Source organism: Mus musculus, chromosome 5 (genome assembly GCF_000001635.26).
Source record: "Mus musculus strain C57BL/6J chromosome 5, GRCm38.p6 C57BL/6J".
Taxonomy (NCBI): domain Eukaryota; kingdom Metazoa; phylum Chordata; class Mammalia; order Rodentia; family Muridae; genus Mus; species Mus musculus.
In genome coordinates this window covers 28822704-29111061 of record NC_000071.6, presented here as the reverse complement: position 1 = coordinate 29111061, position 288358 = coordinate 28822704, and the positions used below count along the sequence as shown (strand labels likewise).

Below are 288358 nucleotides of genomic sequence, written 5' to 3'. Positions count from 1 at the left end.
AGACCTTAATCTCAAGAACTCAATGTTCTTCTGCCTTGATAAACTACTAAAGGAACCATGAGTTTCCTTGTGTTTCAAATTCATTAATCGAAGTCTGAACTTCTCAGAATGTAACTACATTAGAACTTCAAGGTTAAGTTAAAAAAGTGAGTTCACTAGAGATATCCCTAATCCAATGTAATTGATATACTTAAGAGAAGAGGAGCTCAGGAAACACAGGGCACACAAAGGTGACCATGTAAGCACACAGGGGAAGGACATCATCTATGAGACCAAGGAGGAGCCCATCTGCTATACCTTGATTTTCTTCAACTAGGGTATGATGAATAAGTTTCTGTTATTTAAGCCACTCAAGGAGTGGAAATTTCTGATTTTTTTGGAGACTCGGTTGGGCCCTGTGATGTTTTTTAAGAAACTGTCCTATAAGAGAATGTTTTTGTTGAAGTTGACATGTGAGAGGATGTTTGGCTGAGAACAGACATGTGGTATTTTTCTGGAAGTTACCTGAAAACAAAACAACAACAACAAAAAAAAACAAACAGATATATGATATACTGCTAGAGTGGATGCTTGAGAGAAGACATGACATTTGGAAAGGGTATAAATATACCCCAACAGACAGTATGGTATTGGTTCACCTTGCCACTCTTTCCTGATTATTGTTTTTTTGTGACTTCATAGAGAGAAACATACCAATGATTTTCTGGTGGTGGTCTGGCACTTCTTGCCACTTCTGTGGACTCTGGCTGATTGGCAGAACCTTGAGGTTTCTTTAGCTTGAACTGCTGTTGCTGATCTGTGAATGGTGTTTGTGAGTGGTTCCAGCTACCACCACTGATTAATTAGAACCAAACAGCTGACACTGAGATTGGATTGACAATACAGATAGGATTTGCCCCAAAGAACTATTTCTAAACAGATCCATATCCTCCTTTGCCTATTAACCTTTCCTTTCCTCTGGTGGGTGGTGGGCTAGAAGGAACTTTAGAGCATTTAAGCATATTTATTAAAGTATGTTTTGAAAAATATAAGCCTACAATCCAGCCTGTGGTTCTTTGTTATGTCACCATCAGCAAAGGAACATACTACCAACATGGGCTACCTGAAAGGAGGATGGGAGGGCCATTCGGATCCTGGAAGCTCACTACACTTGGGAAAACCCAAACTTGCTGCTTTAACCATTATTCAATATCTACAGTATATTTGTTGCATGTAATGGGCAGTAGGGATATAAATCCCCATAAACTTGTATGAGGGAAATGCAACTTTAAATTTTGTGTTTCTTAAGTCCAATTTATCTCACATAACATATAACATGTATCTAGAACAATTTCAAGAAGAAATTGACCACATCATCCATCATTTTATTTAAATAACTGTTTAAAAATGGTTTATGGTTTACACATGTAGTTTTAAGTTTAATACACAGAACAAAGAGCAATGAGAAGCTTTTTAGATACCATGTCACAAATAAGTAAAGCATGTCTAATCCTAGTGTTTTCTACTTTCTAGTCCTGACAGGTAAATGTAGTTCAAGTAGGGAAATGTGTAAGCCTGATACCATAAGAACAACAGCACAGCCCTTCATCCACACATGAACAGCTGCAGACAAGTGTTATACCACACTTGCCTTCATAGTCTACTCATATTCACACCCTGCATCTATTGATCATTACTTGTTTTGAATATACAGTAGTGTCATATCGAAATGGACCTATAGAGATGACTGCAATACAAGGCAGAATGTTAACTTAATTTTTCTATTAGGTCTTTGAATTTTCTGTTCAATGTATTTTGTTCTTATTTACCCCCTCCCACAAATCATCTCAGATCTACCATCTCTTCTCTACTCACCCAACTCTGTACCCATTCCCCAAAAAAACCCAAACAGGCAAACAAAAACAACTCACCAAGTACAATTTGTGCTGTCTCTGTATTCTTGGCTGTATGGGTATCCACTGGAGCATATTCAATCTTGCAGGGCCATACTCTTAAAATGAATCTCCATTTCCCAGAATCCATCAATTGTTAATAGCTCCCTCACTAGAGGATGGGGCATCATGCCCACCTTGTCTGCCCATGCTAAGATTTTTCTGGCTTGAACTTGCACAGGTCTTGTATATGCTATCATAACCACTGTGACTTCAGAGATGCAACCACTTTTCTATGTTTGAAAACACTGTTTTCTCATAGTCATTTTTTACTTCTGGCGTTCACACTCTTTACACTCTTTCTATAATGATCCCTGAGCCTTGGGAGGAAGGAGAGTATTACGTGTATTAGGATGATATAGATGTCATATTTAGGGCTGAGAATTTATTAGTCTCTTATTCTCTACACCTTGACCAGCTGTGGGTCTCTGTGTAAATTGCCATCTACTCCAATAAGAAGTTTCTTTCATGGGGATTCACAGGTGTGCTATCTATGGGATATAATGAAAAGTCATTAGGAATTGCTTTAATACTTTGCCCAGCTAACAGAGTGATTTTAGTAGGTTTTTTCCTTAGAGTCTATGACCAATTTTCTAGCCACAGGTTAATTCTTCAATAGCAAATTCAGGCATAAGTTTCAACTTGTGGAGCAGGCCTTAAGTCCAGCCATAAATTGGTTGGTTACTTCTATAGTGTTTGTGCCACCCTATGCACCAGTGAGCATGTCTTGCTGGACCAGTGATTATTGTAGCATGGTGCCAAACTGGATAAAATTGATGCTACTACTCTCCTATAATAGCACACAAAGCACCTTCACACCATGAAAGCTATTCAGTAGAGATGAAATGTCCACATCGGTACCAGCTTAGTTTCTTCAAGTTTCATAGCTCAAGTATGTGGTATTTTTAGCCCTTGGGTCTTAACCCACAAGTTCTGGAGGGTAAACAAGAGCATCAACTATAGCATGCAATATATAAACACCCAAAGAATATCACTGTGGAGAATTACACTGGAATTTTGATGGTTATTGGATTGAATCTTAAGATGGATTTTGGAATGTTAACTTTTAACTATCCACAAAATTAATTTCCTTTGGCATGTGTGTACGGAATTTTCTTGTCAGATCTTTGTAGGGTCCAGTTAACAAAGTTGAATTGGTGCAAGCTAGGAGGAAGTAGAGTGCAAAATCAAAGGACTAGGCTCAATGTTTAAGTGCCCAATGACATACACAGTCAGGAGAGGAAGCCTGGTAGCAGTGTCCAGTGAGACTGTTTCATGGGGACCTGGTGTTTGCAAATGAAGTTGAAAATAAAAGTAAAGTTTAAATGAAGTTACATCACATAGAGTGTTAATGTTCTCTGTAAGTGCCATAGACCATCTAACAAAAAAACATGGTGCGAGGCAAGGGAAAACCCCCTTCAAGTTGCATATATGTAAGACAATAATTATAGAAGAAAGAGTTATGAATCTGAGAGGGGTTGGGGGCTAAGGGAGTATTTGGAGTGTGGTGAGGGAGGGAAGGAAGTAACAAATACTCTATGAATGTATGAATTTCTCAAAAATTAGTTAAACAAGAAGACAAGACACAGGCTCAGACAGAAGGCAAGGCTGATATCAGTCACTCTTTTGGATAGCACTGTTTGCCTTGGCACAACTTCTGAGGTCTTCCTCAAATGTCATTCTCAAGGGCATACCTTTGTCTGGTTTGAAGTTGGTACTTCCTCAAGGCTTTGGCTGACTCTGTTTCAAGACTAATGAGGCAAGGAGACACTGTCCAATAGGACTCAGAACTGTTTTAGCTCTTGTGATGAATTAAGAATATAAGAAACTGAGATGGACATGATAAAAGCAATCTACAGCAAACCAGTAGCCAACATCAAAGTAAATGGTGAGAAGCTGGAAGCAATCCCACTAAAATCAGGGACTAGACAAGGCTGTCCACTCTCTCCCTACCTATTCAACATTGTACTTGAAGTCCTAGCCAGAGCAATTTGACAACAAAAGGAGATCAAGGGGATACAAGTTGGGAAGGAAGAAGTCAAAATATCACTTTTTGCAGATGATATGATAGTATATATGAGTGACTCTAAAAATTCCACCAGAGAACTCCTAAGCCTGATAAACAGCTTCTTATCATACAGATCTTTCACTTCCTTAGTTAGAGTCATGCCAAGATATTTTATATTATTTGTGACTATTGAGAAGTGTGTTGTTTCCCTAATTTCTTTCTCAGCCTGTTTATCCTTTGTGTACAGAAAGGCCATTGACTTGTTTGAGTTAATTTTATATCTAGCTACTTCACCAAAGCTGTTTATCAGGTTTAGGAGTTCTCTGGTGGAATTTTTAGGGTCACTTATATATACTATCATATCATCTGCAAAAAGTGATATTTTGACTTCCTCTTTTCCAATTTGTATCCCCTTGATCTCCTTTTGTTGTCGAATTGCTCTGGCTAGGACTTCAAGTACTATGTTGAAGAGGTAGGGAGAGAGTGGGGGCAGCCTTGTCTAGTCCCTGATTTTAGTGGGATTGCTTCCAGCTTCTCACCATTTACTTTGATGTTGGCTACCGGTTTGCTATAGATTGCTTTTATCATGTTTAGGTATGGGCCTTGAATTCCTGATCTTTCCAAGACTTTTATCATGAATGGGTGTTGGATCTTGTCAAATGCTTTTCCGCATCTAACGAGATGATCATGTGGTTTTTGTCTTTGAGTTTGTTTATATAATGGATTACGTTGATGGATTTCCGTATATTAAACCATCCCTGCATCCCTCGAATAAAACCTACTTGGTCAGGATGGATGATTGCTTTAATGTGTCCTTGGATTCAGTTAGCAAGAACTTTATTGAGGAATTTTGCATTGATATTCATAAGGGAAATTGGTCTGAAGTTCTCTATCTTTGTTGGGTCTTTCTGTGGTTTAGGTATCAGAGTAATTGTGGCTTCATAGAATGAGTTGGGTAGAGTACCTTCTACTTCTATTTTGTGGAATAGTTTGTGCAGAACTGGAATTAGATCTTCTTTGAAGGTCTGATAGAATTCTGCACTAAACCCATCTTGTCCTGGGCTTTTTTTGGCTGGGAGACTATTAATGACTGCTTCTATTTCTTTAGGGGATATATATATAATATTAATATATATATATAATTTTCTGCACCTGAGATTCTCTCTTCCATCTTTTGTATTCTGTTGCTGATGCTTGCATCTATGGTTCCAGATTTCTTTCCGAGGGTTTCTATCTCCAGTGTTGCCTCACTTTGGGTTTTCTTCATTGTGTCTACTTCCCTTTTTAAGTCTAATATGGTTTTGTTCATTTCCATCACCTGTTTGGATGTGTTTTCTTGTTTTTCTTTAAGGACTTTTACCTGTTTGGTTGTGTTTTCCTGTTTTTCTTTAAGGACTTGTAATTCTTTAGCAGTGTTCTCCTGTATTTATTTACTGAGTTATTAAAGTCCTTCTTGATGTCCTCTACCACCATCATGAGATATGCTTTTAAATCCGGGTCTAGCTTTTCGGTTGTGTTGGGGTGCCCAGGACTAGGTGGGGTGGGAGTGCTACGTTCTGATGATGGTGAGTGGTCTTGATTTCTGTTAGTTGGATTCTTATGTTTGCCTTTCGACATCTGGTATTCTCTGGAGCTAGTTGTTATAGTTGTCTCTGGTTAGAGCTTGTTCCTTAGGTGATTATGTTAGCCTCTATCAGCAGACCTGGGAGACTAGCTCTCTCCTGAGTTTCAGTGGTCAGAGTACTCTCTGCAGGCAAGTTCTCCTCTTGCAGGGAAGGTGCCCAGATATCTGGTGTTTGAACCTGCCTCCTGGCAGAAGTTGTGTTCTGCTCACCAGAGGTCTTAAGATCCCGTGGAGGGTCCTGTGAGGACCTTGGGGATGTCCAGAAACTCCGGGCACAAGGAAGTCCGCTGCTGGAGTGAACCAGAAGGGACTTGTGCCCCCGATTAGGCCGGGTTATCTGCTTCCTTAATTAATGCAGTCTCAGGTCCCGCACAATTGGATTGGAGCAGATGCTGTGTTCCACTCACTAGAGGTCTTAGGATCCCGTGGGGAATCCTGTGTGGTTCCTTGTGGGTGTCCGGAGACTCCGTGAGCAAGGCACCCTGGTGCTGGAGTGGGCCGGAAGGGACTTGTGCCCCTGCTCAGGCTAGGTTATCTGCTTCCCTAGTTAATGCAGTCTCAGGTCCCGTGAGATTGGATTGGAGCAGATGCTGTGTTCCATTCATCAGAGGTCTTAGGATCCCATGGGGAATCCTGTGTGGTTCCTTGCGGGTGTCTAGAGACTCCGCGGGCAAGGCACCCTGGTGCTGGAGTGGACCGGAAGGAATTTGTCTAAGCTCTGCTTCTTAAATACCCAGGAAGTTTTTGTGTGATGGTTTGTATATTCTTGGACCAGGGAGTGGCACCATTTGGAGGTGTGGCCTTGTTGGAATAGGTGTGACTTGGTTGGAGTAGTTGTGTCACTGTGGGTGTGGGCTTAAGACCCTCACCCTAGTTGCCTGGAAATCAGTCTTCCACTAGCAGCCTTTGGATGAAGATGTAGAACTCTCAGCTCTGCCTGTGTGATGTCTGCCTGGATGCTGCCATGCTCCCACCTTGATGATAATGGACTGAACTTCTGAACCTGTAAGCCAGCCCCAAATTTGTTTTTAAATAAGACTTGCCTTGGTCATGGTGTCTGTGCACAGCAGTAAAACCCTAACTAAGTCATTGTGTATCCTTCATGGTGTGTGCAATGTGTGGATAATAAATCCAGCAGCTCCTCCCAAGGGAAATGACAGGGCATTCACACTTGGCCTCATGTATAGAAGGGACAGGTTCTTGTTGAAGCATGAGGAAGACCAGATGGAGTGGACAGAGAAGAGAACTGGAAACACAGAAACCAGAACTGAGCTGGCTCCAGTTTGGAGCTATTATGACAGGTTCCTGAGATCAAAGATGGCAGAATAAACAGATGAGAAACAGCAAGTGCTTGGTGGTTAAGAAAACCAGATGGATATGCTTGTCCAGTGAATAGGAGACTGAGAGCTAAAACCATAACAAGCTGGAATGATCAAGTCAGTTAGCATGTTTGCCAGGTAGCAGTGTGGGACTGTACACAAACACACACACACACACACACACAGGCCAACACACACACACACAGGCCAACACACAGCACACGCAGACAGACAGACACACACACGTGTGCACACACAGGCTTTGGTAATGATAGTTTGCATGAAATATAACTCTTCACTGAGCTTGGGTATATGTAAAGCTACATACCTCTCACGATAAGACTTAGAACCCTTCCATTGTCTCAAATTCCCCCTGTTCCTCTGCAGTCAGCTGTAGCAGTAGTTCATTTCTTTATTGCTGAGGGACATTTCATTGCACTATGGATGATATTTGTTTATTTATCAGCTGACAGACACTTGGGTTCTTTCCAGTTTGGAGCTATTATGAAAAATGCTATATGAGCACTCACATAACTATTTTCATGTGGACATATTTCCTCATTTTTCTTGGGTACATGCCTGGAAGTGGAATTGATGAGTCTGTTGGTAAGTGTGTGTATAACTTAATAAGAAATTGCCAAAATGGCTTCCATTTCCTACATACAACAGTGATGCATTCTTCACTTAGGTGAGCTTTAGGCCTATAAATTTTATCAATCCATAAAGAGCAATTTTGTGGCTCCATTGGATTTTATCTATTGGTTGCCCATGGCCCACTCCACTGGCTTCTGAACTAAATTATCTTTTTCCTTTTTACATTGTCTTTTCTTATATTCTAAAAGTAGAATTCTGTATTATCAACCACTGACTTTCTTCTTTTTTCTTTTTAAAGTTTTTTTTTTACTTTATTAAACAAAAGTTTTAATTTATTCTTCTCTCATGCATTGCATTCATAAGGTAGGTTTCCCTCCCCATGCCCCTCTCAGATCATCCCTCTCCATCCACTCCTTTTCCATTTCTCTTCAGAAAAGGGCAGGTCTCCCATGGGTATCAACCAAACATGCCATGTTAAGTTGCAGTAAGACTAGGCAGTAACCCTCGTATTAAAGTGGTAAGAGGCAAAGCACTCAGAGGAAATTGGTCCCCAAAGCAGTTGAGAGTCAGAGATAGCCTCTCCCACTATTAGGAGTCCCACAAGAAGACCAATGTGCACAGTAATAACATACATGCAGAGGTCAGACCCATGCAGGCACCTGATTGTTGGTTCAGTTTCTGTGAGCCTAGAGGTAGTTGGTTCTGTGGGCCTGTATTGTTGTCCTTGACCTCTCTGAATCCTACAATCCATCCTCTTTTGTAGAATTCCCATGTCATTAAAGAGGCTGGATGAAGTCCCTCTAATGATGATCATATAAGGCTCCTGTCTATGAGTATAGCAGAATATTTGGGATCATTTCATGGACTTTTTTTGTGCTGGTCATGTTTGGTTCTATCCTAGGTGCTAGAGTGTTCCTGGCCTTCTAGGTAGTGTCAGGTGTGGGTTTCCTCTCATGGCATGGATCTCAAACTGAACCAGCCATTGGTTGGCCACTCCCATAATTTCTGTGCCACTGTTAACCCAGAACATCTTGTAGGGAGGACAGATTGTAGGTTGAAGGTTTTGTGGTTTGGTTGGTGTCCCCATCCCTCCACTGGAAGTCCTGCCTGGTTATTAGAGATGACAGGTTCAGGCTCATACCCCCCTCCCCCCACAGCATTACAAGGAATCTAAGCTAGGGTCACTCCCACAGTTTCTATTGTACTACATTTCTAGCTTGTCTCTGAGATGTCCCCCAATTTCAGTTGTCTTTCACAGTATTCTCTCATTTCATACTACTCTCACCTGGCACCTCCTGTTCTTGTCCCCACCCAACCCAAGTCCACTGGCAACATCTATTCTATTTTGTCATCCCAGAGACATTCATGAGTCTCCCTTTGAGCCCTTTTTGTTATTTACCGTCTCTGGGTCTGTGAATCATAGCATGGTTGTCCTGTACTTTATGGCTACTATCCACTTATAAATGAGTACATACCATGTGTGTCTTTCTGAGTCTACGTTATCTCACTCAGGATGTTTGTTTGTTTGTTTGTTTTTAACATCCATTTGCCTGCAAATTTCATGATGCTAATTGTTTTTGATAGCTGAGTAATACTCCACTGTATAAATGTACCATATTTTATTTATAAATTCTTTGGTTAAGGGATATCTAAGTTGTTTCCAGTTTCTGGCTATTACAGCTGTAGGAATTCTTTGGTGGAATGTTTGGAGTCACTTATGTATACTCCATGTCTTCTACAAATAACGGTACTTTGACTTTTAGACTTCTTCCTTTCCAATTTATATCCCCCCCCCCAATTTCCATCAGTTGTTTTATTGTTCAGGCTAAAAATTCAAGTGCTATATTGAATAGATATGGAGAGAGTGGAGTACTGTGTCTTCTTCCTGATTTAGTGGAAATACTTTGACTTTCTCTCTATTTACTTTGATGTTGGCTATAGGCTTTATTTATATTGTCTTTTTTATATTTAGGTATGTCCTTGCATCCCTGATCTCTTCAAGACTTTTATCATGAAGAAGTGTTGAATTTTGTCAAAGACTTTTTCAGCATTTAATGAGATGATCATGTGTTTTCTCTCTTTCAGTTTGTGTATATATTGGATTACCTTGACAGATTTTCATAACGTGATAGATTACCTGCAGCTCTTGGATGAAGCCCACTTGATTATGGTAGACAATCTTTTTACTGTGTTTTTTTATATAGTTTGTGAGTATTTTATTGAGTAATTTTTGCATTAATGTTCATGAGGAAAATTGGTCTGTAATTCTCTTTCTTTGTTGAGTCTTTCTGTGGTTTGGCATTAGGCTGACTGTAGGCCTGTGAAATGAATCTGGCAATGTTTCTTCAGTTTTTGTTTCTATTTTGTGTAATAATTTGAAGGGTATTGGTATTAGGTCTTCTTTGATAGTCTAGTAGAATTCTACATTAAACCATCTGGCCCTGAGCTTTTTTTTGTTGTTGTTGTTGGAAGATTTTTGATGACTGCTTCTATTTTCTTAGGAACTATAGGACTATTTAGCTTGTTTATCTGATCTTTTTTTTTTTTTTTTTTTTTTTTGGTTTGGTTTTTTGAGACAGGGTTTCTCTGTATAGCCCTGGCTATCCTGGAACTCACTTTGTAGACCAGGCTGGCCTCGAACTCAGAAATCCGCCTGCCTCTGCCTCCCCAGTGCTGGGATTAAAGGCGTGCGCCACCACGCCCCGATTGTTTATCTGATCTTGATTTAACTTTGGTAAGTGATTTTTATCAAGAAAATTATACATTTCTTTTAGATTTTCAAATTTTGTGGAGTAGAGGTGTTGTGGTAAATCTCCTCCAATATGCTCCCAGCAATGAAAACACAACACAGTTAATATGATTACATGCTGTGTGCCTAGATTGGGCAGATCTACTGCTACAGATCTTCCACAGTTTATGAGACCTCTTAGAACCTGCAGTTTCTCCAGGCCATCTGTTTCTGCTCTGCTTTTCTTCGTCTTACTCCTCCTCTGCATCCTCTCCCTCTTCCATTTTCTCCTCCTTCTCTCTCCTTTACCTTCTGCTCCAACTTTCCTTTTATCTGCCCAATCATCATCATCATCATCTCTCTCTCTCTCTCTCTCTCTCTCTCTCTCTCTCTCTCTTTACAAATTAAGGTGGGAAGCAGGTTTACAGGAAATCACCTGAGTGCTGACTCATTCCTTGTTTGAAGCCACTCACAGGAGAAAGGAATTAACATCAAATAAAATTAGCCCCAGAGCTATTTACAACATAGAGGTTTTTGAAATATGACCTAACGAGTCCCTGGATTTCCTCAGTGTCTGTTGTGTCCCCCTTTCCATCTCTGATTTGGATAATTTGGATATTTCTTTATGTCTTTTAGTTAGCTTGGGTAAGTGTTTGTCTACCTTGCTGATTTTCTCAAAGGACCAACGCGTTTCATTGATTCATTTTATTATTCTCTTAATCTCTAGTTTATTGATTTCAACCCTCAGTTTGACTATTTTCAGCTGTCTACTTCTCTTGGGTGTGTTTGCTTCTTTTTGCTCTAGAGTTTTCAGATGTGCTTTAAGTTGCTAGTAGGAGCTCCTTCTATTTTCTTTATGAAGGCATTTAGTGCTATGAATTTTCCTCTTGGCACTGCTTTCATTGTATCCCAAAGGAATGTTTGTGTCTCAGGTATTTGCCTTCATTTTCATTAAGTTTTAGGAAGGTTTTCATTTCTTTCTTCATTTCTGCCTTGACCCAGTGGTCATTCTGTAGAAAGTTGTTCAGTTTCCCCGAGTTGGTAAGCTTTCTGTTTTTATTAAAATCTTCCTTTCATCCATGTTGTCTGACATGATGTAGATGGTCCTTTCAGTTTTCTTGAATCCATTGAGACTTGCTTTGTGACTGAATATGTGGACAGTTTGGAGAAAGTTGTGTGAAGTGCTGAAAAGAAGGTATATTCCTTTGTGTTTGGGCAGAATGTACTGTAGATTTCTGTTAGGTCCATTGGGGTCATAATGCCTGCTAGTTCCATTATATCTTTGTTTAGTTTTTGTCTGGATGACCTTTCCATTGATGATAGTGGAGTGTTGAAGTCTTCCACTATTAATGTATGGGGTTCAACATATGATTATTTAAACTTTAGTAATGTTTGACAATTGTGCGTGCTTTTGCTCGGGGCATAGATGTTTAGAAGTGAAACATCATCTTGGTGGATTTTTCCTTTGATGAGTATGAAGCATCCTTCTCCAGCTTTTGTTATTAATTTTGATTGGAAGTCTACCTTGTTAATATTAGAATGGTTACCCCGGATTAATTCTTTCATCCATTTGTTTGGAAAAATCTTTTCCAATCCTTTACTCTGAAGTATTATTTATCTTTAATGTTGAGATGTGTTTATTGTATGCAGCAGAATAATGGATCCTATTTTCACATCCATTCTGTTAGCCATTGTCTTTTTATTGGGGAGTTGAATTTGTTGATATTGAGAGATACTAATGACCAATGATTGTTAATTCCTCTGGGTTTTTATTTATTTATTTATTTATTTATTTTGGTGTGTGTCCACACACACACACACACACACACTCTCTCTCTCTCTCTCTCTCTCCCCCCTTTTTTGGTTTTGCTGGTGTGAGACTATTTCCTATGTTTTCATGTATGTAGTTAAGCTTTCTTGAGAAGGAGTTTTCATTCTAGTACTTTCTGTAAGGATGAATTTGTAAATAGATATTGTTTAAATTTGTTTTGTCACAGAATATTTCGTTCTATCCATCTATAGTGATTGAAGCTTTTGCTGGGTATAGTAGTCTATAGGGGGGCATCTGTGGTCTCTTAGAATCTGCAAGCCATCTGACCATGCCTTTCTGGCTTTTAGAGTCTCCATTGACAAGTCAGGTGTAATTCTCGTAGGTTTGCCTTTATGTTATTTAGCCCTTTCCATAGCAGCGCCCCCCCCCCCAGGGGTATTCTTTACTTTTAAATTCTCTTTATTTTGTTTTTTGTTTTGGGACAGTATCTTGTTTTATTTTTTCCCAATTTTTTATTAGGTATTTTCTTCATTTACATTCCAAATGATATCCTGAAAGTTTCCTATACACTCCCCCAATCCTCCTTCCCACTCCTCTACCCACCCACTCCCACTTCTTGGCCCTGGTGTTCCCCAGTACTGGAACATATAAAGTTTGCAAGACCAAGGGGCCTCTCTTCCCAATGATGGCCGATTAGGCCATCTTCTGCTACATATGCAGCTAGAGACATGAGCTCTGGGGGTACTGGTTAGTTCATATTGTTGTTCCACCTATGGGTTTGCAGACTCCTTCAGCTCCTTGGGTACTTTTGCTAGCTCCTCCATAGGGGGGCCTGTGTTCCATCTAATAGATGACTGTGAGCATCTGCTTCTGTATTCACCAGGCACTGGCATAGCCTCACTCAAGACAGCTATATCAGGGTCCTTTCAGCAAAATCTTGCTGGCATATGCAATACTGTCTGGGTTTGGTGGCTGATTATGGGATGGATCCCTGGTGCGGCAGTCTCTGGATGGTCCATCCTTTTGTCTCAGCTCCAAACTTTGTAACTCCTTCCAGGGGTATTTTGTTCTCAATTCTAAGAAGGGGCAAAGTGTTCACACTTTGGCCTTCTTCCTTCTTGAGTTTCATGTGTTTTGCAAATTGTATCTTGGGTATTCTAAGTTTCTGGGCTAATATCCACTTATCAGTGAGTGCATATCATGTGAGTTCTTTTGTGATTGGGTTACCTCACTCAGGATGATACCCTCCAGGTCCATCCATTTGCCTAAGAATTTCATAAATTAATTGTTTTTAATAGCTGAGTAGTACTCCATTTTGTAAATGTACCACATTTTCTGTATCCATTCCTCTGTTGAGGGGCATCTGGGTTCTTTTCAGCTTCTGGCTATTATAAATAAGGCTGCTATGAACATAGAAGAGCATGTGTTCTTATTAGCAGTTGGAACATCTTCTGGATATATGCCCAGAAGAGGTATTGCTGGATCCTCTGGTAGTACTATGTCCAATTTTCTGAGGAACCGCCGGACTTATTTCCAGAGTGGTTGTACAAGCTTGCAATCCCACCAACAATGCAGAAGTGTTCTTCTTTCTCCACATCCTTGCCAGCATCTGCTGTCACCTGAATTTTTGATCTTAGCCATTCTGACTGGTGTGAGGTGGAATCTCAGGGCTGTTTTGATTTACATTTCCCTGATGATTAAGGATGTTGAACATTTTTTCAGGTGTTTCTCAGTCATTCAATATTCCTTAGCTGAGAATTCTTTGTTTAGCTCTGTGCCCCATTCTTTAATGGGGTTATTTGATTTTCTGGAGTCCATCTTCTTGAGTTCTTTATATATATAGGATATTATTCCCCTATCTGATTTAGGACAGGTAAAGATCCTTTCCCAATCTGTTGGTGGTCTTTTTGTCTTATTGACAGCATCTTTTGCCTTACAGAAGCTTTGCAATTTTATGAGGTTCCATTTGTCAATTCTCAATCTTACAGCACAAGCCATTGCTGTTCTATTCAGGAATTTTTCCCCTGTGCCCATATCTTCTGACCTAAAGCTGTACTACATAGGAATTGTAATAAAAACTGCATGATACTAGTATAGTGACAGACAGGTAGACCAATGGAATAGAATTGAAGACCCAGAAATGAACCCACACACCTATGGTCACTTGATCTTTGACAAGGGAGCTAACACCATCCAGTGGAAAAATGACAGCATTTTCAACAAATGGTGCTGGCACACCTGGCGGTTATCATGTAGAAGAGTGTGAATTGATCCATTCTTATCTCCTTGTACTAAAGTCAAGTCTAAGTTGATAAAGGAACTCCACATAAAACCAGAAACACTGAAACTTATAGAGGAGAAAGTGGGGAAAAGCCTCCACAGCAGCTTTTTAATATTCTTGCTTTGTTCTGTATGTTAAGTGTTTTTATTATGATGTGGTGGGGAGATTTTCTTTTCTGGTCCAAACTATTTGTTATTCTATAGGTGTATTAGTCAGGGTTCTCTAGAGTCACAGAACTTATAGATAGACTTTATATAGTAAAGGAATTTATTGATGACTTACAGTCTGCAGCCCAATTCCCAACAATGGTTCAGTAGTAGCTGTGAATGGAAGTCCAAGGATCTAGCAGTTGCTCAGTCCCACAGGGTAAGCAGGCAAAAGAACGAGAGTGAGACTCCCTTTTTCCAATGTCCTTATATGGTCTCCAGCAGAAAGTGTAGCCCAGATTAAAGGTGTGTTCCACCACACCTTTAATCCCAGATGACCTTAAACTCGGAAATCTCCCTGTCTTAATCTTCTGGAATCCATAGCCACTATGTCTCAAGGTCTCCATACCAAGATCCAGGTCAGAAACTTCTATCTCCCAGCCTCCAGATTAGGGTCACTGGTGAGCCTTCCAATTCTGGATTGTAGTTCATTCCAAATATAGTCAAGTTGACAACCAGGAATGGCCAGTATAATAGGTCTCTTGGACCTTTATATTTATGTCTTTAAGATTAGGAAAATTTTGTCCTGTGATTTTGTTACAAATATTTTCTGAATTTTTGAGGTAGGATTCTCCTCTTTCTTCAATTCTGTTATTCTTTGGTTTGGTCTTTTCATAATGTCCCTGATTTCCTGGACGTTTTGTGTTAGGAATTTTTAGATTTAACATTATCTTTGACCAATATGTCAGTTTCTTCTATCATATCTTCTATTCCTGAGATTCACTCTTCCATCTCTTGTATTCTTTTGGTGATGCTTGCACTCATAGTTTCTGTTTACTTACCTAGATTTTCCATCTACAGAATTCCCTCAATTAGTATTTTCTTTATTGCTTCTATTTTCATTTTCAGGTCTTAATCAGTTTTATTCTTTTTTGTTGCCTGTTTGCTTTTTCTTGGGTTTATTTATTTATTTACTTAGGGATTTATTAATTTCCTTCCATTGTCTATTTATGTTTTCCTGGATCACTTTAAGAGATTTATTCATTTTTCTCTTTGAGAACCTCTACCATCTTCATAAATTTGGTTTTAAGGTTGCTTTTTTGTGCCTCAGCTGTGTTGGAATATTCAGAGGCTTTTGTAGTAGAATAGTGGGTCTCTGGTGATGCCATTTTGCCCTGCCGGTTGTTTATTGTGTTTTATGCTGTCATCTAGGCATCTGGGTTTGGAATAATTATAAGTCTAGGTGCAGATTTCTGAGTTTATCTTTGTTGGATGAATTTTTTCCCCTATAACTGGTCATCTGGTCTGAGTAGCCTCTGGTTCTGGTGACCCAAGAGTCCTCAGGTCCTGTAGGTGTCCCCACTGGGGTTTTGGGTGCCAGTATTGCCTCTGGGATTCTGAAGTTCTGTATACCTTTGTAGCTTTCAGAAGAGCAGGGGACTTCTGCAAGAACTGTGAGCTGGGATTTGGAGGTGGGCAGTGCTGGTTGGTATGCTAGGCAGGCTCTAATGGGTATGGGGCTGTGGGCAAGGTCTCCTGGGGTTCCAGGTACAGGTGTGGTCTTTGGTAGAGCAGTGGGCTCTGCCAGAGTTGTGGGCAATGTCCCACTTTTTAATGTAAGTTCTTAGTGCTGAGTTTTTCTCTGAATACCCCCTTAGCTGTGTCTTACATGTTTTGCTCTGTTGTGTTTCCATTTTCACTTGGTTTAGAGTATATTTTTCTTAGGACTCATCCTTTCACTCCTGCTCATTTATATTGCATGATGTTCAAATGTTTTTCCCCTTTTCAATTCAAAAAACAGATTCTACTGTGGTTAGAGAATATACTTTTAATCGTTTCAGTCTTCTGAATATAGTGAAACTTCATTTATGTACTACCATGAGGCTCATTCTACTGAACACTCTGAGTGTGTTTGAGAAGAATGTGGATTTTCTATTGTCTGTAGATCACAAGTTGTTTTTTTTTCCTTTTTCTTTCTTGTGGTTCTTGTGATAGAACCTGATCTTCTCCTATGCCAGGAAAGCCCTGAGCAGGGAGCTCCCCTTCCCACCAGCTCTGGTAGCCCTGTTTAAGTCTTCTGCATCCTCACTGGTTTTCTATTAACTCAGTTTATAAATTATGGAGTAAAGAACTGTGAAGTATCTACCTATAATTCTTTGTCTATTTCTTCTTGTATTTGGCTGTCTGATGTTATATAAATGTGTGTCTAATTTATTGTTTGTGTTAATAGTGCTATATCACTATATTTGTCTTGGGTGTTCTTGAACATTATGCAACATAGCTCTTTCTCTTGAATAATACTGCTCATTTCAACACTCTTTGCTTTTCATATAGCCCTTTTAAGTCTTCTATTGTATTTAGTCTGTATTTCCTTTCACCATGTTCTCTTTTTTTTTGTATCTTTGAATTTATGATACAGTGTACATACTTATGAAGACAACATAGAATAAGATCTTTATTTTACATCCAGTCTAGAAACCTCTGCCTTCTGAATGGAGTGGCTAGTAAGTCAGTATTTACTGTACTTACTGCTGTGGCTGAATCCACATCTGCTACTCTTCTCTGCAGTTCTCACCAGTTTTTGTGTTAAATATTTAAGAAGAACATTTTACCACTGATTTTTTATGCTATTTATTTGTATAATTTTTTGTCAGTTATTCTGTGGTTATTATAGGGCTCAAATAGGTTATTCCCAACATATCACAATATTTTGAAAATTAATGTCAAAATTCTGCTGGTAAAAATAAGCACTTTATATGAGTAGAGCTTCATTTTGTCTTCCTTCCTCTATGTTAGTGTTCACACATACTCATCAAGTATCTTTTGTCTGTGTTTAACCTCTACATGTATGTAACACTGGAGTTGAATGTATGTTCACTTCATGTAAATACAAGAATATATGTTATTCATGATCACATACTCTAAAGTCTAGCAATAGAGCACTATAATTTTTTAATATTTACTTTCAATGTTGTTTTAAAGGAGTTAAGAGAGAAAGCACATGGCCATATATATTGTATACCTACTTCCCATTTCTAGTTTATTTTTAATTTTTCTGTGGCTATAACTCATTCTCCTGAAGCCTGAGCCATCCCCTTACCATGATCCACAGTGAAGCTCTAGCTCCAGCTCCAGCTCCAGCTCCAGCTCCAGAAAGCTGTATCAGCCTTATCCAACTCTGTGACTGAATGGTATGTTATTAGCTGGAAATAGACATGCTAAGCTACTGTTTTTCACCAAATTTGAGAAGTTTTATACATCATTTCTTTAAATATTGTCCCTTTTTTTGTACTCTGCCTCCCTGTTGCACGGTTACCTGTGTTCAGTCTTTTTCAGTCCTCTGCGTGGACTAGTCCCCCTTGATGTGTCTTCAAGTCCCCTGATGAAGTTCTTCTGCCGCCTGCTGTCATCTGTGAGCTCACCTAGTTAGTGAACTGAGTGTTTATTTTACTCACTGTACTTTCAGCCCTAGCATTTCTGCTTGGTTTTATTGATAATTTTCCACTTTTGCCTGTTTCCTGTTTATTCTCTTAAGCATGGCACATTTTTTTTTTCCTGTAGTACTTTGAACCTGTGCCTATTTCAGTTTTTTAAATGTTGTCTGTAAAATTTTATTTCTTGTCCCTTGTGACTCATTTTATCTTGATTATTTTTTAATTTTCCCTAAGGGTAAGCTATACTTTATTTTATTTTATTTCTACATATGTTATAATTTGAATTTGAAAAATAGACAACCTAGACAATACAGTGAAAGAACTGGGGTCTGGTTTATTCTTCTGAGTGCAAAATGAACTTTCCTGAAATCAGTCTACACAGTATCTCTCTTTACTGCATGGTAACTAGTTATTTCTGTTTAGGGTTTTGCCTTTTGCTTTTGGTCGGGATTCCTGACCTCCCAGTATGTGTATGGTTTGAAAATGGACTAAACATCTGGGTGGATCTTATGCTGTGATCGGTAAGGCTCTGCCCTCTGTTACATGGAGTGTGTGAGCTGAACTCAAGGACACAGCAGCTTCAAAAGCTCTCATGCTTGATGCTTTCACAAGCCTTGGATTTCACACATGCCATTTACCACCAGCCACTGATATGATGTTTTTCTGGACATATCCTGAAGGTATGCCTACTTTTCTGGCTGAGGAGGCTGGTGTTATGGCAGTGTGCTGGCACTCCTGCCTCATGACAAAGCTTACTTTCCATCTTTGAAAGAGAAGAGGGAGAATATGGGCTCATTTTTACAAACCTATAGGTTTCTAGCCTAATTGCAAATACTGACCTAAATCTATACATCATTTTTGCCATTTTTAAGGAGATATGAAAATGAACTCTGGTGCAACTTGATTTAGAGTGAGGTTGCATCTTGTAAACTCCTGAGAAGTTAAACATATCATAGGTTAAAATGCATCTGGTTTTCCTAAGCTACTGAGGACCATAGCTTAACCCCACAATGCACTGGGAGCTGCATCTGATTGTCACTGTCCAGCATTTTCAGAGTATCTGTTATGGTTAGGATCTTATATTTCCACTCATAGCTTATGTGTTAATGGCTTGACCTCCAGCTAATGGTAGTTTAGGATATGGAGCCCAGTAGAAAACATTAGACCAGTGGCACTGTGCACTTGCTCTCTGTTTCTCGGCTACCTTGAGGTGAGCAGTCTCCTCCAATATGTGCTCTTACCATCATGTCCTAAGTTCTCACAGGTCCACAAGCAAAGAGGTATGGAAACCTCTGAAACAATGAGCCAAAGTTAACCCTTTCTCCTGATAAGTTGATCTCCTCAGGAGCTTTGTCACCATGACTACCATAAATTTGAATCATTGTACTTTGGAACACTGTATCGGGAAAGGAGATGCCTTAACAAATACCAGTGCCTTACTTAATCTTCTGCTTTGGTTGCCATTGTAATGAAAACAAAGTTGTATTATTAAAAAATCCCGTCAATTTAATATGAGGGAAGTTTTCCTCTATCTGTACAAATAACAACAAAAACCTGCCTTGTGGTGGTTTGAATGAGAATGTTGAATGCTGTTGAAGCCTCTGAGCTGGCCACCTACAGCTGCCTCCTGCCCTTTGCTCTGTCTTCTGTGCATTCACAGTTAATCTTATTACAGGGTTCTTTCAGTTGCACAACCATAAATCCCCTTGAACTAGCTTAATTTAAGGAGGAGGGACATTTTAAGGATCAATGCCAAAGACAGGAAATGAGAGAGATCTGAGACTCCTGTGAGCCGGAAGTGGGGTCAAGTGGTCAAAAGTCTGAGTGATGGCTGGCTGAGCTGTTACGTCTATATCACATCCTCTCTTTTGACAGACTGGTTTCTCTGCTTAAGGCTGAAGGTCTGTCTCTAGGATCTGGCTCTAGCACCATCACAGTGGCTGGTTTCTTTCTGGAGTCATTGGCTCAAGTTTCTAAGCACTAATGTGGCTCAAGACAAGTCCTGTGCAACAGGTAATCCTTTAGGTGTACTGGAAGGTGGGGATGACAGAATCTGTTGTTTCATGGTACCATATATGAAAGAGCCTCAGACCAAAGCAGTGGGCTGATGGTTATGGTCATCCCTAGTACACACCCAGGTCTTATATGGTGGTAGCATTCATTCCCATGTATATACTATGGTGTGCCCATGCTGTCTCCAATATCATTTCATTCCTGTGCATATGCTATGATGTACCCATGGTGTCTCTAATGTAATATGCTTCTTCCCCTCTGTACTCCATCCATGTAGCCTAGTCTCTTTTGACTATTTCAGGACACCAGCATTTATTACCAGCAGTTCAGCTGTCTGCATATATCAGCCCTTTGCCTCCTTCAGACCTTCCCTTAAAGATGATATTCCTTAAGACCCACCTCAAGGATCATATCCCATATACAATGTAGGGGAAGTAAAGGGCATATTCACACTTCAGGGCCAGTTTTTCCCCAAATGCATAGGTGCAATCTGACTTTCTGACTACAGGAACAGGGCCAGACAAAGCCCTAGTGAGGGACACTTGGTGTTGTCAAAAGTTTCAAGGCCAGTTAGGACTGAGGCTCATAAACTAGAGGGACAATGAAGAATCAATGACACAAGAACAGGTGAGAATATGATATTGGTGGAGAAACTAGGAAATCTAAATGGAGCCCAAAGTTTTCCTGAAAGAGTTGGTGCACTGGATCCTTTGTAGCACAAATGTGCCATCTTATAACATCTTATAAGTTGTTAAACACAGGGGATGCTGAGGGAAGTTTCTCCGTGACATCTGGTGGTTTTTCTATAAATGTCAAATATTTTATGCAATAAAGAAAAGGCAGGCTTCCATCCCCTTCACATTCCCTCAGCAACTCCTTGATTAGTTTTTCTCCATTGCATCCATCACAGTCTGGAACACTAGAATATTTAGACCATATAGCAGGGTCTTGTTTGGTTTGCTGGGTCCCTGGACCGGGATCTATAGCACTTGGTAAGCACAGGTGATTGGGAGTTAATCAAGAGTCCAGTCCGTAAGTGATGGAATAGTTAGTCTTAATTGCCAATCTGACTAGATTTACATTCACCATGGAAACACACCTCTGAGAATGTCTGTCAGGGTGCTTCCGAAGAAGTTTAACTTGTGAAGGAAAACCCTCCTTTAGTGTGGATAGCACCATCTGTGGTCCAGGTCTTAGACTGAATAAAGCTAGCTGAACACTGGCATTTATGTTCTGTGCGTCCTGATTGTGGATGCACCTCTGCTGTGATGACAAACAGAGACCCCCATCCTTCTTGTGGCTTTCTTCAGGTATTTTGCCACAGCAATAAGAAGGTGATATAGTTGGCATCAAGGCTTTTGCCTTGTACCACTTCTGTCTAGCAGTGTATTTTCCTGGCCTGTGCCAGGGAAGAAGCTGCCATTAGCCCTGTGAAGTCTGGGCTGACTGCTTGGCATGGCCAAGTGTAGCCACCTGCATCTCCCTCCTCACATGCGTATTCAGTTCCATCTCCTTTGACTTCCAGATGAAGCATGGCCTTCATATGACCCTACTCCCCAAACAAAGATAGTTTCTATTCTATGCACTCCCTGGTGTCCAGGCCTGTGCCTCTGTGAGCTCCTAAAAATATTATTCTCAGGTTGGTGCAATATTTCTTGTTTTCAGAAATGATATGATAAGAGGCACCCTGTGATTGCACACCAGCAATGGCTCATCCAGTATGAATGAGTGTCGCGTCCGCTCTCGACCAGCAAGAACAACACGACCACAAGTCCTTCTAACAGCAGTTTATTCAGCAAACTCCAGTCTTCATCTCTCTCTCTTCATCTTTTTCCTCATCTATCTCCCCCGAACCCCCAGCCTCTCACTCTCAGTCCCCATCCACTCACAGCAGGCCATGTCACCTCACCAGGCACACAGCTTCAGCCAATCAGGGCGGCAGGGGCATGTCTCCACCAAATATGGACTTGTTTAAACTGCCAGGATCATGGTGCACCTGTGCAGCTCTCACGATGGTCATGGCTTATTTTCAGGTGTATGAGGAAGTCAGGTGCAAGTCATAAGACTTAGCTGCAGTCCCTGGCGCCTTCTTGGGACTCCTGCCACACTCGCTCCTCACAGATGAGGTCAGAGGATGACTACAAATGGAAAGAGTAAGAATAGAGGAACCTGCTTGCAAAGTCACTTACCCCATTGTAAGCCCTTGTGTAGGCTTCAGAGACTGTGTGTGGAAGACTGAGGTCATCTTGTCAAGTGGCTTGGATGTTCTGGATGTTAAAAGTTAAAAACAAAAAGTTAACTACACAGTAAAAACAGGTGAAGACAGAAGAATCTAGAAGAACATTTTGAAGACAGGAGACACACTGTGAAAGAACTGGGATACTGTTACCCAAAGCAGAGTCATTAGGTAAAAGAAATGTCTTAGACAGGTGCTTCTTTCAAGAAGAATTCATGGATTGTTAGCCCTCCTTCCAAAGGCAGCAGAAAGGAAGTTGGCTGGAAGCAACAGAACTTGCAGTTCTGCACTGAGGTCTTGACTATGTGGTCAAGTCTTCCCAGAGCATCACATTCTTGCAGTAGGCCTACCATGACAGTATGTGGCTTGTTCCTTCATTATAAGAGTTATTCCAGGACTCAAGAGTCCTGCCAGGAGTTCTCATGATCAGCAGAGATGAGGACATTGTCTTGCTCAACCACATCAAATCTTGAATGGACCCCAGGGATCTAGGTTCTGGGCTCTGGCCTATGCTCTCTTGAGCCTAGGAGAAAGCACTGGAGAAAGAACCTGCCCCTTGTACTTCTCATAAGCTGGTGTTGAAAGGGCACAGAAACTGCAGAAGGGCAATTGAGGCTGAGAAGGTCAAGTGAATGCCATACCTTAGCTTCCCAGTTCTTGGCGCACCCCCCCACCCCTTGCCCAAAGGAATCTTTGAGCATAGCATTCTTTGGGCTGTTTGATCATGATAGTTTAGGAAGTCTGCAGGCTCACAGACCCTTCTGGCAAGATAGCAGTAGCCAGAAGACTCAGTTTTATGTAATATGTTATATTTGAGTATGAAGGCTGACATGTATGGAGATGCTGGTGGGGAATGGTGTGGAGAGAAAAGAAGGGCTAGAAAGAGCAGTGGTGAAAATTGTATAAATGGTTCCCCAAGAGACAGAAAGGAAGGACTTCTAGGGTATATGGGGGAGGAGCCTAAGAGCAGCTTGAGCCCTGTGGTTGAATGTTTGCCATTCTCTGCTTTCTCATGGAGTAAAGTCACTTTCGAGAACATCTGCTGCTTTACATCTTGGAGAAGATTCTTCCCAGAGTCCTAAACTCCTAGTTTGTTTCTGTTGGTCTCAGACATTATCAGCACTGTTAACTTCCCTGTGGCAGAAATCAACTCCAGCCTGATCCTGCTCACTGGTTTTCAAGTTGAAGGCCATACCTGGAAAATGAGGTGGTCTGATTAGATCTGACACAATGGCTCATGATCTCATCTCAAACCATCTTTACATGAAGATTACATTTGAGATCATTGGTGGAAGCCAGCTTTGTATCTTCTTGTTTGTTGCTTGTGATTCATTTAGAGTTTTTGAAGTCACAGCCTATAGATGAACCATCCAGGGGGTGTCCATGGATGTGGAGCGCAGATATCAAGCAGCTGGACTTTGTCACCGGAAGTGGTATGGATGTGGTTATTATCACAGGGAATGTCTTTGTGATGAATGTGGGAATTCTCAAGTAAAAAATTGTATAGAATTGTCCACTACCCTCCTCCCAATTGAAACCTGCTTCAGGGGTAATTTCCTTTCCATAGAACTTTTTTTCAAAAACATTCTTCCTGGTGCAAAGTTCACTGTCCACACTGCTGATGGACAAGTATGTGCTGGCAGAGCCATTTCTATTAAAGTAGTAGGAACACAGGTAGGGGAGAATCACTCAGAATTAATTCAGTCTGTGTGCTACAGAAGACTGATCTGCCATGACTGTGACCCTTTAGCCAACTGACGTTTTCTATCAGAATCTGAAAAGTGGCAGGATGGTTGTGTGTGTGGTGTGGAGTGTGGGCTGCCTCATTTGAGCCACCAAGCTCTTTAAGCTTGGAAACTGCACCATGGAACTCTCACTTGCCTGAAACAGATCACTTGGAGTATTCTTTTGAGTACTCTCTGCCTCTTCAAAAAACAAAAATAAAAAACAAAAAACCAACCCAGCAGAAGTTTAGATGGTTAGGACTTGGTGGAAAAGATGCGTGTCCATCGGGGTATGTGTCTGTGTGTATATTTGTGAATGAGTGCCTAGTCTATACTTTCTCTGTGTTGTATCTGTGTGTAACCATGTGTACCTTTGTGTATCTTTGTATGTACAGTATCTGGGTGTGTGTCTGAGTCACTGAGTCTATGTTTGTGACTTTGCTGGAGTGCATTTTCTATGTGTATCTCCAACTACGTGTTTGTATGTACTCTGTCTGGTTTGTGTGTCTGTGTATTTGTGTCTTGTCTGTCTACACTTCTATGTGTAGGTGTGTGTATATTTCATGTACAACTGTGTGTTCTTGTGTGCACCTCTATGTGTGCCTTCGGGGGTATATTTGTGTGCTTCTCTGTGTCTGATTTGTGTGTCTGTCTCTGTGTGCGTCTCAACACTTTTCTTCCTAGACATTTGGCAGTCACTCTCTGAGAAGACTCACTCTCTGGTAAGTGTGTCGCAGACAGATCCACCTGCTGCGGGGGTGTTTTTGTAAAGGGAGTTCAGCTTACCTCTTGGTTTTCCTTTGCTTAATTGCAGGTGATGATTCAAAAAAGGCTTCACCTGCTTTTGCCCGGCTTTCATCTTTGCAGACAAAGCAGGCTGGGTTGGGCCTTGATCAGGGCGTGCTCAGGACCGGTATTAAAGGGGCTGGATCAGCCTCAGGCTTTTAAGGGTTTTGGGTTAAACTGATGAGCATGTATAATAAATTGAAGCTTTGTTGTTTGGCAGATTTTTTGTATTTGTTATTCTTTTATCAGCTCAGAGACTCAGGGTTGGGGGAGGTCCTCTCTTCCCACATTCAGTTTTGCTGTGGATTTGTCATTGACTGGGAGAGGCTCTGATAGTACAAACACCTTTGTTATGCTACCGTTTCTTACAAAGGAGCCCTAAATCCTAGGATCCAAGTATTTTGATCTCCAGAGTTTAAAGTAACAGCAGAGTACACAGAGCAAGCTGGACTAAGGATGCATCTCCCAGTGGCCACTAGTACTCAGTCTTGCCATGGCATTTCCTATGGCTTGGGGGTGATACTGGTAACTGTTTTGTATGTATTGGATATGAGGTAGAGGGTATTTATTTATTTCTGCCTAGAATATTCTCTTGTGGGTTTGTCTCCTTGGAAATCTTTTCTACTCAGAGTAAACCAAAGAATCTATGAAGATTGTACACTGTTCCTGAACCATATGCCCCGGAAACAAACACCTTAGAAAAAGTAAAATAGATACTATCATTGAAATGTCACACAACTCAGTCATCAGTGGCTGGAAGGAACCACACCAGGCTTTGATGACACTCTACTTCTGCTCTGTGGCAATGGGGCACCTAGAATATGAAGTTATGTTTTGTGTGTTTGTGTGCTAGAGAGAGTGTGTGTGTGTGTGTGGGTACATGTGAGTATTGATTACTCATTTCAGGTGGAAGGAAGAGGTGTTTTATTAATTCTTTCTCTTTGTCCAATAGGTATTCTGTTAGGGTACAAAGGAAGTCACAGAGCATACAGGAAGGTCGTGTTGACTGTTCCCAGCCTTTACTCCTCTTTAGGGGGAGGTGATTGAACTATGCCTGTACATGCTAAACATGCTCTACTCTGTTTAATTCTTTGTAAACACATCGGTGCTCCCCTCTCCTTGCAGGGCTCCCTCCCACAGTTTCATTCACTGCTGTGCCCAGGCTAATCACATCTCTTGGAAATAATACGAGAAAGTTATGCTGTTTTACTCCATCAGATTTAATAAGTCTGGATGCTTTCCAAGGACTAGGCATTAATCACATTTAAACCCAGGCCTTGATAGTTCATCCACCCAGAGTATTCGTGTCAGAAACATAAAACAATCTGCTTTAATGCCCACCATCCTCTTCAAATTGAACACTTGTCTCATGTTAATAAAACATGCTTTGTACCCAGGCTGGGGGTGGGGATTTTTTTTACACTATCTAAAACATTTCATGAGGATTTTTTCCTTTCCTGTCCTACCCCAGTTTTAAAGCTTCATAGTAGTTTATAAAATATTATGCAATAGGATAAGCTTAGGATAGGAAGGAATTAGTGATACAGTGGAGATATTCTCTCAGAGATTGGCTTGTATTGAGAAGGTGGAGAGAGCATGGTCCTGACCCAATAGAGTTCTTTGTCTCAGTGTTTCCATTCCTGAGAACAGTGCAGTGGCCCACTTTCCAGTAGGCAGATGGTTTGTGATTGGTTGTATACCTTGCCATGATCAGCAGTTCCAGTCAGAGGGAGATAGACAACAACAGAAGCAGAAAAAACAGATCGGTGTGCCTTTTGGGATCTGAAATAGCTCCTTAAAGGAGACTGGGCTGCTTTTCCATCCCAGGAGTCAGTCTCTCTCTCTCTCTCTCTCTCTCTCTCTCTCTCTCTCTCTTTCTCTCTCTCTCCCCCCTTGTTTTTCTTGTTATTGTCATTTGTTTGGATGTCTTCTTGTAGTAGAGTTACTTTAATATTTAATGAAACTGATAAAAGCTTTCATTTGTTGGCATTTAGCTGGAGGCTTCTGTGTTATGAAGATAAGATTACTTACTCAGGTAGATAGGAGACAGCAAAAAACATGCCCATGTAGATGATGACCATGGGATTGGCACTGACTGCTAAATTGCTCCAGATTCATGGCATTGAATATGGTCACTGCAGGTGCCTGCCAGGGGCCAAGACAGAGCTGCTGTTACTCTGTGTATCAGGCTCTAACTTCTCTGGGCAACAGAGGAAAAATTCTGCCAGTCAGTCCTGACACAGAGGGTTTGAACTTCAGACTTTAGAATGTGGCTCATGTTAGGGAGTAAGCCATACAAAGTGCAGAGCAGAACTGTCCCATGATACATTGCAGATAGTGAATCCAAAGGAGTTCTAGGAGTCACAATGATGGGCTGAGGATCCCAGACATTGGAGAATGAACAAGGGAGAAAAAACTGGCCCTTATACATCTGACTCCAAAGTCTCTGCCTTTCCACTCTGGTTCTCTTGATCCTTTATAGCCTCATTCAATGTTGAATACAAGGACTAAAACACACACACACACACACACAGACACACACACACACACACACTAAAACAACACAATGCACAAACATGGAAAAATACAACAGGAAGAAGGCAGTTTCTGATCATAGCACAGCTAACTTAGGAAATTAAACTGCTGTCTGCTTTTGTTTCTCTCTTTTTTTTAAAGAGCCATACTGAAAAGGATCTATCTTTAGAAAACATTCCTCAGTCGCATATGGAATTTATTTGTTCCAATTTTGTGAATATCTAACATTAGTACCTATCTCGGTATATATGTTCAGAGTTAGAATGTGTTCACCAGTCCACTGGTCTTAGATGCAGTCTGCATGTGCTTGCGTTTGTACAAGTTCAGTGCTTACCTAGGACAGCCCTCCTAGTCAGCAAAGTGGTTGAGCCTTAGTAGCATGACTCACAGGCTGAGTTAATGTTGGAAGAGAGGACTGTGTTTCCTGGGTCATTCACTGTTTTGTAGGGGAAGTACAGTCTTTCCTGGAAAAGGTCTTAATTCACATGACATCAGACTATGAAGTAAGTGGCATTGTGTGATTCATTCCTCAAGCATTAACTCAAGAAGTGCTCCAGGAATTCCTGCTCTGAGCAACCAGTTTTGCAGATAAGAAGACTGAAGGGTGAGCACACAAGTTTGCATTCTCACAGAGTTTGCCTTCCAACATGAGGTGGGAAGATAGCAACTTCTAGTTTAGAGATAGTAGTTACCACTGACAGGTGCTGGAATGGAATGCCTACAGGAGTGGAGATACAGGCAGGGTGGGTAGAAGGCTGCTATCAGTCTGAAAAGACCTCCCTGATACAGAACATTCTAGCAGAGACTTGAACGCATTGAGCAAGGATACCTTGAGGTACCCGAGGAAAAGAACATTCCAAAAGAATCAGGAAATGGAGCAATAGTGTGTATCCAGAGAACATCTAAATGTTTTCCTTCAGCAAAGATACACACCTACACACACTCTGTGTTTGTGTGTGTGTGTGCTTTTTCTGTATTAACTGAACGTATGCACACCATTTGCATGCCCTATCCTTAGAGGCTAGAGAAGAGTAATGAAGAAGCTGTTGTGAGCCTTCATGTGGGTACTTAGAACTAAATCTGGATTGCCTGGAAGAGCAGCCAGTGATTTTAACCACTGTGCCATCTCTCCAGCCCTCCTAAATATTTTGATATGGTCAAAATTTTCATGAGTAAATAAATTTCTTTCCAAGCCAGATATGTAACAGTAGGGATCGGGATTTTCCCTTTGCTGTATCTATTTAATTTAGTCCATGTTGAACTTGTATCCGGTGCCTGACAGATACATATGAAATTCAATAGAATTGATGATTTAAAATATTAAATGAATACTAACTGTAATGTAATGGCTGTGCAGCTGGCATAGGTCATTTTCCAAGGGCAGGGAAGACTTTTTGACCGGTTCCATTTTTCTTTTCTGCTGCTTCTCCAATAATATTTTATATAGTCTCATCAGCTCAAATTAATAATCGAACAGTAGCCAGGAAATGGTCTAATACTAGATATTTAATGGAATTTTTCCTAACTATAGTATGTCTAAAAGATAAAAGTCCTTTTCTTTGAGATTCTAAAGCTAAATAGAATCAGGTGGGTAATTACAGCTTCGAACAGTGCATAGAGGCACACTCAGCATTCTTAGTTAATTTCAAATTCATTGTCATGTTTTACAATGGTCTCACAAAATATATATGTAGCAAAACATCACATTATATACCTTAAGTATAACAGTTTTTAATTTATAAATTATACTTAAAAGCTAAAAGGGGAAAAAGAAAGAGGAAGGTATATTTTGTTTTGGACTAGATGGCTCTGAGAAGGATAGATGATTGGGCTGAGTGCACCTGAGAAGTCTGAGGACAGAGACCTCTGCAAGTTAGGTAAAGCTGAGCCCTTTGGGAAGACTCAACCTTATTTGCACAGACATCAGAGCATGTATGTGACTCTGTCTGTAATAGATTACAGCATTTTACAGAGACTTAAGGTAGCCAGAATGAACTAAGTGCCAAGGTCCTGCGGTGTAAGACCTCCTGCTAGAGAGCACTTTATTGAGCTGTCATAGCACGTGTTATCTACAACCTCTGTTCATCCGCACTGGACTTTGGCTGATGGACAGGACAAAGACTTAAGGAACGTCATACCGTTAGCACACCTGCAAATTTGTCGATGACCGATGAATGCGGGTGCAGGGTATGTTTTCTGATGATTGAACTTGAGTTTCTCCAATGTAACCTTCAGACAATGGTTGGGATGCAGGTGGTTTACAGAGAACCCAGATTTAAAGAGAACCCAGATAAACTCTTGAGAGAGGATGCCCATAAATGGCCAATAAGGCCCAGTGAGACTGAAAGTTCTGACTCCTTGTTCACAGATGGCTGAAAGTTTCAAACAGTGCAGGAGAGCATAGAGGCCTGCAGGGGCTGCAGGGGCTTTGATGATAAGGCCACAGAGTAGCTGTATCAGGGGAGAGCATTTGCATGGACATTGCTGATGGACACTTAAGCTTCCCTCCTGGGAATGCTGTGTGGAACAACTCAGAATACACTTTTAGGGGCTTTTAAGTCCCTCCCTCCTGGACTGAGGCTATCTTGGGACTCTACCCATCTTTTCATGTCTGGCTGTCTCTCTATTCCTAAGTCGAGTATGTTCCAGGGTTACAGAATATTTCAGAAAGACAGACTGACTCAGGAAGGGTTCATGTTGTGGACTGTTTGTGGTGACCTCCAGGGTAGACTGAGACACCTGCCTTAGACAGTGTTCTGCTCAATGCTGTCAAGAAGCCCCACTTGTATAGATATGAAGAAATGAAGTTCAGGAGAAAAATAAGGAAACACAAGCAAGATCAAGATCTAATAAGGCATATATATATATATATATATATATATGTATATATATATATGTATATATATATATACATATATATATATATATGCATACACACACACACACACACACACACACACACACGCACACACCTATAGCACACCATCCCTGGCATGGCAGGGACATGGCCAGCACTGTCCCCACCACAACACATGTTGTCTTTCTCTTGAACCAGTTCTACTTTGTTCTCATAGCTTTTCTCAGTAGGTTTTCCACAATTCCAGTATTTCTAACATCCTAGAATCTCAATTTGCAACTTATAGTTCCCTTTCAAAGCTCCTGCACACCTCATTCAGAGGCTTCCAACAGGGAATCTGTCCCTGCTATTTATTGCCTGGCCAGCCAGGCTTTTCTCTGAAACCTTGGTGCAAGTCAACGTGATCTAGAGCCTCTTGCATTCTGCAAGCCCCAAAAGCTAGCACGTGAATGAGACCAAGGTATGCCAATGTGAAAAGCAGTTCTCTCCCAGCCCTGCCCCAGATCATGCTGCAGGAGGCCCTAAGCACCTGTGCAGGTGAGCGTTGTGCACTTCTCTAAGGGAACCTTTCAGCATTATACCCCAGCAAGATGATTTTGGGCACCCTCTTTTAAACAAGTTTGCAGGTTTACATGCTGGAGTCTTCAGTGTTTGAAGTTTCACCCACAAGGCATATTTCTTATTCTGCCAATGTGAAATGCATGGTTTATTTTATTTTCTTTTTCAATTTTTTATTAGATATTTTCTTCATTTACATTTCAAGAAGATCTCAGAAGATGGAAAGATCTCCCATGTTCATGGACTGGCAGGATTAATATAGTCAAAATGGCTATCTTGCAAAAAGCAATCTACAGATTCAATGCAATTCCCATCAAAATTCCAACTCAATTCTTCACTGAGTTAGAAAGGGCAATTGGCAAATTCATCTGGAATAACAAAAACCTAGGATAGCAAAAATTCTTCTCAACAATAAAAGAACCTCTGGTGGAATCACCATGCTTGATCTCAAGCTGTACTACAGAGCAATTGTGATAAAACTGCATGGTACTGGTACAATGACAGACAGGTAGATCAATGGAATAGAATTGAAGACCCAGAAATGAACCCACACACCTATGGTCACTTGATCTTTGACAAAGGAGCTAAAACCATCCAGTGGAAAAATGACAGCATTTTCAACAAATGGTACTGGCACAACTGGCAGTTATCATGTGGAAGAATGAGAATTGATCCATTCTTATATCCTTGTATAAAGCTCAAGTCTAAGTGGACCAAAGACCTCCACATATAACCAGAGACACTGAAATTTAGAGAGGAGAAAGTGGGGAAAAGCCTTAAAGATATGGGCACAAGGGAAGAATTCCTAAACAGAACAGCAATGGCTTGTGCTGTAAGATCAAGAATTGACAAATAGGACCTCATAAAATTGCAAAGCTTCTGTAAGGAAAAAGACACTGTCAACAAGACAAAAAGGCCACCAACAGATTGGGAAAGGATTTTTACCAATCCTAAATCTGACTGGGGACTAATATCCAATATATATAAAGAGCTCAAGAAGCTGGACTCCAGAAATTCAAATAACCCCATTAAAAATGGGGTACAGAGCTAAACAAAGAATTCTCAACTGAGGAATACCGAATGGCTGAGAAGCACCTGAAAAAATGTTCAACATCCTTAATCATCAGGGAAATGCAAATCAAAACAACCCTGAGATTCCACCTTACACCAGTCAGAATGGCTAAGATAAAAAATTCAGGTGACAGCAGATGCTGGTGAGAATGTGGAGAAAGAGGAACACTCCTCCATTGTTGTTGGGATTGCAAGCTTGTATAACCACTCTGGAACTCAGTCTGCCAGTTCCTCGGAAAATTGGACATATTTCTACCGGAAGATCCAGCAATTCATCTCCTGGGTATATACCCAGAAGATGTTCCAACTTGTAATAAGGACACAGGCTCCACTATGTTCATATCAGACTCATTTATAATAGCCAGAAGCTGGAAAGGACCCAGATGTCCCTCAACAGAGGAATGGATACAGAAAATGTGGTGCATTTACACAATGGAGTACTACTCAGCAATTAAAAACAATTAATTCATGAAATTCTTAGGCAAATGGATGTATCTGGAGGATATCATCCTGAGTGAGGTAACCCAATCACAAAAGCACACACATGATATGCACTCACTGATAAGTAGATATTAGCCCAGAAACTTAGAATATCTAAGATACAATTTGCAAAACACATGAAACTCAAGAAGGAACACCAAAGTGTGGATACTTTGCTCCTTCTTAGAATGAGGAACAAAATATCCATGGAAGGAGTTACAGAGACAAAGTTTGGAGCTGAGATGGAAGGAAGAACCATCCAGAGACTGCCCCACCCAGGGATCCATTCCATAATCAGCCACCAAATGCAGACACTATTGCATATACCAGAAAGATTTTGCTGACAGGACCCTGACATAGCTCTCTCTTGTGAGGCTATTCCAGTGCCTGGCAAATACAGAAGTGGATGCTCACAGTCAGCTATAGGATGGAACACAGGACCCCTAATGAAGGAGCTAGAGAAAGTACCCAAGGAGCTAAAGGGGCATGCAATCGTATAGGAGGAACAACAATATGAACTAACCAGTACCCCCAGAGCTGTGTGTCTAGTTGCATATGTAGCAGAGGTCCTACCATACCATGAAAATTGCTTCCTTCATCTCTCAACCGTTTGTTTAAAGAAGAAGAAAGGGGCAAGCATGAACCGCAGTGAGCTGCACCCCAGGGCCAGCCTGCCTGCCAGCACACCCGTGCCTGAGGAAGGAGAGTAGCATTTCAGGATCTTCTTCTGTGCTTCAGCTCCAGATACAAAGTTCTAATCAAGAAGCTATTCGCAACTGACACCTGCTCAGAAAGAAAAAATTCACTTTCTCCAGTGGAGTAGCCACACCTCAGGGTCGGCTCTATGTGTATACCATGTGTTCTTTTATGATTGGGTTACCTCACTCAGGATGATATCCTCCAGATGCATTTATTTGCCTAAGAATTTCATGAATTCATTGTTTTAAATTGTCCATTGTGTAAATATGCCACATTTTCTGTATCCATATATGATGGGCCTAGTCGGCCATCAATGGGAAGAGAAGCCCTTGGTATTGCTCCAGTACAGGGGAATGCCAGAGCCAGAAAGTGGGAGTGGCTGGGGAGGGGAGTAGGGCTGGGGAGGGTATAAGGGGCTTTGGGGATAGCATTTGAAATGTAAATGAAGAAAATATGTAATAAAAAATTACAAAACAAAAATTAAAATATCCACCAAGCCCCAAAAGACAAAAAAAAAATACTATAACAAAATAAAAAGCTTCCCCTCAACCCAGAAAACCAAACCAAAATCAAAACCAAAAAAACCAAAGCAAAAGCATGGGGGCTGCTTTGTTTTAACCGGCTTTTCCTGGGCGCAGAGCCGACCCTGAGGTGTGGCTACTCCGCTGGAGAAAATGGATTTCTTCTTTCTGAGCAGGTGTCAGTTGCGAATAGCTTGTTGATTAGAACTTTGTATCTGGAGCTGAAGCACAGAAGAAGATCCTGAAACGCCACTCTCCTTCCTCAGGCACGGGTGTGCTGGCAGGCAGGCTGGCCCTGGGGTGCAGCTCACTGCGGTTCATGCTTGCCCCTTTCCTCTTCTTTAAACAAAAGGTTGAGAGATGAAGGAAGCAATTTTCAGTTGTGTGTGGTGATGATTAGTGTGGATTGCCATCTTGGCATGTTCTGCAATCATTTCAGAGACAAGTGTCCAGGCACACGTGTGAGGGGTTGTTCTGAGTACATTCACCTCCTGGTGAAGTACCAGGTTAACTAAGTCAATTAACTAAGTTAATCCTTGACCAGGTTAACTAAGATGGGAGACTTGAGTCCTGGACTTCATACATATAGCTTCTCTCTCTCTCTCTCTCTCTCTCTCTCTCTCTCTCTCTCTCTCTCTCTCTCTCTCTCTCTCGCTGTCTCTCCTTATTGATAGCTGTGATGTGCCTTAAGCTCCTGCCCCATGACCTTTCAGCCACAATGGACTATATATCCTTAAACTGTGTGCCAAAATAAGACTCTTTTCTTTAAGTTGCTATTATTGGAGTATCTTATCACTGTAGTGATGGGAAGCCATTAAGAGCATGTGTGGCTTTGGCTTAAGACTTAGGCTGTGGCTCCAATCCTAGGGACTAACTCTTTTAAACACGAGTTACTTTCGTGTCACTTTGACCAACATAACTGATAGCCTAAGGGAAGAAAAGTTTGTTTTTTCTCATGGGTTTCAACTTTAGTCTATCATGGTAGCAATGTCCTGGTATTATAGAGCATGGGTATGAAATCATGTGGCAGAGGTCCTCACATTATGGGAGGCCTAGGAAGGAGAGAGCAGCCCAAGCTCTCGGCTGACCTATATGCCCTTCAAAGGGCGTATCCCTACTGATTTACTAGTCTCCAGAACAGCACCACTATCTGGAAACAGCTCCCAAAGCCTGAAGGTGTGTGAGATGCTTCAGATTCAAACCTTGTAACAGTGATATGCTGAAAGCTGCTATTTTGAAATACAGCCCCTAATTAGTATCTGCGTTGGTTCAATTCTCTCTCTCTCTCTCTCTCTCTCTCTCTCTCTCTCTCTCTCTCGTGTTTTAGGAAGCTTCTACGTAGTAGATTTTTATATGGAATTTTCAAGCATGTTGCTTCTATAATTATTTATTTTTATTATTCTCATCATGTATAGTTGTATGTGTTTTCATGTGGATATGTGCATATGAATTTAGATGCCCACAGAGACCAGAGGCATTAGACCCACCAGAGCTGAAGTTACAGAGGGCTGTGAGTTGTCTAATGAAGATGCTGGGACCCAAACTCAAGTCTTCTAGAAGAACAGCAAGTGCTCTTAATTGCTTTTTTTTTCCAGATGCTTTCAGTGGTTTTTTTCCCCAATTTTTTATTAGGTATTTTCTTCATTTACATTTCAAATGCTATCCTGAACGTCCCCCATACCCTCCCCTGCCTGCTCTCCTATCCACCCACTCCCACTTCTTGGCCCTGGCATTCCCCTGTACTGGGGCATATAAAGTTTGCAAGACCAAGAGGCCTCTCTTCCCAATGATGACCAACTAGGCCATCTTCTGCTACATGTGCAGTTAGAGACACGAGCACTGGGGGTACTGGTTGGTTCATAATGTTGTTGCTCCTATGGAGTTGCAGACCCCTTCAGCTCCTTGGGTACTTTCTCTAGCTCCTCCATTGGGGGCTGTGTGTTCCATACAATAGATGACTATGAGCATCCACTTCTGTATTTGCTAGGCACTGGCATAGCCTCACCAGAGACAGCTATATCAGGGTCCTTTCAGCAAAATCTTGCTGTCATATGCAATAGTGTCTGGGTTTGGTGGCTGATTATGGGATGGATCTCTGGGTAGGGCAGTCTCTGGATGGTCTATCCTTTCATCTTAGCTCCAAACTTTGTCTCTGTAACTCTTTCCATGGGTATTTTGTTCCTTATTCTAAGGAGGAATGAAGTATCCATGCTTTGGTCTTTCTTTTTCTTGATTTTCTTGTGTTTTGCAAATTGGATCTTGGATAGTCTAAGTTTTTGGGCTAATATCCACTTATCAGTGAGTGAATGTCAAGTGAGTTCTTTTGTGATTGGGTTACCTCAGTTAGGATGATATCCTCCAGATGCATCCATTTGCCCAAGAATTTCATGAATTCATTGTTTTTAATTGCTGAGTAGTACTCCATTGTTTAAATGTAGCACATTTTCTGTATCCATTCCTCTGTTGAGGGACATCTGGGTTCTTTCCAGCTTCTGGCTATGAACAAAATGGAGCATGTGTCCTTATTACAAATTGAAGCATCCTCTGGGTATATGCCCAGGAGAGATATTGCTGGATCCTCCAGTAGTACTACGTCCAATTTTCTGAGGAACCACCAGACTGATTTCCAGAGTGGTTGTACAAGCTTGCAATACCACCAACAATGGAGGAGTGTTCCTCTTTCTCCACATCCTTGCCAGCATCTGCTGTCACCTGAATTTTTGATCTTAGTCATTCTGACTGGTGTTAGGTAGAATCTCAGGGTTGTTTTGATTTGCATTTCCTTGATGATTAAGGATGTTGAACATGTTTTTAGGTGATTCTCAGCCATTCGCTGTTCCTCAGTTGGGAATTCTTTATTTAGCTCCGTACTCCATTTTTAATAGAGTGATTAGTTTTCTGGAGTCCAACTTCTTGAGTTATATATAATTGAGTTATATATATATATATTGGATGATAGCCACCTATCAAATTTAGTATTAGTAAAGATCTTTCCCCAATCTGTTGGTTGTCCTTTTGTCTTATTGACAATGTCCTTTGCCTTACAGAAACTTTGCAATTTTATGAGGGCCCATTTGTTGATTCTTGATCTTACAGCACAAGCCATTGCTGTTCTGTTCAGGAATCTTTCTCCTGTGCCCATATCTTCCAGGCTCTTTCCCATCTTTGTCCTCTATATGATTCAGTGTCTCTGGTATTATGTGGAGTTCTTTGATCCACTTAGATTTGAGATTTGTGCAAAGAGATAAGAATGGATCAATTCACATTCTTCTACATGCTAACCGCCAGTTGAGCCAGTACCATTTGTGGAAGATGCTGTCTTCTTTCCACTGGATGGTTTTAGATCCTTTGTCAAAGATCAAGTGGCCATAGGTGTGTGGGTTCATTTCTTCAATTCTGTTCCACTGGTCTACCTGTCTGTCGCTGTACCAGTACCATGCAGTTTTTATCACAATTGCTCTGTAGTACAGCTTGAAGTTGGGGATTGTGATTTCACCAGAGGTTCTTTTATTGTTGAGAATAGTTTTTGCTATCCTAGGATTTTTGTTATTCCAGATGAATTTGCAAATTGCCCTTTCTAATTTGTTGAAGAATTGATGGAATTTTGATGGGGATTGCATTTAATCTGTCAATTTCTTTTGGCAAGAAGGCATTTTTACTATATTGATCCTGCCAATCCATGAGCATGGGAGATCTTTCCATCTTCTGAGATCTTTTTTGATTTCTTTCTTCAGAGACCTGAAGTTCTTATCATAGAGATCTTTCACTTCCTTAGTTAGAGTCACACCAAGGTATTATTTGTGACTATTGTGAAGGGTGTTGTTTTCCTAATTTCTTTCTCAGCCTGCTTATCCTTGGTGTAGAGAAAGGCCATTGATTTGTTTGAGTTAATTTTATATGCAGCTACTATTCTGAAGCTGTTTATCAGGTTTAGGAATTCTTTGATGGAATTTTTAGAATCACATATATAGTATCATATCATCTGCAAATAGTGATATTTTGACTTCTTTCTTTCCAATTTGTATCCCCTTGACCTCCTTTTATTGTCTAATTGCTCTGGCTAGGACTTCAAGTACTATATTGAATAGGTATGGAGAAAGTGGGCAGCCTTGTCTAGTCCCTGATTTTAGTGGGATTGCTTCAAGTTTCTCTCCATTTACTTTGATGTTGGCTACTGGTTTGCTGTATATTGCTTTTATTATGTTTAGGTATGGGCCTTGAATTCCTGATCTTTTCATGACTTTTAACATGAATGGGTGTTGGATTTTGTCAAATGCTTTTTCAGCATCTAATGAGATGATCATGTGGTTTTTGTCCTTGAGTTTGTTTATATAGTGGATTATGTTGATGGATTTCCATATATTAAACCATCCCTGCATCCCTGGAATGAAGCCTACTCGATCATGATAGATGATTGTTTGGATGTGTTCTTAGATTTGGTTAGCGAGAATTTTATTGAGTATTTTTGTACAATATTCATAAGGGATATTGGTCTGAAGTTCTCTTTCTTTGTTGGGTCTTTTTGTGGTGTAGGTATCAGAGTAATTGTGGCTTCATAGAATGAATTGGGTAGAGTACCTTCTGTTTCTATTTTGTGGAGTAGTTTGAGGAGAACTGGAATTTGGTCCTCTTTGAAGGTCTGATAGAATTCTGCACTAAACCCATCTGGTCCTGGACTTTCTTTTGGTTTGGAGACTATTAATGACTGCTTCTATTTCTTTAGGGGGTATGGAGCTGTTTAGGTCATTAATCTGATCCTGATTTAACTAGAAATTTGTCCATTTCATCCAGGTTTTCCAGTTTTCTTGAGTATAGCCTTTTGTAGTAGAATCTGATGGTGGTTTGAATTTACTCAGGACCTGTTGTTATCTGTCCCTTTTCATTTCTGATTTTGTTATTTAGGATACTTTCCCTATGCCCTCTAGTGAGTCTGGCTAAGGGTTTTTCTATCTTGTTGATTTTCTCAAAGAACCAGCTCCTGGTTTGGTTGATTCTTTGAATAGTTCGTTTTGTTTTCACTTGGTTGATTTCAGCCCTGAGTTTAATTATTTCTACTCCTCTTGGGTGAATTTGCTTCCTTTTGTTCTAGAGCTTTTATGAGTGCTGTCAAGGTACTAGTGTATGCTCTCTCTAGTTGCTTTTGTAGGCACTCAGAGCTATGAAATTTCCTCTTAGGAATGCTTTCAGTGTGTTCCATTAGTTTGGGTATGTTGTGGCTTTATTTTCATTAAACTCTAAAAAGTCTTTAATTTCTTCCTTTATTTCTTCCTTGACCAAGGTATCATGAGTAGAGTGTTGTTCAGCTTCCACGTGAATGTTGGCTTTCTATTATTTATGTTTTTATTGAAGATCAGCCTTAGTTCGTGATGATCTGATAGGATGCACGGAATTATTTCAATATTTTTGTATCTGTTGAGGCCTGTTTTGTGACCAATTATATGGTCAATTTTTGTCAAGGTACCATGAGTTGATGATAAGAAGGTATGTCCTTTTGTTTTAGGATAAAATATTCTGTAGATATCTGTTAAATCCATTTGTTTCATAACTTCTATTAGTTTCCATGTGTCTCTGTTTAGTTTCTTTTCCCAGAATCTGTCCATTGATGAGAGTGAGGTATTGAAGTTTCCCACTATTATTGTGTGAGGTGCAATATGTGTTTTGAGCTTTACTAAAGTTTCTTTAATGAATGTGGTTGCCCTTGTATTTGGAGCATAGATATTCAGAATTGAGAGTTCATCTTGGAAGATTTTACCTTTAATGAGTATGATGTGCCCCTCCTTGTCTTTTTTTGATACCTTTGGGTTGGAAGTCAATTTTATTCGATATTAGAATGGCTACTCCAGCTTGTTTCTTGAGACCATTTGCTTGGAAAATTGTTTTCCAGCATTTTACTCTGATGTCGTGTCTGTCTCTGTCATTGAGGTGGGTGTCCTGTATTCAGCAAAATGTTGGGTCCTGTTTATATAGCCAGTCTGTTAGTCTATGTCTTTTTATTGGGGGAATTGAGTCCATTGATATTAAGACATATTAAGGAAAATTAATTGTTGCTTCCTGTTATTTTTGTTGTTAGACTTGGGATTCTGTTCTTGTGGCTGTCTTCTTTTAGGTTTGTTGAAGGATTACTTTATTGCTTTTTCTAGGGCGTCATTTCCATCCTTGTGTTGGAGTTTTCCCTTTATTATTCTTTGATGAGCTGTATTCATGGAAAGATATTGTGTGAATTTGGTTTTGTCATGGAATACTTTGGTTTCTCCATCTATGGTGATTGAGTGTTTTCTCTGGGTATAGTAGCCTAGGCTAGCATTTTTGTTTTCTTAGGGACTGTATCTGTCCAGGATCTTCTGGCTTTCATAGTCTCTGGGGAGAATTCACTTGTAATCTGATAGGTCTGCCTTTATATGTTATTTGACCTTTTTCCCTTACTGCTTTTAGTATTCTTTCTTTGTTTTGTGCATTTGATGTTTTTATTATCATGCGACAGCAGGAATTTCTTTTTTGATCCAATCTATTTGGAGTTCTGTAGGCTTCTTATATGTTCATGGGCATTTCTTTCTTTAGGTTGGGGAAGTTTTCTTTATTAATTTTGTTGAAGATATTTACTGGTCCTTTAATTGGAAATCTTCCTTCTCATCTATACCTAGTATCCTTAGGTTTGCTCTTCTCATTGTGTCCTGGATTTCCTGGGTGTTTTGTGTTAGGATCTTTTTTCATTTCACATTTTCTTGTGTCAATATTTTCTATGGTATATTTTGCACCTGGGAGTCTCTCTTCCATCTCTTGTTTTCTGTTTGTCATGCTTGCATCTATTGCTCCTGACTCCTTTCCTAGGTTTTCTATCTCCAGAGTGTTCTCTCTTTGTGATTTCTTTATTTTTTTCTACTTTCATTTTTAGATCCTGGATGGTTTTGTTCAATTCTTCTCCTGTTTGGATGAATTCTCCTGTATTTCTTTAAGGGAGTTAATTATGTCCTTCCTATAGTCCTACGTCATCATCATGAGAAGTTACTTTAGATCCATATCCTGCTTTTCTGATGTGATAGTGTATCCAGGAATTGCTATGGTGGGAGAGTTTGGTTCTGGTGATGCCAAGTAACCTTGGTTTCTGTTGCTTGTGTTTTTATTCTTGCCTCCTGTCCACACACCATTTCTTAAATTAATGTAACCTGTTTCCTGAGCGCTGAGAATGAAGACAATCACTCAAGTATAATAGCTTTGGCTGTCACAGGAAATTTGTATCCAAAAATCGTGCCTACCATTCATTCCTTGGTGCAGCAGAACTGTCAACTTTTAGCTTAGCTACTATGGAGGTAAAATCCTTTGGTGATGTGAGGGGCATTCAAGTACAGCCTTATTACAATGAACTCCAGTGTCCAAAAACTTTTCTTATTTTGTGTTTGTCCCACAGTAAGAGCCAAGATTTTAAGCTCTACAAAAGTCAAAACAAACAAACAAAAACGCTTTATGTTCATAAAAAAAACTAATTGTGATATATTATTTTAAAATATACAGTTAATATGTTTGGAGTTAATTAATATTTATATTGAGAAAATCGTATATATTTTCAGTATTGCGGTAGACAAACATCTATATAAGACTGTTCAATTGATTGTTGTTTTATATCAAACAACTTTTATCATACTCATTTTTATTGTTACAATATTTTATAAATTTAAAAGAATATGAAAAAATGAAAAGTATTGCAGTTTTTGGGGGGGGGCTCTCCGGGTGGAGTTGGGGTACAAAAGGCAAAGAAGAATGTGATGTAAGTCTGTTGATTCAAAATATGTTTTTAAGTATCAACAAATTCAGATAAATTGAAATTATGTATCATTTCTCATCATAATGCTATAAAACTTAAAGAAACAAAAGAAGAAAATACAGTTAACCAAATACAAGAAAACATTTTCTTCACCACTGCACTAAGTGTTAGGCTTTTTAATATATTGGTTCCATAAGCAACTTCCAGGTTTTTCACCCAATTTTTACTATAATGTAAATATCAATGTGTACACATACACATATGAACATATATTCACACACACATTTATAAAGTGCAAATACTGTTGTGTAAAATTTTTTGTTAATGTGTTATTAGAACTTTTCTATATTAACACATCTTTTTCTATAACATTAGATTTTGCTCCAGGGGGTGTTTTTGCTTTGGATGTTGTTGTTTGTGACAGGATCTCACTGTAAATCCTTGGTGGGTCTGCCTGCCTTAGTTTACCAGGTGCTGGGATAAAAGTGTGCACTCTTTTCTCTCTCCATTTTTTCCTTCTTTCTTTATTGGTTCTAGGTTCAGGCTCCAAAATAGAATCTTTTTTTTTTTTTTTTTTTTTTGATTATTGAAAATCCCTGAGTGTGCCTTAGCTCAATTAAAGCAGACTGTCTTGGGGACAGGCTTCTGGCCTCAGCATTTAAATAGCTCTGTGTGGTGATGCTAATCAGAAGCTGGGCCTGGGAATCCTGGTCTGTTTCTCTCCTTTATTAATCTGTGTTATAAAAAAATTGGCTGCATCCTGAGATTTGGTGAAAGAAATGGTAGCACTTAGTTGTCATTAGATTAAAAATGTTTAACTATAAAAGTGTCACCTACCAATCTGAATCATTAGTCTAGTACGTGAAGGGTTAAATATTTTTGTTATACCTTGAAAATGTGAATGTATGCTCCATATTTGTGAATCTTTTCTTGTTATCTCTTATGTGACTTTTCCTGAAGAAGCTGTTCACTCCAGATAGGGCACCTGAAACTGACCAAGGAAATGATTGAGTTTGCTGAGGATACTTACAAAGCATGGATGAGAGCTTACTTACAGGAGATAGGTGATTTAAAGCTGCTATATCATGGGAATAGTCTCCCCAGCATGGGTAATGACTCTCAAAACTTGTGTCCTTGAAGCCCTGTGCACAACTTGAATGCACCTCCACAGAAGGCTCTTCTTGCTGGCTGATGTGCACTGTTTTATAAGTTTGGGGAGACATTTTGTGAGTAATGTAACCTCTGAGTTTCTTGAGCCTTGTCTTTAGCCTCCTGAATAGTCTGTGCTTTCCCACTGGAGGGAGTTTTACTCGGATGAAATTGCTGCACACTCACGTAGCTCTTCTTTTTCTTAGCTGCAGAGCAATCTCCCAGTTGTCTCCTAACAACTAATTTACAGTTATGTTTAGCATCCCTTTGCCTATGCATAGATTCCTGTGGAATGTGGAGAGTGTTCTACTTTGTTGGCTAGGAATATCTTACTTCTCAGGCAAGATTTATTACAACCTAAAAACTTGTGCCATCTGGACCTAATATTACATGATGAACATGTCTTTGCTGTCAATCCAGTTGACTTTTTTTTTATTTTTTACGTTTCTATTCTTTTTTTTTTAATTACATATTTTCCTCAATTACATTTCCAATGCTATCCCCCCCACTTCCCTACACACTCATTCCCATTTTTTTTTTTTTTTTTTTTTTTGGCCTTGGCGTTCCCCTGTACTGGGGCATATATAGTTTGCGTGTCCAATGGGCCTCTCTTTCCAGTGATGGCCGACTAGGCCATCTTTTGATACATATGCAGTTAGAGTCAAGAGCTCCGGGGTACTGGTTAGTTCATAATGTTGTTCCACCTATAAGGTTGCAGATCCCTTTAGCTCCTTGGGTGCTTTCTCTAGCTCCTCCATTGGGAGCCCTGTGATCCATACAATAGCTGACTGTGAGCATCCACTTCTGTGTTTGCTAGGCCCTGGCATAGTCTCACAAGAGACAGCTACATCTGGGTCCTTTCGATAAAATCTTGCTAGTGTATGCAATGGTGTCAGCGTTTGGAAGCTGATTATGGGGTGGATCCCTGGATATGGCAGTCTCTTCATGGTCCCTCCTTTCGTCTCAGCTCCAAACTTTGTCTCTGTAACTCCTTCCATGGGTGTTTTGTTCCTAATTCTAAGGAGGGGCATAGTGTCCACACTTCAGTCTTCATTCTTCTTGAGCTTCATGTGTTTAGGAAATTGTATCTTATATCTTGGGTATCCTAGGTTTTGGGCTAATATCCACTTATCAGTGAGTACATATTGTGTGAGTTCCTTTGTGAATGTGTTACCTCACTCAGGATGATGCCCTCCAGGTCCATCCATTTGGCTAGGAATTTCATAAATTCATTCTTTTTAATAGCTGAGTAGTACTCCATTGTGTAGATGTACCACATTTTCTGTATCCATTCCTCTGTTGAGGGGCATCTGGGTTCTTTCCAGCTTCTGGCTATTATAAATAAGGCTGCTATGAACATAGTGGAGCATGTGTCCTTCTTACCAGTTGGGGCATCTTCTGGATATATGCCCAGGAGAGGTATTGCTGGATCCTCCAGTAGTACTATGTCCAATTTTCTGAGGAACCACCAGACTGATTTCCAGAGTGGTTGTACAAGCCTGCAATCCCACCAACAATGGAGGAGTGTTCCTCTTTCTCCACATCCTTGCCAGCATCTGCTGTCACCTGAATTTTTGATCTTAGCCATTCTGACTGGTGTGAGGTGGAATCTCAGGGTTGTTTTGATTTGCATTTCCCTGATGATTAAGGATGCTGAACATTTTTTCAGGTGCTTCTCTGCCATTCGGTATTCCTCAGGTGAGAATTCTTTGTTCAGTTCTGAGCCCCATTTTTTAATGGGGTTATTTGATTTTCTGAAGTTCACCTTCTTGAGTTCTTTATATATGTTGGAAATTAGTACCCTATCTGATTTAGGATAGGTAAAGATCCTTTCCCAATCTGTTGGTGGTCTTTTTGTCTTATTGACGGTGTCTTTTGCCTTGCAGAAACTTTGGAGTTTCATGAGGTCCCATTTGTCAATTCTCGATCTTACAGCACAAGCCATTGCTGTTCTATTCAGGAATTTCCCCCTGTGCCCATATCTTCAAGGCTTTTCCCCACTTTCTCCTCTATAAGTTTCAGTGTCTCTGGTTTTATGTGAAGTTCCTTGATCCACTTAGATTTGACCTTAGTACAAGGAGATAGGTATGGATCGATTCGCATTCTTCTACATGTTAACAACCAATTGTGCCAGCACCAATTGTTGAAAATGCTGTCTTTCTTCCTCCAGTGGACTTTTAAAATCAGTTGTTCAATATTGATGGCTGTCGTGGAAGTGGGCAGGCAGGTGAGTACTGTGTACCTGTTGGGAGCTGCAGCTCTGAGAAGGACCCTAGGTGGCCCCTTGAATGGGCTATGGATTCAGTAATTGAAGATCTTGTAAATGAGGGAGATTAAGGGACTTGTCCACGAATCAACCAGTTGTCTGTCTGAGAGTGGATATGATGTACCAAAGGACAGGGATTTGGAGTTAAACTAAAATGATGTTCTGGATGCCCTATTGATTGTAGATCTCTTGTCTGTCTTCTTGCTGCTGAGTGGTTGTGGTCTGGTTTTTACATAATGAAGCTTCTTTTTGAAATGCCTTACTTGGCACAGATAGAAATGGCAGAATGGGTAATGAGTTCATAACAGTGAATTTTGGGTTGTTCATGGATTGAAATGTGATTTTGAACTTGTGTGTCCCTTACCCAGCAGGCTATTTCTGAGTCATCACTACTGTCTGGTGCTCTAGTTCAACAGTTCTCAACCTGTAGATCCTGACCCCTTTGAGGTCACATATGACACTGTGATTACATTACACTAAGACTCATAACAGTAGCAAAATTACAGTTATGTAGAAAAGACATAATTTTATGGATGGGGTTACCACAACACGAGGAAATAGATTAGAGTCATGGCATTAGGAAGGTTGAGAATCACTTCTCTAGTTTAAAACTTCACTTTGGAGTATTTTGGTGAATTAGAAATTATAGATCTGAGAATGAGAACCAAACAAGATGGGGCAGTGACTTACAAGTCACTTAATAACCTAGGGATTTCTAGCACGAAAGAAATTCAGTTGTTATTCATGCAAGAAAAGCAATTCTTGCTCTCAGGAAGTGAAGGCAGGATGATCAGGAGTTTAAGGCCAATCCTCAGCCACATAGTGAGTTTGACTCCTGCCTGACTCATTTTTTTTAAATTGGGTATTTATTTCATTTACATTTCCAATGCTATCCCAAAAGTCCCCCACCCGCTCCCCCACCCACTCCCACTTCTTGGCCCTGGTGTTCCCCTGTACTGAGGCATATAAAGTTTGCATGACCAATGGGCCTCTCTTTCCACTGATGGCCGACTAGGCCATCTTCTGAGTCATATGCATCTAGAGACACGAGCTCCGGGGTGTGTGTGTGTTGGGGGGTACTGGTTAGTTCATATTGTTGTTCCACCTATAGGATTGCAGATCCCTTTAGCTCCTTGGTTACTTTCTCTAGCTCCTCCATTGGGGGCCCTGTGGTCCATCCAATAGCTGACTGTGAGCATCCACTTCTGTGTTTGCTAGGCTCCGGCATAGTCTCACAAGAGACAGATATAGCTGGGTCCTTTCAGCAAAATCTTGCTAGTGTATGCAATGGTGTCAGCGTTTGGAAGCTGATTATGAGATGGATCCCCGGATATGCCAGTCTCTAGATGGTCCATCCTTTCGTCTCAGCTCCAAACTTTGTCTCTGTAACTCCTTCCATGGGTGTTTTGTTCCCAATTCTAAGAAGGGGCAAAGAGTCCACACTTTAGTCTTCGTTCTTCTTGAGTTTTATGCGTTTAGCCTGACTCATTTTTAAGAGAGAGAGAGAGAAAAAAAAGCATGTGAAAAGCAACACTGGACTTTTCTGCTTGCCTCTTAAACTGGGATTCTTTGTATTCTAGAACTTGGAGAAATGATAGTAGGAAGCTGTCATCCAGTGCCTAATTGCAGGCTCCTGCTCAGTTCAGTGGCTCCATTCAGTCTTCTGATGGCATGGGTGAGATTCTTATTGAGTCTGGACCTCTCCTATGCAGGGTGCTTCTGTCAGCATGATGATTTAAATTATGCTGTGGTCATCTCTCACTCTCCCCTTTTCTATGCCTGGACTGCATCACCTGACTAGGGAAACTCAGTCAGTGCCTGAGATGCATACAGCAAACCTTTCACTATCTACCACCAGCTATCCTTTAGATGACGTTCATTCATCTGCCCTGAACTCTACCATTCAGGCCACGCTGATTTCCTCTCTTATGAGTCAGCTGCTTCTATCTCAAAGTTCTTTGTGAAATGAGGGGAGTTGTCACTTCTGCAGAGAGCCACTGTGCTCACAGGAGTGGCTGTGTATATTCAACAGCACCACACAACAGCTGCCTTCTTAGGGGGTGTCCTGTCACCCATGGCCCATGGCTACTGGCTTTGTAAACCTGAGTCCTTGAAAGAAGCCTGATTCTGCTCCTGCACTGAGTATAAAACATCTTAGGCCTCAGTTCACAGAGAGCTGCTTTCTAGTAAGGTCAAATGTCTATATGTTTAGTGTGTTTTCTGTGAGTTCAATGATGTCCTTTGTATCACTCATTGAAGTTTGCTTCCTCCCTCCTAATCCATTGGATTTGACATGGCCTGACTATGCTGTTTCAAATCTTGGGACAAAATGTGAGGTCACGGAGTAGTACCCTAGGATGCTCTGGGTCTAAGATGTAGCTACCAGGATTTTCTATGAAAGATGCCTACATGGTTTGCTAGTTTGGAGAAGGTTCTTTCTCATTCAAACTTGAATGGTACTTGGCTTTGTGGTATACCAAAATCAGTATACCAATTTTTTAAATATGTGGACTTGGTGAATGAAGTTCTTCAATTTTCAAATTTGAGAATGCCCTTGCACCTCTGAAAGACCACAAACCTGGCCCCAGGGAATTGTATTTTCTTACTAGCTGCTATGAAATTTGCTGCTATTTTATTTAAGACCAAGGGTGGACTTGTCTAAACTGGGCACCAAATCTGAAATGGCTTCCTGGCTAAGAGCAGGGCGTGTTTTCTCTCATTCTCTAGGATAGAAAGATGGTGAAAGATCAGAAGTGTGTGTTTCATCTAACTCTGTTTGTGGTTAAAAATTTTTTTCTTTCTGGAAAATTTTCTTATTATTGCTCTGGTTGCTTTAATAATAAAAAGGTTATTCTAGAATCCAAGGTACACACTCAACACAGCCAAACATCCAAATATATACTCACATACCATCATCTAGACACATACCCTCATCGAGACACACACTCAGCACATTGAAACCTAATACCCTATACTGTTCCTCCACACACACTTATACTTATTCATCATCACTAACACACACTCCCAAGCACCCCCCAAACATACATATATTGTCTTAGCTAGGATTTCATTGCTGTGAAGAGACACCATCACCAGTGTAACTCTGATAAAGGCAAGCATTAAGTCAAGACTGCCTTATAGTTTCAGAGGTTCAGTCCATTATCATCATGGTGACAAGCATGGCGTCATACAGGCAGTCTTGGTGCTGGAGGAGCTGAGTTCTACTTCTTGGTCAGAAGGCAGCAAAGAGGAGATTCTTTTGCAGGCAGGTAGGAGGACACTGGGTGGAGCTTGAGCATAGGACCTCAAAGTCCACACCCACTTCAATATTGTCACCCCTCCTAATAGTGCCACTTTCTGGGCCAACCATGTTCAAACCACCACACAAACACTCCCCCATACACACACATTCTTATCCAAACACATACTCACTTCTGAACACATAAATTCCCAAACATATACTTATGTATGACTCATGTCCAAACACACACCTCATATATTTATCTAAATACTTATGGTAACCCCCACTCCATATTCACAGATATTGAAACATACTGATCATTTGTTGAACTTATATGCATTAGGTTTTCCTCTTTTGTAACTATTGACTGAGCAGTAGAGGTGGTAGGTTTGAATTACATCAGCAATGCCTTTGATCATCTATGACCTGGTAGTCAAGCATACTGTTTACTCGGGCACCAGATTCTGTTCTGTTGGAGGGGTGCCTTGAAGGGGTGTGGTTGGTGCCAATTCAATATCTTTTGTTGCTCTGATATTGGGGAACTATTATCTTCAGATCATGGGAAAGCCCAAGCATTGAGACAAGACAATTTACAGTCTACACAGTGAGCTCCCAGGCCAGCAGAAAGCACCATGTATACTTAAGGATTGTCTGTATCATAGTGAGTCATCTGCATCAAGGAAAGAACTCTGGTCATTATCCATGGGGAAAGGAAGCTTTCCCATCCAGAGTTCAACATGTGGTGAGTCCTAGAAGTGTAAGGAGGCACATACATGTGTTTTCGCAAGCTCCCACTGCTTTGAAACAGCATGTGTGACTCTTCTGCCACTATGCCCAGGTTCCAACAGAAGAGGCTTCATACCTGTATATCTCACACTTTAAGACTGCTGGGAGGTGGGTTCCAGGACTCAGCAGAACTTAGGAAATTAGTCTGAACAGGTTAGAGGGTGCGCCAGAGAACCAGACAGCTTCTGGGACGGGCGGAAGCACAGAGCCGCTGAGGCAGCACCCTTGGCGGGCCACAGAAAGCCGGCCACCGTCCGGACCAGAGGACAGGTGTCCGCCTGGCTTGGGAGGCGGCCTCAGCCTCAGCAGCAGCGGTCGCCATCTGGGTTCCGGGACTCCGCGGGACCTAGGAAATTAGTCTGAACAGGTTAGAGGGTGCGCCAGAGAACCGGACAGCTTCTGGGACAGGCGGAAGCACAGAGCCGCTGAGGCAGTACCCTTTGCAGGCTGCAGACAGCCGGCCACCGTCCGGACCAGAGGACAGGTGTCCGCCTGGCTCGGGAGGCGGCCTCAGCCTCAGGAGCAGCGGTCGCCATCTTGGTTCCAGGACTCCCTGGAACTTAGGAATTTAGTCTGCACAGGTGAGAATCTGCACCACAGAAGCTGACAGCTTCTGGGAACTGCCAAAGCAACACACCTTCTGAGAGAAGCCCTGTTTTGGGCCTTCTTCTTCGACCAGGAGGAGGTCCAAAAACAAGATATCTGCGCACCTTCCCTGTAAGAGAGCTTGCCAGCAGAGAGTGCTCTGAGCACTGAAACTCAGAGGAGAGAATCTGTCTCCCAGGTCTGCTGAGAGACGGTAACAGAATCACCAGAAGAACAATCTCTAAACAGAGTCAACTATAACTACTAACTCCAGAGATTACCAGATGGCGAAAGGTAAACGTAGGAATCCTACTAACAGGAACCAAGACCACTCACCATCATCAGAACCCAGCACTCCCACTTCGCCCAGTCCAGGGCACCCCAACACACCCGAAAACCCAGACCTAGATTTAAAAGCATATCTCATGATGATGGTAGAGGACATCAAGAAGGACTTTAATAAATCACTTAAAGAAATACAGGAGAACACTGCTAAAGAGTTACAAGTCCTTAAAGAAAAACAGGAAAACACAATCAAACAGGTAGAAGTCCTTACAGAAAAAGAGGAAAAAACATACAAACAGGTGATGGAAATGAACAAAACCATACTAGACCTAAAAAGGGAAGTAGAAACAATAAAGAAAACTCAAAGTGAGGCAACACTGGAGATAGAAACCCTAGGAAAGAAATCTGGAACCATAGATTTGAGCATCAGCAACAGAATACAAGAGATGGAAGAGAGAATCTCAGGTGCAGAAGATTCCATAGAGAACATCGGCACAACAATCAAAGAAAATGGAAAATGCAAAAAGATCCTAACTCAAAATATCCAGGAAATCCAGGACACAATGAGAAGACCAAACCTACGGATAATAGGAGTGGATGAGAATGAAGATTTTCAACTCAAAGGACCAGCAAACATCTTCAACAAAATTATTGAAGAAAACTTCCCAAATATAAAGAAAGAGATACCTATGAACATACAAGAAGCCTACAGAACTCCAAATAGACTGGACCAGAAAAGAAATTCCTCCCGACACATAATAATCAGAACAACAAATGCACTAAATAAAGATAGAATACTAAAAGCAGTAAGGGAAAAAGATCAAGTAACATACAAAGGCAAGCCTATCAGAATTACACCAGATTTTTCACCAGAGACTATGAAAGCCAGAAGAGCCTGGACAGATGTTATACAGACACTAAGAGAACACAAATTCCAGCCCAGGCTACTATACCCAGCCAAACTCTCAATTACCATAGATGGAGAAACCAAAGTATTCCACGACAAAACCAAATTCACACATTATCTCTCCACGAATCCAGCCCTTCAAAGGTTAATAACAGAAAAAAACCAATACAAGAACGGGAACAATGCCCTAGAAAAAACAAGAAGGTAATCCCTCAACAAACCTAAAAGTAGACAGCCACAAGAACAGAATGCCAACTTTAACAACAAAAATAACAGGAAGCAACAATTACTTTTCCTTAATATCTCTTAGCATCAATGGTCTCAACTCCCCAATAAAAAGACATAGACTAACAAACTGGCTACACAAACAAGACCCAACATTTTGCTGTTTACAGGAGACACATCTCAGAGAAAAAGATAGACACTACCTCAGAATAAAAGGCTGGAAAACAATTTTCCAAGCAAATGGTATGAAGAAACAAGCTGGAGTAGCCATCCTAATATCTGATAAGATTGACTTCCAACCCAAAGTCATCAAAAAAGACAAGGAGGGGCACTTCGTTCTCATCAAAGGTAAAATCCTCCAAGAGGAACTCTCAATTCTGAATATCTATGCTCCAAATACAAGGGCAGCCACATTCATTAAAGAAACTTTAGTAAAGCTCAAAGCACACATTGCACCTCACACAATAATAGTGGGAGACTTCAACACACCACTTTCACCAATGGACAGATCATGGAAACAGAAACTAAACAGGGACACACTGAAACTAACAGAAGTGATGAAACAAATGGATCTGACAGATATCTACAGAACATTTTATCCTAAAACAAAAGGATATACCTTCTTCTCAGCACCTCATGGTACCTTCTCCAAAATTGACCACATAATAGGTCACAAAACAGGCCTCAACAGATTCAAAAATATTGAAATTGTCCCATGTATCCTATCAGATCACCATGCACTAAGGCTGATTGATCTTCAATAACAAAAAAAATAACAGAAAGCCAACACTCACGTGGAAACTGAACAACACTCTTCTCAATGATACCTTGGTCAAGGAAGGAATAAAGAAAGAAATTAAAGACTTTTTAGAGTTTAATGAAAATGAAGCCACAACGTACCCAAACCTTTGGGACACAATGAAAGCATTTCTAAGAGGGAAACTCATAGCTCTGAGTGCCTCCAAGAAGAAACGGGAGAGAGCACATACTAGCAGCTTGACAGCACATCTAAAAGCTCTAGAAAAAAAGGAAGCAAATTCACCCAAGAGGAGTAGACGGCAGGAAATAATCAAACTCAGGGGTGAAATCAACCAAGTGGAAACAAGAAGAACTATTCAAAGAATTAACCAAACGAGGAGTTGGTTCTTTGAGAAAATCAACAAGATAGATAAACCCTTAGCTAGACTCACTAGAGGGCACAGAGACAAAATCCTAATTAACAAAATCAGAACTGAAAAGGGAGACATAACAACAGATCCTGAAGAAATCCAAAACACCATCAGATCCTTCTACAAAAGGCTATACTCAACAAAACTGGAAAACCTGGACAAAATGGACAAATTTCTGGATAGATACCAGGTACCAAAGTTGAATCAGGATCAAGTTGACCTTCTAAACAGTCCCATATCCCCTAAAGAAATAGAAGCAGTTATAAATAGTCTCCCAGCCAAAAAAAGCCCAGGACCAGACGGGTTTAGTGCAGAGTTCTATCAGACCTTCAAAGAAGATCTAATTCCAGTTCTGCACAAACTTTTTCACAAGATAGAAGTAGAAAGTACTCTACCCAACTCATTTTATGAAGCCACTATTACTCTGATACCTAAACCACAGAAAGATCCAACAAAGATAGAGAACTTCAGACCAATTTCTCTTATGAATATCGATGCAAAAATCCTCAATAAAATTCTCGCTAACCGAATCCAAGAACACATTAAAGCAATCATCCATCCTGACCAAGTAGGTTTTATTCCAGGGATGCAGGGATGGTTTAATATACGAAAATCCATCAATGTAATCCATTATATAAACAAACTCAAAGACAAAAACCACATGATCGTCTCGTAAGATGCAGAAAAAGCATTTGACAAGATCCAACACCCATTCATGATAAAAGTTTTGGAAAGATCAGGAATTCAAGGCCCATACCTAAACATGATAAAAGCAATCTACAGCAAACCAGTAGCCAACATCAAAGTAAATGGAGAGAAGCTGGAAGCAATCCCACTAAAATCAGGGACTAGACAAGGCTGCCCACTTTCTCCCTACCTTTTCAACATAGTACTTGAAGTATTAGCCAGAGCAATTCGACAACAAAAGGAGATCAAGGGGATACAAATTGGAAAAGAGGAAGTCAAAATATCACTTTTTGCAGATGATATGATAGTATATATAAGTGACCCTAAAAATTCTACCAGAGAACTCCTAAACCTGATAAACAGTTTCGGTGAAGTAGCTGGATATAAAATAAACTCAAACAAGTCAATGGCCTTTCTCTATACAAAGAATAAACAGGCTGAGAAAGAAATTAGGGAAACAATACCCTTCTCAATTGTCACAAATAATATAAAATATCTTGGCGTGACTCTAACTAAGGAAGTGAAAGATCTGTATGATAAAAACTTCAAATCTCTGAAGAAAGAAATTAAAGAAGATCTCAGAAGATGGAAAGATCTCCCATGCTCATGGATTGGCAGGATCAACATTGTAAAAATGGCTATCTTGCCAAAAGCAATCTACAGATTCAATGCAATCCCCATCAAAATTCCAACTCAATTCTTCAACGAATTGGAAGGAGCAATTTGCAAATTCGTCTGGAATAACAAAAAACCTAGGATAGCAAAAAGTCTTCTCAAGGATAAAAGAACTTCTGGTGGAATCACCATGCCAGACCTAAAGCTTTACTACAGAGCAATTGTGATAAAAACAGCATGGTACTGGTATAGAGACAGACAAGTAGACCAATGGAATAGAATTGAAGACCCAGAAATGAACCCACACACCTATGGTCACTTGATCTTCGACAAGGGAGCTAAAACCATCCAGTGGAAGAAAGACAGCATTTTCAACAATTGGTGCTGGCACAACTGGTTGTTATCGTGTAGAAGAATGCGAATCGATCCATACTTATCTCCTTGTACTAAGGTCAAATCTAAGTGGATCAAGGAACTTCACATAAAACCAGAGACACTGAAACTTATAGAGGAGAAAGTGGGGAAAAGCCTTGAAAATATGGGCACCGGGGAAAAATTCCTGAACAGAACAGCAATGGCTTGTGCTGTAAGAGAATTGACAAATGGGACCTAATGAAACTCCAAAGTTTCTGCAAGGCAAAAGATACCGTCAATAAGACAAAGAGACCACCAACAGATTGGGAAAGGATCTTTACCTATCCTAAATCAGATAGGGGACTAATATCCAACATATATAAAGAACTCAAGAAGGTGGACTTCAGAAAATCAAATAACCCCATTAAAAATGGGGCTCAGAACTGAACAAAGAATTCTCACCTGAGGAATACTGAATGGCAGAGAAGCACCTGAAAAAATGTTCAACATCCTTAATCATCAGGGAAATGCAAATCAAAACAACCCTGAGATTCCACCTCACACCAGTCAGAATGGCTAAGATCAAAAATTCAGGTGACAGCAGATGCTGGCGAGGATGTGGAGAAAGAGGAACACTCCTCCATTTTTGGTGGGATTGCAGGCTTGTACAACCACTCTGGAAATCCGTCTGGCGGTTCCTCAGAAAATTGGACATAGTACTACCGGAGGATCCAGCAATACCTCTCCTGGGCATATATCCAGAAGATGCCCCAACTGGTAAGAAGGACACATGCTCCACTATGTTCATAGCAGCCTTATTTATAATAGCCAGAAGCTGGAAAGAACCCAGATGCCCCTCAACAGAGGAATGGATACAGAAAATGTGGTACATCTACACAATGGAGTACTACTCAGCTATTAAAAAGAATGAATTTATGAAATTCCTAGCCAAATGGATGGACCTGGAGGGCATCATCCTGAGTGAGGTAACGCATTCACAAAGGAACTCACACGATATGTACTCACTGATAAGTGGATATTAGCTCCAAACCTAGGATACCCAAGATATAAGATACAATTTCCTAAACACATGAAACTCAAGAAAACTGAAGACTGAAGTGTGGACACTATGCCCCTCCTTAGAAGTGGGAACAAAACACCCATGGAAGGAGTTACAGAGACGGAGTTTGGAGCTGAGATGAAAGGATGGACCATGTAGAGACTGCCATAGCCAGGGATCCACCCCATAATCAGCATCCAAACGCTGACACCATTGCATACACTAGCAAGATTTTATTGAAAGGACGCAGATGTAGCTGTCTCTTGTGAGACTATGCCGGGGCCCAGCAAACACAGAAGTGGATGCTCACAGTCAGCTAATGGATGGATCATAGGGCTCCCAATGGAGGAGCTAGAGAAAGTAGCCAAGGAGCTAAAGGGATCTGCAACCCTATAGGTGGAACAACATTATGAGCTAACCAGTACCCCGGATCTCTTGACTCTAGCTGCATATATATCAAAAGATGGCCTAGTCGGCCATCACTGGAAAGAGAGGCCCATTGGACTTGCAAACTTTATATGCCCCAGTACAGGGGAATACCAGGGCCAAAAAGGGGGAGTGGGTGGGCAGGGGAGTGGGGGTGGGTGGATATGGGGGACTTTTGGTATAGCATTGGAAATGTAAATGAGTTAAATACCTAATAAAAAATGGAAAAAAAAAAAAAAGAAGTGGGAACAAAACACCCTTGGAAGGAGTTACAGAGACAAAGTTTGGAGCTGAGATGAAAGGATGGACCATGTAGAGACTGCCTTATCCAGGGATCCACCCCATAATCAGCATCCAAACGCTGACACCATTGCATACACTAGCAAGATTTTGCTGAAAGGACCCAGATGTAGCTGTCTCTTGTGAGACTATGCGGGGGCCTAGCAAACACAGAAGTGGATGCTCACAGTCAGCTAATGGATGGATCACAGGGCTCCCAATGGAGGAGCTAGAGAAAGTACCCAAGGAGCTAAAGGGATCTGCAACCCTATAGGTGGATCAACATTATGAACTAACCAGTACCCCGGAGCTCTTGACTCTAGCTGCATATGTATCAAAAGATGGCCTAGTCGGCCATCACTGGAAAGAGAGGCCCATTGGACACACAAACTTTTTATGCCCCAGAACAGGGGAACGCCAGGGCCAAAAAGTGGGAGTGGGCGGGTAGGGGATTGGGGGTGGGTGGGTATGGGGGACTTTTGGTATAGCATTGGAAATGTAAATGAGCTAAATACCTAATAAAAAAATGGAAAGAAAAAAAAAAAGAATGCTGGGAGGTTTTTGGCAGGTGGGCAGAACTGTTTCCATTGTGCCTCCTTACTCTGTACTTGTTTATGGGACTGACATTTCCATCATATCCTTTGCAGGAGATGTCTTAGGGTTTTACTGCTGTGAACAGACACCATGACCAAGGCAAGTCATATATGTGTGTGTGTGTGTGTGTGTGTGTGTGTGTATGTATGTATATGTATATATATAAATGTAAATATATATACATTTAATTGAGGGCTGGCTCACAGGTTCAGAAGTTCAGTCCATCATCATCAAAGTGGGAGTATGGCAGCATCCAGGCAGGCATGGAGCAGGCAGAGCTGACAGTCTTTATCCTAAGGCTGCTAGTGGAAGACTGACTTCCCGGCAACTAAGGTAAGGGTCTGAAGCCCATACCCACAGTGACACACCTATTCCAACAAGGCCACACCTCCAAATGGTGCCATTCCCTGGTAATGCTGACACCATTGCATCAGCAAGATTTTTCTGAAAGGACCCTGATATAGCTGTCTCTTGTGAGACTATGCAGGGGCCTAGCAAACACAGAAGTGGGGACTGCCCATAACAAAGATGGTGGACAGTCATGGGACTGCTCTTAGTTAAGATGGCACTGAAATGGCAGCTCAGCCCAGAGGGAAGTCACATGCTTGTTATATCTTAGAATGGAAAGGCAGAAGTAGTTAAGTATCTTAGAATGGAACAGCAGAAGCGAGACAGAGATAAACATAAAGATGAATATAAGTGGTGCAGTGTGAGGGGTGTGGCAGTGGGAGGTAGTAGAGGGAGTGTGCTGAGAACACAGTGGCAGAGGTAGAGTCAAGAGGGAAGTCAGGAGTGGAGAGCAAACAGCAAGAGAATGAGGGGGCAGGGGAAAAGCCTACAGATCACTGGCAAGAGAGATGTAAAAGTTTTCCTTTTAAAGTGCCAGTAAGTAGCCATTTAGAGTTATTGCAATGGGGCCAAATTTAGTCTGTGAATTAGACTGGGAGGCATGGTGATGAAGATATTCCCTTCTGAGTGAGAATAGAAGCTAGCAACTTGACAGCTAGGACAGCCATGTCCTCATGAGATAAACTTGGGGGCTGAGCTCTGGGCCAATGCCCTGAGTGATGTGGGAGAACTGTTCACCCCGGTCTGGGGTTTCCCAGCAATGAGAAAAGGAACTGACTCAGAGAAGAAGAAAAGGTCTTACCCAACAGAGAATGTCCTAGAACGAGGAGTCAGCAAGGAGGCCAGTCATATAGACTATGAATTCCTCTGCTCTTAAGGACTCTAAGGTGGCTGTGAACCATCCCTTGGGAACAAGGGACATTTATGCTGACCACTGGGAAAACAGAGCTTACCAATTTGCCAGTCTTTAGATGGATAGGTCTAGTGAGCAATCTGATATGGGTAGAGTTCCATGGGGCAGTGGGAGATGTGAACCTGTGAGTTTCTACTCCAAGTCTCACAGAAAAATGTTGTATTATATCAAAAGAAGGAGAAAGCCAGGATATATTTTATGGAGAGAGGTATGATGAGGTGGGAGGGTTGCTTCAGTGGAACCATGCTGAGGCATTCCTTCTCCCTGAGGTACCAGCCATACAACAAATATAGTATGAAATGAGTTTATTTAGGATATGGGAAGGGGAGTTGGGAAGGGAGGAGAGAGAGAGAGGAAGAAAAAGGAGGAGGAGGAGGAGGAGAGGAGAGGAGAGGAGAGGAAAGGAGGCCAAATAACAACACATGGAAAGAGAGGGAGGAATTGGGGAGAAAGGTAGAAAGAGGTTGGGGAGAGAAGAGAGTAAGAGAGGAAGGAGGGGGCAAATAACCCCTTTTGTAGTAAGCCAGGCCTACCTGGATGTTCCCAGTCAAATGCTGGGTGGAGCTTAGAAGGAATGCTAACACTTGTGACATGGGAATGGCCTGAAGGGAGTGCTCTTAGTTTGACTACACTTCTTAATTCTACAACAATAGAGATAAGAAAAGGTCCAATTATGTTTATCCCTAATAAATTTCAAAGTAAATATAACTTATCTTTTATAATGAGGTGAAATTTACATGACTAATTAAGCACTCAGTGACTAATAGTGGTTGAACTTTTAACAGTGGACTGTCTCATGGCATGTGGTACATGTGCACTAACTACCAGCTCAGGTTCCTAAACCAATTTCATTGTCCCAAAGGAAACATCTTCCCATTAAACTACTGCTCCCCTTCACTCTCCTCCAGGTTCTGATAACCCTTAATGTTCTCTATGTTACTATGGACTTACCCATTCTGAACATTTCTTATGAATGGGATTATACAAAACGTGATATTTTATATATGGATTTGGTTTTTTATTCTGTAGGATGTTTTTGATATTCATTTACATGCATATAACACATATAAATAAACCAGTGGGCTTTCAGTCTGCCATCTGAACCTGCGAGCTGAGGTTGTTCCACAGCCTGCTGTGCACGGGTCCCACCAGGAGAGACCTGTTCTCCCAGGAGTATTTTACTCCTGGGCTCAGAGGTGACAGCAGTTTCTCTCCAACTGTGTGGAGTGGGGCTGGCAAGGAGCACACAGGGTGCAAGATCAGTGGAGCAGCTGGGACTGGATCCTTCTGGTCTGCCATCTGCAGCAGAGAACTTGGGCTGTTCCAGAGCCCTCTGTACACAAGTTCAGTCAGGAGAGAGCTGGTCTCCCAGGAGTGCTGACACAGGCTTACAGACCCATAGGAGGAACAAGCTCCAGCCAGAGACAGCAAGACCATCTAACACCAGAGATTACCAGATGGCAAAAGGCAAACATAAGAATCTTACCAACAGAAAGCAAGATTACTTGGCACCATCAGAACCCAGTATTCCCACCATAGCAAGTCATGGATTCCCCAACACACTGGAAAAGCAAGATGTGGATTTAAAATGATATCTAATGAGATTGATAGAGGATTTTAAGAAGGACATAAATAACTCTCTTAAAGAAATACAGGAGAACATAAGTAAACAGGTAGAAGCCCTTAGAGAGGAAACACAAAATCTCTTGAAGAATTGCAGGAAAACACATCCAAACAGGTGAAGGAATTGAACAAAACCATACAGGATGTAAAAATGGAAGTAGAAAAAATAAAGAAATCATAAAAGGAGACAACTCTGGAGGTAGAAAGCCTAGTGTCTTAGGGTTTCTATTCCTGCACAAAACATCATGACCGAGAAGCAAGTTGAGGAGAAAAGATTTATTTAGCTTACACCTCCAAACCTCAGTTCATCACTAAAGGAAGTCAGGACTGGAATTCAAGTAAATCAGGAAGCAGGAGGTGATGCAGAGGACATGGAGGGATGTTTCTTACTGGCTTGCTTCCCCTGCCTTACCAGCCTGCTCTCTTATAGAACCCAAGACAACCAGCTCAGGGATGGCACCACCCACAAGGGGCCCTGCCCCATTGATCACTAATTGAGAAAATGCCCCACAGCTGGATCTCATAGAGGCATTTCCTCAACTGAAGCTCCTTTCTCTGTGATACTTCCAGCCTATATCAAGTTGACACACAAATCCAGCCAGTACACCTAGGAAAAAGACCAGGAGCCATAGATGCAAGTATCACCAACAGAATACAAGAAAGGGAAGAGAGAATGGCAGGTGCAGAAGATACGATAGAAAACAATGACATAACAATCAAAGAAAATGCAAAATGCAAAAAGATTTTAACATAAAACATCTAGGAAATCCAGGATGCAATGAGAAGACCAAACCTAAGGATAATAGAAGAGAGTGAAGATTCCCAACTTAAGGGGCCAGTAAATATTTTTAACAAAATTATAGAAGAAAATTTCCCTAATCTAAAGAAAGAGATACCTATGAACATACAAGAAGCCTACAGAATTCAAAATAGATCGGATCAGAAAAGAAATTCCTCCTGTCACACAATAATCAAAACATAAAATATACAAAACAAAGAAAGAATATTAAAAGCAGTAAGGGAAAAAGGTCAAGTAACATATAAGCAGACCTATCAGGATTACACCAGACTTCTCACCAGAAACTATGAAAGCCAGAAGATCCTGGGGAAATGTCATACAGACCCTAAGAGAGCACAAATGCCAGCCCAGACTACTATACACAGCAAAACTCTCAATTACCATAGATGGAGAAACCAAGGTATTCCATGCCAAAAACAAATTTACACAATATCTCTCCACAAATCCAACACTTCAAAGGATAGGAATGGAAAACCAACACAAGGAGGGAAACTACACCCTAGAAAAAGCAAGAAAATAATCTTCTTTTAACAAACCAAAAAGAAGATATCCACAACAAAACAAAACAAAACATAATTCCACTTCAAACAAAAATAGCATGATGAAACAATGACTTTCCCTTAATATCTCTTAATATCAGAAGACTCAATTCCCCCAATAAAAAGACATAGATTAACAGACTGGCTATATAAACAGGACCCAACGTTTTGCTGCATACAGGAAACCAACCTCAGTGACAGAGACAGACACTACCTCAGAGTAAAAGTCTGGAAAACAATTTTCCAAGCAAATAGTCCCAAGAAACAAGCTGGAGTAGCCATTCTAATATTGAATAAAATCGACTTTCAACCTAAAGTTCTCAAAATAAGATAAGGAGGTACACTTTTTACTCATAAAGAAAAATCTACCAAGAAAAACTCTCTACTCTGATATGTATGCTCCTAATGCAAAGCTACCCACATTCATAAAAGAAACTTTACTAAAGCTTAAAGCACACATTACACCTCACACAATGATAGTGGGAAACTTCAACTCCACACTCTCAGCAATGGACAGATCATGGAAAGAGAATCTAAACAGAGACACAGTGAAACTGACAAGCTATAAAACAAATGGATTTAACAGGTATATGTAGAACATTTTATCCTAAAACAAAATAATATACCTTCTTCTCAGCACCTCATGGCACCTTCTCCAAAATTGACCATATAATTGCTCACAAAACAGGCCTCATCAGATACAAAAATATTGAAATAATCCCATGTATCCTATCAGATCACCATGGACTAAGTCTGGTCTTCAATAACAACATAAATAAGAAAGAGCTTACATACACGTGGAAGCTGAAAAACATTCTACTCAATGATAATTTGGTCAAGGAAGAAATGAAGAAAGAAATTAAAGACTTTTTAGAGTTTAATGAAAATGAAGCCACAACATACCCAAACTTATGGGACACAATGAAAGCAATGCTAATAGGAAAACTCATAGCTCTGAGTGCCTCCAAAAAGAAACTGGATACAGCATACATGAGCAGCTTGACAGCACACCAGAAAGCTCTAGAACAAAAGAAAGCAAAGTCATGTAAGAGAAGTAGACAGCAGGAAATAATCAAACTCAGGGCTGAAATCAACCAAGTGTAAACAAGAAGAACTATTCAAAGAATCAACCAAACCAGGAGCTGGTTCTTTGAGAAAGTCAGCAAAATAGATAAACCCTTAGCCAGACTAACTAGAAGGCACAGAGACAGTATCCCAATTAACAAAGTCAGAAATGAAAAGCTTTCTAGAGAGATACCAGGCACCAAAGTCAAATCAGGATAAGATTAATGATCTAAACAGTCCCATGTCCCCTAAAGAAATAGAAACAGTCAATAATAGTCTCCCAACAAAAAAATGCCCAGGACCAGATAGATGGTAATTCTATCAGATCTTCAAAGAATATGTAATACCAATACTCCTCAAATTATTTCCCAAAATAGAAACAGAAGGTACTCTACCCAATTTGTTTTATAAAGTCACACTTACTGTGATCCCTAACCACACAAAGATCCAACAAAGAAAGAGAACTTCAAACCCATTTTCCTTATGAATATGGCTGCAAAAATACTCAATAAAATTCTCACAAGTCTCCAAGAACACATCAAGAGATCATCCATCATGATCAATTCTGCTTCATCCCAGGGATGCAGGGATGGTTAATCATATGGAAATCAATCAATGTAATCCACAATATAAACAAAATCAAAGACAAAAACCACATGATTATCTTAATAGATGCTGACAAAGCATTTGACAAAATCCAACATCCGTTCATGATAAAAGTCTTGAAAAGATCAGGAACTCAAGGCCCATACCTAAACATAATAAAAGCAATCTACAGCAAACCAGTAGCCAACACCAAAGTAAATGGAGAGAAGCTGGAAGCAATCCCACGAAAATCAGGGACTAGACAAGGCTGCCCACTTTCTCCCTACCAATTCAATATAGTCCTAGCCAGTGCAATTAGACAACAAAAGGAGTTCAAAGGATAAAATTTGGAAAGAAAAAAGTCAATATATCACTATTTGCAGATATGATAATATGTATAAGTGACCCCCTAAAATTCCAGCAAAGAACTCCTAAACCTGACAAATAACTTCACCAAAGTAGATGGATATAAAATTAACTCAAACAAATCAGTGGCCTTTCTCTACACAAAGGATAAATAGGCTGAGAAAGAAATTAGGGAAACAACACCCTTCACAATAGTCACAAATAATATAAAATACCTTGGTGAGACTCTAACTAAGGAAGTGAAAGATCTGTATGATAAGAACTTCAGGTCTCTGAAGAAAGAAATCCAAAAAAATCTCAGAAGATGGAAAGATCTCCCATGCTCATGTATTTCCAGGATTAATATAGTAAAAATGGCTATCTTGCCGAAAGCAATCTACAGATTCAATGCAATCCCCATCAAAATCCCAACTCAATTCTTCACAGAGTTAGGAAGGGCAATTTGCAAATTCATCTGAAATAACAAAACACTTAGAATAGCAAAAATTGTTCTCAAAAATAAAACAACTTCTGGTGGAATTACCATCAATGACCTCAAAATGTACTACAGAGCAATTGTGATTAAAAAAAAAAAGCATGGTACTGGTACAATGACAGGTAGATCAATGGAATATAATTAAAGACTCAGAAATGAACCCACACACCTATGGTTACTTGATATTTAACATAGGAGCTAAAACCATCCAGTGGATTAAAGATAGCATTTTCAACAAATGGTGTTGGCTCAACCGGTGGTTATCATGTAGAAGAATGTAAATTGATCCGTTCTTATCTCCTTGTACAAAGCTGAAGTCTACGTGGATCAAAAATCTCCACATAAAACCAGAGACACTGAAATTTATAGAGGAGAAAGTGGTGAAGAGCCTTGAAGATATGGGCACAGGGTAAAAAATTCCTAAACAGAATAGCAATGGCTTGTGCTATAAGATCAAGAATTGACAAATGGGACCTCATAAAATTAGAAAGCTTCGGTAAGGCAAAGGACACGGTCAATAAGACAAAAAGGCAACCAACAGATTGAGAAAAGATATTTACCAATTCTAAATCTGATGGAGGGCTAATATCCAATATATACAAAGAACTCAAGAAGTTAGACTCCAGGAACCAAATAATCCTATTATAAAATGGAGCACTTCTCTGATGATTAAGGATGCTGAGCATTTTTTCAGGTGCTTCTCAGCCATTTGGTATTCCTCAGGTGAGAATTCTTTGTTTAGCTCTGAACCCCATTTTTAATGGGGTTATTTGATTTTCTGAAGTCCACCTTCTTGAGTTCTTTATATATATATATATTGGTTATTAGTCCCCTATCTGATTTAGGATAGGTAAAGATCCTTTCCCAATCTGTTGGTGGCCTTTTTGTCTTATTGACGGTGTCTTTTGCCTTACAGAAGCTTTGCAGTTTCATGAGGTCCCATTTGTCAATTCTCGACAGGGGAATGCCAGGGCCAAAAAATGGGAATGGGTGGGTAGGGAAGTGGGGGGGAGGGTATGGGGGACTTTTGGGATAGCATTCTAAATGTAATTGAGGAAAATACGTAATAATAAAAATATAAAAAAATATTTGAATAAAAAAATAAAATAAAGGACAACATTTAATTGAAAATAAATAAATAAATAAATAAATAAATAAATAAAATGGAGCACAGTGCTAAACAAAGAATTTGAAACTGAGGAATGGCTGAAAAGCACCTAAAAATTGTTCAACATCCTTAGTTATCTGGGAAATGCAAATCAAAACAATCCTGAGATTCTATTTCACACAGGTCAGAATGGTCAAGATCAAAAATTCAGGTGAAAGCAGATGCTGGCAAGGATGCAGAGAAAGAGGAACACTCCTCTGTTGCTGGTAGGATTGCAAGCTGGTACAGCCACTCTGGAAATCAGCTTGGTTGTTCCTCAGAAACTTTGACATTATACTACTGGATGATCCAGCACTACCACTTCTGGGTATATACCCAGAAGATGCTCCAACATGTAATAAGGATACCTGCTCCACTATGTTCATAGACACCTTATTTATAATATCCAGTAGCTGGAAATAACCTATCAACAGAGGAATGGATAGAGAAAATGTGATATATTTACACAATAGAGTACTATGCAGGTATTAAAAACAATGAATTCATGAAATTCTTAAGCTAATGGATGGATCTAGAGGATATCATCCTGAGTGAGGTAACCCAATCACAAAAGAACACACATGATATGCACTTATTTGGTAAGTTGATGTTAGCTCAGAAGGTCAGAATACCCAAGATACAATTCTCAAAACAAATGAAACTCAAGAAGTAGGAAGACCAAAATGTGGATACTTTGATCCTTCTTAGAAGGGGGAACAAAATACCCATGGAAGGAGTTACAGAGACAAGTTCTGGAGCAGAGACTGAAAGAATGACCATCCAGAAACTGCCCCACCAGGGATATCCATCTCAAATACAACCACCAAACCCAGACACTATTGCAGATGCCAACAAGAGCTTGCTGAAAGGATCCTGATATAGCTGTCTCCTGACATGCTCTGCTAATACCTGACAAATACAGAAGTGGATGCTCACAACCATCTATTGGATGGAGCACAGGGTCCCTAATGAAAGAACTACAGAAGGTACCCAAAGAACTGAAGGCGTTTGCAGCCCCATAGGAGGAAGAACAATATGAACTAAGCAGTAAGTAGAGCTCCCTGGGACTAAACCACCAACCAAAGAATACACATGGTGGGACTCATGGCTCTAGTTGCATATTTAGCAGATGATGGCCTAGTCTGTTATCAACGGGAGGAAAGGCCCTTGGTCCTGTGAAGGCCCTATGCCCCAGTTTAGGTGAATGCCAGGGCCAGGAAGCCAGATTGGGTGGGTTGGGGAGCAGTGGGAGTGGGGAGGTGATAATGGGTTTTCAAAGGGGAAATTAGGAAAAGGGTTAACATTTGAAATGTAAAGAAAGAAAGTATCTAATAAAAAATAACAAAAACAAACGACAACAACAACAACAACAAAATAAAAACACATCTCATAATGATGAGGGAGTATTGTAAAAAGGACATAAATATCTCCCTTAAAAAATACAGAACACAGGTTAACAGGTAGAAGCCATTAAAGAAGAAACACAAAAATTCCTTAAAGAATTACACAAAACATGACCAGTTGAAGGAATTGATCAAAATTATCCAGGATCTAAAAATGGAATTAAAAACAGTAAAGATATCTCAAAGGGATACAACTCTGGAGATAGAAAACCTAAGAAAGAGATCAGGAGTCATAGATGGAAGCATTGCCAACAGAATACAAGAGATAGAAGAGAGAATCTGAGATTCAGAAGATACCATAGAAAACATTGACACAATAATCAAAGAAAATGCAAAATACAAAAGTCCCTAACCCAAAACATCCAGGAAACCTAGGACACAATGAGAAGATCAAACCTAAGGATAATAAGTATGAAGATTCCTATCTTAAAGGGCCAAGTAAACATCTTCAACAAAATTATAGAAGAAAACTTCCCTAACCTAAAGAAAGAGATGCCCATAACATATAAGAAGCTTACTCCAAATAGATTGGACCAGAAAAGAAATTCCTCCTCTCACATAATGCACAAAACAAAGAAAGAATATTAAAAGCAGTAAGGGAAAAAGGTCAAGTAACATATAAAGGCAGAACTATCAGAATTACACCAGACGTCTCACCAGAGACTACAAAAGTTAGAAGATCCTGGGCAGATCTCATACAGACCCTAAGAGAACACAAATGCCAGCCCAGGCTACTATACCCAGCAAAACTCTCAATTACCATCGATAGAGAAACAAAGTTATTCCATAACAAAACATTATTTACACATTATCTCTCCACAAATCCAGCCCTTCAAAGGATAATAGATGGAAAACTCCAAAACAAGGAGGGGAACTATACCCTAGAAAAAGCAAGAAAGTAATCTTTCAACAAACTCAAAAAAGATACCCACACTAACATAAATCCACCTTGTAGTCTCCCCTCCCCCAGCCTAAAACCTGCTTGCTCAGGGGTGGAGCTTCCCGCTCAATCGTTCTGCCATGCCCACTGCTAGAACCTGCCGCTTTGCTGTTCGGAGCCGTGCACGTGGTCACCCTGCTATTGGACCCCAAGATTAATTGGCGGGAATCGGGCCCCCTTCGCCTGCTTTATAATTGCGTGCAGAACAGTAAAATTGAGCTTTGATCAGAATGCCTGTCTTAGCTGCATTTCTTTATCTCGCCACCTAGCCCCTCTTCTCTTCCAGGTTTCCAAAATGCCTTTCCAGGCTAGAACCCATGTTGTGATCTGCTGGCCGGACACAACATCTGGCGAACCAACATGGGACTGAGAAACGGCAAAGGATTTTTGGAAGAGACACTGCTGGTTCGGAGCTCCATGGAATAATTAAAGGATAAAGGAAATTCATACCGGAGAAGGTATGGGCTAAGCTGAAACAGGTTAAACCCGAGCGCTGGTTCACTTAGGTTCAGCAGTGAAGCTTAAGAGGAGCTGGGTAACAGGCGGTAGGCCGTGGCTCTCCGAAGCTACATTAGGCGTGAGAAAAGAAAGGGTTTATTAAAAGGAAATTAATAATCAGGCGGATTGCTGCAGTTAATAAAAACTGCATCATGAGGGAGGAAAATGTCCCAAAAAGCAGAGAGAAATTTCTCTCTGGGCCTTATAGCAGGAGTACTCTGTTCCCTTTTGTGTCTCGTCTAATGTCTGGTGCACCAATCTGTTCTCGTGTTCAATTCATGTATGTTCATGTCCAGTCTGCATGAATGAATATTCTATGTTTTATGTTGGATAATAAAGATGGTATAAAAAAACTTTATCTGCAAAGCCGAGAGCTGCCACGTGTTTCAGCCAGGAATCAGACACGTGGCAGGAGGGCCCCTGCTGGAAAAACTGTTCGTTTTAGGAAATAAGGGCGAGTGCACAGCCTCTTAGTTTTGGGGTAAAAAACCTGATAAATGGTTTGTGACTAATGTGTTTGACAATGGTAAAGTGCCTTTTATTCTATGATTGTAGCTACAAAAATTAATATTCTCTGATTGGTCTAAATGTAACTGCTTCATTTGGTTCTTTTTTATTGAAAATGTGCTCTGCATATTTTCACATTCAGCTCATAAGTTGTTGGTTAAGATTAATAATTGTTACATTGCTACAGATGGTTAGTGTTAAATTTGATAATTCAAGTTTAGAGTCCTTCCAACACGGGGCATAAAGCAGGCCAAGAGGCTGGGTCTCTAAAGATATTTCTAGTTTAGATAATAATTAATGTGGTTCCTATCCTAAATAGTAAAATTTAAGATAAGATTTAAAACAATGGAACAACATTATGAACTAACCAGTACCCCGGAGCTCTTGACTCTAGCTGCATATGTATCAAAAGATGGCCTAGTCGGCCATCACTGGAAAGAAAGGCCCATTGGACACGCAAACTTTATATGCCCCAGTACAGGGGAACGCCAGGGCCAAAAAGGGGGAGTGGGTGGGTAGGGGAGTGGGGGTGGGTGGGTATGGGGGACTTTTGGTATAGCATTGGAAATGTAAATGAGCTAAATACCTAATAAAAATGGAAAAAAAAGAAAAAAAAGATTTAAAACAATGCCTCTTTATTAAAGCAGTAAAGCTTGCTTTAATAGGTATTCATAGGTATTAATTGACATCCAAACTTCGTAATATGATAGTAATGCTTCTAATATTGATTTTAAAGATGATAAATTGTTTTAAACTTGGGTTTTGCTTTCCCAAGGTTGTAGGTATTATCCTAACCTTGCACTTAAAAAATTATGGTTAAAATTGCCAGTGTTCCATTGACTGCAGCTTGCAGTTTGATTGCAAATTTAAGATTTTCTACTCACCCATATATTGTTAATTAAGATTATTACAAGAGTAATCATCTTATGAGAGCGCTCATACAGCTCACTTCATACAAAACTGTGACAGAGTTATCTAGTTATGTTTGTCTTTGTGAATAGATTAGACAATCAGTTTGGCTATAGTTGCTGCCTGACAGAAAACTGCAATACGGGCAATTTTTCACAATACTAAAGTTGTGAAGAACGTTTTAACTGTAAGTCATCTTAAGATAGAGTATCAAAAATTAGAGGTGTAGACAGTTAAATTGTTCCTCTAAAATCGGTCCTTATTACAGGAGGGCCAAGATGCTCAGATTAAAAAGTGTTTTACGTTTGAGTCAATACAGGGCTCTGGGCAGCCCCAGAGCGGCTTGTGGCCTTCTTGTGTTTTGCAAACAGTGCCTGAGAAAGTTTTTCCCTGTATTCAAGAAAATTTCTTTTTAACAGTGTTGCAGATCTATTCAGATGTTTAATAATGCTTAAATTCAAAGAGTTTTGCTTCTAGTGAACTGTAATCACTAGAAAATTCTGCCTCTAGGTATGGGTAATGTAACTTTACATTATGTTAAAAAATTTTTATTGTTTCTGCTTCTATACAAGAAGCCAAGAGTTTTAATCTTTCAGTGTATATTGTTTCCTAAGTGAAAAGTATTAACTAATGCTTCTCAAAGGAAGTTTACCTTAAATCCTTGCTCTCACCCAAAGGATTCAGAGACAATATACTTTTATTGCTTAGGGTTTTAGTTTACAACAAAAGATTTTACAAAAAATAAAGAAAGCTTTTATAATTGTTATTAATTATATTCATTGGTAATTAAATATTAGTTGTGCCCAAGACAATTCTTTGGCCAGAAAAAAAACATTATTGTAAAGTCATTTTTCTCATCCTCCCAGCTGATCGTTGGCCCACGTGGGCCCAACTAGCTTCTGTGGGGCGCAGTCTTAAGACACACAGTTTCCCCTGTTTCAGCACAAATAATCTAGTTGTGTGCTGTAGATGTTTTAAAATGCTGAACAATCAAACCTTAATTTGTATATTAATAGTCAATGCCATATCTCTGAGCTCACAATTACTTAAATTGTTCATCCCTCACATACTATTAATTCTCAAATTTACAATTGCTTATGCATATTTCTAGTTAATAAATAAATAAATAAATAAATTATGCATATGTGACTCTTAATAACTTTGCAAGCTTTCTAGTTACAACCGCTCCTTAAGAAAATTGATTGATAGTACAATTAGTCACTGCCCCTTTACAGCCAAGTATTTAAAATATTTTGTCAACAAGTTATTAATTCAAAAGGTTAGGTATTGTGAAATTTTAAAACTTTAACTTCTTTTTTCTTCTTTTCTTTTTTTTTTTATTAGGTATTTTCCTCGTTTACATTTTCAATGCTATCCCAAAGGTCCCCCATACCCATCCCCCAAATCCCCTACCCACCCACTGCCCCTTTTTGGCCCTGGCGTTCCCCTGTACTGGGGCATATAAAGTTTGCAAGTCCAATGGGCCTCTCTTTGCAGTGATGACCGACTAGGCCATCTTTTGATACATATGCAGCTAAAGACAAGAGCTCCCGGGTACTGGTTAGTTCATATTGTTGTTCCACCTATAGGGTTGCAGTTCCCTTTAGCTCCTTGGGTAATTTCTCTAGCTCCTCCATTAGGGGCCGTGTGACCCATCCAATAGCTGACTGTGATCATCCACTTCTGTGTTTGCTAGGCCCCGGCATAGTCTCACAAGAGAGAGCTATATCTGGGTCCTTTCAGCAAAATCTTGCTAGTGTATGCAATGGTGTCAGCATTTGGAAGCTGATTATGGGATGGATCCCTGCATATGGCAATCACTAGATGGTCCATCCTTTCGTCACAGCTCCAAATTTTGTCTCTGTAACTCCTTCTATGGGTGTTTTGTTCCCATTTCTAAGAAAGGGTAAAGTGTCCACACTTTGGTCTTCGTTCTTCTTGAATTTCATGCGTTTGGCAAGTTGTATCTTATATCTTGGGTATCCTAAGTTTCTGGGCTAATATCCACTTATCAGTGAGTACATATTGTGCGAGTTCCTTTGTGATTGGGTAAAACTTCAACTTCTTAAAAGACAAAATAGAGAGAAATTGTATCCCTGTACATACTATTTAGTGCATTCCCATGCACATTATTTAAATCTTACCTTTATTTTCAAAATTTAATATTTAAATGTCAAAGAATTTAATAAATGCTTTATAGTATCTTAAAGGGATCTACTTATTGGCTTATAGATTGATCCTAAAACAGCTACCTTATTAGAAAAGGGAAAAACAGGTTTTCTCCACAGAACGCTGCAAAAACATATTAATTCGTGTGACGAGCTGGCAGGTAAGTTGACTCAGTGTCCTGATTGAAATGACTAAAAAACTAAATTAAATTCATGTTTTAGATCCATCCTTGCTTGTCATTTTGCCAGTTTAGACTAGCTTCTAGCCTTTAAACTTTATGGCAATAGTACATCAGAGACTGTATATTCTGACTTAGTAAAATTAGTCATTTAATAGAGTCATAATGATTTTTCTCTTTTCTTCAGTGTGACCAGTCATTCTAACTCAATCTTAGACTGGTCTAATATTCAGTCCAATGTTAGAGATTCCTATATTCTAAATTACCTAGCAAAGTTAATTCAGAGCACATCCCCCACTTCCCCTAGATCCCTAACCTCAAAAGGATTGCTGGCCTTACAGCTAGTGAAAAAAGCTATTAAAGAGCAATTTGTCACTTATATAGATTACACACATACACATGGAAGCTGAATAATGCCCTACTCAATGATAACTTGGTCTAGGAAGAAATAAAGTAAGAAATTAAAGACTTTTAAAGAGTTTCATGAAAATGAAGCTACAACACACCCAATCTTATGGGAAACAATGTAAGCAGTGCTAAGAGGAAAACTCATAGCTCTGAGTGTCTCCGAAAAGAAACTGGAGCGAGCATACACTAGCAGCTTGACAGCACACCTGAAAGCTCTAGAATAAAAGGAAGCAAATATACCCAAGAGGAGTAGACGGGAAGAAATAATCAAACTCAGAGATGAAATCAACCAATTAGAAACAAAAAGAACTATACAAAGAATCATTTTTTTTTTTTGAGAATCAACAAGAAAGATAAACCCTTAGCCAGACTAACCAGATAAAACAGAAATGGTATCCAAATTAACAAAATCAGAAATAAAAATAAGATATAACAATAGAAACTGAGGAAATTAAAAAGTTCATTGATCCTACTACAAAAGCCTATGCTCAACAAAACAGGAAAATATGAATTAAATGGACAAGTTTCTAGATAGGTACAAGATATCAAAGTTAAATCAGGATCAGATAAACCATCTAAACACTCCTATAATTCCTAAAGAAATAGAAGCAGTCATTAAAAGTTTCCCAACCCCCAAGGAGCTAAAGAGATCTGCAACCCTATAGATGAAACAACAATATGAACTAACCAGTACCCCCCCAGAGCTCGTGTCTCTAGCTGCATATGTATCAGAAGATGGCCTAGTCGGCCATCAGTGGAAAGAGAGGCCCATTGGTTGTGCAAACTTTATATGCCTCAGTACAGGGGAACGCCAGGGCCAAGAGGGAGTGGTGGTGGTGGTGGTGGTGGGGGACTTTTGGGATAGCATTGGAAATATAAATGAAAAAAATACCTAATTAAAAAAAAAAGTTTCCCAACCAAAACAAGCCCAGGACCAGATGGTTTTAGTGCAGAATTCTATCAGATCGTCAAAGAAGACATAATACCAATACTCTCCAAAGTATTCCATAAAATAGATACAGAAGGAGCACTACCCAATTTGTTCTGTGAAGCCACAGTTACGCTGATACCAAAACCACACAAAGACCCAACAAAGAAAGAGAACTTTAGACCAATATCTCTTGAGTATCGATGCAAAAATACTCAATAAAATTCTCACAAACTGAATCCAAGATTACCACAAAATAAATGATCTTTCACCAAGATCAAGTAGGCATCTTCCCAGGAATGCAGGGATTGTTCAATATAAGGAAATCTATCAGTGTAACCCACTAGATAAACAAACTCAAAGGAAAAAAAGACCATGCTCATTTCATTAGATGCTGAAAAAGCATTTGCCAAAATTCAGCATCCCTTCATGTTAAAAGTCTTGGGAAGATCAGGAATTCAAGGCCCATGTCTAAAACTGTTAAAAGAAATATACAGTAAACTAGTAGCCAACATCAAACCAAATGGAGAGAAACTGAAGCAATCCTACTAAAACAGGGACTAGACAAGGCTGCCCACTCTCTCCTTATCTATTCAATATAGTACTTGAAGACCTAGCCAGAGCAATTAGACAACAAAAGGAGGTCAAAGAATTACAAATTGGAAAGGAAGCAAGTCAAATATCATTATTTTTAGGTGACATGATAGTATAATTAAGTGACCCTAAAAAAATCCATCAGAGAACTCCTCCTGCTGATAAACAACTTCAACTGGATATAAAATTAGCTCAACCAAATTATAAACAGGTTGAGAAAGAAATTAGGGAAGCAATACCCTTCACAATAGTCACAAGTAATATAGACTATCTTGGTGTGACTCTAACCAAACAAGTGAATGATCTGTACAACAAGAACTTCAAGTTTCTGAAGAAAGAAATCGAAGAAAACCTCAAAAGATGGAAAGATCTCCCATGCTCATGGATTGGCAGGATTAATATAGGAAAAATGGCCATCTTGCCGAAAGCAGCCTACAGGTTCAATGCAATCCCCATCACAACTCCAACTCAATTCTTCATAGAGTTAGAAAGAGCAAGTCTCAAACTCATTTGGAATAACAAAAAATCCAGGATAGCAAAAACTATTCTCAACAATAAAAGAACTTCTGGGGGAATCAACATCCCTGACCTCAAGCTATACTACAGAGCAATGGTGATAAAAATTGTATGGTATTGGTACAGAGACATACAGGGAGAACAATGGAATAGAGTTGAAGACCCAGAAATGAACCCATACATCTATGCTTACTTAATCTTGACAAACGAGCTAAAAACCACCCAGTGGAAGAAAGACAGCATTTTTAACAAATGGTGCTGGCTTAACTGGTGGTTAGTATGTAGAAGAATGCAAATTGATCCATTCTTTTTTAATTTTGATTTTTTATTAGATATTTTCCTTATTTACATTTCAAATGCTATCCCAAAAGTTCCCTATACCCTCCCCCCACATGCAAACACCAAACCCAGACACTATTGCTGATGACAAGAAGTGCTTGCTGATAGGAGCCTGATACAGCTGTATCCTGAGAGACTCTGCCAGATCCTGACCAATACAGATGAGGATGCTCACAGCCAACCATCGGACTGAGCAAAGGGACCCCAATGGAGGAGTTAGGGGAAGAACTGAAGGAGCTGAAGGGGCCTTATCTGGCATCAATGGGAGGGGAGGCCCTTGGTCCTGTGAAGGCTTTATGCTCCAGTGTATAGGAATGCTAGCTCTGTGAGGCAGGAGTGGGTGGGTGGGCAGGGGAGCACTCTCATAGAAGCAGTTTAAGGGGGAATGGGATAGGGAGTTTGCAGAGGGGAAACCAGGAAAGGGGATTACATTTGAAATGTAAACAAATAAAATATCCAATTTAAAAAAAAAAGAAATTAGAGCGAAGACTGGCTAGGTAACTCTCTATACCACTCACAGCTCCATCCATGCAGCAACTGGCCTCCCTCCATGGTGTCAGTGTGGCCAGTTATGGTAGTTATTGTCTTAGATCAGGTACACCTGCAAGGGCAGACTTCCTTCCCATGCTGCGTGTAGACAGATACACACTGTAAGGATGCTCCTATCTTGGGGAAGCAAACGTATATTCTGGTCTTGAATGCTTTCAGTTTTATTTTCTTAACTACTTTGAAGGATTGACTTCCCTTCAAAAAAGGAAAGCTAATTTGAGGGGCGGGGATTAACTGTGAAGAATTAACTTTTAATTCTTCCAATCAACTTTAGATATATGACTCTATGGGAAACACTCTGTGGCTTTGGTAAAGTACTTGTATCTGGTGTTTTGGTGACAAGGAGTTAGCAGCACTTCCACTTGGGGAGCAAACAGGAAGGATCCGTGGGAGTTACTGTGCTTGGGAGCTCAGGGCTGACAGCAGCAGAACCTTACAGAGTCACACTCAGTTCACTTGCTGGTAAGAACCAACAGTTTCTTTCCATGGTTATCTTCTGGTTGGGTTTGTTGTTTGTGATTTAATGTGTTGAAAGGCATGTAGCGCATGCGAGTGCACGTGCGAGCGAGTGAGCGAGAGTGAGCGGGCGCGCGCGCGTGTGTGTGTGTGTGTGTGTGTGTGTGTGTGTTTTATGTTCTTCTTCTCAGGTAACAAAGACTTAGTTTTAGTTTTAGTACTTCAAGTTGCCTAAATCAGTTCTTTGTGGGCACCAGAGGGCGCCAACGTAGGTTCTTTTACTTGTGTTAGCACATTATTTTAAAAATGAATTTAGGGTTACGGCTGCTGGCGTTCTGGGAATTTGTTTTACTGTTCAGTTTGCGAACAAGATGTTCAGCGCCTGTGCTGATGCTCTGTTCTCATCTGTGGCTCTATGTTCAGGGAAAGTGGTAGGGAAGCAACTCTCCCCGAGGCTGTATGCTGCGAAGCTTGGATGCCTTTGATCCCCTTATAACTTAAAAAAAAAGTTCTTTCTTGTAACCTGTTGAAAAGTGATTTCCTAAGAGCTATTTGTATTAGAATGTTAGTGGCTATTTTACTGGAGGAATAAATAATGATGCTCATATAAATGATTGGGTTGCTGGCAGAGCCTTGGCTGTTGGTGACAAACCAGTGAAGAAAAACTTAAGGTTTATATCTACAGGCACGTAGGGAGGCATGTCTGTAATCCTGGCATTGGAGGTGGGCAGGACAATCACTGAGAGTTTGAGGCCAGCCTAGTCCACAGAGTGGACCTAAAAGAACATCTTAGAAGAATATAACCAGGGCCTGGTAGATGGCTTAGGAGCAAACTTATACTGAGCCGGATGACTGGAGTTTGGTCCTTGGTAGGGTGGAAGGAGAGAACCATCTCCTACAAATTATATTCTGTTTTCCAAACATGTGCTATGACATATATACTCAAGTACACATTCACATGTGCCTGTACATGCTCGCTCACACACACACACACACACACACACAAATAAATAAACAATCTAGAACCCCAAATCAAAACAGAACACCTCATTTGCATTTACTTAGGGCTACCAGTGTTCTTTGTGTCTGTGCAGATAGCCACTGGATGGGCTGAATATGATTTATCAAATTTGGCTTTCCTTGAGTACATAAGAGTATTACAATTAAGAATGTTCATCATGAGCTTACAATTAACAGTGACGTTCGTTGGAACGTTGATTTGAACTCTGTGGAGTGTGAAGCAAAGGGACAGGGTGTGATGTGCACATGCATGCAGTCCTTCTAGACTTGATGCACTCCAGTTTGAAAGCATTGTTTACTCTTTTAGCTAGCGCAGAATAATACACCCCACAGGTGCTTCGGGCAATCAGGCCAGCTTCTTTGTTGAAAGTACAGCTTGGGTTGTGCATTCTTCCAGCTGACCCTTTATTTTTACCAAAATACCTCTCCTGCTGAATTTCTATTTTGAGGCTAAGAGGAGTCTTTTCTTTCTTGGGCAAGACTGCACATCCCTCTGTTCATAAGACAAAGGGTGCTGTAGGGAGGTGAAAGGCAGCTGCTCGGACAGAGTGGCAAAGAGGAGCTCGGGCAGCTCTCTTAAAGCCTGCTGCAGGGCGTCTATGATGGGGTAGTCAATTGTCAATTGACTGAGGAAGGCAAACTCCTCTGTGAGAGGATGGATAGCTGAGAGGGGAGGTGGAGGAACAAGGTCAGATGGGCACTGGAAATAAAATTTGTAGGATGAGGTCTGTAGGGCTGTGGGCCAGTGTAGTCCTTGAGCTTAAAATCCTTGAGAATGATCAGATGGGTTGGGAGCACGTGCAGTATGTCTTTTTGCCCACCCTCTTCATTCCCTTTGTTAATTTTCCCCATTTCAGGTTTTTGCGGCATGACCGTGAGAAAGTGCTCCAGGCTTCTTGTACCCAAACTCCTTATCTGTGGTGATCCTCCTTCCAGGGTTGAACAATCTCTTAATTTGCAGACTACCACCCAAGTGAATAATCAAGAAAGATGAACACCGTGTACTAGTGACAGGTTTCCTGATGGGAGAATGATATAAACTCACTTGCATATTAATTATGTTCCTTGGAGGCCATGCCTTCACCCTGACCATGCTGTAAAGAATTAATAACTGTCCCTTGCAATCTCATTACAGTGGAATGGAGACCTACATCTTTCAGCCTGGAAGGGAAGTGTGCCCTTTATTGTATCATCTGACATTTATTCACTCCATCAATTATCCAGCAAGTGTTGTTTAAGTGTGTTCTAGGGTTGTCTTGGGCTGGGACTTCTACTCCATCATACAGACTTTGTCCTTGAGAGATCTGCTAAGCTATACCTCTTGCCAGTTCTGTGCTGCCTGCTGGTTCTATACCCTTGGATGCTTTATGACCTCTGCATAACCTATAAAGAATTGCATGTAGTCTTTGGCATGTGGGAGGAAACTCATTAATGAGGTTTATAGTCACAAAATTTAGTTTAGATGTTGAGAATGAGCTGAGGAGGAATAAGTTATGGAACCATTTCTTGTTTCATATATACGATCCTACACCACAGGACGAATGTGTGACTTTGGTCTAGGCAGGGGTTGTGAGTCTTGCCTAGAAACAGCAGAGAACAGCATGAAGCTAGGTAAGAGCCTACCTCTTTTACCAAGCTGAGACCAAGCTCAAGAAGGCAGCAAGAGCTGCTAAGATGGTCAGGAACAGTGAGTGCTCAGCAGGAACTCAAGAGACCTCCCAGAACAGTGCCCAGTGGCACAGGAAGCCAGATGAAAGTCTGGTGGAAAGGAGTTTCTGCGACCTGTGGGTGAGAGGACAATTTCCCTCATTTTCCAACCTCTCCCTCAGCCCCTCAGTCATCCACTATGGACTATGGCTGGCTTTCTGGTTGGGTCAAACTAGTGATAATGAGTTAGAGGTCCCTATAACCAAGTGCCCACTCAAAAATTTTGGGGACCTTCTTATCCCAACTCTTCGTGTGCAATGGCATTCATATGTGGCCACCATGTGCACACTTCTGATGGGAATGTGAGTTACTGACTAAGTGGACGCTCCCTAAGCTGCTGGTCCATGCACCCCACTGAAGGCTGCAGGCTTCATCCCTGGGCTTCCTGCTCAGGGAAGGCCTGGGGCCTGCAGTTCTGTTGCTGTATCTCACTACCCACATCCTGGAGAATGGGAGTCAGCAAGAATACCTGATCTTGGCAGGAAGTGCAGTCTGTTGTTGTGCAAGCCAGACAGGACCATAGAGTTGATGACTGTCGCTGACTGGACTGGGGAGCTTTTCTTTCCTGTCATCCACAACTCATGACTTCAGCTCTTCTCTACGTCAAGAATTCCAACCATTCAAGGCAGGAAAACCACTTCAACTCTTAAGTGACAAAAAGCAGTGCCAACTTGGAGGGGACCAGTGACCGACGGGTACTGTCCTTTTCTCCCCTCACACAAAGCATTCATCTAATTAGCTGTTTACTGTGGGGCAGGGCTGGCCACTTGCCTCTGTCTTATAGAGCAGGAATGTGGATTTGGCAGCTTATTTGTCATGACCAATCCATTGTGAGATAATTTGTAGAGTTTCTACATTTTGTTGTTTCAGATATAAGGCTCAGTCCATACACTGAGTCAAAGTCTAAATGGGTTCAGATAACAGCAGCAGTAGCTTTTTTCTCAAAGGCATTGGAAGAACAATAAAACATAGTCACTACTAAATTATGCTGTGGGCTGAAGAAGATTTTTGCCATTAATTGGATCTAGGCCCTCTGACCTTCCTACAGGAAGCAAACTAAAGGTATAATAATTTTTATAAAGATGAGCTTTCTGTACTTCCAGTAATTTTAAAAAGAGCACTGAAATAATTTCTGGACTCTGAAAGAAGTCTGACTTGACTGTTGTTGAGATAGATAGAGCTCTGATTTCCAAGATTTCCCCTTTCTTCTCTCCCCAACCCCCAGCCAAGTGAGGCTGACACAGGCAGTGACCTGAATGATAGCTCACATTCAGGAACAAAAGTCTAACTGGGCACATGTATACATCTTCTGATAAAGTCTTACAATCTCCTGAAAATGTAGTTACACAGAAGTAACATGCACACCTGTCAGCCACAGTGCACGTGGGCAGTGATGTTCCCTCCTTAGAGATTTACAAAACTCTGAGGCTACAGTGTGGGAAGGGCAGGAGCGTCCCAAAGATTTTCCAGGTCACCTGGCTTGATGAGAGAGGAGGTCACATAGCTTTGGGTTTTTCATTGAGTTCTGTGTAATTTTGCTTTTGAGTTCTGGCTGTTTTACATGCCCTTTGTTTCCTATGCTGTCTGAGTCACTGTTGGTCTAACTCACTCTGCTGAACCCAGTCAGTTGGCTCAAGATTCTTATCATTTTCTAACTGGTATTTATCATTGGCTGATAGGACTGAGTTAGGGCTCACAATGTCACTAACATTATAAAAAGACCAGATCATTTTAGCACAGTTAACAGTAGAGACCTGATCAGCGCCAGGTCTGTGTGTGGCCCACAGTGGACATCTGGTGGTAGCTCAACTGCTAATGGAGACCTGCATACAACTTTGAGGTGCATCATGTGCTGTTGGAATAGGTTTGACCATGAGTCAATTATCTTTCTGTAGTATAAACTACCAAATAATTCAACATTCAGATGTAAGCTTGTGGCTTGAAGAAAGTTGCACAGATCTCTCACTTAAGGGAACTTGTGGGAAAACATGAACCAATCATTTTGTTCAGCAATAATTGTAATATGCAAAAATCTGTCTCTGTGCACACACTTTTATACATTTGTTTCTATAAAATGATTAAAAAACATAGATGCGTCTTTTCATGTGCCTTCTTTGTGCAGCTGTGGAAAGATAATTAACTATATCCATGAAGCAGTTTAAAGTAAAGACATGAAATAAGCAATTATTCATTCGTCTGTCAGGGTTGTTTGTAAGTGAGGTCAAAAAGATGTTGACTACATGGCTGAATGCTTTGTTTGAAATAAGGATGTGTGATTTTTGAGTGAAGTTATTAATGATGTGACAAAAATCTTGAAAACCACTCATTCCAGTGGCAAACTCTAACAAAAGCCTGGTAATAATAAGTCAGTTGCAGGGACATGGACTTCGCATACACAGTATGGCTTCTCCACCATATTTTTTTGAGGCTGGGTTTCTCACTGAACCTAGAGCTTGGCATTTCAGCTAGGCTGGCTGGCCACTGAGCCCTCGAGATCTTCCTGTCTCCACTCCCTGGTACTGGAGTTAAAAGTGCATGTGGCTGGTTGTGGCTGGATTCTGCCTAGGTATCCGGGATCTAAACACAAGTTCTTATACTTGCACAGTAAGCAGTTTACTCACAGGGCCTTCTTCCTAACCCAACCTGTGGATTTGTTTTGTTTCAATACTACTGAATAAGACAATCCATGGTGTTGTTTGCTCCACCACTCCAACTACACAAGGCAAGGGGTTATTAGATAAGAGGTATGGTCCAGCAGGCATGGCTGTGCGAGCTGGGCTGTCTGCACAGATGAAGGCAGGCTGGGGATGGAGCAGATGCTTCATTTGCAGATTTTTCTGTGCATGAATCACTTGGGTAGACTGCATTTAGAGTCCATTTCTTCAGATAAAGGAAGGGCTATCCCACATGTTACTCCTGCACCCCAGTAGCAAAGCTGGGGTAACTGCTGTGCTGTACAAAGGAGAGAGACAGTATCAGGATAGGTCTGTCTGGTCTTGGGGCCCATGGCACCAACTGAGAAGGGATATTCCTCTGTTCTACTGTAATCAGAATTTTCAGAAACTGTAGCCTTTTTGAAAATAACTTGAGAGAAGTGATTTTTTTAAACAGAAAATTGGAATAAATTCTTCTCCTGTTTTTTTTTTTTTTAAATAGCTTAGGAAGAGGAACCACTTAGTACTTTAATGAAGCCTGATTGAGCTCAGAGCCTTAGGTAAGTGTTTCACTTTCTAGTTCTGAGTTTATTTGGCTTCCCAGGTGTTTGCCTGTGTTCCTCAGAGCACGTGAATTATTTTTCTTATTTCTATCCGCTTAGAAAACAAAATCCAACTTACTACCCCCCTGAGCTTCCACTGATGCCCAGAAATAATTCCCTTCTGGCCAAAAGGCTCCATCTGTCTTTTTTTTCTGTCTGTCTGTCTGTCTGTCTGTCTGTCTGTCTGTCTGTCTGCCTGCCTGCCTGTTTCTCTCTCTCTCTCTCTCTCTCTCTCTCTGTGTGTGTGTATGTGTCTTCCTGTGTGTGTGTGTGTGTATGTCTCTGTGTATTTGTGTGTGTAGTGTGTTCCTTGAAGCTACATACAGTTTTCCTCTTGTCATGTGATAGCTGTACCTGTGTCTCACATGTGTTTTATTGTCTCTAAGATTGGAGCTGCTTTTCCAAGGCCAGGAGGAAAGGGGCCAGCCCGATCCTTCACTATGCTCCGTTTCAGACTGTTAGCGTTATGAAAACATCAATCTTGGTTTGAAAGGAGATAATCAGAGCTTATTCTGATTAAAAGGAAGCAAAGTATTTTAAGTGGCTGGCGGGTGAGGGGAAGGCATGCAGCAGCGGCATCTGATAGGTGGGATCTTAGCTGGTGTTGACAGCTGAGGTTTAGAGAAAATGCTGGGAGCAAAGAATGTTATTCTTTTCCAAAACATCCAGCTATTTGTTTGAATATTATGGGCATTTCTCAAGAGGAGTTCTCAAACCTGTTTGGACCTTAAAACACTCAGTTCCTCAGTTCAGGTTTTTGAAGCCTGTGAAGTTTCGTAGCAGTGATCATGGTACTTATTATAATGTCCCTTGCGAGTAAGCTGCTGCTGCTGCTGCTCTTAGCAGCTTTCTCAGCTAGGCTTTAAGCTGTGGCTGCTAAAGCTCTTTATTATTCATCCATAGTTTTGCTTGTGAACTTTCGAACTAATGTTCATGACATAGTAATTTATAGAGAGCCTGATAAACCAGTCATTCCCAGCTTATTAGGATATCTCATTCTCTGTACACACCTGTCATGTAGATCGTTTTTAAAGATAGATAGAAAGGAACAACAAAAACTAGAGACCAACTTCCTCTTCTCGCAAATAAGCTTGACTCATTCATTCTTTCATTCACTCACAGAGTGGTTATGGGAGGAAAGGTCCACCTTCTATGCCAGATAAGGTTTTGGTATTTTCTGTTATAGCAAACATAGAAGGACCAGACCTAGCTTTTATAGAATTGGCTTTCTCTTAAGATGAGACTGCAGTAGATAAGCAAATAAGCATATCACTCATCTGGTCAGAGAGTGAGGTTAGTGTCATGACAAATGCCTTGCAGCAGGTATGTGGGTAAGGTGGAGCCCTAAGCACTCTTAACACATGAAGATGTCCATGGCAGCAAGGAATATGTGCCACCAAGGGAGGCTGATGGCAGGGGCCTGGGATCAGGGGGATGGATGCACTCATAGAGTGAGTGGGGTCTCCAGACATGCCTTCTGTAAGGAGATGGTAGCCTTTCTGTGCCACTCTGGGGAGGAGAATGGTCAGTTTTATGATTAAAAAATCATTGTCCTGGTTTCCTTTGTTTTGATTTTGGCAAAACAAACATAGCATAGTCTCTACCATGCTACTACCTCCAGTGTACAGTGCAGTGACATTAGGGTATTTGTTTGGTTGGGCAGTCAGTATATTGCCATCTCACATTCTCAAACTCAATCTCTGTCCCCATGTCACTGATGCTACTTTCTACTTTCTATGAACCACTCTAGGCACCTTACAGAGGTGGATTCATGCAGTATTTGTCCTTCGTGATTGGCTTATTTCTCTGGGCATAATATAGTCAAGATTCTTGTGTGTTGTAGCATGTGACCAAAGATCCCTAATTTTAGGGATGGAAACATATTGTAATAATAGATCCTTTTTTGGTTTACTCATTCATGTGGCTATGGCTTCCTGAATGGCTTCTACTTCTGGCATGTCATGAGTATTTCTACAACATTAGTTGGAGTCCCTGTTTTTCTCTTTGAGACTAGCATCAGAAGCAGAGAACAGAGGTCCTGTCCCTATGACAAGGGGGCAGTGCTCAACAGTGTTAATACATACATACACACACACACACACACACACACACACACACACACACAAACACACACACACACACACACACACACACACACACACACACACATATATATATATATATATATATATATATAAACACAACTTTTTTGAGGATATATATTTTGCTTCTAGATACTGGAGACAGAAGGAGAAGGGACAAAAAGGAGTTCAACATGTTCGGTGTAAGGCACTGGAAGCCATTTCCTTTGTAGAGATGGGTCTTTGTAGAGATTTGCAGGTGGGGACAGAAAGCCAAAGATCTAGGTTTGGACCTAGATGTCCAGGTTGGGGAGTCAGCAAGCAGGCACATGAAGGCTAGTCTCTAGAAGTTTCTGGATGTGAATACAGGCAAGCATGTGACAAATTAGCATCACTTGGATATAAGACGAGAAGGCAGCTATATACCTAGGGGCATCGGAGCAGGTTCTGGCCTTCAGATGCAGCTAAGTACTTGGGAAGTACCTGGTAAGATGTAGTGCAGAAAGGAGGACTTGTTGCTCAATAGCAACAGAGTGGCTCTTCCACTCCTCCACCACTGACGTTGATGCTTTACTGTTTTCATCTGTCTCTTGAGGCTGTGCTTTGCTTCCCTGTCCATTTCTTCCTGCCTCAGGAAAGCTGATCCTGAGGGCCAGTAGCTCTCACTCATGACATCTTTAGCAATTTCCGTTTTCCAGTCACAATGATGTTTAGCCAAAATCTCCAGGCCAATCAGGAGCCACGACACATGATGATGCACATACTTCAGCTTAAGACCAAAAAATAAAATCTCATCCTATGAAGACACATATTCTATTTAATTTATAGGAGGCTTCGGGCATCTCTCATATGAGGGTGACAGAACACCACAACTGGCATAGTGTCCTCAATATGAACCCTCTTATGGCTGGAGTAATCTTCCAGACCCAAGAAGTAGCCTCTGCCTCTTTTCAGTAGTCACATCAGCTTTTGCCTGTTTTATTTGTAAATATTTAATTGTAGTGTGTGTGTGTGTGTGTGTGTGTGTGTGTGTGTGTACCTGAGTAGTACCCAAGGATGCCAGAAGAGGACATCAGAGTTACAGTTTAGTCAATGTGGGTGCTGGAAAGGAACAGTGTTCTGGCTAGTTTTATGTCAACATAACACAACGTACAGGATTCTTTTAGAAGACAGAGCTTCAGTTAAGAACACATCCCCACCAGATTAGCCTGTGAACAAGCCTTTGATGCATTTTCTTGATTGATAATTGACATGGGAATGTCCAGCTTACGGTGTCTGGAGCCATCTCTGGGATGTTGGTCCTGAGTGCTACAAGAAAGAAGGTTGAGCAAACCATGAGAAGTAAGCCAGTAAGCAGAACTCTTCCATGGCCTCTGCATTAGTTTCTGGCTCCAGGTTCCTGTCTGGAGTTCCTGTCCTGAATATAAACAGAAATATAAAATAAACTCTTTTCTCTCCGAGTATTTGTTTTATCACAGATATTTATTACAAGAATTTTATTTTATCAGAGCAAGATAAACCCTAATTAAGACAAGCTGTAAGTGTTTTTAATGATGGAGCTGTCTCTCCAGCCCCTCTTTTTCCTTTTTCCTGTTTTAGATGACACCATAGCAACCAGTACGTCTGACCTGTTTTAGCTGGAACCCCTCTATCTAAGTCTTCACTCTTTCCAGGGCAGTCCAGGGTCAGCTCTTTGTGGGACCTCTTCTTAACCACTGCAACCTGTGTACACTTCCTTTCCAGGAAAGCTCACAGCATTTTGGGACACCATTAAGCCACATGGACATAGAATTTTGCAACTTTATAGTAATAATTTGCTTGCCAGCTCAGATGATAAGGACATCTGTGGCAAGGAGAAGTTCCTGATGTGTTTTTGGTCCTCCACTCCACTTTGTAGCCTAGTAGTAGGTAGATGAGAAGGAATATCTGTGGAGAGGTTACAGTTTGCATTTTGTACATCTTATATACTGCAGTGTCTCATGTGCATGGTTTGTATTAAGAGAAACAAAGAGCTTCTGGGGAATGCAACCAATCATTTTGGCTACTGTGGTCTATCTTGGTGCAAGTAGTGATCCCTGATGGGTGCTCAAGTGTAAAGACGCAAGCTCCTGCATGCTCCTATGTGAGTATGGACTCATGTGGCAATCTAGCTATGGACTGTTACCTGGGGCTCCAGAGCTGCTCATTAAGAACTATATACTAAATGGAGGAGAACTCTACCCCTACTCCCTGCCCACTTGTGAGTTTTCTCCAGTGTCAAATGTTAATAGACTAGGGGCATTGGTAAGTTGGAGGAACTTGGTTTTAGTTGGCTCAAGTAATACTGAGCAACATCTGAGAAATATGTGTGCATTCTGTTGGTCTGGAGCAAATGTGTAGGCTTCTGGATGTCTGGTAGAGAACTACAGGGTGCAAGTGCAGAGGCCGGGCCCTCTTTCATATTGCACTGAATGTGCCTGCTGTCCTGGGCCTTGCCATGGCCTTGTGGGGTGGTACCCTAGGCTTCTCCAGAAATCAAGGTCTTATTTCTTCAGCTCTACGCACCATGCAATGAGACTGGGAGGTGATATCCCAGATTTTAGGAATGAAGGATTTATTCTGTTATTAAGTGCATTAGCAGATGACTCTTGTTAGCCTTGTCCCTCTTCTTTGTAGAAATGATATCCACAAACTAATGGAGCAGGTCTACAGAGAACCGGCACTGTGCCCACTAGGGAGACTTCTCTAGAGATGGCCTGGCTCTGAGCTCCTGGTGACTTCTTGTCTCTCCCTGGGCTTTGATCCAAAGTTCTTTTGCACATGTCCAACAGGTAATCTTCATCTCAGAGTTTGCTTCCCGCATGGGTTTGTTCAGACAGTCCCAAAGGCATCTCCTGATCGACTGGCTACACCTTTGTGTTTGTCAGCATGTATCTGATAAGCTGACACTTTGTCCCACCAGCCTATTTTCCACCAGGAATAGTCACAGAGATAGCCAAATTGTACTAAATTATAATCCATTCTAGATGTAGCAGATGGCATAGACACTGCACTGTGTGTTCATAGGTGTTTGGACACACCCATGTGGCCCTGTCAGTGGTCAGTCTTCAGGAAGAGGCTGTGCTTGACTCTCTAGCACTCATGCTTTACAATACACAGTGTGAGCCACTTGAGCTCTCTCTGGGCCAACCAGCCATGGGACTGGCTCCACACTATGGTGTTTATTCTCCAAGTTTTAATTCATGCTTTTCTTATTTGATCTCAGAGCCCATCCACTAGAAAAAGTTACAGCCGAGTGGTAAGGGCAGAATGAATGGTAAACTCCGTGGAGGCAGAACAGGGGTTTAAAAGGATGCTTTTGTAAGCTTTAGTGTTTTCTAAAACCTTGCCTGGTTGATAACAGGTATCTTGCATACATCTTCAAAGAATTATAGGAAGCTGGTCCAGCCTGAGTCTCAAGCTTGAGCTGGGCAGGCCTTAAATGGTTGTTACCAAGGAAAGGTAGGTATTGGCAAGAATCTCTTTCAAGACTTTTGGTCTCCTGGGAATTCTATACCTGCACAGTAACCTAGCAGGGATCAGATTGCAAGGCACAAGTCATCATCTGAAGGTGAATAGAGTTCTTAAAGTTTTATTTAGTAACCTCCCTTTACAAAGCTATTTTTTTTTTCTCTAAGTGAGAAACAAAACCAGAATTCTACCTGGAGTTAACCCTAAGCAAACAGTGGTGTGCACAATGGATTATGGCAGCTGAAACCTGAGCAGGCCCCACCCTTAGGAAAGGGCCAAGCAGCCAAGTTTGCCTTTGATGCCCTTGTCTCTTGCTGGCTGGCTCCACCTGCACCAAGATCACTCTCCCTGAGGTTGTCTCCATGAACTTCAAAGCTAGGACTCCACCCACAGAGCAGCTCCACCTAGCCAGAGATGCAGGCAGAACCTTTCAAGGAGCCAAATTAACAGCTTCAAGAATCAGCATTAGCTCCTTCTTCTGCTGGCTGACTTTGAACTCTCTATCACAGTTTTCTTTCTGCCATTGGCTTTGAACTTCAATGCTTCAGTGTTTGAATTATCTTGTTATAACTGTATTGACACCTGCCAGATAGCTTCTGGAATACCGGTTACTTCCTTGCCCAAGAGAAGCACACGTCCATCCTTCCTATCTTTAAGTTATCTTTTAATACTAGGCTGCTGGGAGTTGTGGAGAGAGAGCTCAGAGATAAAGATCACTGGTTGTTCTTGCAGAGGTTTCAGGCTGAGATTCTAGCACAACTGTAACTCTTGTTCTAGGAGGTCTGATGCCTTCTTCTGGCCTTCAGGGGTGCTAGGCATCATAGTCTCATATTTACATTCTAGCAAAACACCCACATGTGTAAAGTAATTAGTAAATAAAATTTAACAGCATGGCTGATAAAGGCTGGAAATATTGTTCAGTGTTGTAGCACCTTCCTGATGTGCTTAATCCAGAGAAGGAAAGAGGAAAAGGCAGAAGGAGTGGGAGAAGAGAGGGAGAGGGAGGGGGAGGGGGAGGGGGAGAGGGAGAGGGAGGGGGAGGGGGAGAGGGAGAGAGGGAGAGGGAGAGGGGGAGAAGGGGAGAAAGAGGGGAGAGGGAGAAGGAGGGGAGAGAAAGAGGGGAGAGGGAGAATGGGGGGAAAGGGGAAGGAGAGGAGAGAGGAGAGGAGAGGGGGGAGGGGAGAGGGAGAGGGAGAGGGAGAAAATGAGATAGAGAGAACAAGAACCTGAACCTTTGGGCTGGAGATGTAGCACAAAAGCAAACCCATAAAAACAAAACAAGAGTTTAGGTTGCAGGAGCATATTGTCCTCTGAGAGGCTCCACCCCACAGCTGACTCAGACAGCTCTGCAGACACCCACAGTTAAACAGTGGATAGAGCTTGGGGACTCCTAATAGGAGGAAGGATTGAGGGCCCTGAAGGGGATGAGAACTCCACAGGAAGACCAACAGAGTAAACTAACCTGGACCCTTTGGACTATCAGAGTCTGAGCCACCAACCAAAGAACATACATGGACTGAACTTGGCCTTCATGTAGGTCCCAAACAACTGGAATGGGGGCTATCCCCAAGCATGTAGGTGGGATATGTTCTTCTAGCTGGGCTGTCTTGTCAGGACTCAGTGGGAGAGGAAGCACCTAGCCTCTTAGAGACTTGAAATGCCAGGGCAGGGGTGAAATCTGGGGTGGGCTGGACATGCTCAGAGGAGAAGGGGATGGGGGATGGGGAAAGGATGTGGGAGGGGGTGAAGGGAGGGGGTCAGTGTTTGGGATGTAAGATGAATAAGCAAAAAAATAAAAACAAAATTAAAAAAATTTTAAAGGAGTTTAGGTTGTAGGGACAGTAATAGGAAAAAATAGACTGAGGAAAGCCAGACTTGTCCTTAAGGCTTGCCTGGGATTGGAGCTTTTCCTCTTCACCAGGTCACTGAGGGAGAAATAGCCCCCACCTTTCTTGAACCCTGGAGGAGCCTTCTACCACACCAAGTTTTCTTTTTCATGGTAGCCTGATAGTCATATGCATGCCATCTCATTGCACTTTCAGTAAGTGAGTTCCCAGGGCTTGTTTTCATGGGGATTTAGGAAGAAAATCATTCTGGCAGTCTGATGTTCTTTCCACAAGTTACAAGTACTTGCTACTCTTTCAGTGTGACTTTCAAGGTCAGACCCAAGTACATAGGGGCTGTGCACACACAGCCCTGAGCATTTCACTTGCCAAGGGTGGAGAACACAGTTGCTGTTTTCCAGTGAAACAACAATGAACAGTTACCTAAGCTCTGTTCTTGTTGAGTGCAGAAATGTTTGAAAGGCAACATGGAACTCCCACATAGAGTTCTTGAGTTTGGCTGTCCTTGTCTCCTGGATGTGGACTACCAACCCTCCCCCCCCCTAAAAAGTGAGGCTCTGCAGGGGGTAAGCAGGGTTTTTTGGGTGAGTCTACAGCTACTGTAACTGACTTCCTGTACATAGAATGTGATAGAAAAGGGACCAAACTCTTTGGAAATATCTGGGTTTGTCCTGATTCAATAATGACATTGGGTGGGTTAATTGTTCTTACTGAAAAATTCTTAATCCATTCCAAATTTTCAAACATTATTCCATTCTCAAAGGCTCAGCTCAGATTTTCCTTAGTAAATGTTTTTTGGAGATTCTCCCTCTGGTCCCATGATGAAGTTGTGTTGCAGTGAGGGGTAGTAGTGACGTCAGTATGACTACAATGTAGAAGCACTCAAAGTCTTGTGTCACTTGCTTAATCCCTGTCAGGAAAGAGCTAGGTAAATGTGTGTCCTCTTTTGGACCTGGCTTCGAGTCATTGGATCTCATTGAATAGATGCTTTGCCTGTGGGGCGTGTGGGAACTGTGCTGGGATTCAAGAGAGGCACAGGAATGGATTCAATGACCAGAAAGAAAGCAGGATGACTCTGGAGGCCACAGTGCAAAGCCATTTCAATGCCGAGGGCTGGCAGATTTCAGCATTTGGAGATTTTTTTTTTTTTCTACAACAACTGTGAAGAGCAGTGTGTCAGGCTGGGAATGTGTGTGGTAGGGAGTTAAGTCACCCTAGTTGTAGGACAGGAACCTGAGATGGTGAGACAGACAGATCATTACATTAATAGCTTTCAGATTCTTCTGTTTCTTAATATTGTAATTTCAATCCTAATGACTTCAGCCACAATTTCTTCCCCAGTAATTAAAAAAAAATCTAGAAAGTTCTTGGCCCTCAGATTAAAATCTCTTCTGCACAGACTTTCCTCATGTCTGGGCTCTTCTCTGTTCTCATCTCTCAGGCCTACAGGTTATGTCTCTCCTTAGCCCTGGCTGATGATATGGTCCTGTGACATTTGTTATTGAACATGCAGCCCATTTGCTTTCATTCTCCATGTGGGGGCATCAATGTGGTCTTCTCTGAGATCTCACTTCTCTCCTGTTGATGCTACACTGTTCTGTGATTGACTGCTTTCCCAGGGAGACTGCCCTCCCCACTCACCCTAGAGAACTGGGCCTCCACTGCCCCTACTTTAAGTGTCTTTTCCTCCTCCCTAGTCTTCAGAGGTCAGGCTGAAGTCACTGTTTTCCACACATGTTTTGTTTATGTTTATGCTTCTCACACAGATCCAGGGTAGCTCCAATGGCCCCCACTCCACTTAAGCCCTCCTCTTGAAGTGGCATCTCTTTTAGGGCAGAGTCCATAGCTTTTCATTTGCATTGTTGGCTTAGAGGAAACCTGACTTGTACTGCACAGGGGCCCACTTAAAAGGAAGGCTGCACTTTCTCTGTAAAATAGATGATAATTGATAGCTTCACCTCCTCAGGGCAAAGGTGTGAGTGGAGAAGAAAGTGCTTCTATCTGAGATGGATTGGCCATTCCCCCACGAAATCTGCCTGCCATGTACTTGGCTCTGTTCTGCAGCTTGTCTGTGTTCTTCCTTCAGACTCAGCCATCTCTCCGTCTCATCCCGCCATGCACTTCAGACTCAGAGCAGCAGCTCCCACTTCCCTTACAGTTTATCTTGGCCTCTTGTTTAACTATCTGTGTCTTTTGTGGCTCTGCTCTCTAAGCCCTCACTGTCAGCTGTGTCATGGCTTTGAAGCATGGCAATCGACATCTGTTAAAAGCAGACTGGACAGCATTCAGCTATTAAAGAAACTACATTGTGGCTGATGGTCTTAACCCATGAGGGCCTTGAAGTCACGCCCTGGAAACAAACCAGGCGTGAATTCTGATGGCTTGGGTGGGAATAGAGAGTGGACTTAGATGAACTGAAGACTGGGTGAGAAAGGAATGCTCTTGATGTGATCTTGTCTAGCAGGCAGTGGCGTCTTTTGGTATCCGATGTGTTTCTATGCTCTTTCTCAGCTGGAATTTAGTGTCATAAATGCAGGAGCATATGCTTTCCCCAGGTAAGTCTATGGGCATCAGCTAGGGTTACTGGGGGAGTTCCCCTTCTTCCACCTGCTGAAGGAACACATTCCATGCACTGAACAGGCAGAAATACCTGCCACTGTCACCCACAGAGCCTGATTATCTCACTCCTTCACCAAACATTGTACAGGTCTTCCTAAGGGCCAGTGCACGGGTGACTAGTGGAACCTGGGAGACAAATCCCATATTTGCATTCTAAAATTCTCTCTGCTCACCTCAGTCCAAGTACTTTGGGCTCCCTTCTTCCAAGTGGGTGGTCTCCTCTAGGATTGGCTTCAAAGTCTTTCCACTGTGAGCCCCCATAGCATGATATTGCCATCATCCCACTCTTATGGCTGTGAGAACAGCATACATTTTTTTTTGATGCACATAAAGGTAACATAGAAGTACCACAAGAATCATGGCTGCACTCTGTGTACTATGAAGATGATGCCATGGTTTCTAAGACCTTATGCTACCTACTTACATACATTTTTCTTTCTTTTTCTTTAAAATGCATGTATGTATGTATGTATGTATGTATGTATGGATGGATTATTAGGATATTGGGCTGAATCTTTAAGGAAGCTTCCAACACCAAATGTGGTTCAATTACGCTGCACTTTAATGTGACCAAAAGTATAGGAGATGAAAGCATGCGCCTTTCTTCCTTCCTTCATGTTTATTTGATAATTGTGGGCCATTAAGAAGTTAGATTTGTTTTAAGCCTCTGAGCCCATAAGCATCTCATCAGCCTCTGCCTGCCACCCTGTTGGTAACAGGAGCAAGGTCACTGCTGTCAGGCAATGCAGTGCTAGCTGAATGGAACACAGACCTGCAATCTTGAGAGTTTTTACTTATTCTCATCTATGTCATTAGCTTGCTCGTTGCCTTTGGGGAAGTTTCTTAACCTTGATGAGCCTCAGTTTCCTCATCTGTAAAGAGGGACTAATAGCTATGATCCACCCATAGGATCTGTGGGACTCATAAGATAACACATCTAATGGTGTTTACGGTGAAGTCATGTCATATTTACACATGACTTATGTAAATTTGACCATATGGGTCTGGGAGAGAAACAGAGTTTATATAGGATCCAAACCCAGGCTTTTCTCAGTCCCTCCACTGGAGCCAAACATGTAACCTCAGGTATGGGTCTACCTGGCACCATGTAGATCAGCCTCTTGCTGGGCCAAGTGTACTGAGTGGGATTTTCTGCATTACAACTTCTTTATATGGCTGTGAACTGACTGAAGTGATCATGTGCAAGTTGCAGGCTGGTAGACTTTGTAAAGAGACTGTAAAAAGAAACCCATCCCTTCATTTGTGAGATTTATGCCAATTATCCTGAACTTTTATGCTTTCAAAGCCATAGCAACTTTGGATTACTGAGGAATCCTAATAGAAATGCCAAAATGAGCTTGCACTGTGGTCACCTTTCCAGTGGAGCTAAGTGGTCAGTCAGATCATTAAAGATTCAAGGACACTTCTATCAGTGTCCCCTCACCTGCTCATGGAGAGTCGTCACAGTAAGTGAGCTCTTCCATCCAGTTCCTGCCACCACAAAGGTGCTGGGACAACAACAAAAGAGGAGCTCAGAGCATGAAATGAAAGGCTATCTTGGAAGTACAATTCTCGTGTGTGTGTGTGTGTGTGTGTGTGTGTGTGTGTGTGTGTGTGTGTGTAAAACAGAAGTTAACTTTGTGTGGTATTATTCCTCAGGAGCAGTCTACCTTATTTTCTGAGACAGTGTGTAAATCTGAACCTGGGGCTCAGCAAGTAGGCAAGGCTGGATGACTAGTAAACTCCAGGATCCCCCATACCTACACCCACAGCGCTGCTACAGGTGGCATATCACCACATCCAGCTTTTTATGTGCATTTTGAGAGACAAACTTAGGTCTGTGTGCTTGCAGGACAAGCTATTTACTCATTGAGCTATCTTCCCAGTCCCCAAGTTTTTATGTAAGCTAAACAAAACAAAACGAACTAACAAACAAAAAAACCCAAAAAGCAAAATAAAACAAAAAATCCAAAACCACCACCACCAACAGCAAAATCAAGGAAACAACCCAGAGTTCTTCTTGGGTGTTGTGTGAAGTGATTATGTTTTTTGTTGGTTTAGATATGGGAGGAACCACAATGTTTGGGGAAGCCCAGGTCTGCAAAGCTCTTTATTAAGTGTTGATTTAATAATATATATATATAGAAGTTTAAGTGATCCTATCTTTAGAATCAGAACACAGGAGAGAGAAACTTACAGAAGAACGGTCATTAGAGCTCTCATCTTAAGATAGCATGGGATGCTCGAAAGTATAGGGCATTACAGTAGATGCTGCAGTCAGGGTCAGACAGAGAAGAGAACAGGTGCAGGGAGGACATCACCCAGCACAGACCGGTGTCACTTAGCTTCTTGTCTTGTGTATGAGGACAGAAGAGGACACGTTCTGCACACATGTGACAAGTTCAACCAAGGACAATGTGGAATTTTCACTCTGAGTGAATTAATGATATACTTCCTAAAATCACACGAAGTTGTAGAACTTAAAAAACATCCACAGTGGCCTGAGTTAGAGTTCATTCTCGCCTTTAAAAGATGGTACCATCTGTTGTTCGGTACACAAATAACATAGCCCAAGCCATAAGGACAGACACAATGTGCTGGGTGAGGGAAGAAGAAATCACTTGCACTCGTGTGGTTTAAAGGCTACAAGCATTTTAACACAGCCTTGTGTCTGTGGGAAACACAAAATATGGGAAAGAGAGACACATTCCAAATGGCATGAGGTGATTCATTGTTACTGAGTAAGTTAGAAATGAATGCTAGTAACTATAACTGCACAGATTCTTAGGTCCTTAGAATCCTGGAAACCAGTCCGTTTGGGCAGTGAATCAGGGCACTGTACCCCTCCTAGGGAGGATATTCAGTTGTTTGAAGACCTCCTAGCAAGGAGTCTCTAAACAAAGGTTTATGCTAGAAATGGCCAAATGCCTGCTGGCTTTCATTCAGCTCCTCTGAGAGTATGCACAGAAGATAAGAGCTATCTGCTTCGGGGTTTATACTGCCCCATTCAGAACCCTCCTACCCCACAGGAGAACCCCCTGTGGTCACTTAACTTTGGCATTTCTTTCCCAACTCTGACATGGGGCTGAGGTGCTCAGATATTGTGTAAATTCATGCACTAGAATAGGTTCATATTCACAAACCAAAATGATCAGGTGCCATGGTCATAAAGATAGATGACGTACAAAGCACCCAAGAACTTATTCAAACCACAACACAGCATAGATGTAGACCCCGAGGGAAGACTTCTTTCCTCTCAGGGAGTGGGATGAGATTGAACCAGTCTGCCTTCTCTTCCCAGTGTCGGCTCTGACCCGAAAAGAGCAGCCTACTCCTCTCTCATCATCAGAGTCTCCTGCCTACAGGAGGCTGCTTGGCTGTTCTATGTGCTTCTTGGCAACTGCAGGTCTCTGGTTCTCCTCCTTTAAATGACCATGGTGGTTCTTTTGTTGTGCTTTTTCCTGTTGTGGAAGATAAAAAAGAAGCCTGCTATGTCACACAAACTCAGGAACATTAGGGGTTTGATTCTATATCTCTGTTGAAGTTCTGATGGGTTTGCGCATGCAGTCAGATTTAGAGGTGTTTATTAGGTGCTTGGATTTGGGAGTTTCTTCCAAGATGTATCAGTGATTCATGCCAGAATCAGCTGCTTTAGGAAACCTAAGCCCAAGTCTACACACAGCATGACTCTGAGTCCCTGTCATTGATTTTAGGTGATTGGAAGTGTCTTTAGCGTGGTATAATCTGTGCTTTGTACCACTTACAATGTCTGCACATGGTGTCATCACTGTCTCCTTTGTTCCAAAGGTGTGATGTCTCAAATGAGTACAACAGGAAGAAAGGAAGATAAATGATCAGCTTACACAAGATTGGATGCTGTGCTCCCTATACCCATGTCGCAAAGTACCAATATAAGAATAGGGACAGGACACAGCATTGGGTGGCCAAAGTGGGCCTTCAGAGGATGGGACATGGAGATGAGAGCTGAATGCCCAGCAGGACCCATACCTATGAAACAGAAAATACCAAGGCAGAAAATACGAGGCAGAAGGGCCAAGTTCAAGCCTCTTTTCATGTGCATAACAGAAATGAAAGATACACTACTGTATACAAAAGCCATTTGAGAGAACTCAGCAACCCAACATTGTCAGAGTGAAATTGGGGTGATGACTCAGCGAGTAAAGCACTCACTCTGTGAGTGTAAGGCCCAGACTTAGTGCTCCCAGGACCCACACAAGTGTCAGGTGGGCATGGCAGCCTTCCTTGCAACCCCAGAGCTCAAGATATGAGGGCAGGAAATACCTGGGGAAAGCTGCTAGCCAGACTAGTCAAACTGGTGAACTGTGGGTCCAAATGAGAGACCTACTTTAATATACTAAGGTGGAGAGCAACTGAGGAAGACACCTGGCATAAACCTCTGGCCTCTACACATAGAAGATAATATTGGCTATATTTTTCATGCCAGTTATAGAAGCAAGCTATCTTGGAGCTGAAGGGATGGCTTAGCAGTTGAGAGCATTTGCTATTCTTTTAGAGCCTCTAGGTTTGATTCCTACCTTCTACATGACTGCTTGCAATCATCCATAACTCCAGTTTCAGGGATGCTGACACTTTTATTTACCTCTGGGGGCAGTGCATGCACATGGGCACATAAAGCCTGTACACATAATATCAATAGGTTTAAAATTTGTTCAAAAACAATCTTAAAAAGGTACCAATGAAAATGTTGTAGGATATCTTTGAGGTTGAAGACTTTTTGGGTATACCACAGCTGTAAGGTAGAGAATATTTGGAGGTGTTTCCTTCCAGCCCAGGATGTCTCTTCAGGGAAGGAACATCAGAAATCCTTCAAGTTGGCATAAAAGGCAGTAGTGTAGTTAGGGAGTTATCTGTAACTCCTAAGCTGGCATATGTTAAAAACACATATGCAAATTAACTAGGAAACATAAGAACTCAAATAGAAAAGCAGGCAAATGATATGTTAGGGATTTCTTAGGAGAAAAGTAAAAATGGTTAGAAGGTCTTATTGGTGGTGGCCTAGACTTAATGAGCAGGGTTTCCAAACCTTTTCACCCTAGGTTCCTTTTCATGGATGATGCACATGTCTCAGTTGCTGGGGTTTTCAGCTTCTTCCTTTACTGGACTCTACCCACAGAGAGAAGGAATAGTCTGGCCTAGGACATGCCTTCTTCTAGTTCATATGAGGCCACAAGGCCCAGCCTACCTGCTGTTTGGGACAACTTTGAAGCTGTAGTATTGCCATGTTGCTGGTTTGCTTCTTTTCCTGCACAATCATATCACTTCCATGTACATCTGAGGAGAACATCCCTGAATTGGTCTGAGCTCTGCAGAGATTATGGGAAATTGTCTCAAAGGGCTGTGGAGCTCAACAAGTCCCACCATCTGTTATGGACAAGCTGAAGTTGTAGAAAAACCAGTGATACAATACAATTCCTGTCTGAACCTGACAGACTGAGAACCAGGGAGCAAGCAGTGCAAATCACAGACCAAGGCTGAGAGGAGAAGACTCAGTGCATCTGAAAGCAGAAGGGAAAAATCCTCCCTCCCTCCCTCCCTCCCTCCCTCCCTCCCTCCCTCCCTCCCTCCCTCCCTCCCTCTCTCCCTCCCTTCCTTCTTCCCTCCCTCCCTCCCTCCCTCCCTCCCTCCCTCCCTTCCTTCTTCCCTCCCTCCCTCCCTCCCTCCCTCCCTCCCTCCCTCCCTCCCTCCCTCCCTTCCTTCTTCCCTCCCTCCCTCCCTTCCTTCTTCCCTCTCTCCCTCCCTCCCTCCCTCCCTCCCTCCCTCCCTCCCTCCCTCCCTCCCTTCTTCTCCCTCCTTACCCCATCTTTCCTTTCCTTCCTCCCCATTTCTCCTTCTTTCCTTTCTTCCTCTTTCTCTCCTTCTGCCTATCTTCCCTTCTTTCTTCTCTCACAATGCTGAGCCTGGGCTGTGAGGTCAGGGTGCTGTGTGGTCAGGCTTTGGTGAGGATGCTTGCCACCTGCTCTCTGTGTCCCCACGTGGAGGAAACAGAGCTAATGAGCTCCCTTGACCCCTTTCATAAGGTCAGTAATCCCATCCCTGAGTCTCTAGCCTTATAATCTGATATTATCCAAAACGTTATACATCTAATAATGTTCTCTTATGGTGGGATTTCCATATAGGGATTTGGAGGGGGAAAGGATTTGATCCATTGGAAAGTCCCATCCACAGGGCTAAAAAGTGAAGAGTTGATCATTGCATGTAAAGTTCTTTCCTTCCCTTTGAACCATGAAGCCCAGAGGTTATATCCTCACATGGTGTCCAGACAGGCAGTATTATGGGTGTTCAACAGGTGCATTCTAAGCAAGATATGGAGGGAGATACAGCTTGATCATGGGCTTGCTTCTTCCAATGGCGAACTAAGTTTAGTGTAGCAAATTACAAGTGAAAGCATCTGCTTCTGAGACAGGAGGGAATACGAGTTGTATGACAGAAGTATTCCATATTGCAAGGAATGTTACATTGTGCTTACAATGAACGGATGGGTGTCTAACTGTCTGTCTATCAAAATACTGCAGTTGGGTGAGCAGGCATGGAGCACAAAGGCATCAGTCATACCACTTACCAGCTAGGGTGGGCCAGGCATTCTGTTAGCAATCTGTACTTATACAGTAAAGGTAAATATTCATAGACATCATGTCCTTTGTGTTCACGTATTTCATGACATAGTAACCCCACTTCAGGGTGAGCCCCGGAGAATGTCTTGTATGGGCTAATGGTTTTATATTTGTTTTGTTAAATGTGGTCAGAGGACCCATCAAAGGGGAAATAAATGGCTAAGTCATACATGGCTAGTAGATCCTGTAGAATGTGTGGTAGAAGTAGATGGTGACACCGAGTGTCATCCAGCCCTGAAAGACAACAGCACCACAACAGTAAGAGATGAAATAAGAGCTAGTTTATTATCATCTGTATACATTAATGCCCCCTCTCCAGGCATTGCCTACTGAATGCCTTCCTTAACTCGTTCCTCCTAGCAGAATATAGGCACACAACTCTTACTAACATATTTTCCACCCAATTTTAAAAACTAATTTTATGTTTAGGATTCTAAATCTTAATACAACATCTAAAACAAAGCTACACCACAATCTAAGTACATTACTGTCATCATAGCCTATGCAGCTGTTTGCTGAAGAAGACTGTCTGTTAGGAGCTGTGCAGAACACAATTCCTCCTCCTGTGGTGGATTGCTTTCCGTGAAGATTCTGGTTTGGAGTTTTTGGCTAAATATTTCTTAGAAATAATGGGTTAGAGGCTCCTATTTAACATGTTCATAGTTTAAAAATGAGTAATGTGCTTAGTAGAGATGTAGCCATGAGAGAATGATATATACTATATATACCACATTAAAATGAGTGTCTGTGTAGGAGAGGGATCAGAGTAGAGTAGGATGAAGAATCTAGAGGAGAAAGGGCTTGTTTTCTCAGAGTGATGACAGCACTCATCTGTAGGTCTCTCACTAACTACCCTTTAGTTTATGAAAAAAGGAGCTATCCCTGCTGTCTCCTTTACTACTGCCTCTTCCACTACCACCACCATCATCTCCATCCTCAAAATGACCTGTACCTCTGACATAACTACTTACCATCACAACCTCTACCAGCAGTGGCGCTGTCTTACCCATCACCTCCACCATCACTGCCTTTGCTGTTCCCTCTACCACATCACACATATTCCATACCATAGCCACTACCAGTCCCACCACTGTGACCCTCTTTCCATCTACTACCGGTACCTCCATTATCATCACCATTACCATGGCTGCTCCCATTATCTCTTGATACTGCTCCTGCCACCCACATCTGCCACAGTCCACAACCATCACCACCACACCCATATCCATTGTCACTACTGCCATCTCACCATAACTACTATCTTTTCCACTATTACTACCTCTACCTCCATCACCATGGCCACCACTTCCAATATCAGCATCTCACCAACTTCACCATAGCTACCTCTGCCATCATTAGCACCACTGTCATTACTTTTACCTACACCATGACCTCTACCTCCACTGTCACAATCTCACCATTACCACCACCACACTCCCACAACATATCTTCCTGATTCAGTTATCATCACCACTTCTACCTCCACCCCCTCCTCTTCCCTATCAGCAATGTCATCATGACCACCATCATACCAATTCCATTTCACCGACATCACCACCATCAGTACTATCTACACTACCTCTACTACCATACTGCAAAACTGAACTACCAAGAGAATTGTCCAAAGGAAGTAGCAAACACATAAATTCATAAAACAGCCCATCTTGTCATTAGTGGTGGTAAGAACTGATGAGCCAGCATCATTCTCTGAGAGAAGTAAAATACAAGAGAGCAGCACACTGAGGAAGGGAGGCAAGCTGGGAAGCAAATCACTGAGGACCCATTCAACACTGGTGGACAGGGCTGGCCCCAAGGCTCTGCTTGGCTTCCCCCTACACTGCTGCACTAGGAAGAGGTGGGTCTGGTGAGGGCACATGGCATCTTTGTTGATCTCACATAGGCCAGCCCACTGTCTGCCCAAATCCTGCTCTACTGCTTTGAACACAATCCATTGTTTCATAGGCAAAGAACAGCTTCAGCTTTCCTGCCATCTCTGTCTAGAAAGAGTCTCTACTCCCTATGGGAAGCTCAGCTCAAGATCTTTTCTCTCCAGCTCAGCCACAGGAGGAGCCAAGTATTCACCCCCATAGCTTTTAAGAGAATTTACTGATGTTCATAAACTGAGAGCTTTGCTTATGTAATCCTTTCTAGCCTCACCACTCATACCTTTAAACATCCACTGATGTTCAGCGTGTCTTCACTTAGTCGGTGATTAGGAAGCCTGTACATACTTAATCTTCCTTCCTAAATCAACCCTGGAAACCAGCACCTTAATATTGTTGCTCCTGCTCATCTCGGAATCTCTTCCAAACCTACCTTCTCTGTATCGAGTGCTTGGCCCTCAAAGCTGGAGGCTCTGGGATAGGAGTCTAGATGCTGCACATCCTGCATCATGTATGTTCTTCAGTCCAAGGTCCCCACATCCATTTCCTACCCATTTCCACTTGCAAACAGAAGTTAGATTTCTGTGCTCTGTAAATTTCATTTTTTTTTTCCTTCCAGGATTGATGGCTGCTCTTCTTTCAACTTACTAGAGGCTAAATACTAGTGTGGAGGAAAGGTTTTGGTATAGGAAAGAAACTTGTGCAGAAGTCTTCCAAGGACTCAGTGTCTCTTGTTCTCAATCCCGACAGTAATTGTATTTGACATGATACAGGATACAAGATGCTTTCCTAAGAGTCTGCATGTAAGATCATGACAGCAGCACTGTATACTAGGGATGCCACCTCTAAGTGCCCCATTCTGTAGTTGCTATAATCTGAGGCCTGGAAAGAGGGATACCAATGGCCTAGGTCCAGAGCATTTGCTTCTGTTCTTGGTCCCATTTGCTCTCACTTAACCTCTCCCTTCACAGGGTGGCCATGTTTTTCCAACTGCATGAGTGTGTACTGTGAGCTTCTTTCTAGCTCACAAATCTGTTCTTACACTCTCTTCCTAAACTAATTCCTACAATACCCTAATAGGCACTCCCAGTTGGCCAACCTGTTCCCAGTTGGACAAAATGTTCTCATTTGTCCTCTCATCATGGCTTTCTGCTCACTACAATGTCTATGACTTATTTATATGCTGTAAATGCGAGCAGGAGTTTCAAGCAAGCGACATAACAGTCTGTCAAGCTCCACTCGGATTAGTTCTAATGTAGGGCTGGTGTTACTTTCTAGTCCCAAAATATCTGATTGAAAAAGTTTGCATTTCATGTGAGGGGCTGGGGGGGGGGTGTGGGCATGAGTGTAAAGGCCAGGCCAGCCTGGCCCTGTGCCAGGGTTGGATGGCAGGAGCCATCTTTGCAGTTCTCAGTGCACAGGCTGTGCCTGGATAGCCAAACTACAGGAAATAGAGAGCTGACATTGATAGCTTTCTGATAGCTCTCGTGTACAGACAAGAGCTCAGGGTGACCTCTGAGGAGGTTCCAAAGCAGCCTCCATCGCCACTCTCAGCCTCAATGTCTATTTTCTGCTGCAATGTGTGTCTGCAAGTTCCCAGGACTGTATGTTTTTATAGCTTTTGCTTTGGGTTTTCTTCCATGCTTGCTTACCACAGACTGCTGCTTCTGATAGCTGGGTCCTTACACTGGGGTGCTGCCTCCTACTCATACTTTCAAACGTGAAGGTTAGTCATTGCCTGGTGTCTGGGAGTGATGGGACTTGAGCATTTCTCTGGTCACCAGCTGAGCTGTGAGGTCTTGGAGAACAGGCCCCTGCTTCCCCTCTCCATTCTCAGTGCTGGCCACTCAGTTTGCAGGATGAAAGACTGAAAGATAGTAATTTTCTGGTTTAATTCTCTCTTATATCCCATACAAACTTATAGCATTCCAGTATCAAGGAAAATGGAATGGTCTAACCAGAGACTATTCCAAGAAGGGTTTGCTTGCTGTAAAAGGAATTTGATGTCCACTTACACTTTAGGCTCCCAAATGTGCTTGTTTTATAACAATTAAACTCATTGCTTCTTCTTTTGACAAACTTGAACAGGTTCGAACTTGTTGTTGATGCTGCCAAAGAGCTCATGGTTATGTGAGGCTCACTGAAAGACATGAAGGAGGTAGAAATAGAGGGATTCCCCTGCCTTAAAGTTTACTTCTCAGATCATGTGTGTTGGGATGAGTGGAGTTCCTACCTCAATGTACCTTCTGTGAGCTGGAACAGTACTAGGAGAAGGTTCTTTGTAGTTGAGATCACATAGGCTCTTAAGGCAGGATCCTGGATGAACAGTAATCCTGTAATATCAACAGATTAAAAGAATTCTGTGACGTGATGGGGTTGGGGGCAGGGGCATCTGTAGCCAGAGAACACCAAGTCTTGTTGGAAGTTACCAGAAAGGGGAGGCAAGTATGGAGTTGATTCTTCCTTGGGTCACCTTACCCTCTGCTCTCCATCATGAAGGTTAGGAAAGCATGCAATTTTATTGCTCCTAGTCTCTGAGTTTGGTGCCATTTGATCTAGTAGCCATAGGTAATGAATACAGAGTGGCTCTCTGATAGGCAGAGAGCAGGAGTCTGGGATCCTGACTCTCTTGAATGACTTACTCAAACATTCAGCTCCATGCTTAAGGTACCTCTGACATCCTATTGGGGAGAGATGTGTCACATGTCTTTGGGAGCATTGCCTGATTTGGTTGGTTTCTTGTCAGCAGCAGACAATTGGACTCAAGCCTGATGTCCAAGTGGTTAAGCCCCTGAGACCTTGATGAGAAATTTTCATTGTGTACGTGACTTCTCACCAGAGACTATGAAAGCCAGAAGATCCTGGACAGATGTTATACAGACACTAAGAGAACACAAATGCCAGCCTAGGCTACTATACCCACAAAAACTCTCAATTACCATACAGGGAGAAACCAAGATATTCCATGACAAAACCAAATTTACACAATATCTTTCCATGAATCCAGCCCTTCAAAGGATAATAAAGGGGATTAAAAAAGAAAAGAAAAGAAAACCAGAAAATGAAAAGGACAGAACCTTCCAGTGCACCATGTTGTTGTAACTGACTCCATGTTTTCTCTCTTGCTGGGTGATCAAAACTACCCTTTGCCAACTCAGTAGCACCAGGAAAAACAGACATGCAGAGCATCTCAGAAATGAGGTCATCTTTTCAAGTGTGTATGTTAATGATCTCTTTCATGTGAAGCAATTGTAAAAGCAAGTAATTATTGTCATTCCTAATATCCCAATGCCAAATTGTCAACCCCAGTTGCTGGGGAGTAAGTGGGTGTCAGGCTTGCTGATCCCATGCATGGCGGAACACTGTTGATAAGATATATTAGCACCATTATATAATTTCACCAGGTAGCCAGGGAACATGTCAGCAACTTCATTACACTTATGCGCTTGTTTGCCCAGTGTCGGGAAAAGAAGAGCAATTTGGAGAAATGCATGTGGCTTAGTAGTGGTGGAGCAGCTTTGCCTGCGAACACCTCAGGCGTTCTGGAACACTCTGGCACAGGAGGCTAGTATCAGAGGTTTCTCCCTGCAGCCAATGGGGCTGCATATCTGTCTCACAGCTCTAGAAATGCTAAGCAGGTAATTAACAAGTCATAAGGTACAGGTGTGCCAGGTGAAGTTTGGTAAATTGCTTTTGATCTAAATTGAGATGCTTTGGGGATTTAACTTCTTAGACAAAAAGGGCATAAATAAATGATCAGGATTTTAAGGTTGGAACTTGCAAGCAAACTCTAAAATGTCTTAATGCACTGAAGGAGGTGGAGCAGGGAAGCAGGTGGAGGCTGGTGTTGTGTTGGTTCTGCTAAATAGCTCCTTGCTGTACTATGGTGAATGCCACGTGGTGGTCTGGAAGTCAAATGTTTCCTAAGGGGCGGGCATGGAATGCTCTTGATGCCTCTAGTTCCATTTTTTATATCCTAAGAGGTAATAAGTAAGGAGAAGTAGTTAGTCATACTCACTGGAACTGAACTCTGCGTCATCCAGGGATGGCTTGTCAATCAACAGGGTGAAAGGCCCTAGGAGTTGCTATGAGACCCAGCATCCAGGATCCCTTTGTGGGACACATGAGCTCTAGCTGCTTATCTGAATCTAGTATCTAATCCTCTATAGAGAGCAAGCCATTTACTCCAGCCTCCCGACCCCCCCCCCCCCAAAAAGCAGATCTCCTCTGTCTTGAAAGTGGGTCTCTTCCATTGCCATCCAGTCCCTATGATGGTGTGTTGGTTGTGCTCTTTTAGTTTCCACCTTTGGCCCTTGCTTATGGTAAGACTTGAGCTCGGGCAAGTGACCACAAGGCTGAGGAGGGAATTGGTATTTGGGTCTCCAGCTCCTTCTCTGTTAGGTCGGTAGGTCATAGCTTCTGTTAAAACCATCAGGGGTACAACAGCTCACTCCTGTGCATCTGTAGCTGCCTGGCTGTGCTCTGCAGTGGTCCTGCTGCTTGGAGTGTGTTCTGGCCAATGTTGTCTGTGGGAAGCCCTGATCCTGTCTTCCCAGCATGGGTTGAGAAGTGCTCAGACTTCTGAAGGAACTCACCTCCTGGGTCTTGTGTGTGTAGAAGTTTATATGGTTTGAATCGTATCTTACTGATCCATCTACTTAGCAGATGGTGGAGCCACACTAGGACTAGAGGACAAGAGTCAGGAGCTTGTCCTTGTCGTGAGAGAAACAAGAGGCGAACCATCCTACATTACACCTCAGGTTTTGCAGCAATGCCCTGTGGAGGGTAAGCAGGGCACCTCCAGACCTCAGAGAGGCCTCACTGTGTAACTTTTTTAGGAGAAGGATGAAGTGATGTGAAGAGCATTGTGGGTAGTGTGTAAGTCTGGGTGTGAGCACACTGGATGGGAGGAAGGCAGGATGGCAGGGTCATCGTGCTGGGCAGCTATGGATGCAATCAGAGAGGTTAGGAAGGGACTGGGTATTGATTTAGGGGATTTTGGAGAGCTACTGTAAGTAGGCATGGTGATGGTCTTAGATGCTTTGATGTCATTGAAAATGGCTGGGGTGTCACAGCTCTTCCTGCTGTTCCATCCTAATGGGAGCTGTTAGAATGGCAGTGATGTTGGGGACAGTGAGGGGTACACACCAAGATGAGCCTGGGAATGGGTCTGTCAGAGCCTGTGGCAGGTGAACTGGATCTAGGCATGATACTGAGGTGTGTCCATGGAGTGGCACTGATATCTGGCCTATGTGACCACAGTGCATACAGTGTCTTTGAGGTGAGCTCTGCACTGCCAGTCCGTTCTCTAGACTCATTGGTAGAGCCAGAAGCTAGACCAGCTGTTGGAAGGAAGAGCTGGACATGCTTGTAAGTGGCAGCACTAATCTCTGCATGCAATGAATGGGAATGAATCCCTGGAATCTCACAGGGATTCAAAAGTAAAACAATTAGGTAGGAAGGAAATAGGCACCAGTTGTTAAAAATACCACCTACTTTCCTTCTAGTGAGCAGGCAGCTCCTTCCTCCTTCCTCCTTCCTCCTTCCTCCTTCCTCCTTCCTCCTTCCTCCTTCCTCCTTCCTCCTTCCTCCTTCCTCCTTCCTCCTTCCTCCTTTCCTCCTTTCCTCCTTTCCTCCTTCCTCCTTCTGTTCTTACCTTTTCTCTTCATACTTCTTCTTTTTTTCATCCCCCTTTTCTTACTCTGTCTTGTTTCTATTCCTACTTCATATCCTCTGTCCCTTTGTTCCTCTGTCCCCTCCCTCCCTCCCTCCCTTCTTCCCTCCCTCCCTCCCTTCTTCTCTCCCTCCCTCCCTCCTGCCCTCCCTACATTCCTTCCTTCCTTTTTCCCTTCCCTCCTATTTCCCTGTCCTCTTTCTCCCTCTTCCTTCCTTGAGTAGAGGCAAATGGGAGCACTTCACCAAGAGTCTGTGGGGAGGGTACCTAACTTCTTTAATAATTAACTGTCACCACTAAGATCACACAGTCAAGTGACCCTAGAGTTCTTAGACAGACATTTCGATCAGCAAAGTGTTGGTGTTGTATTTACTTGCTCTCAATCCCTCTCCATTCCACTCCCTTTTCTTTCTTAAGAAGAATATGCATAAGGGGAAGGGGTGGCTTCTCCCCAGCATGACTAGAAGGTATTTGGGGTTTCTGTGTTGTGCTATCTAAGTCTTCTCCTTGTCCACCTTACCTATTCTTCTACACGGAGAGTTGTGTACTGAGGACCTAGCATGGTCACCTCTCCTCTCAAAATAGCCTGTGACCTCATGAGTGAATGGCCAATCAGGAAAGGAGTGTGCTGTGACCTCATGAGTGAATGGCCAATCAGGAAAGGAGTGTGCCACATGCCTGTATGTTCACTGGGGTAGACCTAGAGGGGCTCTGGGCTAGCAATCTAGGTAGTGGGGTAGGCCACTGCTGACTGCAAAGGTCAGGAACAGGAGCCATCACCACCACCAGGGTCATCTCTTGGGGACAGAAATCCTCACACAGGGCTCCTGTTCCCACCAGGAAACTCAGTGTAAGTATTTACATGAGAATCTTTCCTTTTATATAGATACTACTGGCCACATGCCTACTATGTCCCAACAAAGCCATAAAAAGTCTCTCTGTGAGTAGCTTATGGGGCTGGAAAGATGGTTCAGCTTGTGTTTGCCAGGCAAGCATAAGGACCTGGGTTCAGTCTCCCAGATCTCATGTTAAACCATCAAAAGCCACAGCAGTAAACCAGGCACAGCAGCATAGGCGATGTACTTGTAACCAGTGCTGGGGAAATGGAGACAGAAGGATTCCTGTGGCCACCAGACAGACAGAAAGCTCAGGTTCAATGAAAGAGCCTGTCTCAAAAAGGAAAGTACAGAGCAATTGGAGGAAGAGAGCCCTCACTGACCTCTGACCTCCACAAGCACACACACACACACACACACACACACACACACAGACACACAGAGCACAGCATGGCAGAAGCTTCCCCAGATGTGCAGGAGCTGTGCACAGCCACCTACTGCTGAAACCCGGGAGCTCTTTTCCACACTTCCAGCTGTGCTTTCCTTAGGAAGTCCAGAAAGGCCTCCGGCTGCATATGGCACTAAAAATATTGTGGAACTCTTTTAAAGAATCTTTCACCCCCCCCCCAAAATGACCAGTATACCCTGTTGAACACTGTTCTTCTTATAAGTTATCAACAGACATTTACAAGCCATTAACAAGAAAGTTGCACCGTTTTGCACAATTTCCAAGCTCAGTACTGAATTTAGTAGGCACAGGACAGAACTGTGATCTTCTCAAGGTGTCTGAAGGCATCTCACTAGCTTGCCTTGCCATTCATTCAAGAGGTTGCAGGCCTTGCTACAGGCTCTGCCAAGGCACACTTCACATCTCTAAGAACGTTATTTCCTTACGTGTGTTTTTATCCTAGACCACTCTTCTGGCTCTCAGCTATGATTCCAGCTTGTAGATTAAGGTGCTTTGTTTTGGGAATTGTAGTACCTTATTTTTAAAGTTATTTCAGAAATTTCTACTAACTTCTAGAAGTCATTGTGCATATTTTAAAGTGTTCTATTTTAGGACTTTCAATGCAGCATCTGAATTTATATATCTCAGATGTGCTGCGTTTCCTGAGTTAACATCAATGAATCTCCCTAAGACAGAAGTGGAAATGTGCTGCCACCCATTACAGAGCACATTGATACAGTGGGACACAGCTCTTCCTTCCTTCCTTCCTTCCTTCCTTCCTTCCTTCCTTCCTTCCTTCCTTCCTTCCTTCCTTCCTTCCCTCCCTCCCTCCCTCCCTTTCTCCCTCCCCCCTCCTCTCTTTCTTTGTCACCTAGGAAACTCAGCTCCATAACACAGACATGGAACCTGCTGTTGATCACAGTCTACTTGACCTTAGAACAACAGGCTCATGTTCACTTCCTGATTCCTGAACAAAGCTTAAATCTAATAAGATGAAGGAAAATAACTGTAAGTAAAGTACTTCTCATTTAAGTAATGTTCTTGTTTGTGTTTTGTGATTTATAGAAGTGATGAATTCTTGCTGACTGGCATGCCACTGCTTAGAACTCCTCCCCACAGAGCACTCTGAGGACCTTATAAAACATCCTTGACACAGAAAAAATGAATTGTTATAAAATTTACTGGCCCACAAGCCTACCTCAGCCCCCAGGATGGGGCTTTCTCCCTAGTGGAGCCAGTGACACATTCATCTGCTGCTTGGCCATGGCCTAGAGCAGCTACTTTTCAAAGTTTGACTCTCATGTTAGTTTGGAGTGGACCTGAAAGGGAAAAATTTTTGGTTTTGTTTTCTAATGTTTTACTGTTTCAGTCTCTCAGAAAGAGATCATTCTGGGGCTGAAGAGATAGTTCATTTGGTAAAGTGCTTGCCAAGAAAGCAAGAATCTGTAGGTTCAATGTGGAGCAGGCTTGTGCGCACAGTGGGAACACAGAACACACTGATAATCCCAGCGCTGAGGAATCCCAGCGCTGAGGAGATAAGAGGCAAGAGGATTTTGGGGGTCTCTGGCCAGTAGCAAAGAGACTCTGTTCAAAAATACAAGATAGATAGCACCTCTAGACAGCTCCTGAGGTTAACCTCTGACCTCTATCTGTACACACACACACACACACACACTAGCAAATAAAAAGCAGTGTGGGACCCTGGGGAGCCTAACTCAGGCTGGTGCTCCAGGTGCACAATCCTCTGTTCCACACTGGTTTTTGAAGGATCCTCTAAAGGTTCTATGTTGAATTTAATTTCCATCATGAGGTATTAAGGGAATTTAATTTCACTGTCAGGTATAGTGCTGGGGCCCTTAGGAGCCATTAGGTAAGGTTATGGGGAGAGCTTCCTATTAAAATCCGGGTAGCTTTCTAAGAAGAGGAAGACATAGCCCATGACTCTTGCCATGTGACATTCACCATAGCTGGGTCTCTGCCAACAAGGTCACCGCTAGAAGTAGCCTCTCCATCTTGGGTCAGAACTTGAGTTGATAAACCCCTTTTCTTCATATAATAGCCCTTGTCAGGCATTTTGTTACAATCATGCAGACTGGCCTAGTGTAGGCATCTTACGCAGAGGCCCAAGGCTTACATCTGGCTCAATTTATAGCTCAGTCAAGCACCTTGAAACTAATTGTCTTCCTAAGCCTTTTTATAAGTGTTTATTTATTCATAACTTTAAAAATAGATTTCCATGATCTTGATTTTGTGGTAAGAAAGTCAAGTGTTACAGCAGGCTTGTGAAGAACAGTACCGAGGCCCAGGAGCCCCACTCAGACACAGAAGGAAGGAGCCCCACAAGTGCCTAGTTCAGGGTCAGAGCAATGGTGACCGGTATTGAACAACATCCAGTCTATCAACATATTATCTTTAATTTTTGGTATGTAACTTTCCGATTCTTATTTGTCCTTCTTCCATCCATTCCCCTTGAATTTCCACCATACAGTGAAATCAAAGGCACTTGGCCAGTGGAGGGCGCTCAGCAGGGACTTGTAAATATCTGATAGTTGAATTAAGATCAAAAATAAAATGTCACACTGCTGTCAGAGTCTCCCTGAGTTCTGCCTTCGGAGACATCTCATAATTAGGACAAAGGGATATTTGAGATTACGCCTTAAATAAACTGGGGCAGAACCACTTTAAGCCTCGCCAATTATTTTTAGCTCTGAGGCAGAAAACATGATTTTAGCTTTGGCACAATGTAGGGAAATAAGGCTGGGAGACCTTCAGCATTGGGGCCTCAAGGCCCATGTTGGAAGAGAAGCCTCTGGGATCACACTGCAACCCTAGGGGCCAGGCTAGAGCTGTGTACAACAGGGAACAGGGTGAGGTGCACTCTTACCTTGTGCTGTTTGTTTTTTCTTATATATTTCATGAGCTATTAGCCCCAGAGAAGGAAATGACAGCAGACCACAGAAATAATCTCACCTATTTGGCTGGTGAAATATAGAGTTTATTGGGGTTACATGCTGGGACGGTGTGACTAAAAGCCCATCTCAACTTGGGTGACCAGTCAGAAAAACAGCATTTGTAGCGTTTTCTCACAACTTGCAGGTCTGCTCTGGTCTCCTCCCCAGCAACTGCTACTTCTTGTTCCTGGGGGTAGGTGGGGGGAGGGGTGTCTTGTGAGTCTTGTAAGTTTCTGTATTTCCTGAGCCTTGTCAGTTGTCTGAGCTGCTCTGGTGCCTAGAAAAAGGAATGTGTCAGTTTTGAGAAAGTGGCTACACAGCTGGTCAGAGATGAGCTCGCAATGGGTTCCTTTTCAGCATGCTCATGCCTTTCCATGGCAAGGTGAATTAGAGGCCTGGGCTCCTGTAGGGAAAGAAGAGTGAGGGGTAAGGAACTCTCATAACCAGATGTGCTGGTGTTTACAGCAATCTTGATGGAAGAACTTTCTAGTCTTATCTCCACGATTTCTACCTGTGAGAACCAAGGTGCTGAAGGCTGAATGTGGGGATTGTGGCAACAGGGACATGACTTCATCCTCTTTCTGGGTCTTGCCAGCAAAACCTTCCCACAGAAAAACAAGACAAACTAGGCAGACAGCATCTTATGGGATGCCAACTTGGATTTCTCTTGAAGACAACAACTAGGTCTGAGCAATATGTGCATTGTGCCTAAACCATAAAGGCTGACCTAGGGAAACCCAACAAAATCTGATGAAGAAAGGGCAGAGCTAAAAGGATTAAGACTCAGAATTTTCCTTCATTTCAACAACATACTTTTGGTTCATAAGGCAGTAGTAGTCTTCATTACTTACTAGTTTTGTGTCCTGGAATAAACAGAACATCTGCCTTGATTTCTGGACTCCTTGTCTATGAGGAAGGGTACTGACATACATGTTGTAGGCTGCTCTGAGGACTTGATGATTGAGGGAAGGGGGTATCACCACCCAGTACAGAACGGTGGCTGTGTGATACACTCATGGAAGGATAATTCCCAGCTGTCCTTGACATAATGATTAATCAAAAGAACTGCAGCCTGTATACCATGGTGACACATCTCCAGAGAATAATAGGGTGACTGATACTGACTGTTGTGTGTGTCTCTGGCTCAGTGATGCTCTGTATCTGGCCAGGGCCTTCTCCCTAGGCTCTCCTCTAATGAAGGCATGAGAGGATGAGAGAAGCAGGTCAAAACTATTTCATAATAACCCCTCCAGCAGCAGGGCATGAGTGATCCATGACGGCCTCATTGTACAGCCTACAGTCTAAACTGCTGCTTTGGGGATCCAGTTTCCAGCATGTGAACTTTGGGGATACACAAAAATCACAGCAGTCTTGACCTAACCTCTTTTATTCATCTTTGAAAGAAGGTGACAAGGATGATTTTTTTTTGATTACATAGTTTTAATTAGATGCATTTATTTTATTATGTATACAACATATTGGCTTCCTGATCCTCCTTCCTCCACCTCCAGGTATGCACCACTAGGCTCATCTATAGTCATTCATCTTTAGTTGGTGTTTTCTCTGAAATGTTACTTTCTTCTTATCTTGAAGGTTAAGTTTGTATTGAGCTGTAAATGGTTGCTTAACCAGTTAATTATGTATGATTAAAACGAAAAGGCATTCAGACACAGTGGGTCTGGACTCTGTTGCTGTGATAAAACACCATAACAAAAAGCAAATTATGGAAGTGTTTATCTAGGCTATAGTTGAAAACAGGTAAGAGTTAATCATGGTGATCATATATTTAACTGCAAGAATGAAGAAGAAAGATAGGTTAAATAGATTAGATGATAGATAGATAGATAGATAGATAGATAGATAGATAGATAGATAACTAAATGTAGGATCAGGCTAAAGCTCTCACAACTTGTCCCCAGTAACATACATCCTCCAATAAAACCACGTTTTCTAAACCTCCCCAAACTCTTTCCCTTACCTTACTCCAGTTCCCTACATTTATGGTCTTTGCATGGATCACTGCCCTCTTACAGAAAGGCTTTGTTCAACCCTTTTCCATCTGATCCTTGAACTGTTAGTCAGACTATTAGACTTTTATGGCTCAGTTAAAATGCACCGACTTTATAGAAATCGCCAGCATCCCCACAATTAGACCTTTCCTTCCTCTTTAAGTGACAGGACACAACCTGTAGTATTTTCAAGGACACAGACCCTCTGTCTTTCTCCTTCTAGGATGGTAGGTGCTCTGAAGAAAGTGATTGTCTCTTTCAGGTTTAGAGTATTATCTTGGTCTATAAATGAATGTTGAAATTCAACACATGTGTTTATGTTTATTTTCCAATTTAATAATTGTGAGGAGGCACAAGTCCCTTCCGGTCAGCACCAGCACTGGGTCACATTGGGTGCGGAATCAGCGGACACCCCCATGGTCCCTCGAAGACTCTCCACACAATCTTAGGTTCACTGGTGAGCAGAACACAACATCAGTTCCAATCCAATTGCGCAGGACCTGAGACAGCATTAAGGAAGCAGAAAACTGGCCTGACCAGGGGCACAAGTCCCTTCTGGTCAGCGCCAACAACGACACACCTTGGGCTCAGAGTCAGCAGACACCCCCATGGTCCCTAGATGACTCTCCATGCGATCTTAGGATAACTGGTGAGCAGAACACAACATCAGTTCCAATCCAATTGTGACGGGCCTGTGACAGCAGGAACAAGGACACTGGAGCCCTTCCTGACCAGGGGCTCAGGTACCTTTTGGTCAGTTCTGGTTTACCTTGGTTTTGAACAGAGCAGACAGCTCCACGGTCCTCAAAGGAGACACCACTTCTAGGCACTGAAACATGCCCAGGATCTTAGGATAACAGGATCCCAGGATAACAGGAGCTGGATCACACAAATATTTCAGGGTCTCAGAGGAGCTTGACTGCCAAGAACTCTGACACACCCAGAATCTCAGGTTCACAGGAGTCCACAATCAAAGGATCACAGAGAAAGCTGGACTCTGAGGAGTCCTGAATCAACTAGGATTATAGGAAGGACAGGCTGCAATCAGATATATTGAGGGCAGCAAGCACTTGAGATAATCAGATGGCAGGAGGCAAGCGTAATAACAGAAGCAACAGAAACCAAGGTTACTTGGCATCATCAGAAGCAAACTATCCCACCATACCGAGTCCTGGATACACCATCACACCAGAAAAGCAAGACATGAATCTAAAGTCACTTCTTATGATGAAGATGGAGGACTTTAAGAAGGAAATAGAGGAAAACACAGGTAAACAGCTAGAAGTCTTTAAAGAAGAAACACAAAAATCCCTTAGAGAGTTACAGGAAAACACTACCAAACAGGTGATGGAATTGAACAAAACCATCCAGGATCTAAAAATGGAAGTAGAAACAATAAAGAAAACCCAAAGGGAGACAACTCTGGAGATAGAAACCCTAGGAAAGAAATCAGGAACCATTGATGCCAGCATCAGTGACAAAATACAAAAGAGGGAAGAGAGAATCTAAGGTGCAGAAGATTCCATAGGAAACATGGGCACAGCAATCAAAGAAAATGCAAAATGCAAAAAGATCCTCAAAACATCCAGGAAATCCAGGACACAATGAGAAGACTAAACCTACAGATAATAGGAGTGAATGAAAATGAAGATTTTCAACTTAAAGGGCCAGCAAATATCTTCAACAAAATTATAGAGGAAAACTTGCCTAACCTAAAGAAAGAGATGCCCAAGAACATACATGAAGCATACAGAACTCCAAATAGACTGGACCAGAAAAGAAATTCCTCCAGACACATAATAATCAGAACAACAAATGCACTAAATAAAGATAGAATATTAAAAACAGTAAGGGAAAAAGATCAAGTAACATATAAAAGCAGGCCTATTAGAATTATACCAGACTTCTTACCAGAGACTATGAAAGCCAGAAGATCCTGGACACTATACAGACACTAAGAGAACACAAATACCAGCCCAGGTTCCTCTACCCAGCAAAACTCTCAATAACCATAGATGGAGAAACCAAAGTATTCCACGACAAAACCAAATTCACACAATATCTTTCCATGAATCCAGCCCTTCAAAGGACAATAACAGAAAAACACGAATACAGGGACAGAAACTATGCCCTAGAAAAAGCAAGTAAGTAATCCTTCAACAAACCAATAGAAAGAAAGAAAGAAAGAAAGAAAGAAAGAAAGAAAGAAAGAAGGAAAGCCACAAGAAACAATTACTTTTCCTTAATATCTCTTAATATGAATGGACTCAATAAAAAGACAATAAAAAGACATAGACTAACAGACTGGCTACACAAACAGGACCCAACATATTGCTGCTTACAGGAAATCCATCTCAGGGAAAAAGACAGACACTACCTCAGAGTGAAAGGCTGGAAAACAATTTTCCAAGCAAACAGTCTGAAGAAACAAGCTGGAGTAGCCATTCTAATATTGAGTAAAATCAACTTCCAGCCCAAAGTTATCAAAAAACAAAAGAATGGGCACTTCATACTCATCAAAGGTAAACTCTTCCAAGATGAACTCTCAATTCTGAATATCTATGCTCCAAATGTAATGGGAGCCACATTCATTAAAGAAACTTTAGTAAAGCTCCAAGCACACATTGCACCTCACACAATAGTAGTGGGAGACTTCAACACCCCAGTCTCATCAATGGACAGATCGTGGAAACAGAAACTAAACAGAGACACAGTGAAAATAACAGAAGTTATGAAACAAGTGGATTTAACAGATATTTACAGAACACTTTATCTTAAAACAAAAAGATATATCTTCTTCTCAGCACCTCATGGTACCTTCTCCAAAACTGATCATATAATTGGTCACAAAACAGACCTCAACAGATACAAAAATATTGAAATTGTCCCATGCATCCTATCAGATAACCATGGACTAAGGCTGATCTTTAATGACAACATAAATAATAGAAAGCCAACATTCACATGGAAACTGAACAACACTCTACTCAATGATACCTTGGTCAAGGAAGATATAAAGAAAGAAATTAAAGACTTTAGAGTTTAATGAAAATGAAGCCACAACATACCCAAACTTAAAGGACACAAAGTAGGCAGTCTTAAGAGGAAAACTCATAGCCCTGAATGCCTCCAAAAAGAAACTGGAGAGAGCATACACTAGCAGCCTGACAGCACACCTAGAAGCTCTAGAACTAAAGGAAGCAAATACACCTAAGAGGAGTAGAAGGCAGAAAATAATCAAACTTAGGGCTGAAATCAACCAAGTGGAAACAAAAAGAACTATTCAAAGAATCAACCACACCAGGAGATGGTTCTTTGAGAAAATCAACAAGATAGATAAACCCTTATCCAGACTCACTAGAGCACACAGGGACAGCATCCTAATTAACAAAATCAGAAATGAAAAGGGAGACATAACAACAGATGGTGAGGAAATCCAAAACACCATCAGATCCTTCTACAAAAGGCTATACTCAACAAAACTGGAAAACGTGGATAAAATGGACAAGTTTCTAGACAGATACCAGGTACCAAAGTTAAATCAGGATCAGATTAACGATCTAAACAGTCCCATATACTGTAAAGAAATAGAAGCAGTCATCAATAGTCTCCCACCAAAAAAAGCCCAGTACCAGATGGGTTTAGTGCAGAGTTTTATCAGACCTTCAAAGAAGACCTAATTCCAGTTCTTCTCAAACTATTCCACAAAATAGAAACAGAAGGTACTCCACCCAACTCATTCTATGATGCCACAATTATTCTGATACCTAAACCACACAAAGACCCAACAAAGATATAGAACTTCAGACCAATTTCCCGTATGCATATCTATGCAAAAATACTCAATATAATTCTTGCTAACCAAATCCAAGAACAAGTCAAAACAATCATCCATCATGACCAAGTGGACTTCGTTCCAGGGATGCAAAGATGGTTTAATATACAGAAATTCATCAATGTAATCCACTATAAACAAACTCAAAAAGACAAAACCACGTGATCATCTCATTACATGCTGAGAAAGCATTTGACAAAATTCAACACCCCTTCATGATAAAAGTCTTGGAAAGATCAGGAATTCAAGGCCTATACCTAAACATAATAAAAGCAATCTACAGCAAACTAGTAGCCAACATCAAAGTAAATGGAGAGAAACTTGAAGCAATCCCATTAAAATCAGGGACTAGACAAGGCTTTCTCCCTACCAATTCAATACAATACTTTCTCCCTACGGATTCAATACAGTACTTGAAGTCCTAGCCAGAGCAATTAGACAACAAAAAAGCTCAAGGGGATACAAATTGGAAAGGAAGAAGTCAAAATTTCACTATTTGCAGATGATATGATAGTATATATGTGACCCTAAAAATTCCACCAGAGAATCCCTTATCCTGATAAACAGCTTCAGTGAAGTAGTTAGATATAAAACTAACTCAAATCAATGGCCTTTCTCTACACAAAGGATAAAGAGGCTGAGAAAGAAATTAGGGAAACAACACCCTTCACAATAGTCACAAATAATATAAAATACCTTGGTGTGACTTTAACTAAGGAAGTAAAAGATCTGTATGATAAGAACTTCAAGACTCTGAAGAAAGAAATCAAAGAAGATCTCAGAAGATGGAAAGATCTCCCATGCTCATGGATTGGCAGGATCAATATAGTAAAAATGGCTATCGTGCCAAAAGCAATCTACAGATTCAATGCAATCCCCATCAAAATTCCAACTCAATTCTTCAACAAATTAGAAAGGGAAATTTGCAAATTAATATGGAATAACAAAAAACCTAGGCTAGGATATACTCTTCTCAAGGATAAAAGAACCTCTGGTGGAATCACCATGCCTGACCTAAAGCTGTACTACAGAGCAATTGTGATCAAAACTGCATGGTACTGGTATAGTGACAGACAAGTAGACTAATGGAATAGAATAGAATACCCAGAAATGAATCCACACACCTATGGTCACTTGATTTTTGACAAGGGAGCTAAAACAATCCAGTATAAAAAAGACAGCATTTTCAACAAATGGTGCTGGCATAACTGGTGTATATCATGTAGAAGAATGCGAATTGATCCATTCTGATCTCCTTGTAGTAAGGTCAAATCTAAGTGGATCAAGGAACTCCACATAAAAACCAGAGATACTGCAACTTATAGAGGAGAAAGTGGGGAAAAGCCTCGAAGATATGGGCACAGGGGAAAAATTCCTGAATAGAAAAGCAATGGCTTGTGCTATAAGATTGAGAATTGACAAATGGGATCTCATAAAAATGCAAAGCTTCTGTAACTCAAAAGACACTGTCAATAAGACAAAAAGGCCACCAACAGATTGGGAAAGCATCTTTACCAATCCTAAATCAGAAAGGGGACTAATATCCAATATTTATAAAGAACTCAAGAAGGTGGACTTCAGAAAATCAAATAACCCCATTAAAAAATGGGGCACAGAGCTAAACAAAGAATTCTCAACTGAGAAATACCGAATGGCTGAGAAGCACCTGAAAAAATGTTCAGCATCCTTAATCATTAGGGAAATGCAAATCAAAACAACCCTGAGATTCCACCACACACCAATCAGAATGGCTAAGATCAAAAATTCAGGTGACAGCAGATGCTGGCAAGGATGTGGAGAAAGAGGAACACTCCTCCATTTTTGGTGGAATTGCAAGCTTATTCATCCACTTTGGAAATCAGTCTGGCAGTTACTCAGATAATTGGACATGGTACTATCGGAGGATCCAGCAATACTTTTCCTGGGCATGTATCCAGAAGATGTTCCAACCGGTAATAAGAATACATGCTCCACTATGTTCATAGCAGCCTTTCTCATAGTAGCCAGAAGCTGGAAAGAACCCAGATGTCCCTCAAAAGAGGAATGGATACAGAAAATGTGGTACATGTGCACAATGGAGTACTACTCAGCTATTAAAAACAATGAATTTATGAAATCCTAGGCAAATGGATGGATCTGGAGGGTATCATCCTGAGTGAGGTAACCCAATCTCAAAGGAACTCACATGATATATACTCACCGATAAGTGGATATTAGCCCAGAAACTTAGGATACCCAAGATATAAGATACAATTTGCTAAACGCATGAAACTCAAGAAGAACGAAGACCAAAGTGTGGACACTTTGCCCCTTCTTAGAATTGGGAACAAAAGACCCATGGAAAGTGTCACAGAGGCAAAGTTTGGAGCTGAGAGGAAAGGATGGACCATCCAGAGACTGCCCCACCTGGGAATCCATCCATAATCAGCCACCACACCCAGACACTATTGCATATGCCAGCAAGATTCTGCTGACAGGACCCTGATATAGCTGTCTCTTGTGAGGCTATGCCGGGGGCCTAGCAAACACAGAAGTGGATGCTCACAGTCAGCTATTGGATGGATCACAGGGCCCCCAATGGGGGAGCTAGAGAAAGTACCCAAGGATCTGAAGGGGTCTGCAACACCATAGGTGGAACAACAATATGAACTAACCAGTACCCCCAGAGCTTATGTCTCTAGCTGCATATGTGGCAGAAGATGGCCTAGTCGGCCATCATTGGGAAGAGAGGCCCCTTGGTCTTGCAAACTTTATATGCCCCAGTACAGGGGAACACCAGGGCCCAGAAGTTGGAGTGAGTGGGTAGGGGAGCAGGGCGGGCGGAGGGTATAGGGGACTTTCAGGATAGCATTTGAAATGTAAATGAAGAAAATACCTAATAAAAGTTGGAAAAAGAAAAAATAATTATTGTGAGGATACTTTTAATAGCACCTCGGCAGATCTACTTTCATAGCATATACAGAGTGTATGTAGGTTTGGTCTCATTCTCCATAGCTAAGTGTGGCAGACTATGTGGGGTTGATGGGGAGACCTTATGGGAGTCTAGCTCATTACAGCCCACTCATCCGCCTGGCACAACACAGGTGAACTTTCCAGAGTTACTCTATCAAAAGACAGGTGTCACTGCAGGACAAGCACTCCAAGCTTCTCTCCATATTCAGCTGTATGGTTTGAATGAGAATCACCTGCCACAGGCTTGGCCATTTGAACAGCTGATTTCTAGTTTGTTGCAGTTTTGGGGGAGGTTTAGAAAATGTGATTTTACTGGAGGATGTATGTTACTGGGGACAAGTTTTGAGAGTTTTATAGCCTGATACTCTTTTTAGTTATCTATCCATCTATCTATCTATCTATCTATCTATCTATCTATCTATCTATCTATCTATCTATCTATCTATCTAATCTAATTTTCTTTTTCATTCTTGCAGTTAAATATATGATCACCATGATTAACTCTTACCCGTTTTCAACTATAGCCTAGATAAACACTTCCATAATTTGCTTTTTGTTATGGTGTTTTATCACAGCAATAGAGAAGTAACTAATACAGCAACTCCATGGGTTACAGTTTAGTTGCCTAGTAGTCAGCTTAGACAGCTGAGCACTGTCTTGTAGAAAAGAATGTGTCTGAGGTGTGGTGTTCTGGGATCAGTCCATAGTCCAGGAATGTGAAGATTCTAGGTCCACATTCTCAGACAGGATCTTAGACCTTCAGGTTTCCTCAGACATATGGAGCAAGTGGAGCCTAGAAGGTTACACACACAGAGCTATCCCATATGGCTCGGGCCAGGCTCCAAGTTCTGCTAGTTTGACTCTGTGCTCAGCAATAGCTCAGAGCACCATTGAGGATTTAATTAATGTGTCATCTATTTTCATGTCCATATTTCTGACACAGTGGACCTCAGCCTAGAGCATCTGGGAACATATTGCTGCCCTACATGTTAGCTTCACATCGCTGCATGCATGAGGGAAGAGCTGAGTTCTTGGGTTGGAGGGTTGTGATTTATTTGAGAAGGGAAAGATGGTGTGAAGTTATCTAGATTGTGTTTGAGCTCCCGGGGAACAAGCTTGCACGTCTCCATTCATCTTGACTAAAGGGCAGGTATTTAGGGACAGACAGATTATTAAGGGTTTAGTCACAAGACATGATCTAAAGGAGAGGGGAAATTGTATCAGAAGCTTGCAAGACTGTGCTATATCTTCAGGGGCCTCATGTTTCTCAGGACTCTTATCATTATGCTTTTTCTCCCCAAGGTGATGAAGTCTTACCCTCCATATATGCCTGAACTTCTCATATACCCACCTTTTCTACATGCTTTTATCAGGTAACCTCAGCTCTCCATGGTTGTGCACTCTGTATGCTTAGACATTCTCTTGTGACCAACCAGAGTCACTCATCTATCCCCTGTGCTCCACCAAGGCTGCTTGGGCTGGAGAAATGGGTCATTAGCTAAGGGAACTTGTTGCTCTTGCAGAGTTCCTCGGTTTGGTTCCTAGCACCCACATGACAGCTCACAACCACCTGTAACTCCTGTTCAAGGAAAACTGATGCATGCTGGCCTCATCAGGCACCAGACATGCAAGTGGTATGCAGATATACGTGCAGAAAAAATACTTGGATACATGGTTTTTTTTTTTGTTTTTGTTTTTGTTTTTTTTTAAAGAAAGAGTTCAGATACCAGACTGGGAGTCAGATCAGTGTCTTGCTTAGCCCTTATCAGAGAGGCTTATTCTGGCAGTAGAGTGGTGTACTGGCTAGTTTTGTGTCAACTTGACACAGCTGGAGTTATCACAGAGAAAGGAGCTTCGGTTGGGGAGATGCCTCCATGAGATCCAACTGTAAGGCATTTTCTCAATTAGTGATCAAGGGGGAAAGGCCCCTTGTGGGTGGGACCATCTCTCGGCTGGCAGTCTTGGTTCTATAAGAGAGCAGGCTGAGCAAGCCAGGGGAAGCAAGCCAGTAAGTAACATCCCTCCATGGTCTCTGCATCAGCTCCTGCTCCCTGACCTGCTTGAGTTCCAGTCCTGACTTCCTTGGTGATGAACAGCAGTATGGAAGTGTAAGCTGAATAAACCCTTTCCTCCCCAACTTGCTTCTTGGTCATGATGTTTGTGCAGGAATAGAAACCCTGACTAAGACAATTGGAATTAACACAAGAACTCACAGCTACACAATCTTCAGAGAGTGAGAAACTTTGGAGCACTCAGTCTTAAATGAGGTATCTTCATTAGAGCATTTCCCTTAATGCTCAGGAATCTATGCAGAAAAGGAAATGGAAGGATTGGAGGAGCCAGAGTGATGAGTGACTCCAAGGAAACTGTTTTCCAGACACAGAAGGACTGATGCACATATGAGCCCACAGAGACAGTGGCAGCAAGCATAGGGCCTTGACAGGTTCAAGCCAGAAGGGGTCCCGGAACTGAGAAGGGGAAGTGGACACAGAGCCCCAACCCTTATCACAAAGCTACTTGAAGTTGATACCCACCAGTAAAGAGAAAAGCAGTTGTTTCAATGGCGTATCCAGGATGTGCTTTGTGCCTAGGAGTAGCTGCCCAACACAGAATAAACTTCATTTTTTTTTAAATGTAAGCTTTTCTGTTGTGATTTTTGTCTTATTTTTGTTTGTTTGTTTGTTTTGATTTTGGTGTTTGTCTTTTGGGAGAGAGAGAATATGAAGTTGTGTGAGGAGGAGATAGAAAGGGCCCAGGAGGAGCTGGGGGAGAGAAAAAACATGAGATATATATCTTGGTTTTTTTCGAGACAGGGTTTCTCTGTATAGCTCTGGCTGTCCTGGAACTCACTTTGTAGACCAGGCTGGCCTCGAACTCAGAAATCTGCCTGCTTCTGCCTCCCAAGTGCTGGGATTAAAGGCATGTGCCACCACTGCCCGGCTAGCATTTTCTTAATAACAAAAGGAAATAAAAAATAATTCAAACTCAAAAGTCACTGGAAACTCCATTTCCCCCCTGTTCATACCATGTTTCTTTTTCCATATATATATATTCATCCATTCACTCACTTTACATCCTGGCTGCAGCTCTTTCTCTTCCCAGTCTTTCCTCACACTGCCTCTTACCTCACCTCCTTCTCCTCTGATAAAGGTGGGAAGCCCCCCTCCCCCTGTGTATGAACCCACCCCGGCCCATCAAGTCATTGCAGGACTAGGCACATCCTCTCCCACTGAGGCCACACAAGGCAGCCCAGTTAGGGGAACAGGACCCACAGGCAGGCAACAGAGACAGGGACAGCCTATCCTGCTCCAGTTGTTGAGGGATCCCCATGAAGAACAAGCTGCACATCTGCTACATGTGCCACGTCATTTTTCTTAGTGCACAGTTACCAAACTTTCCAAACCTTGTATAAGTTAAAAGATTAATTAAAATAATATTTATTTTTACTTGTGACAATGCCACGAAAGACAACAGTTTTAAACCAAAGTAATAGGAAGGAATTATTTTATAATAAAAAAATTATCTTAAAGAAAACTTATTAGCTATGACCAGTCATGATTTTTCATTTTTTACCCTAAACACCTTTTTGTAGAGAGACAACTGTCTGTTCAGAGGTGGTTCACAGGCTGGAGAATCACTTTCTTCAAGAGCAGCATAAAATCTTGAGATGATGAAGGGTGGAGCTTTGAGCCATGGTTTAAAGGGACTGTAGGAAGTGGCATGTAAAGTGGGGTGCTAGTGAGGAGAGTATGGTAGCCAGGGTCCTCCAGAGATACAGCTAACTGGATGCATAGTAGACAGACAATGGGGAATGGCTGTATGTGGTTAAAGAGCTTGACTGGTCTTCGTTCTGTAGATGAGTTGGCAACTGGAGACCTAGGAGAGCCCATGGTGAGCTACCTCACTGAGTGGCCTCTTACAGCGAACTAAGAAGGCATTCAAATAATGTGTACAGAATGCATTTTTTATTACAATGAGCAGTTAGTTAATATATTTGACTCACATATGAGCTATGATTAATGCTTAGAAAGTCTTCTCTGTCACTGGGGTCTTGAAGGTCTGACTAAGGCAAACAAAGCATCAATCTATATGTACTTTCATCTATGTGTACTTCTATCTATGTATAAATCTATCTATGTGTACTTCTATCTATGTATATTTCTATCTATGTGTACTTCTATGTATAAATCTATCTATGTGTACTTCTATCCATGTGTAAATCTATCTATGTGTACTTCTATCTATGTGTACATCGATCTGTGTGTACACAGTATAATGGCATCTCTGGATGGAGACTGTTGTCACTGTGTTTTGGGCTTTTTCATTCTCTTCCATCATCCTGGTAATGCCATTTTTGCAATCAATAAATGCTATTACATATGGGGGTACACCATGGTGCTTGAAAGTACAGTCTAACTTAGGTTTTGTTTCTCTGTAGCTCTGTACTTCTTGGAAATTGTTAGTTGGTAGCAGTGACTGAAAGATAATGTTGGGACACAAGCACCCCTGAAAATACCTCAGGGTTCTATGGAGCCTTCTTTCTGTTCTTCCTTAACTCATACTCCAGCAATACATGCTTAGTCCATGCTGACGACTTACCCTCAATTCAGACCTGTGCCAGTCTTCTTAAGCAGCAGGCACATCTGAATCCATCGCCTGTGGTCAGTCCACATTTGGCCAAAGATAGGTATGAATATGACCCAACACAAAATTATAAACATCATGAAGGGCTTTGGTTTTTAGTCTATAGTTCTATTGTCAGTTCTGAAGCATGACCTCTGGTTGGTAACACCTCAGCTTAATGACCAAAGGTTGAACACACTTGCTAGCTGCAGTGCAAGGCATCTCACTCTTGCCATGCTAAGCTTGACCTCAGTATTCTGTACTCACTCCCCTGGCCTTCACCTTCTAGTTTACAGATTAGAGTTTGGGAAAGTTCAATGGCATGAAAGGGATCACTGTCTCCTTTCAATGACAGTGTTCCCAATAAAGGCTCCCCAGACTGAATCTTAGAAGGGGCTCTGTAAAAGTCTGCTGGGTAAATGTTATGTTGGTGATTTGCACTTTTAAGTAGCGTGGGAAGACTCATCGACTTTACTGACATTCTTCTCTTTAGATACTGAGAACATAGGCTATCAAACTTGTCCAGGGATGTGTTATGACCTCCCTAGTTTTTTGTTAGAAATTTCTGTTATTCCTATAGCTATGTATTGCCAGAGATGGCAGCAAGCAGACAGTCACAGTGATAAAATACCCCTGGTGGAACTATTGCTTCCTCAGAAGTCTGTCTATGCAAAGTACACCCTTGAAGTATAGACAGCCACTTGTATTAATGGGTCCCAAAAGCTGGTATGTTGAATAACCAGCATTCTGTTGCCAGAGATGACACCTCTGAGGCTCCTAGATCAAGGCAAGACCTAGTCTATACAAACTCCTGATCTGGCTCAGCTTAGCCTTTGTCTTTAACTAAACAATGATAACTGTTCTTAAACAGCCATCTCTCATAGCTGCAGCTTGGAAGCTCTGCTCTTGAGGTTGGGTAACTCAGTTTGGGATGAAGTTCAAAGTGTGAACTGCAAGCTGAGGACAGGGGCTCGGGTGGGGGTGGGGGTGTTCCTCAGCAAACGTAACCTCTGCCTCAGCATCTATGGCCCATGTCATAGTCTATCTCTTTCTTAATGTTAATTACTAAGAGGACTAGAGGTGACAGATCTCTCAGGGCTACCTCAAGTCTATCCCAACCCCATCTTAGCTACTTGGCCTTGTTGCCTGCCAGGAGGATGCTACATGTAGGGAAGAGGGTTGATTCTGCCTGAAGTCTGCAGGAAAGTAGCACAGAAGTACAGGCAGGAATATGTAATGGGGAAAAGAGTTGTACTTCTCCCCAATCTGAAAATGAGTGTCTTCAAATGCAAGATAAAAATGGGGATGAGGTGAAATCAAAGTCTTCTTTATGAGAAATGAAACAGGTTTTGGTTCTCAGATGGAAACTTAACTTAGATCTGGCTACAGATGACTCTCATTTTAGAGGCTTTTCTGTCTGTCCTCAAGGTCAAGTGCAGTGTCCTTGACAGTTATGAGTACAGCAGGATACCTTTTAATGGACTATGTCCTCATCCATCCACAAGAGAAGGGACCAGGTGCTAATCAACAGCAGGGAAGACACCAGAGGGACCTAAGATTTTGAAACAGTTCTTGCAGGTCTAGAGTAGGACCAGAGGGCCAGAGTTCCAGAGAACACCTATAGGACCTTGGGATTCTCTTCTTGAGCTGTTGAGAGACTCTCTGCTCAGCAGATGGAGCAGTTTCACCCCAGCCATGGTTTGGGGGCACAGGATACAGCTTGAGCCCCTGCATAGAGGCAGGAGTACAGATCTGAAACAACACTCATTTGGTTCTGATCCTCATGGTGCAGAGTTCAAGATCTGTTGGCCCCATGGTGGTTCCCACCTGGATTCCTAGGCACACTATAGACAGTCTTGGACCTAGCAGATGTTAGTCTCAGGGACCCTGTTGTTGTAGATCCTTGTGGAAGGATCTTATGGACCCATAGGAGTGGCACTGAGAGTGAAAATTATAAAGCCGTGCCCCCCCCCCCCCAGACTACCCCAGCCTGGAGATCCCCAGCAACAAGACTCCACTGGAAAGCTGACAGGGCTGAGCCCAGTGAGCTGAGAGATCTGGCAGGCTGCAGTCATGTGGCAGCGTATGACTGAAAGGTCATCCTGGAATTTGAAGAGCTCACAGCTTCTGCTGTTAGGCTTTAGATAGGGCCTATGATTCTTCATTCTTGCTTATTTTCTCCTTTGGGAGTGTAAATGTCCTTCCTGTACCCACCTCACCATTGGGTTTGGGGCAAGTCTGGCTTGTATACTGTAGGATCACAGCACGGAGAAGCGATTTCAGGGCATAGCACATCTTAAAGCCATCCGTTTTTGTTAAAGTGAGACTCTGGACCTGGGCTTTTGAACTGATGCTGAAGTAAGTTAAGACTTTATGACAGTTGGTGGAGTGACTACATGTAAGGAGGACTTCTGTTTTAGATCCTAGGAGTGTGATGCTCTGATTGAATGTGGTTTCCAAAGTTGTCATGGGAAACTGTATTAATTTTTCTGTTGCTACAACAAATATCTGCAAAAGCAATCTAAAGAAGAAAGAGTGTAAGCTGGAGACATGGCTAGAGGTTAAGAAAACATAGTGCTTTTCTAGACGACCCAGGTTCAGTTCTCAGTATTCGTGACAAAGCAGCTCACAACCACCAATAACTGTGGTGCACATACACATGCAGACAGACACCTATACATAATTCAAAATAATACCAATAAATATATATATTTTTTAAACAGGGAAGGGTGTTCTTAGTTTTCTCCTTTGGGGCTGTTAAAAAGAAACAGACAGACAAAACCACTTTGACCAAAAGCAATTTAAGAGAAAAAAGTTTATTTCACTTTATAACTTCCAGTCATAGTCCATTTTTGAGAGACCTTAGGCTAGGGTCAAACAGGAACTGGAGCAGAAACCACAGATAAATGCTATTTACATCATATTTACTGGCTCCTTTTTATGTAGCTTTTCTTTTTATGTGGTGCAGGTTCACCTGCCTAGAGAGTATTGATGACCACAATGGGCAGGGGCCGGTCATTCTGATATGGGCAGTACTTCAACTAAGGTTTTCTCTTCCCAGCTGATCTCAGCTGCGTTCTCTGCTAACAGTAAAACCTACCAATACAAAGAACTTATTTTGGCTCACAGTTTGAGGGCACACCTCATCATGGTAGGGATGGGTGGCAGCAGGAATCTGAAGCAGGCCAATACCATCCTGCTTTGAGAAGCAAGTGTTGATCCTTAGCTCATTTACTCTGTCTTCCCTTTTTGCTCAATCAGGAATGCTGACCCACAGGACAGTGTTAGCCACATTTGGAGTGGATCATTTCATCTCAGTAAAACCTCTTGAAAATGTTTTTAAGATAGCCCAGAGTTACGTTTCTGAGGGGATTCTAACCTGTCAAGTTGAAGATCAGTCATCACAGAAACTAAATGGTTTTTTTTATGATTTATTTATTTTATGAGGCATTTTTGCTTGCATGAATTCTGTGTGAAGATGCCATATACCCTGGAACTGGAGTTATAGACAGTTGTGGGCTGCCATGTGGGTGCTGGGAATTGAACTCAGGTCCTCTGAACGACCAGCCAGTGCTCATAACTGCTGATCTATCTCTTCAGCCCTGAAACTAAATCTTCAATGCAACCATGTTGAAAGGTGGTGCCTTCTTGAGGTAGTTAATGTGGCTAGTTATCTTAGAGTTGGTTTATTAGGTACAGGGGTACCACCATTGTCTCCTTCCCTTCTTTCCAATGTTCTCTGGCCCTTCCATCTTCTGCTGTTCCTTGGATGGTAGCACAAAGGTCCTCATCAGATACTTGTCCCTTGATCTTGGACTTGCCAGCCTCCAGGACTGTGAGAAGTAATTCTCCAGAGATCGCCCTGCCTGTGGCAGCCTTTGTGCAGCTCAGACTGGGGTAAGACTCCCCTGAGAAGCTGAACCATCAGGATATGAAATAAGGACCAAGTACTTATGTACTCTGGTGACCTGCCTGGAGCCAAGGAGTCAGTATGCTTTGGGCATGTGTGGTAGGAAGCACTTCTAACCATACCTACCTCCCAGGGAGATATGTCTCTCAAAAACAACTGAATCTGAGAAGTATTCAAGTAATAATGAAATGCTGAAAACGTTCAGTGCCTAATAACATTTATTGTCTCTGTTATGACATCACAAAGAAAGTAAAACGCATCTTAGAACTGCTCCTAAAGTGCATGAAAGGACAGAAGACATATCATTCTCCTGTTGTAGTACCCAAGGCCACTGAGAGAACTTTTAATTGAATTCATTCCCCATTACTGCCAGTTGGTCATGGGAGTTTCCTTTTAGGCTGGTGGTTTCAGTTCATGGCTATCTGGAGCCATCATTTGGTTAGGTGAGCAAAGCTTTGCATGGCAGTTAGGAAGAGGAAAGGTTGAGAGCAAGATGGGAAGTGTGGTGGTTTAAATATACTTGGCCAGGGAGTGGCACTCTCAGGAGGTGTGGCCTTGTTGGAGGAGGGTGTAGGCTTTAAGACCCTCATGTTAGATGCCCAGACATCAGTCTTCTGTTTACCTCTGGAACAAGATGTAGAACTCTCAGCAACTCCTGCATCATGCCTGCTTGGATGCTGCCATGCTTCTGCCTTGATGGTAATGGATTGAACCTCAGAACCTGTCAGCGAGCCTCAATTAAATGTCCTTATAAGAGTTACCTTGGTCATGGTGTCTTTTCACAGCAGTAAAATCCTAACTAAGACACAAGTTGGTACCAGGGACTGGGGTATTGCTGTGATGGGCTTGACCATGCTTTTGTTTGGAAGAATGTGGATTTTGGGACTTTGGATTTGGAAAGCAGTGGAATCCTTTAAGTAGAGTTTAATGGGCCATCTTAGTAGGAACATGTAGAATAGTGGTTCTGAGGGTGATTTGAACTGTGTAGGCATGCTAGCCCAAGAGGTTTCAATGGAGAAGAATATTAGTATGTGACCTAGAGACTGTTTTTGGTGATATTTTGGTGAAGAACGTGTTTGCTTTTTGCCATTGTCTGAAGAATCTGCCTGAGGCTAAGGTGAAGAGATTTAGATTAATTGCTTTCACAAAGGAAGTCTCAAAACAGCCTGGTATAAATTCTTTTGTGTGCTTACTAAAGTTCACTCTTATAAAGAGCATTTTAGAGAAAAGAAGCAAGCTGAGAAAGGAAATATATAAAATGTTCAAGTAATAATGAGGCACCAGGAAGTAGAATGGAACATAGATTCAAGGAGATAAACAGATTAAGGAAGTGGTGGCTTTGGGGCAAGATCCCACCCAGCTAAGCTTAGGTCCAAGCATATTTAATCCACCACACAGGAGAGGGAGGGAAGGAGGGAGGGAGGGAGGGAGAGAGAGAGAGAGAGAGAGAGAGAGAGAGAGAGAGAGAGAGGAGAGAGAGAGAGAGACTGGGACCCCAGTATCATCTTCAGAGGCATACCTCTTCCACTAGGCTCACCCTCCTAAAGCTTCTACCACCTGTCATCACAGGCTGGAGATCAGGCCTCCAACGTGGCCTCTGGGGATGCTGAAAATCCCAACTACACTATCTTCTGAGCACATGTCTCAGGATATGTAGGCTCAAGTCATCAATGAGAATGATAGGATGTTGCCTACATGTTCCAGCTATTTCATTTTCTGCTTTGAAAATTTTGGATTATAACCTTGTGTTTACAGAGCAAATGTTATGATCATGTTGAGATCCTTGCTGGCATATAAATTCACAAGAGCAGGTGGCTTGGGTCTTGCCCGACTCATCTCCGTACCCCAGAAGGAATACCTAAGGTGTGGCTAGAAACTGTTCCATATCTTTCTGATGACTAGCACAAGAATGAATCCCAGTGGGTGTCTGAGAGTAAGACTGATATGTGGGATATGTGATCACCTGATTGTCATAACTGTGGAGCCAGGATAATGAGGTTAAAACAAAACCAACCAATCAACCAACCAAAACAAAACAAAAGCAAGTGGGAGGGTGGCAAAGGGTCAGCCATTAGACCCCTCCAGGGTTCCCTAGGCTGTGCTCAGTTCTGCTACCAGACAATATTAGGAAAGTCACTCCCTAATTTGCTACATACAATCTTAATGTTTCTATATATCTAAGGAAGACTTCCTTATAAATATGGAAGCTTTAAATTCCTGCTTGTAAAAATTGTTTTTAAACCCTTCAAGTGAGTCTTTGGGTGACAGGTAATTGGCTGTTTGCCTACTGTTTTGTATTGATTTAACTCTATGCCAATGGACACAGGTGTGCTGGCTGTCTCTTCTCAACTTCCAAGCACCAGTGTTTGGCAAAGACAAGAAACTGTTGCATAATAAGTTTCCCCCAGCCCCCCCTTTCCAGGTTTAGCCTAAAGTCTTTTTAGCGGTTGAGTCTGAAACCTTTGTAGTGAGCCAGAGTGCCTTTCTGAGTTACATTTCAATTAGACTGCACTTACGTAAACACCAGCCCATAGGGAACCCCCAAGCCCCCAGCTCTCTCTCTCTCTCTGTATGTGTGTGTGTGTGTGTGTAATTGTATGCATATCTGTATGCACAGAAACAAACATGAACATACACAGAAGGCATGAATGGACTCAAAAGAAATGAATAATCTTTACAAAATCAACAATTCTTCAGGTAAAGATGGTTGTCTTTCAAATTGCTTTTCATACCCTTGAAAAGGTTATGAAACTGTCTCAGTTCCATGATAAAGCCAGTTTACAGAGCTGAGCTAATCCATGAATCTGGAAGGGTTTAATCCCCACCCACCCCTCTCTCGTGAATTATCTCCTCCGCTGTAGACTTCAAATAGCAATTCATGTGTCTGAGCCACAGACTCGAAGCAGAAACTTCCTGAGATGTTAACTGCTACTTGGTGGGAAGCGCTTTGAGACCTCCTGTGCTAGAACATTTGGCTAAACCCATGTAAATTGTAGTTCTTTCAAACATGTTACCATACCACCATACACCCTGACACCAAAAAAAAAAAAAAAAAAAAAAAAAGATTGTTTCTGCATCTAACTGATAGACTCCCAACTTCTCATTTCCTCTGGTTCCCCCGCCGTTGGCATCTCTCTGCACTGCAGCAATTGTAGAGACACTTGTAAAAGTATTCATCTTCTTCCAGCCTTTCTCTGCATGCTCTTCCTGCCATGAAAGAGCACGTTGTTCCAGTGAGCTCCAAGAAGACCCCTGTTCTATGACTTCCCTGCCACTCCACCCATGCTACCAGAAAGAATAATGGTTTGTGGGAAACAGTTCTGTGTTTGGAGAAAGTTCTCTTTCACTGTAACCAAAATGGACCTCCTTGGGCTAATTCTAACTCAGTTTCTGTAGGAGGACTCTGTCATTCGATTGACAGCCCTGCAGTCTGGCAATCAGCTGCCCCATTTATGCTCGGCTTTCATTTCTTTTGTATCTTCCCTAGTTTATCTTAGCATGAAGTTAAGACCTTCTTATGTTCCACCTGCCTACCTTTCCCCGCAATACAATGGCAGATGAAACTTTTTGTTACTTTGGTCAGAAATAGCTCTGTGGTCAGCATTACCCCTCTGTTGACAGCTCAGCCCTGTGTGGTCACTTTGATTCTGTGTGGCCATCTTGTGTCTGTTTGGCCATCATTGACCATATAAGCTCAGCACTGACTCTGTGTGTGTCCAGCATTGACCCTCGGTGGCTAGCTTCACATGTGTGACCAGAACTCTACCCACTCTGGTACCTGTCTCTGTTTCCTGTCCTCAGTGAAGTGAGCATTTTTGCTCCACCATACCCCTATTGCTGTGCTGGTCTATCTCCTCACCCACCAAGTAACTATGCTCTGAAACCTCGGAAAGCATAAGCTCACCCCAAATCCTTCTGCCTTTAAGTTGATTTGATCAGGCATTTTGTTGCAGCAATAAAAACCTATCACAGTTAACATACCTTATGATTTGTGCTAATAGACTGGTCAACTTACTGTAATCGTAATGGTCACTGATGGTATCATACATCAAAGGAGTAGTGGCTACAACCACTGCTGTCGTGTGGGAGATGTCAGCACTCCAACCCAAGCCTGGACTCATTTATGGACTTTCAGAAGAAATTAGAAACCTGTCAGTGTAATGTGCTCAGAAACTGGAAGTAGGGATGCAAGGGAGAGTTTCTACAAGAGACTCAGTTATTAGTGGAAAAGCCAAACCACAAAGGTAAAGTTTAGATACTTTCTAATTATAATTGAGCTGGAGAAATTAAAAGCCCTGTTCAAAGGGAAGAGGCACTATGTGTGCATTTCCAGCCTGAGAGCTAATTTTGGGAATAAACCCAGTGGAGATATGAAATTCAGAACACACCCCAGTCATTTCAGGGGCCAGTCAGGGTGCATGAGTTCAGGCAGGGCTGCAGTTCTGTCAGGCCTCAGTTCCCACATTGTGGATCTCAACCTGTGGGGCTAGCATCTGAGGGCATCTGTATTTTCTAATGACAAGTGTATAACTTTGCAGGGGGGCAGATTTAAAATGTCATTACTTTGCCTGGCTTGGGTATTTATATGGATTTAACAGAACACCCCCACCTTTTCAACCAGTTTTCAAGTTTATGTATTAAAAGAATTGGGGGGAGTGATTCACTGAGTGAATCCCTACTGAGTGACCATCCCTACAGAGATGAGACCCTTGGTAGGGATGAGCCTTCCTTAGCACAGTGGATGCCCCAGTGTGTTTTCCTGGGTTGTTTGGGTTTTATTGGGGGGGGGGTGGCATTGAGAATTACAAATGCACAGTTTGTTGAAATAGTATTACTTTCCTCTAAGACTGTATTATAGCTCTTAGAGGTGATATCTGAGGTTTGTAAAAGCTACTGCATTGGCAAATGCTCTTCTGGATGGATGCAAATGGATGGTGCAGGCCGAGTGACAACTGCACTCAGACAACCTCGGTCTGGTCTGGTCTGGCATGTTTGGGGGAATCTTTTGTCACTCCTTACAACATGGAATGGATTCTGGCAGGAGCCAGAGTCATACAGGTGGACTTGTGATCAGCCAAAGTCATACAGGTATCATGTGATCTTGCCTTTGGTCCTCAACATTCCATTCTTCCATGAGTCAATGTGCCAATGGAGTGTAGTGGAGTGAAGTAGACAGCACATTGTTTATAGTGTTCAAACTTGGCCTAGCTCTCCTTTTAGCTATGTATTTTCCTTATCTGCTCACTTGCACGTCCTCATCTGTAGGAAAGCTCTTCATTTGGAGTACTACTGGGATTCCTACTGCAGTGACACAGAACTGGGAGGCCAGGAATCAGTCCTGCTTCTATTCTGGTGCCAATCAGGCACCAGCACTGTGCAAGGGCTCAGCTGGAAGTCTATAGAAAACAGCCATTTGGGCAGATTCTAGTGGAGGAACCTAGCATGTCAGGATGCAGAGAGAGGCTGCATGTAAAGATGCAGAGATGGGCTTGTCATCAACTCCTGAAACTCTCTGGGCGGGGCAGTTGTGGATAGGAGACAGCCAGTATTGTGACATTTTCCATTCTGTTGTCTCTTGCTGAGTATTGTGTGAGGTAACTTGTGTGGGGTTAACTTGTGATGCTTTGTGCCACCATAGTATACTTTCCCATTAACTCTGGTTAATTATTCTATAGTAATTCTGTAGTAGGGTGTTTATACACTTAACAGCACAGAGTAATGCCAAGATATTTTCTTTTTTTTTCTTCCAATTTTTTATTAGGTATTTTCTTCATTTACATTTCAAGTGCTATCCCGAAAGTCCCCTATACCCCCCCCAACCCCGCCCTGCTCCTCTACCCACCCACTCCCACTTCTTGGCCCTGGTGTTCCCCTGTACTGGGGCATATAAAGTTTGCAAGACCAAGGGGCCTCTCTTCCCAATGATGGCCGACTAGGCCATCTTCTGCCACATATGCAGCTATATACATGAGCTCAGGGGGTACTGGTTAGTTCATATTGTTGTTCTACCTATGGGGTTGCAGACCCCTTCAGCTCCTTGGGTACTTTCTCTAGCTCCTCCATTGGGGTCCCTGTGTTCCATCCAATAGATGACTGTGAGCACCCACTTCTGTGTTTGCCAGGCACTGGCATAGCCTCACAAGAGACAGCTATATCAGGATCCCTTCAGCTAAATCTTGCTGGTGTATGCAATAGTATATGCGTTTGGTGGCTGATTATGGGATGGATACCTGGGGGGGGGCAGTATCTGGATGGTCCATCCTTTCCTCTCAGATCCAAATTTTGTCTCTGTAACTCCTTCCATGGGTGTTTTGTTCCCAATTCTAAGAAGGGGCAAAGTGCCCACACTTTGGTCTTCGTTCTTCTTGAGTTTCATGTGTTTTGCAAATTGTATCTTGGGTATTCTAAGTTTCTGGGCTAATATTCACTTATCAGTGAGTACATATCATGTGAGTTCTTTTGTGATTGGGTTACCTCACACAGGATGATGCCCTCCAGGTCCATCCATTTGCCTAGGAATTTCATAAATTCATTGTTTTAATAGCCGAGTGGTACTCCATTATGTAAATGTACCACATTTTCTGTATCCATTCCTCTCTTGAGGTACATCTGGGTTCTTTCCAGCTTCTGGCTACTATAAATAAGGCTGCTGTGAACATAGTGGAACATGTGTCCTTATTACCAGTTGGAACATCTTCTGAATATATGCCCAGGAGAGGTATTGCTGGATCCTCTGGTAGTAATATATATATATATATCCCCTGGTAGTTCTGAGGAACCGCCAGACTCATTTCCAGAGTGGTTGTACAAGCTTGCAATCCCACCAACAATGGAGGAGTGTTCCTCTTTCTCCACATCCTTGCCAGCATCTGCTGTCACCTGAATTTTTTTATCTTAGCCATTCTGACTGGTGTGAGGTGGAATCTCAGGGTGGTTTTGATTTGCATTTCCCTGATGATTAAGGATGTTGAACATTTTTTTCAGGTGCTTCTCAGCCATTCGATAATCCTCAGTTGAGAATTCTTTGTTTAGTTCCGTGCCCCATTTTTTAATGGGTTTATTTGATTTTCTGGAGTCCACCTTCTTGAGTTCTTTATAAATATTGGATATTAGTCCCCTATCTGATTTAAGATTGGTAAAGATCCTTTCCCAATCTGTTGGTGGCCTTTTTGTCTTATTGACAGTGTCTTTTGCCTTACAGAAGCTTTGCATTTTTATGAGGTCCCATTTGTTAATTCTCGATCTTATAGCACAAGTCATTGCTGTTCTATTCAGGGATTTTCCCCTTGTGCCCATATCTTCAAGGCTTTTCCCCACTTTCTCCTCTATAAGTTTCAGTGTCTCTGGTTGTATGTGGAGTTCCTTGATCCACTTAGACTTGACCTTAGTACAAGGAGATAAGAATGGATCAATTCACATTCTTCTACATGATAATCGCCAGTTGTACCAGCATCATTTGTTGAAAATGCTGTCTTTTTTCCACTGGATGGTTTTAGCTCCCTTGTCAAAGGTCAAGTGACCATAGGTGTGTGGGTTCATTTCTGGGTCTTCAATTCTATTCCATTGGTCTACCTGTCTGTCTCTATACCAGTACCATGAAGTTGTTGTTGTTGTTGTTGTTTTCACAATTGCTCTGTAGTACAGCTTTAGGTCAGGCATGGTGATAAGTTTTTTTCCAGAATTGAGTGTGGCTGCTTTCATAAATACCAGCAGTGATGGAAAATTCAATCTTCTTGCACTTAGTCTTGTCAATGAATGCAAGGGAGGGCTTGTTTTAATTTTCTTAATTTTAAATATAAATTTGTATTCTTATATTGTCTATATTTTCATTAAGTGACATTTATTTACCTTTCTCAGACATATAGCAATATCTAGCTTCCTTTTTGACCGTCAGAGTAAAATATTAATCATTTTGCTCATTTTACATCTATATAGTCCTATACAGGAAAAGAACCTTGAGGTTAGGCACAGCCTGGGTCTCCTCCCTACAGAGACAGTTGGCTTATGACACATGAAAAGGTTTCCTTTCCTTTTCTATGTCCAGGTTCCTGTAAAACTAAAGTTACAACTTGAAAACAGAAGAGCTTGAAACAAGCAGCTGCTATCCTTCCAGCAGGGGAGGGCCTGAGAGCCAGAGGTACTGCTTGAACACCCCTGGATCCTCAGCGGTAGTTCTCCACAAATTAGCTTTAAGAGGGAATGTGATATCAACATGAGCTTCATAATGCTGTGCATGACAGGTAGTGACTATATACAAGGAAGTAACAGTGGCACAGGAAGTGACTGTGTCTACAGGAGATGTGTGGCCATGGGAGATGACTGTGTTCATATCTTTCAGGAGGTATCAGTGCTATAGAAGGTGACTGTGCATATGAGAATTGACTGCATACACAATAAATATGTCCACATGATGTCCAATTTTACTTCTGTTGTTTTAATAAAATGCCCTAAACAAAACATCAACTTAGAGGAGAAAAAGAGTTATTTGGCTTACAATTCCAAGTTATAGTATATCATTCGGGGAAGTCAAGAGGAGCTCAAGCAACTAGTCACATTATATCCATAGTAAAGAACAAAGAGAAAATACACATAGTTTTGTTTGCTAGCTTCCTCTCAGCTGGCATTCTCTTCCCATAACGTCCAGGACTTCATGACCAAGGAATGGTATTACCCACAATGGGCTGGATCTTCCTTCACCAACTAACAGTTAAGACTATCCCTCACAGATACGCCCACAGGTCAACATGATCTAAATAATTCTTTTTTGTTGTTGTTGTTTTGTTTTGTTTTGTTTTTGTTTTTTGAGATTTTTTTAATTAGGTATTTTCCTCATTTACATTTCTAATGCTATCCCAAAAATCCCCCATACCCACCCCCCCACTCCCCAACCCACCCACTCCCCCTTTTTGACCCTGGCGTTCCCCTGTACTGGGGCATATAAAGTTTGCAAGTCCAATGGGCCTCTCTTTCCAGTGATGGCCGACTAGGCCATCTTTTGAAACATATGCAGCTAGAGACAAGAGCTCCGGGGTACTGGTTAGTTCATATTATTGTTCCACCTATAGGGTTGCAGCTCCCTTTAGTCCCTTGGGTGCTTTCTCTTTAGGTGACAGCAGAACCTAAATAATTCTTTATTAAGACTCTCTTGGCAGATAATTCTAGGTTGTCTCAAGTTGACACTTAAAACTAACCATTGCAAGTTGGTGACTGTGTCCACAGGAAGTGACCATATACACAGGAAGTTACTGTTTCATGGGAAGTGTTTCTCTCTGAGGAGCAGTGTGATTAGCTGGGGTGGGTTCTCTGATGATGCTTTTCATTTCTTTGCCCTTCCTTCGAAATGCATGGAGTCAGTCTGATCTAGTGTCCTCTCTGAATGTTGTGAGAATTTCTAATGGGAAAAACAAAGAGAAATATCTGATGCTAGTTCTGATTACTATCAGACACATGTGGTTTCTACCTTTGTTGGAAGCAGGACAGTCCATCAAAAGCAGATGTTTAGGTTTATGGCAATAACATCAGGTTAGCTGAGCAACCTTCACCAGGAACTATCACAACACTTAGAAAAATCACAGCAGCATGCTTTGAAGCCCGTGAGAGCCTTCCAAAAGTTAGAAACTAGTAGACATCCACCTAAACACAGGTACTAAACTTTGTGAAAATGTCTCAGAACATTTTACAGTCATGACTTAACACAGGAGAAACAAGCAGGTTTCCTGGGCTGAGATGGTAGATCATCTGAAAAAAGATCTAACCAGAAGAAGAGCCAAATTCTACATGCATAATCTCCTCAAATCAATGTCTAAACCCTGCAATATATCTTGGTTTTAAGAGCTGGAAGATGCCATGGAAGATCTCATCTAGAAGTTGCTGCCCACTCCAGAATATTTGGGTCAAGACCCAAGTCAACTGCCTGCTGAAAGAAGTCTTTCAGAGATGCAAGAGTCCAGGATGCCCCCCCCCAGCGGTTCATTCATAGTGATTTGTGCCTATTGACAGTAGTAATAAACAATTAGTTGCAAGAGAAATAGGAAAACATTCATCCTTTTCAGGAAAGAAGCAGCCGAGAGCAACAGCAGAGGCTGAGAGGAGCAGTCTTAGAGGAGCAGTGCACATATGTAAATTCAGCACACACGAAAGCAGTTGCAAATGGAAAACTGGACAGAACCATCCTCTAGAAGTGAGCTGTGGACCTGGGGAAAAGGGGGCACTGGGAGGATTAGAGGGAGAGGAAACTCTGATAGAAAGTTAATGTATGAGAGAAGAATAAAAAAATGAACTGTAGTTTATATGAAGTGATACAATATTGAAAAGACAGTGTAACATATTATAGGTATATATCTTAATCCTTAGAGAAGCCACCAGATTTTAAAATTATATATCTAAAAATGTAGTACAGGAGTAACAGGAATACACCCAAAGTCTTTGCTTATCACAAAGAGACAAGATGGGAGAGAGAGAGAAATAAGAAGCAAAAAGATGGTAGCACCTGAACTCTGCCTTATTAATGACTAGAGGAAACATAAAAGGATTAACACATCAATTAGAATTGGCTGCACATGTCTACACATAGCTGATCAAGCAGTTGGGCTAGGGTGTGGCTGGTGGGAGAGTATTTCCTGGCATGTGGGAAGCTCTGGATTTAATTGTGGCATCAAGCCCAAAGCAAAACAAGTAGCAAATGAGCAAAAAATCAGGACAACAGCAAAAAGACAAACAAAATATTAGACAAAGTGGACTTTGTGATGAAGCATTCTGGCAAAGGGAAAGATAGAACACCCCATTCAGTAGGACATAAGATGTGTCAGCTTAGTAACAATTACATAAGCCAACAATGAGGAAGAGATAGACAGATGTACAATACACTATACTCAAAAATCTTAGTCTCAATACTTGATATAAAACAGCAATACAAAAAAATCAGCAAGCACATATAATCTAAATTATAATTGATTTACATACATACTTACATATGTATGTATACATGAATGTAAAGTTAAAAACTAGTCTCAATTCCAGAATTTGAATGGCTTAGCTGGTAGTCACGGGAATGTGCATCCTTACAAGCCTCCACAAGTCTGAGACCATCAGTGTTCCTTCTGGGCAGAACCCCTGAGGGATTCAGGAAAAGCCCCAATCAGTTTTCATGTTTATGAACTTCTGTAAGTCACATATATCAAAGAAGAACTATTAATGAAAAAAAACCAAGTAAGTTAAACTGAGTGAACATGAAAATAGACATAAAATTTTATGATTGAAGTCATGTTTTGATGAAAGTATTTAGTTCTGAAATGCTAATTTTAGATGATTTAAAGCAAGGACCTGATCTTGCACTTTAAGAAATGTCAAGCAGATGAGCACAGTAGATGCACAGGAAGTTGTAGGAAGGCTGAGGAGATCACAGTAGAGATGCAGAAGATAGGAGACAACACAAGCAAGGGAGGACAAATAACACCCAGCATGGCCTTTTGAGAACAGTCACAGCCCATCTCATCATTTCCCCAAGAATAACTCAGAGGAAACACAGAAAACAAAACTAACAGTGCTGCTAAGAGGGGATTGTTTTAGATTGGACCAGCATCAAAATAAGAAGAAATATGAACATCCACACTGATTTATTGGTAATTTTCTGGTAAATGACAGGTGAACATAGAAACAAATCTTAAAAAAAAAAAAATTAGCTTGCTAAAGAGATGATTCAGGATAAAATGTAAGTGCCAAATTCCTAATGCAGCTTTCTATCAAAAGAACTCTCCTAAAGGTAATTTCCAAAGAAGAAATCGTAACAATTATATAATATTATTTTCTAAACCTTGGAAAGGAATATTTCCCAATGAATATTGTGAAGTCATGAATATCTGACAAGGGAACAAGAAAATGATGAGCATAGTTGTTGATATTTGTAATAAAATCTCAGCCCCTGAACTCAGTCATATAGAAAAAGATAATGCACGGTAGGCTTTATCCTATGAAGTTGGTTCCATGCCTGAAAATAAGCATGACCCACCAAAGGAACTGCTTAAAGTAAAGCTGCATGTTTATCTCAGTGAGAATGTGCTCGACAGACATTTAAATCCATGCAAGGTAGATGTGCTTGGAAATCAGGAACAGAGAAGAGGAGACATACAGAAGAGCTTGTACTTTCTTGTCATGATGCAGGCACCAGACAAACCTTCATGAGTGTCCGTTCTTCAGCCTGGGAATGAGGCAAAGTTTCTCTCTGTTTTCTACCCAACCTTGGGCTGGAGAATCCAAATAGAACATAAAGACAAGAGAAACACACACACACATACACACACACACACACACACACACACTAGAAGCCAAGAAGTAAAGTTGTCTTGTTCACACAGGAGACCCTGATTATTGACAAGAACAAGAAAACAAAGCAATGCAAAAGTCTTGTTAGAAAAAAATATGCAATTTAATAAGGTTTCAAAGTTTTAAAAACCCTGAATTTTAATTTATTAATCAACAGCAAAAATGAAAAATAAGATCAATTCATGTGCAATAGCCTCAAAGAACATGAACTACTTAGAAGTAGAAGTAATCAAATATGTGGAATACATCTACATTCAAAACTATAAGGCACTGCCAAGAGAGGGGTTAAGCCACACCATATTCGTGAATGGCTGGCAGCTGTCTCTGATGGGATCTCTGTATTCTGTAAGTCACAATCCTAATTCCATAAGACTTTAAATAGCTGCCTCTGATATTGGTGTTGTTAGGACTAAATAGACAGTAAGTGAGTTTATGTTTGCTGCCTTCATGTGTTAGGAAGTAAAGAGGTCAGCCTGTGGTTGAAGCAGCAAACCTACACTAACATGAGTCATTGACTATTAACCAAGGTACCTAAGACATTTAACAAGGAGAGTGAATGTAAATATGTGTTGCTGGAATAATGTGGTATTTATATATCACAGAACAAGCAGAAAACCCAAAAAACTCAATAAAACCATCGTAACCACTTATCTATTTGACTTAGATCATAGAAATCAAAGTAAAACTGAATTATGAAGATTTCACAAGAAAATACTGGGGACCATTCCATAACCTGGGAATAGGTAATGTCTGTTAGGGCACATAAAACAATAATCATGAAACAATTATACCTAATCAAACTACATAGAGGAACTTGTATCACATTCAAAATGGCACTGCAAAGAGATGTGGTGCCAGCTGGCATGTTACCAAGATGTTTGCCGCAAGGGGAAGGGAACCTAGATATCCCTTGCACTCTTCTGAGAAACTACAGAGATACCTTTTGACCTGTGGACAAGCAGAGGCCAGGGGCTAGGACAAAGAGAAGCTATTTCTACAGGGATTTATAATGAGGGCCCAGTGTCTTGGACTGCATTCAGGCTTCAGGGCATTGACCCTGAAAGGCACCAGGCACATCCCATTATTGTTGCTCTGGTACCATAAAACCACATGTCCCTCAGGAGCATGACACATTGACTGAAAAGTGACCAGCTTGGAGAGGCCTGTGTTTTGACCTATGGCCTTGAGTCACATTTCCAGCCTAGGAGCGCACACTTCCTCTGCTGGCACTTAACCATGTGTAAGGAGCCCTGATGGCCTCTCAGGCTTTGCTGTGGGCCAGTGCGTCTATCCCAACTTTTCTGGCAGAGAGGAGATGATTCTGAAGATAGCAGACTTTCTAATATGCATCCACTTCCTAGCAATTGACCCAGATTAATTGATTGAGAGAATGTTCAGAAATGATGGTAAGTCCTCATAACTGAGGCATGCTCAGCCTCAGATCTACCCACTCTCAGCTGGTGCTCCCAACATCTTCTCAGAAGTGATGAGGACCCTGTGAAGCAGTGTGTGGTTCAGTCTTCATTCATTCCCATCAGTGATGCTGATGGGAAATGTATCTCTCCTCAGTGTCGTTAGACCACTGATTTACTGAAATCTACATAGGTTCATCATCTTCAAAGGATGTCTTAAAAGAACTGTTGTTAAAGTAAAGATGATTTTTTTTAAGGAGAAGCCATTTTCTCTTTTTGTAATAGTATGTTGGAACTTTGAGTGATTTTGGCCATGTGGGCAGATTGGCCATAATGTACAACGAATGTCTGTGTTGCTGTGAGAGCTGAACTCATTTTAAATAAAGTATTTCTGTAATTCAAAAATTGAATAAAATTGAGCAAGGCTCTTTAAAAGGTAAATAGTGTCTGGGGAGATTGTTGGTAAACTGTTTGTCATGCAAGTCTAAGGCCCATGCTTGAGCCTAGGATGCTTACGTAAAACCTGTGCATGACAGCGTACATTTGTAGTTCCAGCCCTGGCAAGGCAGGAACACATGGGATTCACCAGTAGCCCACCTAGCCGACTTGGGAGCTCCAGACCACCGAGAAACCCTATTCTTTGTCATCCACACTAGGTGCATGGTGTCTGAGGTTATTATCTGGCATGTCCATGTGCCTCCCCACCAGAGAAACAGACAGAAAGAAAGCTAAAACAAGAAGAAAAACAATTAGAAAGCACAACAAACAATGCTAGCAGCAGCAAAGTGGATGCTCCCGAGGAATGGTACCCAAGGTTATCATTTAGCTTCCCCATGCATGCACACATTCACACACACCCCCGCAAATAATTTGAATAAAACTGAGCAAGATGTTTTAAAATTTGCTAGATACAACTAGAAGATCACCAATACAAGAACTGGAGATATAGCTCAGTTGATAAATTGCTGACCTAGCAATTTATTAAGTTTTGAGTTTGACAGGGTACCACCTAAGCTGAGTAACTGGTACACACCCATAATTCTAGCTCTTACAAAGTAGAGGCAAGAGTATCAGGGCTTCAAGGATATCTTTAGCTACCTAGAGAGTTTAAGGCCAACCTTTAAGGCTACATAAAACCTAGCCTATAAAAAACCCAAACCAAACCCAATATACTCCTCAATCACTCTTCCTTAAAGTCTTTGGTATTTGTCCTTTCCAACAGAGTGAAAAATAGGCTTATAACTGGTGTTGACCCAGCCCTGGGGTACTTGGTTTCTGTGTGACCTCAGTCTCAGAGCATTCAAATATATGGGCCTGTTCACTGTATGGATGCTGTTAAGTGTTCCTGTTCATGTTCTCCCTCCACCAGCTGGACAGTGGACTTTCAACCCTGCATCTTCAGGCTGAGAATGCCCTAGTACTCAGCCAGACAGCCTAGAATCTACCTAGTCACCTCTCACTAGCAAAAAAAAAAAAAAAAAAAAAAATCTTCAGAGAAAGGTAAAACATTTGGAATTTTTTGTGCTGAACAAAAACTATACCTTTAAAAACTTATTTGCAGCTGCGCCAATGATGATGGATTTATCATATAAACCGGAGATTAGTAAACAACTTGTACCCTGTAAAGAACCCAACAAGTCCTTGCTCATCAGAGCACTTAATTGCAGTGGTTATATCAAAGCCACGTAAAATTTAATCGCCAGCTACAAGCCGGCCTCTGTGTTTTACATAGGTGCCTCTGCCATTGTTTTTCCACCTGCTAAAATGAAAGATTCTTGGAATATCAGAGTATGTAAAACGTATTTATGATGCAAATATAAAGATGCCCTTTCATCTCCTCAAGCTTTGATGTTGTGATATGAAGCTTTTGGTGTCCCTCCTTCCAGATCCATCCTGAGATGCTGTCTGGTTCCCCAGCCTGTGTGCATAGTGTCAACAGTCAGGAGCCAGTGTTTGGTGCCTCTGTTTGCAAGGCTGTCTGTAGCATCTGCCCACTGCCGAATTAATAGAAAGAGAAAGACTGCCTATATGTCTTTCTCAAAGGTTGTGTAGGTCAGGGAAGCCTGCTAAGTGGGAAGTCAAACAAGGAGTTCACAGATGGTATCTAGCAGAGGGTAGGTCCTCAGTGTGCTGGGAAGATCGAGGAGAATGTACCTTAGATGCACATGTAAGCCTCCTGCTCCCAACTTGCTCAAAATTTGCACATCTCATCATAATACAATTCAGTTAAGAAGCTCAGTTACATTTTTATTTTGGTCAAGATCTCTCAAACTTTTAGAAATACAGCTGCCCAGTGTGTGTTTAGATCACTTAAAGAATAGTAATTGAGATGCCCTCCCGTGGGCTAGGTAAGTATATCTAGTAGGCTCCAGTACGCTGAGCTGGTGGAGTAGACTTAGAACAACTGTGGAGCTGCTGAATTGCAATTTGCTGTAATGCTGACTGTTCATTAAAAAGTATCCTCACTAGTAGAAGACTTCTTTCTGAGCATAAAAGCAAGAAAAAAATTAAATCTCCTAAAAGAATAAATGGAAACCACAACTGATTTTCTATTTATTACAAAAGTTTTGAATGAACAAATTTAGAGTTACATAAAAGTTACATCAAAGAGGTAAGGGAGACATCTTATGTCCTGGGTCCCTCAGAGACCAGTCTGCACAGGTGAGAGTGCAGACTCAGAAGCGACACAGCTTCTGGGACAGACCCCATTTTTGGCTCCAGACATCCAGGCACCTACCCCACCAGAGGAGAGGTGACCACCTGGGAGGGCTCTCTGACTGCCAGAGCAGGTGAGGGAGCCATCTTGTGCCCCAGGTCCCTCAGAGACCAGTCTAAGCAGGTGAGCGCAAAGACTGCAGAGACAACACATCTTCTGAGACAGGCCCTGTTTCCGGCCTTTATCTTCAGCCAGGAGGCAGGTCTGAATGCCAGACCTCTGTGCACCTTCTCTGCAAGAGGAGAGCTTGCTTGCAGAGAGTACTCTAACCACTGAGACTCAGAAGAGAGCTGGACTCCCAGGATTGCTGACAGAGGCTAACAGAATCACAAGAGGAACAAGCTCCAGCCAGAGACAACTATAACAACTAACTCCAGAGATTACCAGATGGTGAAAGGCAAACGTACGAATCTTACTAACAGAAACCAAGACCATCATCAGAACCCACCAGTCCCACCTCAGCCAGTCCTGGATACCCCAACACACCCAAAAAGCAAGATTCAGATTTAAAATCATACCTCAGGATGCTGGTAGAGAATTTTAAGAAGGGCATTAATAACTCACTTAAAGAAATACAGGGCAACACTGCTAAAGAGGTAGAAGTCCTTAAAGACTTACAGAAAAACATAACCAAACAGGTGAAGGAATTGAAGAAAACCATCCAAGACCTAAAAAGGGAAGTAGAAACAATAAAAAAAACCCAAAGGGAGACAACTCTGGAGATAAAAACCCTAGGAAAGAAATCAGGAACCATAGATGCGAGCATCAGGAACAGAATACAAGAGATGGAAGAGAGAATCTCAGGTGCAGAAGATTCCATAGAGAACATGGGCACAACAATAAAAGAAAATGCAAAATGCAAAAAGATCCTAACTCAAAGCATCCAGGAAATCCAGGACATGAGAAGACCAAACCTACTGATAATAGGAGTAGATGAGAATGAAGTTTTCAACTTAAAGGCTAGCAAATATCTTCAACAAAATTATAGAAGAAAACTTCCCTAACCTAAAGAAAGAGATGCCCATGAACATACAAGAAGCCTACAGAACTCCAAATAGACTGGACCAGAAAAGAAATTCCTCCAGACACATAATAATCAGAACAACAAATGCACTAAATAAAGACAGAATATTAAAAGCAGTAAGGGAAAAAGGTCAAGTAACATATAAAGGCAGGCCTATTAGAATTACACCAGACTTCTCACCAGAGACTATGAAAGCCAGAATATCTTGGACAGATGTTATCTAGACCCTAAGAGCACACAAACAAATGCCAGCCCAGGCTACTATACCCAGCAAAACTCTCAATTACCATAGATGGAGAAACCAAAGTATTCCATGATAAAACCAAATTCACACAATATCTTTCCATGAATGCAGCCCTTCAAAGGATAATAAAGGGAAAACACCAACACAAGGATGGAAACTACACCCTAGAAAAAGCAAGAAAGTAATCCTTCAAAAACCTAAAAGAAGACAGCCACAAGAACAGAATCCCAACTCTTACAACAAAAATAAAAGGAAGCAAGAATTACTTTTCTTTAATCACTCTTAACATCAATGGACTCAATTCCCCAATAAAAAGACATAGACTAACAGACTGGCTACACAAACAGGACCCAACATTTTGCTATAGGAAACCCACCTCAGGGAAAAAGACAGACACTACCATAGAGTGAAAGGCTGGAAAACAATTTTCCAAGCAAATGGTCCAAAGAAACAAGCTGGAGTAGCCATTAAAATATCAAATAAAAATGACTTCCAACACAGTTATCAAAAAAGACAAGGAAGGGCACTTCATACTCATCAAAGATAAAATCTACCAAGATGAATTCTCAATTCTGAATATCTATGCTCCAAATTTAAGGGCAGCCACATTCATTAAAGAAAGTCTAGTAAAGCTCAAAGCACACATTGCACCTTACACAATAATAGTGGGAGACATCAACACCCCACTCTCACCAATGGACAGATCCTGGAAACAGAAACTAAACAGAGTCACATGGACACTAACAGAAGTTATGAAACAAATGGATTTAATAGATATCTACAGAACATTTTATCCTAAAACAAAAGGATATACCTTCTTCTCAGCACCTCATGGTACCTCCTCCAAAACTGACCATATAATCGGTCACAAAACAAGCCTCAACAGATACAAAAATATTGAAATAGTCCAATGCATCCTATCAGATCACCATGGACTAAGGATGATCTTTAGTATAAATAATAGAAAGCCAATATTCACGTGGAAACTGAACAACACTCTACTCAATGATACCTTGGTCAAGGATGAAAGAAATAAATAAATTAAAGACTTTTTGGAGGTTAATGAAGGTACAATATACCCAAACTTATGGGACACAATGAAGGCAGTCCTAAAAGGAAAACTCATAGCCCTGAGTGTCTCCAAAAAGAAACTAGAGAGAGCATACACTAGCAGCCTGACAGCACACCTAGAAGCTTTAGAACTAAATGAAGCAAATTCAGCCAAGAGGAGTAGAAGGCAGGAAATAATCAAACTCAGGGGTGAAATCAACCAAGTGGAGAGAAAAATAAACCTATTCAAAGAATCAGCCAAAGAGCTAGTTCTTTGAGAAAAATCAACAACATAGATAAACCCTTAGCCAGACTAAATGAGGGCACAGGGACAGCATTCTAATGAACAAAATCAGAAATGAAAAAGGAGACATAACAACAGAATCTGAAGAAATCCAAAACATCATCAGATCCTACTACAAAAGGCTATACTCAACAAAACTGGAAAACCTGGATGAAATGGACAACTTCCTAGACAGATACCAGGCACCAAAGTTAAATCAGGATCAGATTAACGATCTAAACAGTCCTATTTCCCCTAAAGAAATAGAAGCAGTCATTAATAGTCTCCCAACCAAAAAAAGCCCAGTACCAGATGGGTTTAGTGCAGAGTTCTATCAGACCTTGAAAGAAGACCTAATTCCAGTTCTCTTCAAACTATTCCATAAAATAGAATCAGAAGATACTCTACCCATTTCATTCTGAGAAGCCACAATTACTCTGATACCTAAACCACACAAAGATCCGACAAAGAAAGAGAACTTCAGACCAATTTCCTTATAAATATCAATGCAAAAATACTCAATAAAATTCCTTGCAAATCGAATCCAAGCTCACATCAAAACTATCATCCATCATGACCAAGTAGGCTTCATCCCAGGGATGCAGGGATGGTTTAATATATGGAAATCCATCAACGTAATCCACTAAATAAACAAACTCACAAACCACATGATCATCTCATTAGATGCTAAGAAAGCATTTGACAACATCCAACACCCCTTCATGATAAAAGTCATGGAAAGATCAGGAATTCAAGGCCCATACGTAAATATAATAAAAGCAATATACAGCAAACCAATAGCCAACATCAAACTAAATGGAGAGAAACTCCAAGCAATCCCACTAAAATCAGGGACTAGACAAGGCTGCCCACTTTCTCCCTACCTATTCAATATAGTACTTGAAGTCCTAGCCAGAGCAATTTGACAACAAAAGGAGATCAAGGGGATACAAATTGGAAAAGAGGAAGTCAAAATATCACTTTTTGCAGATGATATGATAGTATATATAAGTTACCTAAAAATTCCACCAGAGAACTCCTAAGCCTGATAAACAGCTTCAGTGCAGTAGCTGGCTAGAAAATTAACTCAAACAAATCAATGGCCTTTCTCTACACAAAGGATAAACAGGATGAAAAAGAAATTAGGAGCCAGGTGTGGTGGCACACACCTTTAATCCCAGCACTCGGGAGGCAGAGACAGGCAGATTTCTGAGTTTGAAGCCAGCCTGGGCTACAAAGAGTTCCAGGACAGCCAGGGCTATACAGAGAAAACCTTTCTCGAAAAAAAAAACCAAAAACCAAAACCCCAAAAAAAAAAAAAAAAAAAAAAAATAGGGAAACAACACCCTTCACAATAGTCACAAATAATATAAAATACCTTGGTGCAACTCTAAGGAAGTGAAAGATCTGTATGATAACAACTTCAAGTCTCTGAAGAAAGAAATTGAAGAAGATCCCAGGATTAATATAGTCAAAATGGCTATTCTGTCAAAAACAATCTACAGATTTAATGCAATCCCCATCAAAATTCCAACTCAATTCTTCACTGAGTTAGAAAGGGCAATTTGCAAATTCAGCTGGAATAATAAAAAACCCAGGATAGCAAAAACTCTTCTCAACAATAAAAGAACCTCTGTTGGAATCACCATGCCAGACCTCAAGCTGTACTACAGAGCAATTGTGATAAAAACTGCATGGTACTGGTTCAGCGACAGACAGGTAGATCAATGGGATAGAATTGAAGACCCAGAAATTAATCCACACACCTATGGTCACTTGATCTTTGACAAGGGAGCTAAAGCCATTCAGTGAAAAAAAGACAGCATTTTCAACAAATGGTGCTGGCACAACTGGCGGTTATCATGTAGCAGAATGCAAATTGATCCATTCCTATCTCCTCGTACAAAGCTCAAGTCTAAGTGAATCAAGGAACTCCACATAAAACCGGAGACAGTGAAATTTATAGAGGAGAGAGTGTGGAAAAGCCTTGAAGATATGGACACAGGGGAAAAATTCCTAAACAGAACAGCAATGGCTTGTGCTGTAAGATTGACAAATGGGACCTCATAAAATTGCAAAGCTTCTGTAAGGCAGAAGACACTGTCAATAAGACAAAAAGGCCACCAACCGATTGGGAAAAGATTTTTACCATTCCTAAATCTGTTAGGGGACTAATATCCAATATATACAAAGAGCTCAAGAAGCTGGACTCCAGAAATTCAAATAACCCAATTAAAATGGGGTACAGAGCCAAACAAAGAATCCTTAACTGATGAATACCGAATGGCTGAGAAGCACCTGAAAAAATGTTCAATATCCTTAATCATCAGGGAAATGCAAATCAACAACCTTGAGATTCCACCTCACACCAGCCAGAATGGCTAAGATTAAAAATTTAGGTGACAGCCGATCCTGGCGAGGATGTGGAGAAAGAGGAACACTCCTGCATTGTTGGTGGGATTGCAAGCTTATACAACCACTCTGGGACTCAGTCTGGCAGTTCCTCAGAAAACTGGACATAATACTACCGCAGGATCCAGCAATACCTCTCCTGATCATATACCCAGAAGATGTTCCAACTGGTAATAAGGACACATGCTCCACTATGTTCATAGCAGCCTTATTTATAATAGGCAGAAGCTGGAAAGAACCCAGATATCCCTCAACAGAGGAATGGATACAGAAAATGTGGTACATTTACACAATGGAGTACTACTCTGCTATTAAAAACAATGAATTTATGAAATTCTTGGGCAAATGGATGTATCTGGAGGATATCATCCTTAGTGAGGTAACCCAATCACAAAAGAACTCATACGATATGCTCTCACTGATAAGTGGATATTAGCCCAGAAACTTAGAATACCCAAGATACAATTTGCAAAACACAAGATAATTAAGAAAAAGGAAGACTAATGTGTGGATACTTCATTCCTCCTTAGAATAGGGAACAAAACACCCATGGAAGGAATTGCACAGACAAAGTTTGAAGCTAAGTCAAAAGGATGGATCATCCAGAGACTACCCCACCAGGGGATCCATCCCATAATCAGCCACCAAACCAAGCCACTATTGCATATTCCAGCAAGATTTTGCTGAAAGGACCCTGATATAGCTGTCTCTGGTGAGGCTATGCCAGTGCCTGGCAAATACAGAAGTGGATGCTCATAGTCATCTAGTGGATGGAACACAGGGGCCCCAATGGAGGAGCTAGAGAAAGTACCCAAGGAGCTGAAGGGGTCTGCATCCCTATAGGTGGAACAACAATATGAACTAAGCAGTACCCCCAGAGCTCGTGTCTCTAGCTGCATATGTAGCAGAAGACGGCCTAGTCGGCCATCATTGGGAAGAGAGGCCTCAAGGTCTTGCAAACTTTATATGCCCCAGTACAGGGGAATGCCAGCGCCAAGAAGTGGGAGTAGGTAGGTAGGGGAGCAGGGCAGGGGGAGTGTATACTGAACTTTTGGGATAGCATTTGAAATGTAATTAAAGGAAATATCTAATTTTTAAAAAGCTGCATAAAAATACTAAAATTTACATGTGGTCAACTTGAGTCTGAAAGCTTGTGTGTGTGTGGCACCAGAGTGCTTAAAGGGGAGACTTTAAAGGGAAGGCTTAAAGAAGTGGACCTAAAGGGTAGGCCTTAAAAGGGAGGCCTTAAATGGGAGGGGGTCTACAAAGCATGCCTGAGCCCTGAGAGTGGGGAACTAAAATGCCTTACAAATTTAGTTGAGAAGCATCTTGTCATTCATTTAACCACCCCCTAATCATCCTGTTTAAATTATCCCATTTCACGAATGAAAATATAGAGTCCATGTAAGCAGTTACTGGTTCTGCCATGGCACGTGTATGATACTAGGTCTCAGATAGAGAGAGATCCTGAATTTTCTGGGAGTTAGGAGAGAGTCACTCTTAATTTCTCTGTCCCTCATAGTAGTCCCCAAATGAAGGGAGCCTTGCCTGTGTGTACAACACTCCCAGACTGGGTCTTCGAGGTTCCTTTTGAGAGATGAAATTATATCATTTGGGTGTAAGTTTATGCAAAGGACAGTCTTGTTCATACGTGATTTTCTCACTGACCAGAATCTTTAATTCATCAGAACACTGTCTCACCAGCTCCTGCAGAATGGCAGTCTACCCTACAGCTGTTTTTGTAGCTGGAACAGTAAAAAGCCACTCTCAGTGATGAGGGTCTAAATCTGCTGATTGTAGACATAAGGAATTCACAATATCCCATCAGTCACGAGGGGGACAGACAAGCTAATTGACCCACTTAACGAATAGAGCTCCCCAAAGAGGGCTGTCTTTCATGGCTCAAGTCCCATTAATCAACAAATACTCATTGGGCTCCTGCTGTGCCCTCATGTGGATGCTGGAGATGCCTGGGGAGAATGGCATAAATCAAGACCTGTGGCCCAGAGCATCCTTTGATTCTCTTAAGGACTGGATGGTGTGTGATGCTGCTGGGAAACATCACCATGTTTATGAACATGGCTGCACTCACAGAAGAAGGTGCTGATGGCAAAGATGGGGAAAGAATAGCACTGTGTGGAACAAGAGACTCACTCATTGTTTGAGCTGGAAGTGTAAGGCATAGCAGCTTGACAGCAGGGCACTCTCAGTGAATGGCACCTACAATGCTGCGTCTCAGGTGCACCGGCTCTATCCGCTGCTTCTTAGAGGAGGATAGCACCCACAGCTATCAGGATTTATACTTCTGCTCTGCTTTGGTGTGTAGGCTTCAAATGCCAACATTCAGGTCATAAGTACAACTTGAAAAGACAAGTTGTTCCATGTGAAGAGCCTCCAGCACCCAAGGAATTAATCCATCCTTTAGGCCTGGGCACATTGTGGGTGGATAAGCTTCCATCTTTTTTCATTTAGAAGCACCAGACTTCTAAAACCATAACTTGTCTTCAGTTTGTGTGTTCTCCATTATGGAGGCCTGTTCAGTTTGAGGAGTACACACATGCCAGGCTTATGTGTGCATGTGACATGATGGGCTCTACTCCTGTAGCACTCCTGGCTTCTGGGGTATTTGCTCTTCCGGCATCTCTCCATGACACCCTTAGGCTTCTAGATCTGAAGAACAGCAGTGATGGAGCTCATGATATGGGAATCATAGGCATCTTTCACTGTTTATTGATGTTTTGAAAAAATTCAGAAAAATATTTTGTGAAGAAATTCTGCTTGGATGTGAACACATGGGATGTGAGAAGCTGGGTATGACCTTTGTTGTATAAACTTCTAACTTCTATGAGGAGTGGAGGAGTTGAAGCAAGTGGTGAGGAAAGTGGGTGAGTTCGAGCAGGTAGGGAGGAAGGTAGAGGGCTTGGCACAGGTGGGGAGGGGGCACCTCTGTCCTTACCAGTGTTTGAGTTAATGGGTCCCATTTTCTCCAGCAGTGTGAATGGGAGCTGAGCAGAGCTCAGGACAATCTCAAAGGTCGGGATAAGGATAATAAGAGGCTGAGACTATTTTCAACAACACTTGATAGTCTGGAGAGGAACTTTTGCTGGAGGGAAACTTCTGCCAAAAAGTGATTAGTTCACTCCAAGAGTCTCTTGCTTTAAAATTCAGCACCAAAACGCAATCTGCCTCTCTTCTTTGGTTTCACCCCACTTACCTTTCCCACTCTGTCTCTCTGCATGTGCTTTTTGATTTGATTTACAAATTTGCTATTGGATTTTGGAGGCATTAAGGGCCTGAGGCTGGCGCCAGCACAGCTCTATGTTAAGCTGTGGTCTTGCTCTGACTTTCATTTGTCACCTTATATTCCTGTTGGGACACAGCACAGCAATCTTCCATAGCATTACTTGCAGGGGCTTAAATTGTAGCAGGCAAGATTGGAGTTAGACCTGGGAAATACAGGGAGGCTCGCTCTATCTATCTATCTATCTATCTATCTATCTATCTATCTATCTATCTATCATCTATCTATCTATAATATGTAGTATTATATATTATATATTATTATTATTATATATTATAATATAGTATATTATAGATTATAGCTATCCCATGACCCTAAGCATGTAAGGGATGACCTGGAGTGACATTTTTTAGCACTACCCATTAGCCTAGGAATTTTGCATGCAATCCTGTGTATAATCTTGTGCATAGAAGCCATCAAGTAGGACCAAGAATATCTATAAGGTATTGTTGTGTAAAAAGAGCCAATTCTGAAAATTAAATTATGAAACTGTCATTAAATAGGTTTCTAAATTTCCAAAATTTGTCTTGAATCCACACAGCATTTTATAGAAAATTTCGTTCAGTAAAAGGAAAAGATGATTAGTGTTTAGAAAGGTATGTTAAGAAATCCATTAGATTGGGGGTGGGGGTGGGGGTGGGGAGAACAGAACAGAACAAGTGGCCCCTGCATTTGGAGAGAAGGCTTAGTAATTAAGAGCATACACTACTCTTCTAGAGGACCAAGTACCCATGTTATGTTCCTAGAACCCACTTTGGACAGCTCACAGTAGCTGATTTCTCTTGATTCAAGGAATATGATACTCTCTTCTGGCTTCTGCAGGTACTTCATTCATGCATCTATCTACACACAGACACACACACACATGCATATACATAAAACTTTTTAAAGAGGGGCCAGACAGCAGGTGCTGTTTGTAAGGTGACAGCTTTTGGCATGGCCTGTGGAAGTACCATACCCATTTTTCAGTGGAGGAATTTGAAGTCTAACTCTCCTTAGAGTCATCTGGCAGCTTTGGGTGAGAGCAGGTGGACACTCCACTCCCTTCGGTGTGTCTTTGCCTGTCCTATGACTGAGAGGGTATGTGTAAGAAACTACATCTGACTCACCACTGTAATCATCTTAGCATCTGAAGGAAACATAGTGTCACCCACCAGAGCCTCCCAGTGCTTGTCTTCACCACACCTAGCTTCATGACTCTTGTCTCTGTGAGAATTCTGATTGGGGCTGAACAAGAATCCCCCCTCACTGCCTCATTCTCTCCTGAGTCCTACAACCTGCTTGACTTCTTTGCATCTTTAGTGCTGCTACCATGCTTTTGGGGGAAGCTCCAAACTAGAATTAATTTTCATATTTTAAGGTCAGTGACTGAAGAAATATAGCTTTCTGTGTCTAAGCTCTGCTGGTCCCTCGGTGTCCTTGTCCCAAGTCACACTCCTGGCAGCTATTTGTCCTGTCTTGAGACTCAGCCAGGACAGTGTTAGAGATACAGCCTATGTGGTAGTTTGAATAGAGAGTGATCACCATTCGAAATAAAATAGACATTGGAGGTGGAGGGAGGAAAATGGGTGGGACAGGGGCAGGAATCAGGTGTCAAAAGAGCAGGGCAGTGGGGTGTTCCAGAGAAGACTGTGAAAGAGAGTGGGCATGGGTGGAGGATCATCTCTGGGACAAGTCAGAGACCTGGAACAGGAAAGGCTCTTGGAAGGTTATAGTGGTGACCCAAGCTGAGACTCTTAGCAACTGGGAATATGGAGAGGGAAGTGACTTCTTCCAGTAGCCAGGCAGGACTTCTAGAGGAGAGAGGGGAACACCAACCTACTCACAAAACCTTAGACCCAAAATTTGTCCTGCCTACAAAATGTGTGGGATAAAGATGGAACAGAGACTGAGAAAATGGTCAACCAATGACTGCCCCAACTTGAGACCCATCCCATGGAGGAAAGCCAACCTTTTACACTGTTAATGATACTCCGTTAGACTTGCAGACAGGAGCCTAGCACAACTGTATTCTGAATGGTTTCATCAAACAGCAGATGGAAACAGATGCAGAGCTCCATGAGGGTGCGGGGGCTTTCTCTGACTTTGTTGCCTGCCTTCAGATCTCTTTCCCGTAGCTGGGCTGTCTTGTCATGCCTCAGTGGGAGAGGATGCACTTATTCCTGACTGCAACTTGAGGTGTCAGGGTGGGTTGGTACCCATGGGGAATTTTCCCTTCTCTGAGGAGAAGGGGAGAAGGTAATGGGGGAGGGAGTTGTGGGGGTGACACTGGGAGGAGAAGAGGGAGGGGGGTTTCAATCAAGATGTAAAATGAATAAATAAATTAATGAAAAAAATAATTAAAATTATCTAATAAAATTTAGATTTAAATAAAGGACTTTTTCTTTTTTTCACAAAAAAATGATGACCCCTCCAAAAGGCTCATTTTGTTTACTGTTTGTCATTAGGGAGTGGCACCATTTAAAAGGATTAAAAGGGTTAGGAGGTGTGGCCTTGTTGGAGGAAGTGTCACTGTGGGGTTTGAGGTTTCAATAGCCCATGTCAAATTCAGTGTCTTTCTACCTATGAATTATGATGTAGCTCTCAGCTACTGCTCCAGCTCCTGTCTGCATGCTGCTGTGCTCCTGACATGACAGTAAGGGCCTAAACCTCTAAAACTATAAGCAAGCCCCAATGAAATGCTTTCATTTATAAGAGCTGCCTTGGTCATGTGTCTTTTCACAGCAATAGAACAGTGACTAAAAGCCTGGCTTCTCATATGGCCCAAGCAGCTATCTTCACTCCAGTTTCCTCCCAGAATTCCTCCCTGTCTGTCTGACTTATTATCTATTCATTCCCCTCACCTGCCTTTCTTCAGACTTTTAGCACACTATGGATTCTGGAAAGTCCTACTCATATCCCTGGGGTGTTAGTTGTATATGTTTACTGTAAGAAAAAAATCTACTGCAACAATTATGGCCACTTTTATGATTAATGGTCGTATCTTTCTCTTTCCTTCCCTTTTGTTTCCTTCCCTCTCTTTTTCTGTTCCTTCTTCTCTGTCATCTCCTTTCTTTTTTCTCTCTTCTTTCCTTCTCCCTTTCTACCTTTCCCTTTATCCTCTCCTTCTATATCAGAATGCTGCTTCTGCCCCTAAATATGTTCTTGTCATTTCCCAAGGGCTTGAGTGCTTCTTTAGAGTGTGCTGTGACTCTTGTAAGGATGTGCCAAAAACTCAGTTGCTCTTTCTGTATATTGCTCAGTGCTAGGATCCTTGCTCTGTTGTATAACCTTTAAACTTTCTGGTACTCAGTAGAATAAAGTGGAGACCACAGTTCCAGGTCATTAATAGGACTGATGATGTTTTAGAAGCTCTCCCTATCATTTTGTTTCCAGACTGGCCTTTGGAAAGACAACTGATTCCCAACATGGTACACTGACTGTTTTTCCAAACACTAGCCAGATGGAAGGGTTACATGCAATGTCAGTTCCTTAGAGTATCGGTAGGTTTAGCATGTTTCTATAATATCTGCCTGGACATTGTGGTTGTTTCCTTATGACATCACCTCTATGTCAGTTGTTAGTTTTGCAGCACTTTTGACTTTACTAATTTTCTACTTTTTAACCTGCTGGTAATGGGTTGAATTTTGTTTTTAAACCACACAGGTCTTTTCATTGTGTTTGCAGAATTTTTTTTTTTTTTGAGGACTGCAGTTTGGGACAATCCTGGGATAAGGGGGGGGGGCGGGGTAGTGAGGCTCTGACCCTCATTGCCTTACCATCTCCATGGACTTATGCTTTCTCCTTGTAGTCGTGCTCTTCCCAGATTCACGGAATGGGGGAGGTTCATGGTGCTGTGTTGTATCATTTCATCTTTGTACACACAGTCACATCAGTTTATTGAATGATTGTTATGTAATGGCATTTTGATAGTCATGCCTTGCCTCCTGCTCCCTGTCTTTGATGGGTGTGTTTTTCTAGGCCTCCCCCTCCTGATGGTACCTTACTTCATTGATGGGATCTTTGGTGATCAGAAGTCAAGCACAATGAAGCTCATTCTGTCAAAACTGCATCACTCGTGTTGCTGCACAAAGAGGGGGTTCCTAGGGAGCCTTTTTTTCCTGTCTTAATCACATAAAGATATTTTCCTTCAAAACCTTCAATGGTCTCTCTTGGTTTTGAATATTTCCTGTTCAATAATTTTTTGTAAAATTAACTTATGGGCATGAAGTGACATATTAATCATATATTCTTTATAAATAACATGTTTTATCTAATTGTCCATAATCTCTATTAGTAATAATATCTCCTGGTCTTTGTGCTAAACAAGGGCATCATTTCTGGCCACAGGTTCTGTTATCTCAATTCATCTGTCATGCATGTTGGTTAATTTTGCCACTGCCGCAGTGAAATGCCTAACAAAAGCAACTTAAAAGAAGGTTTGGTTTGCCCTGCAGTCTACCATGGTGCAGAAGGTATGGCTGGAGTTTGCAGCAGCTGGTCATTTGTGTCCATAGTCAGAAAGAAGAACGAGGCTAGCCTTCTCTCTCCTTTTCCTTTTTTTTTTTTTTTTTTTTTTTTGCAGCCCAGGGTCTTAGACCACAAGATGCTATCACTTATATTCAGGTGGTCTTCCTCCTTAGTTAAACCTCTCTGCAAACCCTTGAAAATCATGCATAGGAGGTTTATACATGGTGATTATAAGTTCTATGAAGTTGACAATCAAGAATAATTGACCACTACATGTTCTAACCCATCCCACATTATATTTATGGTAACTTTAAAATATGTGAGTGTTCTAAGCACCATTCACGTGGAATTGTTCAAGAGTTCACAAGATTCTTTGCTCTTTGAATTTCTGTAACATTTTAGGATCAGTTTGCCAAATCCCCCCCACAACCCTGTTTTTATTGGAATTGAATTTAGAATGAAGATCAATTTGAAGTGAGTTAATATTTTCACCATATGTTCTCCAAAGCACCAATTCACTCAACTCTTTAAGTTCTTCTAGTAACATTTCCTGTGAGATCTACTGTGAGAATATCCTCAGTGTGTTCTCAAAAGAAGAGCCTTAGGCAGGGCCACAGGAGCAAACAGTTCATTTGGACAGTGATCCCAAGATTCAGAGTATAACAGTGGGATAGTTGCACAGGAACTGGAGAAGACTGGCTAGGGGACTTGCTAGAAGTCACATCCTCCAGTGGGGTTGAGGACTACCTGAGGAGCCCTAATGTTCCCAATCTTCTGAGAATTCCCTTGCACAGTCAGGCTGAACACCATGACTTGAGTGAGTGCTGCAGAAGAGAGACTGCTCAACCTGGAAGGCTGCTGAGCATGGAGCTGTCCACTCAAGATGTGCTGAAGTCAGCTTGGCAGGAGGAGGCACAGCTGCTGCTGCTGCCCTAAATCCACTGTGTTCATTACTGTCACTGGATGGGTATCCATTTGACTTTTTATATTGAACACACTCTACTAATCTGTTAAATTCAGCCAGACAGTCTAATAATTATCCATATATTCCTTTGGAATTTTTAACCTTCCTAGTTTAATCACCTTGAATAATGATGCTTTTATTGTGTTCCAAGCTTCGTACCTTACATTTCATTTTCTTACCATAACGAGGGGTCTAGATCTTTTAGGACAGTGCTGGAGGGAAATGGTAAGAACCAGTGATCTCTTCTATTTTATTAAGTTTTTACACTCCCCTACTGAAGCAGAACATAGGCTGTGGATTTCAATACCATACCCAGCTTTGGGCTAAGTCTTCTACTCCCAGTTTGCTAAGGAAATTTCTGATCACAAACAGACATTTAATTTTACTCTTGTAGTTCTTCTATAGTGCTTCTTTTTATCTACCCTTTCTTGTGAAGAGTGACACTGGAACTCACAGGTACACAGTTGTAAAAAAGGTTATTTGCAAGAAATCTCACTGATGTCCATCGGCATTTGAACAGACAAAGAAAATGTGGCATGCATACACAGTGGAGTGTTTACCTACTGTACTGGCTAGTTTTGTGTCAACTTGACACAGCTGGGGTTATCACAGAGAAAGGAGCTTCAGTTGAGGAAATGCCTCCATGAGATCCAACTCTAAGGCATTTTCTCAATTAGTGATCAAGGGGGAAAGGCCCCTTGTGGGTGGGACCATCTCTGGGCTGGTAGTCTTGGGTTCTATAAGAGAGCAGGCTGAGCAAGCCAGGGGAGGCAAGCCAGTAAAGAACATCCCTCCATGGCCTCTGCATCAGCTCCTGCTCCCTGACCTGCTTGAGTTCCAGTCCTGACTTCCTTTGGTGATGAACAGCAGCATGGAAGTATAAGCCGAATAAACCCTTTCCTCCCCAACTTGTTTATTGGTCATGATGTTTGTGCAGGAATAGAAACCCTGACTAAGACAAATTGGTACCAGCAGAGTGGGGTATTCCTGTGACAACCTGACCATGTTTTGGGGAGGTCTGTGGAAGGACTTTGGAACTTTGGTCTTGAAGATCCATTCGTTGTTAAGAGCTCTGTGGGATGTTGTGTAGGAGCTTGGAAGATAATGTTGAGAACAGTGCAGAAGATGGAGGCCTGGCTTGTGAAATTTCAGAGGGAAAATTAAAGACTTTTCAGGGACATTGCTGTTTTGATTGTGAAGATTCTGTAGTTCAGGTTAGCTGGGGCTGAAGAATCAGCTGTGATTAACAAGATACCAGAACTACTAAAGCAAAAACTTTGCATTACTGGGACTATTGATGCTGGTTAGCTGGAGCTAAGAAATTAGCGGTGATTAAGAAGAGACCAGCATCATTGAGGTGACATCTTCTGGGAAGTGTTTTCTGAGAGCACAGTGGCTGTGTTCCAGATATAGCCAAAGTTGTACCTTGTGCTGTGGCTGGACTTGGTAATGTGTAAGGGTCACCCAGGTGGTACTGGTTTTGAAGGCATGAAGGAGTTGAGCAGAGCAGTTGAGGCTTGGCACTGTGAGAGGCCATTGAAGGCCATTGGTGAAGGTGCAGCCTCAGTTGCAATTGATTGCCCAGGACTGAAGGGGTCATGCAGTGTTTTGGAGATGCCAGTACCATGAGATGACCACCAAGAGCAGCAGCAGCAGTGGAGTACAGGCATCTGGAGCCTAGAGGATGACACGTGTGCTACAAAGGGCATGGCTGGAAAAGTGATCCAAGCCCTTGGAGGAGCCCAGAAGATCGTAAGTTGGATCCCAGACATTGGACGGTTGGAGATTGACTTTTGCTTTTGATTGTGGCTGTGCCCTGATATTTTCCCTCTTGAAGGAAGAAACTGTTTTAGTGGAGCCCACAGTTAAGAGACTTTTAATTGTAAAAAGACTTTGGATTTTAAAAGAGATGGATATTTTAAAGAGATTGAAATTTTAAGAATATGTAAAGACTGTGGGACTTTTAAAGTTATTTAGATCTTGGGGATGAAAAAGAATGTAAGGGTTGAGGCTTACTAGTGATATGTTTGTGTGTCAAGTTGACAAGTGGTCAATTGTACTGGCTAGTTTTGTGTCAACTTGACACAGCTGGGGTTATCACAGAGAAAGGAGCTTCAGTTGAGGAAATGCCTCCATGAGATCCAACTCTAAGGCATTTTCTCAATTAGTGATCAAGGGGGAAAGGCCCCTTGTGGGTGGGACCATCTCTGGGCTGGTAGTCTTGGGTTCTATAAGAGAGCAGGCTGAGCAAGCCAGGGGAGGCAAGCCAGTAAAGAACATCCCTCCATGGCCTCTGCATCAGCTCCTGCTCCCTGACCTGCTTGAGTTCCAGTCCTGACTTCCTTTGGTGATGAACAGCAGTGTGGAAGTGTAAGCCAAATAAACCCTTTCCTCCCCAGCTTGCTTCTTGGTCATGATGTTTGTGCAGGAATAGAAACCCTGACTAAGACACCTACCATGCAGATGGGAGAAATGCATCATCTATTGGGACAGGGTTATAACTGTGGGTCTTCATATTATGAGAAACAAAACAGATTCAGAAAGATAAATACTGTATATATTTCCTCTTATATGTCATCCTAGATTTTACAGAGAGATATAAAGACATTTATATCTGAATTGAGAGCAGAATGAAGGCTAGGAGGGGAGATGAGAGCATATGGGTAGAACGGGGGGGGGGGGTGAGTATGGAAAATCTATAAGTATACTTAAAAGAAATGATCTTTTCCAAACCCATTGTATTCAAGGAAGTTTTTTGTTTTTAAAAAATTTTAATTTAATTTATTTATTTTCATTTCAGGTGTTATCCCTTTACCCAGTTTCCCTTGCTCCCAGAAACTCCCTATCCCATCCCCCCTGCTTCTATGAGAGTGTCCTTACACCCACCTACCCACTCCTGCTTCCCTGCCCCAGATTCCCCTACACTGGGGCATCTATCGAGCTTTTATAGGACCAAGGACCTCTCCTCCCATTGATGCCTGACAAGGCTGTCCTCTGCTACATATTCATCTGGAGCCATGTGTACTCCTTGGTTGGTGGCTTAGTCCCTGAGAGCTCCAGTGGGGTGTGGGTCTGGTTAGTTGATATTGTTGTTCTTCCTATGGGGTTGCAAACCATGTCAGCTCCTTCAGTCCTTTCTCTAACTCTTCCATTGGGGACCCTGCACTGAGTGCAATTGTTGACTGCAAGCATCCAATTCTATATTTGTAAGGGCCTGGCAGGGCCTCTCAGGAAACAGCTATATGAGGCTCCTTTCAGCAAGCATTTCTTAGCATCCACAATAGTGTTGGAGTTTGGTGGCTGAATATGGGATGAATCCCCAGGTGGGACAGTCTCTGAATAGCCTTTCCCTCAGTCTCTGCTCTGCATCTTATCTCTGTATTTGCTCCTGTGAGTATTTTGTTTTCCTTCTAAGAAGGACTGAAGTACCCACACTTTGGTCTTCCTTCTTCTTGAGCTTGATGTGTTTTGTGAATTGTATCTTGGACACTCAGCACTTTGGGGCTAATATCCACTTATCAGTGAGTGTATATCATGTGTGTTCTTTTGTTATTGGGTTGCCTCACTCAGGATGATATTTTCTAGTTTGATCCATTTGACCGAGTATTTAATGAATTCATCGTTTTTTAACTTCTGAGTAGTACTCCATTGTGTAAATGTACCACATTTTCTGTATCCATTCCTCTGTTGGAGGACATCTGGGTTATTTCCAGTTTCTAGCTATCATAAATAAGGCTGCTATGAACATAATGGAGCATGTGTCCTTGTTATATGTTGGAGAATCTTTTGGGTATATGCCCAGAAGTGGTATAGCTGGATCCTCAGTTAATACTATGTCCAGTTTGCTGAGGAACCACCAGACTGATTTCCAGAGTGGTTGTACCAGCTTGCAATCCCACCAACACTGGGGAAGTGTTCCTCTTTCTCCACATCCTCACCAGCATCTTCTGTCACCTGAGTTTTTGATCTTAGCCATTCTGACTTATGTGAGGTGGAATCTCAGGGCTGTTTTGATTAGCATTTCTCTGATGACTAAGGATGTTGAACATTTCTTTAGGTGCTTCTCAGCCCTCTGAGTTTCCTCAGTTGAGAATTCTCTGTTCAACTCTGTTCCCCATTTTTTAATAGTCTTATTTGGTTTTCTGGGGTCTACCTTCTTGATTTCTTTGTATATATTGGATATTAGTCTATTATTAGATGTAGGCTTGGTAAAGGTCTTTTCCCAATCTGTTGGTGGCCATTTTGTCCTATTGACATTGTCCTTTGTCTTACAAAAGCTTTGCAGTTTTATGAGATTCCATTTGTCAATTCTTGATCTTAGAGCATAAGTCATTGGTATTCTGTTCAGGAACTTTTCCGCTGTGCCCATGAGCTTGAGGCTTTTCTCCAATTTCTCTTCTATTAGATTAAGTGTATCTGGTTTTATGTAGAGGTCCTTGGTCCACTTGGACTTGAGCTTTATGCAGGGAGATAAGAATGGATCAATTTGCTTTCTTCTACATGCTAACAATCAGTTGAACCAGCACCATTTGTTAAAAATGCTGTCTTTTTTCCTCTGGCTGGTTTTTAGCTCCTTTGTAAAAGTTTTAGTGACCATAAGTGTGTGGGTTCATTTCTGGGTCTTCAACTCTATTCCATTGTTCTACCTGTCTATCTCTGTACCAATACCATGCAGATTTTTTTTCACTGTTGTTCTGTAGTACAGCTTGAGGTCAGGAATGCTGATTCCCCCAGAAGTTCATTTATTGTTGAGAATAGTTTTTGCTATCCTGGGTTTTTTGTTATTCCAAATGAATTTGAGACTTCTCTTTCTAACTCTATGGAGAATTGAGTTGTAATTTTGATGGGGATTGCATTGAATCTATAGATTGCTTTCAGCAAGATGGGCATTTTTACTATATTAATCCTGCCAATCTACAAGCACGGAAGATCTTTCTATCTTCTGAGGTCTTCTTCCATTTCTTTCTTCAGAGACTTGAAATTCTTGTCATACAGACCTTTTGCTTGTTTGGTTAGAGTCAGACCAAGATACTTTATATTGTTTGTGGCTATTGTGAAGGGTGTCACATCCCTAATTTCTTTCTCAGCCTGTTTATCATTTGTATAAAGGAAGCCTACTGATTTGTTTGAGTTAATTTTATATCTGGCCATTTTGAAGTTATTCATCAGCTGTAGGAGTTCTCTGTAGGAGTTTGGGGGGTCATTTAAGTATACTATCCTATCATCTACAAATAATGATATTTTGACTTCTTCCTTTCCAATATGTATCTTTTTGACCTCTGTTTGTTGTCTAATTGCTCTAGCTAGAACTTCAAGTACTACACTGAATAGATAGGGAGAGAGTGGGCAGCTTTGCCTAGTCCCTGATTTTAGTGGAATTGCTTCAAGTTTCTCTCCATTTACTTTGATGTTGGCTACTGGTTTGCTGTATATTGCTTTTACTATGTTAGGCTATGGACCTTGAATTCCTGATCTTTTCAAGATTTTTATCATGAAGGGGTGTTGAATTTTGTCAAATGCTTTTTCAGCATTTAATGAAATGATCATGTGGTTTTTTTTTTCTTTGAGTTTGTTTATGTAGTGGATCATGCTGGTGGATTTCCGTATAGAAATGTCAGCTGGAGTAATCTGTGGGGAGTGTTCACTACACTCATTGTTCTAAGAACACTAAGAACATTTGCTTTGGTAGTTTGTTTACTTGATTGACTGATTGCCACTGAGATGTGATGTAGTCTCTGAACGCCTTTCCAGAAAAACTACAGCAAGAGCAACAACAATGATAGGAACAGCAAAAAAACAACAAAAATCTCAGTGCATAAAATAGGACAGTGTGATTTTGAGCTAAACAAAGAAACAAAGTATTTTAGAATGTGTTATAGCAAGGACAGCACGTGCCTTCAAATTGTGAAACGGGCTGGTGCTGTAGTAATATATGTGGTTGTAGAGGTAACATGCTAAGCAAGGCCTAGTAACAGGTACACTAAATCTGAAACAGCACCAAGCCTAGATGGCATTTTGAGATGACTTCATTGAGTGCCATATGAGGTGACATTTGATAAGTGACTGATTGGTGCATGTATTGATTATATGCATGGGTAAAGAAAAAGATTATAGTTGTTTATTTCCACAGAACCTCTGGTTTTCTCCATGGGCCCTGTGATGATGGCTGAGGCAAGGTGAAGACCTCAAAACTTAACCTGTGGTGTCTTGTTCTTCCTGTACTAGCTGCACCTCTCTGCTCAGTGGAGCTGTTTCCTCCTCAGAGCCTTCACCCCCTCTGCTGCCTAGGGAGCAGGAAGTGGGAGCTCCTGCTCTGCCTTCCCACTTCTTCAGCTCTAATATCACTTCCCAGCCCATCCCCATTTCTCTGTCCATGCCCTCTTCTCGAAGCTCTGCTCATTTATTGCTCTTTGCACACTTGCTTGCTTGTTCTCTGTTGCTTTCTCGCTGCTAAGCTCGAAACATGATGCAGAAGGGTCCTGGTCATTCTCTTCACCTCATGCCTTGGTCACTCCTACAGACTGGGTGAAAGACTGGAAACGCTCTTCTCTGAGTTGTGCTCAGCAATAGGCAGCCGAGTGTGTAGCTTAAAATAGCTCAGTCTGTAAGAGAGATGGACACTGTCTGTGGTCTGTTGACCTCGTTTGCAGGATCACATGAATCACAGCCAGGACCGCCTTTCACCTTTGTTGCTAGAAGGTAGGAACCACTTTGCAGCCGCTATGCAAATGTATCAGCTTTGCAGGGTGAGCTCGGCCAGTGTGTTCCTGCTTCACACAGTCTTTTCCTAACTTTGTTCCTTTTGTTCTAATGGCAATGACATTTTTGTCTTTCATTTTGTTAAATTTACCTATTGTTTAAATTAACATATAAAATTATATGGGTTTATTTTGTAAAGTGTTTTGGCGTACATATATATTGCAAAATGACTAAACTGGTCAATTTTCAGATGCATTGTTTGTTAACTGTTCAGATCGTAAATGCATCTCAAAGGCTTGTGGGTTGGAGGCTCTTTTCTGGGTAAGATTTTGTGGATGCTCTCAGCATCTATGTGCTTCTTGTCCCACAGTGTAGACTTTTCAGCCTGTTCCTGAGGAAGGGGAGGTGACCAGGGGCCACCCAGAGAAGGTGCACTTAGTAAACAAACAAACAAACAAATCCAACAGCAACAACAAAATCAGACTGGTTTTCTTTTGCAGAGATGAAAATATGACAAATTTGGTGCAGTTTGTTAAAATGAGGTTTTTATTCAATGTTATCATGGTGTCACTGTGGGAAGGTTGCTCCCTGTTGGGCAGAGGATTGCTTTGGCTTGATAATTGACATCCACAGTGACAGGCCTTCCTTTGCAAGGAAACTGCTACCACACACATTTCCTCTCTCAGGAGGAAAAAGAGATGTGTTTGTTCCTTGCTTGGCACTTCATTCCACTCTGAAGGGCTTTGTGTTGCCAATGGCACGAATTCCATCATCGCCATAGTGGCTTTGAATTCCACGCATACTTTGGGATCTCCAGGTCTTCTAAGAATCCCACTCCCTCTCTTATCTCTGAAGTGCAACGCTATTCATTCTATCAGAAGGATTTGAGAACAGGCCTCACTAAGCCTCAGATTCATCTTTTAACATGGCCCAAATTAAGAGTGAATTACAATGACTGTGGGCACAGCTACCCAACTTCGAAGGGGCACTCATGGTAAGTTACAGAACCATCTTGATTTTACAAAAGCCCATTGCATTTGACACCTGATGGATATGTCTTAGTGCCACTATAGTCAACCCCTACTGAGAAAAGGATGTGTTCATTTAAACTTGCCTGGGGGAAGAGATAGCAGCTATTTTGAGTACTGGTCCTAACTTCCAGGGAGAAGAGACAGTTGTTGGCTTGAATGCTAGCTTTGACACTTAAGTGCATGCTCCACCCATGCTCCACCTGGACTCAGTCAAAGCCATAGGCATCTCCATGGCCTTCAGAACCACCTGGTAAGAGACGGGCTTCAGTGTGGGGAAGCACAATATGTATATTGACTCAGGCCTTTTCTAGCTGGGTACCTAAGTAGCCAGCAGCACTTTGAAGGTTCACTGGTTCCCCATTACTAGAGCAGTTTGGGGCACAGTAGATGGTGAGTTTGGGTCCGGGAGAGAAAGAGGTCACAGTCATGCCATGCAGCACTCTATGGGAACTTTATCTTCTACAGAAGATGGTGAGAATGACCTGTGTCTTATACTTTGAGAAAAAGTGATTCACAGCACACAGCCCAAGGAAGGCAAGGAGAGGTATTCATCAGGTTTATACATACAGAAGAAGTGCTGGGACTGGGAGACAGGTTAGAAAGCAACTCTTTCAACTCACCCAATACATGAGCCACATCATTTTCAGCACAGGCAACAGGCACCACCTTTTTCCAGCAAGGCACCTTTGACATGTGTTAAACATACTAGGAACAAAGATTGAGGGAACCCATACTGATGCCATGCCCTGGAGCCAGACTATTGACTTCCTAGAGCTGGAGGTTCCAAGGCAGAGGGAGACTTCTTCCTTAGGAGGGGCAAAACATTTCCTGCGGCCAGTGATGCAGAACAAGAGGACCATAGACAGCTGTGTCAGCATCTGGGTCTGACACAGCAGTATCGCTGCATCCCCAGGCACTTCCACACAAAACCATGGCCATAGCATCCAGCAGTGAAGCCACTGCAGCTGATCTAGCAAACGCTCAAAATGTTCGTCCATCATGCACACATACATATCCTAGCCCCGCAATATAGTAGCAGCTACTTAGGCACTCAGGTTCTAAAGCCAGGAAGACCTGAGTCAATATGTGTGTTATTGTACCTCCTCACCAGTTAACAGCTTCCTTATTTAAAAAAATGGAAACATAATCTCATCTTCAATACCTACACTTCCATAGTTAGTTCATACAAAACACTTAGTAGAATATCTGGAATTTTTACTGAGCAAAAATTGGTTGTTATCAAATGAACAATGCACTGTGTAAATAGCTGTATAAAGCAGAAACCCAGTCTTGGACAGGAGTAAATGATGTAACACAAATTCATGGTTGTGTATGTTATAAGTTCCAAGGCACAGTCACCTCTGGAAGCTGGTCTCATCTTATTCAATAGTCTGTGTCAGATATTTCTACACAACCTAAAGCTGACAAAATAAAGACATAGGACCAGAAGAGAGACGCACTCTCAGAGACTCTAGGCGGAGGGGATCATAACAGGGGGAGTGTGGCAGCTGAAGTTTCGTTCCATGAATGCCTTCTGTTCCCTCTTTTCTCAAGGAAGGTTTGAGGGGTACGAGAGGACAAAGCACTGATAAGTTAGGACTTTATGAAGAGATCCGTGTCTTCCTATTGGATCTGTCTGTGGTGCCAGGGCAGAGGGCTCCATATACATGAACCAATGTGGCATGAAGCCCATGGGTTCTGGATAACAGAGCTGACTCCAGTGCCACCCATTCTTAGGCTCTGGATAGTCAAGTGTTTCTGCAGCAGCTTTGCCCTCACTGGGCCTCCTGAGGGCTGGCAACAACTACATGAGTAAGAATGATCTCTAGAACATTTTGTTTGTTTGTTTGTTTGTTTGTTTGTTTAGAACAAAGGGATGTGTGTGTATGAAACTCAAACCAACTGGGCAAAAGCTTTAAAGCAACAATATGATATGCATCATCATGACACTCATTTATCAGAGCAGGTAGATTTAAAGATATCGTTTGTTATGCTGCAAGCACACCTTCAGTGGCCACACTACAGGTGAGACTATGGGACATTCTGTGGGCTCTCCCTTGGTTTCTTTCATCTGTCCTCACTGGAAGGAATCGTGGGTTAGAAATGACTGCTGGGAAACATATTACAAAGGATTCTGATTTCAGCAGCATGGGCTTTTCCTTCAAGAAAATGAGAATGGGTGGCACTGGAGTCAGCTCTGTTATCCAGAACCCATGGGCTTCATGCCACATTGTTCATGTATATGGAGCCCTCTGCCCTGGCACCACAGACAGATCCAGTAGGAAGACACGGATTTCTTTAGAAAGTCCTAACTTATCAGAACCATCATATTGGGTATGTCTCCAGTGGATACCTCTAGAAAGACAGCCTGCACATGGTGCTTCCTCAGGCACAGTCTTACAGATAATCCACCCCAAAGAGCAGGCAATCTATCTTCCCTCTTTTTCCTTTTGGAGTGTACAGCACAATGCCCTCTGGTGACTCCAGATCCTGCTGTCTGCTGTAGAAGATCACTTTGGCACGTGGTTGTCACGTTTTAATGCTTGGGTAAGACTCCTACTGAGCAGTTTTCATTTTATGAAAAATTTAAACTCCTGTTTTCCTGCAAGTCTAAGATGGTGAAATTTGGAGACCCAGGACTGAGAAGCAGAAGGAAATGGTGCCCTGGACCATGTGTGGTTACATTTGATAGAGAGCAAGTAACCAGGTCCTGTTGAGCTTTGTCAGGTCAGTGGCCATTCCAGCTCATCCAAGCACCTAAAACGGTTCAACCAGAAGTCTTCACGTGGAGGTCACCATCAGACATTATATGGTCTCACCATGCTCCTCCTGCAGCTACTGCTGTTAGTCTGGAAAGTCTGCACTTTTGGATACACCATTTTCAAACCATAGGCAAATTTCATGTTCTTCATTGCAAGACTTTCCTCCCAGAGTCCACATGGTCCTTGCATACAGGATGGAAACTCCAAGGGCTTTCCCCATAATTACAAAACAAAACAAAAATGGTGGAGAGTGGAAAACAAAGACTTGGAGTCCCGGTTCAGCATCTGTTCCACCCTGGGCGATCCTTCCCTTGGGACCTAAAGCTTCTCCTCCTTTGAAGAGAGATAGCATCACTTTAGCCAATTCAAGCATCTGTGAGTTAAAAGCTGCCTCTTGAACCTGTGGTCCTTTAAAATTTACGGAGGAACATGCTACATCAGGCTCAACGAGCATGGCCTCACATAAAGTCAATACTTGTCTCAGAGCAAACACAGTTCTCGAATACAAGGTCAGACTGAAAGAATTCCAACCCCTGTCCTTCCCCCAACCTCTTGCCTCTCTTCAAAGACCTAAGCAATGAGCCGGCTCGCTGTGCAGGTCAAATGAGTGTCATAGCAGACACTGGGGTTAATATTAAACTAAAAATTAGTAGATTAGATAACTGTTACATGCTTTTAGTGCCAATTAATTTAATGGCTGTTTTTCTTTTTTAAATTCTGCCTTTTACAAGTCAGGGTAATGTGGCACATAGTTTCCTGTGGAGATTGTCAGGTGAGTCCATTGTGATGACTGCCACCAATTGAGTGGCTGACATGCGTAATCCCCTCTGACTTGGCTCCGGTGATATCAGGCTGGAGACCTGGGAGTGGACTACTAAAGAACGCATTGAACATGCCCCTTGTTGCAAGATTTATGCTGGCTTACGCTGGGATCACAGTGTTGCGGTGGCATTTGTTTGAAAACGAGAGGATTACATGGTCTTTGTGAAATGGGGAATTTAGTTCTCGGGAGGGGCAGTGTGAAGGTGATTTATGTCTGTTTATGTTCCCCGGAATCCTTTGATATGCCAGCTTCTGTCACTGAAGTATTAGGACACTTGTAATTTCCTGAATCAACCAAGATAAAATAAACAAATAATTTATGTCGAAAACTCCACTATAGCTGTGTATCCTAAGTGGTGGGCTTCGTCCCCAGATAGAGGAGGGGACAGCTGGCTTTTCAATGTGATCTCATTGTGAAACCCTGTGCTTTAGGGGGTCTATTAGCTACCTACCACGGCAGCCGTTCTGTGAGGACAATGTTTTCTCTCTGAGCTTTTGGTTCAGAGAGAAACTATAAGGAATCACTGTACAGGAGGACCTGGCCTGGGAGGAAGCTGGTTGGCTGGCCCCTCCCTGTGATCTAATGGGGGGCACCACAATAACAAAGCCTGGGACTCTTTCCTCCCTTTGTAGCACTGCCATTTAGCAAGCTGCTTTAAAGGACACGTCTCAGAGAGATGAGAATTCAACTGTCTTGTCTTCAGCCAGAGAGAGACAGAAGGGTTGAGAATTCAGGAAAGATCCTGGCCTTTCTTCATAAAACACCCTCGAGTGAGCAGAGTTCCCCTGGGGAGGTAAGGATGCTGGGTGTCACTGTGGTGTCACAGCCTCACGAGACACTTATAAGTATCAGTCTGGGTCTGCAGGAATCATCCCTAGTGGAAACTCTCCAGCCCGGGTGAGGGGGTCCCTTGTTTAGAAAGCCCTTCTCTGCATCCCAGAGATAGTCATCTTAGAAAGGAACACTTCCTTTGGAAAAAAGGTTCATTATTGTGCCACCTGGGAATCAAAAATCCTGGAAAATGGATTCCACATTTTTCCCACTATTAATTATGCATCAGGAATGGATGGCCTGGTGGAGCCAGCAGCACAATGAAAGATCATGAAAGCGCAGATCCTGTTTCTCAATTCTGGAAGGAGGCATGGGAACACATGAGTCTCACTTCAGCTTGCTCATCTCTGAGAGGACGGGTGCTGGACAGGCAGAAAAAGAGCAGGGGCCATACTGAATGCCTCTCTAATTCACAGTCAGGTTGGGCTTGCACCTCTTTCATTCCTGAACACTGTTCCTCCAGCTGAGAAGAACCCGATCTCTCACCTGCACCCTACCTTGCTCATTTGTAGATCAGTTATTTGTCAAGTGTGTCCTGATAGGCAGGGTGGATGCGAGGAAGTGTGGTCAGGAGAGGCAAAGAGTCTCCCTCCTCTCTCCCCAACTTATGCACAAAAGGGCCTGCAGACACACACTTTTACACATTCACGTAAATGTGCAAGGATACAAAAATGCATACCAGACATATAAACAGACATGTATGCACAGACACATCCGTAGGCACATGCATTAGCAGTTGGGTGTGCAGCTTTGCAGAGTTCTGCCTTTTCCTAAAACCAGTCAGTCTTTGCACTCCAATATTATTTATTTTTATTTACATGAGTACCCTATAGCGGTCTTCACACACACACCATAAGAATGTGCATCGGATGCCATTACAGATGGTTATGAGCTAGGAATTGAACTCAGGACCCCTGGAAGAGCAGTGGTTGCTAGGAATTGAACTCAGGACCCCTGGAAGAGCAGTCAGTGCTCTTAACCGCTGAGCCATCTCTCCAGCTCCAGTCTTCCCACTTTAATCTTTTCCTGGCTGACCTATGGATGAAGTGGCAGAAATTCCGTTTGTCATCGTCTTTTTTTACTCTAGTGATGTTGAGAAAGAGGGAGGCTGCCATTTATTTATAAAAGGGTTTTTACTCCAAGCAGAGGTAATAAAAAGCTAAGGGAAGTTCCAAGGGCATGCCCCAGCTCTCGTGGTGTCTATAGACCTGTGGGTTCTGGGGCTGGACTCCTAGATACGTACAGTTTGAAGCTATGTTAACAAGCTTGCTTTGCCATTGGACCCTTGTCAGGATATACTTTCAGTGGCTTTGGAGTGAGATCATCACAGTATGTTTTAAACCCCTGAGCAGCTGCACTTGATCCCAACAAAGCTTCTGGGGCTACTGGCTGCTCCCTGAGCCTGAGTCCCAAGGAAGAGAAGCCCCCCTCCTCCTCTCTCCCAGGAGAGCACAGGTTCAGCTCTGCCTCCTCGTTCTGCTGAAAGGTGTTTATGAGTCAGACCTCTTCCCATTACCCTGTGTCTGTATTTTAAAACATATTTGGGATTTACTGAGCGATTCCTTTGTAGGATTGCCACACAGAGATGGCTTTTTCCTTCCTGTCCTCGTGAAAACCAGTCAAAAGCAGCAAGAAGAATGAGAATAAAAATGCAAATTCTGTCTTTATGACAAAATCGGAGACATCTGTAAGTCTGAAACACAATATAGGAGGGAAGGTTGCCAACAAGGGAGAGGGCCAAGAAAGCCCAGGAGGGCTGGGAGGACACCGCAGCTGCAGAGTTGGAGACTCAGTGACCCAGCCCCAGGGAAAAGCAGCCACTGGGTATGGAAAGAGGCAAGAAGATGATTGGGCTAGGAGCAGGTGTCCTGAGGCAGCTTGCCCCGGAGTCCCAGGAAACAGAGGATGCGGGGATGAGATGGGGAATTATATAGTAATTGATACTTCTAAATAAGAAAAACTGGTGTATTGCCAAGGCAGGGTACAGAAAAATTCTGCACAGATCAGCTGCCGTGATTGGCTGAAGCCAAATTAATGTAAATGAGCTTATCGACATGGGTAACCTGAGGGGTCTGGTCAGTTCCTCCCTGCTTACCTTATGGCCTGGGCTTAATGCCACATGTGTTCTATCAAATTGTATGTAGGAAGAATCTTCTTAGTCAATGATCAGTTTGGATTTAAAAGGTATTCTTTAAGATACCAAAAGAAAATTCATTGCATTCAAAGGATGAACAGATTTGAAAAATACTGCCAGGAGGGAAAAAAAGGTGATCACATATTTCACCATAAACATCTAGGAATCTTGAAGCAGCTTACTTTACAAAACAAGATAGAAGGTCTCATAAACAATTCACAGTCAGATGAAATCAACTGTAGGTTGCGGGGCCTTGGGAGCTGTCATGAACAGTTCATGCTGGGAGCTTCAGAAAAGAAAGACTCACAGAAGCACTAAAAAGTACCCATCTGTTATGAAGTAAATTAAAAGTACAATTCAGGAAAGTGCTCTAAAATTAAAGGAGCTGAATAATTCACAAGCAGAAACTATAGGGTTAAGTGTCTCTGGGTGGGCTGATCTTTCCTGAGGGGAGGCGTAGAGGGGTGGGTCTGGAAAAGAGGGGTTGTAGGGAGGAGAGACTGGGAGAGAAAGGGGAAACTATAGTCAGGATATAATATATGAGATGATGATAATAATAACAATAACAACAACAACAGCAGCAACAATAATAATAATAGAGACTGATGTGCAACCATATGGAAGGGGGTCTCTGAGTGTCATTGCACTTCAGTGCAGACGAGAAATGTCTCAAGATCCAGGGGTCAAGTTGACACCAACAAAGGTAGCACATCTAGTTGGTCACATCAATGAATGACATGATGTCCATATGCCACTCAAGAAACAAACAAAAAAAAAAACAACAAAAGTCATTTTAAGTCCATTTTACAACACAGGTGATAGTCGTTAACACTTTGCTCATTGAGGGTTGGTGTCTATGGGTCTCCTCTTGGAATCTGAATGGCCAAGCTGGTTCTACCTATGATCCTAACTCCTGATTGTCTTGTCCCTGAATTTATATGTTGAAGTCCTAAGCTCCAATGACTACATGATTTAGTCACATATTTTGCAGAGGTAAAGTTCAGAGGATGGGGTTACTGCCTGATAGTGCTTCAAATCTTCTCAGAGGAAGGGAGGAGCTTTCCTGTCCTGTATGTACAATAGGACACGTGAGAACACGGAAAGGTAGTGGACTCATACATGCTGATAAAAGACTTCAAGGTAAGTTCTATCTGCTGGCACCTTCATCCTAGACTTCCTGTTTGTTTCTTTTATTTTTTAAATGCCAGTTAGCACATGGGATTTTGTACCACAGTTTGAGTTAAGACATACTTTTGAGAAGTAACTTTCCCTGGTTTTAAGCAGAAAAACAGCATGAACAGTAAGTAGTGGGTGAGATTTACCATAGTTTGTGTAAAAGATGAATACATAGTTATCAGATTGCTCACACATAAGAAAGTAAACAGTGTCTTGAAGGATCAGTATTTACCTACCTAACATCTTTTATCTACCGTGATCTCTCTACCTATCTACCTTATCTATCACATATCTATCCATCCAGCCTGGTCTACAAAGTGAGTTCCTGGACAGCCAGGGCTATACAGAGAAACCCTGTCTCGAAAAAACCAACAAAACAAAACAAACAAACAAACAAACAAACAAACAAGCAAACCAAAAAAAAAAGGTGTGTGCCACTATACCATTAATCCCAGATGACCTTGAACTCAGAGGTCTCCCTGAATCTTCTAGAATTCATAGCCGCTATGCCTCAAGATCTCCATGCCAAGATCCAGGTCAAAAACTTGTATCTCCCAGCCTCCAGATTAGGATCACTGGTGAGCCTCCAATTCTGGGTTGTAGTTCATTCCAGATAGGGTCAAGTTGACAATCAGGAATAGTCACTACAGTGTGGGAATTTGAAACTTCAAAGTCAACCTCCAGCAATACACCTCCTCCAAAACGACCACACCTTCTAATCCTTCCCAAACATTCCTACCAACTGGGGACCAAATAATCAAGTATGTGAGTGTTGTAGAAAAATTTAATACCAATCTGGGGGTTTCTACCAAACCTTGATCATTCAGTCCCCTAATAAAACACACAGACAACCTTTATATTTACAATAAGCCTTAAACAGCACAAGCTCTGGGCAGGTATCTACCCTCTATGTTATTAGAATCTACTTTTCTATCAGTAACCCTGAATTATAACTTACTGTGTTTCATCTGGGCTGTTCTTAACTCCAATTGGCCAGCCCTCAGGACCATGTCCTTATGACTCACCTAACCCATGGTGGCTTCTCTTTCCTCCTTCCCCTTTTTCTCTCCCCTGGTTCTCCTCTGACCCCCAGCTCAGAAATTCTAAACTCCACCTATGTCTTTTCTCCCCAGCTATTGGCTGTGGCATCTTTATTTACCAATCAGAAATACCTCGGGGGCAAGGTCACATAGTGTCACTTGGGTCTCACTTGGGTCTACATGCAGACTCTCATTAGACTACAAGCAGCAACAGGCCTAGTAATACCATTCTCATTTAAACCACTCTGTTTATCTGTCTATCTATCATCAATATATTACCTATATATCCATTACCTATCTGCCTATCTACCTATATATCATGAGGTGATTATGGAAGAAAGAGTTTTTCTTGCTTATCTCTTTAGGACCTTTTGAGTTTGTACACATATCCACATATTATCTAAACAGCTTGGGAAATAATTGTAACAAATGATAAATCAGTTTACATCAAATTAAGAAAGCTTGAAAAGTGAAGAGATATCCTACAGAATGAGATGTTCTACTTGTCATCAGATAGGGGTGGATATCCACAATATGCAAAGAACTCAAAAAGGTTGAACTCCACATGAACAAGTGATGGCAAAGTCAGCAATGGTCCAACAATGGCCAAATGAGCTAAACAGACTGTTCTCGGAAGTACAAATAACCAGTGCAAGTATGAAAAGTTGTTAACATCTGAAGCTATCAGGGAAACACAAAGTTATGCTGGGATTTCATCTAACCCTAGGCAAAATGACTATCATCTATAAAATAAGAAAGAGTAAATGCTGGGAACCCAGGGGAAAAGGAGGTCTATACACTGCTAAGGAATGTACATTAATCTAACTTCTATGGAGGTCAGTATGCCCATCCTTTAAGAAATTGATATGTACCCTCTTTGTGACCTACCTATACCACTCCTTGGTCTATGCCCAAGAAAATCTAAGTCAGCACACTACAGAGATACTGCACATCTGTGTTTGTAGAAATTATATTATAATTCCCAGGTTATGGAATGAGCCTGGATGATTATCAATGGATAAATGGGCAAAATGGGGGAGGTTGTTCATCAATAAAGAAGAATGAAATTATGTCATTTGCAGGAACATTCACACAACTGGAGATCACCGGAAAAGAGTAGGAAAGATGGATATGGTGAAAGCACGTGCACGTAGACAGAAATATCAAAGTGAAACCCACAATTTTGTATAATTCATATACACTGAAGAAAATATGTAAACATTTTATGACATATATATGTGTGTTACAGGATTGGGGTGGGAGGGTGTGTGCCATAGCACACATAAGATGGTTGGAGGACCATCTGTGGGAGCCAGTTCTTTCCTTCCAAATGCTGGTTCTAGAGACTGCACTCAGGTCATCAGGTGTAGCAGCAAGTTCCTTTTTCTGTTAGTACATCTCTACAGAGCTTGCAATAAGAATATTTTCAATGAGTGTTGACAGTCTGGTAAGTCCTGAAGTTAGATGTAGTTAAGTTTGCTCACAGAATCCAGACATCAATGGCTTTGCATTAACTCTGTGACTCATGTTTACATGAGATTGCCACTTAAGATCCTTATGTGGCCCAGTTTCTGATTTAATCTATTCACTTCTCTTTTTTTTCCATATCAAAGCACAAATTGAGTTTTGACAGTTTGGGCATCACTGTTTCAGGGGCTACTTACTGGGGCTACAGTTGCAGGGCTGATGGACTAGTGTTCTTACGATGATGGTGGGTACTGGACGAAGCAGATAGTAGAGGTGTTGAGGTGTTCCTGGAACCTTACCACTTCTTCAGATGCCAGATGTTAGCATCTGTTTGTAACTTCTTTCATGTCCTCTCAACCACACTCCTGCTTCCTCTACATTACCATAAAAGCACCCTATACTTTGTCATAGGAAGTGAGGAAACTCAGCTCACAGCCCCGAGGCTATGCTATCCTTTCCTGTTTGCATAAGCAACTGGAAAACCATCATGATTGACCGAGGGGGTCCTCTAATATCCTCTTTGTGAACCTTTGTGACACCTCACCCTGCCCTTGAGGTAAACTTACCGTTGCTTCATGCAGATGAACCTCAGAAGCCCAGTCCAGATGCTCCTCTTCCTCTCAGCGACCTCTGCACTAGGCTACACTTCCAGCATGTCCCTGCCTTCTTTTAGGAGAGTCACATTTTATGCCTTCTTTCCAAGATCACAGACGCCTCATTTTCCCTTCTAAATCTCTTCAACAACTTCAGAAAAGTCTAATCTCTCCTTTTTCAGAATTCCTATTTATGACAATTGCTCTTCAGATTCTTCTGATTTGCACAACTTAATCCCCTGCTAAGTGATGAGCTCCTTAAGTCCCCCTTTCTAATGTATTCCACATGGTCTCTGTGATGAAGCCGGGTGCAGTGATGGCTCAGTGACTGTCTTAATAGCTGATTGCCAGGCACCCTTGGAGAACACTACACAGGGCTCACCACGTGCCAGGTGCCTGCTTCTCTGCAGCATTGTGGGAGTGTAATCTCTGTCTGACCATGTTCAATGCTTTCCCTTGTGTTTGATCACTGCTATTGTGTGTTCTTCCCATTGCTGTGGTTTCTCCATGATTGCTCTAGAGGTCTCTATGTTAAAGCATGGGACAGAAACAAGCAGTGTAGACCTGTAGTGTAGACATGTAGTTGCTCTAAAAGTGAAAGCAGATAGAAGAGGTTTTCAGCTCCTGGTAAGGCCTGGAAGGTGTTTTGCACTCTGAAGCTTCATAGCCCTTCTCCCCAAGAAACCTAGCTCTTGGCTGTGTCTGTACTCAAGACTAGGTTATTCCAAGAGTTGGACTAGGCTGCACCTACCAGATGGATGGCAGAGAGGAAAGAGACAAGTCTGGCCATGGGGAGGGTCCCTAGCACCTGTGCAGTCCCCCTGACATCCCCTCCCTTCTGTACAGCAGTCCTACTTGGTATTCACAATGACTGCTCATACTCAGGAGAAAGAGAGGAGACTTTTGAAAAACTAAGAGCTTTATTATATTTGCCTGATGTCAGCACAATTGGACCCCTAAATCTGTGTATAGTATGTCTCTGGACTTGGATAGAGTAATGACTGTCAATAGAGTAATGTCCTTCTCTCCTTGTATGTTTTGGGTCACACTTCACCCACCAAGTGGTCCCTGAATTCACAGAGTAGAGTCATGGAACTAGTGTGATTCAGTTAAATTCCCTAATGGTAGAGAAGAAGGTACTGAGGCCTTGCTAGTGAGGATACTTCTTTCACCGTTCCATGGACGTGCTCTATTTTTTTTTTTTTAATCTGCAGGCATCTCTAAGGATTCTGATTAGCTGAGTTGTGTCATTTCATGCTTTCTCTGTCACTATCACCCACAATATCCATTTTCTTGTCACCAACCAGCCTCTCCAAGTGTCTAATGACTACACACCCCTTCTGCTTCTGACCTCATGTTTCTGGAAGCATGGGCTAGCTGAGGCACAGATCCTGCATTTTCAGTCCAGCCTTCACTTTCCAGCTGCGTGGTAGCAAATGGTCCTTGATGTGGTTGAACTGCTGTGGGTATGTACGACTTCCCAGTACAACTGCCATCAGATGGTGAGCACTCTGATTTGCCCAGGTAAGCTATGCCTTTGAGTCACTGCTTACAAGGTGAATTGCATTCGTCTTCTTTTAATTGTTTTTGCGTTAATAGACCCATTCCTTACTTTAAAGTTACTACTAATGCCTAACCTGGGAAGCACCATATGGCCTTCTTCTCTTTTCTTCTCTTCTCTTTTCTACTCCCTCCCTCTCCCCTCCCCTCCCCACCTTACCCTTCCTACCCTCTCCCCTTCCCTTCCCTTCTCCTGTCTTCTCTTCTCCCATTGTCTCTTCTCACTCCTCTGTTACTCACTGCCTTATCTTCCAAGCTATGTGTGAGACTTCTATCCCAGCTAAGGGCACATTAAATGATAACATTTTATTGTTCCCCAAAGGCAACAGTGGCAATTAGAAGGCTTGGACTTTTGTTCAAACTGTTATTAACTGGCTGAAGGCCTTGGATAAATCATCTAAACTCTCTTGGTATTTTTCCCCATTAAATATTGAAGAAACGGGAGCAACTGATCCATGAGGGTCCTACAGGCTCTGAATATTGAGCAAATACTAAACACAGATGGAGGATCTCAGGAAGGGCCTCCCCTTCTTTTTCCTTTCATTCCTCTTTCCATCCCCATCCACTTGCTAGGCAAGTACTCTGCTACTGAGCCACATCCCCAGCCTGCAATGTCTTAATTTCTTTAATTTCCAACAGTTATGGTTAATGGTAAAAATGAATCAGATACCTGGAGAACAAGCAGTGGGATTGTTGAGAAATTTGGGAGAAATATCCCCAAATCCAACATTGACAAAATGAAGACTTCTGTTCAATGGAGGTTTTGTCTAGTGAGCATCCACCATGTGCCTAGAAGCCTCTGAAAGTCTGAGGAAGGGTGGAAAGTCAGTGTGAGCTCAAACAGAGGGGCACTGCTGCCCCCTAGAAGTATGCCCACCACTTACAGAACCATCCCCAAGTCTGCTCTGCAGCTGAGGTCCAAGGGTAGCTTTCTGCCTTTGCTGGGGGTAGACAGTCACATGGAGAGCATCCAAGGAGACTATCCTGCTTGGTTCTGATTACATATGGGAGCAGAGGGACCCATGTCCAGGGAAAGTTGCTTTCCACAGCTTGGAGGCTTTATTCATTAGCAATTCCACACACAATTAATTACTCAGAGTGACGGATCTGTGCATTGGAGAGAACATATACTTCTGATATGAACAAGGCTGAATGGCAAGTGCTAGGGTATATCATGCCTAAAGGAGAGGTCCTTCTGCTTTCCTCATCTCACTGGTACATTGGAGATGGAGTCCAGTTACAATAGTATATTCATGGCTTCTTCGAGTTCAGTTGTCCTGAGTTCTGTGTGAGAGAGCACAGAACAAAAATGTGAAAAAAAATGGCACACTCACCACTTACCAGCAATCTTAACTCTTTAGAAAAGTTCTGAAGGGGAGGCAGGCTTGGGAGGTGGGTAGCAATGGGGGTGGTGAAGGGTGGTCTATTTCACTGGTTGGTGTTGGAGTTGCATGTATGAAGGGGCCCTATGTTAACCGTATGTTAACCCTAGTGTCTGTGCAATGTACCTTGTATGTACATGGTAGATACAAGGTCTTCCTCATGGGAACTCATGGAATCCCTATTTGCATACAGTCCAAAGGGTTGTACATGCAGGGGAGGGACATTTACTACTGGGCACCTAGAGGCTGCACGATACTCTCAAGGTGTTTATAATGCCACTGATCTTTTCAGGGTAACATGTCAGCATGTGTATCAGCTGCAGATGAAGAGATTGACAGTCCTGGCTTGACTGGCAATGGTTCCAGCAGGATATTCCTGAACTCACATCCATGTCCCATCCCTGTTGCCAAGCAGCAGAGTGATCCTCAAGTCCCCAAAGCATTCACTGCATTTCCAGACTTGCACAGCTTGACTTCTGCCACCCCTTATGTGCTCACCCCCTCTCTTCCTAGGTCCATTCATGAGGCCCATCCCATTCCATACTCTGTGGAAGATGCATCCAGGCAGAGCCATTCCCTGTGTTCTGTGTCATGCTCTGCCACCAAGTCTGTATTCCTAGTGACATGAATGTCTCATATGAGGAAGGTGCAAAAGTAGAACCATCATCTAACTGGACTTGCAGCAATGGCAGGGCAGGCTTCTTTATTCTCATCTTAAATGGAAGTGAGGAAAGGACCAGGGGGCTAAGATGGTGAGTGTCAGGGTGGCAGCGTGGGATGTCCTGGGAATCTTTGGGTGGACCTTGGTGTGGATTAGCCTCCTTAGAGGTCCCCGTTCTAAGGTGAGCATCAGTGTTCCTCTCTCCAAGAATCTGGCATCTTCCTCACACCGCTATTGAGTGGTTCCCCCTCAGTGCAGGCACCACTGAGGTTAGGATTTGAGATACAATCTGGTCCTTCAGCCTGACTAGGTCCTAGACTGGAATGCAGCAAGCTTTGAAGATTTCCAAGAGTTCAAACCCAGGGCCTTCTTACCTTTAGGATTTTTCTCCTGGGAATTCCATGGCCGCTGGGATAAATGTCAGAGAATATTGCCTGGCAACAGAACAGATGCTGACTTACAAGACCCAGTGAGCTTAATCAATTACCAATATAGTCACACAGTTACAGACAAAATCACACTATTGCTCAATGTAGGATGTGAAAGGATTCAAGCTCCACATTGTTGTTCTGAGCTCTCATTTGAGGGGACAAAGTGGAGCAGGAGAGGTAGGTCAGTGGGGCAATATTTTGGGAGTGCCATTGGGAGCATTTTTTTCCTTGTTGCTTTTTTTTCTGTCTTTGTTGGTGGAAGGCCATCGGCGAGCTCCTTTAAAATTGCTTAGTGGTGCCTGAGCTCATTCAAAGATGAGAAAAAGCACATATGCAAAAGCTGTCCACAGAAAACTCTAAAAAGAACAACTAGAATCTATATAGCTCATTAGATATCAGGGCCTGGGCCAGTGGTTCTTAACAAAGTGGCATTTCAGCAAGGTGGGGCTGCCATGGAAAGACTGAAGTCAATGTCTCTGCAGACTGCAGTCACCCAGTCATCAAGGCAAATCAGGCTGGAGAACTGGCCTCAGGGAGAGAGTGTCAGAGCCGGGTCTGAATATCTCAGGGGAGCAGTGGAGACTTTGGGCAGAGTGCCCCTGTGTGAGTGACACCATGTATCCTGGTTTGCTTGGGAGGAGAGCCTGTTCTAGAGGGAAGGGTGAGACTGGAAAATTGTAGACATGCTTTATAAGGAATGCCTGAGTCCTGGGCTTTATTCTCTGTTTTCTCTGGCCTCTTCCCTTAATAAACTAACAATTGATAACTTAATATTATAAAGAGAATTTCATAAAAGAGGATTCTTGCCCAAAGTTGTGTTATCATGAAACTTGCCATTGTGATGTTTAGAGGTGTCCTTTGTGTACTTCTGAATGTTTAATTAATAGATGTGGAATTTATTAAGTAACAGGATAGGCATAATGACACTTGTGTCCCACCATGGTCAACACTTTGAGCCAGGACAAAAGTCATCCAGGGAACAGAACAGACTACTTCTCTGTGGTCTCAAGGCTCCAGCTGGAAAACCCTTACTGAGGTCAGGATAGGCTGCAAGATGACACAGGGATTCCCCAGCTGGGGCTGCAGCCCCCACTTTCTGCATTTCCTACCAGGGAATCCTGATGGGCTTGACATCATCTCCAGGGTGAATCTTTTCCCTGATGTGCTCTGACACCTTTACAGCTGCTGTGCCACTTCTCTGGTTGAATCTCCCCAAGCAAGATGACAGCCAAGCAGTGAGGCACTATGAGAAGACTGGACCCTCATTGACTACCATCCTCATGGGATCTGGGGCTGAAGATGCATTAGGCAGGCCTAGTTCTGGCTCCTGTGCATACAGGGCCTCAATGTTGTCAGTGTGTGTGGTGTATATGTATGTGTAGTATAGTGTATGTGTGTGTGTGTGTATGTATTGTGTTTATAGTATATGTGTGTGGCACACGTGTGTGGTATATATTGGTGTGTGTGTGTGTGTGTGTGTGTGTGTGTGTGTGTATTTTTGTGCCTCCTATGAAGTTATTTTCCCTTTCTGAACAATTCTCCAGAAAGAGTTGAATCATGTCAGGAACCTAGGATAGGAAATAGAGGACAAGAAACAGATATGGCTTCTCTCTGAGCTTGAGTGGTCCTCTCTGCTTCTGACTCACAAAGTGCTCCCTTCTGTGGATGAATGAACTTGCTGGCCTCTGGAACTGCATTTTTTCTCCTAGTGACTCTGCAGCATTCATGCTCCTTCCTGACTCAGTCTGAACAATTGCTGGAACGCGGTCCACTATAATATGATGTTTTCAAGTAGAAAACTGAAATCTTATCATTGTGCCTAATATAGGATACATATGTACCTGAGGTCACCAACTCCAGAGCACTGTAGGCCTCAGGCGACCTGATTTAGATGGAACATAGCTCAGTATATGAGTAAGGCAAAGACAGGATACTAACAGGCCAAGACAGGGACTAGGAAACACACACTGCTCAAGGTTGCCCATCAGGCATGGCAGTTTAGAGCCAGGGTGTACAGGGTGGGGTCGGGGGCAGTGTAGCAAAAGTTTCAACCCCGTGGGGAAGATGGGATGTGTGCTGGATCCAATGCTGATGTAGGTTTGTTCCATGATGAGATGATACTGGCTCCATGGAGGTGTGTCTGTGCTGACTCCCTGAAATCTCTCTACTGGACTCACGGTACGATGTGTGTTGGCTCCATAGTGTTTGTGACTTGTTGGCTGCATGGATACTGGCACCATGCTAGGGTATGAGCTTTCCTGGTGGTAGGTTGGGTACCAGCTCTGCAGCAGAGTATATCCTAGATCTATAGTAGGATGGGTCCTGGCTCCATGGTGGGGTATATCTCAGTCTAGCTCCATGATGGCATGCATCTTAGTGGGATGTTTTATGGTGGGTGTGTTCTGGCTCTGTGGAAGTTATATCCTAGTGTATTCTGGTTTCAGATTGATGGTTGTGCTGACTTCATGGCCTTCATGCACCCACCCCCCCCCTTCTTCCTGCAGGAGGAAGCCTAGATTTGCAATATGTCTTCTCAGTTAATTAAGTTTTATGGAGGAACCGTGGACTAGAAAGGAAGATTGAAGAACTGGTAGGCCCAGGGATATTTTCTAGAGTATCAGAAGTTAAATTGTCATGTAATCTGGCTGATTGTTTTATTCATGTAGTGTATCCCACAAATTCTATTTTATAAGGTAACCGAGAGTTCTTCACAGCCTGGAGTAGCTTGGTTAGGAAGTTCTATCTTCAGTGCTTTTTGTGATTCAAGTGTTGACCCATGGCCATGATATCATTCTAAATGTTGCCTGGAAATAGAATTTTCCAAAAATCTCAACACATTTCCCTATTGGCTTAGATAATCATCACAGAAAGGAAACCTAACCCTAATTTTTGAATTGATTCTCGATCAGCATCAGCTGCTAAGACATTAAAATCCCCATGTGAGTCCTTTAATGACAAATAAACAAGCTCTATGTGCTTGAAAAGTTATGTTCTTATTTTATGTGGTGCCAGGTATTGAACATAGGGCTTATTTCCTGTTAAACAACCTCCTTAGCCATGAGCTGCATCTCAGCCCTGGGAAGATAACTAGAGGAAACACTGAGAAGCATTTTTGAAATGAAATTCTTCACATACTTACCAGGGTCACTGCAAAAAGGGTTGCACCAGTGTGACCTTTCCTAGTAAACCAAGCAGAATCTTCAGGTTCCTGCTGCAGATAATTGAGCTGGAAAAGAATAGACCCTAAGGTACTTCCCAGGGGACAAGGAGGTAACAGTCCTGTTGTCCTGGGGCTGCAGAGTTGACGACAAGGTTTAACAGACAGATGAGTCTATCAGCTTTGTCAGTGTTCCCTCCAATGATTACCAATTACTTTCCTTGCAGATTCACACCTACAGATTCTCTCCTCCCCAAATTCCTACATAAGGCAGAAGCATGGATGGCTGTTTAAGCCTGCTAGCTGTTGTTACTCATGTGTCTTGCCTTATACCTGGGCTCACTTCACAGCACTTTAGCCTGCTCCTTGTAGCTCAGCCCTGTTGCACAGAGCCCCTAGTTTATCTTTAGCAGTGGGCCTCGTTCTTTTTCTTATGCTTTGTAGTAAAGTGGCAGCTCATTCGGTCCCGTTGTCACAAGCCTCTCCTGTTGTGTGGGTTATTGTGGTATCTACTCCTTAACTAGGTTCCTTTTCCTGACTCTCCCAAGGACCATTTTTTTTTTCAGCTGGAGCCTCCTGGACCAAGGTTTTCTTCCCCTGAGGTCTCTCTGGGTATCTGAGTGTCACAGGTGGCTATCTGTACTTCCCTCAGAAGATTGAGTCAAATGTCTCCTGCCTTCACTGGTACCCCTTCTGCTTCTCAACCATCTCCTTCCTTCTTCCCTCCCTCCCCCTCCCTTTCTCCCTCCCTCTCTCCCTCCTTCCTTCCTTCCTCTCTTCCTTCTTCCCTCCCTTCCTCTCTCTCCCTCCCTCCCTCCCTCCCTCCCTCCCTCCCTCCTTCCTTCCTTCCTCCCTCCCTTCCTCCCTTCCTTCTTCCCTCCCTTCCTCTCTCTCCCTCCCTCCCTCCCTCCCTCCCTCCCTCCTTCCTTCCTTCCTCTCTTCCTTCTTCCCTCCCTACCTCTCTCTTTCTCCCTCCCTCCCTCCCTCCCTCCCTCCCTTCCTCCCTCCCTCCCTCCCTCCCTTCTTCCTTCCTTCCTTCCTTCCTTCCTTCCTTCCTTCCTCCCTCCCTCCCTCCCTCCCTTCTTCCTTCCTTCCTTCCTCCCTCCCTTCCTCCCTCCCTCCCTTTCTTCCTTCCTTCCTTCCTCCCTCCCTTCCTCCCTTCCTTCTTCCCTCCTTTCCTCTCCCTCCCTCCCTCCCTTCTTTCTTCCTTCCTTCCTCCCTCCCTTCCTCCCGTCCTTCTTCCCTCCTTTCCTCTCCCTCCCTCCCTCCCTCCCTCCCTTCTTTCTTCCTTCCTTCCTTCCTCCCTCCCTTCCTCCCTTCCTTCTTCCCTCCCTCCCCCTCCCTTTCTCCCTCCCTCCCTCCCTCCCTTCTTCCTTCCTTCCTTCCTCCCTCCCTTCCTCCCTGTCTTCTTCCCTCCTTTCCTCTCCCTCCCTCCCTCCCTCCCTCCCTCCCTCCCTCCCTCCCTCCCTCCCTCCCTCCTTGTTCCTTCTTTCCTGTCCCAGACATAGAGGGGATGTGACAGTGGCCTTGTTTAGGTGAGGTGTTAATTTGAGGATGATACAGCTTCCTATGCCATGAAATGAGATGCTTCTTTATTCCCAAGACTGGTGTGTGATATCACTGAAGTTGGCTTGTCTTGGGCCTTTGTGGTGTGTGTGTGTGTGTGTGTGTGTGTGTGTGTGTGTGTGTGCGTGTATGTGTGTGTGCGTGTGCACACATGTATGTCTTCTGTATATATGTGTGTCTATGTGTATCTATCTTCTGTGTGTCTATGTGTATCTATCTTCTGTGTGTCTATGTGTACAAGTGTGTGCTTTTGTGTGTATGAGTGTGACTGCATGTATGTGTGTGCAAATATCTGTGTAATGTGTATGTATATTTGTGTTTATGTGTTTGTGTGTGTGAGAGGGGTGGGGGAGAGATCTTTGCTTTGTAGTCTTGGGCTGTTCTCTTAATCCCCACTCTTGATGCAGGTTGGTTTTTAAGTCCCTTTGGCCAGGCCAGTCTCCAGGGACCTGATTAAGCTCTTAAAGTAGGAGCTCCTTTTCTGATGATGCGGCTAAGAACTATACGTGTCAACACTAAGCAAACCTCCTTGATGTGTCTTGGCCTCCATTTTACCTGAGGCTTCGAGAGCAAAGCTGAGGTTCCTGGAAAAGAAGCTACTCTCTCTCAGGACAACTGCTTCAGCATAATCTAGGTTCTAGCTTCCTACCTGGCAGGAGCTCTGGATGCCAGTCCAGTGGCTGGGTAAGCCAGTTCTTTGTAATAAACCTCTAATGTTTGCTTCTGAGGAGAATAGCAAGACTTTCCACTTTTCAATGGAGTCATCAGGACAGATTTCTAATCTAAACCTACGAGCACCTGGTCTGTTTCCTATGACACAGGCTGTTCTTCTCTCCACACACACCACGTGTGGTCTGTTCATTATGGTGTCATGATAGTCCTGTCTCCTCCATAGTGCCTTTCTGCGTTTAGCAAATTGTATCTTATATCTTGGGTATCCTAAGTTTTGGGCTAATATCCACTTATCAGTGAGTACATATTGTGTGAGTTCCTTTGTGATTGGGTTACCTCACTCAGGATGATGCCCTCCAGGTCCATTTGCCTAGGAATTTCATAAATTCATTCTTTTTAATAGCTGAGTAGTACTCCATTATGTAAATGTACCACATTTTCTGTATCCATTCCTCTGTTGAGGGGCATCTGGGTTCTTTCCAGCTTCTGCCTATTATAAATAAGGCTGCTATGAACATAGTGGAGCATGTATCCTTCATACCAGTTGGGACATCTTCTTGATATATGCCCAGGAGAGGTATTGCTGGATCCTCCGGTAGTACTATGTCCAATTTTCTGAGGAACTGCCAGACTGAGTCCCAGAGTGGTTGTACAAGCTTGCAATCCCACCAACAATGGAGGAGTGTTCCTCTTTCTCTACATCCTCGCCAGCATCTGCTGTCACCTGAATTTTTGATCTTAGCCATTCTGACTGGTGTGTGGTGGAATCTCAGGGTTGTTTTGATTTGCATTTCCCTGATGATTAAGGATGTTGAACATTTTCTCAGGTGCTTCTCTGCCATTCGGTATTCCTCAGGTGAGAATTCTTTGTTCAGTTCTGAGCCCCATTTTTTAATGGGGTTATTTGATTTTCTGGAGTCCACCTTCTTGAGTTCTTTATATATATTGGATATTAGTCCCCCTATCTGATTTAGGATAGGTAAAGATCCTTTCCCAATCTGTTGGTGGTCTTTTTGTCTTATTGACAGTATCTTTTGCCTTGTAGAAGCTTTGCAGTTTCATGAGGTCCCATTTGTCAATTCTCGATCTTACAGTGCAAGCCATTGCTGTTCTATTCAGGAATTTTTCCCCTATGCCCATATCTTCGAGGCTTTTCCCCACTTTCTCTTCTATAAGTTTCAGTGTCTCTGGTTTTATGTGAAGTTCCTTGATCCACTTAGATTTGACCTTAGTACAAGGAGATAGGAATGGATCGATTCGCATTCTTCTATATGATAACAACCAGTTGTGCCAGCACCATTTGTTGAAAATGCTGTCTTTCTTTCACTGGATGGTTTTAGCTCCCTTGTCGAAGATCAACTGACCACATCTGGCCATAGTAGATTCTCACCTGATGCCTGCAAATAGGGAAGGGTTTACTTTGTACAGCTGACCCCCCCCCCTTCACTTTTGTTTTCCCAGTGTGGGATCTCATATACAGAGTGTGCCTTTGCCTTTGTGTACATGTTTCTGAATGCCTGTCTTGGGGATCTCAGGACACCCTCATCTGCATGCCGTAATGGACATTCCCATTGTTAAGGGGAGTGATGGGAAAATTAATTCCCATTTCTCTCACAAACCCTCTTTTTCAAGTCTTAGTACCCAGTAACTCTGTGCTTATTAAGTGTGTCCTAAAACAGTACTTTAATATGACTAGAGGGGCCAGGCTGCCTCCTCTAGGACCTCTGGGGAAACTCAGAATTAGTGGTGAGAAAGGGCAATGTCACTTCTTCCCTCTCTCACTTGCCTGTCACCTTCAAGAACCCCTGCTCTTAACAGGATTCATGTCTGCAATACCCTCTTTCTCTGTCTTCTTCCTGGGTGGAGGAGGGTTTCAGAAAGGCACAGGCAACAAGGAAGGGGGCATGAGGTGCAGTACAGGATGGCGTTCTGGGCAGGAGAAGGCACTGAAGATTGAGGGATTCATCCAGGTGCAGCTCCCAGCTTCTATCCATCCTCCAGGACCCCAAAGCCAGCACACACAGGGGCTCAGGACTCCAGATCACTCTTGCATATGCCCAGCCAGGTCTATTTGTCTTGTGTGCTGTCTCTGTAGAAGCTGTTTGGTTCCTTCCAAAGCCTTACTTGAAAAGTGGCTTAACATGATCCTAGCATAGATTATAACAAAATGGGACAAGTGTCTAATTTCAAGGAGGTGGGGGGTCTCATAACAGACTTCAGACTGAGAATGTGGTTAGAGCAGGGAACTGAGTTTGAGAAATTGTGATTTAAATATAAAATGTTCTTCAGGTTCATATGTTTGTGTCTAGTTGGGAGGATGTTTAAGGTTGTAGCACCTAGGTGGTGCTTCACTGGGGAAAGAATGTTCCTGGGTATATACATAGGCCTTGACTTTTTCTGGCCCAGCCTCATTTCTAGCCCTTCTCTGTTCTTGAAGAGTGGATGCACGGTGGACAGCTGCCTTATATTCCTGCTACAGTGTCTTCCCTGACACGGTGGCCTCTAACCATGGGCCAAAGTTACTTTTCAACTTCTGTGGTAAGGCACCATGGCCAAGGCAGCTTATAGAAGAAAGAGTTGATTGGGGGCTTACAGTTTAAGAAGATTAGGCCATGACCATCATGATTGGAGCATGGCTGCATACTGGCTGGCATAACATTGGAATAGTAGCTGAGAACTTATGTAGGAACTTCAAGTAGGAAGCTGAGGGTCGGGGAGAGGTTGGGAATGGTGTAGGCACTTGACACCTCAGAACATACCTCCAGTGATACCTCCTTCAACAAGGCCTCCTCTCCTTTCCAAGCAGCTGTATCAAATGGAGACCAAGTATTTAAATATGTGAGCCTATGGGAACCATTTTCATTCAACCCCCAAGGACATCCTTTCTACATTGTTTCTTATCATTTTGTTACAGCATTAAGAAAATTAACAGTTAATTATTGTGTTTATTTTAAAAGCTTAGAAAAGCACTCTTAAGAATTGCTCCCTTTGCTGATGTATTAGTTGTAGCAGGGCTGAGCCTGCCCTACTTCTTCTTATCTCATTGGCTTACTAGCTACAGAGGACAGCAGCAGAATCCGTAGTTGCACAGATTCCTTCTAGTCTGTGAAATTCAATATGGAACCAGGAGAATTACAAGGTTCTCTTTAGTCATGTGACCCATGCTAAACCCTAGGAAGGCTCTCTGTTGTGATGGTTTTTATTGGTGGCTATTTCCAATTCTATCCTTACCACCTACAAATGTAGTCACTGTGCTTGGGCAAGCTTGGCTACACTGCATTTCCTTGTATTATAAAATTTGCCTCCAGTTTCTTTTTAATAATCCTTTTAGTACTTTCTCTTGGAGCCATAAAAATGCACCTTGGAAATTTGGAAACCACCGGTGGGGCTCTGGATGCTTCTCTGTCTTCTTCAGCCTCTCTTACTGCGACAATATTTTACCTAGTAGAACATTTCAATTTTGGAATCAGTCTGGAGCTGAGCTGCTGCCGAGCTGCCTGAGACTAAGCGGGCTTGTTGAAGTTTCTAAGGCCACTGGAATCTATTTTTAAACTTACAAAATTGATATTCAATCCTCATCTCCTAAGATTCTTCTGAAGATGATTCAGGAAAGCCTCTGTGAGTATGTCCATGGGGATGCACCATGTATCTGGGCCCCTTGTGGTCCGTGAATGGGTCAGCAGTGATATCAGTGAGCTCGTCTGTGTGCTCCTCTGAGGACTAGCTAGTTGCTCACCACCTCTTTTAAAATACGTCACTTATTCTTGAGCATGTTCCATTGAATTTCAGGTGGGATGGATCTGAATCAGCCACAGGCAGCCACTGGGCATATACTCCCTAGAGGGAATTTCTTGCTTGGATTCTTTGCAGTGTGGTAGAATTTTCTGGTGGGAGTACAGACAAAAACAAGTAGAAGACCTTTGTTTCTTGCCTGCTTGTCCTTGTCCTCTCTGGCCGGTTTCTCTCTTCTGCTGCTGCCACAGCTTCATCCCTTTGCTGGTTAGAACCAGTTTCTTCAGGCTTCCCATATAGAATCAAGATCAGAAGCTCTCTAGGAATCTTCCAGGCCTTCGGTACCAGATTAGGGACTGCTGAGACATCTGCCTCATAAACCAAGTGACTGCAACATTCTTGGTCTCCCCAGTGTGAGATGACCATTGTTGGAATATTCCCACTCTCCTGTGTAAGTCAGTCTAAAATACCTGCTTAATATTTATTCATTGTATCAGTTCTGTTTCCTAGAGAACTCCAAGTAACACACTAAGCTAGTAAAAGCAGTGGTCTTTATTTCCTATTTTCCCTAAAGTTTTTAGGTTGGTGTCCACACACCAACAGCAGGCTTCTGTGGCATTGTAGTGCAGGCCCTTTAATTTTTCATTCAACTAAAAACCCCAGGCTTTTGTTTGAAAGACTGGGATAACCTAGGATTCCTGTGCACAGTTGTGGTAAGTGGTCTCTAGCGTGCAAGGCAGGCTTTGGCATTCTTTCCAACTGCGTTACAGGCATGTCCTTAGGCAGGCATCTGGCTTATGGACATCAGTGAGTTTCAGTCCACCATTAATCCCACCACTGACTCTCCTAACTCTGTGTGTCATCTGCACTATAGTTGAATATACTTTAATTTTAAAAATTGATGCCAGAGCCAGGCATGGCAGCAATTGCTTTTAATTCCAGCACTTGGGAGGCAGAGACCAGCAGGTCTACAAAGTGAAGTCAAGAATAGCCAGGGCTACACAGAAAAACCCTGTCTTGAGAAACAAAATAAAAATAAAAACGAACAGATAAGTAAAATGATACTGGTCTAGTTCAGTCTCTCTTCTTCTTCAGTTGCCCCATTGAGTAAGCATTTACAGACTACACATGAGCACTCCATGACTCTAACACCGTCAGTGGAAACTCTGACCACCATGCCAAGCAGCTTTCTTCAATCAAAGACCGCCTCAAAGTCATTGCCATGGTGGACGAACTCATGGAGAGTCTGCCATTTGTTTATTTATTTTTTCAATTTTTTTATTAGATATTTTCTTTATATACATTTCAAATTTCAAATGCTATCCTGAAAGTTCCCTATACCCTCCTCCTGCCCTGCTCCCCTACCCACCCACTCCCACTTCTTGGCCCTGGCGTTCCCCTGTACTGGGGCATATAAAGTTTGCAATACCAATGTGCCTCTCTTCCCAGTGATGGCGACTAGGCCATCTTCTGCTACATATGCAGCTAGAGACACGAGCTCTGGGGGTACTGGTTAGTTCATATTGTTGTTCCACCTATAGGGTTGCAGACCCCTTCAGCTCCTTGGGTACTTTCTCTAGCTCCTCCATTGGGGGCCCTGTGTTCCATCCTATAGATGACTGTGAGCATCCACTTCTGTATTTGCCAGGCACTGGCATAGCCTCATACGAGACAGCTATAACAGGGTCCCTTCAGCAAAGTCTTGCTGGCATATGCAATAGTGTCTGGGTTTGGTGGCTGATTATGGGATGGATCCCCGAGTGGGGTAGTCTCTGGATAGTCCATCCTTTTGTCTTAGCTCCAAACTTTGTCTCTGTAACTCCTTTCATGGATATTTTGTTCCCTATTCTAAGGAGGAACAAAGTATCCACCCATTGGTCTTCCCTCTTCTTGATTTTCTTGTGTTTTTCAAATGGTATCTTGGGTGTTCTATGTTTCTGGGCTAATATCCACTTATCAGTGAGTGCATATCTAATGGCTTCTTTTGTGATTGGGTTACCTCACTAAGGATGATATCCTCCAGATACATCCATTTGTCCAAGAATTTCATCTGTTACCCTCCCCACAATGATTCTCATCTATGTGCTCTTTGCACAGATTGTTCATCCAGCTCGGGCCCAGACCATTGACACCTCAACCATTGCACACTGTGTCACTGACATGAGCAAGCCTTCTGAGCATGCACAAGCATGCAGAGGCAAGATGCCAATAATCAGGGCACTGCCACCTTCCAAAGAGCTATGTGTTAAAATATTCTCAGAGGATCCTTGGATCCTCCATAGTGAGTGCCTTTGTCCATGTGTCACAATCAGGGAAGCTGGGACTTACAGCAGCCCAGGGACTTCCCCAATCACAGACTAGAAGTGGGGATAGCTAGACCTGAACCTGTGAAGCTTAGCTTATAACCCCCGTGTTTACTACGCATGAGTTGGTGTCAAGAACCAGTAAGTATAGATAGAGTGTGTTTTCAACAACTTGTTACTCTACCACTTCTTTTGGAAAATGCAAAGAAATAGATGTGTCTTTGACTGATAGATTGAGAGTGTTCTTGATAAGAAAAGGATTAGAGACTAATATTATTTTACTCCTCTAAAACCTTCCCTTTGGATTTTCTTTCATGGAGTATACATGTTTACACATACTGGTATTATCAGTCACAACACACACTAATTTGAAGCTAAAGAGAAAGTATTTTTTATTAGATATTTTCTTCATTTACAATTCAAATGCTATCCCAAAAGTCCCTTATACCCTCTCCCTGCCGTGCTCCCCAACCCACCCACTCCTGCTTCCTGGCCCTGACATTCCCCTGTATTAGGACATATAAAATTTGCAAGACCAAGGGCCTCTCCTCCCAATGATGGCCGATTAGGCCATCTTCTGCTACATATGCAGCTAGAGCACGAGCACAGGGGCTACTGGTTAGTTCATATTGCTATTCCTCCTATAGGGTTACAGACCCCTTCAGCTCCTTGGGTACTTAGGAGAAAAAAAATTAAAAAAGACTTATTTCCCACTCTCCTGGGATTCTTGTAGGCTGAGCCCTGTCCCCATATTTTATAACAGGACCTAGGTCAGGAAAGAAATATCTGTGTCTTTGATCAAGTCATAGATAGTGTGACCTGAGAACAGTGACCTTGAGTCACACAGTAACATCTTCAGTAGAATATGTCATTTAAACTTTCAATGATGATTCTGACTCACTGAACGGTGACAAACAGAAGAATAAAAAGCTTCTCCTGGTCATCATCTGGCCAGTATCATGCTTCTTGCTAGTTAGACTAGTTTTTCCTCCAATATTATTCAACAAAGGTGTAGCTCTCTGACTTTATAGTCCAGTTGTTACTTGAACATCTTTATAGTAGGTCCTGTAAGAGCATGGCCACATTCATTAGAAAATGCCAAAGTCTGAACTGCCCAGTCTTGATCACTGATATTGTGATTCTGTTGAATTGAATCCTACTTTGTGCCATGTGTTGTATGAATTTTCAACCCTTCAACAAACTTGGCTTTATCAGAGAGAGAATGTCAAGTACTCTCAGCCACTAATGAGCTGGCATTTTCTTGAAATTCTTCAAATAGTTATAATTACCCAAACATAGCGAGACATCTGGCACACGGTAAATAGTCCTCCAAATAGACCAGTGAGAAAGGCCAGAGAGATGGGAAACCATTAGAAGAAAGGAATGGACACTACCCCAACAGCATGGTCCAGAGCATTCTGGGAGGCCCTGGAGACACTCTGCCTCCATCCTTGTTTTTATCATTGTCCTTCATTTTCAGAGGTTCTTCTGCTACTGCTGACATTGACATTTCCTGGGCCAAGATGTCCATTTGCGTGTGCTTAGAGTGCGTCTCCACTGTGCCTGCTGCATGGTGAGGCAGGCAGATAGCTCAGATTGCAAGCTATGCCACCCAGCCCTTGGTTATTCTGGGAAGGCTTCCTGCAAAGAAAGCCATGTGAGTGTTCACCCAATGTCACCCAGAGGCAGTGGAAATAGGAATATAGGAACATTCATTTTCTTTTAAGAGATCTCAAAATATTTGACCTTGTCCTTGAGTTGATCAAAGTAAGCACATGTTGTCTCATAGCCTTTAAACTCAACTGGAATATCTCCAGGCTGTTTAGAATGCAGATTGTAGAATGTGGGTTTATGCATACATTCTAAACCTGGCCTCAGAAAGGGCACGGACCCTACTAAAGATAGTTTATATCCTTGAGTTTAGCCCCCAAACTCAAGAAGGTAAATGTAGAGGCTTCAAAGGCAGCTTGTCCACCAGAGACAACCAGAGAATGGAGTCTGCATTTATGTTGGCATATGGGCAGGCTGTCATAGGAGGAAAATCCTTCATGAAATTAATGAAATGGACAGTGGGAAAGTGTACTCAGACATTTCATGGCCAGTTTGAGTTCTTCAATCCAAAATACATTCATATATCTACAGGAGAAAGTACATGGACTTGCCATAGGGTACCCAGAGCCATACCCAACTTTGTGCTCAAAAGGCCCCAGAGGCAAGTGGCCTTCCAGGGAACTCGTGGGGATCAGAATTGAAGCAGGACAGAGCATGAAGAGTGGGCATAGGGAAGGGTCCTGGGACAGAACACAAGGGTACGAGCCAGAACAGTCCACCCTGGACATGCAAGAAGGTACCAAGCCAGCCTGGGCACAGAATGGGTCTCTAAGCTCAGCTTATGCTAGCATGGTCCTGAGAAGAGTAGAATGCCAATCACATGTGGCCTAGGATGTTACAGTTTTATGCCTAGCTTCTAGAACCCACTCTCTAAAGCACACATGCATACAGGCACTGCACACAAGAGCCTTATACACTTGGGCTTCATCTCAGTGTGTTAGTGGGTTGTTTCAGTTTATCTGATTATATTGTCAACAATGTGGATTTGCAAGAGGAAAATGAAGCAGTGGCCGATGCTCCGGCAGTAAACAGCCCTGGGTGATGCCTGAAGCAAGCTCAGCTCCAACCTTAACTCTGGGTTCAGTGGAGCTCAGAACATGGACTTGTCTGTAGGGGCTGCTACAGACTGAAGCCATCAAACTATGAAGGAGGAAACTTAAACTCTCATGGGAAAGTTTGCTAACAACCAGAGGCTGCACATGCAAAATTAAAGTTGTTCAAAGATCATTCTTTTGACAAATATAGACAAAAAAAATCACTACATTTAGAACACATAGGAGCCATCTTGTAAGAAGGGCTGGATGAAAACAGAAAACTGATTCCAGAGCAATCAAAAGTAGCATCATCGGGTGAGAAGGGAAGCAAGACTCATACCTCAAAGGTGTTAAGATTCTGGGCGCATCCCCAGATGACATTTCACTGAATGAAGCAAAGCAAAATGAAACCTGAGGACATCAAAGCAGGCTCTCCCAGCAGCTGGGCAGCAGAGTGTGGGTTGGGGCTGTGAGTGGCCCTGGGCAGATCCTCTCAGAGACGGTACAAAACTGGTTATTTTGTACCTGTCACAATTGTCGTCTCAGCCTTTTAAAAGTGTCTACACAGGTGGGTAAGCCAAATGAAATGGACAGAGTCCAGTTAGGGTGATGCTAACGCACAGTTCTCCATGTAGCTATCTAGCAGAGTCTTAAATTCTGTGACAGAACCAACAGAAGCAGGACTAGACAGCTTCCACTTCAGATAAGCAAAGCACTGCAGTGGGCTGAGTCCAGCGGAGGCCTTTCTCCACTCTGGGTCTATAGCTCCTCCCTCTACAACTAACTTACATCCATCCTGGTTTCCTTGTAGGGAAACACATGAAAGAAATACATTTTATTCTCTCTGTCTGTCTGTCTCTGTGTGTGTGTGTGTGTGTCTGTGTGTGTGGTGGTCAGATTACAACCTTCATGCTTCATGAGTTGAACCCTCTTTGCAGACCTTGTAAGAGGTTTTTTTTTTTTGTTTTTTTTTTTGTTTTTTTTTTTTTTTTTTTTTTTTTGCTTGTTTTTGTTTTTATTTACTTTAGTTTAGGACTTGTACCAACACTGTATATGTAGATAGTATAGATATAAAGAGAGGCCTCACTACTGAAAGAGGTGTAGACACCATTTCTATATGGGGCACAGAGGTATACACCCCTAGGGAAGGGGCCCGGAACAGGGTATCAAGCTCAAAGAGTAAGCAGATGTTTGCTTAAGGAGTTAGCTGGACAAATATGTATGCATAAATATGCATATGCTAGTATGTGGGGGTGAGTACACCGGCACACATATGTGCACAGTTACTCACAGATGGATGAGACTCGGGAGCATTTTAGACTTGGAGATGGTATGGCATACATGCAAGAAGTTGTGGCAACCAGCATGGGACAGTGGTTTGGGTTTGGCTTTGGGGTGATGGGGAGTTCTTGAAAGATGGCTTATGAACTGGACCTGGCAGTACAGACCTGTAACCCCAGCCACTTAAAAAACTGAGGCAGGAGAATTACTAATTCATGGCTTTTCTGGGTTGTACAGGGCAGAAGGGGGTCACTTAATGAAACCTTGTCTCAGAAAGTAAAGCAAGGACCAAGCATATGGCTTAGTGGTAGAGCCCTTGCCTGCCCTGATTTGCTGGGTAGGCATTAAAGGAAGTCTAACCAGAAAGGGCTAGAGATGGAGGAGGATGCCATCGTGTGCCTATGCAGCCACGGGGAAGAGCAGTTCCCCATCTGGGCATGCTGATAAGATGATGGGAAGGATGAAGCTTAGAGTCAAACTAGAACAAGGGATGACAAAGACTTGTCGGTCTGTTGGCCTGCCCTGGGATGAATACAACAGAGAATCAGAGCACTTAAGGAGGGAGCAGCTTGAATGCACTTGCTCTACTGTCTAATCCTTAGACTACAGAAATATTTTCCCATTCTCTGAATACGAGATTTTTCCACTTAATACTATACTTCCTATAAATAAAAAAAAATCTCCCACTTCAATGCACTTAGGGAGGGATATGTCATAGAGGCCTCAGGTAGGATGGGGGAGAGGAGGCAACTGTCTGGACCAGTGGTTGTCAGCCTGCAAGCTGCAATCTGTTTGAAGGTTGCATATCAGATGTTTACAAGTCACAAAAGTAGCAAAATTACAGTAATAAAGTAGCAATGAAATAATTCTATGCTTGGGGATCACCAAAACATGAGGAGCTATATTAAAGGGACAGCATTAGGAAGGCTGAGAAGCAGTGATCTAGACCCTGCTTCTGACTAGCCTGCAGCTTTGCTGCCTGCCTGCTCTCAAAGTCTCTGGAACTCATACAGCACCTTACCTTTAATAATGTGTATATCAATATATTTAATCAACAGAAAAATCTAAATGCGAAAAGAAAAGCAATGTAACCCATCTGAAAGATGTTAACCCTTAAACATTTTCCACAGATCTTCTAAGAGTTGCCATCTGTGCCATTACCATCCCCATTATCTCCTCATTCTGTTGATGACTCAGTGATGATTGCATCGTTAGAGTGAAGTCCCATTTAAGAACTTGTGATACAAAAGTCCCACCTCTGACTATCCAGGGCAGCACGGGTATCATGTTTCTTGGGATGCTTGCCTTGCAGCACTGGCCTCAGTATGGATACTCTGAGACTCTTATCTTCTGGAAACTGGGGAGGACTGATGGCCAAGCCCAGAGGGCACTCCATGTCCCAAGGAAATTTACTTCTGTATCCTTTTCCCATATTCTTTGGATGCTTTAATTCAAGAAAGCAGACAATATTCACTTTGTTGGTTAAACAAGGACATGCCAGAAGTTTTGTTCCAGCATTCACTTCTGAAAGCTGCTTCTACCAGGGCACGGCTTGGAACTTTGCTGCCATCTAGGCGTGGTAGACTCTGTGCTGAACTCCTGGGTCTTGGCTTGACCCCAGTACTGAGCATGCAGCCCATACCCACCATGGCTTTTGAGTCAAGGCCCTCATTCCTACAAAGGAGGTTCTGACAACTGAATCCTAAATACCTTTTGTGAATTCTTGTTCTAGCTGTGACTATTTAAGGGTTACTTAACTTCCCTTGCATTCATTTTCCACTTGAAAGTAAACCTAAGCACAAAACCCAGTTCTGTGTCTACACAAACAGTGAGAAGTTTAGTGTTGACAATTAGAAAAAGAAGAGCATGCAGCTTGGTTGTGATGGTCTCTATAGGAAAAAAAAAAAAAAAAGAATAACCCCTACCTGCCACCATGTAACTTATGATCAGGACTGATGGTGATCTTGGGTAAACTGGGTGTGTTCTAGTGGGAACAGTGGTGGGGGCTAGACCTCAGTGATAACACACCCAAGGAGCACTGTAAGCCTATTCACAGCTCTACCCTGATGTGGCTATGTGGGGCTTTGGAACCCAAAGTTTCCCCAGGGAGGGTCAGTGAGCATATACCTGATCTCAAGGGCCAAGGTCAAGGCCACTCAATCGTGGTGCAGCCCTTGAGCTATACACATGTGCACAAATGACTTCTGCTGCTGCTGCTGCTGAGTTAGTCCCAGCTCTGTTCCCTTTATTTGTGCTCTTAACACAGCAAAGGAGGGCACCCGTGTTCTGAGCACCTTCCCTGGAATCCACACGCTAGAAACCTTAGGCCACGTACAGTGACATTGACAAGTGCGACCTTTAGAAGGGAACCAGGCCATGTTGACTCTGCCCTTGACAGTGGATGGATGCTGTCATCACAAATATGAGTCCCTGATGAAAAGATAGGCTCAGCCCTCATCTTCCAGCTCTTCTACTCTAAGCCCTTTGGACTCTCATTGTCCTGTGAGTTGATGCAGTAAGAAGACCCTCACTAGATGCTTCCTTTGGCCTTGACTCTACATCTTGTTTGTTAGGATCTCTAGCCTGGGCATTCTGATTAATGGATCAAAGACAGGCAAGGGCTCCCCTTAAAGTCAAGCCCACCAAACCCTGGTTATACCTCTGTTGTGTTGCTGACTAGCTGCTGCTATAGTAAAGTCACTTTCTACCCAGTCCTTTCCTGGGTGGAGAAATTGGCTGGCTAATTTCTACATGGTATGGACATGTAGGGTGACCATGTGGGGTGACATGGCAGGCTGCCTCGAAGGCCGCCTTTACCACTTTACTACACACTGAGCAGAAACGGATATCAGGATGTTGTTTCCATGGATAACCGTGTGCTGAGACTTTAAAAATTACTTTTTTGTCAGCTGTGGCATGTTTAAACACCCCACATATTTCAGGAGACAGTTAACTTCTGTGTTGAAAAGAAAGATTTAATAAAGACATGCGTGTTGGGACTTGCTCGCCGGCACTTTTCTGTATGTGGCTGGCAGCTTGAGGCGCAGGCCTTTGACTGTGCAGCCAGGGATTTTTTTTTTCTGCCGACTCGCTGTACCCAGACTTTTAACTCTTTGTTGTTCTTTGCTCTCTAGAGTCACCTTCAAATAGCAGCACACAGCCAAGTGTGGAAGCCAGAGTGACATGTGAATATGTGGAATTGTCCCCAAATGCAGTCTGGGGGAACCTGGTTTCCCTTGCTATCATTAAGACACAGTCTATTCTAGGTGAGGCAAGGTAGGGCAAGACTGGAAATCTGCTGTGCACCAGGCTCTGGGTCCTTGAAAGGCACCATGGAAATACCCTTGGGTTCTGCAGCGGTTAAGATCCTATCTCTCTTCAAATCATCATTATGGGAGGGAGGGGTAATTTAGGAGAGCCTGTTAGCAGTGCTCTGAAACATCCTCACAAACCTTTCTTCTGTTGTGGCTAAGGCATATCTGTGCTTAGCATCTGGTCCGCCTGCCAATACTAAATATCATTTTAATGGTAATGACACGTTGCACTTGGAGAGCTCCCTTTCATCCGAGGAGCCCAAAGCACTTTAGGAGTGTTAATTAATGAAGCTTGCTAACACCGTTTGAGGTGGAGATGCCCAGTGTGGTGGGAGATGGTTCAAGTGGTTTCTTCTGAGGCTCGCCCACTCCCCGGTCTCAGCAGACGTTCTGACAAAGGCTCCCAGCTGCAGAGTTCAACTGAGTCCTAGATGAAAGGGAAGCATTCCCACTGAGAACCTTCTGGTGTGGTTGCTTGGAGAGTGGGTCCAGTCTTCCACCTTGCTTCCTGAAGAGCATCTAGTCCCCCAGCCTACGCCTCCATCTTTTCGTTCCCTGGTTCTCCTGACATGCAATTTATTAGTCCTGGTGAGGGGAGGGGAGATCAGCATCGATTCTAGACACAACTGCTGAAGTGAGCAAGGGACTACACTGTCCCCACTCCTCCTGTTCTGAGGTTAGAGTGGAGACTAAAGGCACATGTCCAGATTTCCCATCTCTCCAGCATCAGGAGCCATGAGTCTCACCACTCAGGGACCAACAGCACCGGCATCCGCACATCTTTGCAGTAATCTGTCCCACACATGTTTACCTACTGTCTGCCTGTGCTAGCCACCTGGAAAGGCTGAGATCACAAGGAATGGAGTTAATGAGCTCTCTGCCCAGAGAGCTTCCTTTGGTCTGACCACTGTGAAACGACATGCCAAGGCTGGTAAGAGATGCCCTGGGAAAAGGCACTGCATATGGGGTTCCAAAGAGTTGCCAGTGAGGCCAGGCAGACCCAGCTCTACTCTGTCTTTGGATTAGGCTCCTGAGAGGTCCTGTTACCTGTTACCAAGGTCCAGTGACCTTGTTGTTATTCAGTTGGGTTCTAATGGCGGTTCCTTCATATGTCTGCCTCTAGCACTCTGTAGAATCATAGTGGAGTGAGGCTTGCTGGAAGCTGTGGGCTATGACTCCATCAGAGAGGAGTAGGCACAAGTAACCTTGTGGGTGAAGGCCACTACTGGCCTTCAGAAGCAAAAGTCAGAGCAAAGCCACAGCTTTTCATCTGTCCCCCATAGCAGGAGGTAGCTTCCTGCTCCAACCTTAGTAGATGGTGATTCAGTCTGGAAGGGAGAACAGTTGTCATCCAGATAACTGTCTTGTGTGTTAAGAGGAAGAGATGCTAAGGAGAGAATGAGTGTGTGAGGTGTGCCTGTCAGCGTGACTGTGAAAGTGCATTGATGTGATCATGTGCATATGTATGGGAACATGTATGTGTGTGAGTGTGCAGGTGATCCTGTCAATGTGACTGCGATTATAAGTGTGACATATGAGTGTATGAGACTGTGACTGTGTCAATGTGACTATGTCAGTATTACTATGTGTATGTGGATATGTGTGGAGGTGAAAGACTGTGTGACTTGATGGGACTGACTGTAAGAATATTTATCTGACCATGTGAGTGTGCATGATACTGTATGACTGAACAGATTAGTATGATTGTGTGAGTTTGTGTGTGCGACTGTAAGTGTGTGTGACTATGTCAATATGGAGGTTTATGAATGTGGAAGTATGTATGAGAGGATCAGAGAGGCTGCAGAGTAAACGGTGCACCCTCAGGCTGGAACTAGACTTTGTTCTTTGAATGACAAAGCCCTGTTGCAGACACAGCTGCTTCTGTTCTGGTCTCACCTTGCTGATGTCATTCTGATGACATTTCATACCATGCCTGCAAAGAGGAGTTGTTGGAACTCACAGCAAAAACTTCACATGGTTCCCGGAGCCCTCCTGAGCTCCCCTGGGGTCTCAAATCTCATTGCTGTGAGTGGCCCATGTCTCTCCTTTTATTTTATTTTTTATTTTAAAAATATTTATTTATTTATTTTTATTTTTAAATATTTTTATTAGGTATTTTCCTCATTTACATTTCCAATGCTATCCCAAAAGTCCTCCATACCCTCGCCCCCCCACTCCCCTACCCACCCACTCCCACTTTTTGGCCTGGCGTTCCCCTGTACTGGGGCATATAAAGTTTACATGTCCAATGGGCCTCTCTTTCCAACTGGGCTTGCTTCCATCAAGGGTTTTGTTTTTTGTTTTTTTATCTTTGTGCTCTTATTTTTTTTCCTGTGTTTTCCAGAGCTTACATAGGGAGTGTTTAGTTTTCAAATATTTCATTTTTATGCTTAGTATGGTAGCACATACCATTAATGCCAGTGCTAAAGAGGCAGTGATCTTGAGGTCAGAATGATCTGTGTAACAAGTTCTAGGTCAGCCAGTGCTACAAAGAGAAACCCTGTCTCAAAGAAAGGGAGGATTTTTTTTTTATGTGTATGAATGTTTGCTTGTATGTTTATATGTGTATGACGTGTAGTGTCCACATAGACCAGAAGAGGGCAGATATCCTGGGAATGGAGTTACAGGTGGTTGTGAGCTGCCATGTGGTGCTGGGAATTGAACCTGGGTCTGCTGGAAGAGCACTCAGTGCTTTTTATTAATTAAGCTGTCTCCCTAGCCCCTGGTGAAGGACATTTCTACGTTTCCCACACTGTCAGTATATCTGTCCTTTAATATAATTCATAAGGAAGAATATTAGGTAAAATTTAAAAGCCCTTTGGTTATGTTTGAACTCTGGCCTTCTGTTTCCTGGGCAGTGATGGGTAATGTGCAGCTCTTAAGGAGAATAGTGATAGGAGCTTTGACAAGTGCCTCATGTAACCACTCTGACCATGGCAAATATGGAGTATGCACCCATTGTGCCCCTAAATTACTTATGCCTTTTGCAATAAATTTCCTCTTCTGACCCTGCCTTGATAGATCTCTCTCTAGGTTCTAAGAACAACCACTCATGGTAGGCTTTGTGCCCAGCTCCTGGCAATTATTTATCAATTGTTCAGTTGGCGAGCATATGGGCTGTTTTCTAGTTTAGGACACTGCTGCAAGAATTTTCTCTTTAAGGGTCACTAGGCAGTATGTACTATCCACACTACTAAGGTCCCAATGACAAAACAAAGTTTTATTGCACCAAAGTTCACCCTGGGGAACCAAAGAGTTTGTTAGGCTTACTTATAGAGCATTGGTGAAAGCTTGTGAGCATTGGTGAAAGCTTGTGAGCATGCACATAGATGACCCTGGAGTGACCACACTGGAGGGTATGCATCTGACAAGGATGATAGCTTCCCTTAGGCTGACAAAATGGAGCCTCTTTCCCCTATTCCTGCCCAGTCAATATATTCTGTCCCCTATCCCTGCCAGACCCAGAGGTCCCTTGAAATTACGACAGACCTGTGAGAGTCCCATGACCCTCCATACCCATTTCTTCAATAAAAAAAGGGAACATCAGCAGTCAACGAACCCAGTTGTGACAATCTTTTGCAAGCAGTTATAATAAATTTCTGAAGATGGCACTTGCTTGATTGGGACAACAGACACTAATGAACCATATCCATCTAAATTTCCATGTGGGACTCTCCATGGGGATATTTGCATTTATTTATCTTGGGGTAATGCCTGGAGTGAGATTATATGATGTGTGTTTAATTCGACATGAAAAGATATAAGCTCATTTCTAAAACAGAGGCACCATTTTCCTTCTCGTGAGCTGTATGCACTAGCATTCCACACATTGGCAGTGGGTAGAAAGTGGTGTCTTGGTGTGGGTGAGCTGCAGTCTCTAAATGGGGATGGCAGTGAGCACTTCCGCATGGATCACTTGCCACCTGTATTATCTCTTGTGAAGCCTGTGTTCCAATACTTTGCCTATCCCTTCTCTTAAAAAAATCATAGTTTAACTCTTATTATATTCTAAGAGTTCTTTATAGATTTTGGCCCAAGCTTCCATCAGATCTGTGTTGTCCAAGAATCTTTTCCCAGTTGGTTGCTAGCCTTTTTATTTTCCTTAATAGTGTCCTTTGAGGAGCAGCAGTTAACTTTGATGAAGTTCTGTGGCTGTCTACTCATTGATTTAGCTTTTCTTTATTCTCTTGGCTCTGTTTCTTTTCCAAAAGTTGAGAGCAGTAACAGTTATGTTTCCACATTTGCTTAACATCATGAAATATTATTGTTATTGCAGTGACTTGATCTCATGGTTTTGTTGTCTTCAGAACAACATCAACTTAGAACTGTCACTCAGCCCTCTCTTTTTTTGCTTCTTCCAGTTCACGATGCTCACATCTCTTAATGGCCAGTTTTCTCCTGCATCTGCTGTTGGGACCAACTCCCTGGAGCCTCAGCACAATCTATTTATTTATTTATTTATTTATTTATTTATTGCCATTTTAGCCTTTGCTTTGGAAGTTAGTTTGGTCTGCTTACTATAGCTACTCTGCTCTCTGTCATGACCTTGCTCTCCTTGGGCAGATGAGAACACTTACCCTTCCTGGATTTTCCACTTTGAGGGTTTAATGCGTGCTTCATTTCTCACTGGAACTGTGGTGGGTTTTAGAACTTTCCATATGTTTGCAGGAGCGCCGTTGTAGAGAGAAGACCTATCTCCTCTGCCTAGCAGACAGACACAATCATATCACCTTACTGTGAGCTGGTACTGGAGGCAATAAGGTGGGTGTTCTGTGAACTCTGGCCACTTATCTTTCTCCAGAAAGGCCCTTGTTTCTTTCCTGATCTAACAGAATTTTCTGTTAAGATTGCCACTATTTTTATTTTTATTGACTTGAATAGAACTGCCAATAAAGTTTTGACTGATAATGATGATAATGGGCATGGATAATAGATCTAAAATTAGATGAAGGTATCATCGAGAGACCTTAAGTCTGGAAAAGGGCCCAGGGAGAAAACCTGAGCTGACAAGTATATATGCTTACTCTCTTAGAGCCAGACAAATGCAAGGGCTTGCTTTCTACTCAACATTGAGCTTATAATTGAAATATATAAAATTAATGACTCACTCATATACGATATAAAGCATAAGTCAGCTTTTTATATTAACATGATCACCAATGTAGAAAGCATAAAAGAATTTCTAAAAATGCATTAGAATTTATAACATTTAGCAAGTGGGCTGGCTATAAGAGCATCCAATTTGTGCATGCTGGCAAGAAGTAATTGGAAACTGAGGTCAGGATAATGTTATTGGACTAGGGAGATGGATCAGTCTGTAAAGTACTTGCTGTGTTTGATCCCCACAACCTGTGTGCATGGGCTGGGTGTGGTGGCTCAGATCCCAACACTGGCATGTGGAGATAGATGGCTATGAAGGCCTTGCTGACCAGTCCAACCTACTTGGTGAGGTATAGGTCACTAAGAGACCATCTCATAAAAAAGCAAAGAGACAGATGGTGTCTGAGGTTGTCCTCAGATATCCACATGCACAAACATGCATATACATATGCATAGCCCACACATGTCCACCCTAACATGCATAGACATACACATACAGTCACACATGTGTGCACTCACACACATGCATGCACATGTGCACACACACACACACACACACACACACACACACACACAAATAATACTGTTTGCATCAGCAAGAATCAGGGTTACACATTACAAAGTGCATACATGAGTTATGTGCAGAAACTACTAAGCATAACATTAATTTTACCAAGAAAAGTACTACAGTAACACTTTCGGCCTATTAAACTATCAAAACAACAACATAAAGATGTCAGTGGTAACAAAATCAGTACTCTGACTGGTATAAATTTCTTGGAAAAATGATTTTGTCATATGTATCAAGGCTCCTGAAATAATAAGTCTGGAATTACCACTTATGTCAGTGAGTATAATCAGAGCTTGAGTTCCATAACTGCCAAGACATGCAGTGTGTGTTTTGACAGTGATTGTTAGCCTCCATGAAAAGATCCATGGTTAAACCTACTACTCAGACCACATGATCAGATATCTATAGATTCTTCCGAGTTCAGCTTTGCCTTCAGATCCTGCCCCAGCCACCTGCCATGTCCTCACTGACTTGGCTGGGGCTCCCTGACCTCCACCTCAAACCTGGGCCTGATAATGCTCACCTCTGGGTTTCCAGAGGGACACTGAGAACAGCATTAGCACTTGGGAGACGTAGTCCATCCGTGAGACCACTGTCCCCAGAACTAGTGCCTCAGGTAGTTTTCCCACAGGCTTGTCAGCTGGTGCCTCATTCTTTGCCAAGACCCAGGCATTCTCTTTCTCACCATAGAGATGATGATTTGGGTCGAAGGCTGGTGTGAAGCATGAGCACTCCTGCAGCTTTAAATTTCATAGCAGGTACTAGAAACAGTTTCCTGTAAAAATAAAAATTGCTTTGATACTGCATTTGACCTGACCCAAATTCATTGCCCCCGACACTGCTACCTTGGTGTACATCAGTACAGAAAGCAAGTACATTTTTATATATCTCTTTTGCCCAGGGCACATCCTGAACTGCCTCAGCAGATCCAAGGTCAACACTCATCCACTGCTCTATGAGTGGGTATTTAAGACAGGCTGTGTTGAACATCTCAAAGAAGCAATGGGCTGCTTTCAATGTAGATGAAAAGTATGGAAGACACAGTATGACCCTGTGGTTATAGGTTATAGTTTATAGGCTGTAGGTTATAGGTTATAGGTTGTGGTTGAAGGAGATCATTACTAAATAGTGAGTTGGAAGAAGGGGCCTACCAGGAAAGATGAAGACAGGCAAGACTCTGCTAGAAAATCAGCAGAAAATCCAAGGATGGATTGCATGATGCTTCTCTTTAAACCAAAGTTTTCATGACATCTAAAATAATGCCCACCAGTTGCAATTTAGTGAGAACAAAGGAATAAAATGGAAAAGAAAGACTTGGGCTCCTTGGGACCTGAGTTGATGAGAAAGCAGAGGGCTGCAGTACTGATAGGCACTGTGCCATCTCCCTCCTTGACAGCAATGCTTGCCTGCCACTCTGCCTCAGGAGACAAAAGGCCATGTAGGTTTGGCCAGCAATAGGGACACTTGTTTCTGTGGACATTCTGCATGCCAGGTTATGGTCACGCGCTTAATAGAGGGGTAGACACAGCATTGTTTGGTCCCAGTGGCTGCAGTGACAATGTATACAGTATGACATGTAACTTGAGATACTTTGAGAATACTAAATCACAGGGTTCTGAGTGGTATCTGTCGCCCTGTAATTCATGAGTAAAAACTGTCAACATGCAACTAGGCTCTGAATAAATATGATTGCTGTTACCACACAGAGACAGCGTTGGAGCTACTGAAGCTTGGATCTGTGCTTCCAGACTGTGGCTGCTGTAGTCTAGAAGAGGCCAGATAATCCATGGGTCTGTTATTTTGTGTAGACAGAGTCAGGGCACAATCAACCAAGGATACACATGACTAGAGACTCTCAGAGCTACAGAGAGCACAACAGGGTGAGTCTCCCTGCTCTATGGCTTCCAGCCACAAGATACTAAATACCAGGCTGGTCTGAGAGCCCTGGCTCACAATGCTTGCCTTGCATGCTTCATAGACTGAGCACATCTACTGTAAAGCCATGATGCCCTCCCAGGACCCTTTCTGTCTGCAGCTGCTCTGGGTGCAGATATATGGCACCTGTTCTCAGCTTGTGGTGACAACCCAATCTTCTGGACATCTCCCTGTTGTGTGACACTACTCCTAGGGAGATGCAAACAAATGTCTACTTAATAGAGATAGAAAATAACCAAAATAACTAAGCCATCAAAATTCAATTTGATGAACTGAGGCCTACCATATTTTCGTGAATGCCAAAAAGAACATGGGCCACCATGTGATAAAGAAGAAAGTTGTGAGATTCAGAATCAATGGCTTTCCATCCCCCACCCCACCCACCCCCCAAAAGAAGCCCCTAGCTTGAAGCTGTGCATGTCAGAGCTCATCTCTGCTGCATTTGACCCAAATCAGTGTGATCCAAGGGTGTGCAGGAGGCTTGCCTTCCCACTGAGGAATGCCTCCATCAGCCAATGGCTGCAGAATCACTGCCATTAAATAAACCATCCTGTCAGTTGTGGAGAAGTCACACTTCAAAATTATGGTCTGATATGAACATAGAAAAGTTCACCTTTCTCCTTTTATTGGTGAAAGGCCCACTGGATGTTGCCCTTTGTAGGGTTAAAGATGATGGCCCTAAAGGCTATAGGTTTTCTCTTTAAGTCATGGAGGGCTCAGGTTATAGTGACTGAGTGTGGCTGTAAAGAGAAAAGGCTCTGAGCAGGTCACATTCTGGTGTAGGGGGGAGTGGTCAGCATCCATCAGCTGCTTGGCACGTGCCCTGACTACCTGCGACCTTCATTTCATCACTTCAGGCAAAGGGAAAGGCTACATAACCTTCCTCAGGGCTCTCTATGACAGGCAGTCATGCTGGATGCTCTTGAGGATTTCTGAGTACAGAGTAGCCATCTTGCAGAAATGAAGACAGTTTGTATGTCTGCGTAGAGTTCCCGCTGCATGTTCTTGCAGACTCAAAGATGGCCAAGGGCTTCCTTGGGAAAGAACTCATGGAGCCTGCTCACACTTCAGGACAAATGTCAGTTTCCTGAGAGATGTGCCTAGGCTGAAAGCCTCTGGACTTTCCAAGCAGCTTACTGGATGGCAGAGAGTTTCCTGGCACTGAAGAGAGTGAGGGGATATTCAGAGCTCTGGTGACCATTAGGGCTCAGGGGTTAAGCTGGATATCTGCAACCAAGGATATTAGTATCAAGGTAAGGTCAGGATATTGCTGTCTAGTGAACCAATCTCAGTGATAATGCAGAGCCCTGGATGGCCCAACGATAAGGCTTAGTAATGGCCTTTCCAGAGACTAAAGTTTGCACCCATGCCACAGGCTGGCATAGCTGCCTACCACATAGAGCAGGAACATCTGGGCCCTGGCAATGGGAGGTCATCAAGGATTTAAAGCTCAGAAGACAGAAGATCGTGGCTGATAGAAGTACTGTCTCCTCCTTTGTGCTGGGAGTAGAAACTGGCCAGTGAAAATTGCTGCCTGTGGGAGGAGCCAGGAGATGACTCCACTCTGCCTCCATGTGTCTCTTCAGAGGCGTGAGTCATGCCTTGTGAGATGAAGGACGTCATGCAGCTCTGTTTGGCTTAGTGTCTCAGAAACCTGCTCCTTCGCTTACTTCTGTGACTGTGAGGGCATTCACATTTCTATTCCTTATTCTGGCCATTCTTAGTTTAAGAACACATAAAGCACACTAGGCTAGTGACAAGAGGAAGCCATTCTAAAGCGTGGGTTTTATCAATGGTGGGATTATTCGTTGTTGTTTTTCTCTGGTTAGACAGATGAAGGAGGCCTTCCCCCTTCCTGTTAATTGCTGTGGGCAGTCAAAAACAAACCAGCTCTAGAAGGCGACAAGTCTTCCATGAGTTTCCATTTCCCCTGTGATCTGACATGTGGATGGCAAGCATTGGCTTAGAGAGGCCGCTTAGCCACAAAAGGCTTTTCTTCCTATGACTGCACCTTGTCCTGAGAGGCCAGAGCAGCTCCCAGGCCCATCAAAGTGTCTGCAACTATTTCTCCAATTTGCTTTCTGCTTTCAAGACATTAAAGAACACTTTCAAGTTAGGCCTCTCACAGGACTGTGTGAAAGGAGTCCCCAAAGTGCCATCCTGGCTAAGTTGACCGAAGGGATTGTGTGGTAAAGCTTCATGTTTTCCTTTTCAGCCTGAAAGGGGTTGGAGGGATCTAGGCTGAGGAGTGAGGGGTGGGTCCCTCCCTCCCTCCCCGCTTTCATCATGTGCCCTTCCCCCACCTCCCTGTTTGTGTTCTTCCCCAGTCCAGGGAGGCCCTGGGATTTTTCTTTAGCTTTTGTTTGCTAAAGGGAGATTGGGGCTTATGTAAAAACCAGCACCTAAGTCTGACATAGTTTTCTTCAGCCCAAGCAAGAGCACATGGCCTCTGAGGAGGAGGTCAGCTTTCAGGCCCAGCCTTAATTGTTGCTCTTGTAATCCTGAGATGTTGAATGCTTTTTTTTTCTTTATTGCAGACATAGGCTGCAGAGACAAGCCTCTTTACAAACTAAGTGCCCTGCTAAGCTGCTGCGTGTTTTCATAAGACACCGCTGGGAATGCTGAACAGCAGTACCTGGAGCCCTTGGTGGCTTCTGGAAATTTGGCTTTGTCCAGATCTTTGCTCTAGCATGAAGCTGTAGACTCACTGCTGGAAATTAACTTTACAACAGGACACCTTCAATGCAGTGACACTCCCCCCCCCCCCCCCAGAGCACTCTGTTGGAACCTGACAGAGCAGTGTCTGCAGAGCAGAGTTCTGAGGTGAGCCTTCAGGTGGACAAACACCATGTTCTGAATCTTATTCTCCACGGCCAGCAGACTAGGCAGCTCTGTAGTAAAGAACTGTGTTGGTCACTGTGGTATAGATAGTGAATTATCTTGAAAACTCTGCAAACTGCTGCTGGTCCTGGGATTGCAGCCAGGACAAACCTTCACAGAGAAGGCAGTAAAAGGGCAGCTTTGGGGTGAGCTCTTTCATTAGGCAACAGTGTGGCCTTGAGTGAAAACTCGGGATGGTATCTTGTGGAACCTTACAGGTGTTTCATGATATCTGTTGGTATCTTGTAGTATCCATTTGTGTGTGATGGTATCTGATGGTACCTGATGTTATCTGTTAGTATTTCTTGGCATCTATTAGTGAGAGTCCTGTCCTAGTTACTTTTCTTGTTGCTCTGATAAAATACCTTGAAAAAAAAATGCAACTTAAAGAAGAAAGGGCATTATCTTGGCTCATAGTCCAAAGTCTATAATGAAGGGAAAATAAAGGCAGCAGGAGTGTGAAGCAGCTGGTCGCATGTGCCCTCTCTCAGGAAGAAGAGAACAGTAAGGTTATGCTCCTTAGCGTCAGACTATCATCCAGGGTGTGAGTTTAGGGATTGCTCCCTCCCTACCTTAGGCTAAGCCTTTCTGCTTTAATTACCTACTCAAAATAATACCCCATAGGCATGCTCAGAGTCTAACGTAGCCTCTACTACCCTCACTGCTGTGCTAGGAAGCTAGTCTCTTAGGTGATCTCAGGTCTTTGTCAAGATGGCCATCAACCCTAATCATCAATGGTGCATAGAGCTGACTGAGCCTGCCATATGCAATCTTGTGCATTCAGAGGAGTAGTCACTGTGTGTAACTCTACAGAGGCTTCCAGAGGTTGGTGCTTTGGCCATCCATGTAACCCATTAACTGATGAAAGGGAAACAGTGTTAGCTGCTGAACATTTAGCCAACTATGTAGTTGGGCTCATTTTTTTTTTTTGTGACATGAAACATCACTCTGCTACAAAGCAGGTCTGAGTTCTAATGCTGGCCCTAGCACATTTCTGGTTCTTGAATGCAAAGAAACCTATTGCAATTTAGAAAATGCCCTTGGAGCATCTACTTTGTAAGATGGTTTTTGTTTGCTGGGAGAAACAAAACTGCAGGAAAGCCACAGTCTGGTTATAAATGTATTTGTCAAGAGGTTCCAGCCAGACCATACCAGGTCAAACAGTTCCATGTGAGGTTTATTGTCAGGTGGAGGTGAAAGAGAAAGGGGGTGGGGAAGAGAGAGATGGAGAGAGATAAGAGGGGTCTTCCTTTTATATGGATAGTGATGTATCCTCAGGTAAAGGTGGGAGATGAGCCAAGTAGATTCTGGGAATATGGCGACTGTTGTCTAAGCAACAGGTGGGCCAGTTGCCCTGTTGCCTAGGTGTGATGTCACCCGGTTCAGAAATGATCTTGATACCAACAATAAATACAAACTTTTAACAAGATTGGACAGTTAGCATCTGCAGAACAAATGCATGGTTACAAAGCTACATGGTCACAGAGGAGAAGCAGTTTGTTCACGATCAAGGCCAGAGGTCTTTGGAACCATAAAACTGCATATGATTAATTCTGCCTAGAATGCTTATAGACAACCTCACAGAGGGCAACACGTTTGTATTGAGCCTTAGAGAGAGAACTATAGTTGGCTCATGACAACAGTATGGGTAGGGTACCCAGGCCGAGGAAAGTATACTGCAAGCATCTCTTCTATGGCTCCAAACATCTATTTTCTTTAGGTTAATGCTTCCACAATGGAAGGAACAGACGGGCTCTCTGTGATGTAAAGCCATTTGGAGTGTAAGAACAAACATGAAGACTTAAATCAAATGTGCTTTTTATTAAAAAAAACCAGGAACTGGAAAGATTGTTCCTGAAAGTTCTGCTGCTAATTCAGAAGTAGTGGGCATAGGTTTATCTCACCAAGTGCCAAGGTCCCACTAAACCTTCGGAGCTCAGTACTCACCTCAAATTCTTTGTCCTTTGATCCAGAGGTTACTATGTATAATCAATTTTGAAATTTGAAAAGTGTTTGTGTGTGTGTGTGTGTGTGTGTGTGTGTGAACTTAACTTGAAAATTCAACTTCCTTTACACTGTGGGTAATTACATTTAGAATCCACAAAATAATTGCAGAAGCCCATAGATGAAGAAGGGCTCTGTTCCAGGTTACTCTCTGTCAGGATGATAAAAACACTCGGAAAAAGCATCTTAGGGAGGAAAGGGTTCATTTAAGCATACACTCCCAAGTCACGGCCCATCACTTAGTGAGTCCAGGGCAGGAACTCAAGAAGGAACTTGGAGCAGAAACCATGGAAGAATGTTGCTTGCTGGTTTGTTCATAGCCTTATGATTAGCTAGCTTGCTTATACAGCCCATGATCTCCTGCCCAAATAATGATTTATGGGTTAATTTTTTATTTTTTGTTAATTTGATACAAGCTAAGGTCATCTGAGAAGAGAGAACCTCAACTGAGAACTTGCCTCCATCTGATTGGCCTGTAGGGAAGGGACAGTTCACTGTAAGTGGTAGCACCCCAGGCAGAGGTCCTGGAAGGTATTAAAAAGTAGGCTGAGGAAGCCATGAGGAGCAGGCTAGTAAACAGTGTCTCTCCATGTCCTCTGCTTTATTTCCTGCCTCTAGGTTCCTGCTTGAGTTCCTGTCCGGCCTTTCCTCAATGATGGAGTGTGACTCGTCAATTGTAAGATGAAATAAACCATTCCTTCTCTATGTTGCTCTTAGTCATGGCGTCTATTATAGTAATGGGTGTCAAACTAGAACCAATGATGTCATCCATGGTAGGCTGAGTCCTCTTATATCATATATATTCATAATCAATATAATACCCCACAAATGTTCCCGTGGATGGATGAAGTGATGATAGTGATGGTGTAGTGATGAGTGTAGTTGTGACAGGTGTAGCAGTAAGTCATAAAGACAATCTACTGAAGTGTTCCAAGTACCTTGACTGTATCTATCCCCCTCCCTCCTTCCTTTTGCTAGTCCCTTCTCCTTCCCCACGTAGAGTCAGTTCTATTCTCACTATGTGCATACACACACAGAAGCATACATCACATCACCTTATATATATATATATATATATATATATATATATATATATATATATAATTTATGATTCATGTTTGAGAGAATACATATGATACTTATCTGGATTGTTTTGCTCAATACAGTGAACAAGCAAACAAATGGACAGATAGGCAAATGAATGAAAGTGTCTCAGGAGAAGCACAAATGGCCAGTGAACGTATGAAAAATTGGTAGCACCCTTAACCACCAGGCAAACACAAGTCAAAACTATACTGACACACCTTAGTAGGAATGGCTATCCTAAAATATCAAAGGACGTGCTAGTTCAGAATATTTGTAAGTAATATGTATGGACAACTGATGGCTTCTGGAAGAGAGAGTGTCTTAATTGTCTTTCAATTGCTATGGTAAGACACCACGATCAAGGCAACCTGCAGAAGTACAGTCTGCTAGGGGCTTACAGTTTTAGTGGCGAGTCTACACCGTTATGGCAGCAGCATGTAGGCATGATGCTGGAGCAGCAGCTGAGAATTTATATCCTAATCTACAGGCACAAGGAATGATATGGGATTTTGAAATCTCAAAGCCAGCCCTCAGTGACACACCACCTCCATCAAGGCCACAACTCCTAATCTTTCCCAAACAGTTTCACTAACTGCTAACCAAACTTTCAAATACATGTACCAGCAGGGCCTATGCTGGTATGTCCACCAGGCTCGATGGACCCACACCCAGGAGTATTTTGGACAATACACAATAGAATGCCTTTTTTTTTTTTTTTTTTTTTTTTAAAGACACAAAGTTGAGAGCTAGGGTGATAAGGTGGATCTGGGAGGAGTTAAGGAGAGACGTTGGGCTAAATATGATCAAAATTTATTGTATAAATTCTTAAAGTAATAATAAAAATATCTTTAAAAATTAAAAAATTAGAAATGTTTCTCTTTTATTTTTTTGGTAATTAATTTACTTTATACCCTGATTACAGCCCTCCCTCTTCTCCCAGTTCATCCTCTCTATATGACTTCCTCCTCTAATCCCCTCTTACCTGTGAGAAGAGGAAGGCCCTTCCCAGGGAACCAGCCCACCTTGGCACCTCAAGTCACTGCAGGACTGGACACATCCTCTCTCACTGAGGCCAGACAAGACAGCTCAGTTAGGGGAGCAGGATCCACAGGCAGGCAACAGAGTCAGGGTAAACCTTCACATAAAGACCAAGCTGCACATCTGCTAGATGTGTGTGGACCTAGGTCCAGCCCATGTTTGCTCTTTGGTTGGTGGCTCAGTCTCTTGGAGCACCCAAATGTCGAGGTTGGTTAACTTTTGTTGGTCTTCTTGTGGACTCCTATCCCTTCTGAGTTCTTCAATCCTTTTCCCCAACTCTCCCATAAGAGTCCCCCAGCTCTGTCTAATGTTTGACTGTGGGTCTTTGCATCTGTTTCAGTCAGCTGCTGGGTGGAGTCTGTCAAAGGGCGGTTATACTAGGGTCCTGTTTATGAATCAAGGCTGACAGAAACAAACATAGCCTGAGGCTCCAAGGTAGTTGAAGGAGGATGGCAGGACTACAATGCCCCATTAGATCCTCTGAGGACAGCTAGGCACATTCCCCTGAAATGTTGCTACTGCATACATTTATGTCTGTCTCACACAGGGTACCTGTGCATCAGCACTGATAAATATAGCTGTCAACAGTGTCTTCACATGTTGCATCATTGTGGCAAGGCTTTGACCAACAAAGAGGTATCAAAGATCTCCCAGTATGTCCTTGTAGTTTTCCAGAGTGAGAAGGAGCTGTAAACCCAAGTTCTGAAAATAATGCTTAGAGGTCTGGGACACGTGGATGCCATTCATGTCTGCCTCTGCCCCCTGCACCTCTGGGCACCTACCTCTGTATTGCATGTATGTTCTACATACTATTTGGCCCTTTAACTTGTACTAAGAAACCACTGGAGACAGCAATACCTCAAGATTTCATCAGACAGAGCCTTCTCTACACTCCCTACCTCTCTCCTATCCCTCTTCATTTCCAGGCTGACTCACGAGCCAACACAAAACAGTCTCAGGCTGTTGCAGTGGTATCATGACAGAAGTGTGTGCACTGTCTAGCTTCCTTCTAGAGTGTGCATGGCTTCTTCCTTGACCTTTACCATCGCTTTCCTGGCACTTCAGTTGTGTAGGAAGTTTTAGTGCCCCATGGACCATGTGTCTCACTCACTTGCCTTTCATCCCTTCAAATGTGTCCTTCAAAATATCAGAGGATAGAGTAAAGTTGGACTTAAAAAAAATCTCCCCTTCCTGTAGGAAGCAATGCACATGAGTTTTCTCTTTGACACAGACATGTACTTTGTTTCTGACACTTTAAAAAGGGTCTGCAAGATCAAAGATCTTCATGCAACACCTGTTCCAACTCTTCTCAATGGCCACTGACCCATTCTTTGAGATTTTTATTTTGTGCAGGTGTTCCCCTCTCAGTGAGATTATGGCATTAAACCAAACAAAACCCCAAGTCTGTGTGTTCATGTGGCTCTCCATGTATGTGCACACACAGTTATATAGCTTTTCACAACACATTCTCAGAGATGGTGGAGTTAAATCCCCCAGCTGCCACTGTGCTGACTTATAAATGTCCTTTTGATAGTCTTTTATTAACAGCAAATTGAATGACTCTAAGGGATTAGTGCAGAAAAGGAAACAAACATATTAAGAAATGCTTTTGTCACAGGTGAAACACCTGGCATTAGCCACTGTGCCTGCTTGAATGAATTTTCAGAGTTGAAAGTATTTTAACTGATATATAAAAACAAAAATTATACATATTAATGAACACACATTGTTTCATTATATGTTTACATCATTTAATGCTTAAACCATATTAAACAAATCTCCTCAAACATTGATCATTTCTTCATGCTGAAAATATTTAAAAATCCCTTTTTAAAGTTCTTGGAAACACCCAGAGCATTGACTGCTGCAGTGCTGCTGGATAATAACCTGGCAGGACATCTTGCTGTTGTGTAATTGTAACCCACTACTTCTTGCCACCCTTTCCTCACAGACGTCCTCTGATCTCCACCATTTACTTCTCTGCTTCTGTGACACCACCTTCTGTAGAAATGTGCTTGGCTTGTTCCCTTAGCTCAAGGCTCTCTAGTTTGTGAATGATAGGACTCTATTTTCTTTTTATGGCCAACTAGTGTTCTATGACACACATGTACCATGATGTCTGTGTCCATTTAGCAGCTGATTAACATGGTTCCTATTTATTTGTTGTTCTAAGATACAAGTCTCTTTGATATGCCATGTTTCTTTTGATATAACTTAGTATATATTCTGGATCATGTGATACTTTTTTCTCTTCTTTTTTTCCTTAATCACTTTGTAAATCTGGACTATAATGAGATACCACTTCACCCCCTTGAGAACGACATTGTCAGAATGAAAGGAGGCAAGCCCTGGTGAGGCTGTGGAGATTGGGAACTCTGCACACCGAGGGAGGAAATGTAAGTAAGGACAGCCACAGTGGAAGCAATATGATATGGAGGTTCAGATGTTAAGGCCCTCCAAAGATCTTTGACTAAAGAAAAGTGAACTGAGTTAAGTACAAGACAACACTAGCAAAAAGTTCAGCACATAAGCACACCTCACACAGTTCTAGACAGCGTGAGAACAGAAATAAAGCTTGGAGATTTCCAGGTCTGCTTCTACATTTGCCTCTGCCTGACCCTCTGGCCAACGGCTTCTTTGACATGTAGAAAATCAGCTCTGAAATTCAGCAAAGTCCCAGACAGTCAAAATGACCCTGAGCAAAAACAATTCTGGAGACACTGTATTACCTGCCTTTAAGATATATTACAAAATGGCAGTAATCAAAACAACATATTACCAGCATCACAGCAGACTGTAAAGAAAAATGGGACAGAATAGAGAGCCCAGCAACCAATCCCCACACCTCAGGTCAAGAGATCTTTGGAAAATGTGTTGAGTGTGTGTTCAGGAAAAGGAGAGGCTTCCTAAGAAACAGCATTTGCAGAACTTCTTATCCATATGCCTAGTGAAAATAGACCTTCACCTAACAGGATCCAAAAGTCAAGTCAAACTGGAGGGAAGACATAGATGAAAGACCCAGATGGTAAAACTACCAGATGAAAATGTAGAGAGAAAGCACCTTTGGCATTAGTCTAAGAAGTGACTTTTGGGCTCATGGTATTGAAAATGGACAAAACCCAAGATTGTATTGTGTCCACACAGCCTAAGAAGCTCAGAACAGAGTAAAGGTGAGATCTGAGCAAGTGGGAGGTATCTACAAATACATATCTGAGAAGTGTTAACATCCACGAGGATGAAACAAATGAATAGCAAAACACAAAGTAAATCAAACAAATAAACTGATTAAATAATGGACAAAGGACTTGAATATATGTTGCTCCAAAGCAGACATACAAATGGCCAACAGGTCTAAGGAATGGTGTTCAACACCACTAATCTAGGAAATGCATGTCATACCAAACCAATGTATACCAATGAGATGTATGTCATCTCATTGTGGTCAGAATGGCTGTCACCAAGAGGGTGTGAGAGCAAAAGTAATTCCTTGGTACCATGCTGGCAACAACAGCAAGGAGGCTCTGCAGAAATGACAGGCAGAAGTCCCAGGAATCCCACTTCCTGTACACACCACAAGGAAACAGACCAGTTGTGTCAAGGAAACTGTCCATTCCATGTTTATTATGACAACAAGCATCACATTTTAAAACATGGAAACAACTGAATCCCTGCCATGGATGAGTGGAAAAAACAAACAAAACAAAACAACAATGACGACGACAACAAGAACAACATGAAACCTAAGTGCACAGCATTCAGCCTTTAAAAAACAAGGAGACCTGGCTGCTATGACCATATGGATCAACTCAGAGGACACGCATGTGAAAGCCAAGAGAATTCACGGCAGTTGAGAGCAGAATGGTGGTTATAGGGGAGGTGTCTGCCCAAAGGTGCAGTGTCTCAGTGGTATAGGATGAACAGGACCTGGGTGTCTAGTGCATAGCATGGTGTATGTCCCTATAATGCTGCACTGGGGTAGGATACAAGAATACAGACATCCTAACAGCTCTCTCTGAGCTGACTGTGTGAGGTGAGAATCTGACATTTCGCTCATCTATTTCCCTCCACAGTATGTTCACGGTGTTGTTAAGTTTGAGGATGGCAACTTCTTCTCACTAAAGCAGGTAAGATGCTGTAGCTTAGAATGGGGCAGGGCGGAGAGACCCCCAATCTTGCCTCAACAGCGCTTGTGAGAAGGGCACTTGGCAAGTGTCCCCTGTCACACCTTCACATCTGTAGCACAGAACAACATCCCTGCCCAAGAAGGAGTTTCTGCCCTGTCACTGCACAGAGCCCTGTGCTGACTGCCCTGTCACTGCAGTGCCCTGTGCTGACTGCCCTGTCACTGCACAGTGCCTTGTGCTGACTGCCCTGTCACTGCACAGTGCCCTGTGCTGACTGCCCTGTCACTGCAGTGTCCTGTGATGACTCTGTCCCTCCACTTGGCTGCAGGGGGACCTGGACCACCATTATAGACTTAGCATTTTGTATCTTTGGTTCAGTCAGCAGTGAGCATGTCTCCTAAGAGGGTGAGGATCCCACCTTAAGAGTTTTGGGTGGGACACGTGGTTGCTGTGACTTCAAGCTAGAGACCCACTGCTCATTCACGGCTTTACAACATCTAGATGGAAAGTGCCCATGAACCCACACACCGCATTGCTTTTCCTGAGTGGGGCCCACTAACAGGGTTTCATTTGTGCAAATGATGATATTCTCAGGCACCAATATGGGTTCGGGAATAACAGAATTTTAAAGTCATTATCTGTATATATTTTCCCTTTTCTTTTGCTGCCAGGAAACCTTTTCAACCTTTCTGCCTAAATTGGTGCCTGTTAATCACTTAGCAAAGCTCAGCGAAGAGCGAAGTCCACATTCAAATGCTGTAGCCTCAACATGTCACCATAGAGAGAGACTCTAACCATGCCTCACAATGCCAGCATGTGGGGCTCCATCTTTCATGCACTTGGACCTTTCCCCACTAACCTGCATTCCCTAGTCCTTACTCTTTGGGGACAGGGTCTCTCAGTGTAGCCCATGCTGGCCTGGAAAGCACCATCCTCCTGCTTTGCCATCCCAGTGTTGAGATTACAGAGGTGTGCACTATTTCCCCAAACACACTGAGGTTTCTCCATGGCAGAATCTGTTACAGATTCACCCTCTTATCTCTTCAAGGCCCATGGGTAGTGTAAGCATAGACCCTATATAAAGAAATGAATGCATGGATTCTCCTTTTGAGGCAAAGGAGGGGCCCTGAGGAGACCAGAGAGAGAATTGGGGTGGGAAGTAGAGATTGGGATTCTGGATTCTGCCCCGCCCCCCCCCCCCCCCCCGCTTCTGTGTGTGTATGTGTATACATTCTGTGCTCATGTAGAAGACCAGAGGAGAGCATCAATGTCTCCTCTAGTATTCTCCTCCTTATTCCCTTCAGACACGGAATCTTAAGTTCTGTTTGGGGGTTAGCTTGGCTGTCCAGCAAGCTTCACCAATCCGTTTGACACCTCCCATGTATTCTGTCTCGCTCAGCACTGGAGTTACGGATGTCCACAGCCATGTTCATCTTTTTTACATAGGCACTGGGGATCCAAGTCAGGACCTGATCCTGAAACAGTAAATTCTGTTATGCACTGAACCATCTCCCTAGCTACTTAGGACAGGCATTTTAATGCCACCACAGGTCTGCCCACAGGTGACTTGCTGTGCAGATAGGACAGTGTGCAAGTGGTGGGGATGATGGCATAGATGTTGGGCAGCTGGCCATTCAAGGGACATCTTGGTCTAGAAGGCATGAGGGTCCCATGAGTGTGAGACTTCCCTAATCCAACTTCTGTCTATGCAAGACAGCATGTCTCCCAAGAGGAAAGCCTTTTCTAATCTTCTTATCTTGAGTTTCCACAAGTGACTGGGAAAGGAACAAGGACACTAGGGCCATAGGCACATCCCTCTGTCTCTGTCCCCTAGCACTGAAGGGCTGGGGATGTCAGAGAAAGCCTGTACCTCTGTTGTTGACCCTCACCCTGTCTTGTCCCCTCTGCCTCCAGGTGCTGAATTTTCTTGCAACCTGTGTGTGGTGTTCACCTGTCTACACAGTACCAGTGGGACGACAGAACCAGGGCTTCAGAAGGGGCCCAGGAAATGGCACTGAGAGTAAGAACAAAGAGCTGTTCGGAGCAAGCAGCACACTTTGTTCACGTGTCCCAGATAAGGACTTCTGATTTTACAGGCCTGACAGATAATCAAGGCCTTATTATACTGGGTGTCAGGCAGAGGGTAATATTTTCAGAGGGCAACTACTTAAAAAACAATTTCTGTCACACCGGCTGCCCACACGTCAGGCCGCCTGCCTCGGAGCCACTCTGCTGATTTGGAAATAAATTATGCTGATTGCTCCCGATATGAGGGGATCCATCATCATCTGCCTTTGAATTCATCTGGCCACCCTATAATCCAGCGTCTTCCTCTGCGGTGTTAATGAGACCTCACAGCCCTCCCCTGGAGGCCCTGTGCTGGGCTGCCATGAGGGGGGGCTGGGCCCCTGCACTCCTGGGGCTCAACCCTCAACCTCCAGTGTGTCCTCCACTTTGCATGTGATTACTCTGAGCTTAGCCCCAGTTCTGAAGTTCCAAGGAACGCTGCCTGCTGGCTCCTGGATGGCTTTCTCTTTACCAGATTTATTGTTCCAAAAACTTTCCTGCCCTGAATGATTTGAGCTGGAGAACTGAATCGAAGCCCCTCCTTACGGACCTGGCCTGTCTCTTCCTTTAAGCCCAGTGGTTATGTTCTCTGTGTTGGTATAAGGAGTGTTTCATCCTATTGGATTTGAGGACCTTGAAGTTAGCTAGAATGTTAGGTTTCAACTGCTGAATGCTTATTTTGTTTTAAGACAAGGGCAAGATAAAATGATAGACACACATGTGTTAGAAGAGAGGCCCCAGTGACAGTCTTGTCTGTTAGCGATTCTCATTGTAGCTGTGTGCACACGGGCAGCCTGCAGGGAGGGTTGCTGGCCTTCATCACATTCTCAAGTGGTCTGTGACCACTGAATAACACATGGGTGAGCTAACTAAATGGGTAAATAAAAATAAATCACCGAGTACCACAGGGGCACGCATGGCTGCTGCACTGTCAGTGCACAGCACCGTCAAGGTTGTGTGAATTCGGATGTGATCTGACAAATGTTCCAATTTTCCTGGTGACCAGAGGCAGTTAGAGATCAGAACCTAGGTCCACTCTAACCCAGGGTGTTCTTCCCAGAAAGCCCCTCTGAGGCTTCCCAGCGAGACCGCATTCCCCTCTGTGCTTCATGCTGGCTTATGTTGAGAGTTGCCCTCATACTCTCCCACATTGGACCCCTCTCTAACCAAGGATAGTGCAATGACTGTGGGTGCCCCACTTTCTCCTCCTTTTGTGTGCTTGGCAGTATCAACTCTAAGAAGATCCAGTCACTAGGTTGCAGCCATGTTGGACCTGCCTCTAGTCTTCTGGTTCTGTTTTGGCAAGCTCTAGATAAGAGTGGCAGGGTCTGTGAGACATGGGCCCTGAGCACAGTGGCTGAGAGTGACACTCCTACTTTGAGAACCCCTGAGACCACTTCTTAGAGAGATGAATAGCAGCACCCAGGGTACAGGGTCTGCAAGTCCTTGGATTTCAAGGCAGGACATGGTATACCAAAGAGTAGCATCATGATAGGGGCAAGGACTGCCATGAGGTGAGACTTCAGCATTCACAGGGGACTTATGCTTGACCTTGGCAGAGAGGTACACTCACTGGAGCCTAACTACATGGCTTCATTTTTGCCTTCCTCCTCACAGAGGCTCTGCATAGATAACTGGACTGGGGTTTCCTGTTTCCCTGGGGCTTACTGAGTGTTAGGTGCTATGTGTTTTTTGTAGCACTCAGCTCAGCTAAGGCCACTCCTTCAGTCAGAAAGTTTATGCCATGTCTGCCCTCCTGTCCCAGTGCTCCCTGTATGCATGTTTCTCTGTGTGCCTCGTCCCGTCTCTTTGTTTGCCTCTGTGTCTGTGTTTCTTTTCTCCCCAACCCCCCTCTCTCTGTATGTATGTGCACATGTATGTATGAATACATGTGTACTTATATGTGTTAATATGGAGGTTAGAGGTTAACATTGGATATTTTCTTCAGTCTCTCTAAATGTTATTTTTTTTTGAGACTGAGTTTCTCATTGAACCCAGAGCGCATCAATCTAGGTATACTGGCTGACCAATGAGCTCAGTGATTGTTTTGTCTGTTTCCCCAGCTTTCATAGAGGTGCTAGGGTTTGAATAAATGTTCTCCTGATTATTCAGCAAGCCTTTTCCTAAGCCCTTCTTCACAGCCTCCACCCCTGGCTCTTACTGGCTGTAGTGGGTATTTCCCAAGAATGGAGAATTTTCTCCCCAGGCACATTTTTGAACTTGAGAGACAGCAGCCTCTTTTTCATGCAGTGGGTGAGAAAGAGCAGCCTGTGCTCTGTGGACACAGAGGAAGGGAAGCAAGGGTGTTGACTTTCTGATCCTTCTCCTTCCATAGGACCATGGGTATTAGGGCCTTGGTACTCTATTGACAGTATTCTTTGTTTCATAGAGTGGCTTCAAAGTGAAACTCTTCCCGTAAAGTCTGCAGTAGCTTCCTGATGGAATGGAAGGCAATAGCATGGACTTGGTTACTAATGTACATGGTGGGGTAACTGGCTGGCTAGCTGCACATGCGCATTAGCACTTGAGTTCTATTGCATATGTTCTCCAGCGTTTTCTGCAATGAGATTCTGATATCCCTAAGCAGTGAATACCCCAGGTCCACATCTTGGTCTCTAAGATCATTCTCCAATAAAAGGAAAGGGGACCTTGGAGAAATGAAATTCAAGAGCTGAGCAAAGCAAGGGCTGGAGAGTTGACAAAGAGAGTAAAACCTAGGGCTGGGCATGGTGGCACACACCTTTAATCCTAGCGCTAGGGAGACAGAGGCAGGCGAATTTCTGAGTTTGAGGCCAGCCTGGTCTACAGAGTGAGTACAGAGTGAGTTCCAGGACAGCCACGACTACACAGAGAAACCCTGTCTTGAAAAACAAAAAACAAACAAAAAATGAGAGAGAGAGAGAGAGAGAGAGAGAGAGAGAGAGAGAGAGATCGTTCTATCCCCCAAACCCACAGACATGTATGCACATGGAATTTGTCTTCTTGTACATTTTACATATGTTGAGTTGTGTATCAGTTTTATAACTCAACAATGCTGTTGAAACTGTGACCATACCTTTTTAAGTATTCCCATTTTGATGTCCAGAACAGAGAGTATATATGGAGTTCAGAGTCTCCCTTGATTTGTGGTTCAGGGTAGAGAAAGCTTCCTTGTAAATATCTGGAATAGAAAGAGACAAATATGCAGTCCGTCAGCTTGCTTGCTAAAGCCCCCATAACAGAAGGGTACAAGGTGGCTTAGCCCACAGAAACCACCTCACAGTTCCAGAGACATCCAAGTTCAAGGTTTGGTGGGACAGGTGACAGTTTTCTTTGTCCTCTGTCTTCATGGGATCCTTTTTCTGTGCATGTCTGTGTTAAAATCCATCATGATCAGGTTAGACTAGGGTCCACACTAAAGAACTCATTTCAGCACAGTTGACTTTTAAAGTCCTTATTTTCAAATGCAGCTAGATTCTGAGGTACCGGGCTTGGGACTGCAACTGTGGAGTATGGGGCAGGGGTAACAGAATCTACCCGGCGAAGCACACAATTCACAAGCAACTGTCTTTTTAGTGCTGAAGTCCACAGAATGTTTTGGAAGAGGATCATCTTGTATGGTGGTAAATTCTGATTAATCCCCAATTTTCCGATCTGTGTTTTAAAACTTCTTTTTCTGGTTAATTGCACAGAGCTGAACAGACCGGAGAGAGCAGACCTCAGTCATCAGTGCTTCACTCCTGAATTCAGAGGATGCGTTTAGCTTGTCACATTAAGTCTGATGTCAGCTCAGGGTTCTTCACAAACGCCCTTATCAGCTTGAAAAGGTTCATTCCCCCTACTTTGATGAGTTGGATTTTTAATCATGAATGATTGTTAAATTTTGTCAGATGCTTTTTCTGTGAGATAATCATATAGTTTGGCTTTTAGTCTGTTAAGTAGATGAATTACAAATGCCCCTCCATTTTTTTTTAAAGTGGTGTAGGATGGGAGGAGATAGTATCTTGCCAAGTAGTTCAGGCTGGCCTTGAACTCAGTCCTCTCAAGTGTTAAGTGCCAGGGTGACAGATGTACACCACCACACCAGCTCACATCAGGTCTTTAAGTGGTAAAGCAACCTCTGTGTTAGTGGGTTCAGGTAGTGGTTTGAGTTCTATTTTGCCGGCAGAAATGTCTTCACTCTGTGAGTAAAGAAGCATCGTCTTCAGACCCTGAGGTTTGCTCTTGTTTCCTTCAAGATGTCTGAAGACTTCAGGGAGGAGGATCTTTTGAACAGGTTCACTGTAGAAGGGTTTCCCTTGAAGACTGTATTGATTTACTGAGCGGTATATGATCCCTTACTTATTCTGGATATTAATATCTTGCTAGATGTATAATTGGTAAATGTTTCCTCTGACTCTGTTGGCTATCCTTTAATGCATGAAGGATTTTACCTTTGATGGATTCTAACTTACCTACTTTTTCTTTTACTTGGTGTTATATCCAAGGAGTTATTAACAAACTCAGTGTTGTAGAGGTTTGCACCAGGGCCTTCAGTCTCATTGTTTTCACTCAGGCATTTGTACTGTATTCCAAGTTAAGGTTTATTCAGTGCATGGAATGAAGGCTGAGTTTCATCTTCAGTGTGTTGATCTCTGCTTTCCACCCTTTGTTAAAGGATGGCCTCCCCTTATTGAATTGCCTTATCCCTTTGTCAAATTTTGCTATATATGTTAGGGCTTGTTTCTGGCCTCAGTATTCCACTGGGTGGTGGACATTTCATACTTTACACACTGACTCCTCATGTATGTTCCAGTCCTCCATCTTGTTGGTTCTTGTTCAACTCCCCTTCACTCTGCTCAGTCTGTCTGCCTTTCTTTCTTCCTTTCTTCCTTTCTTCCTTTCTTCCTTTCTTCCTTTCTTCCTTTCTTCCTTTCTTCCTTTCTTCCTTTCTTCCTTTCTTCCTTTCTTCCTTTCTTCCTTTCTTCCTTTCTTCCTTTCTTCCTTTCTTCCTTTCTTCCTTCTTCCTCCTTCCTCCTTCCTTCCTTCCTTCCTCCCTCCCTCCCTCCCTCCCTCCCTCCCTCCCCCACTCTCTCCTTTCTTGCTTGTTTGCTTGCTTGCTTTTTTTGCATTCTTTGGATTAATTTATCACATTATCATTTTTATCTTCCTTGTTTGTGTTTGCCCTGGTGCTCAATGTTGTTTCCATAGCTGGTCTACGCCTCATCTGTATCATAATGTGTAGAACTAGATACTCATAGCAGTGGCCTCTGTCTGTCCCTGCTGGGCTTGACACCCCTGCTGGCACCTGTTTCCCTTCTGTGGATGTTTTTACTTCCATAATATCCTCTCTTGATGGGATTCCTGCTTAGGAGAAGCATTTCTGATGGTTTATCCATATGGATGTCCCAACTTGCTCTTTTATATAGAGATAAAGTCTTGCATTGTTTGCTATCTACAAGAAGAACATCCAGTGATATTCTAGAAAGGTAAGATGAGTTCTTGGCTCCTGAACATATGAGGAAGCAGCCTGTGTCCTAAACACCAACTCTACACTGTGTAGGCCACCAGTTTCTTGATACTCTATGCTGTTAGCGTTGGGCCCACTTGGCTATCCAGGACACACTCCTTTGTATATGGTCATCTGAAGCAAAACCCTAACCCCCTTTGCTAACTTGCTTCTTTTGTTGTGAACCTCTTTTTCTGTTACCTAACAAAACCACATATTCTTGGACATGCACATCCTAAAGAGGGAAATTTCTTCTTGCTGTTCAGTGGGTTAAAATTCTGCCATGACATCAAGCAAGATAAATAACTAGATTCCTTAGCAAATCCTGATGTCAGGTAAGAGAGAATCCTATTTTAATCACTATCTAATCACCAGAAAGCAGTGGATTGAAGGAAGACGGAAGGTAATACTAAGAGGCCTTGTGATTATAGAGACTAGAATTGCCCAAAATGAATTGTGATCACAGAGAGTCAGTATGGTAAAAGGGAAAGGGGCTTGGACTCCAGCTCGAAGACTGAATTTGAACCAAGTCCTGGCTTACCTCCTGAAGCTCAGTGGAGACCAAAGGAGGTTGAAAAGGCTATGGGGTCTCTAGACATATACTTCAGGAAGCAGGGAGACAGTAAAAGTGTCATGGAGGCTCTAGATCCATGACATGCCTGTCCTCAGCAGGGCAGGCATTCAGGACTGGAAAACATTTTTGCAGGGCTTAGAGTACCAAGTAAGTTAAAAGTAGTGTTTCTGGACATATGTCCTGCTGTCTCCATGCTAAGCTACCTTGCGAACCTTGAGTGTCACAGCCAATGATAATGAAGACACCCATCTACGGACAGCCCATCCATGGGGCTTCCATCAGAAGTGCCTTACAGGAAAATGTCTTCACACTCACTGTATTTAAATCATACATTGTATTCCCTAATTGTTTGTATCTCCTTTCTCTCTCCTTTCTCCAAGTGTTATTTATTCCTCTCCAAGTTATCTCGGGTTGTCATAATCCTGAAAAATTCAACTGCTGCCATTTATGGTAATGATTCTGGGATACCTGTGCTGGCTCAGTGCCTTTCCCTAGCCTTGAAAGAAGAGGAATACTGAACCTCTAGTTTGCCATGTCTCCAAAGTCCCCTGTAGCTAAGATACTCAATGGCCATTTTCAATTCATTGTTCAGGAATTCTGGCGGTTTAAGGTACAGTCCAGTGTGTTAGTTCTACATGCTACGTCATCAGGTACTTAGATGAGACAGCATCGTTAGCAACTAAGTCAAAAATGGGTTCATAGAAGTTCACCAAAATGGTGATCTCTATGATTGTTTTTTGATCTGGGACCAAGGCTATCAGAAGGTTGCAGAAATGAATCCAGTGAGAATGGGGGAACAGGACAATTACTGCAAGCTGTGAGCTATCACACTCTAGGACAGGGCCCTTGACACTTACAGGGACTGTGACTCTACTCAGGGCTCCTCATCCTCTCTTGCCTCCTCTCCCTCCTTCTCACACTGCAGCCCAAGTAGACCTGGCACTTTCTACCTTGTAGCCCACACTAGGCTCAAACTCTTAGTGACTCCTCTGCCTCAGCCTTCCATGTGCTGAGATCACAGGTGTGCCATCATGCCTGAATCAGCTTCCCATGTGCTGGGATCACAGGTGGGCCACCATGCCTGGATTAGAATTCTGTTTCAGAATACAGTTGTGAAGTTGAAAAGATGACTATGTGTCATGTAATACCCTGACTGAGATAATTACAGCTCTCTGCTGCTTGTGTCTTAACAAAATTTCAAATGGTTTTTATCACCCACGGTTTAAAAGAATGGCACCCTGTAAAGGAAAGCCCATTCACAGGGAGGCGCAAACAGAAACCAAAAAGCAGGAAGCAGGGGTGTGTGCATCCATCTTTACCCCTCCAGTCAGACTGGACAGCATCCTCTGTGATTGCCTGAACTCCAGCTTCCTGACTTCATAGAGTTGATGCTCCATACTATTGCCACTCAGGGAAGGTGCTATGGAGAACATTGGCAGGTGTATAACATGCAGATTGATTGCTCCCCCACGATGTTCTGTGGCTTTGGGGAACAGGGTACACAGAAGGAAAAGAGAGGGTAGGAGAGGATGATCCAAATGAAGGAGATATAATTGTCCCTTTCATTTTAAGACTTCTACCTAATTTCTGCTTCCCAGGAGTATAGAATAAGTAGTTTTCCTCCTTATTTAAAAAAAGCATTAATTTGATTTTTCTAATTGGAACATTTTCTACTCGTTGATTGCCAATTGGAGTCAGATCATGAATAAAAGTTTAGAGTTACATTTCAAGAGAGTCATGCAGTTAAATAATTAAGTTATCTGCAAGAGCAAAAAGCAAGTCTGGATGAGAAGGGCAAATGGGGTCGCCTGGGCCTTCTGCCCAAAGCCAGTGCTGGTGATAAAGGGTGAAATAAGGGGAAACTGCAAGCAGGTCCTCCATGGCCAATGCCAAGCAACCTCATTGGGCAGATAGTGACAGAGTCATAAGAGGTGGCATCTAGACCTGAGAATATGGGAGCAATATATGGAGAAGGGATATTTTTACAATTTTATCCATTCCTCTTTCCTTGCTCTGGATTCTAGACCATGGTGCCAAGGAAACTACCCAGCCAGCCAGAGGAATGTATCGCAGGACAGCTAGAGGTTAGTGATATTCCTAGCTATTAATACTGTAGTGACCTTGTGTTGGTCCACCCCTGAAGCCTCTCGTACTCCTTGTCCAGTGTAAACCAGGTCATCTGACCCCAAGCAAACCAGATGGACAAAGAACGGACTCCTAAAGGAACAAGAAGGACTGGAACCCATGTGGTTTGTGAGGAGTTCCTTGTGAGATAACTCTGTCCACAAGTTCAAGAGGACTCACAGACATATCAAGACAAGCTGAGGATACATCTCAGTTAATATGGTGCTAGCCTAGCATGCATGGCATGCTGAGTTTGATCCCTAGCACTATATAAACTGAGAATGGTATGACATGTTTATAATTCTAGAACTCGGGTGATAGAGGCAGGAAGATTAGAAGCTAATATGCCATGTTGAGAGAGAGTGAGGCTAGGCTATGTGGATAAATGCAGGAACAGTACCTGGCAAGGGGATACTCAGTATGTGCTGTGAAGTAGAGGTGAGCAGAACTGCAAGGGACAAGGCACAGTGATGAGGGCGACCAGTCAGTCCTAACCCAGATGGGATGGCACATCAGTTTGGCGGGGACATCAAAGCCACTTTTCAAAGGGCCCCAAAATCAAGGAGGGGCACCAGAGCCAGAAGAACACAAATGGAGTATGTCTGTCATGAGTCTGTCATGTTTGAGATGGAGAAATGCCCTGGAAGGATTCATGGCAGATCTGACAGGAGAAAGGACTGGGGAATGCAAACACACAGATGTTCAAAGCTGTTAAAAGCAGAAGAGCAGGCCAGAGAGGTGGCTCCATGGTTAATGTGTTCACTGCTCTTGCAGCATCCCTATGTTTGGTTCTTAGCACTCTCATGGTTCATGTACATGTAATTCTAGTTCCAAGGAATCCAATGCCCTGTTCTGGCCTTCACTGGCACCAACATACATGTGGTACATTTACATACTTATATACAGGTAAATTTTTTAAAAATTCTTTTTAAGAGACAGAAGTCACCCCAAGCAACTGGAAGATGAGAGAAAACGACAAAGAAGTAGAATTCTAGAAAGCCAAAGGAAAGAGTAGTTAGTTAAGTGGGTTTAATGAGAGGCATCGTCCTCCAGATCTTGAGGTGGAAATCAAACAATGAGCATCTGTGGGCCATGCTGCTGCCGAGGCCCATGTTGATGTGAGTGGTCTGTGGTCCTGATGTGGCTGGGAGCCATGTTGATATATGTGGCCCATGTCCCTGTGGATGTCAGTGGTCTGTGCCACTACACGGAACCATGTTGTTGTCTGTGAACTGTGCAGCCACCTGAGGCCATGCTGATGTGAGTTGTCCATGCTGTCACCAAGGCCCAAGGGCCACATCTGGGTCTGTGGTCATGGAAGCCATGTTGATGTCTTGGTGCATAACAATCTAACACAGAGACATCCTCACAGGGTTCCCCTGTAGCTGGGTCTTTTGACCTCCTTATAGCACATTGTACCTGTCCCCACTTCCTGTGTTCATAATTCATGCTTTAAAGTTATAACATGGTCTTTTCCTGGTAACTTCCACAACTCTGTCTAAGGAGTGGAGTCTTCTAGCCACCTCTACCTTCAGTTCTTTGTTGTACCCTGTGAGGATGTCTGTGTTAGATATGCTATGCATTTAAAGGACCTTGGCTTTAATGTCCAGATTCTGGCCTCTCACATTGAGAGTTGTATCAAGAGGTGAGGTGACTCACATACTCTAAGAATTAAAGTGTAATAGTACTACAAAAATCTAGCTACAAAACTTGGTAACATACACACCCCATCTATTGCAGCACAGTTGGCCTTGCCTGCACGCACTCACCCTTGTGGAGACTCACCATCATGGCTCAGTTTGAAACTTTTTCCTCTAATACCACTCCTCTCTTCATAATGTGGGAGGTACATTTCTTGTAGCTTCGACAAATTACCAGAGGGGAAGTTTACTAGGGCTTAGAGTTTGCAGGCACAGACCATCGTGGTAGGCTAGGATGCTGATGTGGTAAAGGTAGGAAGTGGGGCAGCAGAAGTGTGGAGCAGCTGGTTACCCCATGTCCACAGACAGGAGGGAGGGAGATAAATGCTGATATTCTATGCATTCCTAGTCCCCAGTCCCCAGTCTATAGATAGTGCCTTCTACATTTGGGGTATGTCTGCCCTTCTCAGTTAAACTGCTGGAAAAGTCCTCACAAACATGTCCAAAGGTGTCTTCTGGGTGGTTCTAACCCTACCATATATATATTAGCAACAAGCCATCACAAAGCTTATCTGGGACCCAGCATGTGCCCCGAGTGCTAACTGCTCAGTGATGGGTTTAGGAAGGATCATACTTCCTCTTCACTCCTAGAGAACATCTCTCACAGAAACAATGGCCCAGTAGAAAGAACAAGTAAGAAAGCATGAAGGTCAGCTTTCGGGATTCAGCCTGTGCTTTACAACATGTGGATGATAGACAGTTACTTTCAAACACTGAAGACTTGAAATTAACTCTAGGATTAGCTTCAATCTGGTCTGGATAGTCCTACACTCACCTCCACCTATGAGGAAATACTTTGTCCTCTGTGGATCTACAGCTAGAGGTTCTAGCTTATGGTCGGGAGAATGATGTCATTGTGGAGAGATTTTTGCCCTATATGAGGGAGCTCCCAATGTCAGTGATGCCCTGTTCCCTCACAGGGCATCCAAGCAGTATGGATGACAGCCTTGAGTAAAATAGGTCAACAGTACTTAAGACAAGTAATGCTTCAATCAGTCTTCAATAGTTTCTGATGGATAGTGACAACACACTACAACACATTACTTATTGTGTGTACTGTGTGCTTGCATATTCACATGTGTGCATGCATGTGGAGACTAGAAGTTGACATGAGACATCTGAGTTCCTCTGAGGTCAGCTCTGTCCTTGAATGCAAAGCTACCTCGATTGTTTTGGGGATCCCTTACCTTTGACTCCAGAGCTCTAATATTGTAAGTACACTGTCACACCCGCTTCGCATTTCTATGGGTCCTGGGGATGCAAACTCTGCTCTCCACACATAATATTTCCAAATTTCCTTTTTAAAGTGGTGTGGACATTTGAAAACCTCACTGTGTAGATTGTTTTTCAAAGATGTAACTATGCATTTTATCTCTCCCCATTAGATATGTTTATTAAAACAGACTGTGGGAAGGGTTCTTCTATTTACTGTAATTTTCTTACTTTGCAGCACCTTGGGAATTCACACAGCCTGCTGTATTTATAGTTGATCCTCCTGTTTCCATAGTTCTCTTACTGCTAAAGCAAGAAGTACAGAACTGATGATGTGTGCTTTTATACCCAATGAATTCCCTTCTTAAACTCACCCCATTTTCCCAAGTCTATCATCTGATGCAGGACTTTTCCCAAAGATAAAAAGAAGACACACCACTCACCAAATGTAAGGGAATTATGTAATGTATAATGTAAGTCCCAAGCCAAACACTTGAATTAACTGTGGGTGTGGGATGGCGGGCAAATGAGGAGGCACTGAGGGCTGTGAGGACAGAAGGTGATGGGGAAAGATAGCGACAATCTTTGCACACATCCCCTGACATCCAAATTCTGCTCAATACTTGTCCACATGAACCCCTGCCTGCTGTCCTTGGGATTTAACTAAGTGTCTGACATCCACAGCCTGGGTTTCCTGGGTCACTTTCCTGGGAGGTCGGTTGTTGGTATTATCTACATTTTCCCTAGTCTGTGCCCTGGCATCTCAGCTGGGACTCCCTGCAACAACACAGGCTTCACACGAACACCCTGGCTTCATTTTCCCCTCCCCCTAGGCTGCACTAAGATTTATGCTGACCCATCTGCTGTCCGAAGATTCAGGGACTCAGATAGAGAAGGTGCTTCACACCTCTCAGTCGCGATTCAGCCATTGTGGATATGACTCACTAAGTTCCCTTCATCTACCATTCTGCCTGTGGGTTCTTATCAAACACAGCAGAGTCAGTAGAGTCAGTCTCCCTCCTGAAAAGCATCTCTGCAGCCAGGATGGTGAGAACCTTATATCTGCTCATTGGATGGCCCTGTCTGCTGAATGTCAACCCAGCAATCTAACACTGTATGGTACACATTTGGACTTGTAGCTCTCTTCCTTGCTACTGAGTTCTGAGTTTCCAACATAAGAGTATTATTTTATCATACAGATCTTTCACCTCCTTAGTTAGAGTCACGCCAAGATATTTTATATTATTTGTGACTATTGAGAAGGGTGTTGTTTCCCTAATTTCTTTCTCAGCCTGTTTATTCTTTGTATAGAGAAAGGCCATTGACTTGTTTGAGTTTATTTTATATCCAGCTACTTCACCGAAGCTGTTTATCAGGTTTAGGAGTTCTCTGGTAGAATTTTTAGGGTCACTTATATATACTATCATATCATCTGCAAAAAGTGATATTTTGACTTCCTCTTTTCCAATTTGTATCCCCTTGATCTCCTTTTGTTGTCGAATTGCTCTGGCTAATACTTCAAGTACTATGTTGAAAAGGTAGGGAGAAAGTGGGCAGCCTTGTCTAGTCCCTGATTTTAGTGGGATTGCTTCCAGCTTCTCTCCATTTACTTTGATGTTGGCTACTGGTTTGCTGTAGATTGCTTTTATCATGTTTAGGTATGGGCCTTGAATTCCTGATCTTTCCAAAACTTTTATCATGAATGGGTGTTGGATCTTGTCAAATGCTTTTTCTGCATCTAACGAGATGATCATGTGGTTTTTGTCTTTGAGTTTGTTTATATAATGGATTACATTGATGGATTTTCGTATATTAAACCATCCCTGCATCCCTGGAATAAAACCTACTTGGTCAGGATGGATGATTGCTTTAATGTGTTCTTGGATTCGGTTAGCGAGAATTTTATTGAGGATTTTTGCATCGATATTCATAAGAGAAATTGGTCTGAAGTTCTCTATCTTTGTTGGATCTTTCTGTGGTTTAGGTATCAGAGTAATAGTGGCTTCATAAAATGAGTTGGGTAGAGTACCTTCTACTTCTATTTTGTGAAATAGTTTGTGCAGAATTGGAATTAGATCTTCTTTGAAGGTCTGATAGAACTCTGCACTAATCTCTGAAGAAAGAAATTAAAGAAGATCTCAGAAGATGGAAAGATCTCCCATGCTCATGGATTGGCAGGATCAACATTGTAAAAATGGCTATCTTGCCAAAAGCAATCTACAGATTCAATGCAATCCCCATCAAAATTCCAACTCAATTCTTCAACGAATTGGAAGGAGCAATTTGCAAATTTGTCTGGAATAACAAAAAACCTAGGATAGCAAAAAGTCTTCTCAAGGATAAAAGAACTTCTGGCGGAATCACCATGCCAGACCTAAAGCTTTACTACAGAGCAATTGTGATAAAAACTGCATGGTACTGGTATAGAGACAGACAAGTAGACCAATGGAATAGAATTGAAGATCCAGAAATGAACCCACACACCTATGGTCACTTGATCTTCGACAAGGGAGCTAAAACCATCCAGTGGAAGAAAGACAGCATTTTCAACAATTGGTGCTGGCACAACTGGTTGTTATCGTGTAGAAGAATGCGAATCGATCCATACTTATCTCCTTGTACTAAGGTCAAATCTAAGTGGATCAAGGAACTTCACATAAAACCAGAGACACTGAAACTTATAGAGGAGAAAGTGGGGAAAAGCCTTGAAGATATGGGCACAGGGGAAAAATTCCTGAACAGAACAGCAATGGCTTGTGCTGTAAGATCGAGAATCGACAAATGGGACCTAATGAAACTCCAAAGTTTCTGCAAGGCAAAAGACACCGTCAATAAGACAAAAAGACCACCAACAGATTGGGAAAGGATCTTTACCTATCCTAAATCAGATAGGGGACTAATATCCAACATATATAAAGAACTCAAGAAGGTGGACTTCAGAAAATCAAATAACCCCATTAAAAAATGGGGCTCAGAACTGAACAAAGAATTCTCACCTGAGGAATACCGAATGGCAGAGAAGCACTTGAAAAAATGTTCAACATCCTTAATCATCAGGGAAATGCAAATCAAAACAACCCTGAGATTCCACCTCACACCAGTCAGAATGGCTAAGATCAAAAATTCAGGTGACAGCAGATGCTGGCGAGGATGTGGAGAAAGAGGAACACTCCTCCATTGTTGGTGGGAGTGCAGGCTTGTACAACCACTCTGGAAATCAGTCTGGCGGTTCCTCAGAAAACTGGACATAGTACTACCGGAGGATCCAGCAATACCTCTCCTGGGCATATATCCAGAAGATGCCCCAACAGGTAAGAAGGACACATGCTCCACTATGTTCATAGCAGCCTTATTTATAATAGCCAGAAGCTGGAAAGAACCTAGATGCCCCTCAACAGAGGAATGGATACAGAAAATGTGGTACATCTACACAATGGAGTACTACTCAGCTATTAAAAAGAATGAATTTATGAAATTCCTAGCCAAATGGATGGACCTGGAGGGCATCATCCTGAGTGAGGTAACACATTCACAAAGAAACTCACACAATATGTATTCACTGATAAGTGGATATTAGCCCCAAACCTAGGATACCCAAGATATAAGATATAATTTGCTAAACACATGAAACTCAAGGAGAATGAAGACTGAAGTGTGGACACTATGCCCCTCCTTAGATTTGGGAACAAAACACCCATGGAAGGAGTTACAGAGACGGAGTTTGGAGCTGAGATGAAAGGATGGACCATGTAGAGACTGCCATAGCCAGGGATCCACCCCATAATCAGCATCCAAACGCTGACACCATTGCATACACTAGCAAGATTTTATTGAAAGGACGCAGATGTAGCTGTCTCTTGTGAGACTATGCCGGGGCCCAGCAAACACAGAAGTGGATGCTCACAGTCAGCTAATGGATGGATCATAGGGCTCCCAATGGAGGAGCTAGAGAAAGTAGCCAAGGAGCTAAAGGGATCTGCAACCCTATAGGTGGAACAACATTATGAGCTAACCAGTACCCCGGAGCTCTTGACTCTAGCTGCATATATATCAAAAGATGGCCTAGTCGGCCATCACTGGAAAGAGAGGCCCATTGGACTTGCAAACTTTATATGCCCCAGTACAGGGGAATACCAGGGCCAAAAAGGGGGAGTGGGTGGGCAGGGGAGTGGGGGTGGGTGGATATGGGGGACTTTTGGTATAGCATTGGAAATGTAAATGAGTTAAATACCTAATAAAAAATGGAAAAAAAAAGTAATTTAAGAAAAAAAAAAGAGTATTATTTTATTCTCATTTTTTGTTTCCTCAATAACCCCATGCTGTGCATCTTTAAGGAACTCAAAGGCAGTCTTGAATAAATCTATAACATTTTATCCCTCTGCATAATTTCTCATTTCAATGACTATAAAAATCACAATAGGAGCTGTCATTTCTCCTTCCTTCATTTGTTTTTGTTTATTGAAGTCATACTGGATAGCATTGGGCTTCGAGGAAGCTGAGCCCACATTCTGTACATACTTGGGAAGCATGTTCAGAAAGGAATAGGTCGTTATTAAAGGCAGATGTGGATATGACTGTTTAAAACTAAACTACTGAATGAAGTAGTCCATAGTAAGCTTCATGCTGGCAGACAAAGTAAATTCGGGGGCTGTGGCTGTAGAAGTGTGTGTGTGTGTGTGTGTGTGTGTGTGTGTGTGTGTGTGTGTGTATGTGTGTATTGTCTTGGAAAGCTTCTAACAGTTTTTAACCAAATGATAGCTTACTAACACTAAAATGATACAAAAGAATATTTCCCCCAAAATAATCTTTAAAAAATATACAATTAAGTTGAAAATATGAAGCAGAATAGGAAAGTATTATAAACGCATGCCCCTATAGAGCAGAAGTAAATATCTCTTGAAGAAACTGTTGCAGGTAGCCCCCTAGCACTGTTTATATTGCTCTCAAGTATAAAACATGCTCAGAGTTCAACCCCATGGAAAGACTAACATTAGGGAATTACGAAGGGCTCATAAGAATACAGAAAGTATGAAGAGTGAGCAGAACTCATCAGGGGAAAGGACAGCAAAAGACATGAGCATTTATTTATGAGCCATCATTCCTTGAGAAGGCCATTCTAGGACAATGAGTTAGTCCATAACAGGATGAAATCCCTGTGCCCAATAAAGTTACCAGATATGAAACTGATGGCATCATCGTCAGCATCAGTCTCCATTTGTCTAACACAAAACCTGTAGTGATGAAGATAATGAAAACCTTAAATATGATATCAAAAAAATCCAACTCGACTAAGGTACCTTCTGATGGTGAGTTGCCAACACCATCTTTCTGTGAGGGAGAATAGATTCTGTATCAGGGACTTTTTTTTGTTTGTTTGTTTCCAACGAGCAAGCCAACCGGAGGCCATCACATGGTGTTTGTGTGTCTATCTGTCTATCAGTTGGGCATGAATGTGACTTGCAGGGCCACAAAGGGACTTAGAGAATCTTTAATTTCATATTCTAACCAGTTGGCCCTATTTGTTTGCTTTGAATCACTCGTTTCAATAAGACGAAAACGTGTGCTAATCCCCCATTCATCAGGGGCCTGGGTGCGTGTGAAATGGATCATGTGGACAAAATAAACCCCAGCCAGACGCAACCTGCCTTTGTTCCCTAAGCTGCTTCGAGGGGACCCTTCACAGGTACCAAGGAGCCATTCCAGCCACTTCACGTGCTTTTGAAGACCCTTTCCTTTTTCTCATCTCGCACATTACTCAGGCACAGAAGAAAAGCTAAAAGCAGGGGATCAGATGAAGGGAGAGCTGAAGGAGCCTAACTCATTTTTCCACACACAGAGATAATTGGCATGGCAGTAATTTTGGAGAGCTGAATTAAATGAATAAGTTGTGACATGGGAAAAACTGAAAAGGACAGCAGTGTCCTGGCTCACACAGAACCGCTACCTTGGTAAGCGTTTTTTGTTTTTTTTTTTTTTTTTTTTTTTTTTTCCTTGAAGACCAATTGATAAAACAGGACAAAAATGTTTTTCCCCGTTAATTGCTTTCAAACACTGTCCTGTTAAACACCCAATTAAAAGGCAGAAGTGTGGTCCTCTGTTTGCCTCTAATGACTGTTTTAAGAGGCTAGGGTGGGTATAGAGGAGGGATGGGAGAGGAGGAAGAGAAATAATGGAAGAGTCTAGCATAGCATTCTCTTTCTCGGAATGTAGAATAAAAAGATCAATGGAGAAGGTTTATCACGGCTCCAGCCCACAAGAGCCTCAAACACAACACAGCTGTGCACCTCTTCTGAAAGAGGTTTCTTTAGAAGCGACATCTCTAAATGCATTTGCACAAACAACCAAACGGCCAGGTTAATGGATATGCAAGGAAGTATTTGGTCAACTCAAAATGTCTGACATTTGACATTTATCAAGTAATTCCAAATTGCAACCACCTAAACATTATTTAAATTGGAGGTAAAAGAGACAAAAAATAAAAAGAAAGCAGAATTGGTTGTGCTTGGACCACAGCAGGAATTTGAAACACACACACACACACACACACACACACACACACACACACACACACACAGACGCTGGAGGGCTTTAATGTGGGTGCTGTGTTTGGGCAAGGGGTAGGAGACCTGGTTAAAGGGGAAAGGAGAGGCCAGAGTTCACTCACCACAGCTCCCATCCCTCCTCTCTCTGCACTTGCTGCCTCCTATTCTCTTCCTGGGTTGCTTCTCTCTGTCTTCCAACTACAGCATAAGACAAGTGAAGAGAGCAAATCGTGCCCTTTACTTTGTAGAGCATCAAATGATTTGGGAACGAGGGGGATCTGGAAAACCTTAGTCTGCTTCTAGATTTGACTCAGAAAGGTGACCAGTGCCTTAGAGCATGGAAGTTGTTAACTTGAAGGCAGCACATAGTAGCTTAGTTCAGGAGCATGGAAAGAACATTCCTAAACCAAGAGAGCCTGGCCAGTGAGTCCGCAGCATTGGTGGTTCAGTGTTATGCAATTTCCTCTATAGATCTGAAATTTTATTTAGCCAACAAGCATCAATGCTAGTGAAAATGACTAGTATCTCTTGGGTCCTGACTGCCTGCAGGATTGTTTTAAAGTACATTTCTTCTGGAAGATCATTGGTTCACATAAAAAACCCATGGAGGTGGGGTAGGGGTGAGTCTTAATGTAATTAATGACATAGCCAAAGAATCTGGACACTCAAATATAAAATAGAAGGCTCATGTACATAGCCAAAAAGTCCTAGAGTCCTATGAACTTTATAACTATTGAAAGATGCTGTGCAAGATGATTGCCTCTTCATTAATATTTTTCTTTTAAGATGATGGATACAAAGATGTTGGCTCATGTACATTTGGAAATTTATAGCGTGCAGTAGATGAAAACAAGGATGGTGGAGCCCATTCTGTTCACATATGGGACACTTGGTCCCCTCTGGTGCCTGGTCAAAGCCAGGATGGTGGCTTGGGGTGCTGTTCTCTGCAGGCATTCACCTGAAGATGTCATAGATGGGATGAGAGAATTGGAGGCAGCAATGTCAGTACACAGGACAAGCTGCCACACTTCTCTTTAGCTCTATCTACACAAGCTCTAAGAACAAGATGAGCATGCCACCGTGAGCAGACAGTATGGTCAGCTTTCAGCAGAACCGATTGGAAAAGTGTGACTTCACTGGGCACCAAGGTCATTCAGAGAAAATCAGATGCCACAAACATGCAAGAGGTGTCCTGGTGATATGACCTTGGAAACAGGACAGAGTCTGGGGGACATTAAGGATGTCGTCTTCTGATACTGTCCACTTTCTCTTGTGGTTTTTCATTCCCTTTCCAAAACTGTTGCTGAGGCTCAGTCTTTAGGAGAGGGAGTGGTAAAACAAACACCCCCACAGACAAATCTCTGTGAATACTGGGCCTCCTCAGCTTAAATGCCACCCACAATTGGACAGAAAAAAAAATGGCCAGTCTCCAGATTCTGGGAGTAGACAAGTGAGGGATGCCAGAATCAGGAATTCTGGAATTTGAGCTGGTCTCCTCTCAGATTCAATCTTCAGTGCCTGTCATTCCCAGGATTGAGGGTACAAGACACAGGAAATGGAGAAAATGGCTCTGTTTCTGGGATCTTTTATGGGCCTCTGGCAAGGTGGGAGTAAATATTCTTCATGACCCAGTAAGTGTTGGAGTGCTGCTGTGGGCAGGCTGGCTCAGGCTCTGCTCACCAGAAGCTCCTAGCCCTGGATGCCTGGAACAGAGACCTCAATGCGCAGGTGATCACAGTAGCAGAGACACCTGTGGCTGGTGACAGCACTGAGCATCTACCATCCTGGGGCACTGCACCATCAACAGATCCAAGAATAATACAGACCATCCACCTGCGACTCCATGGTTCCTGTGCAGGGACAAGAAGGGAGCTCTGGGAACTGTAGGGTAACTAGGTGTGTTCTGGATCAGAGCTATTTTATATGTTAAACTCATTGAGCTGCACACTTTGGATTTGTGCAAACATTTGGCCTTAAGCTAAACCAATACCAAGAAGACAGACAGCTGGTAGGTTTATGCAGGCTGGACTACTACTCCTAGGCCCAGATGCAGCGATCTCTGGCTACATGGTCTGCTATGTAGATCAGTGGAGGTTGCTGGCTTTGTGGAAGGCATCTAAGATGGGATGCAGAGACAAGGAATTGTCCTTGAGAACCTCATAAAGAGACCCATGTCCTCAACTGTCCTGGGGTCATGCCCATGGAATCTCTTCCAGTCCTGGCTACAGTATGAGGATTATACAGGTTTACAACTGTTCAGTCAGACCAAAGGCAGGAATTCTAAAGGAACCAGGTTTGATGGACAGATAGAAACTAATACCGAAGGGATAAATATCCCTAATGCTCAGATCTGAACTAGACAGTCTCATCAGTAGCCTTCTTTTTCCCAAGACATCCTAGGCTTTTCATCAAATCACCTGGAATTCCTGTCACACTCAAAACAAATCTTAAGACCAAGCTTATCAACAACACCTGCATTTTAAAAGACCTCATTAAAACAACTATTCATTAAAGTCCATAGTTCAGAAATAAATTTAGGAACTAAATTAAATGAGGGGAAGGGATAATTACCACAACATGTCTCAGAGAGTGTTATTTAATTTACCATAATAATAAGAATTATGAGCTCTGCACATTTGCAATTTCTTAGCTATTTAGTTTGCCATGAAACAGTAAGAGGAAGTAAAAGAGGAACAGAACATAATAATGAACTGTTGATGCCCCACTGCCATTACCAAATTGATCAATATTGGAATTCATTGTTTCATTGCTTAGTTACACATCCTTAAAGGGGCCAAGCCACTTGCATCATTAAAAGTGATAGAGATGTATGAGGTGCAGGAATGCTGGGGGAGGTGCTGAGGTGTACAGACAGGGTGAGTGTGGTGGGTGGGGTGATCCACTGAGGGGCAGAAGAGCCTAGTCAACACAGCATGATAGCCGGTAACATTTGTCATGGGGCATTTCCTGTAAATAGTCTCAACTCTGTCCCTGCCTCATTGGCTTGCTTGGGATGGACCTTTTGGAACTCTAGTAACTGATGGGTCTCATTTCATCTCTGCCTCAGCACTGCTTAGGAATAAGCTGAGTCCTAATTCACAGGTGCAGACGTCTTTATGGAAGATTTGTGTGCAACTATCACTTTTAAACCATTGGTTCCAAAGTGTATGGTTGGATATTATTGTATTAAAATATGCTTATAGAAACATGAATCCCTTATTACAAATGATCTTCATCTTAACACTTATTTGTAATTCAATCACTTTAATTTAAATACATCTCCCCTATAAATAGAGAAGAGGCTGTTAGACTAGCCTCAAAGCATATCTCAACCAAGAATAGAGCTACCATCTCAGGGTTGCTGGGACAAGGAGTAGAGATGGTGGTAACTATTAAAAACAAAACAAAACAACCTCTGATCTTCAGAATTAATAGCACCATTTAGCTGGAGGAAGCCTAAAAATAGATCACCTGCTGTTGTGGATGGAAGGAAGTGGGTATATGAGCTAGGAGGGGAGTTTCTAACCCTAATCAAATCTTTGGGGGCTCAAAGGCATTGTGACTTATTTATTTATTTTTATTTGTGTGTGAAATACTCACAATTGTGTATGCAGTTCTCTACCATGTGTCATGTGATGCTAAAAACCAAGCTTTCTCCTTCCTCTGTCTGTTGTCTCATCATCACTGGGTGTAATGTGTCAGGAATTCCTAGTTCTCCACTCTTAAAACAAAATCCTCCCAGGAGCTGGAGCTTTGCTTTAGTCCCACGAGCACCATGCTTATGCTCAGGTTCGGTTCAGCCACTCTCAGAAGCGACCTCGATGGTTGTTCATTCTACCACTCCCTGCTGCCATCAACCCCAAACTTGAGCTCCCCTCCAGTGATACCCAACTACCTGCAAACATCCTTCCACAGTCACCTGCCTGCTGAGCCCGGCTTTCCTGCGTCTGTGGCACTGCCATAGAGTAATGTTGTAGCAGGTAGTGCTGTCCACTACAACAGACATCTAAAGCTGGTTTATGATGCAGAAAAGTGTAATGTACCACTGCCGAGTATACCCTTGCCTTTTTTTTTCATATTTTTGACCAGGCATTCACAAATGTGACTCCACCCTCTTCCTAGCTCCAAAGACAACAAACCCCATTTTTATTGGATTTGTACCAATTCTTTCTTCTATTTTCTGTCAGCTACAAGTGTACCATGTGATGAGCTAGTCAGGGGACCCACTTCTTCCCTGTCCACCCCTGTCATCACCTGCTCTGGGAGGATCTAAGTGCAGTTCCACAGAGCACAGCCTTGAGAATTCCCCACCTTGTGGGTGGGTGACCTGCAGTCTGCCTCAGGGCCTGCAGGTCGCTTAGTTCTGCTTCCTGGGACCACTCTCTTTTCCCAAGGGATCTTATTTTCAAGTGTCTTGCTCCTCTTGAGCTTTAAGGGTTTGCACATACTTCTGCCCCTCACACTTTGCTGGCACAGGCACATGGCATTTTACTTTGATAATGCATTTCTTGCAACACTTCGAAGGTTTCCAACCAGCCAGCTCAGCCGTCCCTGAAAGTGTGACCCAGAGTGTGTGCTTGTTTACTTCTGTGGAGATCTCATTCTCTCTTCACTCCCTACTACCCTCTCCACTCAGTAGCAGTCATCTGGAATTTTAGTTACAAATTGTGTTGTTTGCTTTTCCATTGCCTATTTCCTCTTCCTCCTTCTCTCCTCCTCCTCCTCCTCCTCCTCCTCGTCCTCCTTCTTCCTCTTTCTCTTCTTCTTCTTCTTTCTTCTTCTTCTTCTTCTTCTTCTTCTTCTTCTTCTTCTTCTTCTTCTTCTTCTTCTTCTTCTTCCTCTTCTTCTTTCTCTTCTCTTCTCCCTCTTCTTCTTCTTTTCTTCTTCTTCCTTCCTCTCTCTTTCTTTCTATTCCTCTTCCTTCTTCTCCTTCTCTCTCCTTCTTCTCCTCCTCCTTCTTCTTCTCCTTCTCCTTCTTCCTCCTCCTCCTCTTCCTCCTCCTCCTCTTCCTCCTCCTCCTCTTCCTCCTCCTCCTCTTCCTCCTCCTCCTCTTCCTCCTCCTCCTCCTCCTCCTCCTCCTCCTCCTCCTCCTCCTCCTCCTCCTCCTCTTCTTCTTCTTCTTCTTCTTCTTCTTCTTCTTCTTCTTCTTCTTCTTCTTTCTTCTTCTTTCTTCTTCTTTTTCCTCTTCTTTGAGATGGCAAGCTGCCCTCTAATTTGAACTGACTGTATCATTTAGGATGACCTTGAACTTTCAACCTCCTCACTTTTACTTCCAGGTGCTGAGATAACAGCTCTGTCACATTGGTCTGATATGGTGGTGGGAATCAAAGCCGTATTTGATTGCAAAGGGAATGCAAAGGGCCCTGTGCATTGGGTAAGCACACTGTCCACAGAACAACACCACCACCCTCTCGTTCCCTGTCTTAATATGATTTCACAGTAGTTGCTTTTGGACTTCCCAGCTCTGCCTTCATTGATCCAGTGTGTGTCTGAGCTTTCTGGGCTGTTTGTTGCCTTACACACACACACACACACACACACACACACACACACACACACACACACACACTGAGTAAGGATTTTCTCTTCATTTCTGTTTTCATGCTTGCTGGGATATAGTCACCCTGATTTTCTTCAGAAAGCTTTAATCATTGTTTGAAATCAGCTTTCAAAAACACTTTTATCATGCCATTGTGCTTGTATAAAAATTGCACCTGTGTCAGATTACAGCCTTCTCTTTGTGCCTTTGAGCATATCTCCATGTTAGCTCTATAGTGTGTCTCATCTGTTCTTGTCTTTGATTCCGTTTACACTGTCTTCTGAGAAAGGAACTGCTATGGTTTAGATTTCTTTCGAGTATAGCCCCCAAGATGGTAATGTGGGAGATAGAGCCTGGTAAGAGGTCACAGGGTCAGGTCACAGGGTATGCTCTCCCTTAGGAGATTGGGGGGACCCAGGTCTTCCTGGCTTCCTGTTTTGTGACATAATCTCTTCTAGGTACACACTCTTGCCATGATACCACCTGCCAATGAATGAGCCACTTAGTATCTCCCTCTCAGAAGGTGTGAGCTAGGTAAACCTCCCTCTGGGAAACTGGCTGCTATCACAGCTCCACCACAGCTCAGCCACAGCTCAGGAGTGACCTTAGTTTGCTAGGTCCTCCTACTTTGATTCCTACTGTCAAAACCTTCCGCCAGTGTCTTTCTTTTTTCAATGACAATTCTGATCCATAAGATTCTTGGAAAATATTTTTTAATGTCAGCCGCTGTTTTGTATTCATGAATAATATCCCTTGTCGCTCTGAATGCCTTGATTGTGAGCATCAGATTGCATACTTTTCCTTACCCGCTGAATGCTTCTTCTCTAATGGCATCTTTTTCATGTCATTGCTCCTTCTCAATAGTGGAGTTGTTACCTCCCTCTGGTGAGACAAGCCTCTAGATGCATTGTGCTGGGCAGGTAGGAGCATTTCTCCATCACAGGGGAGTGTGCCTTTCTTGGGAACAGGGTGAAGCTCTGTGTCTATTTGACAGGAGCAGCTCCAGCCCTTACAGTTCACATGTTTAAACACCTGGTACCTAGTTGGTGACACAGTTTAGAAAGAGTGCAGGGCTGGCTGGTGGAGGCTGGCCAATGGGGCTAGGCTGGCCCTGCTTTTGGTCCTGGTCTCTGCAGAGTTCTGATGAACTATGAACCCCAAGCCAAAAGCTCCTCTCACATCATACCCTCCCTGCTGGGTGCACTACTGTGGTCCTCTGAACAGAAACCTCAATCCAAAGCAAACCCTTTCTCCCTTAAGATACTTCTGTCAAGAATTTTGTTACAGTGACAGACAAAAAGTACCCACTGTTGGCATGCGCGTGCACGCGCACACACACACACACTCCAACCCAGGCAGGGGGGAAGTAAGTTATGTTGTTTTATCTACCATGAGGAGAGGAGCCTGCAGTTAACAATGTGTTACATAGTGTACAGAGAACTACAAGAGAAAGGTCAAGGATTACTAGAAGAAAATAAGTGTTTCAGGAGATGAAGATGCCAATTAGCTTGATTTATGCATGATGCACAGTGCACATGCACTGAGGGTCACACTGGGCTCTGTGTGGATGGATAATTAGCATGTGTCATCTAAAGATAGTAAAAAGTTTTTCTCCAGTTCCATTGTGCGCTCCCTTAGCTGCTTCTCTGTGGAAGTAGACAGAGGTTACCCCTCACCATCCCCGTGTCACAGGATCTTGGTATCTTACAGGCTTCTTTTGTAGTCAATACAAATTACAGCTGTTCCCACTATTTCACTGTAGTACATAAGGTTGCAGCTTCTGCCTTGTGAGAGCAGAGCTGAAGGGGAACCCTTTAGTGGTGAATATGTTGGGTCAAATGCTTTTTAATTTCAGAATTTACAAAGATGGTGAAATTCCTTCTTAGCATTACCTAGCCAGACAGGCTAGCCCAAAAGTAAGCAACAGGATCCCAGAAGGGTGAGGTAGATAGCAATAGACGACACCTCACACCCTCCTCTGGTCTAGTGTACCCACACAGGAGTGGGATACATTACCCCCTACCCTTCCCTCCACCACGCACTTGAGTGCAAAGCGCTCATGCACACATGCACACATACGTACCTATGCACACACACGCATACTTTCCCCACACAAAAGAAATTTAAAATACTTCCATCTGAAGCCTGAAGGTGAATAACTGGACTCCACATATAGTGAGTGCATTTTAGAGGCTTACAAATGCTGCACATTGCTGAGTATTTACAAAGAATTCATTTAATTTTCATTTATGTGTATATGTGTATGTGTCTGTGTATTTGTGTGGGGGTACCCAAGGAGGCAAGAAGAGAATACCGGATCTCCTGGAACTGGAATGGCAGTCGGGAGCCATTATGCTGGGAACCGAATCCAGGTCGTCTGAAAGAGAAGCCAGTGTTCTTCTCTCCTGAGCCTCCCAGCCCCACTGCTGAGATTTTTAAAATTCATCAGTCTCATGGGTGAAAATTTTTATGTTTTACCTAGAAAAGTGTATTTTTCGGTCTTTAGAAAAACAAGGGGTTAAAGGTAACTGCAATTATCTATTCATCAAAGCAGGCTGTCGGAGTGGCAGACATGTCTCATGCAGACATTGGGCATATCCATGACATCTGACATCTGGGCCCCAAAGATGGGAATTTGTCTTCAACCTACTCTACCAATGATGGACTGTTAGAAGGTTCTGTACAAACAGAGCAAAAGGGACAACAGCAACTCTCCACAATAGCATCCCTTTCTAAAGATATTTAAATAGGTTTGGCCAACATCCTGTGTCAGTGAATTTTTGAGTGGCTTGATTTGTCCATGCCAAGGACAGAAAAGGAATTGCCAGAAAACATATAACAAGCCTCACAAACCAAAAGACTGACTGGAGAAGAGGGCAGCCCTGCCTCACCACGCAATGCAGGAGGGACAGCAGGCTCAAGGGGGCTTCCTATCACTGGGATGGGGGTCAGCCATCTCTCTTCATTTTACTTTAACGGGAATTCTAGGTGATTAGGAAGCACCCTTAACCATTTTAATTCTGAAGGTGAGTCAGAGTCAAAAGGAAACATTTACAATTTTACTTCTGTTTCAGTGATGGAGGAGAGGACAGAAGGGAACAGGAACACGGGAGGGGCTACTGGATACTGCAGGCAGGAAACCTGGCCTGTCTTACACACACAAGGAGCATACAATACCCGGGAGAGGAGAGGAGATGGTATGGTGTAGACCTTTGAGGCATGAGTTCTGCAGGATCCACCTATGTGGGCAGGACACCAGAAAAGAGATCAGTTCTGCACCTGGGGATAGGATGTATTTTACACATTGTGACCATGCTGCCACTTAGCACAGGTCTTTGTGTCTTGAGACTGACCTCAGTGTCTCAGTCTATCAGTTTCTATTGCAGAGTAACACAACCCAAGTGTCTCAGAAGATGCTGGTGAACGCGTTCTCTGTAAGGACTTTTTCTCTGAGCTTATGATATTGTCTAAAAGGCACTACTCCCACTATGAGGGCTACTGTTGTGACTTAATCCTCCCTCAAAGGCTCACTCCTAGCACTATCCCTTCTGGGCTATCAATTTGGGAGCATACAAGCAATCATACGGAACATGTACCCCTGTGGCCACAATTCCTGCCAGACCACAGTCACTGGGGGAAGATCAGAACCAGGAGTGGGTATGCTGGCAACTCCCTGATTGATCTGCTTTTAGAATGAGATAGGAAAATCTCTGGGGAGCCAGAAATGCTTGTGCCCAAGAGAAACAACACCTCCATTCTGGAACCTTCTTTGTATCACAGGCCACATGGTAGCTTCATGGGTTCCACTTGCTGAATGGCTCTGGGCAGCATTCATTGTGTATCTGGAACTCAACCTGTCTACTGTAAAGTGTACACCAGGGTACCACCTCCTCAGAACATAGAGATGAGTCAGATGGGGTTGGTAGGTGGGAGGCAGTAGTTCATGGCCTGTCTTATGTCATTCTGGATGTCAGAGTCTCTCTTCTCCCTTTCCCCTGCCTCCTCTCTGTTAGTCTTCCTATCACAGTGTCAGCTTCAACTGTTCTCACCGAGAGCCTCATGTCTAAAGTCTTTTGCTTCTGATTATAAGCTGTGTGGCTCCTTCTCTTACACACCTGTGTTTCCAAGCTGTCATTGGGTTAAAACTCATATTCATCAATCTTAGGACCTGCTGTGGGGAGAAGCCTGTGGCTGGCACTCTCCTTGCAAATATTAGAAAGTCAGGTGCCTGGACTGATTCCATCAAGGGCTAGAGGGTCCCAAATCCTTGTCATGCTTATAGGCAACAGCTCAAACTCCCAGGGTCATCTAGTGATTGCACGAGGACCAATAGAATCTGCACTCTCTGTCCTGTGACACATATTGAGTACCTAGTATTCCTGTACCCTTCATAGCACAAACGCATGCCCCTACCTCTGCTTTCATGGCACAAAATTGTACTTCCACTTCACATCTACTGTGTGCTGGCTGTTGTATGCCCTCTATGCATCCTGCCCACCATGTGCACTGAGTCTCCCAGGAAAGTAGCAAGATAATTCATCTAGCAGATGGAAAAGGTTGTAATTAGAGCAACACCCCCAGTGCCCAGGATGGGCTGGACTTGTCTTGTTCCCAAGGACAGTGACCTGTCACTCAAGCTGCAGCAAAGGTCTCTGTTACTGAAAGGTCCCCTTCAACATTCCTCTCTTCATCCTCTCACACCCTGTCTGCTAAGAGCAGACCACCCAAGCTTAGACTTCCTTTTAGAACATTCTTGGTTCTGGCTTGCGGGTAGTGTCCCTGAGGTACAGGGCACAGGACTCCCTCATCTTCTTCTTTCATAGTCCTTGTGAGAGGCATTGATTCTGTTTGAGTGGGAGTCTAAGTGCTGTTTACCTTCACCAGAGGGGGAGGGAAACAGATGGTACTAAATGCCACAGCATGTCAGAATCCACTACCTTTTTGAGGTAGATAGCGTGGCAGAGCTTGCTTCTGCAGAGGAATCTTGTTTCTCCACCCAGAGAGGCCAACAAAAGTCAGAAAGCAGGACATCTAAGAGGGGTGTTCTTATCCAGTAAGTACAGTCTAACTCTGGGATGCTCGTTGAAACTTCTCTGCTCAAGTTGCCACCAGCTTCATCTTTCACAGAAAGATTGCAGGGTGTGGATATCATTGTGCTTCTTTGGCCTTCACACTACACATTAGCAGTTCTTGCAAGAAGCCTTCCTGTGACAGCTGAGCCTTTGCAAGGCTGCTAGTGACTGGAGTACCATGACACACTGTCCAGGTTGTCAGAAGATCACCCACAGACCCCTTTGTGTTATTCTCAAGGCCACTGTCTCTCTTGTATGACCATGGTGGGACCCACAACTACTCATCATCATCCCTACAGGTAGAGGATACATGGTGAGGGCAGGCAGGACTTTGACATTTGATGTAGATATCACCATAGGGGGATAGACACCTCAGCTCCTCATTTGAGCTTTGCTTGGAACCAGAATTATGGGGTGGAGGTAGAACACATGGAGAGGAATAAAGCACATGGAGAGAGATGGAGCACATGGAGAGAGGATTTGTGATTTGGATTTCTGTTGCAGGTGTAGGGCAAGAACCCTGGAGGAAGCTAGAGACCACCTGCAGGGTACACTCAAATCCTCTGTTGTGTTGGTATAGAGTGGTCTCCAAGGACCCAGTAATGGGAGGAGGATACATTCATTTCTTTTTCTCTAAATGTTGTGTTCATACTTTTACTGAAGTGCTTTTATGCAACCATATTAAATGATCTCAACTCTTGATTTAGCAGGCATAAATTAATGGTGTTATGGTACAGAAACATAAATATGTGGGAAGTATGCACTTGCACACAAGAACATTGTTTACACAATGTTTTTAACAGTGAAAATGTAAAACAAATTTGCACATGGGTTTCTAAGAACCTGTACAGCATACAAAATTATTAGCATTTGAATCAAGCCAGGCCAAAGGACAGAGCATAAGAGAACCTGCTCTCTGCTTGTTTGGGGCCAGTTTCATTAGCCTTCCTGGGTTGGTTAATCACATCCCAGATGATGCTCTGAGATGCACTGTCTCTAAACTCAGACACATGAAAATGTTTGTCTCCTTTGGGATTTGACAATGCCCTATCAGCATAGATGTTAGTTGAGCACTTAACACACATTAAATGGCATATTTTCTTAAAAATTACATTTTATTTTAAATTGCAGTCAGAAAATAGAATTAAGTTGAGGATGTGTGTGTAGGTAGATTTAGTGACAGATTTCATTTAAGGCTATAACAAAGACACAGATAAATATTTCACAGAGGGACAGTAGGGTGGGCTGTGTAATAGTCGCTATTTTGAGTGTGGGTTCTTGACTGATTAATGACATCAAAGTTTTACATTGTTGTTCTAACCCCTAATACCTTAGAATGTGGCATTTCTTGGAAATAGCTTCATTGGAAGATGGGAAGTTAAATTAAGATGGGGTCGTTAGCACAGGCTGGAGCAGTGTGATGGCGCATCTCTTTATTTGTTACTTTTCTAAAACACCACAGCCGTGCACACTTATAGAAAGAAGGAGTCATTGGGCTTATGCTTCCAGAGGGTTAAGAGTCTGTCACCATCATGGCTAGGAGGAGTGGCAGAAGGCAGGTATGGTGACTGGAACAGCAAGCTAAGTGCTTACACCTTTCACCACAGGCACCAGCGTGACCTTGAAATGGTCTTTAAACTCTCAAAGGCCACCCTCAATGGTAGACTGGCTTCAGCAAGGCCTAACCTCTGCAAGTAGAGCCAGCAACTGTGACTAAGCAGTCAAAGACCCAAAATCCTGGGGACATCATATTCAAACTACCACAGCTCTTGAGGGAAACTTAGACACAGATAGGCAAACAGGGACAACACCACATGACAATGAAGACAGGTACTGGCTGGCCATCCTACAAGTCACAGAGCACCAGAAGCTACCAGTGCCATAGCAGTTGGTAAACCAGGGCCAGGTCCACCTTCACAACCTCAACAGAAGCTGGCTCTGCCACCCTGGAGCTGAAACTGTGCCCTTAGAAACTATTATCAGCCAGTGAGTGACACTGTGCCTCAGCCACCCTTGGAGGCCAGGACTACTTCTACATGGAGACTCATACTCGCCCTCACACCTCTTTGTGAAACCTCTTGGTTCCATGGCTTCTTGGGGTACAGAGGGTGTTGGGAATGCACCCTTAAGTTGCATCAGGATCACAGGTGTTCCTGGCTCAGCTTCTCCCTCATATCAGCCATCTTTCCCCACCATTGCCCTGCCTGGGACCGCCTACTCTTCCCTAGCTAGCATGTCTGTATTTGTCTTTGAAGTTCAGGTTGAAAGCCATGGTTTCTTTCAGGCATTTCCCCCGAGTTTCCAGTTACCCTCACTGACCTCTCCCAGAAGCTAGCAGATGGATTTTTTTCTATAGCTTTTCCTACTCTGCCTATTCCTGCTCCCCACCAGCCACTTCCCTGTATGCTTGTCTCTTCCATGGATTCCTGTCTCAGCAGGCAGCCCTGAGCTCTAGTACATTCCTATGTTTCTGTGAGGTCTGAACTAATTACACTCACTACTTACACTTGCTGTCTTCAGGAAACTCACTTGAATAGAACTTTTTTTTTTAAACTTCTCTGGAGTCTGATACTCTTTAAATATTGCATGGATCGTTCAGGTCATTCAGCTTTTCCTCCACTGAAGCATGCTGGCGTCTTCCAGGCTAAGAGGTATGTAGTCTCTGAGTGACACCACCTTTGAGCAATATGGACCATGGCAGTAACATTCTAATCACCTCTGCATCCTCTGCATCATCCCTGCATTTGGAAGTTACTTGGTAGTTTAGAACTAGAATCGAGTCCCTCAAAGTCCAAAATGCAAGTAAGCCACAGGGGACAAAGACACCCTGGAAAAGGACAGTAGAGACACAGAAGGTCTTCACCCTGGACCAGAGGGCTACCTGGATGGCGATGCAAGCACTGGTGATCCTCATCTAGGGTGGTCTGTAATGGTAAAAGAACTGTCATATCACCGTAAATGGGGTTGTTTGTTACTGCAGCATAGCAGTAACTAGTCAATTCTTGCTTTCCTATTTTCTGAGCTTCGGTTTAGCTTAGCTTCTAAGCTTTAGGATGACTTCTGCTATATGTATTTTACAAGAAGATGGATCCATGGATTATTTTAAGCTTCTCAAATTAAGTAAAATACTGTTCTCAGTAGTGCCATAAAAGCTGAATTAAGAAGAATGCTGTAACCAACCCAGCCCTCCTGGTGTTACAGATACTTGTAGCATCTGCTGAGGTGTTTTCAATGCAAGAATGCAGTATCTTACTGTGGCACAACTCTAATCTGTTGAAAGTTCCACGCTGAGTGACGTAGCTGATGGTTTCACAAGAACAGGGCCTTAGCATCAGACAAAGACATGGCCCGTGCATTTGTTTTCTATGGCTGTATAACAAATTATTGCTACATCAGGTGTTGAGGACAGTTCATCTGTGTGGTGTCACTACTCCTGCAGGCCAGCAGGTCCCAGTCAAACGAGCTGTTACTCTGCTGGGACCCCAGGAGCCACACAACCAAGGATGTGCCTAAGCTCCTATGCCTTTCGGCAGAGTTCCTCTTCTCCCAGCTGTAAAACTCAAGTCCTTGCCTCTCTGCATCCAGCTTGAGAGAGAATCCCAGGCTGTGTCTGGACTCACCTGGAGAGGTTGGAGGCCCCAGGCAGTCTGCATTCGGACTGATGGAAAGCCTGCTCACTGGGGACTCCAATTACATCTTTGAAATCCCTTAGCTTGCTGCAGACACAACCTAATTTTGAGACTAGTTTTATTACTAGTTTGGTGGGCTGCAGTTCTGTACAGGTCTGTATACCTGAGCAAGGCGACATGTTCCCTCATTGCACCCTAACCAGCATACCTGCTCTCAGGATCCAGCTCTGGAGTGCAGCCATGTGCAGTTTGTTGCATTTCCTAAACAAGGACAGGTGAGTAGCCATTCTCACACTGTGAGTGATAAGCATCAGCCCAGTTCTGTGTCAGTGGAGGTTGGATCTTCCTTAGGATTCTGCCAAACATTTCTGCTTAGCCGAACAGAATCACAGGACTTAGGTCTATCCTTGCAAAACTTGGTGGATGTTTGTCATATTTGGCCACCCCAGTTCTCTGGTCTGTTTACTATGGGCTCCTTGTTCATTCCTGTAGATCAGACACATCAAGACTGAAGTGCACACCGCTTTGAGAGAGAAGGGCTTCATATAGCTTGCTTGGGCTCTGTAGGAAGGCCAGAGGTGTGGGAAGTCCATGGAGCCACACCCCTGAACTTTAGCAAATGGGCCTGGTTAAACCCAGGTATTATTAGAGTGGGCTGCTGAGTGACTTATTCACACCATAAGCAGGTCATTGCAAGGCTCTGATACTATACAATAAGATGTCCAGATGACAATGGATGAGGAACATGGAAGGAGGCCTTCTGGGTGGGTGGCAGAGGTAGGCACATCACTCTGTGACATCATGGTACTGTGTGCCCAGACAGGTTGGTGCTGATCTGATCTCCCAGAGCGTATCTAGCTCTATAGGCTCCCAAGGGCAGCTCAACGTGTTCATCTTTGAGAAAGGAGGGTGGGCCTCACAGAGTGAGGCAGTACTGACTGGCTCTGGTGGGGGTATGGAGAGCAGGGCGGTATGTGCTGGCTGTCAGGGAGGCCTTTTATAGGATTCTCAATGTTTCCTTTATCTTGAGGAATAGTATTCCAAGTCCCTGTACAAAAGCAGAAAGCTCCGGTTGCCATGGCAACAGCCAATCTAAGGAAGCTGTGACCTACATCATGACTGAGAAAAATAGTACCTTGTCTGTGTCATCTCAGCCACTGCTTCCCGGATCAGGCGAGGCTGCATCTGTCACCTAGAGTGAACCCTCTCACCTCAGGAGAAGAGAAGCCACACTACATGCTGCAGAAACTTCGGGGGAACAACACAGGTCATAGAAAATTGTTGGTGCAGAATTGCAGACCCAGTGGAGATGGTTGGGCTCTGCTCTATAGGAACCAAGATTCGGCAGAGGGCCCTGTCAAGTCCCAGAGAGGCATGGATGGGCTGCTGGAAAGGGGGACTGCAACACAGGCCCTGGGGAGGTATAAGCCACCTGCTTGCCAACTCTCACAGTGTTCCTGCTACTCACAGTACACATGCCACGCACACACTGCACAGCATGTGCACAGCACATATGTACACACACACACACACACACACACCATGAAGACACCATATACATGCACACATACCAGGCTCATACATCACATATCATATATAGGTACTAAAAACATGCATATATCACACACACTGTGCATACCACACATGCTATACATAACACACACACCATCACTGTGTTGTACACATATACTGCACATCTCACCCCATATGTATATAATAAAACTGTTAATGCTACCCACTATGTACAATTTCATAGACACATGTTACATTGCACAGCCTTATATACCGTCCCCTATACAAACACACTACCTCTGTGTGCACACACTGTATACACACACACATACACACACACACACACACACACACACACACACACACACACCATGATCCCTCTTTAGAAAGCTTTGATATTACAGTGATGAATTGATATGTCAGTTCTAGTTAAGTTTTCAACAGAATGATTAGATTTTTGCTCTAGCCAGAAATATTGAGGGGAAGATGCCAATGTGCCAAGAAAGCTCTCTGTGGGTGTGGCCTCCAACAAGTCTGCCAGTGTGCAGTGAGAGGAGTGGAGAAGGACGCAAGCTAGCTCTCCCTCCCTGCATCCCCACTTCTGACAGCCTGAACCTTATAGCCTCCTTATAGAGAGTCTTATGTCCTCTCCTTGGCTTTAAGTGGTGACCTCCTCTAATTGCCAGGGCTTGGAAACTGGCCAGATACATAATGCTACACCGTGAAATGGATGTGTCCCCAGTTGTCTCTGCTATCCCTTTTTTCCTCATCCAGAACATTCAGGTGTCTGGGAGACAATTGAGGACAAGTGGGGACACAGATGGAATCTTGAGGCCTTTGAGGGGTGATGCTAAAATTGCCTCTGGAGGCCACCTGGGAGTCTGACTTTGAGTTGGCAGCACTTTCAATTCACACTGTACTCAGTGCAGTGTCAACATTGATGGCATGGCAGCACAGGCTCCATGTATGACCCACCAGCCAGGAAGACTGCCATCATTCTCAGAAGGATGCCCAGGACCCACATCCTTAGAAGAATCAAGCCAAAGTATTTGTCAGTGTCTTCAGCCCGGTGCACAGTCCTCACGGTGTCAGAAGTGGCACTTGACCCAGCATGCTGTGCTTTGGGCTGATGCTCTGAGCCTACACAGCTGCTTCACTCTCTTTTATTTCCCTCCTCCAGCAGCAGGCTGGAAAGCTTGGGACTCAGCATAAAAATAGAAACACTGTCTCCAATTATTTTCTTGTTATTTCCAAAGTAATGAGAGCCTGGGTTTAGTTTTTCCACCTAGCCGGTCTGAAGCTGGCACAGCTTCTCCGCTGGGCTGCTCCATAGATTCTGTCCAGCCCTTCCACCACAGTCCTTTTCCTTTGACCAGCAGGTGAGGTCTCTGGGCTGGAGGCCATTCTTTCTCCCCTGTTGGAGGCTCACCTCTCTGGTGTTCTTCCTTTAGAGTTCCACAGAGACAGGAGCTAACATCAAAGTCCCCGGTGATCCAATCTCATACGTGCCTCTGATAAGGAAATGAAAGTTGTATCACAGACTTGGCAATATTCCTTTTGGTGGTAGGGGATGGAGAGGTAGGAAGCAAAAGGCAGAGAGAGAATTGTGGACTCTGCTCTTGCTGCCTCTGGCAGGCTGTAACAAAACTCAAAAGGAGCAAAGCTTCCTCCTTACCCCGGCTGCTAATCTCATACCCACTGCCCAAAGAGGCCGGCCTGCAGTGGACTCAAGGGAAACAGCCTCCTTGAAGGACCCCATTCTTCTGGGATGTTATCACTAAAACTGTCAAGAGAAAATGAGTGTCAAAGACTAGGAAAAGGAGAGCCCTTTGTATAGTCAGCTGAAGCCTGCTGCCAAGACTTTAACTTCTAATTTTCTTTTCCTTTTATTTTGTCAACGTCTTCTGTTTTCTAGATATACACAAACACAGTCAGGTAGTGAGTCCACAGTGTCAGTATTGGGGTCTGGGCAGTGCTGGAGTGCTCTCTGCCAGGGATCTGACATCATGTATCCCTACATGGGTCAGTGGGGCTCTACAAAAGAAGAAGTGTTGGAAAAAGTCTAACCCTATCTCCCATGAGGTCTGTATCAGAGACAGGGAGTTGAGAGTGATTGACCCATAGCTTGAGAGGCTGTGTAACCGTTATCCACGCCAGTTCAATGACAAGCAGGGTAGGTCCCATTCTCACTGTGCAGGGATCACCCTGGGAAACAAAAATGATGAGAGGCTTCATTTGTAGTCTGGTTTCTGTCACCAAGATGGCATGGGCTCTGATCACTGAGACAAGGGATCACACAGGGAGACTCCTAGCATGTATGTGGCTAGGGCAGGTTATGTGACAATGGCAGCTGTCTGCCCCACAGGCTGTTATGGGATGGAATACTTTCATACTGAATGTGTATAGAACATGCCAAGAGCCAGCCAAGACTCTATAAATGGCACTTGTGGACACCACAGCAGATCTTCCTTCCCCTGAGCCTTGGCAGTCTTGCTACCATCACTGTTAGTGTGGCTTCTGGCTGTGGCTATGTTACTGGGTCAGCATGGGTGTTAGCATCTGTTTTCTGGAAGTGTGAAATCCAGCTCAGTGGTGGAGTAGGTACAGATATTCTTGGTCTACTGTTTTCATTAGCTTCTAGGCATTGGAGACACCACAGAGAAGAGTGGAGCCTGCATCCTGTGTCTCTCTCCAGCATTTTATCTGCTGTGATGCCCCCTGTCTCTTCCTTTATGTGCACTTCCATCCTGGAACATTTTTCTGAAGATCTTCCTATTCCCAGGCTCTTGTGTATGATGGGAGGAGTGACTTGGGTGTCTGAGTAGCAACAGGGATTCTCCTAGCAACACGTTGATTCTGGTGACTAGCAACTTCTGGGGCCCACACATAGACAGTCTTTTTCTTTGGGAACATATTGCTAGGCCCCATGAAGACCTGTTCTGTAGATGAAGCCTTCTCCTGGTGTCCTGTTGCCACGTGTGGGATGTCTCCATTTGTGAAGTCCTGAGCCCTATATATGGAGCCCTTACCCATTGCATGTCCATTTAGGAAGTCCTGAGCCCTGCACACCGAGCCCTGCACTGATTGCCTGTTCTTCCTATGCTTTTTGGTTGGGATGTGCCATATCCCAAGTCCTGGTCGGTAGTTGGCATTCTGATGCGGTTTGTAATCAGGCTATGGCTCCACTCATTACTGGCTCTTGAAGGGATTCTTTAGATTCAGCAAGAACAGCCCCACAGTCAGTGACTGCTCATTCCTCCCACTCTGTCCAACAGTCCAGCAACAGGGAAGCAACCATTTGCATTCCAGTGCCTGTGACAGAAGCAAACTGTCAGTCAGCGTCACCTGCCCAAATTTCTCTGTTCTCCTAAGCCAGGCTGCACCTGAGTATCTTGGAACTCCAGAGCTCTAAAAGATATTGGACACTTTCACCCTAGTCTGCCTCTGCAGCATAGGCATAGTCAGACAAGAGAAAGAGTGAGAAGAGCCACATGCAGTTACATAATTTAAACCAACTGGAGATAGAAAGAACATGTCACAATTCAGTTAAAAATGCCATGCAGTGTGTGTGTGTGTGTGTGTGTGTGTATGTATGTGTGTAGATCCAGCCAAAGAAAAATATTCAACATTTTAAAGAGACACCAGAAGAGCATATGGGATAAAAAAATACATTCCACAAAGTCTTCTGTGATTTTAAAAAATTATTAGTATTTTTTTGTGCACTGATGTTTTTCTGTGTGTATATCTGTCTATCACATGCGAGTTTGGTGTCCGCAGAGGCCAGAAGAGGGCATTTGGTACCCTGGAACTAGAGTGGTGAGTTGCCATATGGATGCTGGAAATTGAACCAAGGTCTTCTAAAAGACCATCCAGTACTCTTAACTGTCAATCAATACCAATACTTAAAGGCCTTGCTTGCCCTGTTGGATCTTGTCTCTGCCTTCCAAATTGTTTTTTCTTTCCCCTCCATCTACCTCTTAGTATCATGTAGCCAAGACTGGCCTTGAATTTCTGATCCACTTGTTTCTACTTTCTGAGTTATAGGATTACAGGTGTGTATTACTATGTCCAGTTTATGAAGTATTGGGAACCAAACCCAGGCTATTCTAGGTAAGCATGCCTCAAACGTATATTCTCAACCCTACTGCCTTCTAGTTTCTCCATTTCTGAATAGAATGTTGATCTTATGCCTGACTGGTGCTGGATTTTGGACGTATATAACTAGCTTGTTTTCACAGCTGGAGCAAAGTTTGTATCAGACCCATCACACCTGGAATTCCTCCCTATATCAGCCAATCTGGTGTTTAATTAAGACTTTGACCAGCCTTGAAAAGCTGATCCTGGACATACTTAAGACTTTGGATTCATTCATTTTGCATGTAAGGACTGCATTTTGAGGGATCCAGGAAAGAATGCTGTAGCTTGAAGTTTAGGTGCTGAAATCTGGCCCCCAGTATGCTGATACTAAGAGATGGGGCATCTGAGAAACGTGTAGGCCACAGGGTGGGGCTCTCATGCATGAGGTTGGTGGCCTTATGAAAGGACACAGGGTGTATTTGTTCCCTTTGTTCTTAAACCTTAGACTCTAGTCTCTCCTCCTTCCTGGATCCCATCTGCTGCATCTCCCCTTAGATATGCATGGCCTTTCCATGCTGGTCACAGACAGATGCCCCTGTAAGACTCCCCGTGCTCCATCCACATCCTGATCTACTTACCATTTCTCCAGCTGCCGCCGATGTATGCTCGTTCTCACTTCTGTAGCACTTCACAGATGCTTCCCCCAGCCACCAACATGCCAGCCCTGCCCCACTCTACCACCTTCTTATCCCAGTCTAATTAGCTATCCATTTTTCTACCATCCCAGAAAAGTTTCACCAAAAGTCTCCAAGGGTCCCACCCCAGTAAGTCCCCTGGTCAACAATGGAGTCCCTTCCTCCATGACAAAGTCTCCTTGATGGTTCCTTTTTATCTTTTGGAACCTAAAAATCTTGTGTAGGGCTGTCTTTGGTGCAGTTTTCTGCACCTTTATGCTCTCAGAGATTCTACTGAGGTTTAGCTTTGCTCCTGTATATGTTGAATCACATCCTGAGCCCACACATTTACTGGTGTCAAGGCCACTCATTGTCTGGATTCCTAGTCCCTGTACCAATGGTTTGCTCTGAAATCCTGATACAGCAAAAACCTGAGCCCTGCCCCTCTGCTACTCTCCTCCTTCTACTTCTCCACCAACCACCAACTCTGAGCATGGGCCTGAGCAACATAAAGAACACAGTGCATCCTACTGGTCCTGCTGGGGCTCAAGGAAGACCTATGCACCAGCATTGCCAATGATGAAATTATTTTTGGTAGAGGCAGTGCAGGGCCCAGACATCTCCATTTTTCAGGTCCCATCTCGGAGCCATTCTTGACTTCTGCCCATTCTGCTGCAGCTGGATCACCTGCAGATATTGCAGGCTCCATCTTCAGAGCCTCTGTCTGTCTTTCAGCAGCTGGAGTCTCGGCAGACGTTGTTGTGTGTGCCCATTCTTTTGCTCCTGACTTGTTCTCTTGGGATAAGCTCATATTTATTGGGCTCTTGTTTTCCAAGGTCTGATGTGAAGTTAGGCTCCTTTGATTCTTCAGAAGCTGGGATCCAACTGAACACAGAGAAGCTTAAAGCAAGGTCTCAATTTGAGGTGCCATGAACCACTAGGCCACGTGTTTTCCTAACCACTTCACCTGAAGACCTCCAGTGAGGACTTCCGAGGGAGATACTCTATAATCTACACTCCATCCTTGCCTTGAACTTTGGACCCCTAAGAGGCCATGAGAGCAAATGTCAAGTCAATCTAGCTTGTCCAATCTCAAAAGGAAATTGGCTTCTGTCTTATTCCTCTTCTCTGTTAGTACTGACAGGCATGTCCACTGACCCATCACTGCACCGCTGCTAGATCCTGTGCAAGACCCTCTTCTGCCACTGTAGAACTGAGAGAAAGATGTGTGTGTGTATTTTTCATAAAAATATATATATATATATATTTATAAAGATATATGAATCACATATTGTGTATACTGGTTGATTTTTATTTTTTACCTGTCAACTTGACAACCTAGAATCATCTAGGGAGAATATTAATGAGGAGTTATCTATATCAGGTTGGCCTGCCAGTGTTTCTGTTGGGGATTGTGTATAACTGATCTAGGACAGCTGGTTCTCAACCTATGGGTCATGACCCCTTTGGTGGTTAAACGACCCTTTCATAACGGTCCCATATCAGATATCCTGGATATCAGGTATTTAATATATTTACATTACTATTCATAACAGTAACAAATCACAGTTATGAAGTAGTGACGAGATAATTTTATAGTTAGGTGTCACCCCAACTTGAGGAGCTGTATTAAAGGGTTGCAGCATTAAGAAGGTTGAGATCCACTTATCTAGGAAGACTCAGGTCAGGGTGAGCATCAGCATTCTTTGGACAGAAGGCCCTGACCAGTATAAGAGAGATGAAAGCTAGCTGAGGGCAAGCAAGCAGGGTCATGCGTTTATTCCCTCTCTACTCCTGACTGTGAATATGATGCTTTACAGTCCTACCTTGACTTCTCTGCAACAGTGGACTGTATCCTGGAGTTCTAAGTCAAACAGATCCCATCTTTCCTAAGTTGCTTTCTGTTAGGGTGTTTTATCACAGCAACAGAAATGCAGCTAGAATCATGTATGTGTGCCAGTGTGTATGTGTGTGTGTGCGTGTGCACACGCGTATGTAGTCAAAGAACAACCTTCGCTGCAATTTCTTACACACAACTCACCTTGGTTTTTGAAATAGAATCTATCATTAGCCTGTAACTTATTGAGTAGGCTAAGCTTGCAGCTCCAGACATTTACCCATCTCTGCTTCCTTAGTGCAGGGATTACCAATGCATGCCACCATACCTAGCTTTTTATACGTAGGTTCTAGGCATCAAACTTGGGTCCTCATATTTGCAAGGCAAACATTTTCCTGACTGATTCATCTCTCCCTTCCCTGTAGATCACTTTACAGGCTTTCCTGGACCCACGTTGTCTTTACCTTGGGTCCTATACGACTCTCTCTCTCTCTCTCTCTCTCTCTCTCTCTCTCTCTCTCTGCCAATTCAGCCTAAATTTATTCTTTGAGCAATGTCTTGTTTCCTGCTTCTCCTCAGGCCTTTCTAGTGCCACCTGTGACCAGAATATGGCACTGCCCACGTGGCTCCTGAGTTTGGTGAGGAAGGCTTTGTGTCTGGTGACAGTTGAGGCACCAGATCCCACTCTGTATAGACATGGCACCACTACCTTACCTGGGGCTTTTGCAAACACATGACACAGTTATTGTGCTGAAGTTCTGAAGACAGAATGAAGGACTGTCAGACATCCCAGTTCAATTCACAGAAACACAGACCTCTCTGCCTGACAGACTCTGCCAATGGAAGCCAACATAAAAGGAAGACAAGGGAGTCCCACATGACACCCTGGTGTTCCTAGCATTTGTAGGAAGACACAGCAGCCACACATGATACTCCTGATGTCCCCAGATTTGTAACCTCGTGCCATTGTCACATTTTTTTCTGTGGCTTTGGAGGGAAGTTGAAGAGAGAAAAAGATAGATTATGTTGGTTTTTTGTTTTTGTTTTTTTAAGCATAAAGAAAAAACAGAGGGACGGAGAAAGCCCTACATGTTAAAAGCAGGACCCAGTGCAAAACTGTGTGTGTGTTTTCTGTGAGGGACTTGCCTCTGGTAATATGGGTCACACAGCCTACATTTTTGGAGAAGTGAGCCTCAAAGGCCGGCTCTGTTTAGACAACTCTTCAGGGATGATCAGCACTTGGCAAGTCTCCAGTGCCAACACCTGGTAATGGGGTTGTTCAAGCCTTGTTGCCATGTTCCTTTGTGCTATTTTTAAGTAATTCCTCAGACAAGCTCACATATACCTTCCCAGTACCTTACCAGGGCCAACAGTACTTTGGGTTCCTCACTCCCTGGCTGTTGGCTAAAGCTACCCTTGACTCTAGTCCTTGTGAACTTTCCCAACATGACAGCTCACTCTTCGGGCACACTGGCCACCAAGTCAACAAAAAGGAAATGTACCAACCTACTATCAGCCTGGCCTGTGTGACCAGGTCCCTGAAGTGAGAGCCCGGCAGCTTTGCCATGCTTTATTTCTTCCAGCAGGTCACTGGGTGTTGCAGTAACTCAGAGCAGAGATCCACAAAAGTGGCCCACGGAGGTACATGTGTGAAATCCTCTGCCACCATGAACCGTGTGCACTTTGTCCTCTAGGAAGATGGCAGCCCTGTCAGCTCTGCTCTTCAGCAGCTCCTTCTGCACCCAGCACAGGTGGGCAGCAGCCCCATCCTACCAGGCTCTTCTGCCCGGAAGCAATTAAGACAAGAAAACAAGCCCAGGAGCTTCAGGCAAGCTGGGAACACTCACTCACAATCGGAGGCTCTGCAGGCCTCCAGATGAACGTTGGGGCCTTAGCACCTGGCTGCGCATTGTGCGCACCCCCATAATCCCTATAAAGCCTCGTATCTTTAATTATGAAGCCACAGAAACTCTTAAAATGTGAGATGAGGTGGAGATAATTAATGACTTCACACACCCGCTCATTTGCCCCTGAAATCATTGGCCAGCAGTCGCCAAGTGGTCCTGCAGGCTTCAGACTGCCTGTTCATCTTGCCCAGGCTGGGAACCTCTGCTTTTCCACCTGCTCCTTGCCTATATGGAGCCTCAGTCCCTGATCTCACTGGAAAAGGCATTGGAGTGACTTTGGAGGGACATTGTCACTGCTGAGCTGGCAGTCAAAAATATGTCCAGGAATGGAAGTGAGTGCATGCTGTTGCCATGCATAGCCGAGGGTGAAGGTCAAAGGTCAGGGCTTTTCAGAGAGCCCCACAACCAGAAAATAGCACAAAGTTTTTTTTTTTTTTAAATAGACAGTAACTTGCTTCAGCCATTTGGAGTATTATTAGTGAAAACTTTAGTTCAGTGGTTCTCAACATTCCTAACACTGTGACCCTTTAATGCAGTTGTGGTGGCTCCCAACCATAAAATTATTTCCACTGATACTTCATAAGTGTAATTTTGTTAGTTATGAATCATAATATAAATGTTTGATATGCAGAACTGTCTTAGGAGACCCCTGTGAAATGGTTGTTTGATCCCACCCATGTGGTCACAATCCATAGGTTGAGAACCAATGTTCTAGCCTCTTCCTTACCTAGCAAGAAAGTATGAGATGGTGTGTGTATTGAAAGGGGTGTGTGAAGAGATGAGTGTGTGTCTGTGGGAATGTGTATGGGTATATATGAGAAGGAGGGTGTGGAGGAATGTGCATGTGTAAGTCTATGAGTACAGAGGGAGTTTGTGTAGGGAGTGAGTGTGTGTGTGTGTGTGTGTGTGTGTGTGTGTGTGTGTGAGTGTGCCTTATGAGTCCATGAAAGAACATGTTTGTGAATGTACAGGGAGTATGTGTGAGTGTGTGTAAGAGAGGGAGATGTGTGGAAAGGAGTTTGAGCATGGAGTCTATAGGAAAGTGTATCCGGGAGAGTGCACAAGGAAGGATATATGTGTTGGTGAGCTTACAGGAGAGCGAGGGTGTGAGGGAATGTGTCAGTGAAAGAGTGTACAAGGGAATGCATATGTGTGTGACTCTGAGAGTTGGGAGGAAGTGTGTGTCTATGAGGCAGTGTAGAAGGGAGCAAATGTGATTGTACAAGAGAGTATGTGTGTTCCTGAGAGCAAGTGAATACCAAGGGTAGTTTAAGGGAGTGAGTGTGTGTCTGAAAGTGTGCAAGGGAGTATGTGTGAGGAAGGGAAACAGTGTGTAAAGGAGTGAGTGTGTGTGAAGGAGAGTGTACAGGAAGTGTAGGGGCTGGAGTGGGTGTGTGTGTCCTTGACAGTGTACAAAAAAGAGTGTGTGTAAGAGAGCTAGAGAGGGGATGTGTGTGGGGGGGGAGGGAGTATATAAATGTAAATATATGAAAGAGTATATGTGTTTGTGTGAGAGAGAGAGAGACCAAAAGAAAAACATATATATAGAGAGACAGACAGCTGATTTCTCAGCCAATGGAAACACCCAAGAAAAGGGGGATGCAGGAGAGAGGGGCACAAAGGAAGAAAGCAAACTGAATGGAGAAACAGGACTCACAGGAACTGGATCTGCCAACCTCTGCTCAAAACCACCCAACAGAACCCTGCAGCTGCTCAGCTGCTGACACCATGGGCTCACACAGTCCCTCTAGAATTAGCTGCTGGGAGTTGACATGGCTTCAGATTAGACAGCCAGGGCAAGACAGTGAGCATGACACTGCTACAGTTCAAAACAAATGCAGCAATAGGAGGAAAAGCCCAGCCGAACCACAACCTCCTGCTCAGCCTCCCAAGTGCTATGATTTTGTCCCACCACATCTAGGTAGCTGCTGAGGTGAATGGAGCCTTAAACTTGGTACTTGGAAGTCAAGAAAGTCTGAAGGCCTCACTTGAATAACAAGTGAGCACGTAGTATTTTAGTAACCGTGTTTCTGGCAAGATATGAGGGCCCTGGGCACTTCCTATGGACTGTTCCTTGACTCTCTGTGGTTGTTGACTGACCAGCCAAGCTCTGATCTTCAGGCTGTAACTTTGAGTTTTTAATGTGCCTTGGGTTATATTCCTGCTCAGACTTTCATTCTGGCTTCAAAAAGTCATATCACAGCTTGCCCAGTTGTCCCTTTCCAATAGTTAAACTGGGTAGTCATGCTCCTGGGATTTAAACATATAGTATAGGTCATGTAGCTTTGTTTGGCTGCAATAATACCAACACTCTGAACCGTCAGGAGCTGAATAGATCCTGCTATCCTTTCACTTCAAGACAGTGGTTCTGAGCACATTACTCCTGGACAGGCAGAGAGGGGTCCCCATAGCAGGTCGCATGGCTTTCTTTCTGCTCACACTTGCTATGCTACAATCAAGATGAGGTGTGTATCAAAGACTGATCTAGAACCATCCACATGCTCCTAGGACATACTCACCATGCACTCTGAGCAGGGGAGATGATGTTGCTCTTGAAGTGGAAGTGAGGTAGAGTCTGTTCATGGCTGTCTTCAAAGCCGAAGCATCAGCTCTGTGCAAGCTGGAGATGATAAGACGTCCAGGAGAGTCTAGTAATCAGGGAACTTCACACCATAGGCAAGGCTGTTATTTGGACATAGTGTTGGGCTTGGGGCTGGCTCTTCTCCGGGTGAGCGTTAAAAAGGGTCATTAAAAAGGGTGTAGGGGTCAGTGAGGGTTCCATGACCTAGGACAGCAGACTGGCTGGTGCTTAGAAGCAAGAATCTCTTGTCTCCTGGTCTTAGCAGAAGGAAACCCAAAGTCAAGGTGTCATAGAGATGGCTCCTTTGAGGCCGCTCTCCTTGACTTGAATCTTCACTTGCATGGGTGGTCTTCTGTGTGTGTCTGGATTCTTTCTGCTTATAAGGTCAGTGGTCAGGTTGGATTCAGACCCACCAGCTTCCCTCTTTCCAAATGTTGTTATATCAGCTTCCTGGGAGTTAGGCCTGCAGTATGGAAATTCAGAGTAGGGGTAAGGCTCAGCTCGGCCCATAACACCAGGATTTGTCAAATTGAGTAATTTTTTACAGGAGGGAGAAGTGGTGTTTGTGGAACAGCAAGCAGCAGGGAAGATAAAAGCAGGACCAGCCACCCATAATGAGCCTTGCTGCCTAGCAAGCATAGCTATCTTACTTTGAGGCAGAACCCCACAGCAGCTAAGGAGGGGTTGAGCCTGGGCCTCTGATAAGGAAGGAAGGTTTCCTTTTGCAACCAAGGCATCTTTCAGAAGAAAGCTTAATAAATAGGTTCAACACAGTTTAATGCCCATTTATGAAAACATACTAAAACAAAAATTAAAGGTAAAACATTTATTATATCAACGTGTAATCTGTTTACCATGGAGACTAATGACAGTCTTCAACCCTGTCATTTTTTAGGCCAAAGTCAATATGAACATTAAAGAGGGAGGAAAATGATCAATCCAGGTGTTTCCTCCCATGGTACGAGCTCTGCACGACCCGTGCTCTGCAGGACTAAAGGTGTTTTGAGAATGCCCAGCTGGGACTCCAAGTCTGCTGGATGAGTTAGGTGATCTGAGGAGCCCCGAGAGCTCTCAGATGTGCTAGAACCTGTTACATCCCACCCTCTTCTGATACAAACATGATTTTAAAAGACTGATGTGTCTGTCAAGAGCTTACAGCTTCAACAGCTATGTAACTCTGAAGAAAAAAAAAACAAAACAGAGCATGCATGTCCAGCATATATATGGATGGACAGGAGCTATCTACCCTGAGCAAGCCTGAATCCCTGTCACTCATGACATCACTCATTTGAAATCTGAAGCTTATTTATCAAGTACAGTTGCTCAAGTATATGTGTATCATATGCTGTGGGTATGTGTACTTCTCACATAGCGTGTATATGCTGTCTCATATCTGAGCGTATCACTACATACACTTGCAGAGCCCTTCTGAGAGAGAGAGAGAGAGAGAGAGAGAGAGAGAGAGAGAGAGAGAGAATTCTAGATTTTCTTGGCCTCATTTCTCCTGTAACTGAGATGACAGGGATTGAAATGCCAAAGCTTGATCTCAGAAGCTGGTCTCGGTGCACACATCACCTGCCTGTTTTGACAGATTCACACTGTTAATAGTGATTAATGGAGAAAGAACAGGATTGAAGTGTCTTGCTTTTACCCAATCCTCTGAGGCTAACAACCCCAGCACGTAACAGGTTTGATGTGTGGCTCACTGAGAATGAACATGGATCCTAATACTGCAGGGGCATGATGTCAGGTCCTGCCTGGTCGCTAAGCAGGCTGCAGATCCCACACTCTGCCTAGGTGGGAGGCAGCTGAGCTTCAGGCTCAGCACTGGAGATGAGTGGAAACAGAATGGAGGAGAAGAAAGAAGTCTACAGGAGAATAAGCAGGAAACAGGAGGTGGCTAGGAAAGAAACTCTTAAGAACAAGAAAGCAGGTGACAGGAGCAGTTGAAAGTCAACTGAATACTGCAAGGGAGAACAGGGCTGTAATGCAAATGTGGTCACAGCAAGTATCTTCTGTAGACATACATTGGGCACATGTGCCTTTGTAGCCAACCCCTCAGAGTCCCTTGGCCACCCGATATATACTTGCCTTCTCCTCAGCCAGAACTCTTGACTGTCCACTGCACAGCTTGCACACTCTGGAGACTGATACATCCTGAGAGCATTGTTTCTTCAGTTATCTTTACTTCTCACTTGCTGAACACCGATTCAGCTCCAGTGAAGGCCATAAAACACAGGCAGAAAGAATCCCAGAACACCATCGTGTTCCACTGGCCACCCCTACCCTGAAGAGCATTGTGACAGAAGCTATAACTGGTTATGAAGGAAGCCCAGAGGGGCACCACATCTTGTAACTTGGGGCAATGGTGGACCCACCAGATGCCTGGCACAGTCTTAGAGACACACATGTGTATGCTCAGAAGGATGCTCAAAGAAGAAGCTAAAAGACCTCATCATCCACCACATGAACATCACAAACCTCCAGACTCCCAGAGTCACTAAGAAACGGGTTGTACTGACCACTCTGTGTTCCTAGAAGGACTGAGTTAGGTAAAGTACTGTCAGTCTAACTCAGTGTTGCTCAGTACATAGCTACTGAAAGCTGAGAGTTTTAAAAGTCTGATATAAAATCAGGGACTATTGAGCTTCTACTAACTCTGCCTTTCTAACACATACCTGACATTGTAGACTACTTATCAAATATGCAAATGATGCAAAATTGGCAATCACATATTTAATTCAGTCTCAACAAGATTTTAAGAGCTTTAAAGACTGCTATGCCTTTATGCACAAATTCTACTTTAAGCAGTTTATATTGAGGGAATAATAAGTGCCTTATGAAGCTAAGTGTTTGCTGCACATTGATATGTGTCTATAAAGGGGGCAAAGGTGGTCTGTAGGTCCAACAGCAAAAGAGATGAGTTAAAACTATCATGTCTTGTTTCTGGAACTAAGCAAGACATTCTGTGAAGATGGTTGAGAGAAGGGGAAAATGTAGATACCATAGTTTTGAGAGAACAGTTCTTGTATGAGCTATTGAGACTGAAGTACTTTGATTTTTACCTTTTGGATTTCCTATTATAAACAGAGGGATGTACATTGCAGTGGGAAGAGCTGGAGAGAGCAACTGGGTCCAAGAATCCTGGTTCTGTAAAGAAAGAAAACAAGAAGAAAATCGTTTGTAAAAATTATCTTCCAAGGGATTTGACTTTACAGCTATGACTTCAACATAAGTTATCAAGAAGACATTGTAAAAAATTTTAAAAGTCTGTTCTCTTCTACTTGTTCTGTATAACCCTGTCTGTTGAGGAGTTATCTCAGAGTCTGCCTGGTCTCTGGTACCACCTTGAGAAGGGCACTGATGGCGTTGACTGTGATGGTAGAGGGGCATGTTGAAAGGAGGCCCATGGAGCATATGAACTCATACTGGCAGGGGTTTTCTGTGCTTTGTGAAGGACCAAACATCTTACATAAAACTCCAGTGGGAGGCAAAGTACAATGGGGCAGTTTGCTCAGCATCCCAGGAGCAGCTGGTGCTCACCCATCAGTGAGAAGGGCTTGACCATTCTCCTGAAGGTGTGTGGTTCCTTTCTACACCTTTCTCACAGCATCAATTAGTACCTAGACCCCTCATCATCTTTACCACATCAAACAGTTGTCTGCATTATCCCAGCTCACTTACTTCCTGTCTTCCCAGCTTAGCCAGTGGCAGCTTAACTACAGATACATGGCAGACAACGGTTGTGTGGAGCCACCAGCACTAGAAACCACATTGAAGGCTCCAATCACTCATGGTCAGATGACCCTGGGTTAAGTCTGCTTTGAATGAATGATCAGAAAAATGTGTGTTCTCTTCTTGTTGATGAAATACATTGTAATGGTAACTATATGCCAGTTGTTTATCTTTGTGTCTATATGGTGTGTATATTGGGGGGATGCTGGTCCTCTCCTTCCACCGTGTTTGAGACAGTGTCTCTTGTTTGTTACTATATACTCCAGGCTATCTGGCCTTATGATTCTGGGGATTTTCCATTTCCAAATTCCATCTCCCCATAGGAACAGTGAGATATGGCCACTAAACAGGTCTGACCTTCTGTGGGTTCTGGATGTCCATACACAGAATACCATACCTGCCCTGCAAGTGCCTTACCCACTGAAACATATCTTCACCCCCTCTTTTTTTCCAGTTTACTCAGTGATGAAACCACTGGTACCTTAGAGCCCACTCAAATAAATGACCTATACTTATGCAGGTAGAATAATTAAGTGTTGTAGGTCTCACACACACACATACACACACACACACACACACACACACACACACACACAAACTATACACACTGTGAAATTATAAAATAATGAATTAATCAACTATTGATTTTTGTGTCATGCTCATCCTGACAAAATTGGATAGTAGCCAAGATAGCATCCTCCATTTCACATCTGAATTCAATACCATCAAAACAGGATCATTTTCTATCAACTAAAAACAGAAAATTTACAAGCAGCAAGAGACATTGTGGGGCCTCTTGGAAGACTTTACATACCCCCACATCCTCATCCCATTCTCTTCTGATCATATATCTCCATGTTTCAGACCTTCACCCCTGAAGATGACAGCTCAAACTCTGCCAGGTCCTCATTCTCTCCTTCATCCCAACATATTTGTCCCGCATTATCAAGGCCCCTTCAGTAATGATTCCTGATGCATTAATTAGCTCTGTGTGCCTAGATGCGTGCAGCATTGAATCCTCACCGACTTGCTGCTATTTGCTGCTCTGTGTACTAGGCTAGTTCATCCTGGGGACTTCTGAGGATGCTCCTGTCCTGGGCTCAGATTATAGACGTGGCTACCATGGCTGTCTTTAAATGAATTGTCAAGACCAAAACCAAGGTCCTCATGCTTACACAGCAAATGTTTGGTTTATTTTTCACAGTTTCATGTATGTGTGCACGCATGTATGAAACACACGATCAAAGGTTTCCTGCCCTCATGGGCTAAATGGTGGAGACTAAATTTTATAAGCAACAAGTTCATAAGGAACATATTCAGGGAGTTTTCTCTCCATATGAAATCTCACATAGGAAAGAGCTCAGATGCAGGCTTGAGGTCATCAAAGCAGCCAGCCCCTCATCAGATTCTCCTTCCAATAGGACAGACATTTGTTGAACTGGGACATATGAAACTCTAGGGGACCTTCATTCTGTCTATGAGGTGGGGTACCGGCATCATCCATCTAAGGCTCCACTCCTCTGTTTGAGAGGCTTCCTAGATTGGGAGAAACTCAGAAGGTGATACAGGGCATGTGGTTTATGCAACAGAGTCAGGCAGGGTAGAGCAGCCCCCAGCACCCAGCTCTGAAGCCCTTCTGCAAGGAAAAATGAATATTCACACCATGAGGAATAAATAAAGACTAAAAATAGCCCTGTGTCAGTTCAGGACAGGATTTGCACACCAAATGAGCAAGAAAAATGTTTGGTGCTTGGAGTGTCTTAGACCTGAAGTTGGGTTTAGAAGTGAGGACAGTGAACTGTCTGACTGCTTTCTATGTAGCACTGATGACAAGAAAGAGAGATCTTGGACCTGTTCCCATCCAAGCAACTGGCAGGGGGACGTGGCCAAAGCCAGGGCTTCTCTCTCTTATATGTCTTCAGTGAGCTATGAGTGCCATAGGGACATAGTCTAGACCACTTGCTTCCTTTGGGAAGTGCTCAAGAGCATAGACACGACATCCAAGTAACTGTGGGATCACCCAGACAAAAAGCCTTCCTACATCTATTTTAGCTTTAATGTGAGAATGTTTCTTAATCTCTAATTTCTCTGTGGGGCTTAACACAAAATGGTAACTGACACTGTATTTATTGACAGACATTTCTGAATGACACAGTTAGCTGAGTGAGAGAGGCCAAGAGGAATTGTAGTGCAAATGGCTTCTTACTGCCATAGCCTAGGGATGAACTAAATAGGAGAATGCTGAAGTATATGGTCTAAGTCAACAAGTATACCCTGCTTAAAAGAGAGTGTGATACCAGGGATTCTCTGGGTGGGGGTCCTAGGTCAAGCAGGGACTCAACAAGCCTCCTTCCTCTCACTCAGGCCATGCCTGGCCAGCACCTCAAAGACTACAAAGGGCATTCACTGGTGGTCTTTCTCTGCTCTTGGAAAGGGCTCTTGACTGCAGCAGGAAGGCCATGCTCCCTTGTTTGCTGATCTTATGTGTGAATCCTCCTTCCATGGCCAATGTATCACTTCTAGGAAAGAGTCATGGTTCTACATGTTAAATTACCATGTAATCCATGCTCTCTTAAGCATCCTACAAGGTCTTTGATTTTGGAGATACTGGTCAACCAGTTGAGCCACTCCTTAGACCCATGCCTTCATATATTATTTGAACAAAGTTCTGAGCCGAGTTTAGTTGCTAAAACCGACTCTGACTCTGCTGAGAAAATGTTTACTATGAAAAGGAATGAGGTACAAATGAGCATCACCAACAGTGATAACAATGATAGCCCAAACCCATCTCACAGCTTCATAGACCTGAGAAAAGGGGAGGAGGAGGGAGAAAGGGAGAGGTTTCAAGTGTGTGTACACACACTCACATGCACACGTATGTGAAGGTCAGTCATCAACCTTGAGTGTTCTTCCTCAAGAGCTATTTACCTTGTTTTTCACAACAGAGTTTCCCACTGGCCTGAAGCTTGCCATGTAAGATGGGATATCTGGCCAGTGCGCCCTGGGAATACGCCTCTCTTCACCTTCCCAGTGCTGAGATTACAGCCATTCCAACAGATGCTCTGTTTACTGTGGCATTTTACCTGTTTGCCCATGAGGATATTTCTGCACCACTTGGCTGTGACTTCTCCCCACTGACTGCCCATAAAATGAGACAGTATAGGAGTCAGAGGCCATGTCAGTGATCCAGAGAACAGACTCTGAAGCACCTTAGGCAGCTCTCATTCTCCTAACACTCCCAAACTTCAGTACCCATTTCCCATAGCCATGCCCTTTCTTAGCATCAACTTCCTTCCTCCCGTGTAGCAGGAGGGTCAGAGCCACAATCTAGCAGGATTGTGTAAGGATTACAGAGGGGGCAAAGTGGACTTTCATAGCCCTAGAGAGGCTGACAGCACTTTGTTATCATGGAGAAACCCAGTTATCATTCATAATGTACCATAGAACAAGCTAATTCTGGTGATGACTAAAGGTGACTATTTCAAGATGGATTAGTTAATGCTAAATCACAGATAACCTTTTTGCTCCCTTTTAGAGGAGGAAGGACTCACTGTCCGCACAGTTCCAGGTCACAGTCCATTATTGCGGGGGCAGTCATGACAGCAGGAGCTTGAGACAGCTGTGATGTGGTATCACATCCACAGTCCAGAGCAGAAGAAGATAGATGCCTGGTTGTACTCACTTCACTTTTTCATTCGTCCAGGGCCCACGCCCAAGGAATGATGCCACTCACTTTTAGCCTGACTCTTCCCATATAGGCCAATATAATTAAAACTAATTGCCCACAGACATGGCCACAGGCCAACCTAATCTAGACAATTCCTCAGTGAGATTCTCTCTGGGCCATTCTGGACTGTGTCAAGTTGGTACAGCTAGCCTCCACACTTCCACCTCTTGTCAACTCGCACAGACATAGCACATTAGGCCGTAGCCTTCCATCCCTTGTCCCCCAAACCTCACATTTAGCTCATAATATGAGAATGCACTCTGTTGAACTTTAAATGTCCAAAGTCCCTTAACTGTTAGATGTCCACTTTTAAAAAGATATATACTTCTGATATATAATGGCATAGAATAAATATTCTCATTTTAAAGGAAGGACACGAGTTTAGCAAATAAGCAAATGCATGTCAACAAAATCAGAATAATTAGAGAAACAATTCCTGTACCTCCATGTCCAGTACGGCACTGTTGATGTAATCAACTGGACTCCAAAGGGCATAGTTGGCTCATTCTGCCAGATCTGCTACCTGAAGCAATGCAGTTTCTCTCTTAGCCTTAGGCCAGCTCCACCTCACTCCACTCTGGCTCTTCTTGGCAGACATCCCACAGTCTCAGCATCTCCAATTGACACTGAGGCTTCACCTTCATAGCTTTATGCAGTTGTGCCTCGGGGGGCCCTTTCTGGGGATATCAGCCCTCTTCAATCTTGAATCTTTGTACCTCTGAAACCAGGACCATTTGGACAATGCTTATGATGTGGCTACATTCTATTGCTAGCTCATGAGGTGGTCTCTGTGGACTACTGCTTCTATGTGCTGACCCTTGAGGAACACTTTCCCAGGCAGATCCTACCCTAACCCCAGGAGCAGGAAACTCCCCAAGCTTAGGTTTTTGTACTTTAAATAAATATAGATGCACACAAGCGCAGCCTCTGATAGGTAAGGTTCTGTTCTCTGGATAGCTTTCCTATTGCTCCAGTGTGGCACAGGCAGTTTCTCTTCAGTGGTGCTGAGCTCTTTAACAACTATAGCTGCTCTCTCAACACTAGGCTGAGTATTCCCCCATCCTAAAATTTTCTCTTCCCAACAATCCAGTCCATCATCTCTCCATTCAGCTTCTCTTGGGTTCTTAGGATCTGGGCAGAATGAAGCTACATAAGGAGTTGCGAAGGTGCTTCTCCATACAATGCCACCATTACCTGTGCATCTCTCATGTCTAAAGCAACAGGTCTCAAGTATAAAGCAAGCATGAAGCTCTGCCTCACTCTTGAAATTGCATAGGCATGTCAAACTCACAGCAGATGCTTCATTGGTCCACATGGAGATCCTGAGGGAGGCAGGTAAATAGCAACCTTCTTCCATCTATGCTGGTCTTGCTCAGCTATTGACAGTGATCATGTGAAAACATGTGGCTTCTTGTCCTCTGTCTGGTGAGCACAGATAGAGCTTGGCTAAGATAAAGCATAGGACACTTGTTATGGAACCATCTGTGCATCTGTCCTCATTTCTTGATTACACTGGGCAAAACACGACTCTCAGAGAAGTTTATGCACCATGCATGGTACAGCTGGAGTCAACAGGAATTCAGCTGAGTCAAATATACATGGTTCTGAGGCTGTAGGTTTTGCTATGCTTTAGATATTAGATATTTTCCATTGTTATTAACTCATTCTTCCATTCAAATTGCTGCTACCTCACAAACAACTGTCATTGATGACTTGACCAAAGCTCCTGAGAATCAGAGAAATACCAGACTTAACAGAGCGCTTGAACATCCTAACAAAGAGGGGCAATTAACCTCCATAGTCATCCTTCCTTAGCATAAAGGGCTCAGGAAACCATCACGTTCCTGGGATGCCATCAGCACTATTTCCCAAAGAAAGGGAAAGAATTGAGTCTTTGGGTTTTTTGGTTGGTTGTTTGGTTGGTTGTTTGGTTGGTTTTGAAGGTGATGTGGTTTTGCTTTATTGGATACACAACCCCCTGATATTTATAGTTATGAAACAATCTTAAGATCACCGCCCCATGTGCTCCTTAAAGCATTACCCTCATGCACTCAATCCAGCAATCCGCTTATATTAACATGATAAGTAATTCTCAGTTCATCAGCCAATATTCATGATAGTTTGTTTCATAAAACTATATGTAAGAAGAAAGAAGTATAAGGAAATATAAAAAGGTTTCAGCAAAATATTTCCATATCTAGTCATGACCTTCCTGGTTTTCTCAGTCGTCAATAGTTGATCATCTTGAGAAGGGCATTGTAGCACTTCCATTTGTCTGGGATATAAAAGAGCTGGAGAGATGGCTCAGCCGTTAAAGGCTAGGCTCACAACCAAAAATATAAGAACTGAGTCTTAATGTCCTTGGAAACATCCTGGTTACTCACGAGTTAACTGACAGGTCCCATAAATAAATTATGGATGCGTTTTTAGAGCACTTTGCTCACAACGAGAATGGCAGAGACTATCACACGGCTGTCAGGTCCCATTAAAGCCAGCGACTCACCATGCTCTGTGGGGAGAATAGACAAACTCTACTGTTTGTCCCGTATTAAAAAATATTTTACTGATTGGTGGATTGGAAAGGAAATACACTCACACCTGTGTTCTCATCTCAGAAGTGCTGCTTGGCTGATGACTTGTTCCTCTCAAACCGTGTGTGCCTCAGTCAGGAACATATTTCATGGACATAAATATCGTCCATTAGGGCCTTTAAAAGTGAAGATAATATCATTTTTAATGTGGATTCCATTATGGAAAAAGCTGTCCAGGATGGGGTTCTGTCTCTGCACCATCTGCTCATCTTGGCTGGATCCTCTGCCGCTCCTAATGTAGAGGGAGGCCCCACCCCTTGGAGCCCTAACCTTCAGGTCCCTCACTGTGGGAGCCAGGCTATGTGTTTGGGCAGTTGCGCAAAGGAAGTGATTTAGGACATTACAGGCCAAGAAGAGGAAGGAAAAATCAATACCTATCTTCGTCAGATGGAAGCCTTGTCACCAAGGCTAAGCACTAGACTGCCTTCCCCTGGTCTTTCACCTCTCTATTGTGAGTCCTCCAGAAAACACCCACAGCCCAGTCAGATCAGCATGCAACTTGGGCTTAAGTGAGTGGAACCTCAAGAACACAGACTACCCCCAGAATCTCTGATGCTCAGATCCACATACTCCCTTTTATCTTCCATGCCTCATTTGGTTCTTGCACATGCTTGCAAATTCATCACCCAGCACTCACTTTGTACCCAGCACCCAGCACCCACTATGTGCCAGGCATTAGTGCTCTCCATCCTCCATTCTACCCTCCTCCAAGCCAAATCTTTGATATTAAAAAGTGTACTTTTCTCCAGCTATCTTCCATTACATGTATCAACTGACTTGTGATAGGAATAAGTCTTTAAGACCCTCAAAAAGGAGATGGAATTTCTATGTGTCTTTCACAGCCTATAACCCTTTCATCTGTCTTCCATGGTACAGCAGAATTTGTGGGGTTTTGAACTTTCCTCCCAATGCCACTCTGTGGGGAAAGCTATCCTGAATAGCAAGCATAACATCAGGTCCTAGGTAGAGACAAAGGGAAACAATCTTGCCAAAGGTTATTTAGACCAGAGGGATCTGTGGGAGTTTGAGAGTCTAGGCATCTCCTGGTCAAGATCAAGGATCAACTGTATAAACACATGCATCAATACCATGAGAGTCCTCTGGAAACTTGGAAGTATGGCTCAGTTGGTTGAGTCCTTGGTTAGCTAACATGAAGTCCTGGTTCAACATTCAGCACAACTTAAACTGGGTGTTGGTGCACACCTGTAAATTCATCACTCTTGGAGGCAGAGGCAGAAGGATCAGAATTTCAAGCTCATTCTTGGCTACAGAGCAAGACTGAGGGAAGCTCATCTGCACTATCTGAGACCTTGTCTCAAAAGAATAAAAAGATAAAACTGGAAGAGTCTGACAACAAATATTGGCTGTCAGATTCCAAATGTCTACTTACTCCCTCCTTAGATGGCAAGAGCAATGACTTGATTCAAAGGATGGGGGCAGAAGCATGGGTCAGAACCTCAAATCTTGGATCTCAAGTCATCCCAGATTTGATATCTGCATTCAGAGTCAGAAAAACACCTACAACATGGGCAACAGAATCTGGACTCAAGGACTCAGAAGGTGAGCTTGGGACCGTCCTTTTCATGTGGTTTCTTTCCTGTGGAAGTCTCTTCCACAGAAAGCAAGAGGGTTGATTCCAAGAACACGGAGACAGTGATCTGCAGCAGAGAATTCTATTTCTCCTTTGATTTGGGCCTTTCCCCAGAGATGAGTTATTTCCCAAGGGCAATTTCCTTTGGGTACAGGCCAAAGCAGAGAAAGCAGGATCTTTGTTGGTCTTTTGTTGGCCTAGAGGTGAAGTTGAAAGTGCAGAGACTCCTGTCCGTGTTTTGGGGATTCTGGAAAATCCCATTGACCTTGCTGAAGCTCCTTTAGTAGTTAACCCCAAAAGGGTCTCACCAGAATACAATAAAGGGCCTGGGAATATAATTGGGTTAAAATGTTTCCCACAGGTGCCTTGCTAATCATTGTGACTTACTGGGGCTTCTTGGGACAACCAGGAATTAAGGTCGCTTGTGAGCTGTCTGTCTGTAAAGCTCTGTAATTAAAGGTCAGTTCCTTTGATCAATATGATTGCTATCACCTCTATCCATGGATGGTGGTACCTGGGTGTTAGGCTTGGATTCTGAGAGCCACAGAAGCACATTTTAACTGGTTAAAAAGTAGAGAAAATAAAAATATGCCATCCAAAAGAGAGACAAATGCAGGCCATTTCAGCAGCCACTCATGGAATGCTTGTCTCAATGGCACTGTTGGTCAGAGCTGTATTCTGTTCCTGTGCAATTAACTCACAAGTTTGCAGGAGAGAGTCACGCTGCTCTGTCTCTGCCTGGGAAACAGGTGTGCCTGGAAGAATACCTGGGAAACCTATGTGCAACCATACGTACAGGCCATGCTTGGCCCCAAACACACAGCACATGCTTCGTGATGCAGTCCCCAGAGCAGCACAGCTTTGCCACTGATGAATAAAATGGTCTCATATTATGACTCCTGGGGAAAATGTCCCAATTCACATTACAACTGCCTTACCGCAGCTGAAGGGTGGGGTCTCAGATCTGGGTCTGGTCTCTCTGGTTGATGGCATTCTGCCAAACTCCAGCACAATCTTGCTGTAATCTGTGGTGACCTCTGGGGTCCATGGCAGTTTTTGGCAGCACTGGCCCACAATTTGTTTTTAATAGAAAGCAGAAAGAGGAACCACCATTCCCACTGTGTGAACAAAGACCCCAGCCAGCCCCACAGCTATAGTAGGGTTGCCTGGCACACGCATCCTCCAGCCTTCACTCGGCTTGACCATTTCTGCATGCCTGCCTTGGTAGTGACCCAGCATTAGTTCCTGTGGTATCCGGTTACTGGTAGTTTCATCTTTAGAGGTCAATGGTGTTTGTCCATTCCTTCAACATGCTAGGATGATAGAAACTTCCAGAGAACCCCATATTCCACTCCACACCCCACTTCTATTTCCAAATGCAATTAGTATTTGTCTTTTCTCATCAGTGAACTCATCACTCCTGTCACCTCTGGTTACATCCATGGTTTAGTGGCAGAGTCTAATTCACTAGGTATGCATTATACAGCCTGTGACAAAACTCCTCTATGGAACTCTGAAGCCTTCAGAAACTGGAGGCTTGTTGTAAGAACAAGAAGAAGAGGTACATTTTCCAGAAAATTTAACCCTACAGTTACCACCTCATCTTTTACCACTGTGGCTCATGTTACCAGAAATAGTTTAGAGGAGAGGTTCTGGGGTAGAATAAGGGGATGTCCCTGGACAGGGTGGCTCCATTGTTTAATGCAGATCTGATCTTCATGATCCTCATAAAGTTATTCCTAAAGGAGAGTCCCCAGTCACTGACTGGAGAACTCTGTATTTATGGACACAAATATTCATGCCCAGGGTGCTGTGGGCAGTAAGTAGGGTACATTTATTTACTTTAAAGTCCCAGGTGATTCTTCCAGCAAAGGCCCTAAGTTGGCTACCTTTGGAGTCAGGCTATCCTCCATCCTGATGACAATGCAGAACATCAAAGTGGGGGCAGCCACATGCATGTGATGATAAACACTTACAGGATACAGGTTCCTACCATGCCAGGAGTTCCTCAGAGAAACATGGCAAATGCCCCTTGGCTTCATGTAGCCCTAAAGGCTGCTCTAGAAACTAGTGATATTCCACCAGACAGCTGGCTCTAGGAAATCTCTTCCTTTTTAAGACCACCTTCATGTAGGAAGTATTTTGATATCAATTTTACTACTTCAAAATAGTGGTCAATTTATCTACTTCCACCCACAGGGTCTCCTCCCTCAGCTTTCCTAGCACAAAACAAAGGAAGATAATCTGCAAACCAGAACAAAGGAAGATAATCTGCAAACACTACTGACCTCCAGGAAGTGAATTTAGAGGTTATAATGAAATCAGACCTATTGCCGCTTATTGCACCTTTGTCTGATCTGACCAGGTCTTCCTCTTTCTGACTGCAACAGTAATCCACTTGCAAGACACTAAGCCTAAGCCCACATAAGTGTGAGTTTGGGGGGGGGGCAGTGGGAGAGGGACCCCTCCTTTCTAGTGCTGTGAGCTTCCCTCCACATAAACACAAGTAGAAGACCACGTGGTAGTCACCATAGAGGGCACAGTCAGGCCTCCAGTCCTGAAAGGGTGGCTGTCTCTGTGTTTGCCTCTGCCTTAACTCAAACCATTACCTTGTATTTAGGAAATGAAAGTAGACAAAAACAAAACAAAACAAAACAAAACAAAACAAAAACAACAACAACAACAAAGAAAACCTCTATAAGATACCTTGAAAAAAAAAAGATACCTTGAAAATGAGCACTCAAGTCGAGGGAGCTCATGTTAGGGGAAAATGCTTGCTCAGGGCAAATTAATTGGGATGGAGTAGGTGGGTCCATCCGACATCCAGTGCTGCCTCTTCTCTCTGGCTTATGTGATTGTGTGGTCCAACACAATGGATCTGTGTCAGTAACCCTCGTTTCCAAAGTTGATACAAAACTGGAGCCAGTGGCCACCCAACACGTATGTCTTTTATTTAACAAATGCTGACATATATCCTTGTACTTAATGTTTTAGAAAGAGATTCTCATGCAAGTGTGTCATGAGCTTTATAATATTATTCCTCACATCTCCCCTTTTCTCCCTCCACCTTCTCTCTGGTTTCCTGTCCGTTTTGTTTATACTTTTGTGACATTTATATATAACTAAGTTTAGGTGCTTATACACGCTCTAGTATCCACAAATGAGGGAGAATGTAGTATCTGTCCCCCTGAGCCTCAGGCTTCATGTAATGATCTCTAGCTGCATTCACACCTGCTTGGTGACCTAGAACACGCGGTTGGCCTTGAGATTGTTTTGATTTCTGTTCATCTGAACCCTTCATTGACACCTTAGGAAATAATTTTCTGCTGACCTCTTTATCCTCTGAGAATTTACATGACTCTTTATTAGTTTTTATCTGTGTAGTATTCAGAAGCTTGGGGACCATTTAAAATATGTTCTAGATGGACTGGGAAGCAGGGACTTCCTATTGCACACCAAAGAGGCTCATCAGGGACCCACAGAGGACCAGGGAGTGATGCTCTTATGTGGGTACTGCTTAGAAATGCAAGGGGGGACTCCTGGCAACAGAGAGGGTAATGTGAACTGACAGACCAGGCAGTTAACATACATGGCTCATTCTACTGGGAGACCCACTCAGGGTTGAATTCCACATGGATTGGGGCAACTTGCAGAAACACTGGGCTGCTCTACTGCAAAGGACTTCTAAGGTCAAGAAATATTAGGAAGATTAGCACTTATGCAGCAAAGGCCTTGCCTTTCAGCCTTGCATGTGCCAAGGTGTGTTTGTGGGCTCAGCCATTGCAAAAGAGTTGTGCTCTTTGTTTAATGCCAGATGTGGGGCTGGTACAGGTACAGTAGTAGTCAGTCTCCTGGTTTTTGAGTGGTGGATGGGCTCTGGTACAGTACAGTGGCAGTACCTGGTGCTCGGGTAGAGGTTGGACTTTGGATCCCTAGGTTGAGGCCCTAGTTTGGTGACCTAACCTAACGTAGTCTTAGGAAGCTCTGACGTAGGTATTTTCCACTTTATAGGCTTCCTACATTTCCACTGTTTCTATAAATGAGGTATCTGGAAAACAATCATGTTTGGTTATTTCTATAGACACCAGACTTGAGCATCCTGGAAAGATACAAGCTTCTAGGTTTGAATCTATAAGCTTGCAGGATGGGATAAGTGTTAGAATAAATTCATCTGTGAGATCCTAGGTACAAAGGTGGTAAAGAACCTTCCAAATCTGTAGGTCAGAGACCAGGAACATACTCATGATGTCCAGCCTGGGTGTGAGACTATCCGGGTAGCCTGACCTATACTTCAGATATGTAGCTTCCCACAGGCAGCTCCACAGGTCTCAGGAAACCAAGAAGAGTTTTTAATCCCAGGGATCAAATCAGGAGACATTGAGGGGCATCTCACAGGCTGTGGGAAGACTAGCAGCAATGTTTTCCTTTCATGTGTGGAGGGTAAGTGATGCTGTGTGTCTCCCTTCCTGAGATGTTAGCAAAAGAGCCAGAGCCCCGAGAGTTTCACAGGGGAAAATAAAGACACAATTATAGACAGCCATAATCCCCATAAACAGTGATTTGATAAAATTACCAAGATACACAGATTGCCAACCCACTAGACTATTAAAGGCCTAGGATTTTGAATAGAGAGTCAGACAATGGGACAGACTCAGACCATGAGGTAAATAGAAATGGTCATTTTCCTTCACACCCGCACATAAGGCAGCAAGTCCATGGAACAGTGAGACAGGATAATGACAACCATTCATTAAGGAAACACCCTTTATCAGGAGGCATGGAGAAGTGCACAGGGCGCTGCCTCCTGGAGAGATGGCTTGCCCCTAGTAGGTTCTGATAGAGGACCCAGGATCCAGGTGATGCAGATCCTTTTCATGAGCAGGGGTCAGAGGAAGTGGGATAGCCTGAAGAAACAGGACGTCTGCTCTGGGCAGGACTGTCTGGTAGTTGTAGAAATTTCTTCTCTGAGGACATAGAATCAAGGCCTGCTCCCATCTCCTACAGTGCCAACAACAAACCAAAGCATGATTTACTACATTTCATTCTGGGAAAGCGATGTATTCACAGGGCTTGCTTATGGATTGTGGGGTAAGGGTTAACAGGCAAGAATGTGGAGTGTCCAAGTAGTCATGGGTGATGACTTCCTGTGACTGCATTGTTACTCTTCTCTAGTCTGTATGCTCTATTCCATCTCCAAGTCCACCAAGGCCATGAGAAGTTAGGGCAGAATTACATATGGATAACTGGGAAGAGTTGCTGGAACTTAAAAGTGAGCATTCAATGACCCTTCCTCCCTCAGCCTTCTGTGAGAAAATATTAATAGTCAACAAGCCCAGTTCTGATATCTTTTGAAAAACAAAAATGAGAGAGAGGGAGAGAGAGAGAGAGAGAGAGAGAGAGAGAGAGAGAGAGAGAGAGAGAGAGAGAAGGGAGGGAGAGGGGGAGGGGACGGGGAGGGGGAGGGGAGGGAGAGAGGGAGGGGGAGGGGAGGGAGAGAGGGAGGGGGAGGGGGAGGGGGAGGGGGAGAGGGAGATTGAATGTTTACCATTAAAGTCTTACCTAGATTTCTATCTCCTGGGAACCCTGGCTCTGCTTCCTGTTTGATTTATGGTTCTAAGCAGAGGACAATGACCAGCTCACAGCTGCAGGGTTGTTCCTTGCACTAATTCATGTGAGCAATTTGGTGGCTTGACCACCATACTGCTGTTTCTCAGACATCCCCAGGAGCCACACACAATCCTGTTGTTGACACCTTTGATGCAGTGATTCATAAACCAATATGATGTGTTTTAAAGTTGACAGTCTGATCAGAGTCTAACTTTCTGTCTCCAAGGGGACAAAGAGACTTTTCAGAAGTTCAGGATGGGATAGACTGAAATAAATTCATCTGTGAGACCCTTGCCTGGTACAAAGGCAGTAAAGAACCTTTAGCTCTTCTAGGACAGAGATCATGGAAGACCATACCACCTGTTCTGGGTGATAGACTATCTGGGCAGACCTGGCCATAGGTAGACTATCTCTTTTCCATGTATAAAAGTAACTGTGCCATGATGATCATCATGATGTCATGATGATGGTGGTGGTGGTTATGGTGATGATGGTGATGGTGATGGTGATGATGATGATGGTTTTTATTTTCTTCTCTATCCTCTTTCTTTTCACAAAGCCACAAACATCCGTATTGAAATCTGCACTGGTTTTTACTGAGATTTGAGCTGGAGAAATTGGATCTGTGTGTAAAGAGGTCAGAACACACCAGGCTTATGATGTACACTGCATATACTGTCCCCCTGGAAGTCCAGGTTGTGTTCAGAGAGCAGGCATCCCTTCCTTGGAAGGTGACTACACACCTCTGTTCCTCTCAGAGGATGAGTTGAGTGAGGCTGAGCAAATTTGGGATATAAAGTGTTTGTGGCCTACCCCATACCAAGGTCATATGAGTCCTGTGAGTGATTCCATTACTCAGACTGGTTCATAAGAGCCCATAGGCAGGTATTCAGAGGCAGGTTACAAATGGTTACCACCACACAGACCACTACTGGCTTTGAGGTGTGCTGTAGGAAGCCATTGTCTGAGATTCACAATTCCTGGCTCCAGTGGCAGGGCATGTTTTGTTCAAAAGGGATTGATTTGATCCAGGTGAGGTCCATGTAAAAACAAGTCATATAATAACAGGCCTCTGCTTTCTCTCTAAGATATCAGCGGTGCTTTAAGGCAGCTTCCTGAAGGTGTTAACTCTGGGATGAAAGGTGAGGAGAAGATGCAGCCTTTCATCTTCCACCTCTGGAGGCTCTGCATGCCCACTGAGAATTAATATGCCCTTGTTTGTAACAAACACCTTCTGGAGGCAACCCCACAGGGAGGATTTAGCTCTGTGTTTCAGGATCTGCACTTCTCAAGGACAAAGCCACACAGTGACGCCATTCAGTCTCTGCATTCTTGGGCTCCTCGACATCCACTGGCCACATACAGTTAATTAAAGCCGTCTTCCTAAGTGATCCTGGATGTTTGGAGTAGGCACATTATTTTGTTCAAGTATGGTGCCTGGGTCCTGACACCCGCAGAACTCTTCTCATGGGCAGGCTGCCTTTGAATCTTTTGTCCTTCATTATCCATCCACACTCTGTTCTGGATCTGCTTCCCACAAACAAAAGCTCCCCCAAACCATCTTCGTCCCCAGAGATTTGCTGCCTTGGTTTTGATTTTTCTGGAAGGTTTGAAGAAATTCTCTTCTTAACCATTTTGGGTTAGTTAAAAGAAAACCCACCATTTTCTATTTATAACTCTTCTCCTCACCACATATCAAAATATGCCTGAACAAATAAATGTCATCACAGAACAATTTGCCAGCCGCAGAATGGAGAATTGGTGACTACAAAAGCTCATCTGGTAACTTGGCAACTCCACGGCAGAGGGCATTGCCCCCACACCCAACAGCAACACCCCACTGACCTGCACCCATCTCCAAGCCTGCTGGAGACACTGACTAGCCTTCAAGGAATCTTTTGACTCTCCCTTCACAGGATCCCAACTCAGGAGACCACTTATACACCCCAAGTCTGGGTGTTACATCAAATAGTGGGTTTTGTTTGTTTGTTTTAAGCAAACTGGCTAGGAAGTTTCACGAAAGGCTGGAGAGGGGCTCTGAGGCTCTGCCCATTTGATATTGAGATGACCCGCACATGAAACACCTAACTGGGGTGACAGGGCATGCTCTGTACAAAGGTCATAAAACATAATATCGAGGGGGACACGATTCCCTACAAGCAAGCCCAAGTGGGTGTCATCAGCAAGAGGGAGACTGACTGTGCCAAGCTTCCAATGATCCTCTCTGCTCCAATGAAAGGGAGGAGGCAGAATCAGCAGCTCACAGAGATTGTCAAGGGCAAGTCTATGGTCTTGTAAAAGCTGTGTGGGAGGAGAGGGTAAGAGGCCATCAACTTGACAGCCCATGTCACCCCAGCTAGGCTCATGCTAGGAGACTTAGGAAAAGTCACATGATCATGGCTCAGGACAGCTGTATGACATGACATGGCCAGCTGTATGACAGTCACTGTTTTCTAAGTCAACAGACATTTATTACAGGCTTCACTGTGCTACCCAGAAGATACCAAGATAGATGAAAATATCACCCAAAGTGACATCAGTTCTCTGTGTCACCAAGACCTCTCTTAGTGACAACAGTGCCTGCCCACTAAGAGCACAGCACTCCAGGGAGGAATGTCACACCTGTACACCACAACTTTGTTAAGATGAATTTGCCTTTAACAAGTCAGGGAATCAGGTTCCTAGGGGACTCTGTCATACAGAGGCTGGGCACAAGGTTGAAGTACCCTGGGTTCTACATCTGAAGAATTACCAGGCATCCTCAGCAGGTAGCATTCTTGGAAGCTGGGGCCTTTGAAGTGCCTTCTGAAGTTGGCCCCTTCTGCAGCTAGCAGGGTTCCTGGCTAGGGGTTGTGGGGTTCTGAAGTTGAGGTCAAGTGCAGTGCTCTGGACACCCTTCCAAGGATGTGATTCACAAAGCCCAGATGGCTCAGGAATTTCCATTGTCCTGCTCAGGACCACTCACTGGAAATCAGTCTCAAGCACACTGCCTACAGTTGGCACACCAGGAGACTATCCCAGAGCTTGGGAGTAAGCTCCAGAAAGGAGGTGTTGGAAAACAGGTAAGGGAGAAGGTGATGGCCCCTCCGGGTCTCATGGAGCTGGAGCTGAATCTCTTTCTCACCATGACTGGAAGTGGGTTATAAACAGGACCCAAGGTGAGCAGCTGTGAGCAGCTACCTTGGAGTAAATCTGGCATTGAATGAGGCCAGGAGTTCCCTTCTGACAGCACCCCAGCAGCTGAGGACTGTGGTGACTCATGGGGCAGTTGTAGGGCTGGGTATGAAGTACCTGTCACACCTCATTGTGGGTCCTGAGGTGCTGCCACTCTTCCCCCTTCCTTTTTTCTCCTTTCCTCTTTCAGAACCCCCTCCTATTGTTTCTCTGCTTGTCTACACTTAAGTTTTCCCAATTTACTTACATGGTTTCTCTCCACCGCTAAACTTTCCTCAACTGACAACACATCTTCTCCAATGTCCTCAACATTCATGGGACAGGTGCCCCGTGCCCTGTTGGTCCAGTAAATGCAGTATCTGCAGATGTGCTCCCCGGGAGGACATCTGATTAGTAGACTCCTGACCCTACTCTACTAGAGCTAAGACCTGGTCCTTTAGGAGCAAGCCTAGAGAAGTTTCCCTGGCAGGGGTTAGACTTGGACAGAGCCAAGCATTGCTACCCCAGCAGAATAGATGGCACTGCAGCCATGGAAGTTTGACTGACAGTTACGTTTAATAGGTCACCATATGAGAAACCCAGCTTTGTCCTCACAGATCACACTATGTATATGTAGATTCCGTTAATCACAGGCAACCCAGCAAAGCACCCCAGGGATGCTAAGAGCTGATCACCATAAGCACAAATTAAACACAAGCTTAAGTGGTAGCTTGTGCCAGAAAAAAACAAAACAAAACAAAACAACAACAACAACAACAACAACAACTCCCTCCCTTTCTAAATAGCACAGGGTGTGTTCCAAAAGACTCCCTTGGTGTCCTTTGCTGCCACAGCCTCCCACTGCAGCATTTGACCAGGAGGCATAATTGGAGCTCTAATCCCATTGATGGATACTGTTCCAGGTACTGAACACATGAGGTCTTAAAAGAAGGGGACTTCCTTTGAGTCTGCCCAGGATGGAGCTAGAGCTTGCAGGCATGGTTGAGGGATGGGCAGAGCTTTGCTTAGGTTCACTAAAGGTTTCCAACAGATGTGCGAGGGTTAGGGGGTTGGGAGGGAGAAGACCTCACTGTGGAGGTCACAGCCACTGCATTTACCTTGGGCAGAACCTCAGAGCCTCCTGAAGAGAAGGCTTCATCTGCTCCCAGAGTGTAAGGAACTCCTTGCTGCACAGATGTTAACACGCCTGGTATGGTGTCCACACCCCCATCCCTGTGCTCGGAGATTGGAAAGTTAAATTTCCAGAATCACAGTTGTGACAGATCATATCTGAAGGACACAGTAGGGTTGGGTCAAATTCAAATCTATTTAACTCATACAACTGGCAAAGCACTTAGGGTTTGCAATCTTGTGTTAGTATATGTGTCCTGTTCCTAAATTATAACCCACATCTGAATATTCACTCCCTATTCCAAATTCCACCAAGGTCCGCATGTTGTAAAAGATGGTTACATGGAACAACACCCAGGGAGTATAAAAACGGCTAGAGGAGCTAACTTGTTTAATAGTCAGGGAACATACATAAAACAGCATTGCTAAAATCTCATGGCACAAAGAGCCACCCTATAATCACTAGGGTATAGTGCAGGCCAAAAGTCATAGGATGCGGTAACCATGAACAATGTGAGAAGCAAAATGATGCTCTAACCAGGACTGAGTGAGCATCTATTCATCCAACACAGACTTCCCAGAGCCTCTTAGTTTGAGCCAAATAGCTGCAAAGCCCACAAGGCAGAACTTTTAAGGATCACATTTGTAACAGCACTGTAAACCTTCCCATTGTCCCTATGACATGGTGTTCTTCATGTTTTCCTCCAACAGGTCAGGAAGGCTAGGGGGAGAAATGGGGTGTGAATGTCTGGGGCTCAGAGCAAAAGTGGGGCCTTAATTTTACCTTTGGTGATGGGGTTGCTTGTAAAATCATTTGGAGAGAGAGAAAGGCAGTTCAGAGAAAAAAGAGGAAGACCAACAGCAAAGGAGTGTAGGACAGGGCTTGGGGATGGAGAAGGCAGGAGAGTCTGAAGATGAGGGCTGCTGATGCTGGACTGAGACGGTAGCTGGAGCTTACCTCTTGTGCCTCAGTTCCCTTCTCTGAAGGGTGATATAGTGATGGTATGAACCTCAGAGGCCTGTGCTGAGCCTCTGAGCGTTAATGATGCTGCTGTGCCATGAGTAACACATACATGGTCCTGTGTGGAAAGATCCTAGTGTCATTGACTGGTGAACTCTGCTGCTGTTGGTAGAAGATCCTAGAGCACTCAGCAGCTTCTCCTGTGGAAAGCCATTTTATATAGCAGGGGCCTCATGATTTCTGCAGCTGGGGAGAGACCAAGCTCCTGTTCTACACTGTAAGCAGGTTTCAGATATGGGGTGTGTCTTGTATGTGTATATAGTGTGTATGCAATATGTGTTTGCCATGATGTATGATGTTTGTGTGTTAAAGTGCATGTGCACATATAGTGTGTATACAGAATATATTTGCCATGGTGTGTGGAGTGCATGTGTATATCAGAGGATGTATATGTTTTGTGAGTAGCAGTGTGTGCATGTGTATGGGTGTAGTACATGTCTGATGTATTTGTAGAGCATTCATGTGTGGGGTGTGAGGTGTAAGTACATGTAATAGTTGGTTTGCAATGTATGTAGAGTATATGTATAGTGTGTACATAGACAGTGCATATGGCGGGGGTGAGGTGTAAGTATGTAAATTAGTGCCTGGATGGGGTGTGTGTGTGTGTGTGTATGTGTGTTCAGTGCATATGTATGTCATGTGTCTTTGTGTGTAGTGTGTATATGTGTGAAAGGGACACACAGAGAGACAGAGACAGAAAGAGAGACAGACAGGGAGAGACAGACACAGAAAGACAGTGCACATTTGCAAGATTTTGAGTGTCACATGGTTTGTGTGTTTTCCATGTGCATTCAAGCATAAAGGATGCCCTGTCTCTATTGGGGTTTCCATCACGTGTTTGAGCAGAAATGTCTCCAGCCTGATGCCTAGTATAGGGTCTTGTCCAACCCACAGGCTTCTCCAGCCTACACTGCTTCTCCTGCTCTCTCCTTCCGGACTCTGTTACATATTGGTTTCGAGACAACAGAAGAGGTCAAGTTTACAGTGATCCATAATTATGGAGAACCATGGCTTCCATGCCAAGATTAATACCTTTTTGACAGAATTTAATAATATGGTTTTATAATATTTAATTTTGTTCAGAAAATAACTCTCAGTAGGAAGTCATTTTTTCCCTTTGGTAACCTAAAATGATTGCTTTAAAACAATTTACTTCACATTGCCTGACACAAAGGGTCTATTATGTGGACTTGTACTCTGGCTCTAGCAGGCCTTTGGAGGGTGGATTAACTTCAAGTTAATGTGAACATTCAACTAATTCTGACAAGCAGAGCTGTCTGCCTACTGTGCATAAGGACAGTTAGTTCTGGTAGATCTTAATTTAAGGTTAAGCGACAGAAAAACACTTTGCTTTTGTTCAGAAGACAAGCAATCATGCCTTTCTGCTTCTTTCGTGCCCAGGCAGACAGTTTGCCTGCCTTGTCAACTTCAGTGCACACTGCAGCTTATTTACTAAATGATGTCATTTCTCCCACGGCACTCCAAACAGCCACCAGCATCCACTAGAAAATTCCTAGCAGCCTTCTTACTAATATCCTGATGGCAAATCAGATGGAAATGAATTGGTCTATAGAATCTGCACTGATGAGACTGAAGCTAACTTGGTATCTAGGCAATGGGGGAGGGACTCAACTTCCACCAAAGAGCAAAGTCGGCAGTGCAAATGGACCTCCACAGGTAGACACGTAAAATGCTTTGGAGGTTATGGAATTGTCTAGATAGGAAGTCGCCATCATGGAAACAGACTTTCTAGACTCCACCCGGCCAGGAGGCCTTGTCCCCTCACCACTGCTGCACTTTTCATTTTGAGTACTGAAAACATAACACATGGCCTTGGGCACGTGTGGTAAGTGCTGTGTCATGACCTATGCCTATACTTTTGAGGAAGGCACAGGACAATGTGGTGACCAGAAAGCATCACTAATGTTGAGAAGAGGAGCATCCACTGAAGTGCTGCTGCTAGGGGCCGGGTGCTGTGAAAGAGTTTGGTGTGTGTGGTCCCAGTTCCCCTTAAAAGGCCCTGTGGTTTGAATTATATTGGGTTTACCAGGAGGGGTACTTAGAACAAATTACTTGCATAGTGATGAGATTGGGTTTTAACTGAGGCAACTTCATTCTAAGAAGAATAAACTAGCTAGTACTAAGTACATCTAGCTATCTTGAACTCCAGCCTCTCAGGAGGGTGCAGGGACATGGTAGAGTGGATGCTAAACGGATCTCCCCAGATTTCTTCAATCCCCAGTAAGAAGCCACTCTTCTCCAGCCTGTAGGAACACTAGGCCCCACGAGCTTCCTGCCTCCAGATTCATTCCAGCAGAAGGAGCTGTTTGCCCGAGATAGAGATATCTCCCAGGGGGTTCTCTTCACTGACTGTTGGGAGAAGGGTGCGCAAGTCAGGCCTTGCCATGATGCCTAGAGCCTGCACCTAGGGTCAGAGCAGAAGCCTCTGTTGAAAATGCACACCCATTCATTAACACCTCCTATTTCGGCTCAACATCATTTCTTTCACTGCAATTGAGGTTCCTTTACCAAGAGCTAACCACACTGCTAAGAGCAACAGCAGCTACTATACTGTACAATAATTGGAGAGCTGCGAGTGCTAAACACCACAGGCAAAGTAGACAGTAACACAGACAGTTTAAAGGCTGGAGTAGCAGCCATAGTAACCCAGCCCCAGAGAGCTCTGAACATGTGCTGATGGAACACAGTGCTTCCAGGGCAAGGTAAATGGACAGCTGTCAAAGGCATCACTTAACCCCAATCACTAACCCTATGAGGCTACAAGGAAAAGGGCTGGATGCCATCATCATGCCTCCAGTGTGGGACCTGTATCCATTTACATAGGCCACAAGGGACCCAGATGTTGGAGGGCTATTTTAACAGTGACATTCAGGGACAGAGACACTACCAAGGCACTGTGTTAGAGTCCCACACACCATATAATACAACAGGTCAAGGAAGATCCCTGGGGATCACCAAGGAAGTGTATTTATCCACCTTGGTGGGTATTTCCCTAATGCTCTAGTTTATAATGTGAGGAGCACAGCTGGTAGGAGTTAGAATCCATGCACTAGTCTCTTGGTTGATGGGAACAAAACAGTTTTAGTAAGGAGAGTCATGGGGGGGGGGCTCAAAGTGTCCCAACCCCTCCAGGGAAGAGCATAAACTAAAAGCAGCCTTGCTTCCTAGAGGGAGGGGAAATAGCACTACCCTGGAGCATCTGAACTCAGGACCCAGCACAATTCTTTTCAGCTCACCAGCCAGGCTGCTGAGGCAGCTCGAAGGAATTTTACAAGTAACAACTGATGGATAAAAGCCAGTCTCATGGCAGCTACATGTGGTACCTCTGCAGCAGCACGTGGAGTTA

The 288358-nt window shown here is 43.0% G+C and overlaps 3 long non-coding RNA genes across 6 annotated transcripts, besides 6 other annotated features; 1 reads left to right on the top strand and 2 right to left on the bottom strand.

Annotated features, from left to right (window-relative positions):
- Positions 24495-25403: an enhancer, noted in NCBI's record as "MRCS1". NCBI's record gives its function as "enhancer in the oral epithelium" and the evidence as "EXISTENCE:transgenic organism evidence [ECO:0001131][PMID:19369396]".
- Positions 100535-102615, bottom strand: Gm35881. The gene is made up of 3 exons (XR_389806.1): positions 102528-102615; positions 100743-100842; positions 100535-100649 (listed from the first exon to the last, which is right to left on the bottom strand). It is a non-coding gene; the product is annotated as a predicted gene, 35881 (long non-coding RNA).
- Positions 102616-106337: 3722 nt separating this feature from the next.
- On the top strand, positions 106338-220684 carry Gm35688. 4 transcript variants are annotated; one of them, XR_880914.1, is made up of 7 exons: positions 106338-106475; positions 175787-176003; positions 201852-201944; positions 210292-210349; positions 212345-214193; positions 215868-215921; positions 217836-220684. It is a non-coding gene; the product is annotated as a predicted gene, 35688 (long non-coding RNA). The 4 variants fall into 4 exon arrangements; XR_001784833.1 differs by lacking the exons at positions 106338-106475; positions 175787-176003; positions 201852-201944 and adding an exon at positions 207539-207612 and having other exon boundaries at positions 214093-214193; XR_389803.2 differs by lacking the exons at positions 106338-106475; positions 175787-176003; positions 201852-201944 and adding an exon at positions 207539-207612.
- Positions 217974-218381: an enhancer, noted in NCBI's record as "SBE3". NCBI's record gives its function as "enhancer in the ventral diencephalon" and the evidence as "EXISTENCE:transgenic organism evidence [ECO:0001131][PMID:16407397]".
- Positions 218083-218092: a protein binding site. NCBI's record gives its function as "promotes enhancer activity in subventricular zone of the medial ganglionic eminence" and the evidence as "EXISTENCE:protein binding evidence [ECO:0000024][PMID:16407397]".
- Positions 234430-235602: an enhancer, noted in NCBI's record as "SBE2". NCBI's record gives its function as "enhancer in the ventral diencephalon" and the evidence as "EXISTENCE:transgenic organism evidence [ECO:0001131][PMID:16407397]".
- Positions 234585-234591: a protein binding site, noted in NCBI's record as "SoxB1 binding site". NCBI's record gives its function as "promotes enhancer activity" and the evidence as "EXISTENCE:protein binding evidence [ECO:0000024][PMID:22421044, PMID:23674600]".
- Positions 234623-234629: a protein binding site, noted in NCBI's record as "T-box site 1". NCBI's record gives the evidence for it as "EXISTENCE:protein binding evidence [ECO:0000024][PMID:23674600]".
- Positions 252633-270406, bottom strand: Gm42243. The gene is made up of 4 exons (XR_880913.2): positions 270340-270406; positions 265501-265585; positions 262374-262898; positions 252633-252870 (listed from the first exon to the last, which is right to left on the bottom strand). It is a non-coding gene; the product is annotated as a predicted gene, 42243 (long non-coding RNA).
- Between the last annotated feature and the right edge of the window lie 17952 nt (positions 270407-288358).